Source organism: Patagioenas fasciata, chromosome 9 (assembly GCF_037038585.1).
Source record: "Patagioenas fasciata isolate bPatFas1 chromosome 9, bPatFas1.hap1, whole genome shotgun sequence".
Classification (NCBI taxonomy): Eukaryota; Metazoa; Chordata; class Aves; order Columbiformes; family Columbidae; genus Patagioenas; species Patagioenas fasciata.
In genome coordinates this window covers 23,397,216-23,644,237 of record NC_092528.1, presented here as the reverse complement: position 1 = coordinate 23,644,237, position 247,022 = coordinate 23,397,216, and the positions used below count along the sequence as shown (strand labels likewise).

Here is a 247,022-nt window from a genome sequence, read left to right as displayed (position 1 = left end):
CCTGGTTTGCGGAGGCAGAGCGGGGGCGGTGGCGGCTGGCGGCTGGCGGCCGGAGCTGGAGGAGCGGTGTCTCCAGCTTCAGCACCGGCTGCACTCGCCTGCTCTGCCGGTTGGTGGTTTGCACCAGCTCGTCACTTGCGGCCGGTTATTTACAGCCTTTCGGCCGGGGAAAGTGGGACCGTGTCCTTATCTGCGGCTTAACCTGGAGCACAGCTGGGGGAGCGCCGGCTCTTGTGTGCACCCGTCAGCCACAGCCCTGCAGCTCTGCAGCAAGCCGGGCTTGGAGCAGCACCCGCAGGAGGCAAGGGAAGCCACTGCTGTGGGGATTCAGACCAGCTAAAGGGGCTCTGAGCTGAAGGGGATGGAGCGGGGCCCTGCATCCCTGTGCGGTGGTGGCTGAGGGGCAGCAATGGCCCCACTCCCCCAGCACAGTGTGACAGGGTATCCAGCCCCTGCCTCAGGGAAGTCGTTGGAGGAGGAGATGGACACAGCTGTATTTCCTCTTGGGGCTGCAAATATCTGAAGCTGCAGCTCCTCCCCTGCTGTGTTTAAATACCTTGTCCTCATTTAACACCTTCTTTCCAGCAGCCAAATTTGGTCAAGGTCTCATTTAAGTGGTTTATATAACAAGTGCCTCTTTGCACCACAGTCCTTGATCTCCTGTTAGGAATGTTTGTGAGAATGAATTTGATAGAAAAGCTGAAATAAGTAAAGATGGGAGATGGAATCTGGAAGTAAAACTCACCCCAGAATATTCCTTCCAAGCCCACAAGCCAACAGTACAGGTAACAGGTGTCACCATGCAGGCAACGATTCAAGGACACCCTTAAGGTACAAGAGGACCCCCTCAGAGCTCTGTGACACGTATGATTACACATCCTGCAGAGCTCCAACTCCATTTCTGGCAAAAATGAGAACCAGCTCCATTGCAAGTGCTCTAACACTTTGGGACAGAACTGAGAGACAGACACACAGAAGCAGGGCCCTTTCCATGGTGTGGCAGCTGAAAGCACACATGGCCACTGCATTTTCCTGCAGTCTGTTCCCCAGAACTCACAATCATGCAATTCCAGATTGGATTGGCTGAGATTTTATTGGGAAGGAAGCTGCAAGGTACACTTCATGCTTTATAAATGCCAACTCCCAGCAAAAGGTGGATTTTAAGGCAGGAGACAATTTAGAGTAAGTCTTTGAACAGTCACTAAAGAGACCTTTGTCTGCATCAGACACACTGGTGTGTTGGGGTAAATAGATGTGCAGTTACTGAGCAATATAGTTAAACAGCATAAACAGAAAGGACAAGGTGTGAATGGTAACAAGAATTAAACTGTGTTAAAGCTTCAAGGTGAATTACTTGTGTTGTATTTTAGGGTGTTGACCTGAAATTGCTCTGAGCATGAGCGTCTTTGGCCCCTGGGCTGTGGCAGCAGCCAGAGCTGTTTTTCAGAGGTGGCTGGCAGTTTTTGAGCTGATGAGACGTTGAAGCCCAAAAACTCTATATTGTGTACCCAGAGGGAAAGAAGAACATGAACCTCAGTTATGCCAAAGTGGTTGCAAAATGTGTTAGGAAAGATGAGCAGAGGGTGTTATTTAAGCCAAGGAGCCAAGGCTCTGCCTACACTTGTTCTGTCCTTGGTTTCTCCAGTGCTGGAGCAGATCTTAGAGTAAAAGGGAGGGTGCGAGTGCCAGTACAAAACTGTGCTGGTAAATAATGATGCGCAGACTCTGCTCACGCCAGCTCTGGGTGACGGGCCAGCGGCAACATCAGCTGTGTTTTCAAACCTGTGGTCCTGCGAGTGCACGTACTCCCTTAGTCTGATGGTGGGAAGAAAATGCTTGTGTAGGCATAACCCACTTATAAGTGTGTCACAAGTTTCCTCCAGCATTTATTCTAAAGGATATAAATGTGCTGGTGCTACCAGCCAGAGGAGTTACGTCTTCAGCTCCAGTGGCAGCAGCTAATGCTTTTACTGCTGCGAGTCCCGGATTCATCCCTGCGGGATGGCAGCTGTTACATAAACAAGGCCTGTACAGTATTAAAACTTGCCCTGATTCAAGACCTGGGATTTACCGTAACCAGCCCTGGCAGCAGCAAGAAAAGCGCAGGCAGACCAAAGAGCACACGGCAGCTTCAAAGCCAACACCTGCAGACCATGTGGGAGGAAACAACACCTGACAATTAGCTTTCTTAGAGGTGTCCAGTATATGCTCCCCTCAACCCCGAAACAAACATCAGCAACCAATTGAAAGTTATACTTGAAACAAAACAACTTGAACCGTTGAAGCTGACAATGGAGAATGTCTGGGTGGACCAGAAAAACCAAGGCTCAGTTTGTGGGAGTGATGGTCTTTATTTATCCAACTCTCCTGCCACATCTTTCCCCATAGGAGACATATGGAATGCCAGATGATGCTTTGGGCTGGCAGGAGCTGAGGGCTATCATGGCAGCCTTGCCACCAGCCCAGCGCTTCCTTCCAGACCTGTGGGCTGTGCGAGGATGGCCAGAGAACACAACATGCTTTGGTCAGGCCAGATGGTGCTTGAGGAGGCGTCTTCCTCTGACACAAATCTGGACACCCCTGTGGAGAGCTGTCCTTCCCTCTCTCCCGAATCTCCTTTCCTATGTACACAGAGGACATCTTCTTACCCTTCCCTGCTGGGATGCCAGGTCCCAGCTGCTGACGTGTGCATTCTTTGGCATGGGTTTCCTGGGTTCAGCCCTTCCTGATGAACACGCTGACAGTTGTTATGCTTGCTGGTGCTTTTTTACTCTCTCGCTGATCAGAGCTCTCAGCCATGAAGTGCAGAACTCGGAAATTAATTGGATGGCTAAAGGAAAAGTCCCATGACCTCAAATTTAGCCTGCAGCACTGCAAACCATAACAAGTCCAGAAATAGGGCGGTCAGGAGAGACTGCATTCATCAGTTTGTTCCTGATTCTCTATCCCTGTGCAGTGCCTGATCTTTTATTGTCCATCATTTTCAGGCCTCTCTCCCACACACAGCCTATTAGTTTTGGACTTTGGACTCTCAGAGCAGACTGAAAGATACTGCTACTGCAAGTCACTCTTCTGGAAAGCAATAATTTAGCCTCAGTTGGGCCATATTTCTCTTTCCTAGGAAGTGCCAACCCATGTGGGCAGCTTAGCAGATTGAAACAAGCCTCAGAGATCTAGTGCTGCTGAAATACCTGTGTACTGCCTACACTTGGAGAGTGAAGAGACATCGCTACTAATTTTTTTTCATGTCTTATATCCACTTTCACAGCTTAAGAGGAAGAGGAAAGTATTTGTGGCAAAAGCATTAACAAGAAGATCACTGAGAACAGTAATTTTTAGTCCACCATCCTTAGGCTCCAGAGTTAACATCCCATTGAGGAGATGGGGGGGGCAGGAGCCAATGTGGTACTTGTAGCAGCACTGTCAGACAACTGTGACTTGCTCAACCATTCCCCTCTAACCATCTCACTAGCATAAAAACTATTTCGGGACGCCAGTGGGCTGGGTTTGTCACATGAAAACCACAGTCCAGTTTCCTGCGAACAAATATGTTAATAATCAGTAATAATGTTATTGCATAATAAGTCATTACTTGTTACAGCAAGAAATGGGTATGATTGCCTTTAATTTAAGAAAAGTTATGGTATCTAATGTATTTGGACCTGGTTTGCACTGAAGAACAAGAAGAATCACAAATATTCCCTGCACATATTTAGTGCTGCTTGCACCCCAGTCTTCCCAATAACCCTGCTGCTGCGTGCGCGGTCTGGGGAGGCTCGTGACCGCTCCCCTCCGAACTGCCTGCAGCAACACCTGGATAGACAAGCCTGTCCATGCCATGCCAAGCATCTCTCTGCCTGCTGAACACTGACGCTTGTCTACAAGACTAGGCACACACCACCATACAAGTTACATGCCCATCTGGCTCCATCCCCACCCACAGCATGGAGCTAATAATCTCCCCATATGGACCGGGTACCAAAATCCTCTCCCTCATCCCAGCCGTAGCCGCACAGAAATGGGTCAGCAGGGTCAGAGCATGGAAGACCCAGTGCCATGAGTCACCATGTCCTGAAACTCAGCACTTTCCTTGTGGCAGCTCTGATTTTAATGGCATGTGGGGCACAGGACCATGCGGGATGCTCAAGACCCAAGTAACACCACAGGGACCCCTCGCTTTGCAGCACGGACCCTCTCCAAGCTCACATCTTGTCATCACTGCAGTCTCGTGGTGCTTGCAGCTCTGCAAATGACTCATTCAGACATTCAAGTCTGTGTGCTTTATGTTGCTTCAGTGCTGAACAATCTGTGTTGCCAATCAGAAATTGCAGAGAGTGGAGGCCAGCTCATGCAGCGGGGAGCAGTGATTTTCCCACCCCTCCCATGGGAAAATACAGAAGATACATGTGATGCGTTTGGACCAAGAGAAAAGATGCATCTTTCCCTTTCCTCCTGACCTGTTTTAGCTGGGAGGAGTTCATTAATATCTTAATACACCTGTGCATTCGGCTTTCCTGGAAATGAACTGTACTTGCTTGATGTTTGCGCAAAACGGTTAACAGTGTGGGCGTTCACAGTGATTCTGTTTCAGAGGATAAGGCCCCTGGGCTGATCCAGGCAGAGATGCTGCTCCAGAACAGTACCACCCATCGCCTCCAGTTCATGCGGGAGGATGAACCTTCCTAGCCAAGCTAATGGTGTTTTGCTATCAAAAGCTTCTACAAGTAGCCATGCTTTTGCACCAAATGCCTTTCAGCGTTATATTTTTTGTAGGTTTTTATCATCCTGCCCTATTTCTGCAGCATTTATGCTTGTCAGAGTGTAGAAGTAAAAGGTGCAATACTGCACCACACAGCTTAAATTTGGTTTGTAATTCATCATTCAGGTCAGGAGGACAGAGCACGGGAAAAGTGCACTATCTTATTTCATATGCTACTTTCTTTGGGCTCTGAGAGAGTGGAATACAAATAAAACCCTTCCAACACAATTAGCAGCAACTAATTCAAAACTGCTTTTTTCTTACAGGAAGAAGCCAGAAGCTCATAAAGCTGTTGCAACTTTTAAAGTGTAATCCAGCTCATGAAATCAGTTCAAGGCAGTCCATCTCCAGACTGATTGTTCAACCTTTTTTCTATAAAACTGATTATTCAGAAGACAAGATCGATTCAAGGGCAAAGCGCTGCCCAGAAACCAGAAGCTGATGCAGAGTTAGGCACAGTAGCAAGTTACGTGCTTCCTACAGCTTGCACCATGGTCATGGTTAATGAGTAATGGACAGAAATCTGCAGCACGGGTCAAACTGGAGCCTGCCGGCTCTCACAGGCACAGCAGGTTTGAGCCTCAGCTGTGTTGTGTGGCTGCTTATTTGATGAAGTTAGTGGAAAGCTCAAAAATGGTAGAATAAAAAAAGCAGGAGATGCGTCCGGATGAATGTTAACAGACTGGGATGTGCCCAGCTATACCAGTCTGGCCTTGGGTGTTACATTCTCCCAGCTGATTATTGGCCACAGTCTGTAGATGTGCAGTGGTGGCTTTGATTATACTGCAGTACTAAGTGTGTGGGGAGAAACTCCTCTACCCCCTCTCTGAGAGCAATTCAGGATTGTCCCCAAGCCAGAGCCATGAGGACAGGACAACGGCCACGTCAGAGCGGTGTGTCAGAGGTGGCACTGTGCTGGACACAGGCTGTGGTGGGGGAACTGGTTTAAACCATACAAAACCTAGAGGTGGTGGCTGGGGCATGGCACAGCACAACCTCCCCATCGGCTCCCAGGGACAGGGTCACAGCCCACGCCAGGTCAGGACATGCTCAGTCCACTGCTCTTCTGCCTCTGCAAAAACAGAGCCGAGGGCTCACCGAGGTGAAGGTGTCACTGCTCCCAGCTGTGTGGAAACAGCAGAGCCGGACATGGTGACAAGGTCCTGTGGCTGACCTGGGTTACGATGTGGTTTTCTTACCCAGCTGCTTATGTGGCTGTGCAGGGCCTGCTTGATGGGCACCATCAGGATGTACTGTGAGAAAACAATGTGTGGATGCAGCCCTGAGAGCCACAGGTGAGCGCGCAAAGTGCTCCCTCCTGCTGCTCTCCCTGCCAGCACCCATGCCGCTGCAGCTCCTCCGAGCAGCTCTGGGTGCACATCAGGCAGGGACCAGCATCACCTCCTGGACCTTTCTGCAGATGATGAACTTGCCAGTAGCCGTGTCTTCCCTCTCATTGCCCCGAACCCTCCCCATTTCCTACATTCACTGTGAAGTTGTCAGTATCCATCCCACCAGGTGTCAGTGCTGCTGGGTAGCAGTGATGTCCATCACCTTCCTCTGCTGCACTCTCCTCCCCCAGGACACCGTTTTTGGGTGCCATTAGTTCTCTCACCACCTGCTCTCATCCTCGGTGAAGATGCTTGTTGACAACAGCTCAGCTGGTTATTAGGTACTTCACATCTGCGCCAGCGACACTGCTGGGAAGACAGGATGTTTCCCTGGTGCCTGGCAGTGAGTCCATAAGGAAAGCAACGCTGTAGGGACTGCTACTGCTGCTGGAATCAAGGTCGCTATTTCCCCACGTGTCCTCAAGCCCATGGGCTTTTCCACAGTGCATCCTCTGCCCTCCAGCCTGGCACATGCTACCAGGAAACTGCCAGCCTGCATTTGCCTTGTGCTCCCACGCGTCCCCCCAAGGTGCGTGGGAAGGATTCACCAGCCTCAGCGAGGACACAGCAAGCAGCCTGTGGGGAGAGGAGCTTTCTGTCCCATTGGAAACGCCACAACCAGAATGAATGAAAAGGGCTTCAAAAAAAGGAGAAAAATAATTAAAAATGCTGAGTCCCTGGTGGTGCCTGGAATCCCATGTGGTGGAGAAAAGGCCAGCTGGGATGCCAATTTTAGAGCTCGCCAGTGTGATCAGCCAGTTTTAGAAGCAAAGGAGGACAGCCAAGGTCAGAGAGCGCTGGGCCTCTGGGACTGCCGCTGTGCAGCTGAAAACCGGGAAAAAGGGGAAGCTGCAAGTCAAACACGGCTCTGTCCTTGCTGCTGCAGCTGGTGCTGGGGCTCTGCCAGGTCCCCGAGTGGCCAGGTCCCAGGGGACAGCCCTGCTGCACGCCAGGGTGATGGGGGCAAGGAACTGGTTTTTGGAGACTCCTGCTTGGGGTTGTAGGGGAAGGCAAGCAGCTCTGTGTCCTGACAACGAGGGAATGGGAACTCAAGGCAGCAGTGAGGAATTTTTCAGGGCTTGGGGAGACTTTGTCTGCTCTGTTGCTGGGGGAGAAAGCAGCAGAGACAGCTGTCTCCTGGTTTCTCCCCCAAGGAAGAACAGGACTGGTTCCCTGGGGGCTCCTGAGACAACCACCCCTGTGTGCATCTTGCTTTGCTGAGATAATTGTTTTTACTACTTGGGGAAGTTCTGCCTGAGCACCAGCAGCCATGCTGCAATGCCACCGCAACACCCAGGTGCCCATGTCCTCAGGAGCCTCACGCTACCCCACGTGCATCGCTGAGCCCAGCACCCCCTGGGCTCTCTGGGGTACTGGCACAGTTGATGGCCAACAAGCACGGGTGTCCTGGGGGACTGTTGACCTCCAAGTGATGGACTGGAGCCACAGTACAAGGAGCATGGGTCTCAGCCTGGGTGGCCACGGCACTTGCTCATATCTCCTCTCATTGCACCAACCAGTGGGACCATGGGGATCGCTATTGTGGGACACTGAAAAGTTTGGGACAAAGCCTAGGCAACAGCCTGGGTTAGCCAAGGCAAAGCTTGCGGTGAAGGTGTACCCCAAAGGGAAATACCGATCAGTCTGAATCCTTGAGGCTGTTTGTTAAGGCTACAGAAATCCCCAAACAGGAATGTGTATGTCTGGAGCAGGTTTGCTTTGCCCAACAGAGCCGTGTCACGTGCCTGTCCCACGCTCTGCAGATGGGGGGGAGTCCCCCAGCTGTTTCTGAGCCACTAATAGTAAAAGCCCCGTGGTAATCATGGCTTAGTCAGGTCAACTGGAAACAAAGCGCCGCTGCTGCTCTCCATCGCAACGTGGGAGGACAGGAACCTCCCAGCCATGGCTGCAGCAATGAGGATGATGCTCGAGGAGCGGGAAGCAGCTCTAGGGTTTGCAGCCTGGTTAACAGGCATCACAGCCCCACAATGCTTAGAATAACAAACCCAGCCTAATACTGATAACCAAAGAATGGCCTGACCTCCAGAACCCCCGTGCCCTTTCCCCAGGACCAGGAGTGCAGCACGTGGGATCTGGGGGATGTAAAGACTCAAAGCACCAGGACCACCTCCTCCAGCATGAGGTTACGTGAAGGGAGCAGGGTGATGGTGCTCATTCCCGGGGTGGTCACCAGCTTGTCCTGTGACCATATCACATCTCCAACTCGTGGCTCAGTTCCTCCTTCTGAAAAATGCGTGACTGCTGAAAACTGTGACAGAGGCAAAGGAGAGTTCCTGGAGGAAAGCAGGGCAAGGTCTTAAACCACTGCTGTGCATAAGATCCTCCCCATCAGTAAGCAGCATCTGGCTCCCCCTGAGAGACAGAGAATTGAACCAGTTTGAACTAATGGAAAATACCCTGTTTGGACCCAGCTCCTTGTCAGAGTGAGGTGCACGTAGCATCAATCACCAGCTGCTCCTGCTTTGAAAATACAGCAGCTCTTCATGTGGGTGGAAAAAATGAGCTCCAGCATTCAACAGCTTTTGTGAGACCTATTGCTGCCTCCTCTGTCTTTAAAAAAGCCAGGGCCTGCTCTCTGCAGAGCACTTAACGTGGCTACAGTCTGATGTGAATTAAGTCCAACTTTCGATGTTGTTTTATCACTTTTCTATTTCCTCAGTATGTTTGCAGTGGTTTGCACAGTGGAATGCACAGAGGTGGTTTAAAACACAATTTACTGCCGACGTTTATCAGGTCACTCTCTGATGTCCTGTGATTGCAGGCAGAGAGACAATTGAGATCAAGTTTCTAGCTGAACACCTGGGTCACCTATAGGTAAGAGTAGTTCTGGGTGATGTCTCTGTGGTGTTTTCTCCACCATCCAGCCCTGGGGGAGCGTTGAGTCCTGCTGTGTGTTTACAGCTGCACGCTCTGGACTCTCTTCTTGCATCAGCACCGAGTTACTACAGCCATGGTGTCTCTGGGCTCACTTTTGCCCTGTTTTGCGCTTCGCATCATTGCAGACACCCCTTCAAATTCCAAGCCAGGTCTTTACACGTGCCTCTGCCCAAGAGGTTGGTTGTGCATCTGCACTGCACAGGGATCAGAGCTGCTGGGTTATCTCTAAGGGCCAAGGATCAAAGCTAAGTATTACCATCCTCCTAAGACTGTTTATTCCCATATATAGCATTGGCACTGCAGCCGTGCCTGGAGTCCTTCTTCGGAGGCCCTGTGATGTGGACAGACAGCCACAGAGGCGCTCCAGCCCTGCTCCGGCAGCCTGGCTGGGTCAGGAGCTGCCTGAATGCCGAGGAGGGGGCGCATTCCTGCCCCACGGAGCTGATAATTTCATTTAATTGCATGTGACTGCATCAAGCAAGAAACAAGTTTGATAACTACAAGGTGGCAGGCATCGACCCTTGTGATCGGTGGTGTCATCAGTGCTTCAGACTGTGGTTAATGGCAAACAGACAGAATGGAATAGAAATATCTGTTTAGAGCACCCAAGCACTCCAAGTGGAGATGGGGAATGTGCCTCCAGAGCCAAGGTATCTTAGCTGCCTGTGCCGAATACCCCCACTGATGTGACAGAAAAGTGGTGGGAGCACCGTGACGAACACTTCAGCGTGTCTCAGGTGTGGACCTTCATCACATGGCTTAGCACATTGCATTATAGCATTATTAATTGTTTTGGCTTCAAAGAAACAGAAGAGGAGCCTCTGATCCAAAAAACTTTGGTTTTTTTCCTGTGGTTTCCAGTGTATTACCTTTTCTTTGTTATCTACTGCAGCTGGAACCAGCACATCTACACCACCAGGAAAAAGGTCATTAATCAGCTACTTCCTTCTACTTTTCTGCAACCGTGTGCATATTACAGCTTGAAATATATCCCTAGCAAATTAAAAGAATTGTTGGAATGAGTCCATAGGAAACATAAGTTCAGTAACCAGATCTGTAGTGTACAACATCTGTCAAGATAACATGATCTCTCACCAGCTTTGATGTGATGGAAGGGGACTGCCGAGTTCCCCTGAGAAAGTTCCCCTTCTCTCGCTTTATTAATTAGATCTTAAGACAGCCCCAACACAAAGCTTTTCTAAAACAAAACTCTGGGGGCACAAGTAAGTGAATGGATCCTTGAAAAGGCACAGCTACTGAATAATCTCTCAGTTCCCAGCCATCCCTGGAAATGTGAAGCCCCTTGGGCTGAGACCTCTGGTAAATATGCTTTTCCTGTGGAGCTCCAGGCTCGCAGGAAAGGAAGGGTTAAAGGAAATGTGCCCTCAGCTCTGAGTAGGGCCCTTGCAGGAAAGGCAGCATCAGAGCATAGATAGCTGGGCCTTGATCAAAGCTCCCCCGTGCTTCTGTTCTGGCAGATCAGGGGGTGGGAAGTGGGAATTGGAGCTGCCTTCTTCCTGAGATGGTGCATCTGGTGGCAGCAGCAGGGTGAAGGCAGAGGGATGGATGGATGGATGGATGGATGGATGGATGGATGGATGGATGGATGGAGAACTCCTCCTGTAGCATCTCCTCTGTGCAGGGCAGGGGCTCCTCTGGGAGGGATGCTGCAAGAGCCCTTTTCCTCCCCTGGACAAGATGAGGGATGAGGAGTTACCCTGCCCCAGAGAGGGGAGCAGCCACACCTTGGAGCAAGGGAGCAGGAAGAGAGCAACAATTCCCACCAGTGTCTGCTCTGTGTTGGTGGCATAAGGGCCCTGGGTGGGAGGGGGCAGAGGGATGGGCTGGAGCCTACTAGGGAGCTCTTGAAGTGAGTCCCTGGGTCAAAGAGTGGCCAGCCATCCTTCTCATGGTTATTTTCCCCAGCTGTTTAGAGCCAGGAAATTCCCTCCTTGCCTCCAGCAGCCTTGGCTGGATATTGTGGGTTCCCTTCTCATGATGCAGGTAACACCAGGTCCTGTCCCTGTGACCCTCTGCAGCACAGCGTTTCCCTGCCCAGCTCCACAGTCCCAAGGCTGTGGTTCTTCAGCCCCATATCTTGCTCGGCTCTTTGTACTTCCAAAAGAGATGTCTTTATTTTTCCAGCTCAGTCCATGGATCCCTTCCTACCAGACACGGTTTATTACTGAAATGCAAGTCTCTCTGGTTTACCCTTACATACCTGCTTGGGAAAGGCTGTTTCCAGCTTCTGCTACAGGAATCCACATGGATCAGAGCTAGAAAAGGGTTAGCTGAGAAAATAGAAGGCAGTTCTGCTACCTCCCCTCTTGTGCACCCCTGAATGGGGAAAAAGGACCTGCTTGTGGGCTGCCACATCATTTTTTATGGCTCAGTGCAGAGCCAAACAGAAGCACAAAGTTGGGGTAGACTCTGGGCTAACCTAGGCTCTGAAGACCAAGGACCCCAGGGAAGGAAGTGTTACCAGTTTAGCACTGGTGCAAAAAGTTGTATGTGAATGAGGAACATAGAGAGGGCACAGAAAGTCCTTGTCTGCAGACTCACAAGCCTTTCTCATGGAGAAAGTGATCTCCTGGGTGTTTATCCTCGGGTATTCCCCACGTGACAGAGAGTGCTGTTCCCCATGACTGCTCCAGCACTGTCCCTCATGGGAAATGTGTTTTGCTTTTCAGACCTGAGCGGCTCCTGGGGTCACACAGGCTGGCTGCCTCCAGGGACTGCTGTGCCCAGGGCTGGAGCCAAGCCCGGGTGGCCACTGACTCATTTCCCAGCCCTGGGCAGGGTGTCCTCGCTGAGCTGCCTGAGGACCCTGCGCCGGCTGTGCCTAAAGCCTCATCAGTCTCCGAGAGCGACCAGAGAAGTAAATCAGCAAAGGATGGAGCTGGAGCCCAAGCAGCGATAGCAGAACAGCACAGCCATCGCCCTGCACCCACAGTGTGGTTACCTGAGTGAGACCGTGTCTGTGAGCTGGGTGTGAGAACCATTGCTCTGGGGATGGGGCTTCTCCTCGGGACAGCAGCTGGTGAGGGATGGTGGAAGCAACATCCTGGAAGATGAGGCAGGGTATCCCATCACACAGCCTTCATCCAAGGGCTACATAAGGAGTCTGGAAGTAACTGTTGCTTGCTGAGGCCATGAGAAGAAAGCAAAACCATTGCAAGGGGGAGAAACTGGAATAAGGCTCACAAAGGGCTGGAAACTCAGGTAAAATATCCAGGGCAATATCACTTACAAGCCAGTCCATGTCTGTGAGGTGAGAGCCTCAGACCAGGAAAAGCCCCAGGAAAGAGGTAAATTAGGGAGAAACCTACTCTGGGACTGCCCTGCTGGCTTTTCCCACCTCCCCTCCCATTTCAGGTTCCTGAGCTTCAGGCAGGGCTGGTCAGTGGCAGACGGACAGTCACGTGGATGTCCCTTCTCCAGACACTGGGCACTTCTGCTGTCCCCTGCCCCTCCAGGGACGCTTGTGTCACCCGTGGGGAGCTCGCTCAGCCTGGCACACCTGTGTGGTACCCAGCAGCATGGGATGAGCATCTCCCAGCAGCACCCCAGTGCCGTGCTCTCCTCACCTCAAGTGCTCTGCTCCTTGCAACGGGATCCCCAGCCCCGCCTCTGTGTTCTGGCAGCTGGGAAGGTGCTGGTGCAGCAGCCGCTTGTCTCGTTCCACATCCCATCCAGCATGGGGGCAACAAGAAACACGATACAGCTGAGCACTGGGGAGCTGTGGCAGCCCAGAGCTCGGCAGCAGCAATGCACCCTGCCTGCTAGCAGGGGAACGGTGCCATGCCCAGCACCACTCTGGTGGAAAAGGCTGCTGGGGGGTTCTGTGAGGAGCACCCCAGGGCAGGTGGAGACCCAGGGGGATGCAGAGTGGCCTCGTGTCTTTGGCTCCCCTTCTCAAGGCCTCCAACCAAGGGGCAGCAGGCTGCAGAGAGCAGGAAGCCCACCAGTTCGTTTGGCAGAAACCCTCTGCTGGGAAGCATTGGAGAGGCCCAAACAAGCCAAGAGCAGAGGAGTAGCCTGTGAGTCAGTGTCCCTGCTGTCAGCTTGGCTGGATCCCAGGGTGTGGGAGGGAGAGCATGAGGCAGAAGGGTCAGGATGCAGAGTCTGTCTGAACTTCGATGTTTGCTGCCATGCTTGTGGTCTGCAGTTTTCTTTTTACCTGCAGGACTCGGTTTGGTGCTCAGGTAAATCTTGTGTCAGGCACAGAGCCGTTCAGGGCTGAACAACGTGAGCATGTCCTGGCTGTTGCCTACGCCTTCTCCCAGGGGCAGGAGCTCCTCCAAGGGTGCTCGGGGCAGGCAGACTCTTCTCTACATTTGGCAAGTGAGCATCAGCCAACCTGGGTAAGCTCAGACCTGCCCCTGTCACCTCTGACACTGTATGGATTTAGGCACTAATTGCATCCCTGACCTGGACTTGAGATGGCACATGTTCCATAGCTCTGCTGAAGCATCCAAGGATGCTCCAAGGGCATCAGACCTACCGAAAAGAGAGAAAGGTTGAAACTGTAGGAGCAGAGACTGGGAAGATGCCTCAGAAAGCAGAGCATCCCCATCACACTCATCGCACCCAGAGCTGGTGGATGCTGCCCCATGATTCTCTGTCCAGGGGTGTCCAAGGATGGCAGAGTAAGAAAAAGCTCCACCTTCCGGCCAGCCACAGTGGGATATTGGGCTTGATGGACCTCCAGTATAACCCACTCCAGCCCCATTTCAATTTTTGTGAGCTAATTTCAATTTTAAAAGCATCCCTGGAATTAAATCGCTTTCTGAAAATGTTTGGCCTGGGTGCTACTGGCTTGCAAGTCCCCAGTGAAACAAAAGGGAAATATGTGTGCAAAGCCTGAGGAATATTTATATCGGGCTGATTTTGAGCTCAGTTCATTAGCAATTACCTTGATTTGTCTTCCCCTGCTCCTGCCAATTTACCAGGGCAACGTCTTGGAAACTCACCTCATTTGGAGAGAACAGGATGTAATTAACCAGATAATCTGCTGATTCTCCTGTCAAGCTCTGTGTGCCCGGTCTTGACATGGGCAGTGGCTGTGCAGGCTGGATCAGACCTGATTTCTGGTGCTGTTTATGCACTTAGTGCTGCATAGACAGGAAAGAAGATGCTGTCCTGCCCTCAGGCAATGACAAATCCACCTCTTGGATCATTCCCCAAGCTGTAACCCCTGGGCTGAAACCATCTGGGAGCATTTGTTCCCGGGTTAGCTTCTTTGCTGAGGCAACAGGATTCCCAAGGGTATGCGGATACCTATTTTTGAAAAGGACAGGGATGATTTATTTCCCTAGGGCAGCTCATTTCTATTTTCTCACTGTGTCCATCCTCGCTGCTGTTTTCCAAACCACTAGCTAAGGTTAAGCAACTCAGCCACAAGGTGTGGCACAGCAAGGGCTCAGTCACAAGTTACTGGGCGCAGATGGCACCACATAAGCGATGCCTGAACATTTTAACTGGTAAGGAAAATTTCAGGGAATACCCAATACTGCAGAGTCCTTCAGGAGAGAGGGGAGACTTGTTTTCTCCTATGTCAGCCCTGAACCTGCAATTCAACCGGTGGGAAGGAGTGTTGCATGTTGCATATTACACTCTTCCACTCCTCACAACCCACCAAAGCTCGCCCAGCACTGCTGTGGGGGCTGCACAGGCCACCCGCAATGCTGGGACAGTACTGCAGGTCTGTCATTGCGTTGTGCCACCCTTAGCTTCCCCCATCACAGGATGGAAAGGCCACACTGTTTGCCTTGGGCTGATGAGTGCATGTCACGTTCTGCCCTGGGGAAAGGCCCTGCCTCGCAGTGGGGGCACAAATGCTGTCTGTTTATTTCTTGGATCACAGCTGAACTGTGTATCGGCTCCATGAGCCTCTGGCTGGTCCGTCAGCGGCAGGCGCAGAGCTGCTGGCAGACGGGTGCAGCGAGGACCAGAGCAGGTGTCACAGTGGGGCAGTTTATGGGGTGCAAAGGACAACAAGAATCCAAGAGGGGCTGGTGAGGAGACAGAGCAGGGGCTGTGAATGCCTGTCCCGCATGGAGAGGGGTAGAAGCATGACAAGGGGGCAGGGCGGGGAGCACCATGTCCTGTAGTGCTGATGAAGTCCCTCCTGCTGCCAGGACTGGAGCTCTCTGCAGCCCTCCTGCCGCCAATCTGCTGGGAGCTCCCCAGGGAAGCCTCCCGGTCTGTCTTCCTAGTTTTGAATGCAGGAGTTGTCACACAATTCTCTCTAGCTAAAAAAAGAGCAGGCAGCAGCACTGTGTGAGCTGTGCCAGGCAAGAGGGACCGCAGGGCTGTGCCTGGCAGCAGAGAGAGGCGGCAGAGCAGGGATTCAGCTGAGGACGTGCTTTGTGTGCATGGCTGCTCCCTTCTCAGCCAATATTGAAGCACTTTGGGAGATACAACTAGACCTGTATGAGGACAGAGCCTGGGCTAGGTGGGGCTGGAGGGGGATCAGAATTCATGAACGGCCTCAAGCTGCACCAGGGGAGGATCAGACTGGATATTAGGAAAAAATGCTTCACATAAAGGGTTGTGAGGCGTTGGAACAGGCTGCCCAGGGAAGCAGTGGAGTCACTATCCCTGGAGGTGTTTAAACGGCATTCAGATGAGGTTCTTTGGGACATGCTTTGGTGCTAGACTTAGGTGTTGGTTGGACTCGATGGTCTTGTGGGTCTCTTCCAACCTGAGTGATTCTACAATTCCATGAAAGTGAGTGCCTGAGCAGGGGGCACAGCCAGACACCATTGCCCGCAGCACCCAAACAGGGGCTGCCTCGCCAAGCTGGCAGGAGGGCAAATACCACCCATGGAAACCATGTCTTCTTTCCTCCCTTCCTCTCTGGAAGTGTCTGGGTGGGCTCAGAGGTGCCTCAGGACTGTGGGTTCTGGGGGTCACTCCTTAGTGGAAGGTGCGAATGCTGAAGGGGCAGGAACAGCTGCCAGACACCTGGAAATGCAGCACAAACACATCAGAGAGGAAGCTGGAGAGAGTGCAGAGGAGGTAATGAAGCTGATGAGGGGTCTGGAGCACAAGTGTGATGGGAGCGGCTGAGGGAACTGGGGCTGTTCAGTCTGGAGAACAAGAGGCTGAGGGGAGACCTTATCGATGTCTACAACTGCCTGAAAGGAGTTTGGAGCACGGAGGGGGTTGGTCTCCTCTCCCTAGCAGCAAGTGACAGGACAAGGGGAAATGGCCTCATGTTGTGCCAGGGGAGGTTTAGATCGGATATTAGGAAAAAAAAATCTTAATGGAAAGAGTTGTCAGGCATCAGAACAGGCTGTCCAGGGCAGTGGTGGAGTCACCATCCCTGAAGCAGTTTAAAAGGCATTTAGATGAGGTTCTTAGGGACGTGGTTTAGTGCTAGAGTTAAATTACAGTTGGACTCGATGATCCTGAGGGTCTCTTCCAACTGAAATGATTCTACGACTCTAAGCCTATCGAGAAAACATAACTGTTTCCAGAAGTGGACACTGCCGAGTTGCACCAAAGCACTACACATCCCAAAGCACTGCACCCCCCGAAGCGCTGCACCCCCCGAAGCGCTGCACCCCCCGAAGCGCTGCACCCCCCGAAGCACTGCACACCCCGAGGGCGGCTGGGCAACGTCTGTGGGGAAGTTCAGGCTATTCCCGCTCCTCGGTGGTCCCGGTGGTGCCCGTGCTCCAGGGGGTGCTGGTGCAAACACCCCCCAGCCCCAAGGGCGCACGGGCCAGCGGGGAAGATCCACCGGGCAAAGGCGGGTCCCCTGCGAGCAGGTGCCGAGGGACGGCGCAAAGCGCTGGGGAGGCCACCAGGAGCTCCCGAACCCCTCCCCGTCTGCCTACGCCCACCCTGCGTCCCGCGGGGCTGGTCCACGCACGGGACCCCGCCAGCTCCGCCCGGTTCTCCGGCCCGGTGCCGCGGCGAGCCCGCGAACGCGCCGCCCCGCGCTGTTCTGTCCCCGCCGAGCTGCCGTCGCTGCTTCCGGCGCGGAGCCGGAAGCGGAAGGGGGGAGCGGAGACAGCGTGAGGAGATGGCGGCGCGGGGCGCGGCGCGGCGGGCGGCAGGCGCGGGGCCGGCCCGGGGCTCTGACCCGCAGGAGGAGCCGCCGCCGCCGCTCCAGGCCGTGCTGGTCGCCGACAGCTTCAACCGCCGCTTCTTCCCTATCTCCAAAGACCGGCCGCGGGTGAGCAATCCCCCCTGCCTGCCCCAGCCTGTCCCGGGCCGGTTCCTCCGGGGCCGCCCGGCTCTGGTACAGGGCGCAGCGCTCAGCGCGGCGGGGCCCGGAATCGCGGTGTGTCCCGCCGGGAGAGCCCCGGGCTGGGCCAGGGGGAGGCGAAGCCGCCTCAGCCGCGCCCGGCGGGTCCCGGAGGCGACGGGGCCCCGTGTCCGCCCGGGGCTTGGGCGCCCCCGCCGCTTCTCCTGCTTTCCCCGCTGTGGGAGCCTCTGAGCGGTTCTCCTCGGCTGTAAGAGTTTGTATCCCGCGCTCGAGGGACAGCGAGTATCTCGTTGCTACGCTGCTGCTCTTTGCCTTTCCATGTGGCACAACAAACTGTTCACTTTTCGTCTGGTGCAGGAGCGGGTGTGAGCAGGGTTGTTTCTGGCAGGCACAGAATCACAGAATGTCAGGGATTGGAAGGGACCTGGAAAGCTCATCCAGTCCAATCCCCCCGCCGGAGCAGGAACACCCTGCTGAGGTTACACAGGAAGGTGTCCAGGCGGGTTTTGAATGTCTGCAGAGAAGGAGACTCCACAACCTCCCTGGGCAGCCTGGTCCAGTGTCTGTCACCCTCACTGAGAAAAAGTTTCTTCTCACATTTAAGTGGAACCTTTTGTGTTCCAGTTTGTACCCATTACCCCTTGTCCTATCATTGGTTGTCACCGAGAAGAGCCTGGCTCCATCCTCATGACACTCACCCTTTACATATTTCTAAACATTATTAAGGGCACCTCTCAGTCTCCTCCAAGCTGAAGAGCCCCAGCTCCCTCAGCCTTCCCTCACAAGGGAAATGCTCCACAAAAGAGAAATCTTTGTGCTTACCAGCAGTAGTGGGTAAAAAAATATGGCCAGAAAAATGGATGGGGAAAGCACTTTAATTATCCAGATGAGAAGTCTGTACGTTAGAGGAAGGAGCACTTCTGAACAATTATCTTGCCTTGTTTGCTGATTAAGTGTTTGTGGTGGTCATAATTATACACGCGAGCTCATGCTTGACACAAAACGTCACCAAAAAATGAGTTTAAAATAGTATGAGATCACTCAGTTGTGAGTCAGTAACTGCGTTTAAAAGTGGGACTTGAAACTCAAGTCACTTCAGTTTATGTTGGGTTTTTTCCCCCATGTTTAATTCTGGACACTCATATTCCTGTGGCTTCATCATTCATGTCCAACAGGTTTTTCTTGTAGCAGTTAAAGCCTGAGTCAGGGAATCAGCACTCTGGGATTTGGTGGTTCTTTTAGTCTCTCTCACTTATTGGAGTCATTGTGAAGAGTTTTATACTTTCTTCTCTGAAGTGAGGATCTGCCTCCACAGAAGATCAGAAACTAGCTCTTACTTCTTAGATCAACTTTGAAAATTTTTGTTAAAAAGAGATAGAGCAGTTATTTTTCTGGTGCCACTGATGATATATACTCAAGTTGGAGGGACTGTTGCTGATATTGAGGTACAGAGTGTTTGTTCAGCTATGTGTCTTTTTACATTTTTAGGCTCTTTTACCTATGGCAAATGTGGCCATGATTGACTACACTTTGGAGTTCCTCACAGCAACTGGAGTTGAAGAAACCTTTGTTTTCTGCTGTTGGAAGTCAGCTGAGATAAAAGAGCACCTACAGTAAGAATCTCCTTTTTAGCTTTGTAACGCAAAAGATTCTTCTGTCTTCCAGCAAGCCTCAAAGGTCTCACTGATCCTTCTGGTGAAAACTCTGTGCAAGAGATTCCCTTTCAACAGTTGTCTCCTGGCACATCTCAGCAAAGACCATTCCTCCTGTGGAGTGTGGTCGCGCAGTGTATTAAAAGGGCAGAGTGTTTTGGGACTTCATTTATATCAGCATTAAACTTCTCTTGTCTCAAAGCCGGGGTTTCCTGTGGGTAGCCATGTAAATTAGGGTACCACCTTTTGCGTTATGCCCTGTCTTGGTGTGCCAGGCAGTAAATGGAAACAGCTCATGTGCCTCTGCATGCTGCAGATTTGCAAGCTAAAGAGAAGCACGCAGCCTTTTCCCTGCCTCAGGTGCTGCTTACTGAGAAGAAAAGTTTGGGTTGTGAGTAACTCTTCCTTCTCCTTTGTCAAAACTTTGCTCATAGTGGAATCGGGTTTCCTACGTTTCCATAAACTGCGGTGTCAAAGTCCAACCCTGTGCACGTGAGCATACCTGAGCTATAGGTCGTGTGCTCATTGTTGAATTCTCCTTTTGTTCACTTATGGATGTGATGTGCACTGGGGCACTGTGTCCTAGTACATTTTCTATAGGAATATGCTCTTTATGCTGTTCTGATGCATTTTTTTCCTTCCAGAAAATCCAAGTGGTGCCGCCACAGCTCTCCCAACACGGTGCGGTTTGTGACTTCTGAGCTGTACCGCTCCCTCGGTGATGTGCTACGAGATGTTGATGCCAAGTCCCTTGTTCGTTCCGACTTCATTCTTGTCACTGGAGATGTGGTGTCCAATTTTAATATGTCTAAAGCCCTGGAAGAGCACAAGTAGGTGTTGAAAGGAGCAGATGTTTACCTGGTATGTTGAGGCTCTGGGCTTTAATTCTCTGAAGAGTGGTTTTAAAATTCTGTCTTTCTTTTTCAGGTTGCGTCGTAAGATGGAAAAGAACGTTTCTGTGATGACGATGATATTCAAGGAGTCCTCACCCGGTCACCATGCCAGGTGCAAAGAGGATGACATTGTTATTGCTATGGACAGTGCCACAAACCGCGTCCTTCACTACCAGAGAACCCAGGGCCTGAAACGCTTCCGCTTTCCCATGGTGCGTCTGGAACCTGACGGGTGCAAAAGGGCTGTGGTAGTGAAGTAGCCGCCCCAGGAGACCCTTCCTGAGGCTGGGCTGGGGCACTGTGCTTGCTGCTGCTTTTGGAGGAGCAGATGCTAGGAAGTAACTCTTAGTAAACTGGCCTGTTTCCCCCTTTAACCTTTATTTGAGGCTTGGTGAAACTGCGCTTAGACAGATGTTTGAGATTAATTTTAGAGCTGGAAGATGGGGCAGACATATTTTCCACAGTTCAGTTTTTTATTTATTTGGTTCCTTTTCTCCATGTGAAACGAGGGAGGTGGGTGATTTGTGCTGTCACAGGGGTTCCCAAATAGGCCACATGTACCACTGTCATATACAAACCAGTTTGAAGTGGCGCTGAGCTGGCACAGGGGATAGAATAACAGTAGGTGCAAGAGGTGGTACCTCCTGTTACCTCTGCCTGTACTGTTCACCTGAAAAGGTTATAGGCTCTACTGATAGTGTAATAAATGCTCTGTAAATGTCTGTGGAGGCACTTTTCTCCAGTGAGGTAAATGGACCTTTTCGTTTTTTCATCTCAGTATTAATACTGTGATTATATGGCATTTTCATTCCCAAATTAGTAATCAGTAGATTATTTTTTACCTTCAAATGATAGCACAAATCACTGTATGAAACCAAAAAGGAAAAAACAACAACAAAAACTCCAGAGCTGTAAAAATCCGCAGAGGGTATGGAAGCTATGAATATTGCATTTTCATTTATTAATGTTCTTTGTACATTTGTAGCTCCCAGCAGCTAAGGTAAGGAGCCTCCTGCAGGAGAAGTGGTTGTTGGAAGCACAAGCTGTTTCTTGGAGAGCTGCACTGTGCAAGAACAAGGGCAGTCACTGCTGACTGGCGTGTTCCTCTGTACATGACCAGGCTCTGCCTGCTAAACTTGTATTTCAGTGTATATTGTAGATTTCTCCGATCTTCAGCAAGTTTAATGATTCAGTCAATGCTGCCCCTAGCTTATAGAAGGCTTTTGGTGTTCGGTACGGTGTGAGGCATTCAGATCATCTGAATTTTTTCCTCTTTCAGAGTCTGTTCCAGAATTCCATTGAGAATGTTGAGGTGCGCCATGACTTGCTGGACTGTCATATCAGCATCTGCTCTCCGCAGGTGAGCTCTGCCCTTCTGAGGGTCCAAAATTCAACCTGCATCGCTCTGTTGGTGCTGCTGGTGTGCATGTGGCCTGCGTGGAGCAGGTCGGGAAATCAGAACTCCCAGTTGTGCTCAGTGATGGAGCTGAGAGCCCAAGTGATCATGTGGCACTGCTCTGCGGACTGTGAGAGTGCTCAGTATGCATCTGGCATCCACTGCTCGAGCCCAGGCAGAACTAGGCAGTGGATATATCCATAGACTGGCTGATTTGGCACAGAATGAAACTGTAATGGAATGCAAGTGGTGTCACTTTGAGTACAGTAACATCGGTGGAGCAGAGGTGACATCTGCTATGGAGAAGTATCAGTACTTGCAAGCTGGTACTTGTGTTAAGGTAACATTCAGGATGATTCAATCCTATGCTCACTAACATCTCTTCCACATCTGGAGAAGCTGATCTACAGCCTTCCTTTCAGAGTGAAACTACAAAGTGAGGCTGGGCAGATTGCTTGGAAATGCTAAAGCAATGTTTTGCCCCTTCTGAAAACCAGAATCTGTTCATAGTGTCCGTTAGGAGGAGGAGGTGGGAAGGTGAACACTCCTAGCAGGAGGAATCAAAGCTTTATTCAATGCAAGAGCGTCACTTTCCTACACTGTATAACTCAGCTCTCTGAGAACCACTGAAGAGCCATTAATTATTTAGTTTCCCTGGCAACATTTTCTGGTAACAATTATTTCCTTGTATTTTATTCCTGGCAGGTGGCTGAGCTCTTCACAGACAATTTTGACTACCAGACACGGGATGACTTTGTACGTGGCCTGTTGGTGAATGAGGAGGTAAGGAGGGGGTTGTTACAAGGGAGATCCTCTTACCTTGCATTAGAGAATCTTCTGACGTGCTCCTGCCTGTCTCCCAGGTCCTGGGGAACCAGATCCATATGCATGTAACGACAGAAGAGTACGGTGCCCATATATGCAACCTGCAAATGTATGAAGCTGTGTGCTCTGATATCATCCGGCGCTGGGTTTATCCTTTGACTCCAGAGATGAACTTCACCGATGACAAGAATCAGAGTTACACCCATTCTAAACACAACGTTTACCGAGGGGTGGATGTCTGCCTGGGCCACGGCAGCGTGCTGGAGGAGAATGTCCTCATTGGGCAGGGAACGGTCATCGGCAGCAACTGCTCCATAAAAAACAGCGTTATTGGGCAGAACTGCAGGATAGGTGAGTACAGGAATGGGGGATGTGTAGGTCTTGCCAGGCAAGGGCACAAGGTGTTGGGGGTTTAGTTTTCGAAGTGTGTTTGGCTCTGAGAGAGGGTGATAGGTGGGTTCTGATTGACTTCTAACGGGAAGAATGGAGGAAAGCTTGGCTTTCCAGCAGAGGAAATAGATTAAAGTTTTTACGATACCATAATGATGCTGAAGGGTGGAAGGTGTTTCATGCAAGTAACTTGTTTCAGCAGCAGAGATTGCATGGCCTTTACTGATCTAGTGTTGCCACCCACCAACATCCTGCAAAGGAGGGACAGCTCTCCCTGTTTTTGTGAGCTGCCTCATACTTCTTCTCATCTTGGCTGGATTTTTTTTTTTTTTGGTGATTTGGCTGTATTTGTGCAAAACCAAGATATCAATTGTTACTGTCAGCTTCCCTGTAGAGAACAAACATGTCTTTTAGCTTTGGGCAAGAAGTGGCTGTAGGCCTCTAAGGCATATTTCTACATTTCATCTAACATCCATTGTACATCAAGGGCACTGGGATTCAGTAAGATGTTTTCTAGTGAACACAGCAGTGTGGGAGAGCAGGAAACTGCCTTGCTGAACATATTTGTGCTTGGTGATGTATAACAGGTGATGAAGTCCGTTTGGACGGAGCTTTTCTCTGGGACAGAGTACACATAGCAGATAACGTGGAGATCTGCCATTCTGTTATCTGCGATGAAGCTGAAGTGAAGGAGAAAGTAAAACTAAAGCCCCGCTGTGTCCTCTCCTCTCAGGTGAGCTGTATTTATGTCTGTTCTGCTTGCCACCTTTCTCGGCAGGTTACTAGACTTACGCCTGACCATAACAGAATACAGGGCTGCTCCAGGCCTTTTTGCAAAGGTGGTGGACATGCTTCTGCTCCCACCTTTGTCTTCCTGTTTGACTCAGGTGGTATGGTATGTGGTCTAGCAGTGCTGATGTCTTCAGTTATACTTGTTCATGTACAGCTTGTCCAGAGCAGCTCTTGTCCCTACTGGTGGAGGTGCAAGGCAGCAGTCAGGGTATTTCTTCATTAAGATGTGTTGCACATGTTTGCAGGTAGTAGTAGGTCCTGCCATCACTCTTTCTGAGGGCACAGTGATCTCTCTACACCCACCAGATGAGGAGGAAGAGGATGATGACCAGTTCAGTGATGATTCTGGCATGAACAAGGAGGAGAGCAAGGTGAAACTGAAAGGTATGAGAGTTTCTGGCTGCGTGTGCTCAGGCTGTGCAGAGGGCTTTGCCTTCCATGACCTTTTGGGATTTTTCCCTCCTCTGTTCTAGACTCTGCAGTGCCAGGCTGGAGTGTAGTGCTGCATTCAGCTTGGAACATGTATGTTTTCAGTAGGGCAAGCAGGGATATTCAGCTCAAGTTGGACAGTGAGATATACCTCAGTACTCCAGCATTAAAATCTTTGGAGACCTCAGGTATTTTCCATTTTCCTTAGAGTGGGATCCATCAGCAATAAGCTGAAGTTAGAAGAGATGTTCAGTTCAAGTCAGGTTGCAAGATCTATGTCCTTGTACCTGGACTGTGTCCAAGGACTTTGTCCTTGTGAAATACTGTTTCTACCAGTCTGAGTTTGTTGCAGGATCTCAACATGGTCAGCTGAGTGTTCCTGCTGTAGGGAGGAGTAAGTTGTCAACTGAGAAGGTAAAAGCTGAAATCCATTCACATCTGCAGGAATCCCAGCTCCCTCTTGATGAAGAATATTTAGGGGCAGTACTAAGCAAGTTATACCAGCTTGTGTCAGGTTTGCCTGTAAGCAGATCCAGTACCTCCACCTCCTAATTGCTGTTTCTTTTTCAGGATACAATAAAAAGGATGTAGGCTCAGAGGGCAGAGGCTATCTCTGGAAAGCAGATGACAAGAATGAAGATGATGAAGAGGAGCAGAGACAAAGCCTATGGGGTAAGGAGAACTCCAGTGTAGTCACCTGGGGATGGACAGACAGACCTGTATCAGGTAAACTTGCTGAGTGTCTAGAGTAAGACCTGGGCTTTGTGAAGCAGGCTGGCTCCAAATAACATGTATGTGGAGGCAAGGTGAGAGGTGAAAGCAGATGGTGGACCAGATCCTCTTCCTGTGCTCTGTAAAAGACATTTATTGTCATAATCTTTGGCTTGCGCTAACATAGTTGTGAGTGGTGCACTGTGGGATACCAGGCCATCCCTTAGAGGCATTATGCTTTGGCCATTCCGGGTACTGCTGGATTTCTTCCTGATGGTGACAGTGTCTGTTGACATGGCTCCATTGTGAGTCAGCAGTCTGCACAAAATGCATTTGCTTCTGTCCCTGTCATTTGTTGTCTGCTTGCAGACTCTTAGGAAGTCCCATTAGTCTAGTGCCAGCTGTAGCATTCCCTCTGCAGCAAACCCAACCATCTTGACCTGTAAACAGAGCTTCCTTGCAAGGACAGATAGTTGCTGACTTGGCTGGGAAGTCCCTGGACACCTGGTTGCTCATGCATATGACAGCTGCAGCTCTTGAGTGTTGAATGCTGCGTCTTCTCTTCTTCATCAGGCCCAGTTGTGCATTCAGAGGAAGAGAGCGAGTCAGACAGTGACCTGAGCATGGGCTCTGAGGAGCCAGACAGTCGGGCAGCATCCCCTCAGCTGGATGACATCAAAGGTGAGAAATGGGGCTATTAAGGAGGATGGCGAGTCTGCAGATAGTGCAGTGAGAGTGAGATTTTTTTTTGCTTCTTTAGTGCAGTAGGAGCGAGATTTGTGCTGCTTTTTCTAGGTGTATTGGAAAATTTGTGGATGTCTGTAATGTGTTTGCTTCCTGACCTCACTTCATGTGTTTTCTACACAGTTTTTTAATATTCCTTGTATTGCTGTTGTGTTAACCCAAGGCAGGCAAGGCTGAGAAGCTCAGCAAAGATCCTTCATCTTTCTCACTCCTGATTACTGGGCCTTCATGAAGGTGACCTCCCTGAGCTATCTGAATGGCAGTATTATTGCCTAAACTCAGAGACTGCATGAAAGTCCAGTGGAATTTCCTTCTCTGAATAGCTTACTGCTGTAATTATACGGGAGAATTAAGTATCCTTGTAGGAGCTGCCTCTTTAGGCAGATATGTTTTGGTTTTCCAGCTTACCTGGATTTGAAAGGGGTTCAAGTGAAACTGGAAAAAAAGCATTTTTCATGTTAAAATATGTCCCTAAAGAAAATTAAACCAATACATTTTAGGTTTGAATTCACATCTCTAGTTGGGGGAAGATGAGGTTTGCCTGAATAAGAAAGGCTAGATTGTGAAAGTGTAACAGAAACTCTGCTCTAAAAGGTCACAGAGGTAAATAGCTTTGAACTGGTTTGTGTGGATATATCAATTATGTCTAGTAGGTCATCTCATTTATTTGAATTATACTCCACTATTTGTAAGTATAGTTGATGTGGGTTTGTGCCAGCTTGTGAAGAACAAGTAGACGTGTGTGTCAAGATGCTTCTGTTGTTAAGGGCGTAGTTTCTTCACTAATGAACAGAATTGAAGAATCTGCATTTTTCTCTCTCCTGTCTAACTGCCTGTTCTTTCTTTCATTAGTTTTCCAGAATGAGGTTCTGGGTACGTTACAGAGGGGCGAAGAAGAAAACATTTCTTGTGACAACCTCGTCCTGGAAATCAACTCTCTCAAGTGAGTGTTCTTACAGGGATGCTGTCCCTCATGCTGAACAGCGGATCTAGAAAGAAGAGGAAAAACCATGTGAATACTGGTGTTTGATGTTCAAACATTAGTTTTGTCAGTATAGAGCCCAAGAAATGCACATTAGAGATCATGACTGAATGATGACAGGAGTGGAGGGAGGGCACCAGCTGCATCTATAGCATTCTCAGTGGTCAGGCTTTTCCTGCCCCGGTTCTGTAATAAGAGATTGAATTGCTATTAAGTGACTGTGGACTACAGAGAGCAAACCAGTTCTTGGCGCAGACTGTGTGGGAGTTCATGCAAGGGCTGCTGCTCTGTGCATTGCAACGTGTGACCAGCTGCCTGCAGCTGGGGCTGTGCTGTGGGTTGTCTGCTTTGTTTTTACAGCAACAAGCCTAAAACACATAATCAGAGTGCCTTTTACCTCATATTTCTCAAATACAAACCCATTTTCCATCTTTTGTGCAACAATATTCCTACAGCCCTCTGGTAAATGTGAGGATGCTGTCCCTGCAGCAGCTCGATCCACCATGATAGCAGATTTTCAGGACTTGTGACCTTATGCAGGGCCTGGTGCAATGCAAGGTGATTTTATTGCCTGAATATTTGGGAAAACAAACTAACAAACAAAAAACAACAAACAGAAGTCTGAAAAATGAAAATCAAATTTTCTGTTGTATCTCTGTGAAGAACCAGAGTCTACAGAGATGAGATAACGTGAAATGTTGGGGATTTTGGCCTTTTTGCTTGCAGGTATGCGTATAACATTGGCCTGAAGGAGATGATGCAGGTGCTCAGTAAAGTTATCCTGGAGTTCCCGCTGCAGCAGCTGGATGCAAACCTGGACTCCCAGAACTATTTCTCAGCGTTACTTCCAGTGAGTGCTGCTCCATTTGACTCTTTGCGCTTTCTCCTGTTGTGTGTGGGAGTCTGTCTGGATGCCCCAGGTACTTTCAGGCTGAGAAGTCTCTTCCCTTCAGCCTGAAGCTACTCGAACTCCTTGAGTTCATGAACATCTTTGTCCTCTATAGAAGTAAAAGTGAACTGAAACTATTGTACCTGCTTGACAGAACTTCACTGAGACTATAGGAGCTCTACTTCAGCACCTGCAGTTTCCATTTGCTGTGTGTGATGATCCAAGCGCATCACTTGTGAAGGAGACGGAGAGGGACTGTTTGAGGTGTCTCTGCATTCCAGGAAGCCAGTTCTAGTCCATCCAAAGCCCTGTCCCTGGGGCAGCAGGGAGTGCTCCTCTCCCCATGGGATCCTTTCCAAGACCTTACTTGTCTACAGGCTGTAAATGCTGCTAATTGTTTTCCAGCCAAATGCAAAGGCACAATATTGTTGTCTTTGTGTGAAGATACAGAGTTCTGTTGTGTCTCCAAAGAGACTGGGGTTGTATAATTGGGTGAGAGTGATTTAAATTTCCTGACGAGACAAAAGAGGATAAGATCTGCTTTTAAAAACAGGCAGGCTTATCTTAATGGTTTTATTGATCCAAGTTGAAGCCTTTGTAGTGTTTTTTTTCCTCTTTCCTGTGGCCCATTTGTGTATTTGAGTTTGCAAACTCTACAGGTTATGAAGGTGCTCTTTCGGAAGGAGTGGGTCTGACACCTGTTTGGGAAGGACTGATTTATTTTTTTTTAGGAGATGGAGCTAAAGAGGAAAACTAGACATCCTCATCATCCTTTCTCTGGGGAAGTATGTGCTTTCAATTGATGGAGAAGAGTGGAAAACTAATTGTTCTTTATGTAGGTGTAAGCATGGCAGATGGTTCATCTTCTGAATGTGTGGAGATGCCTTCTGTGGGAAACATCCATGTGAAGTGATTTGTTCATCAGATGGCTTAGTGAGATTTCACTGTTCACTCTGTTTAAATTCATTTTGAGACTGTTTTCTTGCATAGGATGTCCTGGAAAAAGAGAATTGAAGGAGGAGGACTAAAGAAAATGTTAGAGCAGGTGTTAGGCTCTAAGTGGGAAGCATTACATCTAGACAAGAGGTTGTGTGGAGTTGATAGCTGTCTAGGGTGTTGTTGGATAATTTCCTTTTTTTTTTTCTGGTTTTTTGTTTTTTGTTTTTTTTTCGTTTTTGGTTTTTTCCCTCTTTTTCTTTCTTTCCAGCTAGTATATGGCATCTCTTCTTGTCTCCCAGACTGGGCTCTTAATGCAGAACTTCACTGCAGCACCCAGTCAGAAGAGGTTCTGGTCTGCAATAAAGGTTACCATATAAACGCATAAAGTTTTGCATAGTAGCCCAAAACCCCTTAGAAGCTAAAGACAATGGAGGAACATGAAGGGCTTACCTCTGGGTAGCGTTGTCCATACATATTTCAGCAGAGGAAAGCTGGTGCTCATGTTCAGCAGCAGAGACAGCAGATCAACTTGCCTTTAGTGAGAAGCAATAATAATCTAAATGTAATATTCAGAGTGACCATGCCCCATGTCATGGACAAGTGGAATTTCTCTAGGTAGGGAATTGTGTGGCATACACGTTTATGAAACACAAATTATCCCTAGTTTTATCAAAGAGAGCCAGGTGTCAAACCGATTGACCATTACGGCAGCCAGTTTCTCCAGATGCTCCTTTGTAAAGAACAACCTGGAAGCTTCTTAGAGGATCCTTCTCTGGGACGGTTTTGTGTCTCGGTGTCTTTACTGTGTGCAGAATTGTGCTGGTGCTCTGTGCTGGAACTGGCAGGAAGGCAGCGTCCTGTTAATGTGCCATTGCACGTGTGATGTTAGGCACTGTTACAATAACCCAAGATGTTGGAGTTGAGATGGAGGTGATGAACCAGCCTTTGAAAGCTCGTTGAACAGACATTGATGGTCTTCCTGCAGAGCAGCTTGTGTTTTATTTACTAGCAGTGCTCTGAAGAGACCAGTTCTTCAGGCAGAACATGCATGTTTGTACAGGATCTGAAACTGTGGCTTTTCAGCAACTTGTGGTTCCCTAGTCAGTGAAAGTACACTCTTGTTAATTTACTATTCCTTAGATCCTGAGAACCCCATGCGCTAGCTTGGTGTAGGTTAGTACATAATGAAATGATGTTGCTGAAGGGTGTAGCTGTGCAGCTTAAACTACCTCAGTCAATAGCAGTATTAAGCTGAGATCTGCTGGTGATGGTTTACACACGGCAAAGTGCTGCTCTTTATGAGATGGAGATATTGTTTTCTGGGACTGGTGAGTATCAGAAGCCCACTGAACTTTGCTGAGCTGTTTTATGTTTCTCACTCTTTTTCTAGCTGAAGTCTGACTAAGGAATGCTGAAGGAAGATGGGTCATCTGTGTAAGAGCGATGGTAGAGCAATCCGAGACAGCTCAGGAGGGGAAATTGTGGAAATGCCATAGTTATGTATGGGTTGACTTGAAACCACAATATATGCTCCGAGGTGCTGGCCCCTGAGCACAAAGCTCTGAAGTGTTGCAGCAATTTTAGGAAACAAGCATCCAGTAAAGGATATGCCCATGGGTATTCTTCAGATGAAACATGGAGGCTTGAGAAATGGAGTTACATAGTTCGATGTATGTCAGGCATCTCGTTTGGCTCTTGTACAAGCTGTAAAGCAGAGTTGGTGCAGAAAACCAGACCTTTCCTAGAACCGTAGGCACGATTTGAGCAATAGTGGCTGAAGCTGCCGATAAACTGAAGGCCGTGCTTCTGTTGTCACTGGAGCAGCATCGAACAAGGTTATGTAGGTGAGGATGTCTGAAGGGACCCTATGGGAGGCAATATAGCTGTTTGGGAGCTGTAGTCTTTGGAAACATCATGCAAGTGGACACAACATGGGATTGCTTATTCAGGGACCAAGTGGATCTCTGCTTTCATTGAAGCAATTTATAGTGATCAGCACAGATGCCGTTATGGTGTAACAGGTGGGAATTATAGCTCTGTCACTTGCATTTTGCATGTACTTCATGGTGGTGTCCTGTGCTGGGGTTAGGGGTAAAATTAGGCCTGGTGTTGAGACTGTCCTTCTGGCCAAAGAAAAGTGGATCACAAAGCTCTCTGAAGTTGAAGCTGCTCATCATCAATGGCCAGATCTGATGAAAAATGAATCGATATGTCAGAAGGATCTGATTGCTTTCACCAGACTGTAGATTGTTCTGAGGAATTACTCAGGTAGAGTCAAAACCTGGCAAGTTACAGTATTGTCCACAGGTCTCTTTGTCGGTATCTCTTCACAATTTTCAGCATTTTCTTTTTTTCAATCTAAAATAATTCCAAGCCTCTAATTCCCCAGTTCAGATTTTCATGAAAGTCCCCAAACAGCCTCTCTGGTCAGAGGGGCTCATAGGCCTGTGTTTGCTGGGGGCCCTGAGCTGAGCCCTGTTTCACCCTTAGCACCAGGTACTGCACAGTGCATAATCTCAACCTGAGATTGCATATTTTTTCTTCTCTCCCAGCAGTAGGCATATTGGGTTGAGTCCTGGGGCTGTGTTTAGAGCTCTGCTTTCTTTATAAATTACTTGCTTTCAGAAACTCAATAATTTCTGGTTAGAATTCTGCCTGCTTATGATTTAAAGGCATTAACAGAAAGATATTACAAAATATTTCTTAGCCTGGAAGGAACTTGCAGGTAGCTTTACTACATTTGAGCTGAAGAATTCCAAAGGATAATAAAAATGCAGAAGATGGTTGTAGAGGATGGAAGAGTGTTCAGAATTAAACCTTTTGATAAAGGCTAAAATACTTTCTGGAAATACGCCATGCAACCCTCAGCTTTCTGTGGTGATACCACAATGATGAGGAACATTCTGTACCGTTACTGTTGTTCCTTAAGCCAGTGTGTGTACTACTATACAGATCAGGTTGTTTGTACTAATCCCCTTCTTTGTTTCTGCGTGAGGCATGCAAATGCCAGCTGGGTTGCACAGCAAATGGCTCTGAAGAAGTGATGAAGCGCAGTGCTATGGAGTGGCTGAGCACTATTCCCAGCACAGGGTACCTTTGGCAGCCTGGATTCTAGCTGCACTGTGTCCTGGAGCAATCCCTCTGGCAGGGCTACTGCCTGTTATCTATTGTCCTGGACAGAATAATGCTGATTAACCCTGAATGCAGGTGACTCAGCTTCTTCATCACAGCCCAAGCCTCTGAGAATTACCTGATTCCCTTCAAAACAGACCAGATGTGTTCTGCAAGGACACACTGTTGAAAGAACAGTAAAATAGTGTATCTGTACAGACATGCCAGGGGTGAAGTTGCAGGAGTGCCTGCTGTTCAATTAATCTATTAAAAAAGATGGGGAACTCAATTTAATTTCCTACAATATTTTTGTAGAATGGTCTGGTCACTATGTGGCCAATGAAGAATTTTTCCATCTTATCTTAGTTCTGATGCTTTTAAAAATTGTTATGGACAGGGCTGTAAGTACCTTTATTTCCTCCTATCTCAGATTCAAGTCAATCTGTGCTGCTCTGCAGAGCTTTCCCTGCTGCTTGCCTTCCAGACGAGTACAGCAAGTGAAAGAGCTGGAGGGAACTTGGGCAGAAATACTGTTTGAAGAGGCAGCAACCAAACTAAAGGCTTCATAAAAAATAAGCCTTGGAGGAAAGACCTGAGATCAGCTGATAGTGTAACACCTTCTTGCCCTTCATCCTTCCCGCCCGCTCCCTGCAGCAGACTCCAGAATCCAAATAAGCCTGTGGGCACACAGAGAATGTGTGACTTGCACTTTGGGGCTATTCCACTGCGTTCCTGTTCTTGGGGTGGCTGTTTTGCACTGTCCACTTATACTCAGCTGGTAATTATCCTGGCGCTATCTTTTTCACTTTTTTCTTATTTGCTCTTCTGCTTTGAAGGAAAATTCCACTGAAATGTCAGCTGCTCTGTGGGGAAGGTTTGAGTAGCGTGTACATACCTCTCTTTATTTGTTTGAAGTGATTTTCTTTGAGCACCAGACTAGAAACACATTTATTGTGATAATCTAGTATTTAATCTAGAAAGTCAAAACCAAGAAAACTAACACATGTTCTCAAAGCTGCTTAGTAAAACCAGGTCCTGTGTGCACATGTGAGGCTTAATACCACCTGTTTCATGAACTGAGTGGGACAAATATATGAAGTGGTCAACTGAACGGTCTCTTAAAATGTTTCCCTGGTTCACTGTCTTAGTGCAACGCAGCTGGGAAACAGGGCTGAGTGCACATGTCAATCTCGTAGCTCAGGAACTCATCTTCTGTGTTTTTTCCCCTGCAGCTGTTGAAGAACTGGACCCCGTTGTTTAAGAACTACATAAAACGAGCATCAGATCACTTGAATGCCTTATTTGCCATTGAGGAATTCTTCCTGGAACACGACAGTCTCTGCACGTCGATAGCTAAAGTGAGTGTCCGTTCCCAGCTCTGAGGACTTGTTGTTGCTGGATTCATAGTGAAATGCATCCTGTTTGCATCAGCAGCTTGTCTGCTTTAGAGCAGAAAACTGAGGTCTCAGTGGAGGAGGTGTATAGAAAATCCATCTATAAAAATTGCTTTAAAAAAAAGTCTGTCCGTGCCTCTGAGGGAGCACAGCTGAGGGTGAGTATTAATTTCCAGCACGCAGCTCGCAGGGAGCTATTATTTTGCAGCTTCTAACCTAGATGCCCTGTTGTGTGATGCTGGAAGAGGCAAGGCCAGAGGCTTGCTTTAGGAAGAGCTTTATTTTCTTTGTCTCTCCATGGTCCCTGGGATCTAACTGCCAAGTGGTTTATCCTACTTTAGAGTGCAAAACAAGCAAAGTGGGAATAAGGGTGAGATTTCTTATTCAGGCTGAACTAGTTATGAAACTGGGAATAAAAGGAAGATGGTGTGTGGCTGATTACCTATCTCTCAGCTTCTGAAAGTTTTCAAAGTATTCTTCCTCGTCCTCCTTCATAATTACTTTGTCCCTGAATTCCTTCTGCCCTATCACACTGCGAGCATTTGACTTGGATCGCAAGTCTTTCCTTTAGCAGTGTCTTGGGACACTCTCCTAGAGCCTGCTTAACTCTTGGTTCCTCAAGAAAGAGTAATCCTAACTTCTGCTACCAGTGCTCCTGGCTAATGGCAAAGTACTTAGCATGGACTGGAGCCAAAAGCGTTCAGTTTGGTGAGCTAAAATGTCCTTGAATTACAGCAATTGTTTGGCATGTGTCCATTGTTCTAGGGGCCTGGGTTTCCCTGGAGGCTGGGAATTGAAGTGACACTTTATATTTGGAGCTGGCAGCCAGCTTTGTCAGCACTCTGCCGCAAGGAGACCAACTGCAAAGTGCCTGCGCCGCCTGAGCACAAAGGCGCCCTGAGAAAGCGCGATCGCGTCTCACCCTCGCTGCGCTGGGCAGGGGTTTGAGCTGATGAATGACCAATTGCTTTGACACCTGCCATAAGGCGCTGTGAAGAGAAAACTGGCAGGAGGAGGGAGCCCAGGGCAGGGCTGGGGACATTCATGCTCTTCTCTGCACAGTTTTGCATATGTGGGCCTGTTGCTTGTTAGATCTGCTTTGGGATGCTTTTAAAAGAGAACCTTAAGTAACATCTCGAACTGATGTCCTCTGTGGCCCTTTGTCACCCACAGCTCTCAGTCACGCTCTGCATCCACAGAGCTGAGGCTGATGTGGCTCGAACTTTGACTCATGGTGTGTCAGAGTATCTAACAGTCGGGAACCTACAGCTTGGTAGGAGAAGCACGGTTATTTCTAACAATAAAAGCAAAACGAAGCAGACTGAGCGCCTTCTATTTAAAATTATGCTGGGAGACACAGATTATGTGCAAAGTTTGTGCTCGAACATGAGCTAAGCCCAGAAGAGTTTATAGAGAGCCCTGTTGCTCTTTTCTAATTGATGCAGGTGTTGATGACATTTTACCAGCTGGAAATTCTGGAAGAAGATGTAATTCTCGATTGGTTCTCTTTGCGGGACACATCTGACAAGGGAAAGCAGCTTCGTAAAAACCAGCGGGTAAGTCCCAAAGGTGTTTAAAGAGAGTGTGGGGTGAGAGAGAGAGACAACAGCTCCTAAAGAAATTTGGAGTGGAGTTCAGTGCCGCTGTTGCCTTCCATGGAGCAGCTGCCATTGCATGGTAGGTCAGTAACGCACCAGTGCATTGAACACTTAAGTAACACAAAATTGTTCTCCAGAACAGGCATTTCTCTGTGTTCTGCCATAATCATCCCGTTTGGATGAGGACTGGAGGTAGCAGAAGATGGAGATTGTTCTCAGTGGTCTCTCTGTAGCACGAGGCCAGCACTTTCTGGAGTAGCAGCACGGCTTCTCTAAGCCAACACCCATTCGAAATGGGCTTTAGGCCAATGCCCTGTGTGCTGGCCCCATGCAGTTCCTTTGAAGATTTCATTCCTGGCTCACCAGTCCCTTCGCATGTATTTCTAAGCGTTTTCTGTGCTGAGTGGTTTCATTTGGCTTGTGTTGCAAGGAGCATATAAACTTCCCCCCTCTGTCAGGCGGAACTTTGTGCTGCAGTTTGGCTCAGCCCTGTTCCAGTCCTCCTCCCTGGACCTGAGAGAGGAGTAGGGGGAAAAAAGCCATCTCTGAAGAACTCCAACTTTGTTTAAAGCCTTTGCAAAGTCAGCTCTTAGTGTAGGTCAGCAGTGCTTTCAGCTGCTTATTTGAGCCCAGCTGGTAAAATGAGCTGCCTTCTTTATAGGAACTTCTCAGGGAGTAGGTTTTTCCCAGCAGAATTTCCTAACTTGTCTTAGCTAAGGTGCAGCTGTCATTTCTTCTCCCTCAAGCTGTGGAGAACTCTCAAACTTCTGTACTTTTGCTGAGTGCTGTGGGAATTGTCTGACTGGAAGAATCTCCCTCAGGATTCTAATGAGTGTGGGTTTGTCCATGGCATCCCTGTTGTTTTTCATGTAAACTTTTGTCTCTCTTTCCTTCAACCTGCCTCCTAGAAACACTTTTTCTCATTCATGGTAGAGGTGCTCACTGACACAGGGTGGTTGTTGATCATTCCCTGCACCTGTTTGGTGTCACTTGTTACCGAATTATGTTTCATTCTCTCTGCAGCTCCAGAAGTTTATCCAGTGGCTGGAGGAGGCAGAGGAGGAGTCGTCCGATGGCGACCAAGACTGACACAGTGGCTGCGCATGGGAAGAGGCACTCGCGCGGCCTTTCTGGGCCGAGTGGGCAGGGCAAGATCAACGCCAGTGCATGGTGTGTAGACGTGGGGCTTGACATCGAAGTGACTGACAATCCCATCATTAATTAAGTTGTGTGTTCCCACCTTTACCACTTCCCTCCCTCCCTCACTTGCCCAGTGGCACTGTGTGTTGGATGGTTGCAGCCCAGTGTAAAAACCATAAGGGAAAGGCAGGAGGTGGTGATACCTAGAATCCCTCTGGAGCCTGGATATGATATAAGCTATTTTTGGGGAGGTCCTTGTTACTAATACAAAGGGAACATATAGATGCAAATGCATGCAACACCGTTATAAATCTAACTGTTGGGGTTGTGGAAGAGTGGTCATACAGCTATGTTATTTGGAGTCATTGTTGCTTCTGGAGCTAAGAGAACTCCTGCTGAAGAGACACTGGCAAGGTTGGTGAGTAGGAACATGTGGGTGAGGAGCTGGAATGCAGGACTGGGATTGAGGAGTTCCTGTGTCTGGAGAAGATGCAGTTGTCTGAGGATGCCCAAGGCATTTTGCAGCCTAGAAGGCGCTTCTGTGATCTTTCCAAAAGGGAAAACCTCTTGCCATCTGCCGTGCTAGGATCTAACACAAGGCTGCACAGTGGAGCTGGTAAAACCATGTGTTTGCCCTTCTGTAGAACAGGGGATCACACGTGCTCAGTTCCTCCTGCAGGGCTTGGCTCACAGTGGATGTGCACTGGCCAGTGAAATGCTGTGTGGGTCACTACATCTTAGATGTGATCTCTCTTCTGTGTGTCCCCAGTTCAGCAGGCATGTTTTAGAAAAATGTGTGTTTCTTTATTTTTTTTGTTATAAAAAGGGAGCAGAGGTGCTTGGCTCCTGTTGCTGCACCAGCTACACTTGTGTTTTCCTCTGGGAGCACTGACCACACCAGCTGCTTTAAGGAGGCTGCAAGTTCCTAAGTTCTCCAGTGTGAAAAGGAGCAAATGGTATTTCCTTCAACAGCACATGCTTTGTGTTTCCACATTATTTCAGTTATACAAGCTTGATTACTTCATGTCTGTTTATTTATTTGAAAACTTCCCTCAGACAGCAGGGAAAGTGCTGCAAACCCACTGTAAAGTGGAGCAGCCACAGGGCAGCTCAGCGTGCAGCAGGGAACGAGTGTGCCTCTGGCACTTTGCACGGACAGTGCGTGGCAGCAGTAGGACCTTTAAGAACAGCTTTCCTGGAAGTGTCACGGTCCTGTGTTCTCCCCTGCTCTCAAAAGAACAGAGTAAAAAAGGCACAGCGAGAATCCACTTGTGTTCATAGGTGGGTTATTTGTTGGATGTGCTGACCTTGCCTCTGCCCCTTCAGGAGGAGCATGGAATAAATCCTTTGCGGGGGGGAAATGCACTGGAGCTGCCCACTCAGGATATTTATTTGGCTGTTCCATGGTGCCACAATTGTCAGTGAGGGGACTGCGTTGGATGCTGGAGACCAGGGATACTGCTTCTTAAAGACTGACTTTCAGGCAGGGCGATCTTGTGCACTCACACTACCAGTTGCCAGGATTGTGCATAAACGTGCTTGTTTTCTGACATTGCAAACTCAGTCTTGTAAATGTTGGGGAAATAGTTGATATCTGGATTTTCCATATATGCCAATATTTAATTCAGGGAACAAATAAAAACTATCCTGGTGTTACTGGCTTGTTTGCTTTGTTTTACTTTGAATTGTATGTCTTTAGTTGTGATACATACCTGAGCAGGGCTTAACAGGAAAGCTAAATAATTCATCAGTAATTTTTCCTTGAGAGATTTTAAGCACGTGATAGGCAGGTAGGAAATCAGCACATCATTGACTTGATATAAAGGTTGAGTGGTAACTCACGACCTCACTGTTTACAAGTAGAGTTTATTAGAACTTCTGAGCTTAGAGTCCTGAAATAGATGAGGTTTGGTTTTGTACAGGATTATGTTGCAAAGACGAACCTTCAGTGCTATGAAACCTGTTATCCTGTGCTGTGATGAGAATTAGTGGGAATGTTGGCTGGTAGGTACTGAATCATGCCCTCCCGATGCTGGGGAGTGAGAGCGGGTGGAGATGCAGAAGGACAGCTACAGAGCTCTCAATAAGTGTTTACAAACCAGATGCAAGACTTGGTGATTTAAAAAAAAATCTCCTTGGACAAGTTAAGTATTTTTTTTCATTTTACAATTTTAAGATGACTTAAAAAATAGGTTTAATATGTGGTTCCATAAAAGGCTTGTTTTTGTCAGAGGCTCTTGATTCTTTGTGCCAAGTAACAATTCCACTTTTGCTTTTTCCCCAATTCCTTCCTCCTTTGCTTGATAGCAGCCAACTTCTTCATGGTGTCAGCTGCTTTCTTCCCCAAGGGTTAGGGTCCAAGGGGGTAATTTTGCTCTGTGGCCAAATATTCTTGTTGTTCAGGCCTCGGTGGTGTGTGCGGTGGGGGTTGTTTTACAGGCGCCAAGAATAGAGTAGCAAAAAGGAGACAAAGTAGGACACTTGATATTCTCCAAGGTGGAGTTCTGGCGTGGTGCAGAATCCTTATGGGCAGGTAAATGCCTTTTTTTTAAAGGAGCATTAACTGCATTGCTTCAGTATAGGGTAGGTGTGATGCTTTCTACTGCTTTCAATCAAGATTTGTTTGTTTGGAAGACTAGAAGTGCATTTGAGAGCAATTTTGCGTAGTCCTTGCTATCCCTCTTTTTGAGCAATGTAAGCAGTAAGTACTTCTAATTTTTTTTAAGGCCATAGTAGTCAGCTTGTCTGACTTCCCATCTGATGTGGATGAATGTCACCTGGTGTCCCTGTGTCAATCCCATAACTCCAGTTAACCATAGTTCACCTTTTAGAAAAAGATAATGGGTTTGTGTTGCTTAAAGGTGTAAGTTATGGAACTCAGGTATATCCACCTCTGCTTTGGGCTGTTCCGAGAAGCACTAAAACTGCCTGTTACTCTGCAAGGGGAAGCAATGCTATCAATGCTGCAGTGTTTAAAGGTAGATGTAAGCCAGCAGGCTGTTCAGAAATTCTTGTGGACCTGGAGTGCTCAGCACAATCCCCTACTGCTCATTTCATAGGCTCTGTGTTCTTAACCTCTGTTCATTAAGAGTGAGTCATACTGCACAAGACCTCTGCGAGCAGTTAAATCAATATCTCAGTTAAGTCCATTCAGTCACTTGGCCTGTTTTAAAAGAAAAAGCAGCTGTAGCAGTGAGATTCTGGCTACTACCACCCGTGGGTGTGTGGCACCCACTCTGGGCTGCATTTGCTCCCTTGAGAATGCTTCAGGAAATCACCCTGTTGGTAACAAAGGTGTTGAATGCATACGGTGCAGGCTCTGGGGTGCAGCCACATCTGTGCTGGGTGATGGGCAAGAGAGTGGTCTGGCCACAGGCGAGGGAAGACGATAATTCTTTACTATAATTCTTCCATGTGGGCCCAGCTTTTGGGGCAGGGAGGTGTGACAAAAAGATTAGCTCTGATGGGTTGACACAGTAAGAAGCAGCTTAAACTAAACATTTCCATTCCTGACCTGGATTCTTCTTTTCCAGGTACACCAGCTTGCTTTTATCTCACAGCTCCAAGCATGAGGAAGTGAATCTTCCAAGAGCTGATGTGGAAAGATGGGAGAGCCTCACACCTCTTTCCACTTGTTCTTACCCAAGGTCCTCCATTGAAATTTTTTAAAATTTAAGGTCAGATTCTTCTTCCAGTCTAGCAGTGCTGCCCAGATAATTGCCAGTAGCGCCTACAGGACTCTTTCATGTGTGAAGAGGCTATTTAGCTCACACCTGCCTGCCAGCCTGAGGAGCTGGCTCTGTTCCCTATGAGATCGCTCTGGTTCTTCTCCCTGGTGAGCTTGGTGCTGAGGGCTGGTGATCCTTTTCACATCCCATGCGGGCCCACGGTGTGGTTCTTCCTCTGCATTTGTTCCTTCTGATCCAGGATGGTTCTTGCTCTTCCTGGGGGTCTGTGTTCCCCAAGCTCCATCCACTCCAGCCATAAGTCCAGGAAACTGATATAGACAGTTTGATTTGAGACCACATCTGGAATATTGTGTCCAGTTCTGGGCCCCTCAGTTCCAGAAGGACAGGGAATTGCTGGAGAGAGTCCAGTGTAGGGCAACAAAGATGATGAAGGGAGTGGAGCATCTCCCTTATGAGGAAAGTCTGAGGAGCTGGGGCTCTTTAGCTTGGAGGAGACTGAGGGGTGACCTCATTAATGTTTACAGATATATAAAGGGTGAGTGTCATGAGGATGGAGCCAGGCTCTGCTTGGTGACAACCAATGATAGGACAAGGAGTAATGGGTACAAACTGGAACACAAAAGGTTCCACTTAAATGTGAGAAGAAACTTTTTCTCAGTGAGGGTGACAGACACTGGCCCAGGCTGCCCAGGGAGGTTGTGGAGTCTCCTTCTCTGCAGACATTCAAAACCCGCCTGGACACCTTCCTGTGTAACCTTATCCGGGTGTTCCTGCTCTGCCGGGGGTTTGGACTGGATGAGCGTTCAAGGTCCCTTCCAATCCCTGACGTTCTGTGATTCTGTGGTTCCTCAGTGACTTGCGTGCCGGTGAGGGACCCGGAGGGAATCCAGCCAGCCTGGGACTGCTGTGGCAGGGAGGCAGGTTCCAGGGGCTGTGGTCACAGTGCTGATGACTGTAGGTAAGACAGTGATAGTGTCCGGGAAGAGCAAGGATGGGGAGAAAACCACAGAGCCAAGGAGCTGTTGGAGCTGATTATGTGTGAAGTTGAAGAGGCCCTGGTGTGTGGAAAGGACGATGCTCAGGAAGAACAGAGCAGGGAGTCTGCCTGGTGAGGAAAAGAGGCTGGGGAACTTGAGGGGACACTGCGGTGTCCAGTGTCTGAGGATCAGGGAAGGCTGTTGGATGGTGAGAAGGTTTGGAGAGAGGCCACCACTGGAGAGGACCTGGGGTGGGAGATGCTGTATTCCTCTTGTGTAGCAGAGTCCCTGTGTGTGAGGGCCACAAGAGATGGAGAATGGGGCATTCAGAGGGGTCTGGCTGGGAGGAGACTGAGTAGAGGGGGATATGCCCTGTCCTGTCAGCTTTACTCGAGGGGCACCGAGTTGTGCGAGTAGCATGAGGAAGGCTGGGAGGCGTGCAAAAAACGACCAGGGCTGCGAGATGGAAGGGGAGCCCTGGGGCGCGCACATGGGACGCGATGAGGTTGTGGGATGTTGGGGCACGTGTGGCACAGGAATGACCACGCGTATGAAGCAGCATTAGCGGGTGTGGGGGGACCAAAGCTGCATGGGGGTGGGGACACACGGGCACATGCCAGCTCAGCCAGGGACTGTGGGCAGCACGAGGCTGAACATCGGGAACGTGGATGCAAAGCACAAATCCAAACGCAGGCGCGGGCAGCGGGGGTGATGGGGCGCTGTGCCTCCCCACGGGAGCTGCAGGAGCAGCGGGGGCTGTGTGGCCCTGGGGAGGGGCGGGTGGGTGCGGGGGTCAGTTCCAGCTGGGGGGTCCAGCCTGGGCAGGGACAGGGGCCGAGGCCGTGCCCCTCGCGGGGTGCTCGTCGAGCCCCGGCCCACCCCGGGGTACCGGCTCCGGGTGCAGTCCCGCCCCGGGCTGCCAGGTGGGGGCTCGGTGCGCGGCGAGGCCCCCGCGGGGCGCCGGTTCCGGTTCCGGCGGAGCCGGGGCGGGCGGGCTGGCGGGGGAGGAGCCGCCGGAGCCCGAGCTTGCGCTGTGCAGCCGGGCGGCGCTGGGACCCGGAGAACAAGGGGCGCGGGGGGACCGGGTGCGCGGAGGCCGCAGCCGGGCCGGGGCGCGGGCGGGGGCCGGGCGTGGGCCGAGGCCGAGCCGGAGGCGGCGGCCGGGGGTCGCGGGCCGCGCCGGGCCGGGGACGGGCGAGGAGAGGCGGCGGAGGCCTGGCGGCCGGGCAGGGGCGCCATGGCGGCGGCCGAGACCAAGATCATTTACCACCTGGACGAGCAGGAGACGCCGTACCTGGTGAAGCTGCCGATCCCGGCCGAGCGCGTCACCCTCGGCGACTTCAAGGGCCTCCTCAACCGCCCCAACTATAAGTTCTACTTTAAGTCCATGGACGATGACTTCGGGTGAGCGCGGGCCCGGCGGGGCGGGGGGAGTCCCCGCGTCCCCGCGTGGGTTGCGGGTCCCGTGGGGCTCCCGGGGGGCGGGGGTCCTGGCCGGGGACACGCTGCCTGGGCTGGGGCTGGGGCCCAGGCCCCCGTCCCCCGGGGAGGGTGCCCCCGTGCAGGGGGCTGGGAGCTCCGGGTGCGGTGTTGCCCCTCGGGGCTGGCGGCCCCTCTCTGGGGAGGGGGAGCCGCATCCATCCTCCACCCCCATTGCCTGGAAGGGGGCGGGGATGGTGTCCCCTTGTTCTCTGACTGGGGTACGACGACCCTGGTGTGCACCCCCAGTGTTACCTCTCGGGGGGGCTGATGGTGATACCCCCTATGTGCCTTCTCTGGGAGGGGGTTGTCCCTGTGTGCTGCCTCTGGGGACAACCCACATTCTCCCTTTCCCCATCCTCCCGTTTGCCCTCCAGCTCTGGGGGAAGCTATGGGGGAGCTAGTGGGGTCCCCTGTGCGCCTTCTCTAGGGTGGCACCTCAGAGGAGACCATTGTCCCATCTGAGGATCACCCCCTGCCTATACCCACGATGTCTGGGCAGCATCTTGCCTGAGAGGGTATCTCCAGTGCAGCCCACCTTTGGGGGTGTATAGGGGTGGTGTCACCCCACGTATCTTACCCAGGATGGCCATTCCCCACCTGAAGGGCCTGGGCATCTCCCACTGTGCCTGCCAGGGAGGGTGCCCTGGCTTCCCTCCGCCAAGAGGGTTTGGAGGTGGTGCTTCCTTCCTAGGGAGTGGATCTCACAGCAATTTTGTTCTCCTACCATCCATTTAGGGGAGGAAGGGCCATCCATTTTGGCATCTTTGTTCTCCACATCTTATCTTTGGGAAGAACGGTTAAAGGGAACTAGCTTTCTCCTCCCCTGTCTCTGCGGAGAAGGAACGAGTGCTCTCCATGTGCTGCCCATCTCTGAGCAAGGGCTGTGTCCAAGGAAGACCTACTGTACCATGCACGTGTCCAGTCCTCAGTGTGCGATGTCCCGTGCTCGATCTCTGGGATCGATCTGCATGGAGGAGGGACGCAGCCCTACCTCACATCCCATCTCCTGTAGGGTAGCTTTCTTCCAACGCTGGTATTTTTGTTGCTTCTTTTGTGCTACCTTGTGGTTCCTTCCATCACGTGTGGCTGTTTGTTTGGAGGTAAGGAGGTATATTCTGCCCCTTGTTTAGAGGGTTGTACTGAATAATCTGGGGAGCCCCTGCTGTCTCCTGCCTTCATAAAGTCAGTGGCTGTTCTGGGGAGCATGTACCACGTGAAGCCAACTCTCTGTAAGGCTCTTAGTCCCCATTCTGTTTTGTCCAGGCTCTTTCTACGTCTGACTCTCCTCTAGCCTTCTTGAGGACCTCCGTTTCCATCCTGCGAATGTTGCTTCTCTTGGCTTCCACAACATGCGACCCATTACTGTTCTTCGCACTTTGGTATTTGAAAGAGTTGCATGATCCTCCTGGATTTTTCCCCGCCTCCCTCTGAAGATTTAGTGTTTACAGTAGGTCTTGTGTATGGAGCCTGGGACTCCAAAAATTTCAGTTTTATGGTCTTCCTAGTGCCCTCTTATTGTGCCAAATATGTCCCTAGGCTGTGATCTTGGCTCATTCCCTACATTGAACAGGGCTGAGCCTGTTCAGGGCTTGGATGGAGCTTGGTGTGGCTGCCTCGACAGAGGGTGCTCTCCCGTCTGCAGCCAAATTATACTAGTGTCCAGGTTCCCGTTAGCTTGGGAGATGCCAGCGTTCAGATGAGGCTTGAAATTTGGAGTCACTCCTTTGACCACAGTCTGGGACGCTTTGCCTCCCTAAATTCCTCCTGACCCAGTGGAGAGCTTGAGTGCTCAGAAGCGTCCCTGTTCTCTCCAGGCAAATAGAAGTCTCCAGCCCTCGTTTTCCATAAATTTCCTCAGCAACATCAGTTGTCTGTGGATCGTTTCCTGTCCCTCAGCTGTTGGGTGCTACAAAACAGCTGCCTCTCCCCGTCTCAGAGGGGACCGTGTTCATTGGTGGGAGAAGTGAATTCTCTGCGCATGCTGTTTGTAAACAAATGCCTTGGGATCCTTTGAAATGTTGTTCTTGAAGTGAATTCAAACTTGTCTTGAATGAAACATTGCCATGTGGGTGGGAGAGTGTCTGCGTCACTATAAACAAAGTTTAGTAATAAATAGCAGTGTCTCGTATTGGGAGGAGGGGTCTGGTGGCAGCAAAGTTCTGTGTTGTGCCTTTTCACCCTCCTCTGTTTCTTTAAGGCTCCACAAGAGGAGGCAGATGGTAGATTAATGAAGCTCAATGATAAAGCAGCATAGGGAGTTGTCGTGGATGCTCGCAGGCAGAGGGGAAAATCACTTAAGAAGACGCAGCGAGTTTAGTTGCATCAGAAGTGCATGGGATGAGATTTTTGTTGGGACCAATTCAGCTAATTCTTCTGGGAAGAGTGAACCTCTCTGGACGGGAAGGTGCAGCTGAGGGAGGCTGGAGGCTGCGTGCTGGCAGCCCGTTCCTTGGCACAGTCCTGCACAATGAGTTGTGTAGCTGGAGCAGCGTGAGTCAAGGCCTTGTGTGGAACAGAGGAGAGAAAACCTCTCATGGTGCCACCATGGTTGCCCCGTCAGGAAAGCTCTTTACTCCTCTCCAGAGAGCTGAAGAGCGTGCTGGTGGTTGGCTGGAGCACAGGGGGAACAGCCAGGGCAGTCCAGCTGCAGCCTTGTCTCTGAGGAGCCCTGGAGCCCCAGGCACCGCTTGAAATAGAATAATAGAATCATTTAGGTTGGAAAAGACCTTTAAGGTTGAGTCCAACCGAAATATTTCATGATCCCTGGTAATCAGTGTCCAGGAGAGAGCAAGCCATTGGTCTGCAGGGAGAGACAGGGATGGAAGGGCAGGAAGCACCTCAGCTGCATGGTCAATTAGTGGAAAGCAGGAGGAGGTTGACGACGGCTGTATTCAGAAGCTGTGTGTGAAGGAAGGGCGTTGTGCTCTCACACATGTACCGTCTCAGCCCCTTCCCTCCAGATGCCCTCTGCCCAGCGTGGGGGGTGTCCTGGCTGTGCTGGGCTGGTTTCTGTCAGTTGGGCAGCAGTCGTACCTGGGGTAAAGCCCCTTTGTGAAAGAAATGAGCTGTTGGTAGTGAATGGCTTCATGGCAGCTGATCAGTGAGGAGGAGACCTGCAGATCCCATGGCTCATGCTTTTTGTCAGCGATTGGACCTTTTGCAGGATCCCTGTGGTGTAAGATTAAGTTTTTCTCTCATCTTGTTGGGAATGGAGGCATCTCACCTTCCAGGGTCATCTGGAGCAAGACGTGGTCCAATGTTTCCTCTCACCTCTGTTTCCCAGACTCTGTTTTTCCCTCTTCCTCCTCTTTTCAGGCTGTGAATCTCCAGCCTGGCATTCCGTTCAGCTCTCCCCATCCCCAAGGCAGTATTACAGCCGCGCTCTTGGTGTGTGGGATTTTTCGTTCTTTTGTTTATCCTGTTAATATTTGTTTGCTCTGAGAATCAGGGCAGTGATGGAGCAGCTTCAGTGTTTACATCTCCTTGGAAATGCGAACTGAGGCTCCCCTTGGTGGCTGCGGAGTTGTTGGGCTATGCCAGGAGCTAATCCTGGTCAAGGCACTTGGCCTCAAATTAAGAAGACCCCAGAATGATGTCACCTCGAGGAAGGAAGAGAAATGAAAAAATTTCATGCACCCAGTCCTGGGGAGAGGAGCCGTGAGCCGCAGGAAGGCTGCAGGGTTTTGTTGCCTGGTCTACCCATGCAGTGGGCTACAGCCACAAAATCCAGCCTGAGCCCAGTGGTGTGGAGCAGTGACACGGGGTGCCGATATTTGTGCCCTTGTTTGCTTTGTGTCTTGCTAATCCCAGAACTGGAGACATGGAGGAGCTAAGCAGACTAACGGTGAAACTGTGGCCCTGTGTAGATGTGGTACACTCCTCTTGGACCTGGGATACATTGTGTGGATATGCCTCGCTGTGAAGCGTGGAACTCCCCTTAACCTGCTAACCTTGCCCTCATTAGAAAAAGGAGAGGTTTTTTCCTACAGCTTGAGTCTTTTTATTCAACATTTCACAGGTAAGATCTGTGCGCTGGTCAGCAGGAAAGAGCCTTTGATCAGTGCAGTTCTATGACCGCTGGTGAAATCCATGTTCTCCATCAAGCCATCTGCAGGTTTTTCATGGGGTTTTGAACAGGCTTTCTATTTTCTGTCTTTTTTGTTCCTAATCTGCAAAATGGAAATTCCAACAGTGCTTCTGTGCCGTGTCTTGTCCACTTGACACTGTGAGCTGCTTGGCCAAACATTCGTGTGGATCTTAGTATGACAGAGCCTCCAGTTCCATAGAGGTGCTGCAAGAACTGTACTGGGAATTCTCCTGGGGACCTGTGCAGGTGGGAAGGGAACAACCGTGCTGATGGTTTGTGATAGTTTGTAGTTTGCTGGGACGTGGGCTTCAGTGATGTGTAAAGTGTTACCTCCTGTCCAAGTCCATCATGAGAAAGGTACCTGTCTCTGGGCAGCATGCATCTTCTCACCAGCCATGTTGGGTGCATGTTTGCTCCAGCTGAACTACAGGTTTGACCTTCTTCTCTGACCAGGTGGCTGTTACAACTCTGAGGATATTCTTATATCAGTTGAAATGTCGTTTCTTTTCACTAATTTTTTGCTTGTAGTGGATGCTGCGCTTTTTATATCAGTCGAAAGGTGTTCCCACAGGGGCATGCTAAAGTTTAAATTAAACCTTTCAAAGCAGTTTCAGTTAAATGAGTGCAATTTGTGCATCCAGGTAAGTCTTTAGCACCTGGCCTGAAGATCCGTCTTGTCTTTCCATCAGTTCTGGAGTGCCTGAAGTTTGAATTCCTTCTGTGTATGGAGAAAACACGTTTTGCTTGTCTCTACTTCACTCTGTCACCTTTCCTCTTGTCTGGAGAGCAGAAAGGCCCGCTTATCTCAAAAGGGGACCATCCCTCCCTCCTCATCTCGCCTCCTTGTTCTGCATTGCCGGGAGGACACCAGCGGTTCAAGGTACAGCGGTAGGATGGTGCTGCTCCTCCCACCACTGCCAGTTTCTCCCTCTTGCAGATTCCAATTTTAACTTCAGAGCTGTGCTGAGTGATTCCTAGGTCTCAGCTGTCAAGTGAAAATTGGTATCCAACTAATCACTAGCCCGATATCTAATCCAGACCTGCTTAATTATCACCTGCTCTCCAAAGCCGGGTACGAGGCAGTGATTAGGGCGACATTCTGGAGGCAGAACAAAGCGGGCGCTGCTGGAATTCCCAGTGCAGGGGTCAGATGCTGTTGGTATTTGGCGACCTCATCTCCTGCACATGTGCATGGGGAAATGCGTTGACGCTCACTGAAAGGCTGAGTGATTTATTTTTATTGCAGGGTCTTTTTGAAATTGATGCCAGCAGTGACTGTCCTTCTGGCTGGAAGTGTTTGGAGCCAGGGAAGGGATCCTAAATTTAATAAGCAGTGTCAGTCCCTCAGCAGTGGTGAGCCGCTGGCATGGCGCCCCTGCCTTTCCTGCCAGCTCTTTGTAGCGTGACTTGGGGTGTTGTTTTATTTTGATTTTTGTAACTTTTTTTTTTAATATAATTTTGAATTGGAAACTGTCTGCAGAAGTCTTTTGCCTATCTCATGCCCCTGGTGGAGAGTGCTTCCATGTCAGTGTGGAATTCATGCTGGGAGAGGCTGGCAAGAGGTCTATGAGCAAAAAGGCCTCCAAACCTGCCTGTGACTCCCTTGCATGCTCGGGTCCTTTGTGTTGCTTCTGCCCAAGTGACAGCATTGTCCTGGCTGTGAGGTGACCGTCACTCTTCTTCATCTTGTGGCCAGACCCTGTCCTTCCTGTGCGGAGGGCAGCACTTTGCCACATGCGAGGCTGCAGCATCCCGGCCTCTGTGCTCTCCACTCCGCAGGGCACACGGTTCCTTGCCTGCTCACATGAGATGTGCTGCCATGGTTGGGTAGGGTCCACCGGAGGTTATTTTTGGGATATTTTGTGTGTCGTTTGCTGCAGCCTGAGCCGCTGAGGATTTGGCAGAGAGCTGCTAACTGCCGTCTGCGTTTGTGGTGGGAAGTTCCTGTGATGCTGCCCGTGCCGGGGGGTGGCCCATCGACACGAGCTGCTGCTGGAGGCTGTTTCCAAGGTCGTGAGGGTGGCGGGGGAGCCACAGCAGTGCCAGGACTGGGGTGCAGATGGAGAGGGTGAGCTGGCGGTGTTCACTCCTTCCCTGGGTTGTATTGTCTGTGCCCAGCAGCGTGTGTCCTGCTGTGCAGACCCAGCTATTACTGACTCCGTAGGTGTCCGGCTTTGTCTGTTGTGGTTGAAGCTGTGCTCTGAAGACCACATGGGATGGCAGTCACAGCCTGGTTTCTGTGCCCAGGGGTGGCATTCGGAGAGCCAAGTTAGCCAAGTCAGGCTGCAGACCAATTTCCCTAAGGCCTTGTCTGTACTACGCAAACAATGGAGCTTTACAACAGCTATTGAACTTGTTTGCAGCTAGAGCTGGTCAGAATTTTTTCTTTTGACTGAATGTGTTTTCTCCCGAAATATGGTGTTATGTTGAAGCCAGCATTTTTCTTGGAGAGGTATTGTTCTCAATTATGTTTTTGATGGGAACGTTTCTTAATTTTAAGCCTCTCTTGTCATCTCTGGAAAAAAAAAATAAAGTCAAGAAACCTTTGCCCATCCATGAGAACACAGCTGTTTTGAAGCAGTTCTGTGTTTTGAAATCAATTCCTGCACAGAGCAAAACCCTACCTTGACATCTCAGGAATTGCCATGGAGTAAATCTGTGCACCCTGACTGTGGGGCAGCTGCATCCCAACGTGGTTCAGTCCCTGAGGTCGAGGCCAAACACCGTTAAAAATGGCTCATAAACCGCCATAATCTGGGTTGTGACCTGAGCATAGTTCATTGTTATGGGATGATGGTGTTGGACCCACTGCTCAGTCTCCTGACTTTTGAGTGTTTCACCTAGAACTTGGCTGTTCCCAGGGCCTGGGCCCACAGAGTGGGTGCTGGATCTCCTAGGTGGCAGTGTCAGAAGTGACGATCTTTCTTACGCACCTGGGGCAGCAGCGGTTGGTGTTGCACTCTGAGGAGGAAGGTGCTGGCTTGTATGGATGAAGGCAGATGGGCCCATGAGCCCAAGGCCCCTGTTCTCTGAGCCTTCAAGTCAGTCCCTCTTCTCTTAGCGTGATCCCAGAGTCTGTCACCTGTGATTTCCCCACCTGGTCTCCCAGCAGACAGAGACGTCTGGGTCTGCAGCGTTATGGCCTGAACGCTGGAAGGTGGGGTAGTTACCCAGCACCGTGCATTTGGGGATGCTCAGGGAAGAAGGGCACTGTGAGTATAAGCAAAGAAAATCTGGTTTCTCCCACAGCGTTTCTGCTGCACAGATGTGTTTGGCCTCAGTCCTCTCTCGGGATGAGCATCAAGCTCTCCATTTAGACTGGAAGGCTGTATATGTAAAGGTATAGGGAGCATAGCTAAAATTCCTCAAGTCCTTTTTGAGCTCGTGGTGCTTCAAGTGGTGGGAAGGATCTTGCATGCCTGCACAGCAGTTGCTGAACTGTTCTGAGCTCAGGGTATCTGCTGTAATGAAGTGCTACTCCTCCACCCTTGACTGCATCCAAATAGATATAACAATGTTGTGGTTTAGGATATTTGATCTGTGTAAAAGCCCATGGAGGAGAGCTGGGCTTGCAGAACATAGCAGAGACTGCGCCCGCAGGAAATTGCCTTCATGTTGTCACACCAGCTTTGCATCATGCTGCACATCTGATGAGGCAGCAGCCAGGGCTGTGTGTTTTTAGTGTTTCCTATTGATTTCCTCCTCTCTCCATCCCTTGTTTGTTATTTGGAGCCTGCCCTTCTGACCTGTGCTGGATGGATGGTGGTTTTCCAGAAGGGGGATGTGACACCACGTGTCCGTGTTGCTGTTTGTCCCGGGGATGCTGGCTTGTTAGGCAGCAGCTGGCAAGTTAAGTAAAGCTTAATCCTGCCAGTGGCTGCCATTGGAAATTTTTGACCAAATCCTTTTGTGAAGGTTTTTTGGAAGGCGTTGAAATAAGGTGCAAATCTGGGAATTAGTCTAATCTCTGTGACTTTGCTTTGTGTGTGTGCTTATCTATGTAATGCCGTGATGGCCTTAGGAGAACATGTGAGCTCTTGGGCTGTGAATATCACTGTCTCCAAGTATTGCATTAGGCAGCTTGAAGTGCCAAAGTATTAGTATCTCCCTGAGCTCCTTCTCTGAAGCTCTGTTGTGTTTCTCTTTCCACTCGCTTGTTGTTACTGCTGTAGCACAAATGTTGAGCCCATCCAGAAATGGGCTGGGATTCCTTGGAGGCTTTGGCAGGCAGAGGTGCCCGGTGCTGACCTTCCTGTGCTGTGTAATCCTGCATCGTGGTGGAGGGTTGGGGCTGTTGTGGTTGTTGTATCAGTTATTTAGTAAAGAAGATGTGCCAGAGGCGTTATTTTTCCAGTCACAGCCAGCTACCAAAGGCAGCAGAATCAGCATTCGGGTACCCTGCTCCACTAGGTCCTCTGTGTTAGTGATCCCCTCACTGGAGTATCTTTCAGTGTGTCTTGGCTATAATTTGCTGCCTTGTGAGAACTGGAAGAAAAGAAGATGCAGTGAGTGGTGGCTGAATCCCTGCCGTGGGAATCCGTCCTGGCCCTGGCTGAAGACAAGAGCTGAAGGGGGGGGGGAGAGGCTGCTTCGCTTGACTTGGAGCAGAGATCTGTTTCTGGGAGAGCTGGCACCAGCTCCTGTGTGGGAAGATCTTTCCTCTACTGGTTTTTGACCTGCCCCTAGGGTTCAGAGAGGAATTTATTTGCTACGTGGCCTCTCTGATAGCTGGCAGCTGTCTCTCTGATACCCAAAGAATTTAAGATCTGGATAACGGAGACTATGAGCTTTTCCTTGTTTCCTGATGGCTGGCAGCTCCTGCTGTGTACAGGCTGGTTCTGAGGGTCTACCAGAAGGGTCTGTGTTTCGGGAGCTCTGGCTCTGCATGGGTTATCATAGCGGGAAAGCTGGAGCTAGCACATTAGCCTGCCCACTCACTGGGCTGTGACATTTTCCCTCAGCATTGCTCTGACCTTCTTGAGATTCATGATCCTTTTGTGTCTCACCACCTGCGAGCAAACAGGTTGTCCCCTGCACGCTGTGCTGTGCCATGCCATGCTGCGGCTGTTGACAGCTGGGGCAGTGTCACAAGTGCGGTGACAAACCCGGCTCAGCAGGGCAGGGACGAGGCTGCTGCTGTGCTGAGGGCTGGGTTGGCCCCCGGGAGCAGCAGCTTCTCAAATTGAAACTTTTTGCAGAAGCTGTGATGGGTATGCAAACTCCGTACTTCTGTTTGCATACGGCTAACGACCCGTCCCAGTTCATTCAGCCCTGCCTGGCTAAACCAGTATTTTAGTGCCATTCACAGAGACTTGCCTGTGGGCCCAGCTGAGGCTCTGCTATACTGGAAGCCCATTTAGGGGCTTAATGCAGGAGGTTTTGCCATTACACTGTGTTAATTTGAATTTTTTCTTACTTGCTTTTGTAGCTCTGAGGAAGGTGGATTTTCATGGCTCTAGCTGCACAGCTGAGTCCTTCATTGCAGACCTCTCAGTTGTCCTAGACCTGCAGCTGGTAAATGCACCTTTAGGCCCTGAAGGGACTCCTGTGAGGTGGATTTTTCTTCCAGAGTGAAAATGTCTTTTTTCAGGTATGGCCAAAAGTGAGTTAGTTTGGGAAAAGTCTTAAGATTATTCCCTGCCCAGGCATCTTGGAAGAGGCAGAGGAGTTCCAGGGTGACAACATCTGCTTCAGCTTAGGGTACGCTCTGTCTTGGGTAGCTCCGACTTAATGCAGAGGTATGTGTCATCTATACAGGGTGTGTACATTGAGTCTGGTGTGTCTGAGCTGGGTGAGAGTTGCACAGCACGTGTCTGTGCTTCTGGATCCCCCATGCAGAAACACGAGAGCCTGCTGCAGCAGTCTTCTGCCAATATTGCCTATGTGGGACACTTTAACAACCTTTTAGTGCCTTCATACAGCGTTACTTTTGGCGAGGTTGGTATCTGTGCTCTGGTGGGAAGTTGCATGGCACACGTGGTCTCCTGCATAGGAAGGTCTGTGCACTTGAGGTGGGGACTGTGTCTGGCCATGTTATCTGTAGGGACCAGGTGGAGTCCTGGTTGGTCAACACATGATGCTTGCACTAAGTGTTCATGATGACTTTATGTGTGACTAAAGGAGATTTCATGGGGTTTTGATACCAGCATCACAGACAACTGGGAAGCTCAAAATTAGGGTCCAGTTGTACCCTGACTTACCAGCAGACCCACAGACATGGGAAATGGCCCTATTGCAGTAATAATGTGTGATGAATCTTTCTGGGCTGGCATTGGGAATAGTTAGTGTAGAGTGACCAGTTCAACACAGTTACTGAGCTCATGGGATGCGTATGGACTGCAGACAGGTTGTGCTGCCTTCCACTGCACTTCTCCATCCCTGAAGGACCTGAGAATTGGTAATCGTGGCTTTAAGACCCTCCACGAGAGGAAATTTCACATTTTGTGTGATGGTGACTTCTGGAGGTCACTGACCGTTCTCCAGCCTTTGGTGCAGCTGTCAGAGATGGCAGGTGGGAAGGTTTTGAATGGTACGTGACAGGGTCAGGCCTGGGAGTTCACAGTGTCAAAGGAAAGCGGCAGCTCTGAGTTGGACTTGGTCCTGCAGAGGTGGGGTATGTTGCCACGGTGATCCAAAGCACCCTCATCTTCTGAATTGTGGGGAAACTTACCCTCTTGTTGAAAAGGCAGCTGATCCCTAGTGTAGAGCAGGATGTGGACTGAGTTCTGTACGTCACCTCATGCAGACTGCGGACTAATGCTGGTCATCACTTATAGCCGGGCTGCTGAAGCAGAAGAGCCTGGCTGCTTCCAGGACGCACCTGCCTTCCAGATCGAGACCATGGCCTGTGCCCCATTTCAGTAAATCTCTGTCACTCTTTTGGAGATGTCCTGGGCAGGTGGTGGTCTCCTGACTGCCTGGAGATTGCTTTGTCCAGTGGAACATCCATCAGGTGTTGGAAGGAGTCTCGTGGACTAGAGCTTTTATGAAGGGAGGAAAAAGGAGTATTTTCATTGCTGGGAGTAAACCAGCAGCAGGGTGGAGACAGCTCACATTTTTCCTGCTTCTTGGCTAATCAGATTCCTTTCAATTTATAGCAATCGATTGGCTCCTGCTTTATGGCTCTCATCCGCTTTCTGGACCTCTAACTGAGTGAATTGTGTGCCAGCACACGCTCAGCTTGGTTAGGACTGGACCATCTTTCTTGTCTCTTTCCTCCAGCGGTTGAACAGTATTTGCTTGTTTGCTGGGTGCTGGCTGGAGGGTGAGCTTGGCTGGCCTGGTAGAGGATGCTTGGTAGGAAATTGCTCGTGTTGTTCAAGGGCTCAGCCCTGCATCTTTAAGAGAATTTGGTGAAGATGACTGGTGGTAGCTGAAATAAATGAAGTATATAAAAGGCTACTAAAATGTGCTCTATTTGCTGTCTCTCTGTACAGGGAATTTCTTGTACTGTCCCCTCACTGATACTCTCAGAAGCAAGAGACCAGGTGAAACAGCTTGCCCTCTTCTACCTTTGATGGGTTCTGTCTACTAGTAGACGTATATAGGAGCTGATTGTTTAAACCATTGTTTTTCTCCACATTATTCCTGGCTTGCTGACAATTTCCTGAGAGTGAATGTTACAGGTTGAACCAAAAATTGTCCAGGGCCCAAAGGCGAGAAAGGAAAAAGAACGCATGTCCCTGTCCTAGAGTTGGTCAGAAGTGGTTTTTATGAGTATTCAGACCTCTCCTGTGTCTGCTGCCTCCTGCATTTTGGGACCAGAGGGATGTAGTATCACTGTTTGCCTTTTTTTGAGAGTGCTGCAATAGCCTGGGATCGGGGACAAAGTTCTTTCTTTGCTGCCATGCAGCTGTTGTGACTCTGAAAGGCTTTTTGCGTGAGTCCTTCTCATTGTCTTTGGCAAATGTTTTGTGGTGGAACTCAGTTTTGAGCTTTATTAACTCCCTGTTGGTTTTATAGGGGTTCTCTGGATGTCTTATAGACCCAGTTAGCCGAGAAGTTCCTGATGGTAGCGCAGCTGGATGGAAGAGTAGGTGCACTCGTCTAGAACCTGTTATCCCTCAAGGCCCCTTCCCACCGAGTAGGACATTGGGCTGGTTTCCTTGGGAGACTCTTGCAAAGTTGTTTGTGCCAGGAGAGAGTAACGTGAGCTGGTCAGTGTCTTGAGGGCAAGACACTTGTGGAGGCTGTTTTGTCATCTCCTGATGATATGTCATTAAATACAAATTAATTGTTAACAGGCTGTAGGAAGCAAACCTCACTCCTCCTCCCCACAGACATCTGCCTTGGTCGGTGCCTTCCCAGAGCTGCTCTGGGGGTGGCTGGCCAGCAGAAAGGTGCCCCCAGAGCAGAGGACAGGGCTGCTGTGCTAGCAGCCCGGGACAAGGGGGTGCTGGCGAGCAGAGTGCTCGGTGGCAGCTCCCTGCTTACCCAGGTGTGGAAGTCCAAGCTTTCAGACTTTGTTTCCCACCCTCCCCCTCTTCCCGTTTCCCCCCCTCTTCTCCTCTCTCGCTCTCCCGCTGAGTTGATGCTTTTCCAGGAATGAGCTGTACTGCTGGCCCAGCACATTCCACAGCAGCAGCGCTTTTTTGGCAGGAGCCTCGCCTGCTGTTAAGAAAAAGCAGGACTGACTTGGCGTCCCTCAGCTGAGGGCCAGAAAAGGAAGGTCCTACCTTCCTCAGTGTGCATGCAGACACTTCACAGACATCATGCTCCTCTCCCTTGCCTGTTGTCTGTATGCCAACATTACAACGTCCCCCAGCAGCCCTTGGAGCCCTTTACAGCTCCTCACTGTTGTCTTAACCAACGTGAAGTCCCTGGGCATTGCAAGGGAGCCCGTTGCTATTCTAGCCAACCTGGAGAGGGGTGGGTGACTTCTGTGGAGAACCGCATGGAGCTCCCTGTGGGGGTCAGAAACCTCTTCCACGAGGTCCTTGACAAGGTGGTGTTTTTCCCTTTGTTTTTGCTGCCTGCAGTAGCTGGGGGAGCCCTTTTTTGACCTCCTGGCACAGTCCCTTTCTCTTGGTTGGCTGGAGCTGCTGTGTTGCAGGTCTGCATTGTGGGCTCTTCCCACCATCAGTACCCAGACGGAGCCAAGTGTCACAGCAGACCAAGCCTGCTCCAGTTTACTTGCCGTCTCTCCACAGATATATGAACCGTAGCAACTGTGTCAGGATTTTACCCTGTCTCATACATGTGTCTGCTTTCGGCTGAGGCCTCTTTGGGCCTGTTTCCTATCCCACCTTGAACACAAAGCCAGCTTTTGATCACTGCTACGTCTGTGGATGTCTCAGTTCCCCAAAGGTCATTTCTGCAGATGTTTAGCCTCAAATCTTGCTTTCTCACTGTGAGTCCTTACACTTGTACCCTTGTGTTGGGCCATACAAGCTCTTAGAGTTGTTGAGGAGCTGAAACTGAGCTACCAGGGCAAAGAGCCTGGCTGGGCTTCTGCTGGGAGTTCCCGTTTGTCCTGATTTCCAATTCAAAGAGACTGGAAGTGTCACTGAACCTTTGGGGGCCTGAAGAATGCTTCCTTTGATGTCTCTAAATGTCCTTCTAGGGGTTGGAGGCATCGCTTGGGCAGGGCGAGATTAATCATTGTGGAGGCGCTTCCTCCAAGGGGCCTGTCGGGCTGGTTTGCAGAGCGGCGCTGCAGCCAGATGGTCACTCTGCAGATCAAGGCGGGAGGGACAGTCAGGGCTCTTGGGCTTGCTTTCAAATCAAAGTCTGTAGCTTTGCTTTGATAAATGCAGCTCCTGGACAGGCTTGTGAGGTCGGATGGCTCGTTCCTAAATGGTGTTCCTTTTCCAGTCTTTGGGCTAGGTGGATGGGAAATCTGTCCTGTCATGTCCCACCTGATGATGCCTGTGGGACTGAGCACAGCACAGGGGAGCAGTGGAGAATACCCTTGTCTGGGGCCTTGGGAGGGAAATTAAAAGGGAGAGTGACAGTCTCTGCACTCCAAGAACCCTACTCAATCCAGTGCACTCTGCAGTTTGTACCCTGTGTACTCCTCCTCCTCACATAGGGGGTGAAAATACAGTGAGGAAGACCTGAAGAAGCCACTGGCTTACAGAGACATTCAACTCAAATCCTCTAATTCAGTTTGGTATGCGCTCTTTGCCTATGAAACCCAAAGTCTCGCCGATACACGTGTTTGCTGGTGAGCGTACTCTTTGATTGGGCCTGTAGCCCTTTGGGGATTGTATCCCCATGGGAAGCACATGTGTTGTGTCTGGGCTTAGTCTAACAGGTGAGTATTTCCTATCCAAAATCCCAACTGTGTCAGAGAATTGCCCTGTCCAATTTTCTCCTCTGGTGAAATGGCTGCAGAGCTCGCCCCTGTGGCTCCAGTATCTGATCTTGCAGAAGAGAGGAGGATTTTGCTCTAGAACTGGGAGGGTGCTCACATTTGGATAGTAACACATGAAGGTGCTTCATTTTGCCATGCAGCATTATTAATCTATACAATCATTTGGAGACAAGACATCCCTGCGCTAAGAGGTGTGTACTACAAGTCTAGAAAATGAGATCACATTTCTGGTGTGTAAATCCCTGAAGCTTGTGCTGTTGGGTAGAAATGTCTCATGATAGTATTTGTTTGGTTTGTTTGGTTTTGTTTTTACCTGTTTTTCATGCTTCTGCAGGCTGTAGGAGATGGGGGCTGTTAAGGGCAGAGGAGTGATCGACCTGATCTGTGCACTTTTGGGGGGTTGTAGTAGAAGATTAAGTTTAACATTTAATTTCTGGGCTTTGCAATGTTGGAAGAAATGTTCCAGTTCTGTGAAGCTCTTTCCTCTCAATAGTTCAACTAAATGAAGGAAAATTTGTGGGTTTTTTTAATCTGCTGTATTAGCTTTACATCTTTTAATGTGAAGTTGTCGCTGCTTGGTTCTCTTCTCAGTCTCCACACCTCCCCTAGTGATAGACTCCTTCTCATCCTGGCTGTCGAGCTGTCTCACCTGCTCGAGGGGTCCCCTTCTGTCACCTACCTTCTTGGTAGTGACACCACCCCCAACTCCAGATGCAGTTTTTCTGATCACCGCTGCTTCCCATGATTGCTGCTCGAGTATCCTCCCCATTGTGAGCCCTTAGATGGACAAGCTGGGGGATGGACCGGCAGAGACAAGCAGCGATCACTGCTGAGCTCCAGCCTGCAGCCACGTCTGAGCTTCACATCAGTTGTCCTGGATTTCTTCTTTCCCTGGGCTCCTGTTACTCCATCCAAGTTCTTCTCTAGGACCTCACTGTGGTTAGTGGGTCCCGCTCAGGAGAGACCAGAGCTGGCTGAAGCCAGAAACTCCATTGTATCCGCAGCCTGGCCCGGGCTGGAGGCCACCGAGGGGAAGCGGCGAGCGCAGCAGCTGCACTGGTGACGGCTGCGCAGCCCGGGGTCTCTGACACGCCGCAGCCGTCTCCAAGACTTGGGTTTTATGGCCTCCTCTCTCTCCTGTGCGCACACTCTCTTTTTTTCCCCACCTTCCCTTCATTCCTAGGACATGACTCCGTGATATAAAATACCCTCTAATTTCCTGAGCAGGGCTGGGGCTCCCTGGAGAAGGCAGTGTCTGTCTGCCTGTCCCTCGCCCACCTCTGCATCCTTCTTCCAGGCTGCTCCCACTAGCAGGGAGCAGGAGAAGCTGGGAGCGTGGCATCTTCCAAAGCCGTGGGGAAAAGGTCTGCCGGTTCTGTCGGAGAAGCCGGCGGGATGGTAGGGATGGAGCAGGGGCTGGAGACGAATTTCCTCCGCTTCCCTCCCTGCTGCTGGGGCTGCCCCTTCCCCTCCCCCAGCTGCATGGGAGCAGATGTGCTGCTTGTGTCAGCCCTGGCAGCCCCCTCTGCACACCCCAGCCGGGCTGCTGGCAGCCAGAGCCTCCGCGTCTCCTCCCCCCAGCTTGGCCCCGTGTCGCTGGGGATGGCGGTTGAATCATCCGCCCACTCGGCCTGCCTCCCCTTTAACCCTCCCTCCCTCTCCTTCCCTCCTTCCTCTCTCCCGCAGGTCTCTTTGTTGGAAAATTCAAGGCAGATGAGTGCTGGGGAGTGCTGGGCCTGCGGGCCAGGCGCTGAGCCCGCAGCTTGGCCGCAGCATGGCGGTCGGCCCTGGGGACGGCGAGCGCCTGGTCTGCGGGGTGATTCTTCCTGCAGAGCAGCAAGGGGCAAGGCTCAGGCTGCCGGGGCAAAGCTCAGGCTGCCTCTCTCTAGAAGGGGTTTTTCCTGGCCACTGTTCTCTGCTCTATTGTGCACAGCCCCCAGCAGGGCTTGAAACACAGAAAAGTCTGAAACCAGACTGCCCTGATGGATGGTAAACTAAAAGCAGTCCCTCTGAAATCAGCCTTGGGCAGATGTTTTCCCTGGGCTGTGGTGGCTCCTGCCAAAAGGAAAGGCTTTTAGAGAACCGAGAGAGTGTGTGCTCCTTCTGGGTCTGTTCTTTTGAGATTCCTGGGCTCAGAACCTATTAGCTGGGGGCTTTTCCCAGCACATCCATGGGACAGTTTTCCCTCCCAGCACATCCACAGGACAGTTGTTTCATCTCATGGCCGCCTCCCTGTTCCAACGGCAGAGGAGAAACGTGGCACCGCTCACAGCTCCCCCAGAGGCTGCTTGGTTGGTGACTTCTGATGTTGAACCTGCAGTCTTGTTTGGATGAGAAGTGTGAGTTGAAGAGAGCGGTGAGAGGTGGGGGGAGAAGGGCTGCAGCCCAGGGCTGAGGCTGGAGAGGAATGCAGGGCACGAATAGCTGGGACGATGCAACGGGTGACAGATGTGAGCAAGGCTGCGGAGATACTCCTGCTCAGCAGCGTGCTCGACTCCAGCGCTATCAGTTTTTGCTCTGTAGAGTCTAAATATATAATCCATTGTGCTCTGGCATCTGGGTGACAAATAGTGATAAATAATGTAGTGGCTGAGGATGGAAGGAGAAAACTGCTCCAGGGTGGAGCTGACCCCTGGGATGTCTGGGGCAGCAGTGGGATAACAGGAGCAACGAGGGACCAGCTCTCAGGACAGAAGGAGCTTGTTCTCTATCGGACATTGTGGTTGAGGGTGGGGGGAGTCCTGAGGGTGGTTTTTCTCTGTCCCCACTGAAAGTGGAATAGTTCATTTGTGCTTAGCAGTTGGTCACCTTGACCCTGCAAATATATCACCCACAGGCAGGGGTTTGTGTCCCTGAGCAGCACTGAAAATTGGCTCTGCCTGACGTTCTCTCTAGGAATTGGATGAAGTCCAGGCTGTTGGCGACAGTATGAATGGATGCTGGTGCAGCCAGGCCAGGGTGTGTGTGTGTGTGTGTGAGGGTAAGGAGACGACAACTTGCCTGCATTGGAAAGGGTTGATGTGGGCACTGAAGAGGACAGATCCTGGGGACACTGCCTGTGTCTGACAGACTTCCTGGGCTGCAGGGCCTTTGGGCAGAGGTTGGCATGGGCCATGCTGAAGAAGCATTAAGCCAGCAGGGTTTTAATCCAGTCCTCACTGCTCCTTTCCTGCCTTTTCCTGCTTCTCCATCTGTGCATGAGGAATTAACGCACATCCTGGGAGTGGATTAGACTGCTCAAACTGTGACCACCTTGTCTGTGCCTTCTGGGGATGGGTAGCGTTTGTCCAGTCCCTTTGCTGGCTCTCCAGTTTGGGCAGGGATCTCGAGTGCCAGCTGCCAGCAAGATGTGGCAACGTGCTGCTGTTCACCCCGTGGGACAGCCCTGCGTGACACCGGCACAACCAGCACGGCCGGCAGGGTGGAGCGAGCCTGCTCCCCGGGTTTTGCTCTTCCAGCTCCATTCATTTGCCTTTTGCTGATGCCGTGTGAGCGTCAGGAGCCTCGCCGTCCTGTTTTCAGCAGGGAGCCCGGTGTGCCTGTTCCCCCGGTGTCCTGCCTGTCCATGGCAGTGCTGGGGCTGTGTGGCAGTGCTGGGCCATGGGTCACAGCTCCCCGTCTCTCCCCTGCATCCTCTTCGGTTCTGCGTGAGTTGGGGGCTGGCCTGGGGACCCTTCAGAGCTGTTGATGGGATCCCAGCTCTGTTTACTCTGTTCTAGTTACTTATAAGCTACTTCTTTTTAATACCTACTTTCCCTTGGTTTCATATTCGTTCTTTTCTTTTCCTGTTGGATTCTTTTCCCCCTAAACATTATTCACTGTTTAGTTACTATATTATTTTTTTAAGCACAGCATATGTCAAGCTACCTTAAATATAGTTCGGAAGGGGAAGTCAGTACCACAAACTACTTGTAAGACGTCTTTGTATTAAATAGAGTGCTTAAAATGTTGTCATTGAGTAGAAAAGAAAATGAGCTTGTTAAAGCCTATGTTGCTGTTAAATCTGATTTGTCAAAGATGGTATTATTTGAACCTGGTGAACTGACAAGTTGTTTTGATTGCAGACTCACTGTGGAAAATGTATTTAGGTGCCTGGTGATATTTAAAACAGAAAGAAGACATTTTCTCTTCAAAGAAAACTGATGTTTTTACTGTTGGGGGAAAAAAATTATCAGTGCTCCCTCCACTGTTTGTGTAATGAGGGAACATGACATTGTGGCACAACTATAAAGCTTGGAGTGATGTTGAAATATTATATACGTAATTAAAAAGCAACAGTAACATTTGGGAGGCAGCATGTTTAATGTATTTCACTTTCATCTATTAAAAATCTCTGGCATAGGTTGTGATTCTTTCAGATCGTTATGAAGAGGTTTAAATTATTTATTTCTTTAGAAATGAGCAAACTGGTGGAAATATGCATCTGATTTTTTTTTTTTTTTTAATTAAAATGTGAATGGGGTGATAATGCAGCTGGATGCACGCAGGAGAGCCTATTCTGCGCTTGTCTTCTCCCCTCCAGCTGACCGGCCGTGGGCGTAGGAAGCCCTAGCCTGGAAGCAGGAGGGGGCTGCTGCTCCTCTCCCTGACACATCCCCAAACCTGGGCCTGGGCTGCCTGTTGTTGGGTATAAATACCCACCTGGGAATGTCTCCTTCTCCTCTGAAGCCCCGGACCCAACTCTGACTGCCTCCTCTCCCCTCTGCAGGGTGGTGAAAGAAGAAATTTCCGATGACAATGCCAAGCTTCCCTGCTTCAATGGTCGGGTGGTATCCTGGGTAAGCAAGCACCTTCTTCGGTATCTCACTGCCTGTTTCTGCTCTCTCTGAAAACCACTGTTTGGGTGCGTAGTGCCAAGTCAGGCACTGGAGCTGCTCCCTCTGTCGAAGCGCTGATCGCTAATGAAGCTGATGAAATGGGTTACCCCGCTCCAGTCCCTCAGCTGGAGAGGGGTCGCGTGGTGCTGGGTCCCCCACGCTGGGGAAGATGTGGGACGTCTCTGTGGAGAGCTCGCCATCACTGATGCTGGGCAGAGGTGATGGTCACAGCCTGTCCGCAGCGTAACCCGTGTGCCCCTACGGCAGGGTCAGCTTTCCAAGGAAAGTCCTGCTCGGGTGACTGGCGCAAAGGACTTAAGTGACTTTAGTGCTGGTGAAGCGGACTGGATTTGACTGCCCTGAAGACTAAAGGTACTGCTTGGGCAGCTGCAGGACAAGCTTCTCCCTCTGTGCCATGCCATGCACATGCTCTGTCCCCTGCCCGCATGCCTCCCTCTTTTGTTTTGTGGGGGGAAGAGTGTATTCAGTATCCATAGCCCATCATCCCTTTTTCCCTTTGCTGAGCTGCAGTTTGGGTGTGTGGATCTACACCAAGCGCAGGATCAAGACCCAAGTGCCTTTTTCCAGAAGCCACCAGAGAGCCCCTAAACAGTGTGAATCCTCAGAAAATCAGGCTGGGTCAGACCTAGTGCTGCTTCTGTCCCTGCACCAAACTACTGAGCCTCGGCTGGGGTGCCACGGAGTGATTGCATTTCAGAAGGAAGGGCAGGGGTGACAGAACAGGCAGGTCCCCTGCTGCCCCACAGGCTCCCTCTAGGGCAGTGGCCAGGGGAGCAGGCTAAGGGGGTGCGCTGGGCTCCCACGCAAAGGGCTGTGGTTGCCCTCCCTCCAGTGATTAACTGACCCTTTGGAAAACAGCCTCTGCGGTCCCTGGCCACTGCCGCATCTGCCCTGAGACATCTCCCCACCCTTCCCTTCCCAGCTGCCTGTTGTTTTCACCAGCTCTGTGGGGAGTCCCAGAGGCTCTGAGCCCTTTCTGTTGCTCTCTTTTTACCTGGTGTGTTTTTCCTTGTGATCCACACATCCATGCAGCCACTGGCTTTCCTTGCAAGGGCTCTCTGGTTGCTCGGTGTGCATGGCATGGATCTGGTGCAGCTCAGTCTCATCTGACCAGGGCACCGTCCTGCTGCTCTGCCGTGCTGGCTCCTCACACAGAACGTGTGCCTGGAGTTACTGCCGCTACAGCTCTTGTGCACGAAGGGTGATGGCAGCCTTGGAGACTTTTATGCGCAGCTGGCAATCGCTTTTTCTATCTCTGCTGAGAGTCTCCTTGTCCATGGGTGTTTTGGGGGGAACACTGGCTTTGTTGCTTCTGCCAGACAGGCTGGGATGAGGCTATTTTAGGAACTTCATACTAATTTTAGCTAGAGGGAAATATGGAGGCTTGGATCCAAGTGAATACTTCCTGACAGTATAAGAGGCAGGAAAAGTGCAGGATGGTTATCAAAACCTTCCCTGGAGGAAATCCCAGCCCTGGGAGTTTTGGAAGAAGGCAGCATCAGTCCCTCTGCCTGGGAACGTCCCCCTCCTCCTCACTGCTGTTTGACAACTGCCTGTCGCTTGTTCTGTCTGTCCAGATCTGTTTGCCTGGTCTCGCCTTGAGATCTTCAAGCACAGAGCATTATATGATGTTTGCTAGGCAATGCTGGCTGCTTCCAGCATCTCTTCTCCCCCGTGCTCCTGGGCAGTGACTGCCAGAGCAAGGATGTGGCCCTCGGGGAGTGGGATGTGTCCTGGGAAGACAAGTCACCCGGAAGGTGCCAGGAGCAGAGCCTGGAGCTTGCTGGAGGGAGGGAAGCTGAACGAGTGTGAGACAAGAGCTGGTTAGACAGTTAGGAGAGCAGGAGCGGTTGGGCCTGTCCTGGGGCTTGTGGGACAGGCTCTGCAGCTTTTGGCACCCCAGGGTTCTCTCTGCCCTGTCTACCGCCTTGGCTGTGGCTTTCTTGGGGCTCCTCTGTCTTCCTTGCCATGGCTGCATCCCTTTCTCTCTTCCCAGTGCCTCCCTGGCAGCAGACATCTCTCCCCCTGCTCTGATCTAATGCTGATCTGTGGGGTCCATCCCCCCCTTTATTGCAGTTTCTCCAGTTCTCTCAGGTGGGCAGGCACAGGTTTGTGTTTCATCAGTGACGCTGGGAAGCACACAGGACCTGGATTGGCATCTGCTTTTCCTTCCATGTAGCACGTGATCTTCTCAGCAGCAGAGTTGTGTCTGAGTTTACACTGGGCATTACAGTTTGGGCAGCAGCTCTCAGCTCCTTTCCAGCCTATGTTTCATGATCCTTCTGCCCAGACCCCCAGTGGGACTCACCCCTGTTAGATCAGAGCTCTCCTGTGATGACTGGTGGCTTGGCAGTTGGGTGAAGTACACAGGCTGAGACCTGAGCCCTGTCCTGCTGTCCTCACCTCTCTAGGCTGGCTCCAGCCTGACTCACAGCCTGTTTTGGCTGGGGGGGATCAAGGTGCTGGGCCCTGCAGTCCCTCTCTGACACTGGGAGAGCCAACCCCCCTGCTTGCCCATGCTGTGCAGGGGACAGACCTGGTGCAGAAGTGAAAAGCATGTTTGAAAGTCCTTAGAGGTGGACATTGATTGTCCCTTGCTCAAGAGCTCTAAGCTTTCCCTGGGGACTTGCTCCCTGGCCAGGGGAGGGGTCCTTTCTGGGCCCTATCACAGTCCCTGAATGTCTCTTGCAAGGAAGAGGCTTTCTGTTGCTTTCCTGACTGACCCTTTTGGAATTAACCTGGCTCAGTATAGCTTGAAAGTGAGGAGAGCACAAACCTGGGAAGGGAGTGATGTGGGCGAAACCACTTTCCATTGAGCTCATTTGAACGATCCTCTGTTTCATCCCACTGATGAGCCCCTTCTCCGCGTGAGAGGCTCCACCTCATTCCCTGAGCCCCACAACTGGTGGTTTATCTTAGAGCCAGAGACGCAGATATAAGTGTACCTGGGCTGCCCCAAAGCAGGGCTAGTATGAAAAGTTCCTATGGTTTGACCCTTTATTGAATTTATGCACTGGGGAAACTGCTGAGCTTCCCAGAGGTTGGCTGGAGGCTGTGTCCCAGGCCACTTAGCTGGACACAAGCTGAACGTTTGCAAAGTACTTGTGGAAACCAGGAAAAGAAAAAAACAGTTTTGGGGTCTGTTTCAAAGCCAGCCTGCATCCTGGACTCTGTTATCCCCAGCTCCCATCGTGGGCTGGGAAGGTGAAAGTCCTGATGTGTCCCACAGCTTGAAGGCAGAGGTGTAGAGGCTGGTAAAATCAAGAAGAGGAATGACTGGTTGCTGCCTCCTGTGATGTAAGAACAACTAGGGGAATCCTTTCCTTGCCACAGGACGTGTGTGTAAAAAATTGCTCAGCATGGGTGTGCAGATGATGTCAGAGTCTCCAGGCAGGGCTGTCAGCTGCCTGGACTTCACCACTGGGTCAGGAATTCCTGAGCCACAAATAGCTGGTGTCTGGGAAGGCATTGAGGTGAATATTGCTACATGCTTGGCCTGTTCCATACCCGCTTCTGGGCATTTTCTGTTGTCCACGGTCAGAGATGAGATCCTGGGCCAGGCAGGCTCTTGGCCAGCTCGTTTGGCCACTCTTGTAAATATTTTGCCAGTTCCTCAGCTGTTTCCCTCTCTGTCTCTATCCAGCTGGTGTCTGCAGAGGGTTCACATTCAGATGCTGGCTCAGTCTGTGCCGATAACCAAACAGAGCTGCCACCCTCCATGGAGCGCACAGGAGGAATCGGAGACTCCAGGCCCCCCTCTTTCCAGTAAGTTACCTGGACAATTGTCCTGGTTTCTGACGGACCCGCAGTGATTTTGCTGTAAATCCAGACCAGGGGTTGACACAATCCTACCTAAACTGGCAGGGATTACACCCAGATAGAGGGGAGGAGGATGGGACTGGGAGCAGATTTGAAGTGGAGCTGCATTATTTAACAAGCAGGGGCATGCAGAAAATAGTGCACGATAGCTGGCAAAGAGCTGGCACAGCCTCCCCCAGTCCCTTGCCCTGCACTCATAGATGTGCTGTGCCTGTTCCCCACCGCCTCTGCTCCTGTCCCTCAAGGAGACAGCTGGTGGCTGGAGGCTCCTGCTGGCCAGCACAGAGGTGCCTGCTTAAGTTGTTCCCTGTTGGACATACTTGTTCCTTTTATCTCATCGCAGCCCTAACACTGGGGGGAGTCGAGAAAACTTGGACAATGAGACAGAGACAGATTCGGTGGTGTCGTCGCAAAGGGAACGACCTCGTCGGAAAGACGGGCCTGAGCATGGTGAGTGTTGGTGACATGGCAAGAGCTCCACAGGGCATGGCTGCGGCACGGTGGGAGCACCAGCTCCAGACATGGGGCAGCTTTCTGCTCTGCAGAACCTTTGAGCTTAGAAAGGCTCTTCAGTGATCTGGAGCCATAGCCTCACATTGGAGGCAGGAGCTAACACCTGCATTGCATCAGAGCTTGGTGTTGAAACCTCTGGAGGGAAACGAGATGCCTCCTGTAGAAGCCTCAAGAGCAGGAGACAGCAGTGCCTCAGTCCTTCTCAGTTGAAAAGCAGAGCATGCTGTAGCCTTGTTGCTCCGTGCTGCTTCATGCTTCGCCAAGGAACCAGCTGCTAGTCTTTCACGACTTTAGCAGCATTGTTCCTAGTGGCCCATCGGCCTCTTCCCCATCCTTTAGTGACAGAAAAGGTGTCCTACAGAAGACAGATCTGATCCCAGGGTGGACTCAGAGCTGGCTGGCACTAAATGGGATTTTTTGATGGCCAGTTTCACTCTGGGAAGGTCATTGTGAGCCCTGCAGGAAGGAAGGGGGTTGTTTCCCTGTGGCCTGTTTTAAGCACACTGAATCTTGTCTTTTCACAGCACCCAGGGTGAACGGGACAGTGAAGGGAGAGCGGCGCCGAGACCTGGGCGGGTACGAGAGCTCCTCCACGCTCATGAGCAGTGAGCTGGAGACCACCAGCTTCTTCGATTCAGACGAAGATGACTCCACCAGCAGGTAGGAGAGCTTAGGTCCTGAAGGAACACTAGCTTCCCTCAGCCTGCAGGGCACAGTAATTCTGGGCTCCAGGCTCCTTGCTCAGACTTGCTGCTGTCTCAAGCCTCATCCAGCAGCCCCTCTGCTATTTTCTGTCCCCCATGCATATGTTCTGCTTCCGCAATCCTATATTCCCTGTGCCGTTTCTGTGCGTCTGTTGCTGCTGGAGCCACCACCCTGGCAGCAGAAGAGCTGACTCTCGCTTTTGCCTCTAGGTTTAGCAGTTCAACAGAGCAAAGCAGTGCTTCCCGTCTGATGAGGAGGCACAAGCGACGCCGGCGGAAACAGAAGGCTCCACGCATTGAACGGGTATGCGGGGGCTGGGTGTCCTGGGGAGGGCAACACAGAGCAGAGTGGGCCGCACTTAGTGTTCCAGGGCTGATCAGGGATTTGGCTGTGTTTGCTGTGGGCACAACAGGGAATGGGCAGTATTCAAGTGGTGATACTGCGTAGAGCACTGTCAACCCTTCCAAGCCAATGTAGCCTCAAGAGCTGGGACCACAGACCTTCTCCCAGCTGTGAAGTGGAGGTTGTAAGGACTGTGACTGATGCCCTCTGGTCCTGCAAAGCTCCTAGCATAAGGCTGGAGTTGCGGGTGGTGACTGTGGTGCCACAGGGAGTGACAGGGAGCACAGATGGAGGAAGCTGGGGCTGGGAATGTTCCCGGGGCACAGGAGGACCTCTCATGTTTCACTTATGTTGCAGTCATCGTCCTTCAGCAGCATCACAGACTCCACCATGTCCCTGAACATCATCACGGTCACGCTGAACATGGGTGAGTGGGAGGTGTGCGTGGAACCTGCAGTCCTTCCAGAGAGAGACTGGGTGGTGGAGGGGGCAAAGAAAACACAGGTGGGGAGAGGTCAGAAGATGGATACTGCAGGAAAGTGGCTTGTATTGAAGCACTGGTCTCTCTGGAGTTTCTCTGCACCCCAGGACACCTCTCTGGGATTGGGGTGCAAGTGACCATCACTAGCATGTGGTTTGTCTGAGGTTAGGGCTGCTTATGTCTGCTGCTTTGTGATGTCTTACTTGTTTCTTTCTCCATCCCTGCAGAGAAGTACAACTTCCTGGGTATTTCCATTGTGGGACAGAGCAATGAGCGTGGGGATGGAGGCATTTATATTGGCTCTATCATGAAGGGCGGCGCTGTGGCAGCCGATGGCAGGATTGAGCCAGGAGACATGCTCTTGCAGGTACTTCACGCCCACATAACTCCATCTTTGGGCCTGGGAGAGCAGTAAGAAAAGACCCAGAAGCCTCCCTGCACACTTTGCCAGCCTTAACCCAGGAAGCTGTGCTTAGAAGAGGGAGCTGAGTCACTGCTGAGCTGAGTGGGGAGCTCAGCCTCTGGTCACAGCTCTAGAACTCACTTCTTTATGTTGTCTGCAGGTAAACGACATCAACTTTGAGAACATGAGCAACGATGATGCTGTGCGAGTGCTGAGGGAGATTGTGCACAAGCCGGGGTAAGTGCTCAGGTTGTTCCTTATCTCCATGAGCGGCTGTACGGTGTGTTCTTGGGGTGTGTGAGTCGTGTCTTCCAGCCACCTCTGCTAGTGGCTCTGCAGAAGCTCAGAACTTATATTTTTGGTGTTGCTTTGATTCCTGGGTTTTCATGCCCAACGCAAGAATTGCAGCCAACAGAATGGTGATGAATTGGGGTCTGTGCCCCCCTTTAGTGGGGATGCCATGTCATCAGCAGCTCTCAGCAGGGTCACATCATTTTGTCCATGCCACTGAGGAAATCCATAGCTGAAGGAGGGGGACAAGGGCAACTTACTGGCAGCTTTTCCCCGTCTTGCAGGAGAGAGCCAGCACGCAGGGGTTTGTACCACTGAGCTCTTGTTCTAACTCTTGCCTTACTGTTGCAGGCCCATCACCCTGACGGTGGCCAAGTGCTGGGACCCCAGCCCGCGGGGCTGCTTCTCTTTACCCAGGAGTAAGTGGATAGCTGACCCACCCTTAACACTGGTGCCCAGCTCATGTGAGAGCCCTGCCTTAGGCACTTACTTGGTTGTTGTCTTGTTCCTCCCCGTGTGTGTGACTCCATGTGGCACTGAATTGGGGTTTGATGGGGTTTCAGCTCTCCTTTGAGGAGGCTGCTGTGTCCTATTCCCAGACCAAAATGCCCACAAGCCCAGCCCTCCTTCCCACATCACGCTGGGGACGCGTTTCACTGGGGCAGGGGGGTCACTTGCTCGGGGCGCCAGAGGAAAGAGAAACCCCCTCCTTGAGCCATAGGGGGATCTCTCCCTCTGCACCTCTCCTGCTGACCCTCCCTCTCTTCTTTCTCTCCCAGTTGCTCCCCAGCGGATCTGGGCTGGGCCAGACTCTCCATGCTCCGATCCGGGTGAGTCCCGGCAGATGCTGGGGATGGAATGGGCTGCGCTTGAGTCACTGTCCCTTCCCAGAGGTTGATTTGATTAGAGGATAATTTCTTACAGCTCCTAACAGACTCTTTCTTCACTACAGGTGAGCCCATCCGGCCCATTGACCCGGCAGCCTGGGTGTCTCACACAGCAGCGATGACTGGCACCTACCCAGCGTACGGTATGAGTCCATCCATGAGCACAATCACTTCCACCAGCTCCTCCATCACCAGCTCCATCCCAGAGACCGAACGTAAGTCCTTGTCCCTCCGTGCTCCACCCGCTGCACGGCTTCCTCGCCTTCACTGTGCTGTAAAGGGAGCAATACATCTGCGTGGGGACAGCTGGGGTGGGCAATGTCTGCCCTGCCTGGGGACTGAGCGGGAGGCAGCTCTTACCAGGCAGGCTCTCGGATTAGTGGGAGTTCTGGCTGGCTGAATTAATACTCCCTTTTTCAACTCTTCTACATAAGGAGAGTAGAGGAGTCTGGCTGCAGTCCAGTATCTGTGGCGAGTGCAGAGCAAACAGGGCAGTTAGGGGTTACCAGCTGAGAGTGCGGGGCCAGAGGGAGTCACCTTGTCCCTGAAGCAATTGCCCTCCCAGACAGCAGATGGAGGCAGCTGGGAGCAAAGACCCTGTCAGTGGGGCAGGGACCTGCTGAGCACAGGGCTCTTTTGCTCACCTTCTGAAGGATTTGGGTGATTCTAGTATCAGAGCCATGAAGCAAGGGTCTAGAAAGCTCCTCTGGGGCAGAAAGAGAGGAGTTAGTTTTGGGTTTGTGAGAAGTGGAGAATTTCCTTGCTGAGCTGTGTGGGTTCACTTGTGAGCTTTTGGATCTCTGGCCTGGGTTTTGCACAAGAGGAAATGGCTGATGTGGGAAGGAGAACATCAAAAGGGGGGGTTACACAGCATGCACCCCCAAGGCTATCTGCGATGTATTGTTCCCTGGCCCATTCCTCCTGTGTGTGATGCTTCCATGTAGCTCTGTTGTCTTTTCTGTCCCCTCTCATCTCTGTCTCCCTTCCTTCGTCCACACCACAGGCCTCGATGACTTTCACCTGTCCATCCACAGCGACATGGCCACCATTGTCAAAGCCATGGCCTCACCAGAGTCAGGCCTGGAGGTGCGTGACCGCATGTGGCTGAAGATCACCATCCCCAATGCCTTCATTGGTAAGAGACTGTGCTACCTGAGGCAGAGACATAGAGTGGGGAGTGGGAGGCCTGTTTTCCAAGGAAATGCTCAAGGGAGCATGTCTGTCACCGTAAATTAATTGTTGACCAGGCCAGAGTCCCAAATGGAACCTTTGGCTGTGCATCCCTTTTCACCTTTTGGCCCACTTTGACTTGGCCCCAGTGTGGCCCACTGCCTTCCTCTCTTGCTGTATTTAACTCTGATGTTTGGTGGCAGGTTCGGATGTGGTGGATTGGCTCTATCACCATGTGGAGGGCTTTACAGATCGTCGTGAATCCCGCAAATATGCCAGCAATCTGCTGAAGGCTGGCTATATCCGACACACCGTGAACAAGATCACCTTCTCGGAGCAGTGCTATTACATCTTCGGGGACCTCTGTGGAAGTATGGCACTTGGCGTGGGTCGGGGGAGAGGATGGAGGGGTAGAGGTCCTGCAGAGCCCTGCTGACACTGTGGGCACAGAACTGTTGCCATCAGACTGTTGTACAGACCCTGTTAGAGAGTGTTGAAGAATATTCCAGCTCCCTTGTCATGCTGCTGCAGTGGTGAAGTTGGAAGCAGCATTGACAGTGTCACCTGCTATGTGATCTTTTTTCCTGGGCAGCCAAGGCAGAGTCTTTACTCACTTTGTCTCCAGGCTCTGAACTTCCATTGCTGGCAAGGGGCTGTTGCTCACACAACAGGGCTCTGCTCGCATAAGAAGGATGGTGCAAGTAACTGACAGGATGAGCTTGTAGCTCTGATGTGCGCTTTTCCCATCACTCTAGTCTCTGTGTTAGAGTGACAGCTCTGTCTTGCACAGCCTGGTTGTTGTCCAGCCAGGAAACACAAATGGATGTACTGACAAGCAGGGGCAGTGCCAGTTTCTTGTGTCTCCTTGTGTACTCCCCATCCTTATCCATCAGCAAAGGTGGACATGGAGTTTCTTCATCACACATGGTTGTCTTTCCGCTTGGATTAACCCCTCTTCTCTTCTTTCTTGCAGACATGGCTAATCTGTCTCTTCACGATCATGACGGCTCCAGCGGTGCCTCTGATCAGGACACTTTGGCTCCACTTCCCCACCCAGGAGCTGCACCCTGGCCTATGGCTTTCCCGTATCAGTATCCACCACCTCATCCATACAACCCCCACCCCGGCTTCCCTGACCCAGGCTACAGCTATGGTGGGGGCAGTGCTGGCAGTCAGCACAGCGAAGGTGAGCGAAAAGGACTCCAGCCTCCCGGAGAAAAGGAGGCTGAGGGGTGATCTTATTGCTCTCTACAACTACCTGACAGGAGGTGGTAGTATGGAGGGTGTTGGTTTCTTCTCCCAAGTAGCAAGTGATAGGACAAGAGGACACGGCTTCAAGTTGTGTCAGTGGAGGTTTAGATTGGATATTAGGAAAAATTTCTTCATGTAAACGGTTGTCAGACATTGGAACAGGCTCTCCAGGAAAGTGGTGGAGCCACCGTCCCTGGTGGTGTTTAGAAGATGTATAGATGAAGTTCTTAGGGACATGGTTTAGTGCCAGTGTTAGGTTAATGGTTGGATTGGATGATCTTGAGGGTCTCTTCCAACGAAAATGATCAAAATGATTCTCTGAAAATGTGCCTGCAGGTGGGCAGATGCCCCATTCAGTACAGGGAAAAAGCAGGAAAAAGCTGCTTGGGCAAGGCCCTCTGTGTGGGGAGCCAGGACAAAAGCCTTTAGTCAGGTTTGTCCCAGAAGGGTTATGGGACTTGGAGTTGAAAGAAGAATGAGAGCATGGGCTACAGGTGGATGGTTGTGCTGTAATCCTCCCTCACCTAGAGGAGGATCCTGGTTCACCTGAGCTGTGACCTGAACTTGCCCCATGCGCTTCGCAGGGAGCCGGAGCAGCGGTTCCAATCGCAGCGGCAGCGAGAGGAGGAAGGAGAGAGAGAAGACCGGGGAGTCCAAATCAGGCGGCAGCGGGAGCGAGTCGGACCACACCACGCGGAGCAGCATGCGGCGCGAGCGCGCGGCCAGCGAGCGCTCGGTGCCAGCCAGCCAGCACAGCCAGCGGAGCCAGCACTCGCTGGCTCACAGCATCCGCAGCCACCACAGCCAGCAGTCCTACGGGCCGCCCGGCCTCCCCCCTCTCTTCAGCCCCCCCATGTTGCTGATGCCTCCACCGCCTTCAGCCATGGGGCCTCCCGGGGCACCACCGGGCCGTGACCTGGCCTCTGTGCCCCCCGAACTGACAGCCAGTAGACAGTCCTTCCGAATGGCCATGGGCAACCCCAGTGAGTTCTTTGTGGATGTAATGTGAAGCACCCATCCCCTGTCTGTCTGCTGCCCCTCCTTCCCTCCGCCATCCCCATCGTTTGTCTCCTAGGACCAGCCCTGGCTTCGCCCCTTGTTTTTTGGGTTTTGTTTTTGTTTTTTTTTTTTTGTTGGGTTGTTTTTTTTTTTTGGTCTTGATAACGAAAAAAAAAAGGGAAAAAAAAAATAAATGGAACTAAACCTTGATTCTAATCCCTCCTCGAGCAGGGTGGACGGGCCTGGCAGGCCTGCTGGGTGCTGCCAGCCCATCCCGCCACCAGACTTGTGTATTGCCGATGGTAATTCCCCCCTGCCGTCCTCTCTAACCCCATTAATCTGCATCCGTCCCGGCGCCCTGTGCTGCTTGCCCGTGTGTCACTGCTGCTTCAGTCCTTCTGCCCTAAACATCTCTTCTTTCTTTTCACCCTTTTGTGTTTCTTCTATCAAGCAGCAAAGAATTACGGGGTGTTTGACTTTCTCTGAACCTGCCGTCTGTGGGGGGGATTGCTGGAGCGTGGCGTGGCCCGACAGGAGGACACGGAGCTCCAAGGGCGCTGGGCATGCCTGGCGCTGAAGATGGCTGCTTTCCTCCCCCTCGCGGAAGACGCCCTGCCCTTCCCGCAGCCCTGAGAGGGGAGCAGGGGCCAGCCTTATATATGTGTTTTAAACCCCCTTGTAGTTGCCTTGTGGCTAACGCGTGAATGTTCCAGGGCTTCAGTGCCTCCAGGGAGCGGAGAGATGCTCCCACTTCCCTCTTTCCTCCCTCATCTTGCCCACATATTGGGCCAGGTCTGAGTCCACCTTCACCCTGCCCAGGCTGGGCAGTTTGGGGCTGTGCCTCTGTGTTCAGCCCAGAGCAGCAGTAGGTTCCTGCACAGTGCAACTCAAGGCCCTGCACCTGCTCTTGGGTACTCATGGTGGGATGCAAGGGCAGAGTTCTGCTCCCTCCGTCCTGCTCTTTGCCCTCCTGCCTGCCAGACGCTGCTGCCTGTCCCATTTGTAGGGGCTGTCCCATGCCGGGGCTGGCCGTGCCAGCTGTGACTTCCCCCTCCAGCTGTCGCGCTGCTGCTCAGCGGTGTGACATCTTCAAGGGCCTGGATGGAGTTAGAGGGTGAGGGAATGGCACAACTAGTTTGCTTTCATGCTTTGGGGAAAGATGGAGGTCCCTTGTATTTACCTGATGAAGGGTCCCAGTCTGCCTCCCCCCACCTGGCACCAGGTGTGCTGCTGGCCCAGCTGCCAGGAGGGATGGGGCTCTGGGACAGCTGGGACAGCCCTGCTGTCGCTGGGTAGTGACCTGAGCTGTCTGCGCAGCGACGCTGCAACCCGAACCATGGCCTTGGTAGCTATAGGTGTGTCCATGTGCTCTGGTGCTCCCTGTCCTTTTTCCTTCCTCTCCTGGGTGCTCAGAGAAATGCCTTGGGCTGGGGCTGCCCCTTCCCCATGTCCAGGGTCAAGCACGGTACAATATGAACACGATCAGCCCTGTTCCCCACGGTGCTGGTGCCCTGATGCCTGCTCCTCCTGCCGCGCCGTGGCTTTCTCTGCGAGCATTACCTCTTTTTGTCTTTCTGGTGTTTGCAGTTTTTATACTTTGGAGATTAAATGTATTTTGCTCCTCTGGGGTCTGCGTTGCCCCTGCAACCCCTCTGCCAGCATCATGTGCTGTCAGTTCATCTCCCTGTGACTCCCTGAAGCCTTTCCTGTCCCTCTGCCTGCTGGAGTCACCTTGCCCGCTCTCTGCCGCCCTCCTGTCCCCATCTCGGCACCGCAGGCTCCTGCCTGTCCCCCTCTCCTGATGCCACCCAGCAGCTTCCCCAGCCACTGCTCGTGCCCTTGCCCTGCCCTGCCCGCTGGGTTTTATAAAAACAAAACCATTCTCCTTGTTTTTATTTATAAACATAGTTTTATTGGACTCCTGCCTTCTGGTATTTTTTTGTTGGTGTTTTTTTGTTTGTTTGTTTGTTTTTCCCCAGTCTCCTGTTCTGTCCTCCCGCCTTTCACTGTGCAGGAGATCCCAGCAGGACCGGGGCACCCTGTGCCTGAGCCCGTTTTCCAGCTGACACTCCCCGGGGGCTCTGCGGTGCGGGGTCGGTCCGCCGCCCCGTTGCCAGAGGGGTCGGATCGGTGCCGGTCTGTTGGCGGGCGCTGCCCGGAGCCGCTTGCAGCGGTGCCGGGAGGGGGAGCGGGCGAGCGCCGACCCTGCCGCCGATGCCCTGCGCGGTGCTGGGGCGCGGGGAGCCAGCAGCCCCGTGGAGGGGGGCGATGGCTTCGGGTCTCTACGGGGGGAAGCGCAGCCTCACTGCCCGGGCGCAGCCCTGTGCCCTGCCGGCGGTCCCCGCCCCGGCGTTGTCCCACGCGTGGGCGTGGCAGCCACGCCGCCTCCCCGGACTACAACTCCCAGCGCGCCCCGCGCTGCAGGACTACAACTCCCGGCAGGCTCCGCGCGGGACTGCCCTTCCCGCCCCCGCCGGACGCCAAGTTCCGCCTCCCCGCGGCAGCGCATGCGCCAGGGCGGCGGGGCGCGGACGGGGCATGCGCGCGGCGGCTCTGCAGTGATAGGGGGGGGCGCGGAGGAAGGGGGGGGCGGTGGCCGCCATCTTGGGCGCTGGGCAGCGAGCGGCGGCGGCGGGCAGCGGCAGGTGAGGCGTCTGGGGCTGTCCTCCCACTCTCCGGTGCGGCGCACGGCCCCTTTCCCTTCTCCGGGAGGCTTCCTGCGGCGAGGCTCGCTGTGCGGCCGCGCCCCGGCGGTGGCCGAGCTGCCGCTGGTGGCGGCTCCCTGGGTATCCGCGGGGTGGGGGTCCGCGGGCCTACCCTGCGGGGCGCGGCCTGACAGGCTCGGGGGGCTCTCCTGCAGGGCGGGGTCCCCGCTGGCTGCCCCTGCGGAGGGACGCGGGGCTGCCCGCGGAGCCGTGCGGGAGTGAGGTGGGGCTGCCGGGGGTTCCATCAGCCCTGGTCAGGGGGTGTCGGGCGGTCCCAGCCCCACCGGAGCTCGGTAACCTGCCTGCACGTTGCTTGAGGTTGAGGGGGTTTATTAACGGTTTCTGTTACTGGGCTGTTCGCTGGCATACCCGGGTGGCACAGCCCGCCTGGGAAGGGCCCGCTCCGCTGTGCCAGGTCAGCCCGAGCAAAGGTCTCCCGCTCGGATCGGGCAGGAGCTTCACCTAAAATTATTTGTCTCGACTACTGACATGAACGGGAATTAGCGAGGTCATGGCTGGCAGCCTCCAGCTTCCCCCCGGCAAACCTGCTGAGGCAGAACTGATGCTGAGCTGTGCTGGTTCTGAGGCTTAAAACGGGCTCTTGTCCAATGGCTCTTCCAGATGCTCTTCCGTTCTTCCCTGGGTTCTGTTTTTGGATTCAGTAAAGCTCAGGAAATGAGACCCGTGCTTATCATCCACTGCAGTTGACTTCTCTCCTCACTAGGAAATGACTCACTTTTGAGCCCAGTCTTCTCCACATAAGTTATGTGATTCCACGTTCTGTTTTCTACTTGCTTTAGTATGACAAAGCTGCTGTCAAGCTTTAGCCTTAGGCTGCCGAAATCCAAGCCTGGAACTTTCCCAGATAGGTGAGTCTGGATGGCTTCTGCGGCTCAGAAGTCCAGGTATTGCAGGTTTCTAACTATACAGGCTCGTGGGGTGTCTTGGGCAATACTTGCTTAAATGCTGTCACAGCCGCAGCTGCTGTTTTTTGCTGTAGTAAAAGCTGTGCTTGTCCCTGTGAGTTTTGCTTCAGGGACAATCTATGTGAGGAGATGCTGCCAAACTGCCCGCTTCCTTATTTTCCCTGTCAGAAGGGAGACATTATTTTTCTTCTATAGGAAGTGCCATGTTACTGACATCTAGTGACAAAGGTATCTGGTGTTCTTTGTGCTGCAAACTGGCCATGTTTTCTCCCAGGGAGAGCATTTGAGATATCCTTGAAGGTTGTTATGGCTGTCGTCTTCCTCCTCCTGAGAGAGCACAATTCTGGCCTTTGAAGAGTGGAGTCTGGAAGCTGTGAAGGATTACATCTTGAGTTCTTTAAAGGACAGATAACTGGAAATGCACTCTGGTTTGATAGTATCTCTTTTTTTCATGGAATGGGAACTATCACTAAACAGAACAGGCTTTGTAAAGAAACTTCCTGTGAACCTCATTAAACTTGCCTTGTCTCATCCCTGCATCAAGAAATCATAAAGCTAAAACTGTCTTTTGCGGCACAACGTCTTGTACTGTTTTTCTAAGCTGATACTACTAAAGACCATTAGAGTATTTAAAGGCTGTTTTGGGGGTTAATTGGAGGATGGACAGAAGTGCAGCCTGGGGTGCCTGAATATAACTGGCGTGTATGGCAAAGTCAGCCTCTCTCTTTTTGTGAACAACCTACAGAGTCAAAAGTTACCAGCAAGCTGTATATTATTTTGATCTCAGCGGGAGGTGGGCAGCTCAGCTGAAAACTTGCAGGCTGAGGCACAGAATGTGAAATGGCAGTGATCTCCTTCACAGTGACAGCAGAGAGAAACGCTGGCCAGTCAGGGCACCCAGAACATCACTGGCCCGCAGAATACAAGCTCTTACTCAGGCTGCAGTCCTTGTCTCTAACCTCTGCTGTTAGAAGATCAATAGAATGCAAGTAGCTGTTCAGGTTTCTAGCTCAAGAGTGAAAAGCAAGTGGAAGTTGCTTCTGACTGACTTCAAAACTGCCTTGGAAGAGTTGGTAGAAATAGAGGAAGGCGTTGAGGCTGCTCAGATAAGGTTAGACACAGAATCATGTGGAGAGGCGTGTTAAGTAAGGGAGCTTCTTGTGCTTCCCTGTGTCAGGACTTATCTCTTGCTGTTCTTTAGACTGGCTGTGTGCAGTCTTACACGCAGAAGTAGCCCGTAGGAGGAGAGCCTGCTAAGAGCTGGATGTGCTCTTCTTCCTGCCCACTGGTTATGGGGATTTATGGGATTGGGTTTAAAATAGGAACAGTTTCTCTGAAACTGATGGGTTTATCTCAGTAGCTCTTTAGCTCACGGTATTGCCTCTTAATTAAATTACGCAGCCTGTCTTCCCCAGGATGAAGTGATTGCAGCTACTCTTGTTTAAAATCAAGTGGAGCCATGGCCTCCTGGACAGTGACTAATGCAGCCCTCTAAGCAAAGCTTAGATGCTCAGATTAGCTGGTGGAGTCATGACATTGTTGTAAGCCTTAAGCCTTTTGGTTTGACAATGGCTAGCACTGGCCTGAAAGGGCTGGTTTTCTGAAAGTCCTGTTTGCCAGAGCAGCCTCACTAATCCCCCTCCTGCTTCAACTGCTGTTACTTGTCCAAGATCATATTGATTTCTGGAATGCAGAAATCATTGCAGTTGGTGATATACTCTCAGTCCTCTGGGTGGGAGCTTCAGGAGCTCTCCTGGTTTCCTCCTGGATGAGAACTCTGGCAGCCAATGTACCTTGAACTACTTAGTTAGATAAGCTCATTAATGCACAGAAGTCTTACTTACTGTTAAGTCAGAACCCAAACTTTCTTTTAATAGAGTACTAAATGGGTTGGTTGCCTTGCACCAGCTTATGAGCTAACTTGTGGTTGCTGTTTCCTAGATGTGCTGTGTAGATTAATGAACATTCCTGTCTTCCTTCAAACAAAAAGGTGGCTGTGCTGTGGGAAGCTTTTAGCTGCTTAAAATGGGAGTGACAAAGCCCAGAGCAGCTGGGTTTTGGGCTCACCACTGATCATCTCGTGTTTATTCGTATCTTGTACTTGATGGCACAGGAAAGTCAATAATGCCAACAGCTTGTCTCACTATGAGGCTGTGGCCAAAATGGCATTAGAGATGAGCAAGAGTCCCCTCAGCTCTGCTGATCAAGCCTTGGAGGCTGAGCTGAAGGTAAATGGCAGACCATGTCACATGCTTGTTTTCACCACCTGTGATGCTAAAGCTCTTTTATGGAGAGGTATCTCTGTAGTGAGAATAGCACCCGCAGAGCAGGCTTGGTAAACTACAGCTGATCCTGAAGGTGTGTTTTTAAAATTAATGAACAAAGGCGCTCAGCATTATCAGGAAAACTGCATTTGCTCTTTCCTGAGGTAAAAATACCAATATATACTCAAAGTTTATGGTGGCTCTGGTACTGTTAGGCTGCAGACATGTTGCTGATGATGTGTTTCCTTCAGACAGTACCTCATTCTTTTAGGGCTAGAACAAGCATCTCTTGCCTGGATGTGAAGCTGTGGTTACTGCAGCCATATTACCTCCTGCCACTGCAAAAAAACTAACAATTCACTGTTTTTCCTGAGTGGTGAATTTGAACAGATCAGCTTTTTTTTTTTTTTTTTTTTTTTTGTTCTCATTTGTGCAAATTCAGTTACAAAAGGCAGACAAGTGTGTTCTGAAGTTTGTGGTGTAGGTTGAAGCTAGCATTGCTCCTGCAGAGAAGGATTAATGGTCTACATCGTGTAACGTGGGACAAATGTATTGTAGAAAATCACTTGTTTAAATGTCTGTGTATATCTGGGATTGAGGCTGGCATTCAGCTTTGTCTTTCATACCCTAATGAACAGATGACTGCTGTACTAAACTGGTGTTCTGTTACTGATGTGATGCTGAGAGATGATAAGAGGCTAATGCACTGGACTACGGCTGGAGAATTGGTATTGTTTGCTGTGGTGTTTCTGGAAGAGTTGTTGCAGATACAGACAAACGGCTACAGAGAGAACAAACTGTCCTTGTTAGTCCCCTCCTTATATCTGGTGTGTTTAGTCTAAGAAAACTCCACGCTGCATGTTGTCCTTTTTTTGTACAGCTGTTCTAGGCTGGAATCCACAAAGAGGCAATGGAAATGGGAGGCTGGGCTCTTACATGCAGCAGGAGGGAACTGCTGAAACCCCACTCACTAAGTGCAGGTTTACTGCATCATCTCACTGTGTAGCTCCCAGTTCAGCCACCTGTTGCATCCCAGAATATGTGAAGCTACTGACAGCCCAGCAGCAGGATCCTGCTGTCTGAGCCTGTACTATTGGCTGCACCCACACATTCCTGGCATGTGGCACAATGTAGGTCTGAAAGGACAGTCTTATGGCCTCTGAAGAACCACCTGTCCTTAGGTCAGACCTACTAAAATGAGTATTTTCCATCTATAACAGAATTGATGGACAGAGGCAGGTTTTCAGATACTGTGCTTTATTGTGTGTTACCTCTCTCTGGACTCTCTTGGTTACGCTCTGCAGCTGAACTGCTGCAGACTGGCTTCTGGGGCTTGGTCTGACGTGTTATGATGGTTTGAGAGAGGGACGCTCCCTAAAGCACGTCCTCTGCACAGCACGAGCAGTGGCGTGATTTGAGAGGAGCGTGCTTGATTCTTTTTACAAGGTGCGTGTTACCATGTCAGTCACTGTAGGTCCAGCTAATCCTGCTGCTTTTCAGTTACGTAACTACTGAAAATGCATTCAAATCCGCATCCCAGCATTTTGTTTTTATATATGTAGCATTGGTTTTTGTTGTTGTTGTTTTTTTTTTTTTTTTGTGGTTGGCTGTCTTAATGTTATAACTTTGCCACAATCACTATAAAGCTTTATCTTGATGCTCTCATTTTTCACTTGAGTGAAAATGCATTTCCATGTAGCCTTAACTCCTACTGGGTTTATAAGTGTGTATGAGAATGTTATCTGTGTATGGTGCTCTTCACAGTCCTTTTGTGTTCTATTTATGGGTTGAAATAGAAGTATATGGGAATGCGAGTCCTTTGCCACAGAGTAGGAAGCATACTGGCAGTAGGCATTGGTAGGAGCAGCACTTAGGTGTTAGATCTTGCTCCTGCACCAGTAGCTGGCTGCTTGAAGGATTCAGAGTGTGTTGGGAGAGGACTGTTGGTCTTAATTTAAGGTGATTAGTCACCAAGCGGTGGGAATTCAACATACATGTCCATCTTCTCTGTACTTTAACTAGAATAAATCCATCCATACTATAACTAGAAAAGGGGGCTGTAGCCAGCAGTGTGGAGCAGGTCACCATATGTTCAAGGTAGTGAAACAGAAGGAGCAGAGCTGAAAAGCTTTGAAAATGCACTTGATGGACCATTAGTCCAAGGACTTCAGCTAGAGTCATCTTAGTTTGCAGGCACTTAGTGATAAACAGTTGAAGCAGCATTGGGCTTGGCTCTTAGGCTGTGTCTTGCAATGAGCTAGTAGCCCGAGGAGACTCAAAACCAGTGTAGGGCGAGCTCCCTAGAAAAGGCCGGCTGTGGAGAGGAGCAGGATGAGTCACTGGGGCCTGATTGAGCAATGCTGGTACTAGGAAGATTTCTGAGTCATGTTGCTTGTGCACAGCGAGCAGATGAACCCATCTCCTGTGGTGGATTTCTTATTGAGTCCTTCTGATTGCAGCAGTCGTGAGTCACTGAATGTCAGCCTCAGATTAATTTGAGCTCTGTTCCCTGCACTTCTTAACCGTTGCAAGCACTAGGATCTTTAATTTCCGAAGCCAATATGAAAAGAAAACTATTCATTATTTAAAAATGTGTGGAAGATCATACCCACTCTAAACTGTGCCACTAAAAATGTCGTTCTCCTTGCAGTGTTCTTTTGAAATAGTTGAAACTGATATCTGTGAAACTTGTGCTGAAGCACAAATGAGGGTTAAAACAAAGCCAGCTTATTTTCACTGCAGCCACTTCAAGGAGAGCCATTGTCATCTTAAAGAGCCATTCTTCTTGCTAAGCCTTAAGCAACTTTCTCTTGCATGCTGCCCTTTGTATAGCTTTCCTCTCATCTGTTCATATATCTTTGGGCCAGTCATTCTACCTCTTGAGTTTCCAGCTGTGTGGACATGCTCCCATTAGCTGATGGAAGTTCCTCTGTAGCGGGGAGGGTGTAACGCAAGGCTTGAGTGGAAGACTGGAACATTGTCAGTGTTCCCTGAACTTCCATGGTGGGCATGCTTACTGAAGCTGACTGAGACGGCAGCACTGCACCCAGCCGAACATGCTGCGAGCTGTGTTGGTGCCCCTGTGCTATCTATGCTTGTGGTGCTTGGAGCTCTTCAAGATACTGTACTGCAGATGTCGAGCAGAGCAAGGAAGATCTGCTTATGATTGTGTTAAAAACCTTGTGTGCTAGAGACCTCATTGGTTCCCAGTATCATTAGGTGGGAGTGCGGCAGGAGGTTTATACAGTGTGTGTCCTTCAACTGCCACAGAGGCCTGATGATCTCAAATATTGAGAACCACTAGGAAAAGATGCAAGGAGAATATGCATGATTATATTATTGTCTGTATCATGGTTTGCTTATATCTTGAGTAACTTGTGCAGTTTTGCACTCACTTCCAGAAGGAAAATGTTGAGAGGAAGACACTGAGAAAGACGAAAGCATGAAGTGATTTCCTTGTGAAGAGCAACTGGGTAAGGTCGGAACACTGCATCTGGGGAAGGGGTAGTGAGGGTGATAAGAGGAGATAGAGAATGGGGGCTCGTTCTTCAGTGCTGCTTCCTGTAAGTGAACTTGAGGCCCTTAGACAAAACTGGGGGAAGAAAGAAAAAGCAGGGTTAAAAAAGTAGGGCTTTTTTATATTGTGGTTATAAAACTGTAGAGTTTCTTTTTTTTTTTTTTTTTCCCATATGGTGCTGCTGATGCAGAGATTTGAGAGGAAAATGGGCAAGTGCTTTAGAGATCCATTGAGGGTTCTTAAATAAACAAGCCATTGCAGGGGCTTCTCCTGGGGAGTGTTTTCTTGACCTGTTGTTGCTGTTATCTGGCTGTCCCTTCATTGCCGGTGTCATAGACAAGTCACTGGACTAACAGATTTGCAGCATGACTCAGTCTGCCTCTTGGCTGCACAAATGAAGCCACTTTGGTTAGGAGCTGACTGGGTGTGGAAAGTGAAACCTGGACTCAGCTCCCAGTGTGTATAAAGAATAAGTTTGGCATTTGTTTGCATTGACAAAGAATTCTTTTTAAAGACTAAAAGTGCTTGGATCGTGCTGTATCTACTCTCCCTCTAACATGTTTTTACTAGTATGCAAGCAAGCAGTTGACTGCTACCTAGTACTGTGATGCAATTAAAGTACCGATATTTTTGCCTGTAACTTAAGTGAAGCCATTACAGAATATGTTCTAATGTAGCATAGCCTCACTATCTCAATGAACAGTTTAAGTGTGTAGATCTTCCTAAGAGAATGCTTTTAATTTCCAGCTTGAAGCTTGATCAGTGGTCTTCTACATGTGTTATAGAAATGTGGTATATATTCTGTTCAAGGGTTTTTCAGAAAGCAGTTGGCTTGTGCTAGCAAGGTGCTTTGTCTGGTATGTGCTGTGTGTCTGATCCTGCTGCTCATCAAAGCAGGTGTTTCCTCTATGCTAAAAATAGTGGAACAAATAACTTAAGCAGCATTAAAACCCAAGAGGGAGATTTATTATTTTTTTTTTTTTTTAAGACTAGACTGTGCTTTCTAGGAATCTTCTGGAAAGGGTTTGTGGGATTCATATGATCCAGCTTTGACCAGTTGCGTAAGCTTCCAGGAAATTCTTCTATACAGTGTAAGTCTTAAAGAGGATGCAGTAACTCTTCTTCACCTTTGGCAGCAATGGTCCGTGTCTGAATGTGGAAGCCAGCAAGCACTGGAGTGGTCTGAAAAGTCATCCTTGTCTTTTGTCTGGAATGAAAAAATACTAATTAGGGAAGAATTTCCTAGAGCAAGGCAGCAAGTTGCTTTTATTGTCATAATGGTTTTATCTTTTTTTATAATTTGTTCTGTGTGATTGACATTTCAAATGTTTACTGAATTACAGCCTCAGCATCTGCTAGACTTGTTGGGTAACTGTATTCAAACAGAGGTTTGCCATGTTTTGGGGTTTAGCAGCCTTGCATGCCTGTCAGGACAGTGTCCTGGTTTTGGTCTGTTGACTGTCAGATTGTCTCTGTCTTCTGGTGAGGTGATGCTGGCCTTGCTGCTGGTCACACTGTGCAGCCTTGGTCCCCTACCTGTAACAGCTGCCGCAGGCGGCTTTTCTCACACTGTTGCTACATGGTAGACTCTCTGTTGCCTCTGTCTTTATAGGTTTGGTTACAGAGATTTACCCTGGAGGCAAATTAAATAGTTGTGTCCTGAAGTTACAGAGTGTCACTAATGACAGTGGAAGTAAAACAGATTTGAAAACTGTTTCTGTGCTAGATGGAGCCTCCGACATCAAAGTGTTGATGACAGTGCCAAGCAAAGCCACTGGCAAGTGGCAGGAGGCAGTGTCTTAATAGCCAGAGACACTCAGCCAGCAGAAGGTGGGAGTAAAAGCCAGGAAACTCAATACTGAGCTTTGGGAAAACTGCTTGTCTGTTTCTCACTATTTTGACTTAACCAACTTTTTGCTTCTTTTTCCTTTTAATGAGCAGAAGCAGCCATCTGGTAACTGAAGACCCATAGCAGAGAAGTATGTGTAATAGTACTCTCTGAGGACTCATTAGGTGTAGCTAAAAATGTTGGTGTAAAACCTTATGGAATTTAAAATTTCTTTTTTGTCTTTCTGAAATTAAAAGTAGTGGCTGCACTATACACCTTGTTTTAGCACAGGACTCATGTCTGCAGTAGCTCCTTCAAATAGGCAGCTACTTTAGTTTCCTGAACATGACTTTTAGAGGATACATTACTCTTAATAGTCCAGGTTTCTGCCCTGGGAGTCATTTTGTCCTTCTGACATGTGTCTTGCTTTTTGTATTCTTTTTTTTTTTTTCTGACCTTTGAGACGATCTGAGGCCAGGTCACTCTAACTTCATTTTTGCCGTGTTCCTGGGTAAACGGTATCGTGTCCCTGTCAGCGTGCCTCTGGGCTGGCCTCTCCCTATCCTTTCCACCCACCCCAGACAAGAGGGTGTAGACTAACCCACCCTAACAGCAGTGTTGAGATGGTTGGTTATCTAGTGCTCTGCAGGGTTGAAGCTAAGAAATACTTACATGATTGTCCCCAGGCCTAGTCACAAGGCTCGCCGTGTCACATTTGTAGCGCTTTTCTCTGGACTAAGCCAACCAAACAGTTGCTAGAGTGGGTATTATGACTTGGACCTAAGTGAACAGGAATGCATATGACTACAGGAGTGGGATCTGGTGAAGTAGTTGTGTGTTTAAAAAAAAAAAAAGTCTTCTGTGTCAGTAATGTCTACCAGCTTTGTAGCTCTCTCAAAGCAACTTTCCTTTGAAGAAAGAGAGGAGCTGTTGAAGAGGGTAACTTCTGAGGTGCTAGTTCCCATTTTATGTGGGTTGCTGTTGAGACCTCCTGTTCCAATGGCACCTTGTGGCCTAGATACTCTCAGTTTGGACTCTGAAGTGTTAGTACTGCTGCTGAGGATCAGCAAAGGCTGCAGCAGTGCTATATGAAAGCTCTCTAAAATTGGCAATAAACCAAGGTGTGCTTGCTAAGAATGCCCTGCCATATAGCGACAGGCTTGGTGACATCTCAAACACTTGTATGGACTGCATGCAAAATGACTAACAATGAATTACATCTGATTTTTATCTTGGTCACTGGGAAGATAGACACTTTATAGTAGAAATAAAGGGTCTGCGATTTGATTGTAGTTCCAGGCCTATTTTTTTCCTCACATTCAAGGGCTAGGGCAGGTACTTGAGGCTCAATCCATCCATGCTGATGAATGGAATGAGAAATAAACCTGCATCCATTTCGGTGATAATTTAAAGCCCCAGTCCTAGCTACAAATTGCGGTCACGTTCAGAGCCCAACATGTTACAGGATGCACGGTAGCTGTATGTCCTCACCTAGACCTGGGCTCTTCAGTTGCTTCAGACAAGCTCAGGAGATCACTCAGCTGGGCCTCTGTCACAATTCTGGTGGTGGCTCCTTAGGTCTGGAACAAGGCAGTTTGTTCTCAGTGGGCTTCTGCATTGAGTCCTTGTTATCGCGTGTCCCTGAGGGGCAGTTCTGCAGCAAACGTGAAGGAACGCTGGTCTGGAGAGACTGGCGTGTGGTTAGGGCTTGGGTCTGTTGTGGTACACACAGTCTGTACTGTGCATTGGGAGCACACTTTTCCATATAAAATCCCAGCAGATCAAAAGGTATAATCTGTAACTGCAGCAATTAGGCTGCTTCCCTCGGCTTCAAAGTAAAACTCTGTTTCTAATAGTTCTTTTTAAGTAAGGAGCTCTGTACTCTCCAGGATGTAAGCATGAGCCAGGCAGTCACTTCCAGCATCTGAGCTGCTCCTGACTCTCTAGCTGTGCTACTGGGTCTCAGCCATGTGCGAACCTGGCTGGATAAATTAGGTGAAGTAGGCCATCAGACTTCCAGGAATACGTCTGAGTGTACCCTCCGCTTGTCCCTCCCTGCAATCTGCTGGAGCTCATTAGTCCTGTGGCATCAAGATGTGTGCTCTCAGGTCCTCACTGCCACAGGTGTTGGAAGAATTGTCTTCTGGTTTCAGATGTGTGTGGCAAAAGGTGTCTGTGTCCTGGCTAGTAGCCAGCAGGTGCTGAAGTCTGTACCTGCTATACTGCTTGTTGCCATGCAGCCTGCTAATGTGTATGTCCTCTCCTGCTTCAGGTCTTAAGCAACATGGGAAGAGGAGACTAAAGTTCCACCATGATCGGAGGCTTATTCATCTATAATCACAAAGGAGAGGTTTTAATCTCTCGAGTCTACCGGGATGACATTGGGTAAGTGCTTCTGTTGCATCCCTGGTTTTTGCATTTGTGTCTCATTTTGTTGCAGATGACAACCCAGAGCTGCTTTGTTCTGCATTAGCTGTGCATGCATGTAAGACCGCAACTCTACTTGCTGCTCTTGGCTTAGTTCAGGAAAAAAAAGTTAAGCCCTGGTCACCTACAGATGATAGTAAAGGATGGCCTGCAGGTAAACCTGGGACTTTCTTTTGAATGGTAGAGATCTGGCTGTTAGTCCAAATGCTTCAGCAACATAGACTGCCACTGCAGGAGTCTGTAATTGTTAAAACTTTACAGGAGTGGTGATGTGGTAACTGTCTGCCATGCACTATAACCAGGGCCCTGAATTGGTTTCCAGTGCAGATGTCTAGCATCAAGTACAGGCATGCAGAAGACCGTCTATAGTCTTTGACATTTGGAAAGCCGTGTCTGCAAGCAGTCTTGTTAAAACTGGCATTCTGTCCCCCAGCTTTGTATGGCAGCCTTGTTTATAAAAGGTTACATTCATTGGGTAATTAAAGTTGTGGGAAGTACTGAAAGCCTTCAGTAGATTGTGGGTGTCTCGTTGCACTTACAGAAGTGTTATGTTGCTCCCTTTGATTGGATCTGTACAATCCTTAGGCTACTAGTTCCCAGGAGGAACTTTATTAAACTTTGGTGTCATAGGCAGTGGATAGTGCTGTAAAGAACCTGATATCAAGTGCTGCTTGGACTGAAAACCTTAAGTGGCATACTTGCACAACATTACTCTTCCTTGTGGGTTTTCATTAGTATTAGGCATTAGGTGGAAGCTAGTAATTGAACTTAACAGAGTCAGAACATAGCTAATGGAAGCAGGACTGTGATAGGTGTTAATTCCAAGTCCAAAAAGAGAGATCCTTCTGACCAGTTTGGGAAAAAAATAGTTTGTATCAGGTCTGCACAATGAGTAGCAGTCGGATCTGCTGTGAAATAACTGGTTGCTGTGGATTAAAAAGAACAACAACTGTGAAGCCAATCTGCTTCAGACTGCGCTGGTCTGATGAATGTGTCTCTTCTGGTTATGGATTGTCTAGTGGAGGTTAAAAATTGAGGCAGAATAGTCACTAGTCAAGGCTTGCACTATTTCATTGATGGAGTAGCAGTCAGCATGGTGTCTGTTGTAAGGCTTCCCCTAATGTGCTTTAAATAGCTCCTGATTTGCTCCAGGTCAAACCAAGTCAGAGTAAAGTAGCTGTTCTGAGGTTGGCTGAATTACTCCAGATCTTCCACATGGAACTGAAGCAAGGAAGCCTTGTATTTCTGAAGCAGGACACTGCTGCCTACAAGGTTTTACTGCTCCTCGGTTGTACTAACTCTTTAATATTTGTTAGCTGGAGCTCTTCAGAGCCAAATCTGACTTTGTAAAGATCCCCTCATTAATAGGCATGACAGTGACTGAAATAAACCAGGCTGGATTATTGACAAACTTTGAGAAAACCTTGTGTGCAAGGCTAGGGATTCTATTACTGTGGTTTCTGGCAACAAGGTTTTTTTTTTTTTTTTTCCTGTGGCTTGCAAACTGAAACCAGTTAGATAGCATTGTGCTTGAAGTCATGTTTACTCAACAAGGCCTTTTAATGTACATCTCCACAGCCAGAATGCCCTTTAAACTGGAGAGTGAAGCAGTTATTTTTAATGTAGTGATCTTCTATTGCTTTTTATTGTGGCTCATTCCTCTTGCAAAGTGAGTGACTTGTTCAGTATGTGATCAAGTACTTTGTGCCAGCTGGCCATGCAAAACTAGAAAATGGGATTTCCTGCCTGATCCTGTCTTCTTCATTTGGCAAAAGATGCCAAAAAAAATTCAGTTGTTTTCTCTAGGACTTCAGGAGTCAATGTTCCTTTGAGTGAAATCCGTCATTCAGTTTCTGTGAAGGTGTCAGTCTTGTGACTTTGGTGGAGCTGTGCTGGCTGTTAACCAAGCTCACTCCCCAAGGTGTTGGAGTCCTTCTGAAACAGGCCTTGACACCTGGTGTGCAACTTTTTAGATGTGTAATCTTATTAAAAATGTTGTCTTAAAATGGCTATGTCTCATCTTGTGGTGTAATCAAGTAACCGAGAATTTCAGCTCCATAGCAAGCAAGTAGAGTTGGGTAGCTGCCATTTCCTAATTTGAACTAACATCAGTACCAGGTCTACTTAAGTTTTTTTACTATCCTAATCTTCAGAGGGAGGAAGGGAAAGGAATAGCTGTGATACTGTATCTCATACTCAACTTTACAGGAGTTCTGTCTATAACCAAATAACCAGGTGGCTAGACTTCTGGAGTATGCTACAGTTTTTAATTCCTAAACGACAGGTCTGAAGTGCTGAGGGCTGAGTCCATCTGGTTTGTTGGGAGGTAGAATGAATGGGAAATGAGAACAGCTGCTGCCTGTCTTCTTGTGGGCTCTGAGTGATTGACCATTAAGACTTCTTGGTCTTGGCACTTGCCTTTGACATTCTGAAGCCTCAACTTGGGCTGGGAGAGATTTAAGGCTAAACTGTGGTTATGAGAATCCCTCACCTTCCACAGTTTAAGGGTCTATATAAGCACATGCTAACTCAAATGTTAATGAGCAAAGTGATGGTCAATGAAGAAACCCTTCCCTTGACTTTGTTAAAAGCAGAAGTACCACAAAACTTAGACTTTCTTTGCTTGCAGCCTAGAATGGCTTTAGTGCATGTAGCGCATCTGTCCATACAGCAGCTAGCTGCATGCATAAGCAGCCTCTTGATAATTAAAAAAAAAAAAAGGCAAAGCACTATGCGTTTAATTTAGGATGCCACAAAGGGCTATACTGCAATCTGAAAGTGCCTTTTTCTTCAACGACGTGGTCATTGGGAGAACCTACTTGTATTTAAGAATGCAGCTATTTAAAAAAAATCAGCTTTTTGAAACTGAGCAGCTTACACGACAAACTGTATGCATTTTAAACATAACGGGCGTTTGGTTTCTGAGCTTCTAATACATCAGTTTGGCTTCATGGGTCTTGATCCTTAAGGAAAAAGTGCAAGCTGGATAGAGCAGTGTCTGGATCGGCAGGATGTGCTGTATCTCTCCAGGTGTGCTCCAGCGCTATCAGATTTGCTGTATTTCCTGTTGGCTGGACTAAGCCAGAAGGCATTAACCCAAACAGCTTCAAATAAGAAATACTATCATAGAAATGCCCTCTCAGGCTTACAGCCCTTTTCTGAGGCAGACTGGGAAGAAGATACCTGATACTCTGCGGTCCCCAGGTGATGCCTCAGCCTGAGGCTTTGGGGTTCTTTCCCCTCCAAGACCTCCCACATGAGTTAGCAGAGCAGACTGGGTATCACTGATGTGATACAGATGCAGCTCATCTGAACTAAACACCCGGTTAGCTCTAAATTTTAACCGAACACAAGTCTGTCAACACTGGTGGCCTGACCATGGCATGTCAGCATTGTGCCTCGCGATGGCTTCATTGCTGCCACCGCTTGTTACTGTCCATCCAATACACCTTGGCCTTTTGTGCCCAGGAGCAGGGGGTGGGGGTGCTGTTTGGTCTCTCCTTATCTCTTTGGATTCATTGTGCCTTGTGTGTGTGTTTCTAACCCTTTCTCTTGTTGCTGTCACTCCTTTCTCCGCTGGCGCCATTTCTGTCCATCCCATCTCATTGGCTGCTGTAGCAATAGGTAAGAGACGCGTGGTAGGCCACGACTGGCACAGGGGGCAGCTGGTGCACTAGAAAAGCTTCACCGACCCGAGGCTTCTCCTTTAGTGTCCACCAGTCTGGTTCTGGTACTAGTTCTAGTGGATTAGAACTTGAGGCTGGGAGGGCTAACACTCCAGAACAAGCTGAACTTTCCTTGCAAGGCTTTCTGGAGGGGAGGAGTGGGGCTTTTAGATACTGTTATTTTTTAGTAGATTAAATTTAATTTCTACATTTTTCCATAAGAAAGTAATATTAACTCAAACCTGGAAACCTTCTGGAGCAATAAAACCTGAGAAGTATTTGAAGGCCAGAATTTTGCTTATGGGGAAATGTGTTAACTGATAAAGCTTCTGCATATGTACCCAGACCTTCAAGGAGCAAACACCTGCTGTGGTGGCATATTTTCCTTTGAGTATCTTTTGTTTTCAGACTTGGAACTGTCTGCTGGATTGTTGACAACCCTCAGTGCTTATGAGCATTTTTATGCCTGTATTCTTGCTTGCAAGGACATTATTACTGTCTGCGCTCAAACGTGGTTCTGTGTTATCAGTACGGTGGCCTTGATGCTGCAGTCAGAAGACCTGCTGTTCTGCAGTCTCTAAGAGTATGAATTAATAAAGCACAACTAGATGAGTCTGAGCTTGGTGTGTTGGTTATTGATTTAAGTCTCAGTCTTGTCATATAAAACACTCAGGCTTCCTTCCTGTCTTCTGAAGATTGATGAACTTTAACTTAATTTGGGGAGTTTATCCTGACTTGTAGCTATGAGATAAGGAAACTCTAGTGCAGGAGAGCTGGCATCCAGGATGCCGCTCTGGCATCCCTGTTTACCCTGCAGGGATTTTGTCCATGTCACTACTGTACAGACAGTTTGGATTAAAGATGGCAGCAACTCAGGGAAGCTTGCACAGCACCCTTTTGGGACTGTGCAGAAACTCTTCACCGTGAACAGTACTGGACCACCCAGTGCATGTCATGCGGTGCTATGAGTACATTGCACTGTGGAGACCCTAAGTCCATTTGCAAGAGACCTGTTCTAAAGCCTAGCAGGCTCAAGAGGACATGTGAGTGGAAAACCCTAAGTGTTCCTAGTCCTGCTTGCTGCTTTGAGCCTGTCCATTGTGGTGCCTGGGGTATGGAGGTGAGGTGGATCTGGGAACCAGTGCTCCCTTTCACAGTGTACCTGGGCACTGACTGTCAGGTTGACCCAGGTAGGTTTTGCTGTTTTTTTCCTTGGTATGTCTGGGAGGAACTGCCGTCAACAAATATCTTGGGAGACTACAGCTTGATTTGAGGCAAGAATGTGAAGGCCTGGGCATGCAGACTAGACAGTAACTAGGTGTTTGGTCAAAACTGGGCTCTTCTTTAAGCTATAACCTGCTACAGTGTTTGTTCCTGGCTATGGCAATCAATTGGGAGCACTAGCAAAACTAATTAAAAGGAAGGTTCCTTTGCCATCTGACTGCAGATGGGTGTTAGCTTCTCCTTCTGACTACAGTTGCACTGTAGTCCATAGCTCCTTAGAGATCAGTAGCACTCTCCCTTCTTTAGTTTGTGCAGAATTTAATGTCTAACTCTGCTCAGAGCCTTCAATTCTCCCTCTTAGAGACATCCCCAGGCACCCTTCCTAAGTGAGCTTGGTGTTTGTAATTCAGTGTCTGATTAATCACATAAGCAGAACTGTGCAACCAGCGTGTTTTCATGCACACTGCACTAACTTATCTTTGGTGATCTCGTAGGCGGAATGCTGTTGACGCCTTCCGCGTCAATGTCATCCACGCACGGCAGCAGGTGCGCTCGCCTGTCACCAACATTGCCCGCACAAGTTTCTTCCATGTCAAACGTTCCAACATCTGGCTGGCTGCTGTCACCAAGCAGAATGTCAACGCTGCCATGGTATTCGAGTTTCTTTACAAGATGTGTGACGTGATGACTGCCTACTTCGGGAAGATCAGTGAGGAGAACATAAAGAACAACTTTGTGCTGATCTACGAGCTACTGGATGGTGAGATGTTTCCCTTGTCTGTTACATGATATTGCACTTGGCCATTCTAAAACACTTAGCTTAGTTTGATATAGTAATAATCCTTGAAGTATTTTTAACATGTGTGACTGAGTTCAAAATTATTCTGCTTTCTGATACCACCTGTATTGTAAGTGCAGATAACATCTCAAGCCTGTAGCCCTGTGTGGGTTGTGGCTTGCTTTGCTGAAGTGCTGGGAGCTGTGCACTCGAGCAAATGAGGCAGCTGGTACTGAACCCCAGGTTCTGAGCGGATCCTGTGCAGATGTAGGGCTGTCATCACACAGAGATCATTAAAGAGGGCTGTCATTAGCATCCCTGAGGGCAGCCATCCCGGCTGATGCCCAGGTGGCTGTACCTCTGTATTGTAACAGTCACCTCAGGCTGGCTGGGGTTGGTTGCCACTCTTGGGTTGCTTCCTGGGGGCAGTTCCGAGGCAGAAGGAAACTAATAAGACCCAACCTGCTCTGTTCCACCCTCACGTCCCTCAGTGATACAGCTCCAAATTTCACCACAAAATAAGAGAGTGTCCCTTCAGCTGCTCGTGCTATCAGCTTGCCTGTGGAGATTGGCCTTGAGCTCTCCCTGTTTTGCACAACATAGGCATTTTTTTTATTAGTTATGCTTCAGTTTGTTTTCCAGACAAGGCACCACACGTGGGATTCTTAGTCAAGGGTCACAGTGACTGATGAGTTCTCTGTTCCCTCTGGGCACAACAAGAGGCTGCTATTGGGCTGTCTTGGGTCAGTCCCTGCTGTCTCCCAGTAGGCACAGTGAGATCAAAACCTACCAGTGTTGTGTTCCTCAGTATTCATGTTAGTGGCCTTCCCTTCCCTCTCTAGACCTCTTGTGGTCGTTCCCTTCCTTTTTGAGGGGAGTGGGTGTTAAGTGCACTAGCTGTCTGTGGTTAACCTCTCTTTTTCTTCCACACTGATCATCCTGAAATGCCACTACTCTGCTGGTTTTTTTGTTTGGTTGGTTTGGGTTGAGTTTTTTTAGGTTTTGATTTTTATTACATCTTTGTACAAAAAATCGAAACCTAAAGAAAATGCTACAAAGATAGATTGTTCTGCTCCTGGATAAACCCTCTGTATTGTCCCTTGAATGGTGTATTTTTGTTTGTTTGTTTTGGGAAAACTCCTCAGTATGGCCTGAGCACATGGCTAGTCTAGTTGATCTTTATTCCTGAAGTGCAACTGTATTTAAAAAAGCACCAAATTTGTTCAGTTGGGCAGCTTTCCATCACCCCTTCTCTCCAAAATATTGCACAGAGAAGTCAATTTAGCAAGGCTGGTTTATTATCCTCTTGGTAAGGAATGCTCCAGCAGCTTATCCAGAAATTTAATTTGTAAGCACCTTCCATGCACCAATTGGCTCCCTCCTTATAGGAGTGGTTAGTGTGATTGGTATGTTTATACCTTGCAGCTCTGAACTAAACTTCTTTTACACTTCTGTAGAAATCCTGGACTTTGGCTATCCTCAGAACTCTGAAACAGGGGCCCTGAAGACGTTCATCACTCAGCAAGGCATCAAGAGTCAGGTAACCAGAGGAATTTTGGTGTACAGCACTGCTCTGCTGGTTAATTTTCTGTAAGCCCATTCAAGAAAGTACAGTTTTAATTACCAACTAAGCATTTGACCTGTGCTGAGTGGAGGTGCCCAAGTAGACTGAGAACACCCCGGCAGGGATGTAGTTCAGTGACATCTCATTCTAGGTGTCTCTGTGCTTGTGTGACCTCGTGTTCCCTGGTGCATGGTAAGATGTGGGAGGAAGGGCCCTGAGTGAGGATAATGCCGGTCCCTTGCATGTAAATGGTTGCTGACTTCAGGCTCTGCTCTGTGTCAGCTTCTGACAGAGGATAAACAAATATACCTGCTGAACCAGAAGCAGTTCTCCTGTTTAAATCTCACTGAGCAGGTCAGCTCTCCGCCAGCCTTTAATGCTTTGAGCTGTCAGGATTTGGTGCCTGCCTTGTAACACAGTGTTCTTCAGCCTTGTGAATCTTGCTGTCAGTCAGGAAGCTGATGTTATTCTGTTGCCGATGTGCAAAGATGTTACAGGCAGCATCAGTGCAGTCTGAGCTTCATCATGTTGGAGATGAGAATCTCTGCTGTGCGTTTGACACAGTATTAAACCCTGCAACAGAGTTTACGTGGAGGTAGGAGGTAAAGGACACATGGGGAAAAAGACACCTAAATTGGACTGTTCTTAGGAATGTTTTTAAACTAGCTCTAATCTTGCTACAGTCCTCAAAACGAGGCTTCCCATCTTGGACAACTCATGCTCAACATCTGAAACCAAAGGACTGTTACAGTCACTGGTTTTTCTATCCCCAAGGGGTATTGCTCACCTTGGTCATCTGACACAGCTGTGCAACTCATAATGAGGACTTAGCCTAAAACTCTGACCTTTCCCTGTGTAGCAGGTGAGTTAGGAGAAAAGCTGAGAGTCAGTTTGTAGTGAAGCTCTGTGCAGCAGAGATCTGGGTGAGACTTCAGCCCCACAGTACAAACAGAAGCAAAGTGCTAAACAAGAGCCTGCAGGGCGGCTGTCCTTGTTAAGGATAAGCAGAGGTCAAAGTCTCTGGAGGCTCTGCTTCAACTCCATTCATCAGCACTGACTTCCCAAGAACCCCTTTTTAAACTTTTAATCTACTAGTAGCAAGGCTAGCTGTGTCTCTGCAGAATGTGAGAGAGAAACTGCCCCTGAGCAATATATCTCCTGCTAGAAGAGCAGACAGTGTTTTGCAAGAGAACATGCACGTATCAGTAGCCAGATGCGAGTGCATCTGGTCTCAGTCCCCCAGCCCCAATGTAAATCCCTCTGGCCTTCTGCAATCTGATGTTTTGGGCAGTCAGCACTCCAGATAGCTGAGTCAGCTCCTGCTCCTAGAAAAACTCAGAACTAACCACCACCCTCACTTCCTTCCCTTGCTCTTTTTTTTATTCTTTTTTCTGTTTTAAAAACTTCTGTGCTGTTTGTGTGCAAACCACTGTCACAGCATCTTGCTGCGTTCAACAGCAGGTTTAGTCCTTCCCCTACAAAGAGTTTCGGACTACAGCTTTTCATAAGTAAGCAGTTATTCTGCTCTATGTTGGAAGTTTTTGCAGTCCAGTTCAAAACCAGAAATAATCCTTTCCAAGCACAGTATGGCAGGGCAGCACTTGAAACAGCACTTGCCATGTTTACTTGTCTGCCCTCTGGCACATCTAGCCTCCAACAGCTCCTTCACTTAGATCCAGCTTCTGGCATGTACCTAGGGCCAAAATCTGGGACTGGGTGGTCTGTCATCTCTCTTCCCTTATCCCTGCTTAGTTTGTGATGGTGCTTTCCTTCGACTTGTGTTCTGCTAAATTTAAGGAGCAAAATCTGCAGTTAGAGTGGACTTTCCAAACTCTACTCAATTGACTTTGCTCTCAATGAAAGATTTGAGGTGTACTGAGCTGCTGCCCTCTGAATGCCCACCCTGTTTGGCTTCAGTGGTCTTTCCAGGGCTAGTGGTTGCAGAATAAAAGATGTGCTTTAGTTTTTTTTTTTTTCAAAAGTGGATCTGATACTGCTGTGCTGCTTGCCAGGAGAAGTACTCCTGTGCTCTGGGCATGGGGTAGTGTGATGTACAGGTGTGCAACATGATTTCACTCCTAGTTCTTGCCCACAAAGTAGCCCTGTACTCAAATCTCAGGACTGCGGGCCCTGTATCAGAACTAACGTAGGACTTGTCTCAGGAACCTTGCTCCAGCAGAGGCTAAACCTGCTCTTATCCTCGAGGTGGGGCTGTGCTCTGTGTGCTCAGTTCTCAGCTCTCCCAATCCTGGCTGCATCTGTCTACACTTCCTTCCTCCCAAAGTGCTTTCTGAGAGTGAGAGTTGGACAACTCTTAGTTACAGTGTTTCTCCACACCTTAGACATAACTTAGTGCTAATGCACTAGTGTTACTTTTTGAAGGTGGAGAGAGGGCCACCAGCTGCTGGAGCCCAGGAGACCTGCTGGTAGCTGCCTGCCTTTAGCCTAGGCAGCGTGCTGGCAACCAGGTACAACAAGCTGGCTATTCTTGTCCCGTTTTAGCTGACTTGTCCAGCTCAGGGAAGCTCCCAGTCCTGAGAAATTTCGCACCCAGGTGCCTTCCATCCCAACCTTAGGGACTGCTGCTGGGTGATCTCAGCTTCAGTTCTCCTGTGGCATCTGCTTTCAGATCCATCTGATCACTTTCTGTGGTGATCAGTAGAGGTTCATGGCACTGACACTGTTGCAGGAGATGGGAACATCAGCACATGATCAGTGTTCCTTTGGAAGCCAGAGAACTGGGTGTTATATCTCTGTGTGCCTCTCGTTCCTTTTAAGCCTGCACAAAGCACTGAACAAGGCAGATAAGGAGGCTTTTTTGTGGCACAGACAAGGGAGGCACTTTGTGCTGCACTGAGCAAGTACCCAGGCAGCTCCCAGGGGGTATAAAATGCTCTGCCTCTTATATGTTACTATAGTGGCTCTGGTTGCTCAAAGAGTGACTGCAGCAAGAGCACCTGTGAAACCAAGGCACTGCTGGTTGGAAGCTGAGATCATGTACTGCCACCCTGTGGGCCCAGGGCAAGGCTGCTGGGGCGGGACCCACTTTCTGCAGTCGTTTTTGTGGAAGAGGCAAAATTAACAAGGATAAAACTTTTATACAGGACCCAGTCTTAAGGTGCCTGCAGTCCTGGCTGCCTTGTACTTCTCCTACTCTGGGTATCTGTGCCATGGTAAACATCCTGGGCTTGCTTTAGGAACAGTGACATGAGTCCACTCTGTGTAGAACATTATTGGGAGCGCTCTTTGTCCTGTCTGTCACTGCCTCTGCTGTACCTTATATTTGGGTGGTGCATAATGGCCCAAGTCTGAAAAGCCATTTCGTTGCTAGGGGTGCTGAGTTTCCTGAGGGAAACCGAAGGTCAAAGCCCTCATCTTGTTTGTGCTAACTAGCTGCCTAATTAATGATGAGCTGACCTGCTTTGTTTCCTGTCCTGAGGTAGCCTTAAGCCTAACCTGCCTCTTTCTCCCTTCCTCCCTTTTCTTGCTATTGACCTGCTTGCCTGTTAACCCTGTGTGCGCCGCACTTGCTGCTATACATCTACTTCTTTCTGCGTGTGACTGGACCCCGCCTGTAGCATCAGGTAGGAAACCTCCCAGTGCCTCTCAACACAGTCCTTAGTGCTCTCAGGAGGCTGAGAGTCCAGACACCGTTAGGTGAGTGTTAGGTTAGCGTTGCTGTGTAACTCTAATGACTGAAGTCATTAAGAAACAGTCCTTGGGGACCAGCTGTCTTGTGGTCCTAGGGTTTCATGGCTCATAAGGGTGTGAACTGGACTGTCAGCTGCTTCTGTGCTTAACATGGATGGATGTGACAGTCTGAGACATGATTTAAAGGTCGTTGGTGGAGCCCATGCCTTGTTGCACCTATGTGTAGCCTAGTGGACTAGTTAACAAAATGGAAGAACCTTTCCTGCTGGCGTTATGACCAGTTTTTAATCAGGCATAGGATTTGCTGTGTTGGGGAGCAAATGACCAAATCATGGCAGGGTGGGGTGTGACAGCACCTGTATCTAAGTGTTAAAAGCAGTTGTGTATAATAAATGGCAAGCGCTGGCTCTTAGATTTAGACCAAGCTTTCCTAGTCTTTGAGTTGATATAAGTTTATCTAGAGGTCTAAGATGTCATTTCTTTACTTCAGACTAAGGAAGAGCAGTCCCAAATCACCAGCCAGGTGACTGGACAGATTGGATGGAGACGTGAAGGGATCAAATATCGTCGCAATGAACTGTTTCTTGATGTGCTGGAGAGCGTGAATCTCTTGATGTCCCCCCAGGGTAAGCAGAAGATGCGCAGCTGGCATCCTCCTTCCCTTCAAGGTTTGTGAGTGGGACTTGTGTAAGTGTTCTGAACTGTGGTCTTGTCTACACCAGGTCAAGTTTTGAGTGCCCATGTCTCTGGTAGAGTGGTGATGAAGAGTTACCTGAGTGGAATGCCAGAGTGCAAGTTTGGCATGAATGACAAGATAGTCATTGAAAAACAGGGCAAAGGGACTGCGGATGAAACGGGGAAAAGGTAAGAGGCATTGGGGTAAAAGCCACTTGCCACCAGGGACTCTTGTAAAAGGGCAGCACTTAGCAGCTTTTCTGATCTGACAGATGAAGCTAATCTCTTCTTGCCTTCAGATGTTACTGCTAACTTTTCTCTGGGTAGGTCAGCTGTTATGTAAGCTACCAGCCTGAGGGGTTCCACAAAGGGCTTCTCTACAGCTCTTCAAGTGTTAAGATTCAAACGTGTTGTGAAGTGTGGAGTTCTTGCAGCTGGAAACACTCAAGATGGATTTTCCCAGAACTTGTGTCTCTAGCAGTTCTAGTTGGTACAGAGACTCTTTTATTCATAGGAGGCATTAGTAGTGCTCCCAAAGAGCAACAAAGGAACCCTTCTAACCACAGCCTGCTCTACCTGAACTGTTCCCAGAACTGGAACAGCTGACAGATGCTGGGTGAGCCTCTTCTGCTGACACACAGGTGATCTGTGGCTGGGAGGCTCATCCCTTCTGGGTGCCCAGCCACTTCCCTTCCCAGCTGCACCTCGGTCAGTACCCACATTGATGCTGAAGACAGGTCTTATGTCTCTTCCTGCTTGGGGTGAGGGGTTAAAAGGAAAGGGACTGCCACTTTTCTGTCACTAACCATTTGCAACTCAACTATGTTTCTCTTGGTTGTCTGCTGTCCTCCCTGTCTCTTGCTTCATGCGACTTGTGCATGTAACTTGAATCTCAGACACTTTCCATGATGGTTCCTCTAAGTGGAGCTGAGCTGCTATTTGCCTTTTCTGTCAGAACCAAGCCAAGAGCTATCACTTCACTGTCACCTTTAAGCCATTTTTCCTGTACCTGAATCTAGCTGGTAGAATGGATGAGCCTCAAGTGGTATACCCCAGTGAAAACATCATCTGTGTAGGCCTGTGAAGAGTCAGTAATGCTGTCCCAAAGCTTCTGTGCCATCAGTGCCTTTGCCTGTAAATGTGCTATTTTTTTGAGTTACAGAAGCAAGATGGACAGGGACTCTTGCTAGGTGGTTCTCCAGTGGTCAAGAGCTTGGAGTTGTCACTCTGCAGAAGCATTTAGTTGAGGTGACCAAGAGGGACAGCTATTGCCAGTTGTTTCTTGGCATCTAGTATATGGCAATGCCAAACCCATTTGTGCAGGTAATGGGGCTTCCTAGGACAGCCGAACCTGCCTGTGGTGCTTGTACTGTCTCAGCACATGTGCATGGTTGTCCTGGTGCTCCCAGCAGCTGAGGCAGCCTAGATATCACACTGCTGCACCTTCTCTGTGCTGCTGCCTCTTCTGTTGCTACCATCTTCTCATTTTCTAGTCCCTGTCAGTAGCTGAGAAGAATTCTTGGCTGACTTTGGGACCTGTATCAAGGAAGGTGTTCTCAGAGACGAGAACCCAGCACAAGCTGTGCACTGACAGGTTCGGCTGCTGCGCTTGATGGACAGATGGCAGCTATGTAGATTTTTTTTTTTTTTTAAGAAGTGAGAGATATAAACTTTTACAACATAATATTGTGATCTTTGGCAAATCTGTTTGGAATAACACCACCTGCTAGCAGTGTGGAAACCAACAGCTGTGAAGAGATTTCTGAACAGGAAGACCCTGAACCTGGCATCTGCTGGCTATGTGGCAGTGGGATAGCTTTGTGGGCAGGAAAGTGTTTTCTTTCCTCTGAACTGTGCTACAAGAAGACTTGGCCTGGCACAGTTGCTCTTGTGGTATTGAGGTGCTGCTGGCAAGCAAACCCAAGATCGTGTTGTTGGCTGTGAGAGAAGGGTGCTTCTCTGATCTTTCTCCTCTTTGGGGAAAGGAGGGAGAGAATTCTTTCAAACAAGCTTCCTGAAATAAGGTTTTTGTGGTGACGAAACAAGGGAAGTCTGAGCTAAGAGGCTGCTGACCCCTAAATCTCCTTGCCTCCCCCTTTCCTGAACACTTGCGATGGCAACACGCTCTGTAGAGTAGTTTCTGCCTGGGCAGACTTTGACTGCACCAAGATAGCCGGGCTGCAGCTTTGCACTTGTTAACTCTCATGTTTATTTTTTTTAGTGGCAAACAGTCAATCGCCATTGACGACTGCACTTTCCACCAGTGCGTGAGGCTCAGCAAGTTTGATTCTGAGAGGAGCATCAGCTTCATTCCACCAGATGGAGAGTTTGAGCTCATGAGGTATGGTGCGGGGGGGGCGAACAGACTGGTGTTGGAATCTGCTTGCTGCTGTGGTTGTGTTGCTGCTCTTGGACAGACTTGAGCACCCAACAGATATGTACTTGCCTTCTTTCTGTTCAGAGTGGAATCAGTAGAGTGCCCCACAAATCCTTCTAATACAAATGTGGTAGAAGCCAAGCTGCATGGGGTTTTTTTTGCCACAACCATACTGCTGGATGTGGGTTTCCATAGCCTTTACCTTGCTGTATCTGGGGTTTGTTTTAGTGCTTAAAACTGGTGTCCTTGAACCAGAGCCATTGGCAGGAACTAGATATAAAACGTGGGAGTCAAGAAACCATCACTGCCCTAGGGCAGCACAGAACTTACTGCTGCCTTCTTCTGGATTGGCTCCCTTTCTGGCTGATGTTTCTAAGCTGTTCCCTGTATGCAGGGGCTGCCTGTTTAGGAAGGTGGTACAATTTGAGACTGTAAGGGAGGTTAACTCCTTCTCAGAGTTCACTGTTGCTTCCATCCCTGCAGATACCGAACCACTAAGGACATCATCCTTCCCTTCCGTGTGATCCCGCTGGTGCGGGAGGTGGGCCGGACCAAGCTAGAAGTGAAGGTGGTAATCAAATCAAATTTCAAGCCTTCCTTGCTGGCCCAGAAGATAGAGGTAAGGGAATAAAATCTTACCATTTCCTGTGCCTGGGAACTGTGCCTCTGCTTTGTACCCTGCTGCAGAGTCCTCACAGATGAGTTCTCAAGCTTGTATAGAACTACAAGAGAACTGCATGCCCCACAGATATGTGGTGTTGCTGTGCTGTGGAAGGGAACCACTTCAGAGTAGGGAGGTAGAAGCTGTTTTCACTTGCATAGCCTCCTTGGCAGAGGTGCGGCAACTGTTCACTTCATGTCTTGGCCACTGTGAAAAGTTCATGTTCTTCTGTGTGCATGATCTGATGGTATGTCAGACAGGCAGCAGGCTGCGAGCTGTGCAAGATGGGCTGAGGGTGGCTTTGCAGCCTACTCCCCTTCTGGGAAAGGCTTGTTGCTGCAAAGCCATGCTGCCCAAAGCCTGGCTCAGCCAGACCTCCCTGGCCAGCCTGGCTGACGCTGGCCAGGTTTCCTGCTCAACATCTGCAGTCTGAACTGGGGAGCTCTGCCTTGTTCCTCACTGGTTGCTGTGTATTCTGAAAAATGTGTTTGAGCCTTTGCTGCAAAGTAAGAAACCAGAGAGCTAGCCTAGGATGCCTTGTGGTAGCTGATATTCTCTGAGCCCTGCAATGGGAAAGTCCCAGGGGCCCAGGATGGCAGCTGTGCTCTGTGGGGAGGAGCTGGTCTTCCCTGAGACTGCACGGAGTGCCTGGGCTGCAGCCTCCTTGCCCCTGCTCACCAGACTCTGCTGTCCAGGTCCGGATCCCAACGCCCCTCAATACCAGTGGAGTGCAAGTCATCTGTATGAAAGGGAAGGCGAAGTACAAGGCCAGTGAGAACGCCATTGTCTGGAAGTAAGTGAGCGTGTCAGATTTGGGGTGCTGCAAGGGCAGGGCTTGGGGAGGGAGAGTCTGCTCAGTGCTCCTGTCTGCCCTGGGCACATGTAGTGGAGGGGAGAGTAAACTCGGGCACCTCCTCACGTCTGGGCTTTCTCTGACAGGATAAAACGTATGGCTGGAATGAAGGAATCCCAGATCAGTGCGGAGATTGAGCTGCTGCCCACTAATGACAAGAAGAAGTGGGCTCGGCCCCCGATCTCCATGAATTTTGAGGTGAGTCCCTGTCTGCCTTCCAGGGTGCAGCCAATTTCTTAGAGAAGCTTTTTCAGTCCCTTCTGCCCTTGGGGAACTGCACAGGTTTGAGTGTTCCTTGTCCCAAGCTTCTGTGTGACTACCAAACACAAGGCCTGCCAGGTAGCAGAACTAATGGAAGAAAATTGTCCTTAAGGTCACTACTCTTGTCACCATGCATGGAGGGAATTGGGAAGGGAACAGTGGCCCCTGGTGTACCTTTCTAGATGTGTAGACAAGGGGTCCTCTGACTCGTGTGTGTGGAGAGCACCTTACCCCCCTGTTCCAATGCTCTCCGTTGCCCTTCTCTTTCTCAATAGGTCCCGTTTGCCCCCTCTGGGCTGAAGGTCCGCTACCTGAAAGTCTTTGAGCCAAAGCTGAACTACAGTGACCACGATGTGATCAAATGGGTGAGGTACATCGGCAGGAGCGGGATCTACGAGACCAGATGCTAGCCCCAGCAGGCTGGCAGGCTCCCTCTTCTCCAAGCCATCCTCCGCCTCTCCTCAGTCTTCAAGTACATTCAGAGAAAACATCTGCCTGGCCCCTCTACGCGGATCAAGAGACCCTGTGGCTCACCTCGGGAGCGGACTTGCCTGCCTGCGCTCGGTTACCACCCCCGCTGCAGCTGCAGTTCAGAACCCGGATGTGCGCAGGGGCCCAGTCAGCGTCCTGCTCCCCGTCCCAGGGTGGGGAAGGGCCAGTCTAACTCCCATCCTTTCGTGATCTTTCTAGGGAACGTCCGTCATTAAACTGCTCTTCTGTTGGTGTCTCACTACTTGCATCATATCCTAGTATTTTTGAAGTTCTTGTGCATATGTACTCGTAGAATAGACCTAAACATAGACTGGACAAATCTGAGTTGAAGTTACCCTGGCTTCTGTACTAGCTATTGCTGTTGTGGTAGATGTTGCTGGCCAGTCTGAGATGCCTGGGGTGGTGAGTTTGGGCCTCCACCAGAAGAGATGGTGGGGCTCACTGCATCTCACCACCACCACCTTATATTTCTTGCAAAGTCGTCAGTATAGAGTCCTGCCGTGGGAAGGTTTGTGACCAAAAAAGATGAGGGTTTAGACTCTTGCTGGTGTGTGTGTGGGTGGCACAGCATTGCAGGTCCTCAGAGCACTTACCCCCACCCACTGCTGGTTTGAGCCAGTCTGTCCTTTCCAAACAAATTGGAAATGTGACCCCTCTGTCCCAGGGAGCGCGGGTCAGCTGAGCTCTGTCAGGATGTGAATGGGGTTTGTCCTCGGGGAATCTCAAATGCAGTTGGCAGCAGGAGCTCCCTGCCCCAGCCTGCCCTCTCCACACTTCTTAAAATGCTTCTGGGCCATAGGAATGCTGCTGCTACCCACAGTCCTGCTTCTGATAGTGTGGTCTCCATTTTGTACACTTTGTGATTTGTCCAGCTCTGAATCTAATAAAGTATGTAGAACGGAGAAGGCTGCTTGTGCTGCTCTTTGGGATGTGTGGTGTGAGAGCCGGGGCCTGTGCCACACCGTCCTGGGGCTTTCCTTGCTTCTCCAGCCCTGGGCTGCCTGGGGCTTGGTAGGTCAGGGCTCTGAGCAACCTCATCTGGTTGAAGATGTCCCTGCTCATTGCAGGGGGTTGGACTGGATGACCTTGGAAGGTCCCTTCCAACCCAAACTGTTCTAAGTGAAAAGAACAAGTGATGCTTTTGCTCCTGGATTCCAGCTGCTGCTTCCACTGCTGCAGCTCCCTGGGGAAGGGGGGTGCTCAGAGCTTTTCCCCCAAGGGCTGGCTTACCAAAACCTGCGGCTGGGCTCAACTGACATCTCGCCCCCTGTGATCCTGGCTTCTCTGCCTATGTGAACTTTTTTGTCTTTTCCTCATGAACAGCTGAAAAAAAGAGTAGTTTTCCACTTGGCTTTTTTGGGCAGGGGACAGGAGCGTCCCAGGCCTGTGCCTGAAGGGACAAGCAGCTGTGACCGGCCTGGCCTGGGGTGCTGAGCCCCTGGTTGCTTGTTCCGCATGCACTCAAACAGAACAAACCGCAGTCCGGTGCCTGCGGCGGGAGAGCTGACACTCGTTTGACTTTTGTAACAGAGAAGCAAACCAAATAAACAAAACCCAACACACACCAAACCTCGCTCTTTGCAGAGAGGCCCAGCAGGGGCTGCGAGCTCCGCCTGTTCGGCGGGTGAGGCCGCGGGGCTCGGGGGCTACAGCCCCGGTTCCGGTTCCGGTACCGGCTGCACGTGGCAGCGCCCCCGCTCCGCCCCGGACTCCGCTCCCCAGCGGCCCCCGCGCGCATGGCGGCCGCCCGCCTCCTTCCCGGCAGCCCCCGCGGCCTCGCCGTCCCTTCCGCCTCCGCCGCCGAGCCGGGCTCCGTGCGGCGGCGGCACCGGGGCCGCGCCCGGTCCCGCTCTGCCCCCGCTATGGCGTCCTGCGCCGACATCCTCCGCAGCGAGTTCCCGGACCTGGACGGCGAGGTGTTCGCTTACTTGACGGGTGAGCGGCGCCCGCCTGCCTCGCGGCTCGGCCTCCCGCCCCGCCGCGTGTCGCGACACCCTCCCCGCTGTCGCGACAGGCGGCCGCGGAGGGGCGGCGGGGGAGCGGGGTGCGGGTACCACCTGCCGGCCGTGTCGCGACAGGCGGCCCGCCCGTCGCGACAGCGGGTGTGCAGCGGCGTGTGCCCGCAGGGATCCTGCACGGCAGCGGCGCCGACTTCGAGTCGGTGGACGAGCTGGTGGAGGCGGTGGGGGAGCTGCTGCGGGAGGTGTCGCAGGACACCAAGGACGATGGCGCCATCCGGGACATCTGCCAACGCCTCTTCAGCACCCTGCAGCTGTGAGACCCCCGGCCCCGTGCCCCCTCCTCACCTTCCTCCTCCTCACCTTCCTCCTTTCTCCTCCTCACCTTTCTTCTCCTCACCCTCCTCCTCCTCTCCCCAGGGACGAGGCCCGGGCCCAGCGCTGCAGCCAGGTGCTGCTGGATGCCCCCATCCAGCTCTCCCAGATCACTGATGGATACGGTGAGTGGTGCCCAGGGGACCCCCCGCCACTCATGTCACCACCACGTGTCACCATCATCGTGGCACTGGCCACGGGGTCAGGACGCTGAGCGCTCACCTGACCTTGAGGAGCGGTTCAGCCCATCCCCGTGCGCCTTTGCCCCTCCCTCCCCAACGCACCCTGCTTTCCGCGCACCCAGCAGCACCCAGTGAGCTGGTGGGGAAGGAGAGGAGCCACCTTTGGTCCCCTGGTCCTGTTGGACAGGGACAGTCGTGCCTGGGCAGTCGTGAGCAGCTGTTAAGGCAGCGGTTTGTGGAGCCTTCCTGGAGCACGTGCTCACCAAGCCAACCCTCTTGTTGCAGCAGACACCAGCGTGGACCTGCTGCCGGGGCTGCTGCTGAAGAGAGGCCAGACCTCGGTAAGTGCGGGCCGTGCCCTCCTCCGTAAGCTGGCAGAGCTGGTGGCAGCAACTGACAGGTGGGGCTGCAGGTGCCCTGTCCTGCTCTGGTCACCTCGTCCCCAGGGAGCAGCTGGGATGGGTACTGCAGAGGGTACTGCTCCTCCCTGTCAGGTTTGCTGCGATTTGGGGAGCTGCGAACCTTGGTCTGGTAAAGAGGCTCAACAGGAGTTAACAGCTTGTTAATTTGACAAGATCTATTCTGCTGTATTTCTTAATGAGCTTCAGAGTGTGGTTGATGCAGTGGTAGTGCTCAGAGTGCAGCTTCTCTGACTTCAACCAGGACCTTTGGCTTCCACAGCAAGGCCTTTGACTGAGAAAACAGGCTGTACCTCCTGCTGTATCCAGTGAGAGAGAAAATCCTGACAGACGGTCAGATGTTGGGATGTTACCGGTGGGGAGTTCGCAGGGAGCAGCTGTTTTCCAGAGAGCTGCTGCAGGGAGGCTGTAAGCCCAGCTTTAGGAAAGGGCTGTGGGTTGTCGTGGTTTGATGAATAAGAGCAGGAGCAGGGAAGTTTGGAAGCAGTTATGCTCTGTGACCCGGAGGAAACTGGAACGTCTCTACTGATGAAATGCAAGGCTGCTCAGGAGTGACCCAGCTTGCCCTCTGCCTTGGATGTGCCAAAGTTTCAGTGGGGGTGAGGTGCGGTTGTGCATCTGCAAAGCAAGGACAGTGGTATCTGTACAGCATGGGTGGTGTCTCTGCCAGGCTGGTCTCCTATAGAACTCTCCCTTACTGGGATAATGTGTTGAAGATGAGAACCCCTCGCTTGGAGGCGGAGACCTAATGTGATCCCTGGCTGTCTGAATGGGAGTCTTAGTGAGAACTGGCAGCTGTTGCTGGTTTTGGCACTGGAGTTGTTGCTGCTGGGTTCACTCTCTGTCTCTCGTGTCCGCAACTCAGAAACGGATCTTCAGAAAAATTGGAGAAGATTCAGAGAAGGCCTCGGGAGGTCTCCCAGGTTCTGGAGGACATGTCTTAATGGCAGATTCAGGGAGCTCGGCGTAGTTTACAGGGTGACTCAATCTGTCTGTAGGTACGGGGTCACAGCTCCAGTAACAAGACACTCCTCGGTCTAGCATGCAGGTCTGTAACGTGCTCCGGTGGCTGCAGAGTTGCCTGGAAATATCTAGGAGTGTTCTTGGTCAGCCACAAATATTTAACTTGATGCAGGAATAAGCTGGAGTAGGCTGAGAGCCTGGCCAAGACTAGAGGCCAGGTTAAAATACTTGGCTCCTTCTTGTCTTCAGGTTTAATTAAATACTTTTTGTCTCTTGTGATTGATCCACTGCATAAGCTGAGTTTGTTCCAAACTGGCTAAAGTTCAAGTTGTTGGGGAGAGAAGCGCTGGTGCAGGTCGAGAGTGGCGTGAAGGGGGCACTGGCGCAGCACGCTGCTGCCGGTGGGGTGACTTGGCTGGCCCAGGTCCCAGGAACTGCAGAAACCGGCTGTACGTTCGGGGCAGCCAAACCCTTTGCCTTGCCGAGGCAGGACTGTTGTGTATGAGCAGCTGATTGAGGACTTCAATCCTGGAGTGTCTTTCTGGCCTGATTAGCTCCCTCAAAATGTGTTTGGATCTGTCCCAGATCCCCTGTCCTACCTTCCTCCTGCCCTCCCTCCCCTCTTTCCAGGCACAAGGGGTTGAGTGATCTCTTTTCTCCTGGAGCTGAGCTTCTGAGGCTTTTGCTGAAGATCCTCTCTCATTTTTGCACTCTGGTTTGTTCCCCAGATGGTGAATGCCAAGAAACTGGAGAAGGCGGAAGCCAGGCTGAAAGCCAAGCAGGACAAGAGGATGGAGCGGGATTCCCTGAAGACGTCTGGCCCTCTGTGAGTGTGGAGGGCACCTCGAACATCCCCAGCCCATTCTGCTGAACGTGGCTGGGATCTGGCTGTCCCAGAGCTTTCTCGCTGAGCCCTCTTCTCTGCCATCTGTCTGCCCGCAGCGTCCTTGAGGAGGCGTCTGCCAGCCAAGCTGCCAGCAAGAAGGAGACTCGCATGGAGTCATCAGGCAAGAACAAGTCATATGATGTGCGCATTGAGAACTTCGATGTGTCCTTCGGTGAGCGGTGAGTGCAGGTGGGGAGGTGGGGCAGATCCTGACTGGGGTTTCGGACCATGGGAGATTAAGACCAGATCAAAGGGTGGTTGAGAAATTATAAAGGGTGTGGGAAAGGTCAGAAAGCAAGGTGGGCACCTGACCCTGTTGGCTTTGGGCAGGAGAAGTCTGTGATGGTTGCTTGGCTCCAGCACAGCCTGAAATATGCTGGGGACAGGCGGCTGCCGGTTATCTCCCGCTCTGTGGGGCAGCCTGACCCAGTACCTGCCTGTTCTCTGGCTTCAGTGTCCTGCTGGCAGGAGCAGACCTGAACCTGGCATTTGGACGGCGCTACGGGCTGGTGGGCAGGAACGGGCTGGGCAAGACCACGCTGCTGAAGATGATCGCCAGCCGGAGCCTGCGCATCCCCTCACACATCAGCATCCTCCACGTGGAACAGGAGGTGGCGGGGGACGAGACGCCGGCGCTGCAGAGTGTGCTGGAGTGCGACACCACGCGTGAGAGCCTGCTGCGGGAGGAGAGGGACCTGACGGCCAAGATTAATGCTGGCAGGTGAGAAGTTGCCACTGAGTTTCCAGCCCTTCTATGGCCTCTTGACCACAAGGGCTCATTCTGAGGTCTCCCGCTTCAAATGAGGGACTTTGGCAGGGCTGGGCTGCATCTTGCCCACCTTAGTCCTGGTTGGGGAGATCAGTCTCTCCCAGCGCTCAAACCCTGACCCTGGTCAATCCCACACACTCCTCTTTATCCTGCCCCAGGGGAGAAGGGACAGAAGGTGCCAGGCTAACAGAGATCTACGCAAAGCTGGAGGAGATTGAGGCAGACAAGGCTCCAGCAAGGTGAGACAGTCCCATGGGCGCTGCTGTCTGTTGGCATGGCCAGAGCTGGGCAGTGGTTTGGGGCATGGGACATGTAAGGGTGATGCTGTGGCCCTGGGATCCAGCATGTGGGTACAGGGGGCTCTCCCTACTGCTCTTCTTGTCTCTTCTTCTGTTTCACTTCTTGCTTTTCCTCGAAGCTGGAGGGATTATTTTTGTCCTGAATGGCTTGTATTGTTGCTGCTGCTCCTCTCAGACCTTCTCAGGTTCCTGGTGGTCTGAGGAACTTTTCTGGGATGTTGGTGGTACTGACTGTCTTCTTGCCCAAAGAGCTGAAAGCTTCTTGCAAATCTACTGGGACTTCATGTGGGTGCTGTGCCCTGTTGGGCTGCATTTCCCAGCCAAGCTCTTGAGCGTGGAGGGAAATTTTTCTGTGCCAGAGTGTCCCTAAACCTTGCACCATGGGTCCAGGACCTCAGGCTGTGCTCTGCGGCTGGACTCGGTAGCTGGGCTCTAGCTCTCTCCCCTTTTCCCCAGGGCATCCGTCATTCTCGCTGGCCTGGGCTTTAATGCAAAGATGCAGCAACAGACAACCAAGTAAGTCACTGGCTTCTGGGCAGTGAGACAGAAATGGGTCTGGGGAGAGGCTGTGGAGCGAGCGCCCAGGCACGGCTGTGACCGGGAGGGAGGGGAGCCCTGTGGGAGGGTGAGGGTCTGGTCCTGCCCTTCCAATGTGCTCTCCTGCCCTGGTGCCAAGCCACCTACCTGCTCGGCTATGGATCGTGTGCTGTGCCCAAGGTCCCTGCAGGGACAAGCTGTCTCTGGGTGACAGCAGAGCCGAAAAGGCTGCAGGGGAGCAGGGAGCCTGGCAGGTGGGCAAGCCCAGAGTTGTTCTCTAATCCCTCTCTGCAACCTCTTCTCTCCTCAGAGAGTTTTCTGGAGGCTGGAGAATGAGACTGGCCTTAGCCAGAGCCCTGTTTGCCAGGTTGGTGTCCAGGCCTTGGCGCTGCGGGGCTAAACCCTCCTTGCTGTCCCTGCTGCGAGGCGCAGGGGTGCTGCCTGGCAGTCCCCTCGACTCGGGCTCTCAGGGCAAGGAGCACTGGAGGCATCGCAGCTCCATGTGTGCGGTGAACATGCTCTGCACTGATCCTGTACTCTTTTTGCTTCTAATACCCATGTCTGTTTTTTCTTAGGCCAGATCTCCTTCTACTGGATGGTAAGTCGATACTGTGAGTTCCCTCCGGCTCCGCTGCTGGGCCTGCCCGTGCCCTTGCTGGGGTTGGGAACCCGCTGTGTCCTTTAGCTGCCTGCTCAAAATAGCCTAGTGTGACGGGGCTGGGCTGCCGGTGCCCCCTGGCACGGCAGGCAGAGCTGGCGGTGCCGCGGGGAAGTCTGCTTGGGCACGGCAGAGCTCTGCCCCATGCCCCAGCTGGGGGATCCACATGTCACTGTGCCCCAAGCATGTCCCTTTCCCTCACCTGTCCCCGTGATGGGCCCTGTCTGCCAGCCCGTGCTGGGGGAGTCACTTCACCACAGGGGGTGACCCTGGGGCTGGGCTGGCTCCCTGGGGAGGTGCCCACCTTGGGTGGGGGTCTGGGTGAGATGCTGCTGCTGGGCGTCAGGGTCTGTGTACTGGTATGGAGTGGGGGGAGTGTCTCTGGCTGAGCCTCAGCCCTTGTGTCCACACCCTGTCACAGCCAAAACGCGTGAGTCTCCTGAGCTGGGGGGTAAGGTCCCCCTGCAGGGTCTCTTCCTCCACTGATCATTAACTGTTACTGTGTAAAAAAGCATAACCCAGCCATGCCCATCCCTCCTGATCTCAGTGCCTCTTTCCTTCAGAGCCAACCAACATGCTGGATGTGAGGGCCATTCTGTGGCTGGAAACATACCTGCAGGTAGGGGGTGGTGGGAGGCCCCGAGCCAGAGTGAGGGTGAGGGATGGAGGTCTCCTCCAGGCTGATATTTCACCTGGCTGGGCGGTGGGACCAAGCCCTGCGCTCCGGCTGGATGATGCTCAGGCCGCCCTCTCACTGTCCCCTCCAGACCTGGCAGTCGACCATCCTCGTGGTGTCCCACGACAGGAACTTCCTGAACGCGGTGGCCACGGACATCATCCACCTGCACTCGCAGCGGCTGGACACGTACCGCGGGGACTTCGAGAACTTCATGAAGATCAAGGAGGAGCGGCTGAAGAACCAGCAGCGAGAGTACGAAGCCCAGCAGCAGTACCGGGAGCACATCCAGGTACTGGGAGAAGCCGATAGTGCAGGCACTCTCTTCTCCCAAGCCTTGTCCCTTTCTTCATGCTTCCAGACCCATGGATGCGGCTGTATTGTTGCAGAGGTTTGGCAGCAGCGTGGGGTGTCTGGGGCCGAAGGGGACCTGGGGCTCTCTGATGCTTATTTCTCTTGCAGGTTTTCATCGACCGCTTTCGCTACAATGCCAACCGGGCATCCCAAGTGCAGAGCAAGCTCAAGCTGTTGGAGAAGCTGTGAGTGCTTCTCTCTGGAGGTGGGGAAGGGGCAGTGCTTGTGGGAAGAAACAGAGGTTCCCAAGGTGCCTGGTGGGGCTGGTTTGGGCTTTAGGTGATGGTCTCTGATCCAGAGGCTTTGGCTAGGATGAGGTGTCACAGGGCTGAAGGCTCTCTCTGGGCTTCTGCAGTGGGAACAGACCCCCAGTGCAAGGCACCTTGGTTATGTGTCTGCTCTTCTTGCAGGCCAGAGCTGAAACCTGTGGACAAGGAGTCTGAGGTGATCATGAAGTAAGTGTCCCCTGAGCCCTTGCTTGGAGGGCATCTAGCTGCATTTCTGATGTGAGCTCCTCCCAAGTCCTGTCCCATCTGGGACAACCAACCCTTCCTGCAGGCCAGCCTTGCTCTGACAGGGAGCCCAGACAGGCCACTGCGTTCAGCCTGGGTTCCCACCTGGGGCCAAGGCTGTAGATCCATGTCCCCTTCTTGTGACCATCCTTCCCAGAGGCCCTGCATGGTAGGGAGCCCCACTTGCCACCTGGGTGGTTGCAGAGGTTGTCCTAGGGGGCTGGGAGCAGAGTCTCTGAAGTTCCTGGTCATCTCTTACCTCTTCCTGCTTTCCCAGGTTCCCCGATGGCTTTGAGAAGTTTTCCCCCCCAATCCTACAGCTAGATGAAGTAGACTTCTATTATGACCCAAGTCACTACATCTTTCGTTCCCTCTCCATCTCTGCTGACCTGGAGTCTCGCATCTGTGTGGTATGTGGCATTGCAGAATAACAGTGGCTACAAGGGACCTTGGGAGGTCCCTGCCCAAAGCAGGGCCAGCTTTAATGTTAGGCCAGGCATTGAATTCTGGTTATCTCCAGGAAGGACTATTTCTCCCATTCCTCTGGGAGCATGTCCCTTTGCAGTACTTGATCATCCTCATTTTGAGGAACATCAGAACATTTTTCCTAATACCAGTTAGAATTTGTGATTTTTACCTGTTGCTCTTCTTGCTGTCACTGGGTGCCTGAGAAGAGACTGAGTCCATCTCTGTAATGCCCTGTTAGATGGCAACAGCAGTGTGTAGTGGGGGCTCCTGCTGCATGGGATGGGGCAGCAAAGAGATGCTCTGTGCTTGCAAGTGAGACTGGGACCAGGTAATCCTGCAGCTTGAGGGTTGGGAGGGAACATCTTCTAGCACTGCTGCCTGTGCTGCTCCTCAGTGATGCAAACACAGCTTCCAGGTGGCTGGAGTCACTGGTTAGACTCTCATCCTGCCCTTTCTGCTGCGCAATCATCCGAGAGCGCTGAAATTCCCTCATCACTGCTCCCCTCTCTGAAGTACCTTCATGGGTTTCACATTCTCCAATGCTGCTGCTGCTTCTTTAGGTTGGGGAAAACGGAGCTGGCAAGTCGACCATGCTAAAGATCTTAATGGGGGAGCTGGCGCCAGTCAGAGGGATCAGACATGCTCACAGGTACCTGGTAGGGAGGGCTGGGGGGTTTGGAGGAATGGTGCAGCTGGAGGCCTTCTGGGCTGCCTGAGAGATGGGGATGGGTCCTGCACATCCACACAAGTTCCCTCTTCCCTGTAGCTGCAGCTGTGAGTGCTGTGGTCTCAGGGCCTGGTACCAGCTCTCAATCTCTCCTCATTCTGCAGAAACCTGAAGATCGGTTATTTCAGCCAGCACCACGTGGATCAACTGGATCTGAACATCAGCGCTGTAGAGTTGCTGGCAAGAAAGTTCCCAGGTGAGTTTTGGAGCTCCCAGGGGTTCTGGACCATGGAGGTCTCCTTTGCCACACACGGAGCAGCATTAATATATTTTGTGGCCCTGGGCAGAAGGTTCTGTCACATTGGTGCCTAAGGGACACCACATGCTCTGGGTTAACTCCACAAGTCCAGCACGAGTTCAGGAAAACAGCCATGAGAAGCAGGGCTAGCCAGGTATCTGCAGACCTCTGGCTGGTGCTCCACCGTGGCCTGGTTTTGGGGGCAGATGACTTGCTTTCCTGCTGGCCACAGAATGATCACCGGCACCCCTTTCCCAGCTGCCAAAACCTCCGGCTCCCTTCTCCACTTAACATTTCATAACATGGTGACAGGGAATTGGGGGCAGGGTCACTTGGAGTCAGTCACCAGCCCTGCAGCCCCTGTCCCGATTGTGTCAGTCAGGTTTTCCCGGCAAACCCCCAGCTTGCTAGGGAATCACCTGGCAGCAGCTGCTGAATTCCTCCCCCGCTGTGCTGGCCTGGCACAGACTGCCTGGCCACGGTGCCCACTGAGCCTGCGGCACCGAGAGCCCTGTGTCACACCGGGTGCCACAGCTGTGTTGTGACACGCTCCTGCAGGGAAGACGGAGGAGGAGTACCGGCACCAGCTGGGGAGCTATGGCGTCTCGGGGGAGCTGGCCGTGCGTCCTGTGGCCAGCTTGTCGGGAGGACAGAAGAGCCGCGTAGCCTTTGCCCAGATGACTATGTCCTGGTAATTTTCTCTGAGATACTGTTAATTTTTTGCATGGCTTCATCCCTGGAGCCTGCTTCACTGGGAGGAAGGTGGGTGTCCAGCGACCTGCTGCCCTGAGAAAACCTCATCCTTGGGACTTGGGTGGGGAGGGAGGTTGTCACCTTGGGAGGACTGTGTGAAGGAGACAGGTGACTTTCTCCTGCTGATTTGGGCTCATAGAGGGATAAGTGGTGTCCCTGGAGCTGGGCAACACCAGCCTTGGATCCCAGCAAACGCCAGTGGCTGTGGCTATGACTAAAGCAGCAGCCTGGTGGCGGTCACTGCAGTGTGACAGGGTGTGGATTCAGCCCAGAGCTGCTCCAGTGCATGCTCAGAGCTGCCTTATTTTCCAGTCCAAACTTCTACATCCTGGATGAGCCGACGAATCACCTGGACATGGAGACCGTAGAGGCACTGGCAAAGGCACTGAATAAGTTCCGGGTAAGGTTCCTTTGGCAAAATGTTCCATTTTCATAGAATCATAGAATCATTTTGGTTGGAAGAGACCCTTGAGATCATCACGTCCAACCATAACATAAATCTAGCACTAAACTGTAACACTTCCTGCAGCCTACAGCTCAAGTTACATGGTACCTCAGGACGGATGTTGGGAAGTCAGTTGTGTTTCTGCCTTAGCCATTCATCCTGATGATTTGTTTCACTTGCTGGCTTTGGCTAAGAGTGGCTGAGAGAGGCAGCAGCAGCCTGGAGAGCACCTTGTCCCCCATGTTGACCAGTCACCTACACCCTGTAACTTCTCACGTGCTGCATGCAGCACTCAGCCCTGCTGTGGGGCCTTTCGCTTCGTCCTGAGGCACTATTTATGGCCCATCTCCAAAGACTCAGCCTCCAGATACTGCTGTGATCAACCTGCTTCTCACTGCTTTATAGTTCTTTCACAGGAAAACTGCCTGAGCAAAAGTTTAGCTGAGGTTTCTTGGGGCCTTGCCCAGCCACCTTTTCACTGTCATTGACTCCACCTGGAATCTCCATCCTTGCAGTTGTCACAGACCTGGAGAGCCAGTAACAAGCCCTGCACTCGCCTTCCGAGAGGAAAGGCGAAGTACATTACTGCTGCACATGCTTCCTCCATACATCATCTGTTTGTCCCCTGAAGGAAAGAAAGGCTGGGATTAGGTCCCTACTGGTGAAATGTTGTTCAGTTTTCCCAGGAGCACATGGAAACATGAAGTTTTGTGCACAGACAGCAGTGCAGGATCCCAATGTCCCCATGCCACCAGTGCTGGGCCCTGGGTTGTGCTCCGCTAAGTTCCCTTTTTTCCCCTCCTTGTGTGTTGGCAGGGGGGTGTAATTCTGGTGTCCCACAATGAGCGCTTCATCCGCCTGGTGTGCCAGGAGCTGTGGGTGTGCGAGAACGCCACCGTGACCCGCATCGAGGGTGGCTTCGACCAGTACAGAGACATCCTGAAGGAGCAGTTCCGCAAGGAGGGTTTCCTATAAGGGAGGCAGGAGCTGGACTGCGCTGGGGGCTGGAGCACAAAGCTCACCCACCTCGGCATCCATCCCAACTGTGCCTGGCAGAGCGCTGAGGACGCTGTTGCCCGCATGGACCGTCAGCCGTGCCATCAAACTGCCACCTGAACTGCTCTCCCCTCCCGGGGCCGGGCGGAAGGACAGCGAGGGAGCAGGAGCCCAGTGCTGTGCGTGGCCGGGGTTTTGCCATTGGCCGCGGCTGTGCCTGGCACTGGGCACGCTGGAAAGGCTGTGCCTGGAGCTGCTGCTCTGCCAAGAGGAGGGAAGGAGGTGTCGCACGCCGACCTCCCCTGGTGTAACTCCATGTTCTGGAGGGCAGGAGAGGAGCTGTTCTCCGTGTTTCTTCGCTTTACCCTCTGCCTTTTTCTTTCTTTTATTTTTTTTCTTTGCGTTTAACTGGCCAAACACTAGTCCAGGCTGCACCCCATGCCACTCTCCCCTCTGCTGACCTGGGGGGAAACGAGGCCTTTGCTGCTAAAAGTGACCCCTGCCTCCTCCCCCAGCCCCTGGGAGCCAGGGCTAGCTTGGCCTGGCCTCCCCAGGGCCTTGTGTTTGTAGTGCCGGGGGAGCCAGAGCCCAGCTCTGCCGGGCCCTGCTCCCTGCTCCTGTCCCCGCACTGCCAGTACCCCCTTGCCTCGCTGCCTTCCCTTCCCTGGGGTGGGCTGCCCTGGGGGCTCTGCTCAGCCCCCCTCCCTGCTGCCTCCACAGAGGTTGCAGTGTAAATAAACCCAGGACGCAGTGGGTGCAGCGCTCTTCTTTTCTTAAGGGCTGTGGGGCTCGAATTAGGGGCAGGGGGGATCCTTCTGCTGCCCAGAGCACAAGGCTGCTCAGGGGAGGGTGTTTCCTTCGTGGGTTTTGCCAAGTTAAATGGCTCCTGCATGGTGTATGGGAAGCTGGTGCTTGGAGTGGGTTGTGCGGAGCTGCCCCCGTGTCTCACCGGGGGCCGTGGCCACCTCGGGGGACAGGGAGCCGGGTGAGGCGAGGGCTCGGTGCCAGCTCAGGCGGGTGCTGGATCCGGTTGTGGTTTGGGGGCTGCAGGAAACCGGGGCTGAGAGTGGATGGGAGGAGGGGGCAGAGCTGGGGGGCCCCCTGGCAGCCCGGGGAAGGGGGTTGGGACCCGGGAAGGGTGCCGGTGTGTCCAGCCGCGGTGCACGGCGGCGTCCCGGTGCCGGTAGCAGCCGACGGGCCGGCCATGTCCGCGGTCCCCGTTCCCCCGGCGCCGGTGGAGACGGACCACCCCCCCGCACCCCCCGCCTCCCACCGGGGCGGCCGGCGCGAGGCCCCGCCCTCGCCTTCCCCGCCACCAGGTGGTCCCGCCCCTGCGGCCGGGGCGGCGCTCGAACCTCGCTCCGACCGGCGGCGGCACCCAGCGCACCGGGCAGGGCAGGGCGGGCCGGCGGCATGAGCGCCGGTGGGGAGGGGGCAGGTGAGGGGCGCGGAGTCGCCGCCCCGGGAGGACCGTTCCCCCGGGGGGGGCTGCGCTCGGCGGGGAGCAGCCCCGTACCCAGCCCCGGGTCTCCCGTGCCCGAGGAGGTGAGTGGGGCGGCGAGGACGGGAGAAGTGGGGGGGCCTCGGGGGGCACCGCGCGTGTGCTGGGAGGTGCGGGGCTGCCGCGGGATGCGGGGGTGCCCGCGGGGGAGGGGTGGGGGGTCGTTTGTGAGTGTCTGTGTGCAGGGGGGGGAACTGGTTCGTCTGTGTGTGCGCGGGGGGGCCTCGTGTGTGTGTGTCTGTGTGTGCGCGCGCGGTAGGGGGGGGGGGTCGTGTGTGTGTCTGTGTGTGAGCGCCCGTGTGTGTGTGTGCGGGGAGGGGGGGTCGCGTGTTTTTACGCCGGGGAAGTTGTGTGTGTGCATTGGGGGGGTCGAGTGTCGAGAAGGACTTTTTGCGGGGGGGGCCGCTCTGTGCGTGGGGGTGGTTGTGCCTGCGGGAGGCTTGGGGGGGGACGGGAGGGCGCTGTGTGTGCGCGGGGGGGCCCTGTGTGTGTGCGGGGGCTGTGGGGGTGTTTCTGTGTGTGTGCCCGCGGGGGGTTGTGCGTGTGCGAGGAGCCCTCGGGGGGCGGCTGTGGGCGCGGGCGGGGGATGGTGCCCGGGGCGCGGGGAGGGGGGGATTGCGGCGCCGGGGCGCGGGGTCCGTGGGGGTGCGGCGGCGCGACCGGGAACCTGCGTGGCCGGCTTGCTCCGCGGCGTGTGCGTGCGGGGCGGGCCCGGGGCTACGGGCTGCGGGGGTGCCGGGGTGCGTGTGAATGGAGGGGGGGGCTGTTACGTGCCGGTTCCGGGAACGGGGGGGTCCCGTGCCGGTGCGGTGTTGCTCGTGCAGGGGGTGTCCGCGTGGGGGGGTGGGGTCGCCCCCCCGGCGGCCGGTCGGGGCAGGACCGGGAGCGCGGCGCCATCTTGGGAGTCATCAGGTGCCCGGCGCGGGGACGGGCGGCGGCCGGGGGGGCCGCCCCCTGCCCTCCCCTCCCCGCCGGGCCGCTGCCGCCTCGCCGCGGGGGGAGCCGTGCGGCCCGGCCCCGGGGTCTCCCCTCGGTACCCGGGGGGGGGATGTCTGCTCCCGCATCCCCGGCGCGGGGCTGGCGGTGCGGGACCGGGTCCCGAGCGGCGCCGGGCTCTTCCGGCTGACCCGGGAGCAGCCGGGGAACCCCAAATCGCCGGTGCCCTCCCAGCCGGCGCCTTCTCCCTAGGGCCTTGAGTCAGCCGGCTGTGGGTGGGGGGGGCGCGGACATCCCCATCCCGGGGCTCCCGAGCCTCTGACTCACGCTCTGCTAGGCGGCTGCTCCGCTTTCTGGGTGTCCCGTCCTGTCGTCATTGTGTCCCCCCCCACTCCCCTCCATGATCAGGGTTTTAAAGCAAAAGGCTGCATCTGTTGAGCCAGATGATGCAGATGGGTTAGGGGAAGGATGGATGTTCGAGTGACCTAAATATTGTGTGCTTGTATAATTGCCTGGTGGTCCAGGGCTGCCTGCCAGGGCCAGTTGTGATGCTCAGCTCAGGCTGGGGTGTCCAGGGAGTTTAATCGACACGTGGCATTTGTTACAGCCGTTGCAGAAACGACAGAGAACCGTCGAGGATTTCAACCAGTTCTGCACCTTTGTTTTGGCCTATGCAGGCTACATTCCCTACCCTGAAGAGGTAAGACTGATTCCTCTGAGCTTTGTAGTTCTCCTCCTGGAGGGTCATGCTCCATCCCCAGCCCCTTCCTCCTTACCCTGAATGTCTGTGCTGGGATCTTCCATGCTAGTCCTGCATCTTCCTCTCTTGCAGAATGAGCCCTGGACCCACGGAGGCAGCATGAGTCCCCAGAACAGCACGGGGAGCACTCAGGACAGCGATAGCTGGGCCTCGTCCCACTCCTCTGACTGCCATGTGCTGGTGGATGACGGGAGGAGCAGGAGTGCCATGGCCAGGGGGGCTGTGGACAACAGCCTGCTCATGAGCTGCCCTGCCTTCCCCACCGGCTTCTATGATGTCCGGCCCCAGCAAACCAAACGGAAGAAACCACCAGCAAAGAAACTCATTTTGGAGCAGGTGGTGGAGAAGAAGGTGCCGCTGAGCATTGGGAAGGGCTTTGGGGCAGAGCGGGATGGGGTGAAGGAGCTGGCTGTGCTGGAGGGACAGGTGCCTCCTGTGAAAGAGCAGCTCTTGGAGCCTTCCCTCAACCCAGCTGGGGACTCCCAGCCCAACTCCCTCCTGGAGGAGCTGATGAAGGAGGAGAAGGACTGCATGCCTGGAGCACAGGGAACCGAGAAGCCAGCAGGAGATGATCCTCAGCCAAAGGAGCACGACCTCTGCTCTGGAGGGAGGAAAAGCCCCAGTTCTTCTAGTACCTTGGACCAAAGTGAAGGGGAAGATGCAAGCAGAGGGAGCTCCCAGCTCAGTGGTGAGTGTCCGAGGGAGTGCAGAGGGCCCTGTTGTGCTGCAGCCAGTGCCAGATATTGCCTCTACCTCAGCTGGAGCCACCTGTGCTGGTTGCAGGGAGAGCCTGTCGATGGCCCAAGCCTCTCCCAGCAAGGGGCCTACCCTCTGGACCTGGGAGGGCTGAAGAGCAGGGGCAGGGAGCTGGCCTGCTCTTTGGCAGCTCTGTTCTACAGAGCGAGTGGAACAGACCTGAAATTTGTCTGAAGTGAGGTGTGGGGCTGTCTTGCTCATCTGGTTTTTATTTTTCTCTTTTTTTTTAACTTTTTTTTTTCTTTTCCTTTTGCAACTTCAGCAGTCGAATTTGCAGCAGCTCCCAACACCAAAGCAGAAGGTGAGTGGGGGGCTGTTCCATTTGACACCACTGTAACTGGCTAGTTTGGCTACAGCCAGACCTGCCACTGGTAAGGTGGTTTCTGACCGGTGTCTCTCTCCCTGACCAGATGATGATGCCTGGGATCTGATCACCTGCTTCTGCCTGAAGCCCTTTGCAGGGAGGCCCATGATCGAATGTAACGAATGCGCTACCTGGATCCACCTCTCTTGTGCCAAGATCCGCAAATCCAACGTGCCTGAGGTTTTCATCTGCCAGCGATGCCGCGATGCCAAGCAGGAGATTCGCCGCTCGAACCGAGCTCGGACGGTGCCCCGCAAGCGCTTCTGTGACTGAAGCTCCCCCAGAGCTCCCCCAGGGTGGCCGGGGGTCCACTTTTTAAACTGAAGACTGTCGCCCGGTTTGGCTAGACAATCAATGCACAGTAATGGCAGGGGAGAGGCTGGGCTGTCCTCCTTGCACTTCTGACTCCTGGAAGCTGCCATGCGTGTCCTCCCTGGGGATCACGTTGACCACGGAGCTCAGTTGTCCCAGAGGTGTGGGGGGAGAGGAGGGTGGTCCAGCTGCGCACTAGGTCACTTGGAAACATCTCTGTCCTCGCACGAAGCTGGCTCAGTGCCTTTCCCCCCGGGCAGCCGAGGAGAACCTAGTCCAAGTAGTTTTTCTGTGGTGTGGTGGAAGCTTACACTTATCCCAAGGTGTGACTCCCCTTCCCCTTTTTCCTCACCGTTTTCCTTTCCTTGCCTTGGATCTTCAGGTGGGCTGCGATGGCAAAGCCCTGGTGACCCAAGTTCTCATCCAGCAAGTAGGTGCAGCCCAGGGTGAGCTCCTTCCACATGGTGTGCTGCTCACCAGGGCAGGAGGGGAAGGGACATGGGTTCTGCTGACACCTGAAGCAGACTGGGGTTCCTCATCTTGGGGGTGTTGGTGGAGCCATCCATCTCTGGCTCATTGGCCTTGTAGGCTGCACAGGGGAGGTCCTTCCCCTGGCCCATGGTGCTTCTGGTTTCATTTGCTGTGCCTGTAGCCCCACAATACTCCTGTTGGATCAGGAGCAGCAAGGCATCATCCAGCAGGTGATTACAAAGGCTGTTCTTGCAGAGCAGCCCTCCTTGGTTCATGTTCTCCAGTTGCACTGAGGTCTTCTATGTGAAGGGGGTTGGGATTCCTGGTAGGAGACCGAAGTTCTCCTCAGGACTGGTCATGGCAGGGCTAGGAGCCCTTCGGCAGGAGAGTGCTCTGATTAGCTCTCTATGTTTTTGAGTTTGAAACAACTGAAGCTTGTGACCGTCTCCTGCCCGTAGGCCTGTCTGGTAGAGCATCCACTTAAACACCAGACAGGTGCTGGGATGGAGCTGGGAGGGCCTTGTTTCCCAGCACTCCCTCCATCACAGAAGTCTGTTGGCTTTGGGTTTTGTTTTTGTTTTTCGTGGACATGTGGAGTGAAATCTGATGATTTGTCAAGAGCGGGCCCTGAGCCCCTTCTGCTATGCAACTGCTGCTCCAGAGACACGGAACGCGCCCTCTCCAGGTCCCCCGTTAAGTTTGGCAGTGGAAGGCATTTCCCTCTCCATGTCCCCTGTGCGTGGTGTGTGTGTGTGATCTCCTGGGGCCCCACGTGCACTAACTGTTGGATCCCAGCTCCTCCTCACAGCCCCTCCAAAGACCCTGGCCCATGTGCCTTCTGCACTTTCCCTGGGGGACACGGACCCCGCTCCTGTCCTGGTGACACTTGGCTCAGCCCCTGGGGCACCACTGCCTGCAGCAGGGAGTGGGACAGGCCCCACTTGCCAGTCCCCATGACTACGGTTCTTAACTGGGTTCTTTCCTACTTGCACATCTGGTTACTGTGGGACCACAGCTGGGGGCAGGTGTGGGGCAGCCCCCTGTCACTCAGCAGTCCCCAGGCTCATCCCTGTGCCTCTCTCCTCTTGTGGAAAGCCTGGGCCCCGAAAGTGCTTTATGTTTTTATAGTTACTTTGTATTGATATGTAAATTAGCAATTTTTGGTCCTTGCCCTGTGGAGTGTGGCTGGAGTCTTATGTATATAATAAAGTACTTTTGCCATAATGGTGGTGTCTTGTGTCTTGCGGGGCACCTTGGGTCTCATGTCCCTCTGGAACCCAGTGCTCCCCTGTCCCCTCCTGCTGTGGCTGGGAAGGGACCTGGTGTGGGATCCCACTCAGCCCTGCTGTCCTCCTCCCCCTTGTAAGTGACAGGACAAGAGGAAATGGCCTCAAGTTGTGCCAGGGGAGATTTAGACTGGATATTGGGAAAAAAATTCTTCACATAAAGGCTTGTCAGGCATTGGAACAGGCTGCCCAGGGAAGTGGTGGAGTCACCATCCCTGGAGGTGTTTAAAAGGCATTTAGATGAGGTTCGTAGGGACATGGTTTAGTGCTAGAGTTAGGTTATGGTTGGACTCAGTGATCCTGAGGATCTCTTCCAACTGAAGTGATTCTATTCTATGATAAACACCACATTGTACAAACAACAAGGAATAAGCGAGGCCAGTGTGCATCTTGTATTTAATAGAGCAATAACAGTTGGAATCACTGAACTGGAGGGTTTTTCCAACCCAAATGATTCTATGACCACCTCCCCACTTGCTGCAGCACATGGGGATGTTCCACGGGGAGGTCCTCTGGAGTTGCACAGGCTGGGGGACAACCTCTTGGATGGGGACCATCTTCCCAAGGCTGCAGCCAACTCATTGTGAGCATCACAGGTCACTCCAAAGCAGCAGCAGGTCTGCCAGCTTGGGAAGGAAGGGCGGCCACATGTCCTCACCATGGCGCTTAAGGCACAGCACTATTTAGCCCAAAACCTGTGTTTTGCTCTTGGGCTCTAAGAAACTTTCCCTTGCGCTCTCTCTGCTCTGGAGTGAAGTTACGATTTAGTCCTGTCAGCAGTTTAGGTGCCAAACGATCCAGTTTTCTCCACAAAGTCAGTCTGTGGTTCTAGCACAGAGGTATCACTGGCTTCTCCTGTAGATCCAGAGGTGTGCCAGTGTCCATTAGATGGGAGGTGAAGTGAAGGGAACAGGACATCAGGGACCAAGCGCTGCCCTGGTTGGGGCAGGAAGAAATCACTGTGGGGACACTTACCAAAACAGGGTCCTGCTGATACAACATTTCAGTCCTGAGGCACTTGCATTGGGGCACAGGCAGCGAATGGTCCAAGAACAGCAGCAAAACTGGGCTTAAATTCCATGCTAGGGGCCAAAGCTGGGTTTGTGTGGCCAAGCGAGCATATGGGGAAGGAGGCAGTTGGGGACTGTCTACTCCTCCTTGGCCCAGACAGAGCCGCCTGCTTTCTCCTCCAGGTGGGGAATCACCGCCTCGGTGTAAAATTTCTCCAACTTGGGCACTGTCTGCCCCCAGAACTCAGCATCGAACTCCACAGGGACCACAGCTGTCTCCTTGGTGGTGTGCACCACGAAGTCGGCCCGTTGGAAGCCGGCAGCCGCCAGCTGGCACTGGACCTGGGTGAAGTAGGCATGATCCCTCTTCAGGGCATAGGAATCCCCGTTCACCTCCAGGCAGAAGTCCTTGTCCTTGCAGGCCTCGCGCACTGTCCTGTTCCTGTGCTTGTAGGGACACTTCACCTCCAGCAGCCCCAGGGTCTTCCCCGTGGCCGCCTCCTTGATGATGCCATCCGGGCTGGCAGCGATCCAGTTCTTCTCCCGGTCAATGAAGAGGCCGCAGTCCTCCACCCGCACTGGGCTGCCCACTTCCCGCGACTTCAGCTGCTCGTAGGCCTGCACGGCCACCTTCTCATTGCGCAGCCCCCAGGACATGGCTGGCGTCTGCACCCCGGGGCTGGAGCTCACCACTGCTTTCAGGTAGGACTGGGGCACCTCGGATGTCTTGCCATTGGCAAACTTGCTGTTGGCGATCCTGGGGGCCACGGAGGCGGTGATGCGGTTCTCCCGCCACTCGTACCACTTGGGGTTGCTCCGCTGGCCACGTGTCTCCTTCTCCACCCATGGAATGTCCTGGCTCTCCAGGGTGGGCAGGAACCGTCCACAGGCACTGCTTGTGTCAACCTCAGGCTGCTGCTTCTGCGGACGAGGGTTAGGTCTGGCTGCACTGACAGCTCCTTTGGTATCAGGTGGCTGCTTCAGGGTTGCAGAGCAACTCCTGGTGGATTCTCTGTGCTGGTCCCTGGCATCTCCTCGGGCTCCACGAGATGCTGCAGGTCTTGGCTGAGAGGAGTCTGGCTTTGTCCCCTTGCCCTGGCTGGGGCTGGCAGCTGGAGAACTCCTGGATTGGCTGCCGGCAGCCAGAGAACTGGATCGGCTTCCTGCAGCCGTGGCCCTCGCCCTGGGGGCCGAGGTGGAAGGCGGTGGCGCAGCGGGGGTGGTTTTGGAGGCAGTTGTGGCAGGTTGAGGGGATGATGTGCCTGCGGTCTCCTTCCTGGGTCTCCCCATCGTTATATGTCAGAGGGTCTGGTGCTGTGGATATGGAATAAAGTTGAATTCACATCCCCAAAACATAAATTTGCCTTTCTTTGGTACTTCTCTCTGCCTGCTCCAGGGTGCTGGCACCCCCTGCCCGCGCAGCTCTGTCCCCATGCCTTCTCTGGGGTGACACGCCACACTGGCAAGCTGCCTGGTTCAGCGGTGCTGGGATGTTTGTGCATCCCCCCATTCCCGTGAAACCCAGCCCTGTGTGAGGCCAGGGCTGCCCACATCCCCCCAGCCTGTGCTCCTGCTCAGCAACCCAGGGAACAGGGCAGGGGGACAGTGGGGTCCCCTCGGGGCCACCTCCGCAGGGGACAGGGGAGCACACCCGCAGAGCGGCGCCCGCACGGGGACCGGGCGGGCTCCCCGAGGGCCCGTCACCCGGCCGGCGTGGGAGGGCGCGCCCAGCACCGCCCCGGGGCGCCCCACGCGTGCTCTGCGGCCGGGACACAGGGTCCGGAGCTCCCCAGGACCCTGCCTGGTGCCGCCCGGCCTCACCGCTCCGCCGCCGCCGCTCCGGAAGCGCGTCCCGCCCGCACCACGTGCCCGCGGGGGGAGCGGCGCTGGGAGCCGGGCCGGGCTGCAAGGGTCCGACCGAGCCCCCCGCCGCTCCCCGCTAGAGGGAAGCACCCGCTCGGCCATCCTCGCCCGCCGGGGATCTGCCCGGACTTGCCCGGTCCCCGTCCCGCTACCCCCTTCACTTCTGGTTCCCTCCCGCATCACCCCCGCGCTTCCCCCACGCAAACATGATTTTGCTCTGAGCTGGGGTCGAGCTCCCGCAGCTCCCACCGCGCCCCTGCCCTCCCTCCCCCGGGCCTTTCGGGCTGTTTTATCTCCCAGGTCCCCCCCGGTCCCTCTCCCTTCTCCCAGCCCCGACTCTCCAGCCTGACTCCTCATCCACCGCCCCCTAGGAAGGGGCCCCGGCGCTGTGTGCCCCATCCCTGCCTGCGGGCGGGTGCCCGAGCCTGGCAGGAACGCAGGCACAGCCCGCCTGGCACCCAGCACCCCGCCTTCGTCCCCGGGCTCCCGTGCGAAGGGACGAGCTGACCTGACCCCTCGGTGCTGCGGAGTCCCGGCTGCTACTGCTGTCACCGGGCTGATCCGAACCACCAGGATCCAGCCCCAACCCCCGCGCAGCTGGGCCTGCCTCAGGGGCGTGGGAGTTTCGGGTTCCTGAAACCCGGGGAGTTTCGTTTTCAGCAGCGACCTGGTGCTGCCACGGGGTGGCTGCTGGCGTTTTCAGCTGCGGGAAGGAAACCCAGCAGCCTTCAGTGCGTGCGCTGTGATCTGCCTGTGCCAGCATCGTCCCGGGAGGGTTTCGGTTAAGTCTGGGCAAGGAGGAGCGCTGGCAGCTTTCCCAGCTCTTTTCCCCAGGGGTCTCTGATGTCTCCATGAGCCACCTCTATCTCTGCTGACGTTTCATTTCCTGCTGCCTTCTCCTTCCAGCCCGCCTGTAACTCCCTGCAGCTGAGCAGACCAGTATTGCACAGGTTAAACCAAGGTGCGCCTGATTTTGACCAGAAACAATATCATCTTTCCCTTCTTTCTCCGTGGCTGCCTTTACTCAGGGTCTCGTTTAATTTGTGCTGATTAACGAGCAGCAGAGAGCTGAACAGGATGCCCCTGCTCCTCTCCCTGCAGGCAGAGCCCCTGGCTTTGCAGCCTCAGCTGGCTCTGAAGAGCTGCAGTTGCATTGAACACGGTCACTCCCAGCCTGACACCGGCTGGTATCTCCCTGGGTTTTGTGTTATTTCCTCCCATAGCACTCAATTTGCAGGGTTTATCAGTGACTTAGGGCCTGAGAGCATCTGCAAGAGCTTTGCAGTCTGCACTCCCTCCAGCTGACCATATCTCTGGGTGATAATTCAGCTCAATAAACCCAGGACAAGGTACAGGTGATTTGAGGATAAATATCCTGATTGTGACTGGTCCCTTGGGTGATATGGCGGCCTCTGGTGAGGGCTGCATGGGGTTTTTGGAGCACAAGGGCATTTAATTGTGTTGAGCTGAGCTGGGACTGTGTTTGCAGGGTTTAACACACGCATTAGCTCAGCACTCTGCTGAAAAGCAATGCTGAGCTCTCTACAGGTTTATTTATGGCTGTGACGAGCTGCTTCAGGGAAGCTGTGACGGTGCAGAGCAGGGACACGCATGCCTGTTGTTTGATACTGCTGTGAGCGCTGTACGGAGCAGGATGGAGCCCATCTGCGTCTCCCTGGGGCTGCCACACATCACTGACGGGCTGGGGGAGGCTCAGCTGCATCCCTGGCGCTCTGCATGCTGTGGTTGTTCACCTGCCGTTAACACTGGGGCTGCAGACAGCGTCTGACGCCGGGGGCTGGCCAAGCCCCATCTCCCTGACTGGTGGCACCGACCCAGCGCTTGCATTTGGAAGCTTTTCTTTGCTCCAGCTTGGCCTAGAAACAATATCTCAGAGAAAAATCAAAGCTTGCGAGTTGTTGTGGTTTTTTTTTTTATTTGTTGTTGTTGAGCAGCCGAGGCACTCACTGTGACGATGGGAGCGGGAGCCCCGTGCACGGTACAGGCTGGGTGGATGTGCTGTGGTACGTGCTGTGCCTCCAGTAGCTCGCAGTGTTGGTGTCTGTCATGTGCGGGGGTCATATATAGGTTAGCATCCTTCTCCTGCGGTCATTAATGAAGGGAAGGAGCACAGCTGCACACTTTAGCTCTCCTCTCGCCCCATGAGGCACAAGAAGGAGAAGTGGTGTGCCGTGGGGCATCCAGCACGGGGAGAAGAAATGGCTCAGCATGCTCATGCAAGCACCCTGGGGACATGCGGAGTGCCTCTCTGCCAGATAATTGTGTTGGCTGAAGTGCAGGGTGAGAGGTCTGGAGGAGGGAGTGTGTCCCATGCTACTGCATACAGCAACGGGCGTCTTCCACCAAGATCTTCCCCTTTGGTCCTGCCATCACCTCTGAAACCTGTGCTGAGGAGCCAAAGCCATAGCAGCGTTAGTCGGCTGGGAGGTGAGATCCAGTGGAGAGATGCTGCTCTGCCAGGTCTCCTTGTTCCAATGCCACTCTGAAGCCACCTGCAGAGATCCAGGGACCGCTCACTCCCCAGTGCTGCCTGCTCTTTCTGCCCCGGTTTGTTCCTGCGTGGCTGGGCTTCAGCTTCGGTGTGGCTGTGGTGGTGGGTTTTGCGGTGTGCAGGAGGGTGGGGGTTCCCCTCTGGGTACTCTATAAAAAGAGCTGCAGCAGCACAATCCTATCTATAGCACAGTGAGGGAGCTGCCTGGGAGAGGCAGGGCAGGGATTAGCCCCGAATCTGAGGCTGCAGTGGTGGCTGAGGGATTCCCAGCCCCAGGCTGTGAGATCTCCCTGCCAGCACGAGTCCTGGCTTTGCTGGGATTTCCTGACCGTCTCCACCCTTCCCAAGGGGGCTTATTGTCACGCTTGTCACCCAAAGGCTGGGGTCTCCCCAAATCCCCCCTCTTTCCTGTCCTTTGGGGCTGGGATTTCACTACAGCACATGGGGGCTGGTGAGAACTGCCCTGGTGGGACCCCAGGGCATCTGGGTTTGTGGTGGATGCTCAGCATCTGCCTGCGCTTGGTTTTCTTGCAGTAGTCTCAGAGGAGCTGAGACCTTTCCCAGTTAAGCTGATTGTGACACTTGTGGCCCACAGTATTTGTATCAGAGTTCAGCTCACTGATGGGGACTTGTGTTTTGCCTTGTGCTTTCTTTGTGGGGGGGACGCAAGGGGTGGCTGCATGTCCCAGGCAGCCAAACCCCATGCTTGTGGATGCCACAGCATTAACCTGGGGTGTCACCAGCACCCAGGTTTGGCTGGACATCACCACTCTGGGGGTGCAGAGCAGCCCACAGCGGTAGGCTCTGCTCTTGGCCAGTGCCTGTCACCCTCTGTGGGTGCTGGCTGTCCCCTGAGATCCCCAGTGCCATCGGTGAGAGCATCCCCCAGCTCTCCCCGGGGCAGCAGTACCAGAGAGTGTATCTCTTTAATGAGGCTGGGCTTGGAGCAGCTCTGCTGCTGGCACAGGGAGTGAGGGATGGAGCGAGGGCGGTGAAGGAGCCAGTGCCAGAGAGGGAGCCTGCAGCAGGGAGAGGCGGGGAAGGACCGCTCACCCCTCTGGGTACCACAGCCCCCAGCCAGAGGGGCAGGAAAACCCACCCCCAGGGCAGGGGGCTCTGCGCAGGGCAGGGACCAGTGGATGCTGAGCCGAGCCTGCAGCCCCCCTGTCATCCTCCTCTTCCTCCTCCTCCTCCAGGTAAGGGCCAGGGTTGTGGGGGGGGCCTGGGGCCACAGTGGCCTGGGATCCTGTGGGTATCCTGCAAATTCTGGGTGCCCCAGAGTTGCACATGTGCTGCCGGGACAGCCCTGGATGGCAGGAGGAATGAGAGATGGGAGATGAGGCAGCAGGACCACGAAAGTGCTGAAATCACCATCCGGCGTGGATCTGACAGGGCTGGCTTGGATAACTGCTGGAAATGTGCCCCAGGGTGTCAGCAACCGGTCCATTGCCCACACCACAAGCGTCCCATGTCCAGGGGAGCAGAAGGACCCTTTTGCAGGGCTGCCCTTCTGGGGTGTGCCCATGTCTAGGGAAATCTGTGGGGCCGGGACATCTTTTTGGTGGAGAGAGCAGCAGCACAGATCCTGGATGCGGTGCGTGTGTTGGGACGCATGTGCATGTGTGCACGCGCGTGTGTGTGTGTGTGCAGCAGGCTCTGCTCTCTTTTTTGTCTCTCTAGCAGATGAAGCAGCAGTGCAAGCCAGGGGACAGCACTGCAGGCAGGATGCTTGGGCTGGGGACAGCCTTTTGCCCTGTCCCCTTTGCCTGAAGCTGCCAGGGAAATCCCTTTCCCCTCCTCTCCTCCTTTTCGGGCTCTCTGCAAAGTGGCATGCCCCCCGCCTCCTCCCTGCTCCGGGAGTTGGGATGGATCCTGCTCCACTTCCCCTGGGCCCCATCCCAACCAAGCAACGTGGGGATGTCCTGTGAGGGGGGAAGGGAGGGTGGGCAAGCAGGAGGGGCATCCATGCCTCCTGGCTCCAGGTGCTGCTGTAGAGGCTTGGGCTCCTCATCTTCTGTCTTTGTACCAGCCTGTGCATCTGTCACCAGTGGAAATTTCCACTGGGTTTGCTGGTGCCAGGGTTGGCCTCATCTTTCCCCAGGACCATGGTGCACCCCGGTGAGGGTGGCTCTAGCTGCAGCAGGTGAAACTCTGACAACTTTGCAGGCAGCTAAGGAGGGTGGGCTGGGCTCAGGCGCCCGGCTTGCTGCAGCAGCCGTGCTAGAAAACTCAACTTGCCCACGGGTGGGAAGAGAAACATTAAGTTATTCTGACCTAGAGAAGAGTTAGCTCCTCCTTGCCTTCACTGAGAGCTCTTTGCTGCCAGCACGGTGAGCCATCCCCAGCCCTGTTCCTGCTGCAGCCCCCTCTGTATCGAGGATGTGGGCAGCAGGTGGGAAGTGAGGAAAAGGAGGGGGTTGCAAAGGCACTGGTGACCATGCTGGGGATGGGGAGGAGGGTGGGGATCTGTTGGCGGTGCCATGCTGGCACCTGGGGACAATTTGTTGCCCCAGGGTACGAAGATGAAGAGGCCGGGGAGAGGACGTTTGATCTGGTTTTATTCATTACCATGGGGCTTAGAGCCACCAGCACGAAGCGTGGCAGGGCCAGATGGACCCTGTTTACTCTGTGAGAGTAAATGTAAAAAGAAGTGATAAAAAGCAGCCGGGAGGGCTTCTCCGGTAAGTCCCTGGTAAACAAGCTGGCAGTGTCCCAGCCAACAGGCAGCACAGCAAATAGCAGGAGCGTTGCTGAGCATTAAGCTGGGTGCCTTGGGAACAAATGGAAGTGCTTTGGGATGAAATCCATCTTTAATGGCTTGATGTGGCTGGGCTGGGGGTGTCCCTGTCTCCAGAGGGGTTGGGTGCTGTGGTCAGGGCAGGACCTGGCTGAGGATGTTCCCAGTGGTGGGATGGCCAGTGTGGAGAAAAACCAGGCTGTGTGCTGCCCCTGCTCCACCCTGTGTGTTGGGAGAGCAATGTGGGGGGCTCACCAGCATTCTGCATGTGGAGTGGAGGGTGGTCAGGACCTGGCGGCATAACCCTGCATTGCCAATTGAGCACGTAAACAGCTCCCCTCCAGCATAATGGACTTATTTTCCTGGGATGCGGCCACGTTGCTAATGCACTTCTGCGCTTCTTGGGGGCTCCTTGTCTCGCACTGGCTGCAGGCTCAGTTCTGGCGCTGCCTCCGAGGCTGTAGCCCTCCTCCGCTTTCAGGGATGCTCTGGGAGAGACACCCTGTGACTGCACACTGAGGGCACCCCGAGCCTCATGTTACTGCTGCTCGTACGAGCCGTTCCTGGGACAAAGGCCACTGGAGCCAGGGGACCAGATGGCTGGCTTGTACCTGGCCTTGTCCTTGCCCAGGCGTGTTACACGCTGGAGCACCAGGACACAGCGTGACGTGGGGACCTCACTGCCGTTGGCTAGTGGGTGCCTGGGATTGGTGTGAATTCAGTGAGGAGCTGCAGACCTGTGTCTGGAGTGGGACCCATGCATACTGTTCATGGAAAGGCAATGCTGAGGCTGACCCAAATATTTTAGGAGAATATTTGATGGCAGGGGACAAGGTGACAATAGAGTGGTGCTTTGGCTCCAGGCAATCATTTAGGATGCTGCTCCCCGGTGGTTTTCCCAAGGGAAACAGAGGTGTGGAGTGGGCTGGTACCCTGGCTGGAAAGCATCCCCGGCCATATCTTTTTCTGTAGAAGGCTGGGATGCCACACACATCCATCTCTGGGAAGAGCATCACTCGCCCCGAGGCAAAGAGCATTGTCCTCGGGTGGGGCTCCCCCCTTGCAGCGCCTTCCCCTCTGTGCTGCACTTCAGTGCAGTGCTGACCTTGTTGTTAATTATTAAACCCCCAGCAAACACTGCTCGCTGTTTTGTCCTAGTTACACTGTGGGCTTCTCACCCTTCCTTTTTTTTTTTTTTTCTTTTTATTTATTTTAAACAAATTACCCTCGTAACCTCTGCAGGTGGATGGAGATGGGTGCAGCAGATGCTCCTCTCCCAGCCAGCGCAAGAGATGGTCTGGGGAGGCTCTGGAGAGGCTTTGGAGCCACCAAGCTGCTTTGAGGTGGCTGAGAGATGAGCTGCATGTGGCTGGCTGTTATCTGACCTGTCTAGGAGTCTCTGTTTGTCTGCCAGGGTTTGGGGCTTGTATGTAATTGCTGCTGTACACCAGCAGTCATTTCACTGCCAGATTGATTTACCTGTGGGGTGGAAGAGCTTTCTGTGGACTTTTGTAGCTTCAGACCCAGTTTGCAGGTGGGCTGGGGTCTGAGCAGAGACCTGAGTCCAGGAGGGCATGGGACCAGCTCCCCCCTTGCAGGCTGGGCAGATGGAAGCAGTTTGCGTGCACAAGCTGCCTCTCAGCAGACCCCATCCCTGAGCACCCGGCACCTGCCTCCTTTCTGCCCACAGCCACTCATCAAGGCACCATGCCGGGCCTGTATTCCCTCTCCTCCTGGGAGGCTTTGCCCCTGAAGAGCTCCAGGGTGAAGGCTTGTGCCAATGGGTACTCCCTAAGCATCACTGCTCACCTTGTGTATACCAACCCCCACGAGGAGCCTGTGGAAGGTAAGGGGGCGCTACTGGGACTGGCAGAGACCTGGGCTGCCTGCATGGCCCCCTAAAAACTCCCGTGTTGGAGAGCATCCCGTCTCCAGCCCGCCTGTGTCCTGGCCCCCAAGCATTGCTCAGTTTAGGGGATCAAGGTGGAGGACAGTGGTGGTGGGGGAACCACCGACACCAGCATCGAGTGAGGCCAGGCAAAAACATTCTCAATGCTGAGGAACAGGAGGATTTCTTCCTCCAGGTGAACCAGCCTGTGGGTCCTTACTGTGTGTTGCCCCTCACCCGTGGATTTAAATCGCCCTGCCCTTAGTGGTGCTGCCATGGCCAGCGGTGCCCGGCGATGCCCGTCCTGGGATCTGCCTCTGGGCTCTCTCCCACCCACAGGCATCTTCATCTACCCGCTGGAAGAGTCGGAGGTGGTGGCTGGTTTTGAGGCGGTGGCAGGCAGCCGGCGGGTGACGTTCCAGGTCCAGAACCGGCACCGGGCACGGGATTGCTGCCTCCAGTGCGGCCCCAGCCCCAGCCGGCCGCGCCGCTGTGCCAGCGGTGAGTGCTGTGACACTGGTGATGCTGCTGGGTCCTCCTGGCCAGGAGGCTCTGAGCGAGCAGGGATGAGATGTGCGGGGATGCGAGGGGCTGAGAGCTCCTGCCAGGCCACCCTGCTGCCTTGGGGGGTCTCTGGTTCTGGAGACCTCAGCTTCCCCAGGGCTTTACCTATCCCTTTGCAAGGCCTTTGTTACACCTGCATTCTATTGTCCCCTTTGAGAATAATTAGTGCAAAACAGGGACAGGAGCTGGACTCGGTGATCCTTGTGTGCCCCTTCCAACTCAGGACATTCTATGATTCTAATTAACTCCCCTCTTCCCAACCCTGCACACCCCACTGACCCTCCCACCCTCCCTTCCCTGCCCAGGCCACTTCGTCCTGGACGAAGACACAGAGCGCTCCACCTTCATCATCGTCACGGGCACGCTGTGCCCAGTGGAGAGCCTGGCCATCACCCTGAGCACAGTGCAGGAGCTGCCCACGCTGCCGGACGGGGCCCTGCGCCTCCGCCTGCCCCCCGTCCTCGTGCCCCGCATCCCCGCTGTCCCCGAGAGTGAGCCGGCAAGCTTGTGTGACGACAGGTTGGCCCTATGGTGATTTTCATGGCTTCCTCACTCTCCGCCATTCCGGGTGGGAATGCCGATGCTGGGTGAGCAGGGAGGGGGGTAGGAGCCATCACTGCCTCTCCCCTCACAGCCCCACTAGCTGTTTCGGGGGGCCGGGTGCCCGGAGCCTGCCAACCCCCACGGTGCCTGCAGAGAGCGTCGATGTCTTTCGGGGACGACCTTGCAACCCCTTTCCTTACGAGTTTGCCTTCGAGCTGCTGGTGAAGGGCCCCTGCTTGCTGGCAGGTAGGGGGGCAGCTCAGGCGGTGTCAGTTTGTTGGGTAAAACCTGCCGAAACATGGGCAGCAATCCCCAGGATGGCATCCCCCTGGTCCCTCTGTGCTTCTAGGGGGACACAAGCCCCCTTCCTGGGCAGCCTCTTGCACTCCCTACCTGAAAAAAAGCCCCTTCCCCACCCACAGGGCTGAGACGCCCCTCCCAAGGTCTCCGCACGTGTGGCTTTGGGTAGTGCTGGGTCAGCAGTCCTGGGGAGATGTGATGGATGGGGGGAGGATAGGTGAGGAGGGGGTGCGGGGCGGTGGGGACACACTCCTGGCTGCCAGCCCAGTTAATCCCATTAGAGCTGGCAGGGAGCAGCCACCAACACCACGCCAGGGCTGGCACAGTTACAGAGTCTGGGGGCTGGGGGGTGTGAGGGACTGTTCCAGAGCGTCGTGTCCCCGCAGGGCTGGAGAGCCCAACCCACGCCCTGCGAGCAGACGCCGACCCCTGGGCCAGCTCTGCTGCCACCACTCGCGTCACCTTGGCCGAGCCCCACTGCTATGACAGGGACCTGGAGATCATCCTCTACCCCTGTGGTGAGTGGGGATGGTGCCCTGAGCAGGTTTGGAGGAGATGGGGCATCACCCCAAAAGCATCTGGAGCATCTACCTAGACCTCTGTGGCATGGGGCAGCTCTGAACACCCTTGTGCCCTTCAGAGCCTCACCACCCCCACCTGGTGATAGAGAATGGCACCATGACGTACCCCGAGTATGAGGCCCATGTCCGGAGCCGTCGGGATTACGCACGGATTGCCAGGAAGGATCACAATGGCGAGAGACAGGTGACAGGGCATGGCCACCGCTGGCCCGGTGGGAAGAAGGAGGAGGAGGAAAGGGGAGGTGGAGGGAAAGGGGTTGAGGAAGACCTTGGCACAGACCAGGGCAGGTATGAGAAAGCCCCTGGCCTGCCTGGTTCGCAGGTGGCTTTTGTGCAGAAGCGTTTCCACAAAGACATCTTCCCCAACCCTGTGCTGATGTTGAACTTCTGCCCGGTGGCGGAGGGTGTCCCTGGGGACCTGCAGAACGTCACCCGCGAGGTCCTCTTTCTCATCGACTGCAGCAGCACCATGAGTGGCCCTGACCTCAACAAGGTCAAGGTGAGGCACAACCACAGGGTACCATGGGGCTGGGGGTGCTGCCTGGATGCCTGGTCCTTAGCAGCTCTCCCTGGTCCCCGCTGTCACCCCAGGAGGCTTTGCTGGTGGCCCTGAAGAGCCTCCCATCGGGGACGCTGCTCAACGTCGCTGGTTTTGGCACTGATGTCAAGCCGCTCTTCCCATCCAGTCGCCTCTGCAGCAATGTGAGTGCCGCCAGGCACAGTGCGCCCCCCACCCCTCTCCATGCCCCCTCCTGCCTGTTGGGGGCTGGTGACCCTGGAGACCACTGCGAGGCCACTCTCTGTGCAAGCAGGAGACGCTGCGCCGAGCCTGTGAGCACCTCGGGGGGCTGCGGGTGGACGTGGGCGGCACCAACCTGCTGGTGGCCCTGGGCTGGGCACTGGCGCAGCCCCTGCACCACAGCTACCCCCGCCAGCTCTTCCTCTTCACTGATGCGGCAGCGGGCAACACGGGCAGGATCCTCCGGCTGCTGCGTAGGCAGGCCAGCACTGTCAGGTATGGCATCGGGGTCATGAGAGGGTCATGGTGCTCTCCATGTGCCCTGGACCGTTCCCGTCACTTTTTCCTTATGCAGCCCCAAATCTCATCTGCACCAGCCCCAAGGGTGTTCTTCACCCATCACATCCCTCAACCCCACTGGTTTGGCTTCCCTTGGGGTGCCCCAAGCCAGCAGGCAGCCAGGGTGGCACCTTCGGCCACCAAACACCCCTGCCCAGGCCCTGGCACCAGCGTGGCTGTGGCTTTTCATTGCCCAGCTCTCCTGCAGGTGCTTCAGCTCCGGCATGGTCCCACGGGTGTGCCGGCGGCTGCTGAAGGCCATGGCCAAGGTCAGCAGGGGCCGTGCTGAGTTCCTGAGCCCAGCCGAGAGGCTGCAGCCCAAGGTAATGCCCAGGTGTGGACGAGGGAATGTGGGGGGCACAGGGGCTACCACGGTGTCTGATGCCAGCTCCTCTTCCTGCTCCAGCTGATCAAGTCCCTGAAGAAGGCAATCGAGCCAGCCATCAGCGACATCACCATCGACTGGTATGTCCCTGATAGCATGGAGGCTCTGCTCTCGCCCACCGAGCTCCCAGCCCTCTATCCTGGCGACCGCCTCATCAGCTACTGCGTCCTCTACAGCATTGCCCTCTTCCGCGACAGGCGCCCGCCGGTACGACTGGCATCACCCCCCGGCATGGGGAGGACACACGTTCCTGGTGCTGCCAGCTTCTCCCTGTGCCAGGGATGTGACAGCAGTGCCCTCTCTCCCCCAGGGCCGGGACGGGGCTCGCCGAGGCTCCCGCAGCTCAGCCTTGCCCTCCCGGGAGGAGATGCCCAGTCCCGGGGAGAGCCACCCAGCACCCCGGAGCACCCCGGGATCCAGGGATGCCTCCCTGGAGCTCTCCACCGGGGGCACAGAGGCATCAGAACGGAGTGAGTGGGGCCGTGGTGGGGGTGGGGGGCAGGTGTGGAGCCACAGGCTGATGAGATGTGTACTTGCTGGGCAGGTGCAGATCCTGTTTCGGGGGGAGACATCTGGAAGCGGATTTACCAGCCCTCGTACATCCAGGAGCAGTATGTCCTGACGCACTGCTCCGTCAGCACCGACCGCAGCCAGGGGCTGCTCTCCCGCAGCTCCACCAGCAGCGAGTCCACCGGCTCCCACGACGTGGCCCCCGAGGGTGGCTCCTCAGCCCCCGGCACTGATGCCACCTCCCAGCAGGGCCAAAAGAGCCTGTCCCTCTGTGAGTCCTCCACCAAATCTGCCCCGCTCCCCTCTGCCTCAGCTGGCACCAAGGTAAGGATGCTAACGGGGTGCAAGGGCTCACAAATGGGGGAGTTGCTGTTGTGCCTGGACACAGCCCAGCCACCGGGCTGGAAACTGGAGTGCTGTAGTCTGGGTTTTAAGAAAGGATCAGCTGTGCATGCCGTAAGGAGGATCCTCCGGCAGTTTTGCCCTACTGGAATGGGACAGCTGGTGACAAAGTAGCTAGTCCTCCAGCTCCCTGGGACCACTAGTCAGCTGGGTGGTTAACAAACTCCCTAGCCAACTCAAATGCTGCAGAAATCAAGTGAAAATCACTGGGTTGGCATCAGGTAATGAACCTACCCACTGGAGAGGATGGGGTGGGCTGGCTGAGCTCCTGCTTGGCTCCTTCACCCCGCAGTCAGTGCAGCCGGGCACTTTATTAGTGATGGGACATGTCCCCTCTGCTTCATAGCTGGGTTTAAAACCCAGCCAGGAGGCTGGGATGGGGAGAGGCAGCTCCCTTGGTGACAATGGCCCCGAGGCCAGGCGAGGCCAGCTGTCACCCAGCCCCAGGACACACTCCGTCCCAGTGGCATGGCTTAGGTAACCCGCTCCCGCTGCACAACAGCACAGCTGGTGACCTTTGCTGTCGAAATGTCAAGCGTAAGTGATTTCCCTGCAGTGTAAATGATCCCTCCCAGGCTCCCTGCTGCTGGGGCAAGAGGTAGGATGGGCGCCGCTGCCCTGCCATAGCTTTTAGGTGAAGCTCCTCAATGTGGGGACACCACTTTGTGCTGGCGATCTCATCCCACCATAGCATCATTCAGCCTGAGCAACCCTGCACGCACAGAGACCCCCACCAGCTCCTCCTGCCTCAGTATCAGCCTGAGTCAGCCCTGAGGGAAATTTGCAAACTCCTGTCTGGGTGCTGTCAGTCCTTCCCACACGTACGAGGAGCCTGGCAGAGCATCGTCAGTCACCTCAGGAGGCTGTGGGTGCCAGCCTGCAGTGTGGTGGGGCTGGGTGTCAGCCAGTGGCTCCGGCCAACTGCCACCAGGGCCGCAGGTGCCCCATCGTGGCTCAGCACAGCCTGGGCTCGGTGCCGGTGCCTTTGCTGGGCTCGCCACCAGCCTTTCCCTGCCACAGGTGCCAGTGGCCCTGAGCACAGAGGAGCTGGCGCGGCGGAAGAAGACACTGGCACGTGCCGCCCTGGCCAGCCGCAGCTTTTCCTCACCGCATGGGGAGCTGGATGCCCGGCGGCTCTGCCGGGCTCTGGAGAAGGTGTCACAGAAGAGGAACCAGTCCCTGGAGGGGCAGCTGGACCAGCTGGGATCCCAGGCACGGCGGCTGCAGCCCAGCACGGTGGAGTCGAGTGCGTGCTGGCTCCTGGTGGGCGAGGGTGATGGGGATGGAGCCGGGTGCCCCTGCCTCGCTGAGCCGATGTCTTGCCGTTGTCCAGATAACCTTCTCTCGCCCACCCACCTGGACTGGGACATGCTGGTGGAGCCCTCCTACCTCTTCAGTGCCTCACCAGTGCCCGAGCCGGGGGAGCCCTGCCCAGGCACTGCCAGCCTGCCCCTGCGCTGCCAGGTGGTGATCCACGCACTGCAAGCCGGCAAACCCGTGTCCTGGGAGGTGACAGCATCACTGGAGCCACTGCTGCAGCCCCGGGAGGGGCCAGATGGGGGGGACCCCCTGCGACAGGGGGGCAAGGGCTGGGACAAGCCGCTGCACCACTTGGCCGCACGCTCTGTCATTCAAGACAATGAGAACGCAGCACAGCGGGAAGCTGAGCTGGAGCAGGGTGGGTGCTGGTGAGTGTCCCCCCCCCAACCCGGCATGGCCCTGGCATCCCCCCACCTCTAACCACCTCTTTCTGGGCAGGTTTTGCTCGCAGGTTTCGCTTGAAAGCCATGCAAACCAGCAAAGCCTGCAACGTGCCTTCCCTCTACACCCGCCTGGTGCCCGTGGACGGTGCCACGCAGGCAGCCCTGCCCACAGCCCCCGAGGTGTGGGGCACAGGTACAGCTCAGGTGGCTTGGCGTGCTGGGGAAGGGACGGTGAGGGGACTGAGGTGGCACTGTCCTTTGCAGCTGGCTCGGCCAGCCGGCCACAAGCCACTGCGGCAGGGAGCTGGCCCCACAGGAGTTCCTCAGTAGGTCTGGGACAGCAGCGGGACAGAGAGGAGCAGGATGAGGCTCCCATCGCTGCAGGTACTGATCCGGACCCTTGCATCGGCTTGTGCTCCCTGGGGACCTGCCTGAGCACTGGGGCCCTGGGCACCCTCAGCTCCTGGCTCTGTAATGCTGTGGGTGGCCAGGAAGAGGCATCAGTCTCTGCCCCACACTGTGGGGGGAGTCATGGGGGGGTAGTGTAGCAGCATCTGGCAGAAGCTCTGTGCCACGAGGGTCCTGGGAGCCCAGGGCACCTCAGGGCTCTGCTGTTTTGCAGATCGAGATGAGACCCCTGGATCTCCAGCCAGCATCTCTTCCCCCACCTATGGCTGGGAAAAGCCGAACTGCTCCAATGGTGTGTTCGGGTGGATGAGGGAAGGATCGGGGGTCACAGGGGCTGCCCGCAGCACCCTGTTGCTGGCAGCTGAGACCTGGAGCACCTGCTGTGCCCTCACAGGTGCTGGGGGGCAGGACACAGCTCTAGGTGCATCATGCCCCCCCATGCTCAGCTCTCCCCCCCTTTGCAGGGCCCCCAACCAGCCCCTCCATCGCCTCCATGGGCTCCCAGAAATCCACAGAGAGCATTGCTGGCTCCAGGTGAGGCTGTGGGGTGGGGAGGGATGAGTGGCCCCAAAAAAATGGCATGTTGCAGGGAGGGACAGTGCCACTTTTCGGATGCTGCAGGTCCAATGTCCCTGCCTGCTCCTGCAGTGTAAAGGGAGATGTTTGGTGCTCCAGTCCCTTCCCTGCAGCAGGCTGGGGTTCTTTGGGAACTGCCCCCCACTTAATTCACCCATTTGCCGCCCAGGTTCAGCCTGGGCAGGCGCAGGGGGCCCAGCCTGGTGCTGCGCCCACAGTGCCTCAGCCCGGAGAGCGAGTGCTCCAGCAACCACGCCAGCCACGACTACCTCCCGCTGGTAAGGACCCTGTCCACGTCCCCATTCTGCACCGGGGTGCCTGAGGAGGCACCAACCCTGCTGGGATGCAGCTGAACTGCCCAGGCAACACCCAGCAGCAGAGGATGCAAACCCAGGCGGTGCCTGCTCAGCCCCACTGCATCCTTGAATTGTCCTGGGGACCTTTGCTGGCTCTTGAGAGGCGGGCACTGGACAGTCGCTGTGCCCCAAGGACACTCCTGCAGCCCCCACCGCTGAGTGCTGGGGGCTGCAGTGGGTCTGTGCCCCTGCCTGCATCCCCCCGTCACCGCCATCCATTGCAGGTGCAGCTGCAGCAAGCCCGGGGGCCATTCCAGCTCACCGAGAGCTTCTCCGAAGTGGTGCAGATCCCCCTGGACCGCCTGCGCCGCGCCTCCCCCTATGCCTCCCACCGCGCCAGCCTCAGCCCCACATCCCCGGGGGCTAGGAGCAGCCCCGAGGCAGCGCCCGGCGGTGAGGAGGGCGAGGACCCCCCCGCAGGTCCCCAGCCCGGCTCGCCCCCGTCCCACAGCACCTGCTCCGAGGTGCCGAGCGCGGCGGTGTGGGTGCAGGCGGACAGCGGGCACGGCTCCGAGTCCGACACCGGCCCCCACTCAGCCGCCCCCTCTGAAACGGGGCTGAGCTGGCAGGATGCAGGGCCAGAGGACCTGGAAAGTGCCAGCTGGGCCACGGCGGTGGCCTTGGCGTGGCTGGAGCATCGCTGTGCCGGCTTCTTTGAGGAGTGGGAGCTGGTGGCGGCCAAGGCAGACGCGTGGCTGCAGGCGCAGCGGTTGCCTGAGGGGTTGGACGTGGGATGTCTCAAAGGGGCGGCCAGGCACTTGTTCCTGCTGCTGCGGCACTGGGACGAGAACATCAAGCTGAACATGCTGTGCTACAACCCCAACAACGTCTGACTGCCAATAAAGACGCCTGGCTCCACACTGCATCTCTGTTACGGGTAGAGAGCCAGCGGTCGGTTCAGGCCGTGCTGGGGGTACCATCCCAGTCATCTCCTTTTGGGGGGAGCGGACAGGGAACTAGGAAAAGCAGTGCGGGAGGGATCCCTACGCTGCATCAAGGTGATTCAAACCTTGAGACAAAGGGGTTTTGCAGATCCTGTGTCTTAACCTCACCCCAGAAGCTGATCCCCAGGGCTGGGACAGGAGCTCCCACAGCCCCAGTGGCCAAGGCATGGCTGTCCTGACACTGTCACAGCACAAGGACGCTGCAGCTGGGGAAGGGCACACAAAACCCCCTTTATTGGGGAAGTCCTGCCTGTTGGGTGTCCCCAGGCCCCCCACTTCGCACAGTTCCAGGGCTCACGGCCAGGGGCAGCCTGGAAGCCAGGTGGGGACAGAGCCAGGCAGAAGGGACAGTTCCAGAGGCCAGTTCCCATCGTCCAGCTGGTCATGCTGTCACTGGGCCTTCTTGGAGATGGCTGCAGGCCTCCTGCTCAGCGTGGGGGTGTGCGGTGCCGGAGGTGAGGCTGTGCCGTACCAGAGCTGGAGCAGGACAAATCCGTGGCAGATGTGGAGGGAGAGGGAGCTGCAGACTGTGGAGGGGTAGGTGTTCCAGCAGAGCTCAATCACGCCCAGCAGCAGCACCCTGATGCAGAGAAAGCCGGGGATCAGCATGAGGGGGGGACACACCAGCCCCCCCCTGCTCCCACCCCCAGCAGATGGGCTCCCCCTCCTTGGCAGCACGTACTTGGGCATGTGGGCCAGCTTGGCAGTCGGGGTGCACCAGAGCAAGTAGGGCAGTGTGTGGAAATACCAGACATAGAACTGGTAGTGCAGGGAGCGGCTGCAGCAGATGCCCAGGAAGTTGGAGGAGAAGAGGACAAAGATGATCTGTGCGCCGCCGTTAAGGGGAGAAGCGCAAGAGGCTGGAGATCACACAGCAGCTCCCCAGCTGTACAGCACAGCCCCTTCCCCCGGGCCAGGCTGAGCCTGACAGCATAGCAGGACCAGCAGCCTACAAACACCAAGCCCGAGGTCTGCCCTGCCTTCTCCCCACCACCTCACTGCCCACCCTGCCAAAGGATATTGTTGACGGTCAAGGGAGGGGACGGGTGTTTCCTTTCGGCAGGATCCTTCAGCAGAGTCAGGATGCTCTCTTTGGACCTGAGCGGGGAGCAAAAACATTGATCTCAGCTGCTGAAAGTCTCTCCCACCCCAGCCTTCCCCTGTGAACCATGATGCCTGGGTAGAGCACTTCCTGAAACAGATCGGTAACTCCCTCCCACTCCTGCTTGCAACCCCAAAACTGCAGCACTGTGGGGGCAGGGCAGTCACTGACCCGTATCCTGGGTCTCACCTGTGCCACCGGTGCAGTGCGAAGAGCCCCAGGCCAGCCAGGTGAGCCAGGAGCAATGTGGCATGGAAAGCTCGATTCTGGAAAACCTCTTCTGGAAGGAACCGCCAGTTCACCGTCCATTTGAACTGGAACTGGCGGCCCAGGTCAAAGGAGCGTGTCAGGTACCCTACAGGGTTCACCAGCAGGAAGGGCAGCCCCAGAATCACCTGCCAGAGACACACCAGCACCCTCATAGCAGCTGTAAGCCACGTCTGTCACCCCTGTCATCTCCTGAGAACCCCAGCACCACATGGGCTGACAGGGACCCATGATTAAGATTATTTATCAACGTCCACGTTGCTGTGTGGGGCCAGCTCAGATGCTGGTGCCATCGTCCACCCACCCAGAGGTCTCCAGCCCCCAGGACAGCCACGCAAGATGCTGCAGGATGGTCTCCAACCTCCTGTCAATGGGGCTGCCAGCCTGTCCCTGCAGCTGAAGTGAGCAGGGACCCACCTGGAGCAGTGCACAGATGCAGAGCTTGGGGATACAGCCCAGGAGACCGAACCGTTGGAGGAGGAGGAAGAGAAGTCCAGGTGCAAAGAGCAGGATGTTCATCTTCACAGACACAGCCAGGCTGATCAGAATATTGTGTTATTGCTGTGGCTTCCTGGACACCTGCCCAGGCGGCTGCTGGAAAGGTCACAGCCTCCTTCCCCGGGGCTGAGCTCGCTCCCACACACAGCATGTCATGGAGAGCAGCCCCTGTCCTGCTCACCTGAAGAGGAGGCAGCCCCAGGACCAGCGCTCCTCCAGGAAGAGGTTGATGGCAAGGAAGAGGATGGCCATGGCAACCGGGTCGTTAAAGAGCCGCAGGACAAAGATGGAGTGTATGCGGTAAGAGGCACAGCACATGAAGAAGAAAACATATGGGGGGACCTTGCACGGGACAGAGAGACATGTAGGTGGTCAGCAGCCTGTCCTGGACTCCCTGCTGCTGCTCAGCTCCTCCAAACCTCAGCCCCCAACCGTTTTGCCTGGGTGAGGGCTCAGCAGAGCAGGAGAGGCGCCGAAGCGGCCCCTGGGGCTCCAGGCTACCTTGTTGGTTCGGCAGTAGATGCGGAAGACGAGGAGAAGGTTGAGGAGGTAGAGGCCAGCGAAGATGTACTGCGCCAGGCGGATGTCGGTGCCGCGGCCCGTGGCATAGTACAGGCCCAGGAAGATGTAGACGAAGCCGGCGGGGTAACTGCGGAGAGACGGGAGTGAGGGGCCGGGCTGCCCCGCCGGGACCCCCGGGCGCTCAGCCCCCTAGCACTCACACCAGCGGCCCGGTGTCCCCCTTCAGCTGCGTGTAGTCCAGAGTCCCGTTGGCGAACCCCTCCACCTCCGCCATGTAGGCCTGCCAGTCGATCTCGGTGTCTGCGGGATGGCCGGGGGTCAGGGGGCACCGCGGGGGCTCCCCCGCTCCAGACAGCCCCGCTGCCACCCGAGGCTCCGCGGCTGGGAGGTGTCACCTGCCAGCGGGATCCCCCGCGCTGCTCCCCGCCCCAGCGCCGCACAGCCCGGGGACGAGCTGCCGCCGCGCTGTGAACCCATGCCCGCCGCCCCGGGCGCGGCCCCGCCGGGGCAGGCCGGGCCCCGGCACTCACATGGGACCCTGCGGATGACCCAGAGGTTGACGCCGCCCTCGGCCAGGCAGAGGCAGGCGGCCACCAGCGGGGTGTAGCGGGGCTCCAGCAGCGCCGCCCGCCGCTCCCGCCAGGCCCGCCGCAGCACCGCCGCCCCCCGCCCCGCCGCCATGGCCGCTCCGCTCCGTGTTTCCGGTCGGAGCGCTTAGGGCGGCGCAACGGCGGAGACCGGAAGCCGCACGTGGGGGCGCGGGCGGCACGTGGCGCCCGGTGCTTCCCGCCCCGGCATGGAGCGGCGGCGCGCGCCCGCCGCCAACCGCCGCTTCCGGCAGCGCCGCTTCTGGGACGCGCTGTACCGGCGGGAGGGCGCCGAGCCCCGGGAGTGGCTGGGGGGGCTGTCCCGCTTCCTCCCGCAGCTGGAGGCCGAGCTGCGCCCCGGTGACCGTATCCTCGTCCTCGGTACGTGCCCGGTGGTGGGGAAGGGTGGGAGGGGTTCGGGGTCCCCCCCGATGGATGCGCTGTCGCCGGCCGCGAGGGGGCGGTGCGGCTCCGGGCCGGTGCCGGGGCAGCGCCGCTCCCGGGAGTGCGGGCGGGGACCGGTATAACCGGCCCGTTAATCCCACCTGATCCGCCACCGGCCCGGCAGGTTCACCCACGCCCCCCCGCGCTGGGCAGGCGGGATTAGGCCGGTGTAATCACCGATCCTGTTAGCGGATCAGCTGCCGCCAGCTGCACTTAATAGCCCCCAAATCCGCCCCCCCCTGGAGCCCCGGCCCCTCCCGGGAGCGGCTGCTCCCCGTGCCCGCCGCACCGGGGGTCTGTGTCCTCCTGGAGCCAGCCCAGTGCTGGCCAGGTGGGTGCTGGCCCCCTGAGCCGGCTGTTCCTCTGTCTGTCCATCTGTCCAGCCCCCCCCACCCCTTAACCCTGGGGTTAAGCCCCCCCAGATGCTGTGTGCTGCCTCGATTTGTTGGCTCCTTCCCCATAGTGTGGGGGCGAGGAGTGGGGACCCTCTCCAGTGCCCCTGTCTCTTCCTTCCCTACCCATGGCCACCCATCCCACCCTGGGGTGGGCGAGCTGCTCTCACCCCATGGTCCAGCCCAAAGCACCCACCTTGGGGGTAATGAAGAACTAGCCAAGCACTCGTTAATTAGTAACAAGGCTACTGATCCCTGTCTAGCCACCCCAGTCTGCCTGCCTGCATCCCTGGGTGGGAGGGAGCAGGGCTGGGGTGCAGGCAGCCCCCCCAGGGCCACCCCAAGCTGAGCCGTGTCCCACTCAGGCTGCGGCAACAGCGCCCTGAGCCACGACCTGCACGAGCTGGGCTACACCGACGTCACCAGCATTGACTTCTCCCCCGCCTGCATCGCCGCCATGCGCGCCCGCTACGCCCACTGCCCCGGCCTGCGCTGGGCCGTCATGGACATCCGCGCCCTCGCCTTCCCCGACGCCGCCTTCGACGTGGTGCTGGAGAAGGGCACCCTCGACGTGCTGATGGTGGAGGAGACCGACCCGTGGGATGTCTCGCCCCAGGCGGTCGCCACAATGCACCGGGTGCTGGCGGAGGTACAGGGTGGGGGGAGCTGGGTGGAGGGTGGATCTCACCCCCCGTCTCCTTTTTGGGGTGGGTGAAGGTGCACAATGTCCCTTTGCCACCCTGCTTCACCACTTCAGCTGATACCTCTGTTCCCCCAGCTGGTGCCACATTCTTCACTACCCTGCAAAGGGGCACCCAGAGGGGATCCTGGAACCCTTGGGGGTGGCAGTCCCACTTCTGCCGCCCCATCACGTTCTCTCCAGGGAGGTGGATGTAGAAGAGTGTGTCCCTGGGGACTCTTGGTCCTGCTGGGGGACTAGGTGACCCCACCCTCTTTATTTGCACTCTAAATACTAAGGGGTGGCAGTAAAAATGGATCCCATCCTGGCATGGGTGGCTGTAGGTGCACCTGAAGGTACCCAAAGGGGACTTGGGGGAACACTCTGAGATAAGCCCTGCCTGCCCAGGGCAAGGTGACAGCCGCGGGGCTATGACAAGTCCTCACTGCCCCCCCACTCATCTTCGATCTCTTAGCTGGAGTCCCCATCATCTGGTCCAGGGTTGCCATGGCAACCCCTGTCAGCATTGACAGGGCCCGGGTGTTGCCACGGGGACCGGCGATGCCTCCAGGCCCTAATTAATTGGCTGCAGAGACAAGGACTGGATTGAACCTGCCCCGGCATGGGGGTGTGGGTCCGGCAGCCTCCCCTGCCCTAGGGGAATAACTGCAAGGATAATTAATTGCTTTGCCTGCCCGGCACCCTTGGGTGTGGACACGGGGTGCTGGGAGGGTGCTTGTGGCTACTGCCCCCTTATCCTTTCTTGCCTTCTGAGCCCAGGAGGGAGCAGGACTCCAGGTGCTGTGGGCAGCAGGGCTGTCCTCGCACCCCAGGTCCTGCCCTGCCCTGCCAGCACTGCTATCTGTCCCTGTCATGCAGCCAAACAGTGAGGATTTAGCTCTTTTTTTTTTTCCTTTTTTTTTTCCCTTTATAATCCCCTGCTCAATCCCTGCCCTCCCCCCGCATCACTGGGCACCACTGGCCTCCATCCAAGGCTGGTCCCTGTTGTCCTTGTCCCCAGGGGGATTCGCAGGGCATCGCCACCTGCTTGCTGTTTTGCGGGTCTGGCTGTGGCTGACACCCCACTTGTCGTGGCGGGGCTGGGGTTTTCACAGCCTCTTTCCTGCTCTCCTCTGCCGGGGGGGAATTAAGGACCTGAAAATCCACCCCGCCTGCGGGGATCCCCCAGGGACAGCCCTGTCCCGGTGATCCTGGGGCGATGGGTCAGTGCCAGAGCGGGGAGCAGCCGCCCTCGCCCCCCCCGCGCCGGCCAGCAATGGGAAGGTTTCCTGCGCCCGTCTCTAAGCAACGGCCTTTAGAGCTCTATTAACGATGGATGGGATGCAGGATGCCTTTCACTTGGCTCCAGCTGGAGATCCCTGCCTGCCCCCAGGCCTGGGGACCCCCCTTGTCCCTGGGACCCCCCCTCGTGTCTATCAGTTGGGAATCTGCAAGGCCTTTCCAGGATGGTTGCAGCTGGTGCTTTGCTGGAGGGATGCTGAGCTGGTTGACCAGGGGGATGCAGGAACCTGCATTCCCCTTTTCCTGGCCAAAACCACTGAGATTTGGTTCAAAAGCCCCCACCACAGCTGGGGGGCACATGAGCCACCTAATTCCTTCTCCGTCCCTGTCCCCAGCCAGCTCTGAGCTGTGGAGCTTCCCAGCAGGATTAAACCAGAGCTCAGGAACCCCCGCCTTGGCCCCCAGCCCTCTCCCCTGCCACAGTGGCTCTCTGTCCTTGCTGGGGGGTTCTGAGGTGTCCTCACCTGGGGCAGGGGGCTGGCTGGGGGGCTGGCAGGGGAGCTGGCTGCCCGCCTGCCCTGGGTGCTGCCTTTGCATGCCGAGCACGCAAGCGCTGGCCATAAAAGCCTTTTGACATTGGATAAAGCCAAGCAAGAAAATTGATGTTCTTTTCCATCCTGTTAGTGGGGGCTTAGTTCCAGCGAGGAGAAAATGGTGATTAAAAGGGTCGAGTCCTTTCCCATCCAATTTTTCCCCCCCCGCTCAGATTCTGGGTGTTGGGGGGGGGTGGTGGCTCTGGGTGCCCCAGGGAGGGGGTGGGTGGGATGGGGATCCCACGTTACTCTGGGGGGGCCCTGTGCCTGAGAGGGTGAAGCTTTTCCCTGCACTAGGGTTGAGTCTCTGTGCTGTCTGCTGTGGATGGGGGTGAAGAGTTTTGGGGTGCAGGGAGAAGTGATGCATGGGAACTCCCATTGCCACCAGGCTGGGGGAGGTCTGGGGACATGTCAGAGCCAGAGTGGGGAGGGTAAGGTTAGGACAGATTTGGGGTGCAATGGGAGAGGCTGGGTAGGGGATATTCGGCAGATGGTGATGGGGGTCCCTGAAGATGAGGCTGTCCATGCCAGAAGGGGCGAACCTCACTGTGTCGTCCCCCTGGCTCCATTCCGGGGGTTCTCCTGCCACAGGTGAGCCGGGTGCTGCGCCCGGGGGGCTGCTTCATCTCCATCACCTTCGCCCAGCCCCACTTCCGCAAGCCCCACTACGCACAGGAGGCCTTTGGCTGGTCCCTGCACCACGTCACCTGCGGGGACGGGGACACCGGCACCTTCCACTACTTCCTCTACATCATGCGCAAGGGGCAGCCCCTGGACCCCCGTGACCTGGCTCTGGGGCGCCGACTGCACCAGCCCCCCCCACCCCCTGCCCCACCGCCAGCCCTAGCCCCTCCGGACGACGATGAGGACTATCTGCTTGCCATCCAGCTGTGACCGGGGGGGGCTTTCCCAGCCTCCCCCTGCCACCCAGTAGAGCCTTAAGCTGCTCCACCCTTGCAGGTGGGGGACGGGGAACCAGTGCGTCCCCCACAAGCTGCCAAGTGATGTGAGTAATGGGAGAAAAGCGGGGGGCTTGGCCTCCTCCTGGGGGGCAGTGGGATGCTTGGGAGATGCTGTGCCCCCCCCACCCCGCTGCGGCCCTTCCCTTGCCTGGCTGGAGAGCAGCCAGGGCTCCGGGCTTTGCAGCCGGTAATGAAACCAAATCGGGTTTAATTCCACCCATCCATCTTGTGGGGAGCAGCTCCCTCTCTGCCCCCCAGCACAGGCAGGAGGCAACCGGGCTGGGGGCAGGATGGGGGGTGCTGGCACCGAGTGCAGGGGGCAGGGCAGGGGACCCCCAGAACAGCCTCCTGGCTGTGGGGGTGCACGAGGACACTGTGTCCTTGTCACTCCCCCAGGCTCAGCCAGGCAGTGGGGATTCCAGGCTGGGATGTGCCAGCGCGTAGCTGGGGACGCCATGGGCTGCGTGTGCCCTGTCCCCCTCTCTGCCCACTCCTGGCTGCAGTGACAAACCCGGTGTGCTGTCACACCTGGCCCCTGCCTGCCTTTGCCCAGGGCCGGCAGTGCGGTGACAGGCGTGTGCGGGGCTAGTGACAGGCGTGCCCCCACATGCAGCACGGCTGTCTGCGTGCGGGGCCGGCGCGTGGGTGCTGGCGTTGTGGCTGCAGTGGACGTGCAGGTGCTACCGAGGGTGAACTCAGGGACTGTTTGGGCACAGGTTCTCCCCCCTGGGGTAGGTGGTGCTGGGGGATGCAGAGGGGACCCCTCCTCAGAGGGACGGCAGTAATGTACCAAAGCCACCAGGCTGCTGTTTCTGGCAAAAGGTGTAAGTGGGTCAGGCAGTGGCTCCCCCCGTGCTGGGAGTTCGCCAAGGACTCCAGGGTCAGCCCCCCCCCAGCCGTGCGGGCACCCCGAAAACCAGCTGGCGACAGGGAGGGACAGAAAGGAGCAGGCAGCTGCCAGCCTTGCCTCAGTACATGAATGTATTTTATTCATCGCATTATGTTCACCAGTACAGTGAAAAATGGCATTTAAATTTACAATGGATCATTCGTAGAACATAATGACACAAGTATCTTTTTTTCTTTTTTTTCTTTTTTTTTTTTTCTTGGTTTTGTTTTTTGTTTGGTGGGTTTTTCTGTTTTGTTTGTTGTTTTGTTTATTTTTTTTTTTTGCGTTGTCTCCATAAATGCCACTTGTAGGTTATTGAAAAAGATGATGAGTTTCTCATGCACATCAGACCCCCCCGAGAAGCTTCTTAAAAAATAAAATTAAATTAAAGTACAAAATTAAAAACAACGACTCAGACCAGTCCCTGCCCTGCCCTTTCCCTCCCCTGGCCCCACTGCCCTCGGGCGAGGGGCAGTGCCGGGACCCCCCCCGGCACCCACAGCCGGCCCTGCTGGGCTCAGCCCCGGCGCTGCCGGGGGGGACTGCGGTGGCCGATGGTGCTGCCAAACCCTCTGGCTGGTCCTGCTGCTGGTGGGGAGGGGTCAGGCTGGGGGTCCCCATTCCCCTCCCCACACCTTTAGCTTTCCTCGTGATCCCTCCATCTTTCTCTTCCCCCCCCCCTTTATTCTTCCCCCTCGGTTTTTTCTTCTTTTTTTGTCTTTTTTTTTCTTATGGAAAAAAATATGAACCGTTTGTTTGTTTGTTTGTTTTTCCCCGATGCGGTTACTTCGACATCTCGACGTCAGCAGATCGTTTTTAACAAAGATTCGGATATAAAAATACAAATATGAGGAGTTTCTGTTTTAAAAAGAAGCGTGCCGGAGTGGTGGGGCTGACCCTCGGCCCCAGGACCGGGCGCTCGGGCCACCAAGCTCATGCAAAAAACGATGGAGCAAAAAATGTCTCTGGACAGCAGCGCTCCCCGCCCCCCTGCTCGTGGGGCCGGAGCCGCCCCGGCATGTGCGGGACCCCCGCCAAGGAGGATGGGGGGGACACACCGTGGAGCCCCCCCCCGGGAAGAGGGGGGTCTTTCCCCGGGGTGGGGGGGCTCGGCGGGTTGTCCCATCCCCGGGGGAGGCGGAGGGGTAAAGTGCATGGCTCAGGGGGGGTGATGGTGGCCGCAGAGCCCCCCCCACCCCCGGGGCGGGGAGGGGGGGCACGGGCATGGCCTCCCCCCTCCCGGTCGGTGTCCAGCCAGCATGCAGGGCCGGGCGGGCTGGAGCAGGGCTCGGCCTGCGGGTCCTGGCGGCGGGTCCCGGCTTTACACCCCCGGCGGCGACTTCTCCGTCATGCCCTTGAGCACCTCGTCTATCCGGTCATCCTCGATCACCACTGCGGGGACAGGCGGGAACGGGGGAGCGTGGGCGAGGGGACGTGCACAGCTTCTGCCCCCCCACACCTACTCACCACCCGGAAAAGCTCCAGATGTGCCCCGCGCACGGTGGGGCAAATGGGGGCAGGTGGGTGCAATGGGGACGGGGAGAGGATCACCCTCCAGCTCAGCATCGCCTCCCCCCTCGCAGCCAGCCGGCCGCCTCTGGATGGGTGGTTTGGGAAGGGGGGGCAGGAAAGACTAGGAAGGACCCCCCCCCCCTCTTCTCTGCGGCAGGAGCTGATGAGAGCAACAGGACTGGAATGGGTAATGACCCAGCGGGGGGGGCACCGCCAGCTCGGCGGGGGTGGCAGCCAGACCCCGGTCAGCATCACCCGCTGCGCAGGACACCCCCCCACGCATCGGCATCACTGTCAGGGGAGCCGGACAGCCCCCCCACCTCCACTATCAGCATGGCAGGCTGCACAGATCCCCACCATCGGCATCACCATGGGGGGCTGGACAGCCCCCCATCAGCATCACCCTCCAGACAGACCCCCCACCCGTCAGCATCACCCGCTGAGCAGTCCCCCCATCAGCATCACCAGTGGGAGGCTGGACAGACCCACATCAGCATCACCATCAGGGGACTACAGAGACCCCCCCAAACACACACATCAACAGCACTGGCTAAGCAGATCACCCCCCATCGCCATCACTGTCAGGGGTGGTGGACAGATCTGTCCCGCCACCAGCATCACTACCAGGGTGCTCAGCAATTCCCCCCCATCACCACCCTGGGGGCAGACTGGCCCCATCTCCTCCCCCCACCATTCCCAGCATCACCGGGGGAACAGCCAGACCCCCCCAACACCACCAAGGGGGAACTGGCCCTCACATCACCCCCAGGTGGGTCTGCTAGACCCAGCCACCACCACTGCAAAGGGGGGCAGATGGAGCAGGCAGCAACTCATTGCCCCTCCGGGCTGGGGTGTATTTGTTTTGAGGGGGCTTTGCATCCCCCCTTTTGCCCCTGCAGCTCAAAGAGGGATGTTTGCCTATGCCCCCCCGCCCCAAGCAGGTGGGATGGGGGCTGTAGGGAAGGTGGGGGCCATTCTCAGGGGGCCCCAAGGCATCAGGGAGGATTGATAGTGACAGATCAGGGTGCAGACGAGGTGGGGGCATTTATTTGGGTCCTGATTGAAGCAGAGAAGCTGCTGATGGGGGTCTCTGCGGCAGGCAGTAAAGCCGGGGGCGGGGGCATGCAGGTTCATGGAGTCCTGGGGGGACAGTAAACCGCGGGGGAGGATGTTTGTTGATCAGCATCGCCGGTGGCTGCTGATGGGGGTCTCTGCGGCAGGCAGAAATGTAGAGGGAGAGAGGTTTATGGGGCAGTAGGGGCTGTTCCTGGTGATGCTGGGGGGTGCTTGTTTATAGGGATGATATGGGGGAAGTCCAAGGGGATGTGGAGGCAATCCCAGGGGTGCTGAGGAGTGTTTCCTGGGGGGTTCCAGGGGCATTTGCGGATGTGCTGGGAGGGGCAGCCCCAGGGATGTTTAAGGATAGTCCCAGGGGCAGCCCCAGGCTGCAGGGCATGTGGGGCAGTGCTGGGGGACAGCGCTGGTGTCTGTGGACAGGGGGGCCTGCGGTTCTAGGGCAGTGCTGAGTGCCAGTCGCAGACCTGGGGGTCCCAGGGATGCTGGGGGGCAGTGCCACAGATGATGTGGGGCAGAGCTGGAGATTCTGGGGATGCCAGGAGCAGTGTTGGGGATATTGGGGGGCAGAGCTGGGGATGCTGTGGGACAGTGCCGAGGGTGCCAGGGGACAGTGTTGGGATGCAAGGCAGACCCGGGAGTCCCAGGGCTGTTGTGGGGCAATGCTGATGGTGCCGGGGGGGGCAGTGCCAGGAATGCACCGGCCAGTGGCAGGGATTTAAGGGCAGAATCGAGGGTCCCGAGGATGCTGTGGGTCGGCGCTGGGAATGCCAGGGACAGTACAGGGAGTGCCGGGGGGCAGCATCGGGGATGCTGCAGGGCAGATCCAGGGGTCCCGGGCACAGCCGGGGATGGAAAGGCAGATCCGGGGATCCCGGGAATGCCGTGGGGCAGAGCCGGGAATGCAAGGACAGATCCGAGGGTCCCGAGGATGCTGTGGGGTGGCGCTGGGGATGCAAAAGCCAGTGCCGGGGATGCCGCAGGGCAGATGTGGGGGTCCCAGGGACGCCGTGGGGCAGCGCCGGCGATGCCGTGGGGCTGAGGGTCGGGGGCGATGGGGTCGGGCGGTACCTCTCTTGGCGCGGCCGATCTGTCCCAGCTTGGGGGGCCGCTTGCCCTGGTTGCCCGCGAAGAAGGCGTTGGTGTCCTGCAGGCGGCAGCTGAAGGGCAGCTCCCCCGCCTCGGGCTCGGCGCCGTAGCGACCCACCTTGTCCTCGCCGTAGGGCAGCACCTGCGACATGGCGGGGCCGAGCGGGCCGAGCCGCGCCGCGCCGAGCCGGGAGCCGGTCTGCGGCGGCGGCGGCGGCGGCGGGGAGGAAACCCGGGCGGAAGGATGAAGTCATGCATCCGGGGGGAGCGGGGACCCCCCCGGCGGGGGGCGGCTCCGGAGCGCCGCGGCCCGGCACGGCACGGCCGGGACAGTGACGGGGACCCCTGCCACCGGTGCTCGGTGCCCGGCCGGTTGGGACGGGGGGACCCCAGCCCCTGCCCCCTCCCCAGTTCAGGCTGGTGTGTCCCCCCCGCCAACCTTGCCGGGGTGGTTGCCCCAAATTGGAGGTGCCCCTAAACACGGGGTACCCCTGTGGGGTGGGGAGCCCTTGGCACAGCAGGATACCCCCGTGTGAGACAGCTGAGGACCACCAGGCACACCCAGGCCCTCTTTCAGCACACTGAGGGGACGCCAAACAGACCCCCCAAGACTCTGCTCTGGTGTCCCAGACCACCCCAAGCACCCCCAGCCCAGCTCACAGCCTCCTGCAGCCTGGCAGGCTCAAGCCCTGCAGAACCCAACGCAGCTCCCACCCCAGGTCTCCCCACCCAGGCTGCCCCCAGCCCACCGGTTGTGACCCTTGCCCAACACCCATCCAGGCATCTCCTTCCAGAGCACCCCCAGTGTTGGGTTCCCCACTAGGAGCCACACCAGTCCTGCCCAGCCCCTGCCAGTCCCCTTGGTCCCCCATGTGTGGGTCCCTGCACACACATGTGCATGTGTATGTACATGTGTGCCCCTTCATGAATATTTGTGGGGCTGTGAGGGACACGTGTGATTCTGCAGGTGCCCATGAGCGTGGCTACATAGGGGTCGTGCCCCAGGATGCCCCTTGCCCCGTGATTTGGTTCTTCTCTGGGGGTTTTCTGCAGAGAAGGGGGATCTGCCATGGGTCAGTGAGGAGAGACCCACAAGAGTGGCCTCAGTGCCTTCTCAGAGCCCCATTTGTGTCCCTTCTGCACAGCACTGCTCCAGAGCCACCCTGGCCCTTTCCTCCTACATTTTTTTTCCATTGTCAGGGCAGTGATTGTACTTATTGGGATTAATGGCCCTGAGTGTCTTCACCTGGGAACCCCCTTCCTAGTTACCTGGGGCTTGGGTGCTATTTAAGCCAAGGTTGGATCTTCTGCTTATTGCATGAGCTGGGGGTCCAGCCCTGGCTTTGGGAATGACTGATGATGATGACAGCAGTGACAATGATAGCTGGTGAGACCCATCTTGTCACGGGGAAGCCCTGTTCCTGCTGCTCCCTCACATCCAGGCCCCACTGCTCATGTGGGTGTGCTGGGTTCAGCAAAGCCAGAGCCCTGCATGGCAGCTGCACTTGCCAGCCTCGCACCGTGAAAATCTCCCTGTGCACATCTTGAGAGAGCATGAGTGGGGCTTTACTATCAGCCCTGTGGTCCATCTCTCCATGGCAGCATCTCCATGGCCTCATATCCTGTTGAAAGGCGCTGCAGAAGAGCATCAGCCTGACTGGGCCATGCAAGAGGGCAGGTTCTTCTATTTTAGGAAGGCTCAGCTTTGCCTTTCCCTTTGTGCTGGGCTCTGCAGAGCATGGGTCCCAGCTATCCCCTTCCAGAGCAGAGATGGGGAGGGACAGGGCAGCGGTGCCTGCTCTCTGCTGGCAAGGCAGTGCAGTTATTCCTGCCTTTGCTGGGGAACCAGCTTGAACTTTTTCATGTGATGGCTTTTGCTCCTGCAAAAAGTGCCTGGGAAAATAGGCAAGAGGCCCACGCTGAGATGTGCCCTGCTTTTCCCGTTGCTGAGCCCACGTGCCACTGCCCGTGGGCAGCGACAGGCAGGCCGTGGCACACACAGGGCCGGGGGTGAGTGAGAAGAGGAGCAGATGGGCTGTGTGGGATGTGAGCAGGGCTGGTGCTGCACTCCAGGAGGGTTTCTAGCCCAGGGAGAGGCTGCAGAGGGGTCACCCTGGGAATGGCCCCACTTAACCCGCATCTGTACAGTGCCTTGCACCCAGGGGAGCTGCTTGGGTGTGGGGGAGCTCTGTGGGGCTGGCTGAGGTTTGGGGGTGTGGGAGGGACCCTCCACCCAGCCCAGGCAGGAGGAGGGCTGGATTTGTGCCAGCACAGCTGGGCTGTAGGTGGGACAGGGCAGTGTTATGGCTCTGAGCACTGCATCTCCTTGGGACACCTCTAGTCTCCGGCTCCCCAAGGTTGTGCACCCCTGTGGGGGGTGAGGAGGTACCAGGGACCTGGATGTGGGTGTGTGAGCAGGGGGGTGCAGGAGGCACTCCCCCATCCCCTGCCAGTGCATGTTACATCTTCCCATGGTGAGCTGGACCGCAGGCCCTCCTTCCCTTGGCTCTCGTCCCACCTTCGTTATCCGCCTTTTCACAGCCACGTAATCTCCTTTATCGCTTCCTTTGCAGCCTTTTGTCCGACACAAAGCCCGCTCCAGCGGGAAGAAGGAGCTGTGGGAGTGCAAAGCAGGTGGCTCTTCCTGCTCTCCTTCCTTAAACCCAGGACACCTTGCAGGCGATGCGAGGGCTGGGGGCCGACTGTGACCCCTCCCAGGGTGGATATGGGGCCAGCCAGGGGGCACACAGCCAGGCTCCCAGCCACAATAGGGCTGGTGATGGACATCACATTGCATGACCTGGCCTCAGGTGATAATCCGAGAGCCCACCCATGCCTGCCATCACCCAGCCCCATGGGTGGAGGCTACCCCTTACCCCTGCTCCCTTGGTGGGGATTCAGGTGCTGGCTCTGGGTGCTTTGATGGATGTGAGGGGTTTCCCTGTGGTCACTGGTGCTTCAAGTGGTTTTACAGTGAAGAAACACCCTGTGTGTGCGCAAGCAGCTTGTGGTGGGACACGTCCTGCTACGGCTGTGCTGGGAGCCCCGGGCAGCAAGAGCTGGGCTGGGTGGGAGCACCTGGTGGTCCCCAAGGCCTGGCAGGAACAGGGTTGGTGGCCTTGGCAGGCAGCAGCTGGATGCCAAGGGCTTCAGAGAAGGCAGGGGGCATCAGACACCAGATCCAGGCCTTTCTCTGGTGCAGGTCCGGGAGCCCATCAGTGCTGTCACCCACGGCTGGGGACACCAGGGCTGGCCCCACAGGGCTGGGGGCTGTGGAGGCGTGCCTGGAGGCCGGCTCTGGTGCCTCCATCTGTGCTGCTTCCAGCCCTGCCAAGAAACGTGAAATGGCACTTCTGCTCCATGGTGGTGGCAGCCACGGCCCAGGGGGGACTCGCCGAGCACCTGCTGCTGGCACCATGCTCAGCAGCGGTGCTGGGGGGGAGCCCAGGGCAAGCGTGGGACAGCAGCATGGTCCCTGCAGCTGGTGATGGGGGAAGATGAGGCCAAAAAGCCCTCCTGGGAAGGAAAGCACCTTTCCCAGGAGAAAAGGCTGAAGCCTTTGCAGGAGGAAGGGGGCCAGCCAGCAGGTTGTCACTGGTGAGATGAGTTTGTCTTGGCACACAGCCTGGCTTTGGGAAGAGGGTGCTCGTGAGGGGCTCAGATTGTAAGTCTGAGCAGATGGAAGGGGGATGGCAGTGTCCCCATCACTCACATGAGTTGCCCAGGGCATAGCTGCGATGTGATGGCTGCATCTGAGCAGATGGGGCACCCTCTGATGCCTGGGGCAGGGGCTTCACTGAGGGTCTCCTGCGCAAACCTGGAGCCCAGGGGAGCAGGAGGGTGGGGGAGGCTGACCCTGGGCAGGGGGGTGGAAACAGCCCTGCTGGGGTGTGAGGCTCCATCCTCGTCTGTCACCACATCTCTGGTCACCATGACAACAGACAGGGAGGCAGGTGGCAGTGGGTTGGCAGCCCTGGGGGTGCAGGTGAGGGCCACGGACTGGCACCTGGCAGGGACGGGGGGGCAGCTGCAGGATGCCTGGGTCCCTCTTGGGCCCTGTATGGTGGAGAGGGAGGCTGGGCAGGGTTCAGCCTGCACACTCTGAGCTCCCTGCTATCCTGCTCAGGACCAAAATTCCCTGGGCAGGGGACAGAGCAGGTTCATCTGGGGGCACAGGCGCTGCGGCATGGCCGGGCAGCCCCTGTGCCGGGTGTTTTGGCGCAGCGAGGCTCTGGCTGGTGCTGAGCTGAGCAGTTGAGTCACGCTGCTGCCCCAAGCACTGCCAGACAGGGCTGCTTGGTGGGGACTGTGTGCTCAGGCCACCGTGGGGCTGGTGGCCTCCCAGGGGTGGCAGAGACCCAAAGTGGGGGGTATAGGGTAGGGCTGTGCCCCAGCTCATGGTGGTACCCTCCCCATGTTCCTCCAGCACAGGGGATGTGACCCCTGTCCCAGGCACCCCCAGCACATGTGGGGACAGAGGGGAGTGGGTGGCTGCAGGTCCCTCTGCTGCTGTCCCTGTCCCCAGCTGGCTGCCAGGCCCCAAGGAACGAGGTGAGCAGTCTTGGGGAGCACAGGCACCCCCAGCCCACGCGCCCACTCGCGCCAGCAGCTCTTGGCATGCGGGGAGTGTGTTCCTGGCAGCCCGGCCCTCTCCCATCTGGTATTTATCTCCTTCCCGAAATCCCTCCTGCTGCGGGGGGGATGCCTGGCTCCGGGGGGAGCACCCGGGCCCCACTGCTCACTCTGCAGCTCGGCAGTCATCGTGCTGGCTTGGGGAGGAGGCAAGGCTGAAGCACTGGGGGTGGGTGAGGGGAATCCCCCATCCCCAATATGCATGAGGGTCCCAGGAGGTTTTGCTGGATGCTCTGGGACACCACAGCTGGCTACAGGCCCTGGGGGACACATTTGCCCCAAGCAAGCTCCCAGCCCCAGACTGGCAGTGACAGGGGCTGCTGCACCAGGGAGGGGGCACATCATCGCCCCCCATCCCATAATGTTGCTGGCTGGTTGCCAGAGACCCATCAGCACTGCCTTCCACCGCCCCTCCCCCTCCCCCCCTCCCCCAAATTCTGGGTGCCCCAAAGCTGCAGGAGTCGGGAGAGCCCGTGGGTTGCCTGGGTAACGGCAGCCAGGCAGTGATGGGGAGCAGTCCAGGAGAGCGGTTGCCATGGAGACCGGAGAAGTGCAATCATCTTGGCAACAGTCCTGTTTCCCCATCATTTGGGGTTGTATCCTAAGGAGATGCCCCCTGCCTGGGTTTCCCCAGCCCACCACCCACCCGGGCCTCTGTGGGTGGGGAGGGAGGTGGCAGTGCCCCCCACCCCCTGCGGAGGGCCTGTGCTGCCAGCGCATCTCCACCGACTCCCTGGCGTGAAGGAAGAGGCGAGGCTGAGCTCTGCTCCTTGGCTTTATTGCTCACACACCAGCACAAGCTGCTCCTGGCCCGGAGGCGGGCAGGAAAGCTGGGCACAGTGGGGACCCCAGGGCTGCCCCCCCTGCTCTGGGAGGAGAAGGGGACACTGCAGAGACAGACAGAGGCACATTGTCCTCTTCCCTGGGTGGCAGAACAGCTGGTGAAGTCACATCCTTCATCACCTCCAGCCCCTGGGTGCTCCTGCACTGTTTGGGCAGTGGCTTCAGGCACACAGTTTGGGGAAGTGAGGACAATGGTGGCATCAAGATGTGCCAATGTGGTGGCCTTGTGGGGGCTGTGTCCTCTCAACCCTGGTTTTACCCACACCGCCCTCCCCATGTGCTGGAGAAGCCGAACATGGGAAAACGCCTGCCTGGCTTTGGGGGGATCAGGTCTGGGAAGGGCCACAGGGAACACCCCAGTGTAGGGCTGGGGACTCAGCTCTGCAGCTCAGGCACTGAGTACGTTTCCTCCAAGCCTTCATGTTCAGTGGGGGGGGATCCCTCTGGCAGACAAAGTGAGGGTCACAAGGCTGTAACTCTGTTTCCCCCTCCCCAAAACAGATGGGGGGCACACAATGACCTTAGTTCCTCTTAACAGGAACCCCTTGGCTGCAGTGGGACAGCTGAGATTTCTGCAGGCTCTAGGCTTGGCTCTGTTGATGCTGCCCCTCCCTGGAGCCCACCCCTCCCCCATGTGCTCTCAGGCCTGGTAGAGGGGCACCACGCGGTCGATGGGCCCCCGGCAGATGGGGCAGAGGCGGGCAGGCAAGGCCTGGAAGCAGCGGAAGCAGCAGCAGATGTGGCCGCAGCCCAAGAGGACGCACTCACGGGGCCGCGTCAGGCAGATCACACAGGAATCCTCGGGCTCCCCGTCCCCTATCTCCTCACTGTCCGGCTCCTTGTCCTCCTGCTTGAGGCGGGCGCGGCGGTAGGCACGGCACAGGGCGTGCAGGAGGACGGCCAGGCCTGCCGCGGCACACAGCATGGCTGCTCCTTTCCAGAGCCCGCTGACCGACTCCAGCTCTGCCAGCACTGTCTGCCAGTCCCCCAGGCTCAGGAAATACTCGCCCCCCCGAGCTGGTGGCTGGAGGTGCAGGGAGCCGTCGGGGTGCAGGGCCAGCTCCCCGATGCCCGTCAGCCCGGCCCCCACTCGCAGCATTTCCTCCGTCTCCAGAATGCCCTTGGGCTTCTCCCCACTCAAGTACTGGCCCAGCAGGTCACGGAAGCCATGGGCCGGCTGCTGGAACCGCTCGTACACTGTCTCCAGGGGCAGGCAGATGGCTCGGAGCGGGCTCTCCACACTCACCTGCGTCACCGCCTCAGTGTCCGGTGAGGCCAGCAAGAAAGGGACGGTGTAGACCTGCTCCGAGAGCACTCGTTCGCTCTCACTCCTGCAAGCAGACAGCGCAGTGCTGGGATGTGGACAATGTGGAGGAACTCTGAGCCAAGGGTAGGGACTAGAGCCTTTAACCGAGCCACTTTCTGCCTCTCAAATAGCCCCAGCTGATGAGGGTCTGGACCCACTGCTGCAAGCCCAACCCTGCTGTCACCTCCCATTGCTCACCAGCTCCGGGCCAAGCTGTTCCAGACCAGCCGATGCTCTTTCAGCAGCAGTTTCTGGATCACGCCCTGCAGCCCCTCATGGTAATGGCTGGTCAGCACAGCCTTGGCGGGCAGCACTATGCCTAAGGGCCAAGGGATGCATCACAGCCAAAGGATGAGAGCCCAGCTTCTGTCCCCAGTGTGGGGCCACAGGGTCTCCTTACCTTCCAGGGCAACGTAAGGTAGGCACCTCGCATCAGCTGCAGACACCAGTGCTGGTAAATCATCATTAACATGGAGCTTTGGGGCCTCCTGGAAGAGCAGGGGCTGAGTATGAACACCAGGAGGGGCAGAGGGCTGGCAGGCAGAGGGTGGGTCACGCAAGGCTTTGTGGGGATCTCTGGCAGGATATAACCTGCTTGGTCTTAGGCATCGTGATACTGGCAAAGGATGCAGCAGGCTGCAGTCAGCAGCAACGTGCACCCAAATCAAAGGCTCTGGGCTGGGCACTGTAGGACAGCAGGGAAGGGACAGTGGGTAGGACAGGGCTACCTGTATCTGTGCCACAACTCTGGCTTTCTTCCTGTACAGATAGTAGAAGAGGCCGGAGAAGGCGAGGCTGGAACCCAGACACAGCAGCTCCCCAGGAGTGATGGGCGGCGTGTCCATGGTGCCAGGCTTGGGCGGCACGCCTGCAAGGTGAGCATGTGGGCTGGTGGATGAGGCTGTGTCGGCCCAGGGGCAGGGATGACCCAGCACCCCTGTCCCCAGGGCAGGGACACCCCACTGCCTCTGTCCCCAGGGTGCTGCCACCCTCGGGCCAAGCCCACTCGTGGCCACCCATAGGTATCTGGCAGCTCCGGCCCGACCCAGCACCCAGTGCCCAGCTGGCGCCCAGAGGTGCCCGTCTTGCCCTGCGCCCAGGATCGAGCCGAGGCCCAGTGCCCGTGACCCAGCCCGGGCCCTGCGCCCAGGTCCCGCCTAGGCCCAGCACCCCCGATCTGTCCCGGCCCCAGCACCCGGCTCGGCCCCGGCCCCGGCCCCGCCGCTCCGCTCACCCCGGCCCCGCTGCCCCCGTGCCCCTCGCGGCCGGAGGCGCCCAGGCCCGGACCCTGGCCCGGCCGCGCTGCCTGCTGGGAAATGTAGTTTGGGCTGCTTGGCGGGGCAAGCGGCGCCGAAACTACATCCCCCAGCGTCCGCGCGCCGGACTACAGCTCCCGTCGGGCCTTGCGCCAGCAGCCCACGGGACTACAACTCCCGGCGGCCTTTGCGCGTCACCCGTGTCCGCCGGTGCGGAGCTGGGGTGTCGGGGGAGCCCGGTGCGGGGCGGGGGCGGCCAGGGCAGGCCCCAGGCGCTCTGCGGAGGGGGCTCGGCTGTGGCCCAGCCCCAGGGCTGGATGGGGTCACCCGCGGTGTCACTCCCGCCTGGGGGACAATGGGACCTCTTGGGTGGCCGTTCTGCAGAGGGCCCACCCACCGCCTGCGGCTGGGCCGGGGCCGTGGGGCTGTCTCAGCCCGGCTGCTGGCCCCCCGGCACTCCAGCCTCACCCAGACCCACCCTCGGTGTCCAGCAGCCACCTTGCTCCGTGCCGGCCAGCAACGCGACCTCCCCATGCCTGTGGCTGGGGGTCACCTGTCCCCCCAGCCCTACCCGGGGTGCTGAGGGTCAGTCTGGGGCTGCCGCCCTCCTTCCCCACACGTCTGCTCCTCTCCCTCTCTTCCCCAAGACATCTCAGCTCCTCTCTCCCCTCTTGGTTCCTTGGGATTTCTCATTTCCTGCTCCCGTCCCTCTGGATGTCTCATCTCCCACACTTCCCCTGGCTTTTGGGTCATTCCCTGCTCCAGCTCCTGTCTCTCCCCCTGCCCTGACACCACAAAGGACTCAGAGCCGCTGGAGTAAGTGGAAACTGCTTTTAATAGTTAAATAAATTCAGCAACAGCCACCCACAGCTGAAGGCACCAGAGTCCCCGCTGGTCCCAGCAGAGGTGGATGGGGAAGCCAAGCCGGATCGGGAAGGGTGAGGGAAGAGCGGAGCTGGGGGGCGCCCAGTCTCCATCTCCGGCAGGCTGGGGACAGGAGTGGTGAGCTCGGCTCTAATGCTCTCCCTGGGACCCCTCTGACCTGCCTGCCTGGGAGGGGACGCGGCACTGAGGGAACTGAGCTGTGCCCATCTCTAGCACATCAGGGTTTGGGTGGCAGAGCTGTGTTTTGGGGGTGCTACGGCTTCTCTGCCAGCCGTGATCGGCCCCAGGCTATAAATGGCGCTGCAGCGGGTGCCTTGTGTGTGCTGGGGAGGGGGGCAGAGGTGGTGCAAGGCGGCGGTGTGCAGGGGGGACCGCGATGGAGGGTGACCCGGCGGGTGGCCCTGCTCTCTGCCTGTGGGCCAGCTCAGTCAGCTGGCGAGGGCTGGGGTGGGGGCCACAGCAGAGCATCATCCTTTCCATCCCCAGCACCCTCCCTGTCCCTACCACACCTCACAGTGCTTGCCAGGGTTCATGGGGGAGCCGAGGGGGCAGCCAAAATGTTCCACAAAGTCCCGGGAGTTGCTGAGGGTGCCAATGACGCGGTACTTGTCAGGGCTGTGGGGGTCGGTCACCAGCCCTTCATGGGAGCTCTCGGGCGTCCGGACAGAGCACCAGACCTGTTGGAGGTGAAGCAGACTTGGGGATGGGGGGCAGAGCCACCTGGGCTGGATGGGGGGCCGTGAGGAGGCTCTGAGAAGCCAGGGAGGGGTGGGGAACCCACCAGCCTGCCCACCTGCGCGAAGCCCACAAAGAAGAGCTGGTGGTTGGTGAGCCCCAGGGCTGGCAGGCGCTTCTCCTCCCCGTTCTTCTGCAGCCAGGACTTGTATGCCTGTGGGAGGGGCACCCTGAAGCCCAGGAGAGGTACAGATGGGCACGGGGGTCCCCGTCCCCTAGGGACGGTGGCACTCACGTTGTAGGCTGCCTTGAGCCCGCCATTGTCAGCAATGTTCTCGCCCAGCGTCTGCCGGCCATTGACCTTCTCGTGGTGGACGGTGTAGCGGCCGTACTGCTCTGTCATGCACGCTGTCCGGTTCTTGAAGGCCTCGAGGGAGGAGTTCTGCCACCATGGCCGCAAGTTGCCCTCCTTGTCATACTCCCGCCCTGAGGGATCGAGCCGTGGGGTGGGACCGGGGAACGCCAGCCCCCTGCAAAGCCTCTGCTACAGGGGGTCTGAACCAGGGTGGGGTGTGCTGGTGACAGCCCCAGGGGACACCAGGGGACCTGGCGCCTTGGGTCCATGCACAGGGGAGATAATGTCCCCCAGGCCCTGCTCTGGGTGGGCTCTGGCTGGGGCTCAGCTGTGTGCTTGTGACCCCAGCCATCCCCTGGTGCATCCCACCGTACTAAGCCAAATTTGTCACTCCAAATTCCCCCATTGACCCCATCTCGGCTCCAGGGCTGCAGTGAAGGCGCAAAGCAGAGTGGATGTGAGAGGGACCCATCCCACGCCCCGTGGAGGAGGAGGAGGAGGATGAGGAGGGGGCCAGGGCTGCAGACACCGTGTCCTCACCAAGCGGATGGAGCGAAAGCTGCACAGAGAAGCCAGGGGGAGGTATCAGCGGGTGTCACCTGGGGAGACAGGATGATAGAAGGGGGAGGTGGCCAGAGGGGCAGGAGCATGCATGATGCAATGGATGGCGAAGCGGGACCCCCGCGGCACCCCCTCCCCACACCGAGGGCAGGGGTGGGTGAGGGTCTGGGAGGGGACAGGAAGGCGATGGGGGTCACAGCTGGTGCTGCCTGCAGGCTCTCACCTTGGTCATCGAACGCGTGGGTCAGCTCGTGCCCCATCACCACACCGATGCCACCGAAATTCAGGGCTCTGTGGGGCCGCGGGAAAGAGATGGGTAAGTGTAGGGGGACGATGTGTCGCAGCCTGTCCCCAGCCTGGGCACCCCATCTGCAGCCTTGGCACCCAGCAGGACTCTGCTCCGGTTGGCTCCCAGTTGTTGGGGACGCTGGTAGCCCCACAGGGATTTTTCAGGCTGCTTTGACTGCAGGATATAAAGCCTTGAGGGACCCTGAAGCCTCTCCAGGGCTTTGTTTCATGACCGTGTGGGGCTCCATAGAGTGCTGGCCCTGATCCAGCCCATGCTCCCCCACCCCCAAAAGATGTCCCCATCCCCATGCCAGGCTCACTTGGGGTGGTTGCGGGCATAGAAGGGAGCCTGCAGGATGCCGGCAGGAAAGACGATCCCATTCTTGGTGGGCAGGTAGTAGGCGTTGACGGTCTGCGGGGTCATGCTCCACCTGGGGCAGGGAGGTGGGACGGGGACAGGCAGGGATCTGTCCCCTCTCCCCTCCAGCACCCTCCTGTGCCACCTCCCACCACAGGACCCCTGTGCTGCCCTGCTCAGGGCTGGCACTGCTGGCCCTCTCACCTTGTGACCGAGGGACCCTGTCCCCGGGACGAGCCAGAGTCACCACAGGTGACCTAAAACACTGTGCCACCCAATGCAGGGACCTTCCTCCCGGTGAACCAGTGTCACCCAGATCACGTTGGGATAGTGCTGTGACACCATGTTGGTGTCACATCCTCTGCCCCCCGATCGGACTCTCCCCCTTACTGGTCACGGTTGGGGGGTTTCCGGAGCTGGTCAGCCATCACTTTGGCAGAGAAGTTGTAGAAGTTGAGCATGTTCTGGAAGAAGGAGTCCTCTGAGACCTCGTACTGGTGAGGAAGAGGAGGGATGAGGAGGGGTCCACCATGGTGGTTTCCCCTACCCTGGCCAGGATGCGCTCAGTACCAGAGTGGCTCCATATAATGCCCTGTCCCAAATACGGACACTGTCCGACCATGTGGCCCCCCAGGGCCCGACGTGAGCAGGGACCAGACCCCCTCACTCCCCATGAGCTGGGTGCCTCCCTACCCCATCATAGACATCGTCCAGCTCCTTGTTGTCCAGGATGAAGTCCGGGAAGCCGATCATGTCGTAGATGGTGTCTGCCTGCATGTGGAGAGGCCCTGGCAGTGAGATGGGTTTGGGGGGCTTACTGGGATCGGGGGAGGTCTCCCACCCACTGCCCTCCCCAGGGTCACCTTCTCCTTCGCAGCCTGCCTGGTCTTCTCATCCATCCAGTCCAGCTGGTCCAGGGACACCTCGAAGGCCGCTCGGATCTCGCTGATCATCTCCTCAGCCTGGGGAGGGGTCAGAATGGAGCCCTCCCTGCCCCCTACAGCCGCTCAGGCTGGGACAGGGTGGGCAGGATGTGACCTCCCCGAGGCTGAGGGGCCTGTTTCCCTGCTCCCACCTTCTAGCCCTGGCCTTTGGGGGAAAAGGGGGGGTTCCCACGGATGGTGATGGGGAGGGGATGGGGGCAGAAGTGTCCTCACAATGGATTTGCTGTCCCGGTCAAAGGTGGCTTTGACAAAGAGGGAGCCCAGGGCGAAGCCCAGTGTGTCGTCTGTGTTGGAGATGCAGGTTTGCCAGCGGGGTGTGCAGGACTGTGGGAGCAAGAGGGGAGTCTGTGAGAAACTCAGCCCCCTCCCCTGTTTCCCCCCTTCCCCCAGCCCAGCTCTGCCCCCTCCCCAGAGGTGAGACATTCAGCAGCTAAACCCCTATCCCAAAAAATGATCCCTGAGTTCCCTCTGCAGCATCCAGGGCTCAGCATCCCAAGGGCAGAGGTGGTCCTGCCTGCTTCAAGGCTGGGGGCAAAGGGGGCTGGTTCCAGGGCCCCCCTTTTACCTTCCTGGTGCCATAAAGTGTCTCCAGCAGCCTCTCTTGGGCTGTCTCGAAGCGCTGGTCCAGACTAGAGGCTGTCTTCTGCACCAGGTTCCAGATCAGGTAGTTGTTCAGGATACTGCAGGAACAGAGAGGTGCCATGGATTGCCATGGCCATAGTCCATGAGGGATGCCCCATCCACCAGTGAGCCCAAAACATGCCTCTGCCGTGGGAGCAGCACTCAATGAGCCATGTGTCTCACCTCCTGTCTGTGCCGTTGATCAAGTCAGAGACTTGCTGGAGGTAGGTGTCCCCATACACCACCACGGGCTCTGTGTCTGCCAGCTCCAGCGGGGCCAGAGCATAGGACAGGTAATCCAGCCAGTCGATGGCGGGGGCCAAGGCCTGGGGGGGATACGGGGACCCAGCACAGCTTGGCACAGCTCTGCCCCATCCTGCCTGACACGGGAAGATCCCCCAGGGCAGGGCCTGTGCTCCCTGGGAAGGTCCCAAGGTCGCTCACCACCCCAGATCACTTTTGTGCCCCAAACCCTTCCCGTGGCTCAATGCTGCAGGACAAGGAGGGGACCCCAGGACACCTTCATGGGGGGTGGCAGCTCCCCCCAAATCCTAATGACTGGGGGGATGATCACCTAACCCAGTGCATGTCCCAAAACAGATGGGGCTGCCTGCGGTGTCCTGGGGGGCACCAGTGGGCACAGACCCCTCGGTGCACGACTGGACAACCCACCCCTTGCATCCACCGAGGTTTTCCCCAGGCTGTGCTATGCTCTCCCCACCTGCAGCTCAGCGATGCTCATCTTGTGGTAGATTTTCTCATCGTCCCGTCGCTCAGCCTGGGGCACGGTGATGTTGGCCAGCTGGGTTTCAAAGTCCAGCACCTGCTGCATCTGGAGGCGGGTGGGCTCCGGGGTTCCCCCCAGCAGGGTGCCCAGCTCCACCATGTAGTCCAGGTATGCTGCCAGGACCTGGCAGGATCCCAGACCCTGGCTCAGCCCCAGTCACAGCTCATCCCGCCTCCCTGGGGGGCTCAGAGCTACTGCTCACCCCAGCCTAGGGACCATGCCACCCGCTGGGCAGGGCCTGGGTGCCAGGGGCACCCCAGCGCTGCTTGCACCCCATTGCCATGGGTTTCCCCTAATTGCTGTCAGCAGAGCACAGCCTCACCCTGTCATTGGCAGTTTTGTTCAGGTAGTAATCTCGGGATGGGAGGAAAAGCCCCGACTGGTCCACCTGGGAGGAGAAAAGAACAGCATGGGCAGCCCAGTGCCCTCCCGGTGCCTCCCACCCCTCAGTGCCAAGGTGCCAACCTGGATGACGTTGCTGTTGGAACTCTTGGAATCTGCACCCACGTACACTGTGAAGAAGGGGGTTGCCCGGTATGTGCCTGACACCATCTTGAGGACCTCCATGAAGCTGGTCTGGTTCCAGGAGCCGGTGACATTCCACCCTCCAATCTGCTGGCAGATGGGCCCGGTACCTCAAGGAGGGATGGGGTCTGTCCCCAAGGGCTGCCCACACCCCAGAAACATGAAGAGCTGAGTGGGAAACACTGACAGCTCAGCTCATGTGTGGATGGCTGCCCACCTTATCGATGAGCTCCACGAGGGGCTGGGAGCCCAGCTCCTCTATCCTTTGCTCCTTGAGGCAGGACAGGTAGTACCGCTGTGTCTTCCGCTCTGCCTCGCTGCTGGAGTTGAAGGTGGCGTTCTCTGCGGGAGGCTGCAGGTCAGCCCCGGGGACACAGGGGCTCTGCCTGCCTGCACCTGGAGGTCACCCCCCCAGTGCCTCTGACCCCCCTGGTACCCACCTAGGAGATGCTTCATGATGGCCTGGTTCTGGTCCCAGATGCTGTTGAAGGTGCTCCATTTGGAGCGCCCATTGGGCAGGGGGTTCCTCTTGATCCAGCCCCCACATGAATACTGGTAGAAGTCCTGGCACGGGTCTGTCTCCACATCCAGAGCCTCCAGGATCTTGCTGGCCACCCGGACGCAGGCGTCCGTCAGGCACATGCTGTGCGAGGGGTCTGGCAGGGAAGGCACACCCAAGGCTTTGTGTGTGTACCGGGGGAAACTGAGGCATGGCCAAGCTCTGGGCAGGGCAGAGCACCCGCAGCAGAAGCCCCACACTGACCTGTCCCTCCCCATCCTGCCCTGTCCCCCCAGGGTTTGGGGGCATCACCACCACCCCAGCAGGGCCACGAGGCCCCTCCCTACCTCTGCGGTACTGGATGGCCAGGGCGACAACGGCGATGCCAAGCAGCAGGGCCAGGGAGACGGCGACGGCGCAGAGCACCAGCTCCAGCTGGCTGTGCGAGGCCAGGCGGCTCAGCAGCGGCCCCGGCCCCTTCCGAAACCCCACCTGGGCAGGAGCAGGACCTGCCATTGCACCGCGCGGGGGACTGAACCTCACTGCTCCCCCTACCCTACTGCTCCCTGGTGCCTGGTTCAGCTGTGTGATGAGGTGGGGACTGGAGCATCCCCCAGGAGGTGTCCAGGGCATCAGCCCCAGCAAGCCTGTGGTGGATGCTGGCGGCCCCCCAAGCCACAAGGAGGGACAATGGCCCAGGCACAATCTCTACTGCATTTTGGCTGCTTCCCAGCATGTCCCTGGGGACAGCCAGGGCTGGCTTGGCTCCCAGCCCTGCTCCTGCTGCCCACCCGGCTGCAGGCAGGCTCTGGCTGTGGGTGAGGAGAGGGGTCAGGGATGATGCAAGGGGGAAGATGGAGGGGCCGGCGTAGACCTCACCTCCACACTCTCAGGAGAGGCACTTCCATCCCCTGCCGGCTCCAGCCCCTCATCATCCTGCAGCGTGGCACGCTTGTAGTCGGGCATCTGCTGAGGGAGGAAGCGGGCTGGGATGGGGGTGCGGGGAGTGCCCCCTGATCCGCCACCCCCTCCACCTCTTACAGCGAGGGCAGGTACCCACTCGATGGGTGCACGGGGGGCTGGGGCAGCCCCTGACACCCCTCACTGTGCGTGGGCCTCCCCTGGGGGCTGTCCCCAGCGCCAGGTGGCCCCAGGAAGCACAGGGAGAGCTGCTGGTGGGGGCCTCGGGGGTTCACGCCGGAGCATCCCTCTACGTCACCATGGCAGCCGTGGCATCAGCCCTGCTGACAGGTGCCACATCGCCACGGAGACGTGGTCCTTGTTGCCTGGCAACCATTGCCTAGTGCTGCTGCCTCACCCCTCCTCCCCTGCCTGGAACTTTCCATGCAGATGTGCACCGGTCCGAAACATCTGGAAGCATCTCCCACCCCACCCTGGTCCCAGGGATGCCCAGGATACAGAGCTGAGCCTGTACAGGCAGAGCATGTGCAGGCAGAGAGGACACTATGGGAGATGCTGGCTGGCAGGACAGGACCCCCTTGCTCCCAGCCTTGCAGGGCAGCCTGGGAAGGGCTACTTGCATCAACCCGACCGTGAGAGCTGCTGAGGACTCAGCCAGGAGGGAGGTGGTGAAGCTGAGCCAGCAGCTTTGGAGAGGGGGATGAGCTGGAGGAAAAAGCTGGAGGCTTTGGTGGAAGAGAATCAGCAATGCTGATGATTGCAAGTCATCATTAGGCTTCAGAGTTAACGCCTGGGTGGGTTGCAGCTCACCCTCCTGTCCGTGCTGCAGACTAAGGCGGATGCCTCGGGGCTGCCTGCGGGGCTGGTGTTGGGGGCCAGGAAGGAGCTGGGGCAGGAAGGAAGATGGGCAGGGGGTGAAGCAGAGCAAGTGCCCCATGCTTGGCTCTGCCCACTGCCGTCCCTCTGGGGCAGGGGGAGCTGCCGTGGCAGGAGGGCGCAGGGCTGGGATCGACAGCTGGCCGGAGCCCCCAGCTGGGGTGGGTTCCTGGGAACCCCTGATATTGGGAGGAACAGGTCAGCATCCTGTGGGAGCTCAGCCTTGCAGGCCCCCCACTGTCTCAGCTCCCCCACCACACTGCTGTCCTCTCCAGGGTGGTCCTTGTCCTCCTGGGCACACCCCCCCTGGCTCCTCCTGGCTCCCCAAAGCAGGACCTGGTCCTGAGGCTCCTCCTGCACCCTCTGTGGGGCTGAGACCCACAGGGACTGGGGCCCCTACTCCTTCCAGGGGTGCTGCCTTGGGAGACACCCTATGAGCAGCATCACTGTACCCCAGGTGGGCTCCATGCTGCACCAAAGCAGGTTCTGTGGGGGCATCCCCGAGCTGCCCCACCTCCCTCTGCCCGACCCCAGGCAGGGGTTTAGGCAGGCTCTTCCTCCACCTTCTACCCACTCCGTGGGGGACGGGGACCCTCCAGCCTCGCAGTTCCCCCAGGCCTGGCCCCACGCAGCCCCCTGCATCCCCCAGGCTCTCGCCCCCGGACTCCCCCAGCCCCCCCATCCCTTCCTCCCGCAGGCTCCTTCCAGCTCCTTGAGCCCTCCAGCCCCCAGGTTCTTCTCCGTCCAGACCCCTCCTTGTCCCCCGAGCCGGTACCCGCGTCTTCCCCTCCTCCTGCCCCACTCCTCACCCGTTACCCCTGCCCGGCCACGCCGCCCCGAGCCACTGCCTCGGACACTCACAGCGTTTCCGAGCTCCTGGAGGGCTACGTTCATCCTGGCCATCCCGGGCCGCCTCCCGCTTAGCTCCGCTCCTTGCCCGGGCCGCGCCGGGCCCCCGCCGCCGCAGCGCCGCCTGCCTCCGCCGCCGCCATGGTCCGCACCGGGCGCCGCGCCGCCGCCGGGACCGGGACCGGGACCGCGACCGGGCAGGGATGGGGCCTCACCGGAGGGATGGAGGACCGGCGGCTGGTACCGGCTGGGCGCGGCCCGCAGGCACCGGGCGGGCGCGGCTGAGACCGGCGCCTCAGGGGATGGCTGGAGCGGGGACACCAGTGCCCAGCCCGGTCGTACGGCTCCGCTCCGCTCCACCCGACCCCGCCGCCAAGGTGACCGCCGTGTGCGCGGGAGGAGCCCCGCACCGGCAACACACGGGAGCGGCACCGGCACCTGCACCCTCGCCAGCGGGGGAGGTGCACCGCCACTCGGACAGACACCGGTATGGGGAGCAGCACCGGGCTTACAGCCGAACACTCGCCACGGGCACCGGCACGCTGACATGTACCGGCACTGGGCTTCAGCACCCGGGGAGGCACACAAGCATAGCACCGAGTACCGGCACTGGCAGTGGAATGGTAGTGGGGCACAGCCACAGCAGCCCAGCCCACACCTGACCCGGGCATATGCCCAAGCAGATGCACACACACTCACTGACACCTCTCCCAGGTACACCGAGACATCCCGAGGTCACCCGCAGACCTGTGCCACCGCACTTGGAGTGACACAGTTACGCACACACACAGGTGTGCACAGCCACGGTCACTGCAGTGGTGAGTGAGGTGGAGGCCCTGGCTGTATTCACAGCCTCACACCCAGCCCTGACACCTCCCAACTCTCTGTGACTGCCTGCCCAGGATGTGGTGTCACCACATTTCACTTGCCTGGTGCCCCGGGTGGTGCCAGGGGGGAACAGTGGGGGTGTCTGGGTGCAAGTATTCAGGTAGGGTCCCCGCTACCCTCCAGGGTGCAAGGCACACGGTGGCTGTGTGGGTGCCCGGGTGTGTGCAGTAGTCACACCTTGAAGAGATGTCGGTGGGTTGATGCCTCGGACTGCACCCGCTGCCCGGGGGTTCCCCAGCATGCACAACCCGGGGTGCTGCCCCGGGAGGGGAGGTGTCCCCCAGGGTGCCCGGTCGGGCTGGGCGAGGCCAGGGTGCCCCCCAGGGTACCACCTGCCCAAACCACGAGGCTCGGAGTACAGCGTGGCACGTATGTGCGAGGGGGTATTTGTGTGTGTGCACACGGGTGAAGCGGCACTGGGGTGCTCTCGGGTGTCCGTGGTGCGTCGGCTCCCCACCGAGCCCGTCTGCCCCAGGCAAAGCCGCGTCACTTGCCCGGCTCCGCACCGGTGCCCCGTGGCGGAGCTCTGGATCCCCAGCGGTGCCGGACCCCCGGGCCGGGCCGTGTGTCCCCACTCCCTCCGCTCGGTGCTGCACAGTGCGGCCCCACGTGGGACCGCTCCGCCCCGGCCCGCCTCCGGCCCCGCCCATCTTCCCGCCCCCGGCGCGCGGTGGTGTCGTCACGGCGGCGCCGGGCGGTGATTGGCGGTGGGTGCGGCGGCGCGCAGGCGCAGAGCGACGGGTGCGCGGCGGAGAGGCCATGGACGCGGGCGGCGGCGGCGGGCAGAGCCGGGTGCAGGGTGGCCCAGGGTCGGGCGGCGAGGAGAAGCCCACACCGCCGTGGGGCCGGGACCGCCGGGAGCCACCCGCGGGGCCCGAGAAGGAACAGGAGCTGGTGAGCACTGCCGCGCCGGGGCCGCAGCTGAGTCACGGCCCGGCCGGGCCCGCGTCACCGGTGGGGCGGGACGTCATCCTACGTCACGGGGGTGGCCGGCACCCCTCTGGGGGCGCCTGTGACGTCGCCGGGGCTCCCTCCGTTGGAGGCGCGTGGCGTCACCAGCGCGAGGGAGCTCTCTGCGGAGGGGGCTGTGACGTCACGGAGGCGAGGATATCTCTGCGGAGGTGGGCTGTGACGTCATGGGGTGCCCACATGACGCAGCAGAAGGCTCCCTGCCCTGGCGGGGTCCGATGAGGCGGGGGCTCCGGGTTTTTTTGTCACTGCATGAGTGGAGCTCGGGTGAGCAGGGCATACATGTGAAGGGGACCATGGAGGGGTCCCCTTTGTTGACACGGGGGTGGCCTTGGCCCCCCATGGGCCGTGGGGAATGGCCTTGGGCCAGTGGGCTGCTGTCCCCACCATGCCCCTCTCTGTGGAGATGTTTCTGTATGGCACAGGATGGTGGGGGAGGCACTTCTCACCCTGTGGGAAGGTGCAGTCTGTTCAGGGGGTGACCCCCAGTCCTGGGGGCACTAACCCCCAGCAGCACTGGGTCAGGATGGTGTCCCAGAGAGAAGGGCCGTCATTGTTTTTCTGGCCCCATGCAGCTTGGGGTGACATCTCCACCCCTGTCACACTGGGGGTATCTGTGGTGAGTGCCATCAGCTATGCTTCCTCCTGTGTGTTTTGGCAGTCAGAGGAAGACAAGCAGCTGCAGGATGAGCTGGAGATGCTGGTGGAGCGCCTGGGGGTAAGTCTGTGCTGTACCCAGCTTACAGTTGTTCCTTGCCAGTGGAGATGGTGTGTCTCACGTTTAACAGGGCCCCTTGTTGCCCTCTGCTGTCTGTCCCAGAGCCCTGCTGCTTCCCTCTCATGTGGGTGGCTTTCTGCTGTTCCCTTGCGCCCAGTACTGGGGCTGAAAGAGGCAGCCCAGGCTGCTCTGCTCAGAGCCATGACTGTGTTTGAGGAAGGCTGGTGGTGTGATGGCACAGGAACCAGCCCCCTGCTCCCTGACAGACAACTTCTCTCTGCAGGAGAAAGACACATCTCTATATCGCCCGGCCTTGGAGGAGCTGCGGAGGCAGATCCGCTCTTCCACCACCTCCATGACCTCTGTTCCCAAACCCCTCAAGTTCCTACGACCCCATTATGGAAAGCTGAAGGAGATCTATGAGAATATGGATCCAGGAGAGAACAAGGTAACAGCTCTTGGCCCCACCATCCCATATGGCTGGGGGGATGGTGGGCAGGTGATCACAGAGCCCTCTGGACCCCATGGTCCAACATCTGCCTCTGTGACTTGCTCCGGTGGATTGTAACTTGCCAGAGCCTGTGACAGCTTGTGGGTGCAGGGAGGACGTTGTGTCCCTGGCTGCCTGGTACCTCATGCCCGACGTGTGTCTGGACCTCCGCACTCTTTTCCCAGCGCTTTGCAGCAGACATAATTTCTGTTCTCGCCATGACCATGAGCGGAGAGCGCGAGTGCCTGAAGTACCGGCTGGTGGGCTCCCAGGAGGAGCTGGCGTCTTGGGGGCATGAATACGTCAGGTAAGCCTGGGCAAGGGCAGGGCTTGGGGAAGGATAAGGGCTTGGGGGGATTTCCCAGAGTGTTTCAGCTCTAGCCCACCTGGGAGGTGTCCTGACTTGCTGGGCTTGTGCTCAACTGCCCTTGTCATGTCTGCATGTATCACCTCGTCCTCTCCCCACAGTGGTTTGCTAGCCACAGAGATCTTGCTGCCATGGCTGCTGTAGTCTCTGCTCTTAACCCTCTTCTTCTGGGCCCTGGCAGCAGCTGCTCCCCATCCTTGGGGTTGGGTGAAGTGGGTTTGTGTAGTGGTGATGTCCCTTTGTCCCCACAGGCACCTGGCAGGGGAGGTTGCCAAGGAGTGGCAGGAGATTGATGAGGCTGACAAGGCTCAGAGGGACACGCTCCTCACCCTGGTCAAGGAGATTGTCCCCTACAACATGGCCCACAATGCAGAGCACGAGGCCTGTGACCTGCTCATGGAAATCGAGCAGATGGACATGCTGGAGAAGTACATTGATGACAACGCCTACTCCAAAGTTTGCCTCTACTTGACCAGGTGAGGGACCTTGGCAGGGTGAGGCACTTCCAGGGTGAGGGGTCTGGTCCCTGGTGGGCTGAGGTTGCATGAGGTGGTTGTCACCCTCGTGTCTGTCTCCTCCTCAAAGCTGTGTAAGCTACGTCCCAGAACCCGAGAACTCGGCTCTCCTGCGCTGCGCCCTGGGCATCTTCCGCAAGTTCAGCCGCTACCCTGAAGCTCTGCGCCTGGCTCTGATGCTCAATGACATGGAGCTCGTGGAGGACATCTTCACATCCTGCAAAGACGTGTAAGTGGAGATTTGTTCCTCACCCTCTGGAGCGTTTGCCCATTGTGGTGGGGCCTGGCTCCCCGACTGGGCAGAGCTGTGTTGGATCCTGCCACCACAGAGGTGTCTGGGTGTTTGGACTGAGACTCTTGTACCTGAAATCGAGATAGGCAAGAGCAGGTCATCTCTGGGCTGCTCTTGTGTGCCTCTAGAGCAGGGCAGGTGGCTCACTGTTTGGTGAACGTGTTTGTGCTGGGGCTGGCTGGGGTCTAGGCACTTGTGAAACCTCTCTGCTCTGCGCAGAGTTGTCCAGAAGCAGATGGCCTTTATGCTGGGTCGCCACGGGGTCTTCCTGGAGCTGAATGAGGATGTGGAGGAGTATGAGGACCTGACTGAAATCATGTCCAATGTCCAGCTCAACAGCAACTTCCTGGCCTTGGCCAGGGAGGTGAGTGTCCCAGCTGGGAAAAGAGCCCTGGGCTGCCTCTGGCTGTGGTCTGCTAAGATTTGGGAAGGGATACTTTGTCCCTATGAGCTTGGCCAGGTGCTACCTGGAGAGGTTGCCCTGGTAGGGCAGCTGCCCTGGGATGTGCTGCTTGAGAGAGAACTCTCTTGTCTCTACAGCTGGACATCATGGAGCCCAAAGTGCCAGATGATATTTACAAAACTCACCTGGAAAATAACCGTAAGGGCTCATCTTATGGTCTCTGTCATTCCTTCTGAGGGGAGCTCCTGGGGCTGCAATGCACCCCAGGGCCAGTGCAGTCAGCTGTGTATCCTGGGGTGGGCAGATGACCTGCCTGGGGTCTCTGACCTGGTGTGGAGCAGACCCAGTTACCTGACATGGATTTGGCCTTCTCCTTGCTGCTGATGGTGGGACTGGTCCTCATCTCCCCGTGGTGTGGGACAGCTGTGTGCTGGAGGGCTGGCAAGGCTGCTTGGGCTGCCTGGCTCACCCCAACATCATTCCCCAGGGTTCGGGGGGAGTGGTTCCCAAGTGGACTCAGCCCGGATGAATTTGGCTTCCTCCTTTGTGAACGGCTTTGTGAACGCTGCGTTTGGACAGGACAAGCTGCTGACAGATGATGGCAACAAGTGGTTGTACAAGAACAAGGACCATGGTGAGGGAGCTGGCTGGGCAGGGGCTGGAGGTGTTCTTAGGCCTGGGGTCACTTCCCTATCCCTTTTCGGGGGCTGCAGGGCATGCCTGCTGCTGGACTGTCCTGTGTCCCAGGCCACCACCTGCCCCAGGCATGGCACTTTGATTTGGAGCTGATATGGGCTCTTTTCCCCTGAAACCGCAGGGATGTTGAGTGCTGCAGCCTCGCTGGGCACGATACTGCTGTGGGACGTGGATGGGGGACTCACACAGATCGACAAGTACCTGTACTCCTCGGAGGATTACATCAAGGTCGGTGGCACTGATCCTGGCATGGGCTCTGCAGCTGCCTGGGGCAGCCCTCCTCCTGCTGGGTGCGTGGCTGGCTCGAGAGTAGTTGTCTTTGCCTTGTTCCGCTGTGCGGCTCAGTTCCTGCCCAGAGAGAGGTTGGATGCCCCATGTCGCAGGTTTTTGAGCAGCTCAGAACAAGGTGGGGAGCTCTTGGGGACTTCTGAGGCACCTTTGGGGTCCCCTTGTCACAGAGCTACAAGCTTGACTGGATCTAGCGTGATGTTGCTCACTTGGTACCACCTTGCCCATTCTGGGGAATAGGTGCAATGTGTGGGATGGCGTTAGTCACTGGCTGGCAGAGAGCCTTGTGTGTTGGTGGCTGGTGCGTGACGGTGCCTCTGCCTTGCAGTCAGGAGCCCTCCTGGCCTGTGGCATCGTCAACTCAGGGGTGAGGAATGAGTGTGACCCTGCCCTGGCCCTCTTGTCCGACTACGTCCTCCACAACAGCAACACCATGAGAATTGGAGCCATTTTTGGGTAAGGGCCTAACCCCAGCATTTCCTGGGCTGTGCAGAGTGGTTCAGCTCCCCTCTCATGGTCTCCTGGACTTTCCGCAGGCTGGGACTGGCATATGCGGGCTCCAACCGTGAGGATGTCCTGACTTTGCTGCTACCTGTGATGGGAGAACCCAAGTCCAGCATGGAGGTAGGGAGCGAGGCAGGGTTTGCCTGGGGTTCCTGCTTCCCCACCTCTACCCCAACAGCTCTTGGGGATGCAGGGGCTGTCCTGCAACTGTTTTGGTCTCTGGGAGCAGGGCTGCATGTCCCTGCCCAACATTGTGCTAGGCCAGAAGAACACAGCCCTGTTTGGGGGCCAGCTGTGGGACAGTGCGTTGTGTGCTGTCCCCACACGCAGCATGTCTCCTTCTCTCCTTCACCAGGTGGCTGGTGTGACCGCCCTGGCCTGCGGGATGATATCAGTGGGCTCCTGCAATGGGGATGTCACTTCAACCATCCTCCAGACTATCATGGAGAAGTCGGAGACAGAGTTGAAGGACACGTACGCCCGGTGGCTGCCACTCGGCCTGGGCTTGAACCACCTGGGTAAGGCTAGGCAGCGCCAGCACCTCATGGGTTGGGAGATGTGGTGACGGTATCCCTCTGCTGCTGTGCTCTAACCATGGCATGTTCCCCGGCAGGGAAGGGAGAGGCGATTGAGGCCATCTTGGCAGCGCTGGAGGTGGTGTCAGAGCCGTTCCGCAGCTTCGCCAACACGCTGGTGGACATCTGCGCTTATGCGGGTGAGTTGGGCTGATAAGGCAGGAGAGGCAGAAGCAGGTCCTGGGCCTTGCTTCTGCTGAGCCTGGCCTTCTGCTCTCCCCCCAGGCTCAGGGAATGTCCTGAAGGTGCAACAGCTCCTGCACATCTGCAGTGAGCACTTTGACTCCAAGGAGAAAGAGGAGGATAAGGACAAAAAGGACAAGAAGGAGAAGGAGAAGAAAGAGAACTCACCTGACATGGGGGCTCACCAGGTAGGGAAGTTCAGGCTGGGACCCGTGTCCCAGGTGCATAACCCGGATTTGGTGTGGTCCCTAAGCCGCTTGCAGGATCAGAGCTGGAGGAGAATGGCCCCCAGCAGCATCCTTTGCTCCCCCTGTCCCCCTGGGCTCAGGGTGGGTGCAGGGGCCATGAGGACTTGGATTTTAGGGTGGGTGCTCCCTGCCTGACGCTCAGTGCCTGTGTCCCTGCAGGGCGTAGCAGTGCTGGGGATTGCACTCATTGCCATGGGTGAGGAGATTGGTGCTGAGATGGCCCTGCGCACGTTTGGCCACCTGGTGAGTGATAGTGGGGGGGACAGCACAGAGCTGGGAAGAGACCCAGAAATAGAGACTGGGTCTTGCCTCACATCTCTGTAGACCTCACTGCCCTTAAGCTGAGTCTAACACCCACCTCCCCTCTGTGCAGCTGCGGTACGGGGAGCCCACCCTCCGCCGTGCTGTGCCCCTGGCCCTGGCCCTGATCTCCGTCTCCAACCCCCGGCTCAACATCCTCGACACCCTCAGCAAGTTCTCCCACGATGCTGACCCTGAGGTCTCCTACAACTCCATCTTTGCCATGGGCATGGTGGGCAGCGGTGAGCCTGAGGGCCAGCCCACTTTTGGGCTCATGCTGGGGTGAAAGTGAAAGACTTGAGCCATGTACCTCACTCTTTGCCTGTACCCCCCTCTTCCTCAGGTACCAATAATGCCCGGCTGGCAGCGATGCTGCGGCAGCTTGCCCAGTACCATGCCAAGGACCCCAACAACCTCTTCATGGTGCGGTTAGCCCAGGTGATGATCCTGTGCTCATGGTGGGGAAGGGGCAAGTTGGGGTCTCTGCCCTGCGGGGGAGTGGGCAGTGGTGTCCTGGGGGTGTCACCATCTTGCTGGGCAGGGCTGGGGATCCCAGGTGTTACCCCACCACACTCTCATGTGTTTTCTCTGCTGCCTCAGGGCCTGACCCACCTGGGCAAGGGGACACTCACCCTGTGCCCGTACCACAGCGATCGTCAGCTCATGAGCCAGGTGGCTGTGGCTGGGCTGCTGACCGTCCTCGTGTCCTTCCTGGATGTGCGCAACAGTGAGTATTAGGGGCTTGGCCCCTCCAGCACCCCTCTGTCTTGTGAGGTGGGCATTGCTCAGCCCCTTCTGTCTCCCCTCCAGTTATCCTGGGCAAGTCCCACTACGTTCTCTATGGCCTCGTTGCTGCCATGCAGCCCCGCATGCTGGTCACCTTTGACGAGGAGCTGCGACCTCTGCCTGTGTCGGTTCGGGTGGGACAGGTAAGGGGCAGTCAGAGCTGAGGCTGGAGTACTCTGGTGTCCCTATCTGTCCTCTGCATTTACCTCACTCTTCTCTTGCAGGCTGTGGATGTGGTGGGCCAGGCGGGCAAGCCCAAAACCATCACTGGTTTCCAGACACACACAACGCCGGTGCTGCTGGCGCACGGGGAGCGGGCAGAGCTGGCCACGGAGGAGCACGTGCCTGTGACGCCCATCCTGGAGGGATTTGTTATTCTACGCAAGAACCCCAACTACGACGTTTGAGTTGAGTGGGGGTGATGGGGGGTGGGTAGGTGGTTTGGGGGGGGTGGAAAAACTAGTTTGTTTGTTTTTGTTACTGAGAGTCAAGGAAATAAACGGTGCGGAGACTCCAGTGCTGCTGTACCCTCCTTGTGCTAGTAGTGTGGACTGGGTTCTGATCCCCTCGAGGGTCCCTGCTGCCTGTGGGGGCCGGGAACAGGGCAGACCCTGAGAAGCAGGGGGTGAGCATGGCAGTGAGGAGCCAGGGGTGCCCCTGGGACTACTTCTGCTGCTCCCCAGCCTGGCACAGCAGTGTGTGACCCCCCTCCCCGCTGTGCTGGCACGCGTGCTGTCCCCAGCTGGGACTGCTCTCTGGGTGGGGACTCCCCGGGGTGTGCCGGGCTCTGCTGGTGTTCAGAGCCGCGTTAAAATCGGTCTCGGGGGAGGTGGAGGCCGCGGCGGAACTATTTTCAGAAAAGAAAAGAAAACCCTGTCCTGTTTCCAAACCCGGCAGTGTCTGCGCCTTGCCCCGGCTAGGGGTGCAGGGGCTGTGCCCGGGTGCTGGATGGAGGCTGGGACGGGTGCGGGGGGGGCGCCACTGGGGGTGGGTACAGGGCAGAGGCAGGGTGCTGTGCAGCGTGGGACCACGTTCCCCGGGAGGGTCCGGGATAGGTGCAGCCGCTGGGCGCTGGAAGGTGCAAGTCCCGGGTGGGTGCTGGTGCTGCGGGAGCGGGTGCCGGCGCTCGCTGGACGCCGGGTGGTGCCGGTGCCCAGTGGCGCCAGTTCCGGTGTCGGGTGCGGCGTCGCGCCACGTGCTCCCGCACGGGCTGTGCGGGGGCGGGCCGGCGCGGTGGGCGTGTCCAGCCGGAAGGAGCGGAGGGGGCGTTCCTCGCCTCGTCACGTGACGGCGGCGGCGTCACGTGCCGCGGGGCGGAGCCCGCAGCGGCTCCAGGCGGTGGCCGGCGCGCCCCGCCCCCGCGCCCCTCCCCCCACGGCGGCGCCCGGCCCCGCCCCTGCGCGCGGCGCGGCTCCGGAAATGGTCGTGCTGCGCTGCGCTGCGGCTGCGTCGGGCCGCGCGCGCTGAAGGAGACTGAAGGTAACGGGCGGGGGCGGGGCGGGCGCGCGCCGCGGGGGGGTGGGCGGACGTGGGGGGGAGGGGGGTACCGGTACCGGGCCGCGCGCCGCCGGGCCAGGCCTCGCGCCGCCGGGCCCCGCCGCGCCGCCACTGCCGCCGCCACCACGTGGGCGCCGCCCCGCCGCCGCCGGCCCCCTCCCGTGCCCGGCCCCGTCTCGCTCCGCTCCCCGCCGGGCCCGGCCCGGCCTCGCCGCCCCGGGGGTCTCGCGCGGCGCAGCTCCGCGCCCACGTGCCGGCCGGTGCGCCCCGCCGCCGCGCACGTGCGCCCGCCGCCGCGTCTGCCTAGGCCCGCCGCCGCACGTGGTGCGTGCCCCGTCGTCCCCGCTCCGCCGCACCCGCCCGCGCCGCCGCCGGTGCCGGCGGAGCCGCCGGCCATGGCGGAGCTCGGCAGTGACACGTGTCCTTGGCAGAGCCCGCCGCCGCCGCGGGGGGGAGCGGGGCCGCCGGATGCCCCACCGGGCCCCGCGCCGCGCCCGCCGCTCCGGCCCTGCCGCGGCCTCTCCCGCCTCCTCCTTCTGCCGCCAAGATGGTGCCGGCGCCCCAGGCCCGCCCGCCGCCCCGGGACGGAGCCGGCAGCGCAGCCGCGGCCTGGGGGCGAGGCCGTGTTCGGGCCTGGTGGGGCCGGCTGCTCCGCGGCCTAGCGCGGCCTCGCCGTCGGGGATCCCCGCCTTGTCCTCCCTGGGTGCCCAGCGCCTCAGTCCCCGCTGCCGCGGAGCGCTGCCTTCCCCCTCCGGTGCCCCGATCGGATGGGGCCTGGTTGCCCCGGCCCCCCCAGGGCCCGGGCTCGGGCAGGCATCCCCCGCCCCGGCTGCGGGCCCAGCGCAGGCCCCGGCCTCTCCCGGCGCGGGGGAGGCAACGGCCATGGCGGCTCCTCCTGTTACAAAAGCCCCTGGCAGTTCCTCTTCCCTTCTCCGGGACGGGACCTGCCTCACCCCGGGCACTGCCGGGCCGGCCGGGGAGGGGGCGGTGCGGGGCCCGGGCTGATCTCTCTCTCCCCCTCCCTCCTCTCTCCAAGTCAGTCGGATGAACGGTCTCTGCAGGCCCGCTCAGCCGGCCCAGGTTTTTCCCGCGGGGGGGTGAGTATCCCGCTCGCTCCTGGTTGTTCTGGTGGTGGGAGGCCGGGTCTGCCCTCACTGGGGCTGTCCCCGCGTGTCCTCTCCCCTGTGTGACCCCCCTCCCCTTTTTGGGGTGACCGGTGCCAAGGCTGAGTTAAAGTGGCCCAGGCCATTGTGTCCCAGGGCTGGGCAGCACAGGCGTATTGGGCCATTGCTGTCCTGGTGAGTTGGGGGCTGTGAGGAGCACTGGGGCTTGCAGCTCAGACCCCACCACCTCCCAAAGCCCCAGCAGGACCCATCGCGCTCGTGGCTGTGGGGACCCCTGTGATGGGGTGACACCCCCCCACATCAGGGTACAGTCCTGGGGGGGACAGGGCACCCCGTGGCCCAGGGGTGCCGGCGGGACCTGGTGTCCGCGGGACGTGCTTGGCAATGCCCCGTGGTGGGGCCGGGGGGCCGGCAGTGCTGACGCAGCCGGGCGTCAGGTTACAGAAGACACTGTCGGCTGCTCCTACGGGTGCCCTAGCTGTCAGTGGACTTGCCGGGTGCCATGGGGTGCTCCCTGGCATGGTGGGGGGCACCGCCTCTTCTTCCTGCCCCAGCGGCCTTTGCACTGGGGCGGGGAGAGCGGCAGTGGCTGCCAAGTCCCTCCTGGGATAGCCGTGCCTGGGCACCTGGGAGCTGGTGGCTGCGGGGGGCTGTGGGCTCCTCCGGGCAGGGCAGCAGGCAGGAGCACTGGCAGCGTGGGGGGGATGCCGGAGCTGCTCCCTGCCCTCACTGGTAGGCATTTGCAGTGTGTGCTGGGGACACCTCTGGGAGGAACAGGTTTGGCCAGCCAGGGGAAATGCTTAGTAGGTCAGCCGGGGTGGAGCCGGGCACGGCTGACGCCGGGGTGCCGCCGGCCCACCCAGGCCCTGGAGCTGGTAGTGGCCTGGGTGCTGGCAGTGGTCACAGCCACTGGTACGTGCTTGTGTGGGGTGCTCGGCCAGGCTCTGCAGGGTCAGTCCTGCCAGTGGGCACAGTTGGGTTTGGGGCACAACAGGGGGCTTTGCTCCATAGGTTGGTGGGGCCTGGTGGTGCCCACCCTCTCCCTGTGCCCATTAGGGGAGGAGGAGGTGGCCAGGGATCTGTGCCCTGGTGACGTGGTGTCTGTGGGGTATGGCTCGTGCCTGATTTTATGCAAAGGGGTAGAGGTGCCCAATTTTTGGGGCTGATATGGACAGGAGATAGATGCCTGGGCAGCTGCCCACCTCCAGCTTGTACCCTCTGTCCCTGTCCCCACAGATAGCGAGGGGATCCTTATGCACAACCCCATGAAATGAACAAAGCTCCACAGCCCACAGGAGGAGCCCCGACAGCCCCGCACCCTGCCCCTTCTCCCGGATTGCCGCAGGTAACCGGCCCCTTCAGGGTGGGGGGACCCAGCTTTGCCTCCCTGGCTTGTGCTGGGGACAGAGGTGCCATCTCCTTCCCTCCCTGCCTCCCTCCAGCCGACGTTCCCACCCGGTCAGACGGCACCTGTGGTTTTTAACCCGGCACCGACCTCACAAATGAATACGCCTTCTCAGCCGCGCCAGGTAAGGGCTTTGCTCCACCTTGGAGGGGGTGATGGGGGATATCCAGCAGCTTTCTGCCTCCTGGCTGAGTAGCTCCCACTGCCACGGTGCTTGGGGTGTGTGGAGCACTGGGTGCCTCCCAGGACCAGCGTGTGTCTTCAAGGGGGAGTGTGTCTGTGATCTGGACCACAACTGCTGCCTGGGGACCTCCTGGCTGTGGGGTGGTGGGCAGATGCCTCTGGCTGGGGATGGCCACTGAGTGACTGCTCTTCTCTCCTTCCTCCCCTGCCCCAAACCTCCCTCTCCTCCTCTCAGTTTCCAGCAGGGCCTCGGGCTATTCACCAGCAGGTACTAACCCGCTTCCCCCACCTTGCATGCACAGCACCTGGCCCTGACACTGCACAGAAACACCCACCCTGGGCCTGAAGGGGCTGGGGAGCAAACAGGGACCCCCAAGCTGGTCGACAGGCTGATCTGGGGAAGGTGGGGGGATACCTGCTTGACTTTGGCAGTGGGGTGGGTTTCCCTGCAGTGTCACCCCAATTTCCTCCTTGCATGAACCTGTGGCTGTGCCTGTGCTAACCCCAGCCCAGGCTGCCTCTTCTGCCTGTGCCCTTATTCCTCTTCCTTCCCACTTTGTGGGGGTCTCCAAGGCCCTGTGGTGCCTGTAAGGCTCTGGACCTCCATCAGACCTCTGTGTGGGGGAGCTGCTGGGGACAGATCAGCTGTGCTGGCTGGGAGCCCCTCAAACCCTTCCCTGCCCCTTGGAGGGATCCCTGCAAGGGACACGCTGGTGGATTTGGGATGTGGGCACTGGGAAAAGGGCTCCCCAGCTTCCTGTCCCCTCCTCTGCCAGCCACCTGTGTCCAAACCCTGTCCTAATGCAGGTAACTCCTATCTCTCTTTCCCCTTTTCCCTCTGTATGCGTGCGCTTGCTTAAAGGGAGGATTCAGGTCTCTTCAGGTAATGCTTTCTCCTTGCTCTGGGTGCGTGCGCGGACCCTTTCTTGCCCGTTCACTGTGAGACTTGAGCCGCTGCTCCAGGGGATGCTCCTGCCCGGCAAAGAAGCCGGGTCGGGTTGCACGGCATGGGCTGGAGGACAAACAGCCGGCTCCGTGTGCCCCGGCTGTCCGGCTCCAGCGTGACTGGGCACGGCGGGACTACAAATCCCAGCATTCCAGGCGAGCACCGGGAAACGGTGCGGAGCACGCTGGGACCTGCTGCCGCCGAGCTGTGTGCGGCTGTGGCCGGTTCCGGGCGCTGGAGCTGCTGGCCCCACCAGGACTGGGACAGGGCTGCACCGGGCATGAGCTGGGGTGGGTGGACCCAGGTGGCCCCACAGGTGTGTGAGGACAGGATGGTGCCGGGGTGGGGGTCAGCTCCAGGGAGGTTGGGGTGTTACGTCCCAGTGGGGCTGGGGTGGGGGTTTCCCCCTTTCCATATCTCCCCTGGAGCTGCTTCCCCCTCCCCAGGCTGACATTCTGGGGTGATGTGCACTGCTAGGCTGCTCCCCGTAGTGTGGGGTGGGAGAGGGTTCCCGGCTCGGGTGTGTGGGTGCAGCATTGGGGTGCTGGTACCCCGCTTGACGCCATGCCCCATCTCTCCCCAAGCATTTCTACCAGAACAGGGCGCAGCCTCCCGCCAGCGCGTCCCGCGTACCGAGTAACACGACGGCCCGGCCCGGCCCCCCTGCCCATGTGTATCCAGCCGCTTCCCAGGTGATGATGATACCCTCCCAGATCTCCTACACACCCTCCCAAGGAGCCTATTACATCCCTGGACAGGTGAGGGCCATCCATGCCCTGGGCTCTGTGGGAGGGGGCTGGGTTGGGCACTGGTGAGGAGGGGGTGTTGCCTGGGTTTGGAGCACAGGCCTGTGTTGGGGGGGTGGAGGGGATCCCCCAGCTCTCCAAGTACCCACCAATTTGAGCAGGGTGTTGTCCAGCTCTGTAGAGAGGCAGCACTGCCCCCCCCTCACGGCAGCCGTCCGAGGTGCTTGTTTCCCACTTTGCCTGGATCCTGCTCCCTGCCCTGGCATCCAGCCACCTTGCAGGAAGGTTTTGGGGTATGTCTGTTGTTTGAGGGTAGGTCTGTACCCCGTGCAGGAAGTAACTGATCTTTCTTCACCATTGCAGGGTCGCTCCACGTACGTCGTCCCGACCCAGCAGTATCCGGTCCAGGCTGGCGCCCCTAGTTTTTACCCTGGAACAAACCCCCCAGAGTTTGGGACTTACGGTACATACTGGGAGGGTTGCTTTGTTCCATGGTGCTCTTCCAGACCCAGCACTCCCTCCTTTTTTTTTTTTTACTGCCCTGCCACTGGCCTCCCTGCAGCTCCCTGCACTCAGGAGCTGAGCACAGACCCCTCTGCCTTTGCCAGCTCCCTGAGGTTTTCTCTGTGACTCCATTACAGGCTGTTTTGGGGGGCAAGGGGTGTTTCCTGTCTCCCAGCAGCACTGAGGGTTGTGCATCATGTCCCACCTGTTCATCCACCCCCACCCTTTTCCAAATCGGGGTTGTTTAATGTTTAACTCTCCTGGTGGAAGGTCAGGGCAGACTTTATCCCCTGTTACCCCTCACTTGCTGTCAAGGGGTCGAGCAGTTTTGTGCTCGGTGACATCTCCCCTCAGCTCCCCGCTCCTCAAGGAGCTGAGCTGGGGGTGCCGGTGCCGTGCTGTGCCTGCCCTCTCCCGGCGCTGGGGAGCAGTGGTGTGAGCAGCCCCCCCTCCCTCCCCCTGCTTGCGTGTGGCCACCCGGGCTGTGACTATATTTAGGCTTGGTCGGTCCTGGGAGGCCCAGCAGACACAGAAATGTGAGCTGAGGCCTCCGGCCCAGCCCCAGCATGGCAGCAAGGCATAACCAGGGCAGCGATGGGCTTCTCCTGAGCCAGGTATGTGCCCATCTTCCCTCCCTCTTGTCCTCAGGCCCAGCCAGCCCCTCAGAGGACGGAGGTGGCCCCCGGCAGCAGCCGGCTCCTGCACTTGGGCCAGGGCACGGCTTCATGCCTGGTGCTGGGGCATCCCCTGGATGTCTCTGTGGGCTCCTGGGATGGGTTTGCGCCCCACCTCTGTTTTGGGGCTGTGGCTGTTCCCCTGGGAGCTGGCAGCAGTGTGCTACTTGCCCACAGGGCTGGGTGGGTGGCCTGGCACAGCATGGCACACTCCTTGGTGAGGCAGGCCAGCCCTCCTGGTCCCCAGGGCTGAGCAGCTTGGGGTCACACTCCTTCCTTTCTCCCATGCCTGTCGAGTGTCCCCGTGTCCCCCTTGGGTAGAGAGAAGGGTCCCTGGCTCAGGGACATGGCAGTCACCAGAGCACATTAGAGTTGAGTCTCAGCACAGCTGGGAAGAACCTGGTGCCAGAGCCCAGCTGTGCCTGTCCCTCCTGACACCCCCATCCTCGCGGCACTGCTCTAGGGGTGATGCTCACGAATGCCCTGGGAGGAGCGGAGTGTCTCTCAGGGGCTGTGCCAGCCCTGGATGGGGTCCAGCTTTGCCTCTGGTCCCCAGCACAGCTCCCTTCTCTGGGCTGGCCTCACTGGGGGCTGGGGCTGCATGGGGAGCCCCTTGGCCTGGGTGTGAATGGAGGGTGCGGACAGGGCTGCCTGGTGCCGCCCTCAGCCTGGTGCCGGCTCCGGGGAGATAAGAGCACTGGCAGGAAGGCGACCGAATGCCCGTGGAGCTGGGACGCCAGCAGCCGGCATGGCCGAGCGTCCCGGCAGGGCTGGCGGTGGCGTGGAGCCGGTGGGCACGGCGGGGCCCAGCTGGGCGTGGGGGTGGCGCGAGGACGCTCTGTTTCACGGGGAAGGAATTCGGTCGGGCCTGTCGGGCTGGTTGGGACGATCCAGGCTGGATGGAATGGGGGTTAGCTGCAGAGTGGCACGGGCTCTCCAGGCTCCCGGCAGACCCCTGTGTTTGGGGAATTTTTGGGTCCCCAGGACGGGCTTGGAGGATCTGGGTTGGCCGGTCCCTCTGATGCTCTCTCCTCTCCTCCAGCGGGTGCTTATTACCCAGCGCAGGGGGTACAGCAGTTCCCGGCGGGGGTTCCCACCGCCCAGGTTATAGTGAGCCAACAGCCACCGATTCCACCAAAACGAGAGCGCAAGACGGTAAGGTGCTGTTGCCTCCGGGCACGCGGGGGATTTGCACATGGTGGGGGGCAGTGCCAGCCCTGGGTTGGGCTGGGATGAGGTGCAGCATGCTGGGGAAGGGGGATGGTGTGAGGCCATTTCCCTCCCCCAGGCTGGGGGGCTCAGTGGGGGAACCGGAGTTTGCGAGGATGGGTGCTGGCGACCTTGGCTGTCCCGACGGGCAGCGTTGTGCTGAGTCACAGCTCCCGGGGGGTGGGGGTGCTGCGGCTGCCAACTGCTGTCTGCTCCCGGAGATGCCGGTGCTCAGAGGCCTCCTGTGGGGCCTATTTATAGCGGGGGGGCCGGGCAGCTGCCGGCATGGCCCCGTGCTGGGGGATATGGGCTGCTGCCGGGCTGGGGAGGGGGATGCTGGAATTTTATCATCAGGGGGTGGCCTCAGTGCCCCTCAAACTCTATTTTCACTGCCCTGGGAGAAGGTTGGTTGGGGATGGGGAGAACAAGACCCGTGGCTGTGCTTTGCCCCCCACCGGAGTCCCTGACCTGCGTGTCACCCCCTAGCAGTGTGTCCAGTGGCTCCTGCTGCTGTGTGTCCAGGCTGTACCTGGGGTGCCACAGGGCTTGCTTCCATGTTTACGTGCTGAGGCTGGTCTCATGCTGTCCCTGAGGCAGGGCAGTCCTGTATACCCTGTGCCAGCATGGTGATGCAGTCTTGAGGTCCCCCAACTCCTGGAAGTGGGCACTGGCCTGGGGATGTGGTGCTGGCTGTCACCACCTGGCAGGATGGCTTGCCAGACTTGCCCTGTCCTGTGCCATCCCTGCCCACTGGGCATCGTGACAGCCTGGTGTCAGTGGGGCACTGTGTCCTGTGGGGATGTGGCACCCATCTGTCCCCAGTCTGCACATGGGTGGGACAGGGACAGCACTAAATGAGCTGCTCAGCTCTCCCCTTGGAGAAGGGGGTGTCCCGGGGGTGTCAGGCCTGGGGAGAGGGGTTGGTCCGTGTTCTGTGTCCACCCACCCTACTGCTATCTTCTCCTGCTCTGCCCTGGCCCACGGACAGATCCGGATACGAGACCCCAACCAAGGTGGCAAAGACATCACTGAAGAAATCATGTCCGGAGCAAGGACCTCATCCACCCCCACCCCTCCACAGGTAAGGGCACCCCCTGACTCTGCCACTGGGGCAGCAGAGGTACATGGGGCCCTGCTGAACCCCCTCTTTGCATCCTCAGGCTGGAAGCGGTTTGGAGCCCCACGCCAATGGAGAAACCTCCCATGTAGCAGTTATTGTCCGGCCAGGTAAGCACCCGTGCCAGGGTGGGTGTGCCAGCTGGCACGGCTGCTACCAGGCTCCCTGTCCTGGGCACTGTGGGGACAGAGGTGCCAGTCCCACCGTTTTCCCAATTCACCTGTGGACTGTGGGTTCAACCGTGTTCCGTACAGATGTGGGAGCCAGTGTCCCTGTGTTGAGTCCAGGAGAGTTTGTGGGGGGTGCCTGCTCACCCCAGCTGTCCCCTGGGCACTGCAGGATACCCTTGTTGTCCCTGCTGCCCATTTTTTATATGGGTTGGCATATCTGTCCCTGCTGCTCTTGGAGGGGTCTAGGGGGGAGATGCAGGGTCAGCTGGGGATTGGAGAGTCCCCCATTAACACGACCTCCCTTTGCAGATGACCGCCCGAAGCCCGCGCTGGTGGTGAGCAAGCCCATCTCCCTGGAGCCCAGCAAGTCAGCGTCCCCGTCTCCGTCTCCTCCCCCTCCCCTCATCCCCGAGGTGGAGCCCGTGGTGCTCTCAGCCATGACGCTGGTGCCAATGGAGCCCCCCATGGACGCGGACACTAAAGTGGAGCTGGGCGAGGCGCCGCCCGACCCGCACAAGACGTTTAGCGCCATCACTACAGTGCCAGGGACTGTGGAGCTGCCCCTCGTGCCTGCGCCCGACATGGACACGGTGGCCATGGAGGAGGAGGCGGTCACCATTCCCCTCCCAGAGCCTGCCCCACAGGCACCTGCACCCCCCGAGGTGCCATCGGTGCCTGTTGTTCCCTCGATGCCAGCCGTGGCCCCGGTGCCGGCCGTGCCGTCGCCGCCACTCATTGTACCGCAGGCCCCTGAAGCACCCGCCAAACCCGCCTCCCCCAGCCCCACGCCAGCCCAGGAAGAGCCCTGCCCCGAGCCTGCTGTCGAGCCCCCTGCTGAGGCCAACGGGGTCTTGGAGGAGGTGCCCGAGCCGGTCTCTGAGATGCCCGTATGCCAGCTGATGCCTGCGGTGGTGCCAGCACCCAACCCAGTGCCGGCGCCCGCCCTGGACTCCCCCATCGCCCAGCCCGAGGAGCTGCCCCTGCCCAACGGGGTGGAGGGCACTGGCAAAGCAGAACCGAGCGAGGAGCAGCCCGAGTTGGACATCAGCCCCATCTCGGAGCCTGAGGAGCCAGCGCAACCTGGCACCCCTGCGTCACCCCCGGCAGAGGAGGAGGAGGAGGAGAGCGAAGGCCCCAGCGAGGCCCAGGAGCGGAGCTCCAGCCCGGCCCCTGCCCCTTCGCAGACCTTGGAGGCGACTGCACAAGGTTGGGAATGCTGGGCTTGGGTGTGCGGGGTGCCCCAGGGTGGGCCTTGAGTGGTGTGGAGGGGTCACCTTGGTGGGGTACGGTGGGTGTATGCAGATGCCTAATGCAGGGTTGCAGTGTGGGTATGTTGGGGCTGTATCTGAGGGCTGTCTCCAGTTGTCCAGGAGAATATGGGGAGGTGGAGGGGTGGCAGGGGAGATCATAAAATCACAGTGTGTTCTTGAGTTGGAAGGGACCTACAAGGATCATGAAGTTCAGCTCATGTCTTGCACAGGTCAACCTCAAAGTTCCTACCATGAGTCTGAGGGCGTTGTCCAAATGCCTCTTGAACACTGTCAGGCTTGGGGCTGTGACACCTCCCTGTGGAGCCTGTTCCAGTGTCCAGCACCCTCTGGGTGAAGAACGTTTTCCTCATGTCCAACCTAAACCACCCCTGGCAAATCTTCCTGCCATTCCCTTGACTGGGGGTGTAGCTGTTGGATCACCCTGTGTAGGGGTGTGCAAATACATCAGGGTGCCTGGGGAAAGTGGGTTGAAGCTATGTGTTGGTTTGTTGTTGTTTTTTTTTTTTTTAGCACCCTGCATAGGAGCGTGGGGGTTCTGCAGGGATGCTGGGGGAGGACAAGGGAGATAGGTACACAGGACGTGTTCACACAGAGCACTCTGTAGGGGTACAGGGGGACTATGGAAGTGTGACCTGACAGCAGGTGTGCTTCCGGGAGCACCTCTGTGTGGAGTGTCTGGGGGTGCCAGGGAGGGAGGATACGTGGGGGCAGAGGTGTGCGTGGGGGTGTCCCTGTACCAGGACGTGGGTGTCTGTGGGTGTCCCCTGAAGAGGATGGGAAAGAGGCGTGAATGTGTGCTTTGGAGAGGTGCAGGGTAAATTGGGGTGCAGTGGCCAGATGGGGAGAGGTGTGAGGTGTGTCTGTGTGGGGTGTGTTCTGGGGTGTGTGCTCAGGGAGCGGGGTGTCTTGGTGCGCTGTATGTGAGGTCCGCAGGTGGCCAGGTGGGTACATGGAATGTTTGGGGAAGGGGCTGTGCTGGGGTGGCAGGACCATATTCTTGTGTCCCCATCCTGAAGCTGGCCCAGTGTTACCAGTGCCTTGCTGGTGACCTGAATGCTAGCATGAGGATAAGTGGGGGACTGTGAGGGTTTCTGTGCCTCACCTCCCCGCCTCTCCTCTTAGTCGCCGTGTCGGTGCCAAAGAAAAAGCGGAGGATGAAGGAGCTGAACAAGAAGGAGGCAGTAGGCGATTTGTTGGATGCCTTTAAAGAGGTGAGTATCCCCGGGGTGTCCAGGGGCCTCCCCATGTCCCATCTCCTCCTGTGATGAACTTTGCTTTGTGCCATCGTGTCTGGGCCACTGATGTTCCATGATGGTAATGAGGATCTGAGGGGGCGCAGATGCCTGGGTTGCAGGGCAGAGGGGGCAGGACCAGGCTTCAGGGCTGACTGCTGTCCCTGCCCTCCCAATGCAGTCTCAGATCAGTGACAGTGCCTCAGAGGCAGAGAACAAGCCCCCCACGTCTGCCCCTGCCCGTGAAGTGGAGGACGCGGCCCCTGCCCGTCCACAGGAAGAGTCAGAGGAGACATGGGAGGAGAAGGAGGACAAACTGGCGCCGGAGAAGGGCCAGACTGCTGACCAGAAGTACCGCTACAAGGAAGGTGAGCTGTGCCTTGGCCCAGACCTCAGCTGGGACCCACCATCTCTGGACCCAGCAGTGGGGAGGGTGGGGGTGGCATGGTCCAACTGTCCTAAACCTCACACTCTCCTCCCATCTTGTCCCCCACCCCGTGCCAGGCTTGGGGACAGAGACCCCAGTGCGAGAAGCCTGGCAGGAGACAGGGAGCTGGTGGCATCAGGCTTGCTTTCTAAGCAAGCAGCTTCATGCTCATGGTGTATCAGGCTGGTGCAGCTCTGTAGTTGTCTGCATCCCACCTCGCTAGTCCCTGGGTGGGCCTGGACCTGCCATAGCTTGAGGGTAGAGGATATGGGAACAACCCATGTCAAGGTCTGCCTCTGCCCCTGCTGCAGAGCAATGGAAGCCACTGAACCCTGAGGAGAAGAAGCGATATGACCGGGAGTTCCTACTGGGCTTCCAGTTCATCTTTGCCAGCATGCAGAAACCCGAGGGGCTGCCCCAGATCACAGACGTGGTGCTGGACAAGGTTGGTGCGGCCCTGGAAGGTTGGGTAGCATGGGTGGTACATGGGTGGGGGTCTGGCTCTGCTCCTTGTCAAGGCAGAACTGGGACTTTGCTGTGCTCGGGGTCCTGTTGCAGCCTCTACAATGAGCCTTGAGCTGGGGGAATGATGCGTGGGGGCACCTCTGGGGCTGTTTTTCCATTTCTTTGTCCCGGCGCTGAGGCTGGGGGATGGATCCATCCCGCTCCTCTGCCCCCCGGGCATCCTCAGCCCTGTGTACCTTCGCAGGCCAACAAGACCCCACTGCGGGCACTTGACCCCATCCGCCTCAGCGGCATGAACTGCAGCCCCGACTTTACCCCCTCCTTCGCTAACCTCGGCCGGCCCGTCATGGGCAACCGTGGCCTGGTGAGTATCTCCTCACTTCACCCACGCCGTCCCCCTCTGCCTCTCTGTGATGATCAAGCCTTTGAGCCACTGTGTCTGGGCCACTGATGTCCGTGATGGAGCTGAGGATCTGAGCAGGCAGATGGGGACACCCCAGGAACCAGCCTGGCTGATCCCAGAGCAAAGAGGTGAGTTTCTTCTTCATGTGTCAGCCCTCAGGGTTGGGTCCTCGCCGCTCCCAGCAGAGCCAGAGGAAGGAACCTCGCAAAATCATTGCCACTGTGTCCCTCAACGAGGACGTCAAGCTGAACAAAGCTGAGAAGGCCTGGAAACCCAGCAGCAAGCGTGCCTCTGAGGAGGAGGATCCTGAGAACATCAAGACGCAGGTGGGAGCTGGAGCAGACGGGTGGCGGGAGGGAAGGGGGTGGTGTGCCCAGCTCTCGCTGACCCTGCTGTCCTCACAGGAACTGCTCCGCCGCGTCCGCAGCATCCTCAACAAGCTGACACCTCAGATGTTCCAGCAGCTGATGAAGCAGGTGATGGAATTGTCCATCGACACAGAGGAGCGGCTCAAGGGTGTCATCGACCTCGTCTTCGAGAAGGCCATCTCGGAGCCAAACTTCTCTGTTGCCTATGCCAACATGTGCCGTTGCCTTATGGGGGTGAGCAGGAACTCGGTTGGGCTCCAGTTGATCTGGCAGGGATTTGTTTGGGGGCCTTGCTTGAGCTCAGCAAGGTGCTGGTCCTTCCTTGTGGGGTGGGGAAACTGGGGCATGTGGCTGGAAGGCCAAGTCCAGAACCTTAGCAGGTCACCATAGAATAGTTTGGGTTGGAAGGGACCTTCAAAGGTCCTTAGTCCAACCCCCTTCAATGAGCAAGGACATCTTCAACTAGTTGAGGTTGCTCAGAGCCCTGTCCAACCTGGCCTTGAATGTTTCCGGGGTTGGAGCAACTACCACCTCTCTGAGCAACCTGTGCCAGTGTTTTACTACCCTCATTGTAAAAAACTTCTTCCTCGTGTCTAGCCTGAATGAGGGTTGTGAGGGTGTAGGGTGGTTTTTCCGTGGTTTGAGCAGTGTCTGGGCCTTAGCTGGCCAGCTTTTGCGGGAGACAGGACTCACACTTCTCACCTGGGTTATATCTCTCCCTGCAGCTCAAAGTGCCCACAACAGACAAGCCCACAGTGACTGTGAACTTCCGCAAGTTGCTGCTCAACCGCTGCCAGAAGGAGTTTGAGAAGGACAAGGATGATGACGAGATCTTTGAGAAGCGGCAGAAGGAGATGGACGATGCCAGTGCTGTGAGTTGGGGTGGGAGCTGCAGTTTAGGGCTGGTGTGGGTGTCCTCGGGGCAGATCAGGCTCTGAGCTGCCCTGCTGTGCCCTCTCTGCAGCCCGAGGAGAAGGCACGCATGAAAGACGAGCTGGAGGAGGCGCGGGACAAGGCCCGCCGGCGATCCCTGGGCAACATCAAGTTCATTGGAGAGCTCTTCAAGCTGAAGATGTTGACAGAAGCCATCATGCATGACTGTGTGGTGAAGCTGCTCAAAAACCATGATGAGGAATCTCTCGAGTGCCTTTGCCGCCTGCTGACCACCATTGGCAAGGACTTGGACTTTGAGAAGGCCAAGGTACCCCTTGCCCTGCCCTGCCTTGCCCTGCCCTTGCCTTTGGGAGGCATGTAACCGTGACCCTGTCCCTCTATAGCCCAGGATGGACCAGTACTTCAATCAGATGGAGAAGATTATCAAAGAGAAGAAGACATCATCCCGAATCCGTTTCATGCTGCAGGATGTGATTGACCTCAGACGGGTAAGGCATGTGGCCTGCTGTTGCAAAGGGACTGTTCTCTGTCCCCTGCTTGGTCCTCTGAGTGCCAGTGGTCCCTGTGTCCCCGGGAGGGGAGAGGTGGCTCTGTAAGCTGTGACCAGCCCTAGAGACGCCATGCTAGCCCTCAGCCCTGGTTAGTGTGGTAGCGATAGTGGGCACACAGTAACCAGCGGCTGTTTAATGCAGGAGGGCTCATGAAACTGAGCCCTTTTGTGCCAAAAGCTGCAACAGCATTCAGGAAGCTCCACTGGCTGAGGTGGGAGACTGGCCTGAGCCTTTGAGGGTGTGACGACTGGGAAGGGGGAATGCCTCTGCCTCCATCTTCCAGCCAGCTCAGCGTCCCTTTCTTTCCTCCCTTGCCCTCTGCAGAATAGCTGGGTGCCGCGGCGAGGAGACCAGGGCCCCAAAACCATCGACCAGATCCACAAGGAAGCTGAGATGGAGGAGCATCGGGAACACATCAAAGTGCAGCAGCTCATGTCCAAGGACAAGAGGAGAGGCCCCCCCGGGCCATCCTCCAGCAGTGAGTGCCCGGGCTAGGGGACACCCAGGGTTCCCAGGGGTGGGTTGTTGCTGCTGGCCACTGCTCGAGGTCGGACTGTGCCTTATGTCTGTCCCCCTTGTGCCTAGGTGGGCGCGGGAGCCTGGTGGCAGATGATGGCTGGAACACTGTGCCCATCAGCAAGGGCAACCGGCCCATCGACACCAGTCGACTAACGAAGATCACCAAGGTAAGGCTGGCGGTGCAGCATGGGCAGCTGAGCCAGCTGCCTGGCTGGAATCCTGCCTTGCTGTGGAGTGCAGAGCTCACTCTTGTCTCTCTGCCTGCAGCCTGGATCCATTGACTCCAACAACCAGCTCTTTGCACCGGGCGGGCGGCTGAGCTGGGGCAAAGGCAGCAGTGGAGGCTCTGGCGCGAAGCCTGCAGATTCAGGTGGGCAGCATGGGGCTGGGTGCAAGCGAGGTCCCTTCCCCAGGTGGTTCCTGTACTGGGGAGGTGCTGAACTCTGAGATTCCCCTCTTTTCACGCCCAGCATCTGATTCAGGGCGACCGGCCACGAGCACCTTGAACCGCTTCTCAGCGCTCCAGCAGTCGACCCCGGCCGAGAGCCTGGAGTCCCGCCGTGTGGTGCAGAGGTGAGGGGGCAGCCCTGCCTTGACGTGCAGGGGTGTTGGTCTGCAGTCCAGGGAGGAACCCCCGAAATCGGGCAATGGTTGGTTGATCCATTTGAAAATAGCCTGGCATCTGGGCCAGGATAATCCCCTATGGCAGGATGGGGCGTTGGTGGTGAGTCCTTGCAACAAAGATGGCTGACCCCACCCTTAGCTTCTTCCCTGCTGTTTGTCACTTGGGGGACCACACCTGGGTGCTGGGTCCATTCTGGGGGTCCTGGGACCAGATGGGCATTGATGGGCTGGAGGGAGTTCTGTAGAGGCTGAAGCATGAGGTTCCCCAAGGAGAGTTGAAATGGGGTTTGTTCAGGAGAAGTGGAAAACAGCCCTGACTTCACCGCTTCTGCAGCAAGGGAAAGGTGTGGGCAGGATGCAGCCAGACTCTGCTCAGCTATGGCACGAGACAGTGTGAAAGGCAAAGGGCTAGAGTTGGAATAGGGGAGAAACGGAAAAGTGTTGTCTCCTGAGGGTGGTCAAGTGCTAGAAGAGGCCCTGAAAGGGGCTGGGATTGGAGTGGGACAGTCTTGCCTTGCAGAGCTCTGCAGTCTGGGGTCAGGGATGGTGGAGATGGGGTCTTCACACTGCATCCATCCTCCTCCCACCCAGGAGCAGCTCCAGCCGTGACAGGTCAGAGAAGGCTGGGGACAGGGACCGAGAGTCACGTTCGGAGAAGAGCAGCGACCGCCTGGAGCGTCCCGACCGGGGGGAGCGGGCAGACAGGAACAGGTCTGCCCTCACCAAGAGGAGCTTCAGCAAAGAGACAGAGGACAGGAGCCGAGAACGGGAGAAGCAGGGTGGCCCTGAGGCCGTGCGCAAGGCTGCCAGCATGACGGAGGAACGGGACAGGAGCCGAGAGAGCAGTGAGCTGGGGAGGAGTGGTGGGCATCTGGCCACAGGCTGGTGCTGTGCTTGTTCGAGGTGGTGCCTCATCCTTGCTCTCTCCTCACAGTTAAGCAAGAGCCAGCACCTCCCGCAGCATCCACCAAGCCTGCGCTGTCGGAAGAGGAACTGGAGAAGAAATCCAAGGCGATCATAGAGGAATACCTGCACATCAATGACATGAAGGTGAGAGGAGGGGCTGGCAGAGCACAGTATGGCCCCCATAACATGCTCTCTGCTTCTCTGGGCAGTAGCACTGCTGGGCAAGGTGATGGTGGTGCCTGGATAGGGAAGAGAGGAGCTGGGGCTGGCTGTGAGGCAGAACTGACTCCCCACTTTTTCCTGCAGGAGGCCCTACAGTGTGTGCAGGAGCTGGGCAGCCCCTCCTTGCTCTACATCTTCGTGCAGAACGGCATTGAGTCCACGCTGGAGAGGAGCACTATCTCCCGCGAGCACATGGGGGTCCTGCTGTGCCAGCTAGTGAAGGCGGGCACACTCTCCAAGGAGCAGTATTACAAAGGGTGAGGGGCGGGGCAGCCTGGCTTTGAATTTTGGCCCTGCCTTCAGCAGGGCTCATCACTGAGACCTCCTGAGGTCCCTCCTCTCTGAGGACACAGGGGCTGCTGGATCCCAACGGCCCCCCCTCTGCCCTGCAGGCTAGGGGAGATCCTGGAGATGGCAGAAGACATGGAAATTGACATCCCGCACATCTGGCTGTACCTGGCTGAGCTCATCACCCCCATCCTGCAGGAGGATGGCATCCCCATGGAGGAGCTGTTCAGGTGAGGGCTGTGGGCCTGCCAGGGGGGCCACCAGAGGGACTTCTGAGGACAAGTAGATCAGCTGAGTCTTTTGTGCTCCACAGGGAGATAACGAAGCCCTTGGTGCCCATTGGGAAGGCCACCACGCTGCTGGTCGAGGTGCTGGGCTTGTTGTGCAAGGGCATGGTAAGTCACAGGGCTTGTGTAACTGCTGGCTTGGGGGGCAGGTTGGCATGTGAGGATTGAAGCCCTCTGCCACCAGAGGGGACAGCAGGGGCCATACCTTGCCCTGTCTGGGTTATAGTGGTGTCATGTCTAAGCTGCGCTACCTCTCTCCCTGGAGATGGAGGGTGTGGAGTGCTGATGCCAACTGTCTGTCTGTCCTGCAGAGTCAGAAGACCGCAGGCAAGCTGTGGCGGGATGGGGGCCTGAGCTGGAAGGAATTCCTGCCTGAGGATCAGGATGTCAACAAATTTGTCACAGAGCAGGTGGGAGCCCTGCAGAGATGGGCTGTGGGGGGTGGGGCGTGGGGACGGTCCTGCTGCTGGGAGCGTGGTGTTCCCTCGTGCTACCTTTAACAGCTTATCTCTGCCAGAAATTGGAGTACACGCTGGGGGACAGCTCAGACACGCCGAGCCGCAAGGAGCTGACCTCAGAGGAGCTGTATAAGCAGATGGACGAGCTGCTGAAGGAGAACCCCAACAACCAAAGAATATATGACTGGATCGAGGTGAGGGAGCTGGCGCAGCACCTGTGGGTCTGGAGACTCCCTCCTGGCTCCCTCCCTACCTCACAGCCCCTCTCTCCTCCCTCCTCCAGGCCAACCTGAGCGAGCAGCAGGTCTCCTCCAACACGTTTATCAGGGCCCTGATGACCTCTGTGTGCCACTCGGCCATCATCTGTGAGTACCAGGGTGAGGTGGGGGGGGGTGTCATTCTGTGCAGGCCACCCCTCTCTCACGCCCCATCTCCCCGCAGTTGAGAACCCATACCGTGTGGACGCCCTGGTTATCCGCAACCAAGCCAAGCTGCTGCAGAAGTACCTGCGGGATGAGCAGAAGGAGCTCCAGGCGCTCTACGCACTGCAAGCCTTGGTGGTGAAGTTGGACCAGCCTCCCAGTGAGTGTTGCGGGGCAGGCGGGCTGAGGAGTGGGGTGGCTGGCGCGTCTCCAACCCCGGAGAGTGGCTGGTGGCTGGGGAATGACAGGGGACCCTCTTTGTCACCCCCCAGACCTGCTGCGGATGTTCTTTGACGCCCTCTACGATGAGGATGTCATCAAGGAGGAGGCTTTCTACAAGTGGGAGTCCAGCAAGGACCCGGCCGAGCAGCAGGGCAAAGGAGTGGCTCTCAAATCGGTGACGGCCTTTTTTACCTGGCTCCGGGAAGCCGAGGACGAGTCGGACAACAACTGAGCAGCCGTGATGAGGAGGAGGAGGAAGCGGGGAGAGAGAGAGGGGCACCCTGGGGAGCAACTCCATCCCTCCCACCTCTGGCTCCCCTGGACTTGGTGATGCCGGGGCTGAGGGACTTGCTTTGTCCCCCGCAGCCCCCTTCTCTCTCTTCAGTTCTCCTCCTCTCCCTCCGCCCTCCATCCCGGTTCTGTTTGTGAGGCCTGTACTAGTTTGTCACCACGATAATAAACGGATGCGGCGGCTGTTGCGGTGGATCCCTTTGGGGCTCCTCCTCTACCCCCTCCCAGTGCAGGCACCCTGGGTCTCCAGGAGGGGGTGTAAGAACCCCTGGACTCATGTCATGGGGAGGGGGGACAGGATGAGGATGTATTCCTCCTCTCCTCCCTCCCCTTCCTCCTCCCCACTTCTTGCTGAAATATAGAGAGATTATATATATATAAACTTATTAAATTTGGTTTGGGGACAGGAGCGTGATTTCTCCCTCTCCCCTGTCCTCTCTCTATTTCTCCATCACTGCCTGGACCCCCCCCATGGTTTTTTATTTTAAATATAAATTGTCGTGTCCCCCCCAGCTCCTGCTCTGACCACCTGGGAAGGGTGCTGGGGAGGGGGGTGGGGGGGTGACCCCTTTTCTCTGGGCCAGGCTGAGTCCCCCCCCTTCCCCTCAAAGCCTCCCATCCTCCTCCCAAACGTTTAAGGCCACAATTGGGCAAGCAACGGGGCGGCCCCCCCATCCGCGTCCCCTGTATTTATAGAGCGCCGGATGTGACGAGCCGCACGTGTAATTATTAAAACAAGGATTCAATTACTGGTCACGTGAATTTGTAAATATTTTTTTTGCCTTTTTTTTTTCTTTATGGAGTATTTAATTGAAGATTTAAAGGCATCTTTTCACCTTAAAACTGGAAATAAAAGAACATTGCTAAATAATGCCCCGTGTACCGCTCTTGCCGCCCCCTGTCCCATATCCCTGGCGCCTGGGCTGGTGTGGGGGTGCCAGCCTGGAGCCCAGGCAGGGTCAGCCCCCCCGGCACCCCAAGGCGGACGGTAGGTACATCCACCTGGAGCTGGAAGTGTGGCAAGGGGGTGGGGTGTACCTGGAGCTGGGCTCCTTGGCACCCCCCTTGCCAGCTCTACCTGGCACAGGGTCCACCATTGTGGAGCAGGCAGCCCTGCTGGCACCCTAGCTGTGGAGCAGAGACCCCAGTGTCACCAAGTGTCCCTTTTCCTGTGTGTACGCAAGTGGCGGGGCCTGGGTGGTCTGCTTGAACTCTGCCTCAGGGGGAGGCACCCCACTCCTTCTCTTTTGGGGGAATTGTCTCTTGGCATCCTCCTGCCTTGTGTTGGTAGTAAGGGGGAGGCTGAGCTGCTCCGGGCCCTTGTGGGGGTGTCCTTGCTGAGAACAGATGTGAGGAGGGGCTGGCCCCCCTTGGGGCTGGACTGGTCTTTGCCCTGTTGGGCTGCCTCTTGCTGAGTCACCCTGGCCATGGCCCAGAGGGTACAGAATAATTAACCGGAGGCTGTTCCCCAGATTAGAGGCTGATCCCTGGCAGTGCCAGTGCTGGGAAGCAGTTGGCAGGGAAAGGCCAGTAGGGCCTGTGCAGGGGGAATGGACCGGGAGCTTCCCCCTGCCCGGGAGTGAGTAAGTAAAGAGGGAGGCCCTCGCGCTGCTCCAGTACCCTGCTTGCCAAGGGGGAGGGTGGCACCCTAACACTACCCTTCTGTGACAGGCGAAAGATGCAGCTGCATTAATTGCCATCATTAGGTTTCAGAATGAACAGATGTTTTTTGCTACATGTTTAACCCATCGGCCTTGGCCTGGATCGCCTGCAGGGCAGGTTGCTGTGGTGCTGTCAGACGTGATGTCCTAAAGCCTGCACCCACCTGCCCCAAACCAGCAAGGTGGGACCCCCAGGCTTCTCTAGCACCACCAGCCCATGCCCAGGGGGGGCTTTTGTGGGCATGCCTGGGGTGGGGGGACCGTGTTGCTGGAGGGTCCCTGTCCCTGCCTCTTGTTCCCCAGGGCTCACGTGGGCCCAGGGGCCGTGTTCCTGCTGGGGGGAAACCGGGGCCGGGGGCACCGGAGGCCCCGGGGCCGGGCGGGGCGGCGCTGTCCGCGGTGCTGGCACGGCGCTCTCCGCGGTGCCCGGCCTTCGTCCCCCTCCTCCTCTTCGTCAGCCCCCTCCTCTTCCTTCGTCCATCCTCCTCCTCCCACCCGCGCCCCCCTCCTCTTCCTCCATCCCTCTCTTCCTCTTCCTTCAACCCCCCTCTTCCTTCATCCTTCCCGGCTGCCTTCATTCCCCTTCTCCTTTCTCTCCTCATCTCCTCTTCCTCCCAGCCTCCTTTTTCCCCATCTTTCCTCTCCCTCATCCTTCATCCCCCTCGTCCTTCTCTTCCCCAGCCTTCCTCCCGCCCTTCCTCCTCCTTCCGTCTCCCCATCCTCCTCCTCTTCCTCCCCATCTCCCTCCCTCCTCCCACCTCCCCCTTTCCCTCCTCTTCCTCCCCCAGCAGTGACGTCTCTGGACGTGCTGCTCCCCGGCCCGGCACAAGCACCGCTCGGGGCTCCGGTACCGCGGGCCCGACCCGGTGCGGCCCGGCAGCACCTACCGGCGGGGCACGGGCGCTGCCCGGGGCCGCCCATGCGGCCGGGGGGCGATGCGGGCGGCGCGGAGCCGGCGGTAGTGTCCGCACCGGGGCCCCCCCGGGAGCATGGGCTGCATCGGCTCCAAAACCACCATCGGTGGGTGAGCGGCGCCGGGCTGGGATGGGGACGGAATCTGGGGCCCATGGCGGGGGTCTTAGGGTATGGAGGGTATCCCCCTATAGCCCATGCGCTTGGGGATGCAGAGATTAGGGGGATGCGGGGGCTGTGGGGAGGCTGCTAAGGGGTGGAAGAGGGTGATGCGATGGAGGTGCTGGCTATGGGGCTGGTTGATATGGGGGAGTGGGGGGCTGCTATGGGGGAGTGGGGGGCTGCTATGGGGGAGCTGAGGGTTTAGGGGATGGTGTGGCTGTGCATGGTGTGTTTTATGGGGGTTGGGAGGCTAAGAGGTGGGCTTGGGGATACAGGGCAGTATGGAAGTGGGGAGGGGGGCATGGAAGGTTGGGGTGCCTAAGGATGAGGTGAGGGGAATCCAGGGACCTCGAGGGCTCTGGGGGATGTGAGTACATATAGGGGGATGGAGTCTATGGGGGGACAGAGGTTTTGGGGCCTGAGAATGCTTCTCTGGGGCAGCTGGGTGACCCACAGGGTGCAAGGAGATATGAGGGGGTGAGGATGTGTAGGGAGCAGGGGGATTGGAGGGGCTGGAGTGCAGCTTTGGGGGAGCTGGGGAGTGGTGTGGGGTGTGGAGCGGGCTGGGAAGGGAATATGGTCCTAGGGTGCTGGCTGGAGGCCTGGGAGGGTATGGGGGTGCTATTGAGAGGGATAGAGGTGTCTGAGGGCTATGGGAGTGGCTATGGGGGCTGGGAGGCGGTGCTGCAGGGTGTGGGGTGCCACAGGGTGTTGTGTGGGTGCCGCAGATGTCCTGGGGGAGCTGCAGGAGGGAGGGGAGCAATGGCAGCTGTGACCATGATCTGAGGGTGTACTAGGGGCTGGTGGGGGCTGGGACAGAGCTGGGGGTGTTGCAGACATGCCGAGGGGTTCCTGGGAGTGCTGTTGCTAGCAGGCCAGGGGTGCCAATGCCAGGGCATCACCACAGGGTGCCTCTGCCCACAGCTGAAGATGGGGCCAGTGCTGTCAGCAGCTTCTCCAGGAGCCAGGGGCTACCCGCAGACGGGGGAGCACTGTTTGCCCCTCCATATTCCATCTCACGGCTGGTTTATGTCAGCCAGGTCCAGCTTGGTGCAGGGGGTATGAGGGTCCTCGGAGACATCCTGACCTGGCCCCTTGGGGGCTGGCCTGACCTGGGGACCACAATGACAAGGGACCCTCTCTGGCCCTGGTGCTTGAGAGTCATTGCCTGAGGGTGCAGGGACCCCTCTGTTTGGGGTGCTGGTACCAGGAGGTCAGACTGTTGGAGTGGAGGATGCATGTAGGTGCTTTTATCCCCCATACACTTTTTTTCTCCTTTCTCTCCTGCCCCAGAGATGGGGAACTCAGAAGGGGGGTGTTGGAGACGGTGGAGGAGCACCAGCCCCCTGCAGCATGGCCCAGTGCCGCCTCCCTCCATGCACTCAGCACCTGGCCCAGCCCGTTCCTCCCCCAGCCTGGTCCAGCTGCCCCCACCCCTCCCGAAACAGCCGCCAAGCCAGGACGGGTGCCCGGTCCCCAGTGCCAGGCTGGGGCCGCACGTTACCGCTGACACAGGCGGAAGGGTTGCCCAGGTGTGAGTCACCCGTGCTGCAGCACACGGCTGCTCCGGAGCGGCCCTGCAATGAGTTGTGTCTGGTCTCAGACCAGGCAACAAGCTGCTGCCCTGGGGTGGGGGGCTCGGGGGGCTGCTGGTGGGACAGAGTTGCTGATGCCTCTTGGCTCTTCCTGCAGTGGCCGTGGACACGACGCTGTGCGTGGAGTGGAAGGAGGTGAAAGCGCTGTCACCGCTGAGCGCCGCCCGCCCGCTGCCCCGCCTGCTGCGCCAGGCCTCCTTCGACAGCCAGGATTTCCTCCAGGTACCGCCGAGCCCGGCCCTGCCCCGCCAGGGGGGCACCCACCCTGGCCACCGCTGGGAGCGCGATGGGCTCTGTTGCCCCTCTGTCCCTGCTGTCCGTCTGTCCCTGCTGTCCGTCTGTCCCCGCCAGCTCGCAGCCAGCTCCAGGGCTGCTCTGACGTCAGCCGCGAGCCGGGCTGTATCCTGGGAGAAATCAGTCCACGGTGCCTCGTTGCCATGGCAATGCAATTTGTTGCGTGCCTCCAAATCCTGCATCGCTTCCCCCGTGGCCCTGGGCTCCGGGCCTGGTGTGGCTGGGACAGGCAAGGGGGACGTGCAGTGGGATGTTCTGGCACGGCGGGTGCTTACACAGAGTGCATGCTGGGGAGCCTGGCCGTGGTGACCTTGCACATGCAAGTGTGTGTGTGTGTGAGAGTGCACGGGCTGGAGAGGATGCTCAGTGACACCAACAAGCACAGGGCATGCACACGCATGTGTGTGTGCATGTGCATGTGTGTATACAGTACATGCACTTCCGGAGTTTGCACAGTGAGCACACGTGTACACAGTGGGTGCACATGTGTGCACGGTGAGGATGGCTCCAGCTGCAGTGAGCATGTGTGTGTTTTTGGTCAGTGTGTGTGTGTGTGTCTGTGTTTACACTTGGTTACATGAGCGGGCACGTGCAGGGTGCATGCACTGCACACATTTCTGTGTGCACACGTGTGGACACGTGTGTGAGTGCAGGTGTGAGAGTGAGCAGTGCATGTCCACGCAGTAGCAGCGTATGGGTGTAATGACAGCATGGGAGCGCGCACACATGCATGGGTGTGCGTGTACCCACTGCCCTGCGTGTCGTGGCTGTGACCATCCCTCTGCATGCGTGTGCTTGTGACATATGCGCACAGACCCCCCTCAAGCCCCGTGGGGTGGGCACCGAGTGGGACTCCCAGGGCACGGGACTTCCTGGGGGCAGTGGTGGCAGGCAGCAGGCAGGGGATGGGCAGGGTAGCCGGAGGCTGTGACACCCCTGCCCGCTCTGGCAGGTCAATGTTGAGGACACTGTCGAGATGCTGCCCAAGTCGCGGCGCGCGCTGACCATCCAGGAGATCACAGCCCTGGCCCGTTCCTCGCTGCATGGTAACTGCTCGCTGAGTGTGGGAGGGCCTGGGGGTCATGTGGGGAAGGAGGGGTCTCCTATGGGTGCGGGGGCTGGGACTCTTGGGGAGGGCATTGGGGTCACCCATGGGAGTTTGGGGGGCTCAAGGTGTCTTTGGTGGCACCCGAGAGGAGGGCATGGGGGTGCCAGGACCCAAGGGCTGGAGACAGGAGGTGCTGGGTCCCAGGGTCACAGGCTTCATGGAGGGGTCTCGGAGTGCCCAGGGGTTGCTGACGCAGGGGCACATCTCGCAGGCATCTCACAGGTGGTGAAGGAGCATGTGACGAAGCCAACAGCCATGGCGCAGGGCCGCGTCGCCCACCTCATTGAGTGGAAGGGCTGGTGCAAGCCAGTGGAGCCACCCACGGCCCTGGAGAGCGCCTTCAACTCCTACTGCCACCTGAGCGAGGGCGAGCAGGAGGCACGCTTCGCTGCCGGTGGGCACCGCGCGGGCAGGGCTGGTGGGGCAGGTTGTGCCCATCCATCATCCATCTGTTCAGCCATCATCCATCCACTGGTGCCACAGCACTGTGGGCATGGAGGTGCTGGTGCAGGGGGAACGTGGGGGAACCTCCTGGTGTGTGTGTGACCCTTGCCTGTCCCATACCAGGTGTGGCTGAGCAGTTTGCCATCGCCGAGGCCAAGCTGCGGGCCTGGTCCTCGGTGGACGGGGATGATTCCAATGATGAGTCCTATGATGAGGACTTCATGCCCTCCACAGAGAGCTCCCAGCCCACTGGTAAGTGCCAGGGAAAGCGGGCACCCTCTGGGCAGGTAAGGTCCTGGTGTTGGCGTCCTGCTGCCCGTGTCAGTGTCCCACTGCCGGTGCCACGCATTGAAGGAGCAGGATGCCCCATGCCCAGCCTCATTCCCCAAGCCTGGCCATCCCCTTACAGGCCAGTGGCCCTGTCTGGCACCATGGCAAGCAGTGCCCGTGTGGGGGATTGAGAAGCCCTGCAATGCAGCACCATGCCTGGTGCCACGGCTTATTTTGCTTCTCCTTTGGTGATCACCAATGCCACGCACACGGCGATTTGTGGGCAAAGGGGCTCCTCCCATCCCACTGCTCTCATCCTACGGGGCACAGAGTGTGGGGCGGCTGGCAGCCCTGGTGCCATCAGGCCGAGCCTGACCCCAGGCATTCCGGCTCCCCACAGATCTGCCCAGCGCGGTGCCCACCAGCGCGCTGCTGCGGGACCTGCTGCAGGGCCACCTGTGCCAGCTGGGCGTGCGGCACAGCTCCTGCGAGCCCGAGAGCGACTCCTCGCACACCCTCTCCCCAGAGACCCTCTGCTCCAGCCTCTGCAGCCTGGAGATGGTGTCCCCCTCCGAACTCACTGCCAAACTGCTGGGCTCCCTGGGGGGTGAGGACCTGCTGCTGCCCAAGCTGCCCCCCCCAGCCAGCCAAAGTGCCTTGCGGGGCTTGGCACGGCTCCGGTGCCAGGACTCCCTCTACGCCGTGTCCTACGCCGAAGCCTGCCTCTCGCCCGCTGAGGACGAGGTGGTGCTGAGCAAGGACTTCCCGCTCCACCGGAAAGTCTCCGACGTCGCCTCCTCTGGGGTGGCATCGCTGGAGGAGGAGGAGGAAGTCGAAGAGCCCTGATGCCCCCCTGGGGTGCCCTGCCTCTTCGGCGGGGGTCCAGCTCCCCCCGCCGCCGCCCCCCGGCCAGACCCCGTGCTGGGCAGGGGATGGGCCCTGCTGCCGCCCCCCCCCTCGCTAGCTGGGCACAGGGGAGGGCTGGGGGTCCACTGCAGCCCCCCGGCCAGTGTGCCCCGCTATGCCCTGGCCCCGCTTGGCCATATCGTTACCCTCCTGGATATTTTGCATGAGAGGGGGAAAGGGCTTCGGGGGTTACAACCCCGCCCCGATGCCCACCAAAACTGATGGGACTGAATCAGTGGGGCTGGTTGTTCGCATGTTCCCCCCAAGACCATCCCGGAGTCCCTTTTTGGGCACGGGCTTCGCCCTTGGCATGGCTAAACCTCTCGAGCATCCGGCCATGCCCAGCACCCTTGGCTCAGGACAGCGGGGGCGGGAATTGGGAGCAAGGGGCCTTTTCTTTTCTCTCCCCAGGCGGCTTTTATCGGACCGAGTTTTATACTGTGAACTGTTGCCTCGGGGATGGGGCCAGTGGAGGGTGCTGTGGGGCGCTGGGGGGCGGGGGTGCGGATCACAGATGTGCTGCGTTGCCAGGGCTTTCTATAATTTTGTATGTGTGTGGGACCAGTATGGGAAGGTTGTGGGGGGAGGTCAGGTGGGCAAGGGCCCCCAGGCTGGGGGCTTTGGGCCACCAGTGACAGCACCCCCAAGCCAGCCCTGCAATAGGGGGCTCAGCCCAGCTAGGGCCCCCCAAGTCTGTCGTGGGGCAACACAGGGTGGAGAGAGGGGGAAGGCAGCAGGTCCCAGGACCGATGTCCCTGAGTCACTCATTCCTAGCAGGGAACCAAGTGCCTACATGAAGGGCAACCTGCCACCCCGTCCTGGCCGGGGGTGGCACCCCAACTCGGGGATCCCCCAGGGCCATGTTGGGGGTCCAGGCACGCTGTTTGGGGGAGAAATGCCAGTTTTTGCCAACGCTTGCACCCCCACGCCCCACCCCTTTCCTGCATGGCATGTGATCTTGTGGGGCCGCTTGCCCACTGCATGCTGCTCCTTGCACCCCAGGGTGCGCCAAGCACCCGCTGTGCCCCTGCACACCTGCGCCTCCCAGCAACCTCTGCCGGGCACAGCACCCCTTCCACCGCCGTGCTGTGGGGTGCCCGGCATGGGGCTGCCCTGCCCGCCCCCCCGCCCCACTTCCTGCATGGCCAAGCTGTGAGGCGGTGCAGGGGCCAGCAGGCCTGACGCCAACCCAAAGGTCTCCCTGCCACCCCCGCCACTCCCCACCGCTTTCCAGGGACAGTGGATACTCCCCACAGCACTGGGGGGGAACGGGGTGTCTGCAGAGGGCTGGCGGGTCGGGGGGGGTCTTTGCTCTGCATGCGTCTGTGTGTGCACACCTCTGTGTGTGTGTGTGTGTGTGTGTGCACACTTGTGGGAGCTGCCTGAGCCCCCCACCCCACTGCAGTGGTACCCGTGGGGTACCTGCACCTTGGCACCCCCTCCTCCATCCCGCCAGGTCTCCAATAAAGTCCATCGTGCGAGCGCTGTGCTGGGCACCACTTCTTGCAGATGGGGGGGGCACCTCGTCCCTGAGAGGCCGGGGGGGCTGTCAGGCCCGGTGGTGGCAGTACCATGCCTCCCCTCCCTGCGGCCCCACAAGGTGACAGTGACAGCCCTTATCTCACATTCCTGGGGCCAGGGTGCCTAATTATGGGCATCTGGCTGTGGTGGTGGTGGCAGGCGGCCGGCCCCTTCCCTGTGGCCAGGGCTTTGTGGGGGGTGCGGGTGGTGGACGCCATGGCCTCACTGGGCTCAGCCTCCGCGTTCCACACCTACAGCCAGGGGCACGGGGAGCCCCGCTTCGAGGGTGATCGGCGGCACAGCCCCTTCGGCACCCGGGCACATGATGCCTTTGGGTACCCAGGTACCGGGGATGTGTGGTTGGGGGGGGTCACTGCTGTCCCAGGAAGGGTTCTCCAGCTGCCCTGTGCCTGGGAACACCCAGGCACCCGCCCAGAACAGAGTGGGGAGGCTGGGGGGAGCCCCGGTTGCCCCATGGCTCTCTGGACTGTCCTGCATCCGCCCCTCCCAGCCCCTTACCATTCCCCGTAACCCCACTCTCCCTGCTGCCCCCAGGCCCTCTGTGCCCCCAGCTGCCCCCTTCTCAGACCCTTCTGAGCTTCCTGGTGCCCCCAGACCCCTCCATATCCCTCCTGCCCCCTACCAGACCTTCTTGCCAGTCCTTATGTCCTCAGCTACCCTGTACCCCTGATCCCTCAGTGTCCCCTGTTACCCCCCACCCCCACTTTCTTGTATACTCTCAGTAATCCCAGCCCTCTCACAATAACTGACTCCCCACAGACTTTCCTGGCCCTTCCCTGTGTGTCCTCAGCCTCCTGCACCATTCCCCTGCTGTCCCCAGACCCCCTCAATGCCACCTGCTAACCCCATGCCCTCCTCAGTGTCACCAGCCTCTCTCACACACCCCAGTGCCCCAGCCCCTGGGCACTGTGCCCCTACGACCCTGTGCCCTGCAAACCCCCAATGCCCACAGGTTCCCCGGGTGCCATATGCTCCTGCAGCCTGGGCACCTGGGTGCGTGCCCAGGGTGACACCTACCAGGTAGTGGCTGATGTCAGCCAGTTCGAGCCCCCCGACATCGTGGTGACCACCTCCAACTGCCACGTCACCATCCAGGCTGAGAAGGTGAGGCATGCCTGGGGACAGCATACCCCCACCCCAGCCACGGGGCAATAGGGATCCTGCCCCACAGAACCCTCTCCTGCAGGGCAATAACTGGGAATGGTCCCCGCTGGCAATAGGGTAACTGCAAATTCCTGCCCCATTGCATTCTCTGCTGGTGGGGGCAATCAGGAATAGTTTCCACTGGCACTGGGGTGACTGGAAATTTCCCCATGCCCAGGGCAGAGACAAGTAGGAGCTGCTCTCTGCTGACAATGCAGTAACTGGGAATCTCCCCTGCAGTTCTGGGTAACTGGGAATTGCCCTGTTGAGCTCCTTGCTGGAGCCAGGTGGGGGACTGGGAACTGGCCCATCACTAGCACTGGGGTAACTGGGATTGTGCCGTGTGTAGCTGTGCGCCACCACACTGGTGCTGCCCCCCTGCAGGTGGCTGAGGATGGCACCATCTGCGACACCTTCACCCACAAGTGCCAGCTGCCCGAGGACACGGACCCACTGTCGGTGAGCTGTGCCCTCACCGAGGCCGGGACGCTGATCATCACCGCCCGCCGCCGCACCGGCACCCGCCCTGGCGAGCCCCCGCAGCCGCGGTACCGCAGCGAGGCCACGCTGTGAGCCGGCTCTGGGTAAAAAAGGCTTCTTGCCCCAAGCAATGCCAACTCTGCTGCCACGGCGAGGCTCAGCCGCTGCCTGCTGGCTGTGTCCCCTCCCCACCTGCAGCCCCTCAGCACCCTGGCTCTGTTTATAAAGTCATTTTATTAAATTAATATAAAAATCTCTGTATTTACACAGGGGTGGGGCACACAGTGGAGAGGCAGCAGCACCCTACTTCCCAGCCATGAGGTGCTTGGGAGGGAAACAGTACCCACCTGTGTCCCCATGGGCACCCTGACCCAATGACCCTCTGCCCCAAATGCCACCCCAAGCAGGGACATTTGGGTGCCTGTTGGGGGGAGAGTGAGAGCAGTGGCCATGCTGGGGGGCAGAGGTAGTGAACTGGGAAGCCCCAAAAGCGGGCAGGGAGTTGAGGGGTATGGGCAGGCTGGAGGGTACCTTGCCAGCCCCCAGCAAAGGGTGGGGGCAGCGGCACTGGATTGAGGGTGCCCACCCCTATGCCAAGCCTGTAGGCATCTCCCAACATCTGCTGGGAGCCCCTGTGACACCTGGGGACACGGGGGGTACCCTGTCTTCCTGGTCTTTGGGGGCATCTTCCTCACCGTCACCCCCAGGTCCGGCCTCGCGGGGCATGGGGTGGTGCTGGTGGCGGTCCCAGAGCTGACGTAGGGCGGTGGTGTCGGGCTCGCTGATGCTGGCAATGCTGTCGCGGAAGCTGGCGAGCGGTGGGCGCACCTTCACCCCCTTGGCTGTCAGCGAGCCCTCGATGGCCTTGCGCAGCTGCAGGCACCCCAAACCTGTGAGCAGGTGGCTCGAGGTGCCCTCCACCCTGTGTCCCTCCAGCTCCACCGTCGGCCCCGCTCACCTCCTTGAGGGACACCATGCCCACCAGGCGCCCGATGCTGGTGACGTACGCATGGTCCAGGCCCAGCAGTGAGAAGACAGTGTGGGTCTGCAGGAAGAGGGGACTGAGTTGGAGGTCTGGGGGTTCTGGGGAGGGTCTGGAAGGGTGTGGGTTCACCTTGTGCAGTGAGGTGTGCTCCACCAGCTGGAATGGTGCAGGGTCAATCTTGGCGCTGCTGAAGTCCACCGGCTGGTCCAGCTGTTGCTCCTCCCACTCCAGGATCTGGAGGGTAAACACACACCGTGGGGCAGGGTGAGGGGGCACAGCCCCCAGGGTGTCAGCCAAGGCCATCCCTGCCCTCCCTGCACCCAGTGTTATGGGGACATCGGCGTCATCCCTCCACTCCCTGCCCACCTCATGCCTCAGCACCCCCTTGGGATGTCCTGGGCAGGGGCGTCCTGTCTGCCACTGCCCACCCTCTCACCTCCTCCGGGGTCATCTTATCACCCAGAAACATGTCCTCCTGCAAAAGAGGTCAGTGTGAGCGGCCCGACAGGGCAGCAGGCAGCACACCTGCATGCCATCTGCAGGCAGGCTGCAGGCAGGGTGCAGGCAGCAGAGACTGGGTAGGGTGTGGGCAGCACCGTGGGTAGGTTGTGGGCAGGACACACACACAATTGGTTAAGAGGACATAGGTCACACCACGATTGGTCAAGGTAGGACACGCCAGGCTTGTGATTGGTAGAGAGAATGCAGACTGTGCCATGATTGGCTGAGCAAAGTGAGGCAAATCTCATGGCTGTGACTAGCCGAGAGGCGCTGGGTCACACTATGATTGGCCATTAAGGTATGGGATTGGAAAGACACACACTATGATTGGCTGAGCAGAATCTGGGCGGTCTGAGATTGGCTGCACAGACACACACCAAATATGATTGGCCAAGCAGAATCTTGCCAGGCCCCTGATTGGTTCAGAGAATCCATGCTGGGCTCCGATTGGTTGAGAGAAGCTGTGCCAAGCCTGTGACTGGCTGCAGCTTACCGTGATGGAAATACGGACGTGTTTGGCCTTGCGATAGGCCATGCCCTGCGCCTGGCACCGGGCGGAGAGACAGCAGCGTTAGGGCATGGTGGGTGGTGCCACAGGCAGGGACGGGCAGGGAAGGGACATGTAGGGATGGGATGGGATGGGACTAGAAAGAGGTGGGAAGGGATGGGCAGGGATGAGAAGGGGTGGAAAGTGATGGGTGGCGATGAGTAGGGGTGGGCAGGGATGAACAGGGAAAGGCAGGGATGAGTAGGCATGGGTAGGGAAGGGAGAAGTAGGGATGGGCAGAGATGGAAAGGGATGGGGTGAGAATGGGCAGAGGTGGGCAGGAGTAGGAAAATGTAGGAAGGGATAGGCAGGGATGGAAAACGATGGGCAGGAATGAGAAGGGGTGGGCAGGAATGAGAAGAGATGAAAAGGGATGGGAGTGATGGGAAAGGATGACAGTGAGTTGAAAGGTCCAGCCAGCGATTGGCAGGGGTGGGCACTCACCTCGGTGGGCTCTGCAGCGGTGTTGGCACAGAAGAGGCTCCTGAGGGCGATGCCGGTGTCGGCTGTGGGCAGGGAGGGGGGGTCAGCATGGGAGTGCGGGTGGAGGCCAGGGGGGGCAGGCACAGACTCACCCGGGGGTGGCTCGACCAGACTGCTGGGCACCCGCTTCAGTGCCGGCTTCAGGGGCTTGCGAGGGGTCATGCGGGCAGGGGTACCCGAGGAGGCCTCTGTGCTGATCTGTGGGGGGACAGGGTGGTAGGGACATGGGGGTGGGGGGGCACTCTGGCTGGGCATCCCTTCCCTTCTCCCAGGAGGGCTGCCCCCTCACCTGGAAGCGAATGCCGGCATCAGAGAGCCGGTTCTCGTCCTCAGCCAGCGCCTTCTGCCGCAGGGCCTGGAGCCGGCGCTGGGTGCTGAGCTGTTGGCTGAGCAGGGCCCCCACCTGCGCCCGCTCGATGGAGCCCAGCAGGATCATGGACTCTGCCAGCAGCAGCGAGGGGCCATGTTGGTTCCCGACAGCCCCTTCTCCATCCCCATCCCGGTGCTCCCACAGCCTGGGCAGGCACCGGCACAACCCCCTGCTCTCATCTCACCAGCTGACTCCACCAGTGGCAGGTTCTTCATCTTGGTGCTTTGCAGGACATGCTGCAGGTCCCGGTACTTGCAGTTGAGGGAGACGTAGCGAATGTCCCGCACCATGATGTCCTCCACCCGCACATTGTATTTGCTGCCCAGGGCGGGTAATGGTGGGCTCAGGGTGATGCTGGCCCCTTGTGCCTCCTGAGGGGCTTGGGGACAGGGCAGGGGACACACACTCACTCGTGGTGACCCCAGCCCAGCTCAGGGAGATAGGGCAGCTTCTTGATGCGGATGATGCTGTCGTAGAGGGAGGGTTGGAGGCTCTGGGCCACCGTGTTGGCCAGAATGACGGCAATCATGACAGGCAGGATGTGCGAGATCTGCCCCGTCAGCTCAAAGACGATGACGGCCGTGGACACGGTGTGGGTGACAGCACCTGACAGCGCGGCTGCCCCTGTGCCCGACCCCAGGAGACACGGGGGCTGCTGTCAGGTGCTGCTTACGGGGCTGGGTCCTCAACCCATCTGTCACACTCTGAGCCTTTGGGACCTCCTGGGGACATCCTCAACGGTGAGATCATGCCCAGTCTCTGGGGATAACACCTCAGCCCTGGGGAACCCACCCGCTCCCTTGGACCACCTCCAAGTGATGCCACCGTGGTGTTCCCATGCTGGCCCAGTACTTACCCACCACGGCATAGCCCCCCGGCACGATGCGGTAGGTGTTGCTGTCGGTGTGGATGCCATCGGGGAACCAGGCTGCCATGCTCTCCCCCACCAGCCGCCCAAAGGCTGCGCCTGCCCGCAAAGAGAGGCTGGGAGCGGGCACGGGGGCTTTTCTGGCACCCAGCCATGCACCCCTCCTCTGCCCTTTCCCTGCCAGTTAAGGGATACCTGCGGACACTGAAGGGTGCCCCTGCATGGGTTGGCAGGCAGGTCTCTCCTCCTGCTGTGACCATGTGGGGTGCGGGCTCTTACCGATGACAAAGACAGGCATGAAGGCTCCACAGGGCACTGGGATGGTGGTGGCCAGCGCTGACATCCAGAACTGCACAGGGGACACAGGCAGCCACTAGTCTCCCTCCTGGCCCAGCTCTGCTCCTGCCCCAGCTGTGTCTCACAGCTGGCTGCCATGGGACAGCACATGGGCACTGTGCTGTGCCATGGGGCAGCCCCTATCCACCCAGGAGCACCCTACCAGCACCTCCCTGGTGGCACCTGCCCAGCACCACCCTGCTGGCACTTGGGAGCACCCAACCAGAACCTCTCTGGTGGCACCTGGCCAGCACCTCCTGCTGGCACCTTGGTGGCTCCTGGCCAAGATCCCATTCACGGCATGTCAGCAGCGCCCAGCCAACACCTTGGTGGTCTCTGAGAGCAGCCACCCAGTGCCTCTCAGTGCCATCTTGCTGGAAACTACCCTGGTGGCAACCCAGAGGCCCTCCTCAGAGTGTCCTGGTGGCATGCCAGGGCTGGAGGCACCCACCTTCATGATGATGAAGATGACAAGGGTGACAAAGACGTTGGAGCGGGGGTGGCACCAGGCCTCCAAGATGCCCAAGTATTCAAACTCGTCGCCGAGCTCCTGCTTGGCCCACGTCTGGTTGTCAAAGAGTGTCACCAAGGTGTCCTTCTGGGTGAGCTGGCAAGGGACAGGGTTCAGCCAGGGCCGGTGGTGGCCTCAGGTGGGGAACTGGTGTGCCACCCCATGGCAGGTACCTGGCCAGCCATAAACTGTCCGAAGCCGGGTGGGAAGGTCAGTGTGGAGATGAGCAGTGTCACCAGGGCAGGGAAGAGCAGACGCCTGGCAGGGTAGCATGGGTGGGAGGTGATGTCGGTGCAATCCTGGCTCCACCACCCCAGTGCCAGGGATCGGCAGGCACCTACTTCTTCATGAGGAAGCGGTTGATGGTCTTCTGGCGGCGCATGAACTGCACGATCTTGCGGTTGAGGTAGACGAAGAGTGCACCCCCAAAGCCACTGGCGATCCTGGGCAGAGGCAAGGGGTGAGCACCCAGCACCACCACTGCCACTGCCAACACCAGCACCACCAGCACTACCACTGCCACTCCAGGACCACAAGACGGGTGCCAGGGCGGCTGCACTCACCCGATGACAGCAAAGGCGGGCAGCTCCTGCAGGTCGAAGGGGAAGTCAAGGCGGAAACGGGTCTTGAACAGTGCTGTGATTGTCTCTGAGGGGGTGGCAGGGGTCAGCAGGGCTGTGTGGGGGGACCCCCGTGCCCCCCACCCTGCTGGAGGTACCTTCATCCTTGTTCCAGACGGCCAGGACACGGAAGATGAAGGCGCTGAAGGTGGCAGCAAAGAAGCCACGCCAGTAGTTGCGGACGGCGAAGAAGGTGGAGGTGACCTCAATGCTGAAGAGGACGCCTGGCACCGAGGGGAAGCGCACGAGGGAGGCGGCGAAACCCAGGCAGGCCCGCGGTGCCTGGCATGCTTCCCACCCCGACCCCACACTCGTGCACGGCCCACGGGGGTCTGGCCAGCCCCACGGACACGCTGTGGGGTGGTTCAAGGGCTTCCCTGGCAAAGCGTATGGCCGGTCCCTGGCTGGAAGAGCAGTTGGTGCGAGCAAGAGGGTAGTGCGAGGACACAAGCAGAGCTGTGGTGGGTGGCACTGGGATGGGGGGTACACACAGATAGACGTACAGACGGACGGGGCAGCGCACCAGGCAGAGTGCAAGGAAAGGGTTAGACACATCACCAACCTACGGGCAGGGTCAGCGGGGCCGGAGCGGGGAGCTCCCTGGAGCGCAGGGTGGCAGGGGAGAGGACAGAGCAGAGAGGATGTTACACCTTGGGGAGGATGGTGCTTGTTCATTCCCCCTTCCCTCCTCCCTGTGCCCTCTCCTGTGCCAGCCATCCTGGGGTCCTGCTCCCCTCGCCGGGTGGACCCCGATGAGTGGGGGTGGGGGGGCTCGGGGTGACCCTACCTCCGATGGGGGCGGCGAAGCAGCAGCCGACACCGACAGCGCAGGCAGCCGCCAGCATTTCGATCTTCCTCGCCTCATTCTGCAGACAAGACGGGGCGAATGAAGTTTGGACCCCCCTGCCTCAACTGCTGTCAACCCTGCTGGGGGGCACAGGCACAGCCACCCTGGGCCAGCCTACCCTGCTCACCTCGTAGATGCCCCCGAAGAGGGAGAGAAAGCGGCTAAGCAGGGCTGCGCACATGCTGGCGATGTGGACGAAGGGACCCTGTGGGGACAGCGGGCGGACCGAGGATGGTGCCATCCCCCTCCCCTGCCAGCCCCCTGCCCGTCCTGTCTTAGGCATGATCCTCACCTCCTTGCCCAGGGGCATGCCGCTGCCCAGGGCACATGTCAGCCCAATCACCTTGGCCACAAAGGTCTTGAAGGTGAGGTACTCCTTCAGCACGACACCCCGCAGGATGGTCTTCATCTCAGGGATCCCCGAGCCTGGCATCGCAAGGACAGCCCTGACCCATGGCTGTGTAGGGGGGACACTGGGGAACTCTTACCCCATAGTTCTGGGGGGGATCCTTGGCACTCTGCCACACCACACTGCCACAGGGAGACCCCAGAGATACCTCTCCCCACAGTACAGTCAGCAGGAACAGCCCCATGGCCACATAGGGACAGCTCAACCCATAGCCCTGCAGGGACCCCAATCCCATAGCCCTCAGGAGACTCTCTGAAGGCCAGCTCGTGGTCCTAGGAAGACCTCTGAGACCCCAGACCCATATCCCAAGAGGACATCCACTCCACAGACCCCAGGAGACCCTCTGAAGACTAGGCTATAGCCCTAGGTAGATCCCCAGGACCCCCAACCTTATAGCCCAGAGGGGTTATCCACATCATAGCTTGCAGAAGACCCTCTAAAGAACAGCTCATAGCCCTTGAAAGAACTTCAGGACCCCCAACTCCATAGCCCAAGAGGACACCCACAGCCCCAAGAAGGGGGCACCCTCTTAGGGTGCAAGCAGCCCCCTCTGGTGCCCTACCCACGGCCTGGGGGGCGAGGATCTGCGTGAAGCCAGCTGAGAAGGTGATGAGCACGGTTGGGTAGGTGACCCAGGCCAGGTACTGCAGCAGCACGTTGGTGTCCAGACCCCCATACATCCACTTCTGAGCTGTGGGCACAGCCAGCCAGGTGGGTCGTAGGTGGCAAGGGGCATGGCATGGCCCTGTGACGTTGCTACCCCATGCCTCACCATGGCCCCAGGACCTCCGCAGTGTCCACTCACCTTGGAGGCAGGTGGCGATGGCGAAGTCCATGGCCCAGCTGACCAGCGCCATGACCAGCCCCAGGAGGATGAGGAAGATCCAGTCTTCGCCCACCTTGGAGATGAGGAACCGCCTGCACTGCAAGGCACAGACTGCGGGCACAAGGGCAGGCTTAGGGTTGGGTGCCCTGGGGATGGGCACACCGCGGTGGCAGGGCCAGACTGGCAGGGACACAAGTGCTCACAACCAGAAGCACCAACCCCACACTGCCGGCACGACTGTGCTGAGCCGTCACAGCCACACTGCGGCCATCAGCAGGCTCCGGCTGTACACAGGAGCACACGGCGTCGCTGGACACGCACCTCCTGCCAGCACAGCCCCCCGGCATGGCCCCAGGCAGAGGGGACAGGTGCCCCCCCGTCCCTGCAGTGTGCCTGGCTATTTTGGGTCATTGTGTCCCCGCTGCCCGGCGGGCAGGTGGCATTGTCCTCGGCGCCGGTGTCCCATGACAGCCAGAGAAACTCTACCCACTGTCACCGCGGCAGGGTGGGCAGCTGTGCCCAGACCACATGCTGCCGTGGGGCTGTGCCCACCAGTGTCCCCACCATGTCCCCTTCCCCAGTGGCCCTTACCACGGCAAGGGGCACAGCGGCCCTTGGTGTACTCCGGCAGCTCAGACGGGCGGCGGGGCCAGAGGGTGTCCCCCTCCCCCTGTGCCTGCTGCAGCCGCAACCGGGCGGCCTCGTCCTTGGCAAAGGTGCCCAAGTCCTGCGTGTAGCGCCCATACATCTGGGGGAGAAGGAGGGGACAAGGGCATAATGGGATGCTGGCAGCCTGGCTCCCACACTCAAGTGAGGAAACTGAGGCAAAGAAGCAGCGGGCACAGTGATGTGGCTTCCCAGCACCAGGAGGTGCCAGGCGAGGTGACAGGTGGCCATGGCACCCTTAGGGGAAGGGGTGGTGGTGCCTTTGCAGTCCCCGGACACCCACAGGGGTGTGGGAAGGGGCCAGGCAGATAAGGTGCTTTGGGACTGATGATGATTGTTTCACCCACATACCCAGCACAGGCAGTCGGCACCGCCAGTACCAGTCCCCGGCCCTGCCCAGGTGCCCCGAGCACTGGGCTGGGCTGGTGGAGGGTGGGGAAGGGCCTCCGGTGATGGGAACATGGCCAGCCTGGCCAGGAGACTCTCTGAGGGCTGGTACTGGGGTTGTGCTGGCATCATTAAAAGCAGGGCTGGATGTCCCCTGGGAGGCAGACTTGGCACGGCACACGTGACACGAGTTAACCGGACTCAGCTGGCAGCATGGAGGCAGGAGGGCAGTGGGGGGCAGGACCCCAGCCCCACAGAGAGGGGGGCACAGCATGAGGCATGGGGTGGTCCCTAGGCTGTGAGGAGAGGCTTTGGGGAGCAAAGGGATGCAAGGGACTCTGTGCTTATGTAGGGGGCATTCCCTTCTCCTCAGGTGCCTCCTGCGTGGCTGTGGCACGTGGCCTGGCCCTGGTGGGGGCTGGCCCTGGCAGTGACCCCCATGCCAGCCAAGAGCTCTTTGTGCCCATCCTCCCTGCTGAGCCAGGGGCATTTGTCCTGTGCTTGTGGGCACTGCCAAGGACTTGGTTGCTTGGTTTCCGCCTCGCTCCCCTCGGCATGACCTGAATGCCAAGTGCCAGAGGTTGGCCCGGCACAAAGGGAGGCTTCAGGCCCACAGGGACCCTGCCAGGCTCCCACATCGGGGCGACGTGAGCCCCATGCCAACGGTATGCCCACCCGCCGTGCTGTGCCAGCCCAGCACGTGGCTGCCCAACCGGGGCACAGCCACCCTCCTCCTCCCTCCCCAGCATGGCCCGTGCCGGTGTTTGTTAGAGGGGTGACACCATGGGTGGGCATCACGCTTGGCACGTGGGCAGCCTAGCCTCAGCTGCCGGCAGCAGTGACCATCCCGGACGCCTGGGTCCTGTTCACAACCTCTGGCCTGCTGGCATGTGCCAGCTCCCTGTGGGGACAGTGTGAAGGTGCATTTCTCACAGGGCATCGCTCCTGCCCAGGTCCCTTTGGCAGGGAGCAGAAAGCAGTCAGAGCGGCGCTGGGTGGATTCTCTGCTGCCTAATACCCAGGTTGTGCTCAGCAGCGGGACGGAGGGTGGGGAGGAAGGTGGGGATGGCGGGGGACACATTCATTTCCGTAGCTGATCCTCTCCTATCACAGATTTCCCCCCAATGCTTCTGCTCAGCATCTCCTGGGGGTAAATCTTCTGGGGGGAAGGCACGAGCCAGGCAGAGATGCCAGCACCACCACCTCATGGGGGGCAGATCCAGCATCAGCTGCCAGAGGAGGACCCTGGCCCCGCACGGGTCCTGGCTTTCAAAGGCTCCCTTCGAACAAAGCTTGTTTCCTCTGGAAGACAAGACGGGACGGCACCCCAAGGAGTACTGTCCCTCTGCCAAGTGTCCACCTCCCCCGGCCCTGCTGCCGCCCCATGGCCAGCGCTGGCTGGGACCACGGCACCCCCAGGCTGAGTGACCCCTGAATCGGCTTGGTGCCCGTGTCCTGGGGCCATGCCAGGGACCAACATGCTGCCCGCCCAGTGCTGGGACACCTGGTGGGACGCCCAACCCCAGGGGGTCCAGCCTAGTCCAGCGGGGGGAAATTTTTCTCCTCCTATGCCCCCAGTTTGCAGCCAACCCCACTTGCAACAGCAGAGATGCAAGCAAAAGGCTGCCACCTGTCACCCTATGCCACCCCTCTGCCCCGTGCTGTGGCCTCGCAGGCAGGACATGGGACCCCTGGGGTGTCCCATGCTGGGCAGGCACAGCCGCTGTGCCCCCAGCTCTGGCGTGGCTGTGGGGCCTCGGAGAAAGACGGCGGTGGGATCTCTCCTTCCTCCTCCTCCCGCTCGGGTTATTTTTCCACAAAGGCCTTTTGAAACACAAACATCTCCGGGACTCCAGCCTCCGCCGCGAAGCAGCTGAACAATCACAGTGCCGGGCAGGCAGGGAACGGGCACTAGGGGGGGGCTGGCGGGGGGCACCCGGGGACATGGGTATGGGCCAAGGCTGCTATGTCGGTCCCGGGTTGTTGTGCTGTGGGCGCCGGCTGTGCCACAGCCCCCTGGGCACTGTCAGCCCAAGGTGCCTGCTGCGCCTGGGTGACGCTGTGCCTGTGGCAGGCACTGGGATCTGGCGCTGCCGTGTCCCCGTGCCACCCTGTCCCATAGCACCGAGTTGCCTGACAGCGGTGCCCACCTCCACACAGCTGGAGACCCCAAAACTGTGATCTGGGGGTTTATTTCAAGACAGGAGGGGCAGGGGGTCCCCCAGGCTGCCAGTGTGCAGGCAGAGGCTGGGGGGGGGATCACGCTGCCTGTCTTAGCTGGGCTCTAATCGCTCTGAGCAGCTCTGCAGCAAACAAGGGCAGTTTGTCAGACTAATCTCCCCACTGGGGGCCCTTTGCTCCCCGTCACACCAGCATGGCATGTGGGGGACACTGGGGCTGGCACACCCACCAGCATCCTTGGTACAGCCAGGGGTTCTCACAGGCACCCATCCAGCATGAGCTCCCCAGAGGGACACTCTGGCCTGGGGAGACCTTTAAGGCTGGGGCTGTGCCAGCCCCCAGTGGCACCGTGGCCATGGCAGCCCACGCCTGGTGAAATCTGAGGGGCTAAGTATGTGGGGTGGGGAAGGCTGAGCACAGCCCCGCAGCCCAGCTATGATGTCCTGGTTGTGGGCAGGGGCAGCGAGAATTGTCCCCAGGGCTGTCCCCAGGGCCATCAGGCTCAGGCCAGCCTGTGTCAGGCTCTGGGTGGATCCTGACCCTCCTGGCAGGTGCTGGCATGAGTTAGTGGTGGCTCAAATGCACTGGGGGGGCTGGGCACCCCTCCTGCCCAGCATGTGCCCAGGTGGCTCCCAAAAGCCAGGCATGACACTGCAGGACGGGAGCCTGCACCTGGTCTCACCCACGAGTCCCAGGCAGTTTCCCAAGCCTCGCTGTGGCGCAGAGGCCATGGGGAGGCCATGGGGATGGGCACCCTGGGGCACCCAGGGCATGGGTGCTACTCCGCCCGGAGGAAGGGAGGGCAAAGTCTGCTGGCACCGTGCAAGGCTGCCCCGATGCCAGCCCGGCGTGCCTCTCCCCTCCCGCGTGCCCACAGGGTTCTCCGCCCTGCAGTGCCCGGCTGGGACGGCATCTCTGCCCACCCACCGCGAACACAGCACCGAGGGGGAGAAACTGGTGCTAGAGGGGAAAGAGGGTCCTCCACATCTCACATTGGACAGCACCACGCACCCCTGTTCATGCCCTTCGCTGCTCCCTGGCTCAACCTTGTTGGGGAGGCACCATGGGGCTGATAAGATCACAGAGAAGCTGGGCAGAGCCAGGGCTCCCATGGCCAGTCAATGCTCTGCACCTGACGGGGACGGGGTGGCTTGGGGTAGGCACTGAGAGGGATCCCCAGACAAGGGTTTTGGGCGCTTGGAAAGCCGATGCAGAGGGTGCCTGGTGCAGTAGCTCCCCAATACTGTCCCGTGCCCATGTTCTGGGTGGGCAAGCCTCAGGGTGGCTGGCCCCACTCTCAGAAACCCACTTAGGCTCTCAGCAAACTTGGGCAGCCATGGGCAGGGGTGCCTGGTAGCAGCTCAGGCCCCCTCTTCCCTGCCCACCTCTCCACCTGCCCGGCTGAAGGCCCTTGCCAGGGCAAAGTACCCGTTTGCTGAGCTGCTACCGGCACTTTCCCAAGCTGGGGCCAGAAAGAAGCACCTTTGCCCAGGTTGTCTGAGGGCTGTGGACAGCAGAGGAGCTGTGTGCACGACAGGGAGGGAGGATGCCCCCAGGACAGCCAGGCACCCGGGTGCCAGCAGGGAGGCCTCAGAGGGGATGGAGTCGTAAACATGGGGCTAAGGTTGCAGGTGGGGGAGATACGCTATCTTGAGAACAGAGGGCTGGAGCCACGTACAGTGCAGGGGGTAAAGGGTGCCCGGGAGGTGCCCTATGGGTGTCCCCACAGGGTGGGCATCACCCCCAGAGTGATGAGGGGTTTTGGGGAAAGGGGGTAACGTGTGTGAGAAAGACCTGTCCTGTGTATGGGGGCTCAGGTGGGCTCCTCTGACGTCTGGGGAGCTGTGAGGTGGTCCCCCTGCCCCGGTGCCTTGCCCAACCACAACCCCGAGACAGTACCTCAAACCGGGCACCGCAGAGCTTATCGGCACTGCCGCCCCGAGCAGGGCAGCAGCCCCAAACCGCCCATCTTCTCCCGGCGTGCCGCCACGCACCCCCGGTACCCGCTGCCCCCCGGTGCCCCGCGGTGCCCGGGGCCGGCGGCACTCACCAGAGTCTGCTCGTACTCCAGCGCCCGCTGCCCCTCGCTCTCGGAGGCCATGGTGCCGCCGCTCCCCGCCGTGCCGGTGCCGGTGCCGGTGCCCGAGGCGGCGGCGGCTCCTCCACGGCCGTACGGGGCGGGCCCGGGGCACTACCCGGGGGAGGGACCGGCCGCGCTCCGCCTCCGCCGGCAGCGCCCGGCACCGAGCAGGGGGACCCAGGCCGGGGGGCTCTGCCCTGAAGCGGGGTCCCTTCCACCCGTGGGGTTTGCCCACAGGTTTCCCAGCTGAGGGCGGTGCCCGGCGGCAGCCGGTGAGTGGAGGTAGGGGGTAAAGGCTGGCGTGGGGTGATGGTGGGTACAGCTCCCTGTGGGACACGTTGCTCCCTCTTCCCACGGCACAAGAGGCTGGTGTGGAGCTGGCACTGCCACCCGTCCCGGCCTCCCCGGGGTTCCTCCCCGGTGGGATGTGGGCAGCAGGGTAGGGAGGGCCATGCTGGGGGCACTGCAGGCACCCACTCCCCAAGCTCATGGCCCTGCCTGGCTGGAGGTCAGATCTGGGGTGCAGCATGCCTGAGATCTTGGCAGTGGGGGCACATGGGGACCCATCAATTCCCACGGGTGGCAGAGGACCCCAGCACCTTCACCAGATGTACCCCAAAAGCTGGCAGGGAGCTCATCCTTACCGTGGTGCTGTTCAGCGCCTCGGGGCTGCCAGCCCTTGGGAAAGAAGGTGTGCTCCACTCTTCGCTGCCAAACCCACCAGGCAGCAGCGGCTCGGCCCTCTCCGGAGGGGCACACGGGCAGAGCTTGGCACCGGCAATCCTTGGGCAAGGTGCTCCAGCATGGCAAGCTGGCTGCCGGGACCTTTGCCTCACCACCGCCACAGGCTCAGGGGCAGCCAGGGCAGCTGGCAGTGCCAACCTTCCCCAGGGCACTGCATTCCACCTCTGTGGCAAGGACCAGCTGCAGGGAAAGACGGAGCCGTGGCACTGCCAGGCTGGTGCTGCAGGACTGGGAATAGGTTAGTTCTTGCTGCCTGGACTAGTTCTCGCCGCCCGGGTGCCACCCTCCGGTTTGACGTTGGCACCCTCAAGGGTGGGTGATGACGGCAGGGCTGGGGGCTGGGATGTGCCCTTCAGCAGCTTGGGAGGGTTCACTGCTGGACACAAACTGGTTTGTAGCAGGGAGGCAAGAAAATGGCCTGCCCGCTCATTGTGTCCCTGGGCGCAGAGCTTCCTCCTCGCTTGTCAGCTCCTGGCACTACCCCACAGCAACTGGGACACTCATCCGGAGGGGCAGCCCCGTGCCAAGACACACGCTCTGCCCACTGTCACCAGCGTGCCCAGCCATGGGCCACTGTCACACTGCAAGGCCATTACAGAGGCTGTCACCCTGCTGGCACAAGCATCAGCAGAGCCATGGGTATGCATGGGACAGGACACCCCGCTCAGCACCCAGGGCTCTGTGCCAGTCCGATATGCCCCAGCACCATCCTCCTATTGCCCTGCCACTACGCCAGTCTAGTCCAGTGTTGCCTGTGATGCAGTCCCAGTACAGGCTGACACTGTCCCACTATGGTGGTGGTGGTGTGCCAGTACGCCTCACTGCTGTCCCAATAGCACCCAGTGCTACTTTCCCTATAACTTTGGCACTGAGCTGGTATAGCCCAGTATAGCTCTGGTGCTGTCCCAGTCATCCCAGTGTATCCCAGCACAACACAGTGCTGTCCCTAGAGGTACCCCACTCCCCCACACTGGGGACCAAAGTGGGCAGGTGACAGCACTGGGGTCCCACGGCCCTGTGAAGCTTTAGTCCAGTGCAGTTGTACTGGGGTGACGGGGGGAGCGCTGCCCCAGAACATGCACCACGGTCTGCCCTGGTACTGATATGGGTGGCTGTGCGACACAGCCAGCCCTGGGCACCCGGCTGGCTGTGGGTGCTACGGGCAGGAGCCTCCATGGGTGGCAGCTGGCCTGGAGCCCCAGGATGGGCTCTTTGTGCCACCATAGAGGTGTGGGGGACAGACCCTGCTGTCCCTGGGCCAGTGGGCACTATCACCAAGCGCTGCATGTGCAGCTCCCGTCTTGGGCACAGGCAGGGTTGCTATCACTGGTCCTGTCCAGTGCCACCGTACAAGCATCACCCCACAGCCCGCTGTGGGTGCCCCCAGATTGGCACTGACGCCCTGGCCCTGTGTCCCCCAGATACAGCCCCCTGAGCATATGCATCCCCAAACTCAGCAAGCCAAGGGCCTGCAAATCCCACTGGCGCCCAGCTCAGGATGCAGGGGTGCAGCCCTGGGCCTGCTGCTGCTAGGAAGAGGCCATGAACTGGGTAGGCAATAGCTCTGGTTTTAATAAATACATCCGGGAGACCCCCATCCACAGGCACCATAAATTATGTGATGAGCCCAGCTGAGCCAGGGTGGGTGCAGTGAGACAGGGGCCGGAGGGATTTTACACTATGTACAAGGCCGGCGCGATGCCCGCTGCACCCGCTGGCCGGGGAGGTACGGAGAGGGGGGGCAGCAGGAGCCCCAGCCCCCACCAGCTCAGCCGCTGCCCGCTGGCACAAGCGGGCAGGGCAGCCCTGGCATCATGGCTGTGCCGAGATGGGGTACCCAGGCTGGGCACCTGGCCATGTTCACCCCACCATGTTCCTCTGTGCCCCCACCCTGTGGGCGGGGGTGATGGGCGGTGGGGATCCCCTTTGGCCGCCCGGCCTCGCTGTGTGTTCGCCCCGTTCCAGGCAGTGGTCACTGCTCAGCGGCTCCACACCTCTGCCCTGGCACCGTGGACCTTCTCTCGCGCATCCAGGGGGGTGTCTGGGGCTGTGGCGGGGAAGCAGGGCTGAGAGATGGGCACAGTGGGTGCCAGGAGGTGCTTGGGTTGCTCCCTGCTGTGGCTTGGCCCCCGAGGGGGACGGGGGTGGTGCATAGGCCACCGCAGGGTGTTTGGGGAGCAATTCCCACATGCGAGCACTGTCACTCACCGCGGCACTTGGCGCAGCAGGGGTTGTCCCTCCTGGTGGGGCTGGTGCAGGCAGCCGGTGGGCACTCCTGGCGCTGGCAGTGTGTCTCCCCCGACTGCAGGGCAGAAAGAAGCGCTGAGCACGGGGGTGAGGCTGGTGGCTCCTCAGGGTGCAGGAGGTCCTCAGGGTGCCAACCTAGGCTGCTATCTTGTCCATCCCCAAAGCACTGGGGATGAACACAGGGCAACCCTCCTTCCCCCGGTGCTGCCCGAGGCCTGGCACACTCACCACACACCAGCACAGAATACACTTCATTTCTCCAAAGGGGGGCACAGAGGGGTGCCAGCTCTCGTTGTTGAGGTACCAGCGGCGCCCGAAGCGGCACGCCCGTGGCCCATCCGCCTGCATGGTGTCAGCCAGCTCTGGGACACTCTTCTCAGGGGCTGCGGGAAAGGACACTGAGAGGCTGCCAGCCCACAGTGGGGGCACCTCACAACATCGCCAGTGGTGGCATGGGGCAGCATGTGGGTTTTGCCAAGAGAGCAGAAGGCAAGAGTACCTGGGCACTGCTTGCAGCAGTCGGAGGGGCTGGCACGCACAGGGTTGGCACAGGTGAGCCGTGGGCACTGCACCTTCTCACAGTGCACTTCACCCGTGGTGCCCTGTGGGGAGTGCAGGGACTCATGGAGGGCACGGGGCAATTGGTACAAGGCTCATGCCCTTCTGCCTGGTTTGAGCCCCTGCTGCAGTGCCCAGCAGCTGAGGGCACCCATGGGTGCTGGAGCAACCCTTCCACCAGACTAGGTTGGGGGACTGAGGGGGGGCTGGGACCTTCACTCACCTTGCAGGTGCAAATGGCACATTTGATGAGGCCGAAGGGAGGCACCACGGGGTGCCAGCGGGTGCCAGAGCCTCGCCATGTCTTGTCCCCATCAAAGTAGCAGCCTAGGAGAGGAAGGGGATAAAGAGGTGGGCACAGCCCCTGTGGGGGTGCCAGGGAGGCCAAAGGGGCAGAGCTGCCCCCTCAGCCCACACCCACTGGGACTCACCCTCACTACTGTCCCGTGCCCGCTCCAGCCTCAGCTCCTCCTGCCCCGTCTTCTTCTCTGCAAGGAAGAGGGAGGTTATGAGGGTGTGCACACAGTGCCAGCAGCAGAGGGTCAGAGAGGGACTCCCCCACCTTGTTCCCACAGGGAACACCCCTGCTCCCCCAGACCCCTGCCTGGGGTCCCCTCAGCCTCCAGGTACCTTCACAGATGGGGCAGCACAGCTCCTCTGGGTGCACCTGGTGGGTACAGTTGAGGGGCTGACACAGAATGGGGTCACAGATCACTGTGCGCTTCTGGGGGCAGTAGGTATAGAGCTTGTTACAGGGAGGCACTCCTGATGGGTGCTTCCCCCCTCCAGCATGCCCCCCACCCTGGCCGGTACCTGGCAGCTGCAGATGGAGCACTTCTTGTCATACTCAGGTGCCCAGCGGGTGCCATGTGCCCGGTGCTGCCCCTCAAAGAAGCAGGAGTTGGGGTCCTTCTTCACCTGCTCCAGGTCCCTGGCCTTGGTGCCCTCGGAGATCTCAGCCTCCCCGAGGGGCTCCCCTGGGGCCAGGCGGGTCCCTCCTGTGTGGCACCGGTTGGGGATGTACACCTGGTCAGTGAAAAGGACAGGAGGGTTGGCACTGCTGAGGGACCCGCATTCCCATGCCAATACCCGGCTGCCCTCCATGGTCAGGGCTGGTGGACGAAGCACCCGTGACCACAGCACACACCATGCCAGGCTGCCGGGATGGTGTGACCCCAGCCTGTCCCCTTCCTACCCTGCTCCGGGCAGTGTCACCTGGCTGGAGACCCTGCAGTGGTGGGGAGGGATAGGGGTGCCCTGCCTGGGTGGGAACCTACCCGTCCCCGCATCTCCCCATGAGGGTGGGCTTTGGTGCTGACTTGCAGGAAAGCGGTGCCCTGTGCCAGGTGCTGTAGCAGGTCGGCGTCCAGGTCCTTCACCACCCCCTGAGCCTGCCAGGGGAGAAGGGCACAGGGCGGGCATGAGGGCTGGCCTGGCCCCCATCATGGGGAGCCCCACCAGGTGCCCACCTCACCTCCGTGCTGTAGAAACCCTTGAGCAGGCGCTTGTGCTGGTGGGGGCGGGCACCCATCTCGCCCAGCTCGGCCACCCCGTGGAGGTGGGCACTGACAGTGCCATCGGCCGGGCGGCCCAGCCCTGCCACTGAGATCTCATAGTGCAGGTGGCAGTGTTCATCCAGTGAGAGCCAGGCATGGCCCCCCGCCCCGCTGCTCACCGGGGGGGACACCAGCTGCCCCGCCAGTGCCACAGGCATCTCTGTGCATAGACAGGGGCCATGAGAGGTGGCAGGTGGGGGGATGCCCCACCACCCCCCGTTACCACTCTTGGTGCCCCCCAGGTACCTGTGTAGCGAGCGAGCAGCCCGCTGTAGGGCAGCGAGATGATCTGGCCCCGCAGCTCGCCCTCCACCCAGTCCTTGGTGGCCACGTTGAGGAAGAGCTCGTTCTGCAGCAGCATGTGGGCATCACGGGCACTGGGGCTCTGCCATGTGCCCTGGGCCTGCCACCGGTGGGACCACATGGGTTGGGATGGGGACTCACCCAAGGTCCCTTTGTCATACCCCCAGTGCCATCCAGTGCTCACCAGCCCATCCTTGTAGCTGGGCGTCATGTCGAACAGGATGTTCCTCTTGCTCTTCCGCCGGGGTTTAGTCTCCAGTGTGATGCCCACCACCTCACTGGCTGTGCCCACCACCTGCACCTGCGGGCAGGGTGCTGAGGGGCAGCAGCAGGGTGGAGACATGTCGCTGGGACCCCCCATGAGACGCGTGCCCTCCACTTACCTGGTACTCCAGGGTGCCATTCTCGTGCAGTGCCAGCTTGGCCGAGCCCACGGCCCCCGTCTTGGTTGGCAGCAAGGCATCCGCTCCGCACAGCACACTTTGGATGGCTTCAGCCCAGGGAGAGAGGCACGAAAGGGAGGGTGAGGCTGGTGTGGGGGGAGCATGGCCACCCCCCTGCACCTTGGGGTGCCCACCCCGTGCTCACTGTCACAGCTGCGGCGGGTGATGATGGTTCCGGCCAGCTGGCATGCATGCTGGCCCTCTGTCTCGGCCACAATGCGGAGCTGCCCTTGCACCAGCCACTGCAGCTCATGGGCAGACAGCTCGCTCAACACCTCCGCAAAGTCGGGGTCCTGCCACGGGGGACACAGTGCCATGGCTCAGCCTTGGCATTGTGGGTATTGGGGCTGCCAGGGCACGTGGGGGAACAGATGGCTTTACCTCCGTGGTGATGTTGGCATGGACCTCTCGCAGCGTTTGGCCCTGGTGCAAGATGCGGACCCGCAGTGGAACCCATGGGGATTCTGGGCATGGCAGAGGGGGTTGGATGCACTGGACTGGGGACATGCCATCACTGTCCCTCTGGCACCGCAAAGCCACTCTCTGTGACAGCAGCCCCCCCAAATTGCTGTATCTGACCCCCACTTTCCCGCCATCTCCCTGCCCAGTCCTGTACACCCCAAGCCCTGCACACACTGTGATCCCCACTGTTCCCCCTGCATTCCCCACATCCTCACACAGCCCATTCCCCAGCCCTATCCTTCTGTACACCAACCCCCACACTCCAGGTGCCCTCCAGCAGTCCCCAGCCCCACACTGCCCATAGGTAGACACCCCTCACCCATGCACACCCCAAATCACACCTCAACCCCGCTATCACCATGCACAGCCTCTGCACCCACCCTGACCCAGACATCCCAAGCCACGCACATGCCATGTGTCCCCCACCAGCTCTATGTACCCCCTGGGCAGTGCCACGCCCTGCAGGGTGCCCGTGCCCACCCTCACCCCCAGCGCCAGGCTCCAGCAGCCCCCGAGTCATGAGGATGAAGTGCAGGTTGTTCTCAGTGTCGCTCAGTGTCAGCATGGCCATGCCCCCAGCGCCCAGGTGCGTCGGGTCCGCAGAGGTCAGGATGGCACCAAATGTCTCTGAGTGAGGAGAGGGGGCATCAGGGGCATCCCAGTGGGGACCAACTGGATGGGCATGCAGGAGTCAGCCTTACCTGCGAAGAGCGCCCGGTGCTTGAGGATGTGCCCATGAACCTCTCCAGAGGGCTGTGCCCGGGTGATGAGGGACACGCGGAGCTGCTCCCCACGCAGCAGCTGGATGTTGGCCTTGGACACAGTTCTCCACATGCCGCAGAGCTGCGGGCGAGGGCAGGGTTGGACAGGGGCGGGGGGCAACACACAGCCAGGCAGGGGGAGGAAGGGGCACCATGCCCCCCCAGCCCTCCAAGCCCCTCTCACCATGCCGTCCTCGGGGGCAGCGCTCTTCTGCACGGGATGTTCGAACAGCACATTGCCCTCAGGGTCACTGAAACGCACTCGGCTCGGCCGTCCCAGCCTGCAGGCACCCAGGGGGTGAGCGAGCACCAGCACCCGATACCCTGGCACCACCCTCCGGGCTGGCCCAAATGTGCTGTTTCACCAGGTGCCAGCTTGCACGGGTCCCCTGGGCTGGCCTGCCCCGGAGGGGTGCCAGGCTGGCACCGAGCAGGAGGGGGGTCCCTGCTGGGAAAGGCAGCAGGGCAGGACCCGCCGGGAGCTGAGTGCTCAGGCCTGGCTGTAAATTAGGAGTATTTTCAGCTCCGTTTGGCTCCCCTGGTTGGAGCTGGAAATTAGTCACCACTTTACTATGCAAAGGGGCCTGGAAGCAAGGAAGAGCAGAAGAAACTGGAGCGGGAAGGAGGGAGGGAGGGAGGGAGAGGAGAGGCTCAGCTGCCAGCGGGCATCTGGGGAAGGTACAGCGAGGATGTGGGACCCTAGTGGCAGTGTCCCAGCAGTGCCTGCCAGCAGGGCCCGTGGGGCAGCAGGGAGCCTCTGCCCTGCTGCACCCCTCTGCAGAGCTCTGGGGCTGTTCCCGCTCCAGACCTGGAGGAGAAGGGGTGAGGCCGGAGCGGTGCCATGGTTGTGATGAAATCCTGGCTGGCCACCCGGCCCTGAACCCCAGCACGTCACCCCCCTCCTCAAATCTCTTGCCCTGCCAATGCAAGGCTATGGCACCATGGAGGAGTGTCAAAAAGGAAACTGAGGCACAAGCATTGTTGCATCTTCCCATTTACCAGGAGGGTACCCACTGTGGCTGCCTGGGCAGAGGACAGGACTCACCGCTCGTAGCTGATGGAGAAGAGCAGGTAGGAACGCAGCAGGGTGAAGCGAGCCTTGGCCACTGCACTGGATGTGGGATGCCACGGCTCCGGACCACTTGTCAGCAAGGCCACAAACTCTGGGGAAGGGATGCTGATGATGGCAGGGGGCCCAGGGGTGTCTTGCACACCGCTGCCCACCTGGGTGGGTGGCTCACCTGTGCGGGCATCATCACGGGCCAGACCCTCGGAGCTGAGGTAGGAGCGGTCGTTGTAGGGCTTGTCCAGGTCATCCTCCTTGTCCTGGAAGTACTCAAAGGTGTCGAAGGGGAGTGCAGGGCTCTTCTCTGGGGGGCCTGGCAAGGGTGGGGTGGGGCAGACACAAGGGAAGACCACTGCATCAGGCTGCTTCTGTTCAAGAGCTCAACACAATAATAAATCTCCCCTCCCCAGGTAGAAGAAGATGTGCCCTGCAAATCACCGTGGGATTTTGGGCTGGGGTGACAAGGGACATGGTGCGTGCAGGCAGATGGACAGGCAGGTTGCTTAGCCCTGTGCACCCTCTCTGCACCCCTCCCATGGTGGTTTGGGGACAGGTGTGCCCATCAGGGCTTCCCCGTGCCCAGCACCTCATGTGAACGCTGGGGGCACTGGCAAGCCCCATAACTAAGCAAGCAGCCCCTTTTGGGGGGATGTGTGCAGTGCCCCCTTTCCCGTGCCCCCGGGGAACCCTTTGGAAGCAGAGGGTCCCCACAGGGAGGTACCTGCTGGCCTCACCTTTGGGGCAGGTGTGGCAGCAGTGGCCAGGCAGCAACGTGGCTCGGGGGCAGGTTGGCACAGGGCAGTCCTGCTTCATGTTCTTGCAGTTCACCTTCCCCACTGGCTTCCCCCGGCGGTTCCTCTGCTGCAGAGGGTGGAAGAGCCAGGGAGAGCTGTGCCAAGCCGTGCCAAGGTGTGCCCCCCGGCACAGACCGGCTCCCCCCACCCCGGCGCAGCTGGAGCCCCCACAGGCGGCCCAGACACCTTGTGCAGCCCCCAGCTGCCTGTACGGCAGCCAAGCCCGGGTGCCCCTCCACGGCCCCCAGCCCCCTGCCCAGCTGTGTGCAGCCCCGCCAGTCCCGGCCTGGCCTCGGGGGGCTGCTCGAAGGGAAGGAGGGGGCTGGGGGCCATCCCCAAGAAAGGGGAGGAGGAATAAAGCTTGATCCTTTAAACCCCCCTTCTCCAGCCCACTGTCGCGGCAGTGAGGGGGGGGACATCCAGGTGTTCGGCTCACTGGCGGGATCCCCGATCCTCTTTTCCATGGTGTATTGGATGAGGAGGTCGACTTCCCCGCCGCCAGCCCCCTCCCCACCAGGGCCGGATCCTGAGGGATCTTCCAAGGAAGGGGGTTCCCGGGGCGGAAGGGGTGCGGGGGCACTCACCGGCTCGCAGTGGCAGATAACGCAGCGCATGACACCGAAGGGCTCCCCCAGGTCCGGGTGCCACGTCTCGTCCAGGGCGTAGAAGTGCCCCCCGAAGGCACAGCCTGCGGAGACCCCCACACACACCCAGCACCACCACCGCCCCCGGTCACCTCCGGGCCGCGGGCACCCCCCTGCCGCAGCCCCGGACAGCAGCCGGCACCGCCCCGTCGCCTGCTGGGCACGGCGGCCGCTCCCGGTCCCGGTCCCGGTCCTGGCCAGCCGGGAGGCCCGGAGCGGGATGAGGGGTGCAAGAAAAGGAAGGGTGCAGGCTTGCGGTGCAAAGACAAGGGTGCGAGTGGCAGGGAGGGGGGTGCGCGAAGCGCGATGCACGAAGTGGGGGCGCGGCAGCGGCTTGTATAGGACGGGGGTACCCGGAGCGGGGGAGTGAGGGGAAAGGAAGCGGGGGGACTCCTACCTGCCGCCCCGCCGGGGGGCAGCGGGTCCGTGTCGGGCCGGATGGGCAGGGCGAGCTTGGGGCGGGCGGCGCGGCCGGGCAGGAGCAGGGCGAGCAGCAGGAGCAGGGCGGCGCGCATGGTGCCGGCCGGCCGGGGCAGGCAGGCGGCCGGGGGCGGGGAGGGGGGGCCGGCCGCTGCCTGTCGCTGCCGCCGCCTCTGCCCGGCCGCCGGCCCCGGCTCCGCTTTATAGGCGGCGGCATGGGCAAGCGGGAGCTGCGAGCCCTGTGCAAACAAAGGCCCCGCTAATGAGGCGCAGGCAGCGGCCGGCTGGGGGGAGACGCGTCCCCGTCGCGCTCTGAGCCCCCCCGGGCCTCGTCGTCCTCGCCGGGCACGGGCCGTCCTGTGGCACTCTGGGGCACACAGGTGCCCAGCTGGGCATGGGGTACCCCGGGACTCTGGGTTTCTTGGGGAGCCCCCCAGCCATCGCCCCCCACCCCTGGACACGGAGTACCCCCGGGTGTAAAGCATCCTCACTCGTATTCCAACCCCAGGGCATGGGATACCTTTGGGCATGGGGTACCTGAGGGATGACTTCATCAACATACCCTCCCTTGGGGCACCCCCAGGGGCTGGACATCTTGGGGACAGCTCCCCCCTGCCAATCCACACAACACCCACCAGGATGCAGGGCACTGTGAAGGCACCACTGTCACCATCCACACCCCCTTCCACAAAACTGGGGGCATTCCTGGGCACTGGGCGTCCAGGGTATGTCTCCATCCACATGATCTCGCAAGGACATGAGCCCCCTGGGAATCCCCATCCACACAGTCCCCTCGGGAATAAGGCATTTGTGGAGCACCCCAATTCAAATTCCCCCTCTCCATCCATATACTCTCCCATGGCACAAAGTGTTTCCTGGGCATAGGGCATCCTGGGGGCTCCCCATCCACACAGCCCACTTTCAGGCATGACCCCCCCAGGGCTCACTGGACACCCCAGGAATGTGACATCTTCAGGACTCCTTCATCCACTCAGCCCCCTCCCAGGCCACTTGGCACCCTCAGGACATGGGGCACTGCAGGATGCCATCCATCCGCACAGTCTTCAGTGATGCATGGACTCCCTGCAGACCTCTCCGCCTTCATCCAGTCCCTCCCCAGGACATACAGATCTACCATCCACTCAGCACTCCTGAGCATGGGCCCCCAAAGCATGACCCCCCCCCTCCACCCTGAACCCTGCAAAGTCACACATAACCCACAACTTTTTCCCTTGACATCCCCAAATCCCTCTGGCTGCTGCCCACTCTGAGAAGAGGAAGGCTCCAGAACGTGACCTTGGACTCCTGCCCATTGGTGGCAGACACAGCACGGGGACAGGAGCCTGGACACCTGTATTCCCTTGTCCAGAGAGGGGAGGGGGCAGCCGTGGAGGAGGCTGAGAGAGCAGCACCCAGCATCGGTCCTGCTGTTTGCCCACATGTGCCTGGGCTGGTGAGGGCAGCAGCAGTGGTCAGTGAGCTGACACCATGGAAAAGCCTGGGGAGAGCATCATCCAGCTGGGGAAACTGAGGCACACAGCATGGGGAGGAGGACCGGTGGGGAGGGAGTCCGGCATGTGACACTCGTGTCCCTGCCTTACCACCCCTGCCGAGGGCGGCAGGAAGGGGTGTCGGGTGGTGGGTGCATGGCAGGCAGGGAAGGCGGGTGGGGAGGGGAGGAGGGGGAAGCACAGGGCTGCCAAAATCAACTCCAGGCGGTACAAACACCCGGCCAGCTGCACAGTGTAGCTAGGGAAACACGGCACAGCTGGAGCACAACAGGCCCCTGCCTCCCCAGAAGGCTCCTCCTGGGCCTCCCTGCCCGGCGAGCACCTGGGGGGGCTGCAGCCTACTGCCCCATGCCCCCAGTGCCAGCCTGTAGGGGTTACCCACCATTGGCTCTCCCACAGCTGCCCCATCACGTTCCCTGGCATGTGTCCCAGTGCTGTAGGCACCTCTCCTGGGGAGGGCCGTGGGGTGCGGGGGGCTTGGCCATGCTGAGGACCTGCCCAGTGGCAGAAGCTGGCGTGAAGCAGGGAGGAGCAGCCGGGCTTTCCCGAGTGAGAGGACCCGATGGCATCACCGGGGCTGGGAAACCGGCAGGGTACTGGGCATTCGCTGGGCGCGGGCTGTGCCTGACGCCCTGCTGCTTGCAAGCATGGACTATGCCCAGCAGCATGGCACCCCCAGCTCCATGACCTCCCCACTATCCCCAGTGGTACCACCATCCTGTCCCCTCTCTTTGCCAGCGCTCCAGCTGGTCTGGGTTCCAGCAGTGTGGGAGGGCTGGGGTCTGTGTGGCCATGCCAGGGTTGCTGCGCGGTGCCCGCTGCCGTGCTGGCCCTGGGGCACAGCGGGACGTGAGCAGGGCCAAGCAGGGAGGAGGCAGGCGATGGCTCCTGGCCACACTGCCGGTGCCAGAAATCCGACGCTGACTCCACGCACCCAGAGATCGTCACAGTCTCCTGGCTCGGCTGTGGGACATGGGGAAGCGGCGAGGGAAGTTCCTTCCCCTTTCCCAGCAAAAGGAAAGAGAGATGAAGGCTGTGGCCCTCGGCATGGGGGAAACTGAGGCATGGGATGGGAGCATGAAGGGGGGTGGCTGCAAGGGTACCCAACACAACCAGGCTGGGATGTGGATGATACGCTGGCATGGGGCCCGGCAGGGCGGGAGAGTGCCGGGCATCCCTGCCTGGGGAGGGGGCATTTCTGCTGCTGTGGGGACACACGGGCAGTGAGGACATGGATGCCCCAGCCGTGCCTGGGCATCCCTCACCACGGCCCTGGCGGCTCCTGGAAATGCCAAGGGGTGCCCCCAGGCGAGGGGCAGAGGATGGCTTGCCAGAGCCTCGGGGGTCCCTGTGCTGGTGGGGAGGGGGTGGCGCCAGCCAGGGGTGGCGCTGGGAAAGGGTCCCAGTCCCACCAGCTGCTTCCCAGTGCCTGCACATGTGTGCTGGCAGCGCCCAGCACAAAGGCAGCTCTGAGCCGCTCCGGCGCTGGGCCTGGCGCCGGCACAGCCCCAATGGGGCCACCGGCTGCGGGCAGCTGGAGCCGCACCGGGATGGAACCGGCCGGCCATGGGCAGCCCCAGCCACACCATCAGGCACCCACAACCCTCTGGCACCTCTACCCTGAGTAGGTGCCCGGCTCACTCCTGGGGTGGGGAGGCGGTGGCCCCGTGGGGTGCCATTCTGACACAGCACGGGTGGGATGCCCCTATGGTGCCCTCCAAAACAGCCCACATCACCGCTGGGGCTTCATGGGCATGTGCTCTGCCCAGCGGTGAGGGTCCTGCAGATGGTCCCAGGGGGCTGTGGTGCTGGGACCATGCCGTGGCTGGCATGGGGGTGCCGTGGCGGGGCCTCGCCAGTGCTCCTGCCCCACGCAGCTCTCTATTGTCTGGTCTCATTAGCTGCTGCCTGCTCGCGGCTTTGAACATGAGCTGGGTTTGGGGCGGCAGGAAGGAGCCTCTGCTCCCCGGGGATGGGGTCGAGGCGAAACCACACGCCCTGGCCTCCCCTTCCCACAGCCTCCCACTGCCTCCGTGGCACCCTGACACCTCCTCCTCACCCCCGTGCCAGGCGTGAGCCCAGAGCTTGGGTGGCACGGGGGGTACCTCCTCTCTCCAAAAAGAGCCCCCATCAACCGACCCGCCCTGGCACGGGGTGCGCAGAGCTGTTGGCCTCCCCAAAGCTTTGTGCCGACTGCGGCTTGCCCCGTGACTAATCCCCCCCGGCCTCGCACACACGCTGCAGGGTGGGGGGGGCCTGTCGTAATGGGTGGAAATATCTCATAATTCACGTTGGACACGGGGATTACAGCCGTTCCGGCAATATTTGCACAACTGGTAGGCGGTTTGCAGGGCTGGGCTGCCCCAGACGAAGGCCGGGGGGTCTGGGAGAGGAGGGGGTTTTGGGGGTGGCAGGTACAGGGAGGGGGATGCAGCTTGGGGGGCTGATAGAGGGGGGGTAAGTGGCTGTTTTCCTTCTGCGAACACATGGAGTTTATTATGGAGGGTGTGTTTCTGGCATGGCGGGGATGGCTGGGACTCTCGCCCTCATCCTGGCCCGCTGTGGCAAGCAGGGCTTGGAGAGCAGGATGGAGACCCCAAACATCCTCATCTGCCACACCAAACAGACCCTGGCCATGCCGCAGGGCACTGTGCCCGCTCCCAGCACCCTGTCAACTCTATAGAGCTCCCTGCTTATAGGAGCACCCACAGGTGCTCCTGTTCCCAAATGTCCCCTCACCAAAGGCCTTGTGGGGCAACCCTGGTGGGAAGAAGGCAGGGGGCATGCGAGGCATGGGGGGGCCATGTTTGGCATGGGGATTAGCGAGCTCCCAGAGTGATGGTGGTCTCCCCCCCTCCCCACCGGACATGCAGGCAAATATTTGTGCCCAGACTTCACAGGACTGCGAGAAGGAATTTCATTCTTGCGCCCACCTGCGGCTCAGCTGCCTGGCATTAACCCCTTCGCCGCCCCGCGGGATGGAGGCAGATGGATGAGGTGCCCTCTGTTGGGGCATGGAGCTGGACTGAGGAGCAGGATGGGGAAAGGGAACATGGTGGGATCGCCCCAGATGCCAGCAGGGCCCCTGACAGAAAGTGCCCTGGTGCCAGGCAGTGACTGGAGGGTTTGTTCCTGGGCATCCTCTGGGCAGCCCCCAAGGCTTTGTGCTGGGCAGTGCGTGCCCTGCCAGGAATTGGGAAGGGTGGGGAAATCCCTGCCAGCCTTCATCCCCTGAGCCACGGGACCCCAGCCACAGTGCCCCTTGCATGGCCCCTCACCCAGCAGTATCATGGTGCCATCCCAGGATGGGTTGTCGGGGAGCAGTGCAGGGTGCAGGGGCAGTGGGGAGCAGGATTTGCCCACGGATGTTTACTGACAATTTGCAAATGTAAAAAAAGGCCCGGAGGGGGCAGGGGACACCCAGCTCACAGGGGCTGTGTGCACTCAGGGAGGGGGCCAGCCCAGGTGGAGGGTCCCCCGCTGCCTGGCACCCCCAGAGCCCCGCTGGGCTCCTTTCCCTGGCCCCGGGGCCAGCTGGGCCCTGAGCAAACGGGGCTGTTTGCTCACGCCAGGATTAGCTGCTCTCTTTGTTCCTTTGACTTTCTCTTCCCTTTATGCCATATCCTTTTATGGGGGCTTCAAAGGGGGCTGGGACCCCCCTCCCTGCCCCTGGAAGGCCAGGTTTGCTTCCTATACACCCCCCCCTGCCTTGCACTGACATCCTGGGGATGCCCATTGAGCACATCTGGGTGGTCTGCAGGGACAACAGCTGTGCCACACGTCCCCAGTCTCCCCCTATTCCCCCCCTGCTGCCTGGCACCTCTGGCTGCCCTCAGCACCTTGGGGAAGTGGGTGCGAACGGCTTCCCCCCTGCAGCGGGATTCCCGGCACTTTGCACCCTGTAAGGAGAGGTGGGAAACTTGGCACCAGGGTCCGTCCAGCTGTGCAGCCCTGCAGCTCCCCCCCCACCCCGCCCCAGCTTCCTGCCCCCTGCCAGAGCCCTGCCTGTCTCAGCCGGAGCCCCTAGGCCCCTCTGGGGTCCCTGAGCCCCACCCACTGCCCCACTCCCGCTCCATCCACAGCACGCAGCACCACTGGATTTGGGCTGGGGGAAACATGGTGGGTCAGCAGCAGGGGCTGACCCCCACATCCCCCTCTGCCCCCATGGCATGAGCAGCAAATGCCAGCGTTGCCCTCCCCAGCAGAATCCTAGCCTGCCCATAGGCAGGGGGGGTCCCACTGCCCACCATCTTCTGGCGTGGCTGGAAAGGTGCATTTTGGGGCAAAGGGACTATTGCGGGCACCTTGGGTGCCCTGGTACCCACTGGGGTCCAGTAGACCGCCAGTTTCCAGCTGCCCTCTGCTTTTCCCTGGTGAGTTCGTTTGCCTAATTACAAAGGCAAGCAGGGAGCACAGGGGATCGTAGCTTTCCAGCCTGGCATCTTGAAGGGTTTAGCACTCAGGGAGGGACAGGGACCCAAGCACGGTGGAGGGACATTCGGTATTGATGTGTGGCCAGTAGGAGCAGGGCCAGCGCTGGCCAAGGGGCTGAGGGTGCTGACGGCTGCGTTTGCAGCTTGTCACGTCCGCAGAGACAGGACATGGCCACGTGTGGGAAGCCCGGCGGTGTTTGACCCCAGTATTCAGGGCTCCAGCTGCTGCAAGCCGAGTTCCCAGCCTCGTCTCTGGAGCCGCAGCACTCACTGGACCCCCTGTCCAGGCAACCCCACGACCTGCAAGGTGGGCTACGGGGGGGCTGAGTGAGGCATGGGGCAGGCAGAGCAGGGCTGAGGTGTTTACTCTGCCTGTTGTCACCCGGCCAGGCGCTGCCGGGAACTGCCAGCCGCAGGAACAGGGGTGGGAGCAGGCGAGAGCAGGGGTGTGAGGAGGAAGTGTGGGCTGTGGGGAGAGTGGGAACAAGGGGACGTGGGATGGGGGTATCCCCCTCAAAAGGGGGAATCTCCCTCAAAAGGAAGCATGTGTGTGGGTGCTTGGCCACGGGGGTTATCTGTGCAGGGAGCCCGACATGTGCTGAGGGAAGTGTGTGTGTGTACACATGTAGGTCTGAGGGTGCACATGGGATGTGTGTACATGTGTGCCACACAAACACACGTGCACATGCACAGGTCAGAGTGCCCTGAGTGGGGATGTGGGTCATGGCTGTGACAAAGTCTGGCACTGGGAAGACCACTGGTGCTTCTCCAACCAAGGGAGGGGTGTCCATGGGTGCTTCACCTGTCCCCACAACCAATACCTCTGGTGAAACAGCCCCAGGGACCACATGCCAGCCAGATCCCCATGCTCCATCACCAGCTCAGAGGGGTCTCCACACACCACAACCCTGCCAGGGATCTCCACCCTCCTGAGTCACTGCTGGGTGGCAGAGGCAGGGGTTGGAGCCCACCTCTGGGCAAGGATCACTGGGGTTGGGGCTTACCTCTGAGTGAGGTTCATCAGGGACAGGGTCGCACTCTGGGTGATGGTCACCAGGGTTCTGGGTCAATTTCTGGGTGAAGGTCAAGGATGAGATCCACTTCTGGGTGAAGGTGACCAGGGATGGGGTCCACCTCTGGATGAAGGTCACGAGGGCTGAAGCCCACCTCTGTGTGAGCATCAACAGGGTTTGGGGTCCACCTCTGGGTGAAGGTCAAGGGGATGGGGTCCATCTCTGGATGAATGTGATGAAAGGTTGGGTGCATTTCTGGGTGAGGGTCACCAGGGTTGAACCCCCCCTCTGAGTAAGGGTCAGCAGGGTTTGGGGTCCACCTCTGAGCGAAGGTCACTAGGGTTGCAACCCACCTCTGTGTGAGGGTTTTTGGTGGCCTTCATGCCTGACTGCCAAAGCCAGGAGCAGGATCCCATCAGGGCTCGTGGCCCCAGGGCTGTCCAGTGCAGGGTCACTGATGCCATCTCTCCAGCAGGTACCAGGGCCACCTTTGCCCCGCGGACAGGCACAGCTGAGGTGCTAACTACTGAGGCCCCGCAGCCAAGCGCTCAGGCCAGGGGCAGGTGAGGCGCCCAGGGACGCCCTTCCCGCGCCCCGAGCCAAGGGAGGAAGCGGCCGGAGGCAGGAAGCCGTCCCCCGGGCACGGGGCCCCCGCTGCGATTTTGCTCGAAGGTCAGTGGCGACACAACAGGAAATCGCGCGGCCTCGCTGGGCGGCCAGGCCGGAGCCGGAGAGCTGCGCCGTGCCGCCCCAGGGGCACTCCTGGCCCTCCGTCCCGGCTGGGCGGCTGGCGGGGAGCCCGCACCACCGCCACCCCCCATGGAAGGGGAAAGGGGGCTGGGGAGCAGCCGCTGGCCCCAGGGTGGAAGATGCAGGGCCGAAGCCCCCAGCTGAGCATGGAGCTGAACAGTGAGTGTGTGGCTAAAAGGGGGGACGGGAGCGAGCAGGACAAGGCACTGCATTGGCCGCAAATGCCGTGTCTGCACAGTCAGAGCATCCCCAGCCTGGGCATCCCAAAAACGAACCCCACAGGTGGGCAGCAAACACTAAGGGTGGTTCTAATTTGGTATGACCTGGCCGCTAGTGGTGCCTGAGCATCTCTCCATGCCTATCATAGGGAAACAGGTTGCGCCAAGGGTTTTTGGGGACAGGTGTAGTGGCAAGGTGGGCAGTGCGGCAGGTGGAAGCACAGAGGGCCTTTAGAGAATAGATGCCTGCTGCCAGGAGGGGCAGGCATCAGGCACAGCAGCTAAGAGGTGCCCGGGTCAGCAGTGTGCTGGCAGCGCTGGGGAAGGCAGTGCCAGCAGGCAAGCCCTTGGCCGGAGCTGCGGTGAGGAGCTGACATCCGCTGCGGGATGCTGCAGGCAGGATTCCCCAGAGTGCACGTGACACCCAGCGCTGTTCCTGGCACTGACGGGGAGGGCTGTTCCCAGATCTGCTTCCCGCCTGCAGCAAAGCCAAAAAACCTTGCACCAACACAGATGTGCATCCCCTCGGCACACACCAGCAGGGAAGCCCTGTGTCTCCCCAGGAAGCACCAGGCCCCCGCACTGACTGACCCGAGGGCAGCGCCAGGCCCTCCTCGGCAACCCCTAGACCTCCCCCTGCACCTCCACCACAGGGCCACTATCAGGCTGGGTTGAGAGGTTGTCACAGCCTTGGGCTGAAGCTGCCCAGGGAGGGGTGCCCAAGGTAACCCTGTCTCCCCAGGGCTGCTCCTCCTCACATCCTTCCTCCTGCACATGGAAGATGGCTGTGCTAGCCCAACGCGGCTGGTCTGTGACAACAGGCTCATCCAGAAGTACATCGGGGAGGCCAAGGACATGGAGAAGAGAGCAGTGAGGATGCACCCCCCCGCCCCCTGCCGAAAAACACAAGACTAGGAATGGCTCCTGTTATCTCACCTCAGCATCTCTTCCCCCTGCAGGGTCAGTGCCAGGTGCTGCCCACACTCAGCTGCCCCATGGTGCTGCCCTTGGTGGACTTCAGCCTCCAGCAGTGGAAATCCAAATCGGTGAGAGGTGCTGGGAGGACAGTGCTGGCACTGGGGTGCCCATTGGGCTGGAGAAAGAACCCCCGGGTTGGCACAGGCACCAGAAATGCCAAATGATGCCTGTGTGTACACATGGTGGCACAGGGGGGTGGAGGAACCCCATCCAGGGTGGGCAGATGAATGAGTTGAGTCAGGGGCTACCCTGCTCACTGCCTGTTCCCCCAGAACGAGACCAAGCAGCGGGAGATCCTGTGTGACCTGGCACTGCTGGTGGGGGCCGTGGCAGGGGCCCAGGGTCAGGTAACCCAGGAGTGTGGGGCCAGGCAGCTGAGACAGCTTTACCGACATGCCAACTCCTTTCTCCTGCTCCTGCAGACCTTCAGCTGGGAGGTGAGACCTCCCCACATGAGTCAGACCACCCTGGCACAGGTGCCAGCTCCAATGGACTGGCTACAACAGCATTTGTCACCCCTCTTGTCCCACTCTCACCCCTAGGCAGGACCCTGGGAGCCAAGCTGCTCCCCACGCTCCATGGAGCAGACCCACATCACCAGCATCTTCCTCACCTATCGGCAGCTGGTGCAGGGCAAGCTGCGCTTCTTCTTCCATGACCTGGCCAAGGACTTGTGCCAGCAAGGCCAGGAGGGTGTCAGAGACCCTCAGCAAGGCTGCACACAGGGCTCACAACCCTGATCCCACGTCAGAGCAATCCTGCTGGACACTGAGCTGTACTCTGGGCATCTAGGAAGAAGTCCACAGGGAAAGGATTGGTTCCTGCTCCTCAAACCTTCAGCAACCACATGGCCCACAGAGGTAGACAGCAGCACACCTGTGTGCCGGTGGGTACAGATCCTGCTCCCACCCAGGCAGGCACCTCTACTGTGAATGCTTTACAATTAAAGAGATATTTTTCTAAAGGGTTGTTCATGTTCTCCTTTTTGTCCCTGGGACTGTACAGCCCTAGGTGCCTCAGCAAGAGGCAGCCCCTCAGGAACTGGCTGTGTGTCTCTCCCCAGTACCCAGCTCCCTCCAGCGGTGGCTGCCAGCTCTGCAGGGCCACCAAGTTCTGCCACTGGACCACACCTGGAATGTGAGCTACCACCCCTTGCGTCTGCACGGTGCTCGGTGGGTTGGCAGAGAAGAGCCTGGGGCAGGTTTGGACTGCCAGTCCTTTGGGAAAGTGGTGTGGGCCCCCCTTTACTCCCACACAGGCGTGCCCGCCCCCTGCCAGCCTCACCTCTCAGGCAGCAGAGCCAGATCTAGAAAATACATCCTAGTTTAATCAAAAACAAGCCTGGCTTGCCCCAGGTAGCTCCTTAGGAAGCAGTCCCCAGTCCCAAGGCAGACAGGCAGCTGTCCCAGTCCAGCGCCAGGGCTGAGCCTGCTTTGAAGCACAGGAAGGCAGAGGTGGGAAGAGACATCCAGAAGGCAGGAGCGCAAAGCACTCAGCAGTGTCCACTTGGCCGTCAGGTACCTCTCTCCATGCAGGAGGGAGCTGTGGATCCCAGCAGGAGTCAGAAGAGGCAGGGATGATGATGGGGAGCAACCCTTCCTCCCCCAGCCCCAGAGGGGCCAGGCAGTACAGGTGCTGGGGCAGGATTTTGGGTCAGAGGGCTCCTGTTTGCTCGCCAGCAGAACATCTCTGGGGCAGCCCATGGAGGCAGGAGGTCTCCTAGAAGGCCAGCTTCTTCATCAGCAGGTAAACTCGAGAGTCCACTTCAAACCCATGCAGGTTGTTCGCATCTCCCTGCAGCCGCATGAGCAGCCCCCCATAGGACACATAGGCAGAGCTGGGGTGGGAGGAGAGGAGCAGTGAGAGGGGGGAATTCCATGGAAGACCCGTGCTGGAACGCTGGTGCCTCCCCCACACCACCCCAGGCACCGTGTCCCCCTCCTGCCAACAGACACTCACAGGCGTGTGGCTGCCTCCGTGGAGGTCTCATCCCCTTCGATCCTGTACACCTTCCCATACATCACGTACTCGAACTGGTCTGCCCTGCAATGGGATGGTGGGAGCTCAGAGAAGAGTCAAACCAGAGTGTGCCTCTCAGTACTTCACCCTTTCCCTCATCCACCCCCACAGGGCCCCAGGCTGGAGCCCCATACCTGGAGGGCCGGTCGTCCGTGGGGTTATACTCGCCATCATCCAGGGTGCCGTCTTCGTACAAGGTGCTGGCAATGACCAGGCGGAATTTGTCCCCTGAGGAGAGGACAGAGGATGGGTGAGAAGGTGAGGGAGGCACACAGAGCAGCGGGAGCCACAGCGGATCTTGGGGTGGTGGCAAGGAGCCACCCTGGTGGGTTTAGCACAAAGCCCTGTTCTTGCCTTCAGTCCTGTAACAGAATTGTGGGGAACAAGGAAAAGATCTCACTGGATCCTCTGTCTCCCTGCTCCCCACACACATTGGTCACCACCATAGAGGAGACGTGATCCACCACACCACCATAGAACATAGCAAGAGATTCATGGGGAGAGTCCCAGAGGACCCTGGGCAGGTACATGAGCCACTGTAACACTAGTTCCAGTCCTTCTGCACTTTGTTTGTGATAAGACTCTATTTTCCACCCATTTAGTATATTTAGCCACAGAAGCTCAGTTCAAAAGGTCTCCTTAAGGCTCATTTGCCACCAGCTGAGGCAGTTTCACCAGCCAGCACCTCTGGGGAATGGGCCAGAGATGACCCCAAACAAATCTCACAGTAAGGCAAAACAGAACCCAGCTCAGCCCCAGCACAGCAAGAACATGCAGCACCACACACCCACTGTGACCTGGGGACAGCAGAGGGGCCTCAAGAAAGTCTGAGAAAGCACATTGCTTGTTTGCAGCAAATTTGGTCTCCTTTGAGTACCAGTACATGCCTCTCTAACCTTGCCTCATCCCGGCCCATTTTGGCCTAGTAGACCCATGTCTTACCGAGGTCCACGGGGTAGATCTGGATGTTCACATCCAGGATAAGGTCCATCTTGAAGGACTCGCTCTCACAGTGCAGGCGGGACACTGGGGAGAGCACCAGAGTCAGGAAAAGCAGAGCTGGGCAGAGCAGGGTCCCAGGGAAGGGGTGCACAGGGCTCGGGGGCGTCTGCCAGAGTCCGGGAGCAGACCGCGGTGTGTGTGGGGAGGGAGGGGACACGGCGGGGGGAGACGGGGCGCACCGGGGCCGTGGGCACATGCCCGGGCTCGGGGAGCAGTGTGCACCACGGGGGTCAGTGCCAGACGGCGGCGAGGAGACGGGACATAGGGGCCCCCGCCGGCGGGAAGGGCGGAGCGAGGACGCGGACGGACGGGGGCTCACGCCGGGAGGTGGGAGGGCACAGGACCCGCGGGACGGCAGCGGCGCAGGCCCGGGGCGGAGCGGCGGCCCCACTCACCGCGATCAAACTTCTTCCCCTCGGGGTCGATGTCCTTCACGTCGAAGATGTCCTCGAACAGGATCCCGGCCATGGCGGCGCCTCCGCGGCCCGCGCGACGATGAACGCGCCCTCACTTCCGCCGCGCTGACTCCGGGCAGAGCGCCCTACCCGCCGGCGGGCGGAAATAGCCTCAGGATGGGCAGGGCGCCTGCGCACTGCGACCGGCGGGTGTGTGCGCGGCCCTAGTGCCCGCCGGTCCCGTTTCCCCACCGTGGCGCCGCTCTGTGCAGTGCCGAGGATCCCGACGGCGGCGGGTTCCCAGCGGGGTCAATGGGCGTGCACCCCCGGAGTCGGGATTGGCGGGGACACTGCGGCTGGGGGGCGCGGCGATCGCGGTGGGGCCATTGTAAAGGGAGGCAGTGAGAAGGAGGGGCATTGCAGTGAGAAGGGGGGGCATTGCAGTGAGATGGGGGCGCACTGCAGTAGAAGGGCATGACAATGGGGGCTGTATTGCAATGGGGGGCAATGCAATGTCCCCATTGCAGCGAGGGAGTATTGCGGTGGGGGTGCATTGCAGTGGGGGGTGATATGCAATAGGGATGCATTGCAGTGGGGGGTGGTATGCAATAGGGATGCATTGCAGTGGGGAGTGCCCAGCAATGGGGGCTGCCACCGTCCCTGCCGTGGCCGCGCTGCCATGGGCTGGCCCCAGAGGGTGCCGCAGAGCCGGTTACCGTGGGGACCTCATGCGCTTGGACCCCTCCTGGGATACCTGTGCCGAGAGGGGGTCTGGCCTTGTCCCGGCCGGATGACAGCAGGGGGAGCTGCGAGGCCGCAGATGGCACCGCGCGGAGCCGCGCACGCCACGGCGGCACCCACGGCCACGGGCAGGCCCCGGCCCGGAGCCGCCTCTGCCAGCGGCCCCCGGTGGGGAGGTCTGAGCTGCCCCACCGAGGCCTCGCAGCCCCGTCCCGCCGCTCGAGGCATGGGACAGAGCGCGGGGCTCGGCCCCCACGGCCGCACCTGGGCACCCGTGTCATGAGTTGCGCAGACTCAGCCGGCGATGGGGTTGAGGGGCTGCAGTCCCCGCCGCCTCCTTCCCCCTCCCACGCCAGCCGCGTGTGACGGGTGACAGCCGTCACCCGTGGCCTGCCGATGAACCGTGAGGGGAGCGGGGGGGTGCGGCAGGGCCAGGGGCGGCTCACGTGTTGGGCGCCGCAGGGTGCCTGCACGCCTGGCATCTGGGAGGGAGCTGCTGGTGTGGGGTCAGGAGTTCAGCCCCGTCCCCCCCAGCCCCCAGATGCCACTGCCAGCCTCCCTGAACTGATTTTTCCCTGGCTCAGGCAAGACGCAGCAGTGGAGACTCTGCCCCCCATTTGGGCAGGGCGTCCCCACCCAGATGTGGCCATAAGTGGCTGGCACAATGGTGGGTGGCAGGGGCAGGTGCCCTGGTGTGACGGGGACCAGGGAAGGCGGGTGGTACAGCACCGTGGGTGCGGCACATGCCAGCAGCTCGCTGGGGACTCCAAGGCCATGAGTGGGGTCATCTATGGGATTCAGGTCCCCGTGCATGGCCCCGGTGCCTGCAGTGAGGTGGCTGTGTGGGGACATAGCCCATGAGCCGGACATCTCTGGGATGTGGCTTGGGATGAGACCTGGAGCCAAGGTGCCCCCGGCAGCTGTGCTGGGATGTCCATCACAAGATGTCTGTGGTACCCAGACTCCCCCGTGTGTGACCTCCCCGTGGTGTGTCCCCTCCGTGACACGGTGTCAGTGCATCCCAATGGCTCAGGCAGTGGGATGAACAGCATGCTGACATGCAGAGGGGACGCTGGTGTCACAAGGGATGCTGATGGCCCATGGGGGTGGTTGCATGGGCAGTTCATGGTGAGGTCACTCTGCAGTGGTGGCACTCAGCAGGGACAGCCTTAATGCGTTGGGACATAACCTCGTCTCCTTCTAACCATTGTCTGGGTGGGTGACCCCCTCTCAGCCCTGCAGTCCTTCCCTGCTCTGCCCACCCAGGCTGGTGGGGGGGACACAAACGTCCCTGCCAGATTGCGGGGTCATGCCCAGGCCCCCCACCACGGTGCAAGATGTGGGGTGTGGATCCCCCACGAGGTTCCTGTGCCCTCCCTGGCATCCTGCACCCCAGGGTGCCCCTACCCTCTGTGGGGTGGTGTGAGGCTGGGTCGTGGTGGGCCTGGCCACCCATGCGTGGGAGGCTCTGGGAGGTACCCGAGACTGTGCACATTGCCATGGGGTGGCAGCAACACACCGAGCATGGCCGAGCACCTTCGGAGTGTGCTGGAGGGGATCCCCAAAACCCAGCCAGACTCACCAGTCTGACCAGTTGCCCCTTTCAGGACCCCCAGGGTGCCATCAAGGAGGGATGTGACCCATCAGGTGGGGGACAGCCGGCCAGGGCAGGGCAGCTCAGAGCCAAGGGCTGTATTTTGGAGAGGGGCCCATGTGCCAGCCCCAGCTGTGCTCAGGGGTACCTGCCAGGAGCCCAGCGTGATTCAGGCTAGGGGCCCTGGCACAGCTGTGCCCCCTGCTTGGGCACCCTCAGGGTCACTGCGGGGTGACACAAAGGGCTCACCCTGGGTTTATCCCACCTGGCTGCCCCTGCTGAGACCTGACACACTTGATGCAGCCTAGCAGGCAGGCAGGGCCGTGCTCACCAGCTGGCAAGGCCACCCCCCAGGGATGCTGCTGCCCGAAGTCCCTGCCAGCCATCCGCACCGTCTGTCTCCCTGCCCTTGTGGGATCGGGGCACATCTGTGCCCCGACCCTGAGCACAGGCGGGCATGTCCCCACGTGGGGGTCATGGGCACACAGCCACCTGTGGGGCCAGCTGGTGGAGGGCAGGGGGGCAGATTTCCAAGTGCTCCCAGATGCCACAGGGCCGGGGTGGCGGCAGGAGCCTGGCATGGCCCCAAGTCCCTTGGGGGCTGGCTGTGTGGCATGGCCACAGTGCCAAGCCCCCTCCTCGGCCCCACTCCAAGGCAGCCTGGGCAGGCAAAATTGGCTGGGGGGAGCTGACCCTAGTGTAAATCCTTCCAGTATTGACAACGGATGGAGCACCCTGCTTTTCCATGCACTGCATCCCCATCTGCCCTGGCTCTGCCCATGTGCCTGCTGCCTTGCTGACCCCGTGCCATGCTCTGCCATCCATACCATGATGTGCCGTTCCATGCCACAGGAGTGTGGGTGGCCAGAGGGACCCATGTACCCAGCTGATGCCAGCGCTGTGCTGCTGGAGGGCAAGCAGACGGTGCCGCGGTGCGTGCCAGCGGGTTCCATTGCCTGGGGAGCAACCGTTTGCCAGCCAGGTGCCTGGCATCTCCTCGTTATCTGGAATTAAACAAACCCTCACCAGATTCGGCGCCAGCCTTTCCCTACCCCAGAGCTCCTGTGCCCACTGCCCCCATCCATGCTGGGCTGGGGGGGCACTCAAGCCATGAGTCCCTGGGGGTGAAGAGCCCCCCAAAACCTGAACCCAGGTTGTGTCACAGCCCTCAGGGTCTCTGTGCATTGGGATGGCTGAGGCAGGTTGGCCCCATCTCTGCCCCTGCCTTGGGGCACCCCCAAAACATCCCTGTGCAAAATGGGACGAACTGGGGCATTCCCCAGTCCCCATGGCCGGGGAGGTGCCCATGGCCCTGGTGTGGCAGCCCCTGTTCCCATGGTGCCTGGCTCCCCAGAGTGGGGGTGCAGCCCTCCCGCCTCGTTAGCCGCTTGGCTGTTATCTCCTGCCGATAAATTATACAACACAAGCGCGCCTTTGAATGGCGGCCAGGGCTCCATCCGGCAGGGCAGCCTTTGTGGGACCGACAGCAGCCGTTTGTGGGCTGCCTCCGGCTGCCTTTGCAGAGGAGGGGGACTGGGGATGTGATTTGGGGTACTGCCCGGGCAAGGGCGAACTGTGAATGAGCTCCTGGGTTGCAAATCAGAGGAGCAGTGGGGCTGGGAATCCTACCTGCATCCCTGCCTGCACCCTGTGCTTGCCACCCTGCCTGTACCACCACTACGCATCCTGCCTGCATTCCAACCCGTACCCCTCACTTGCACCCACACCTGGGCCTGCCTCCCTGCCTGCACCCCTTGATCACACCCTGCCTGCACCCCTGCCCACTGCCCGGTTTGGGCTGCGAGGTGGCAGCCGTGCCTGGGCTGCCGGTGCTTCAGAGGCGGCGGCAGCCCCTGTTATCTGCCGGCACAAAGGAGCCGAAACACCGCCACCGTTATGGGAGCAAACACGGGCAGGGTGAGGCTGGGAGGGTGGGCACCTGCTGGCACCTGTGGGCACCTGCCAAGGTGGCATCACTGCAGGCAGGGGGGTGAGGGGCAGGATGGCATCATCCCCATGCCCAAAGATGGAGGGTCCCCCCATGCACCCCAGCTTTGGGGAACCAAGGCCACGTGGGGTTGCCAGGGTAGTGCTGCCTCGTGGTGTGTGCACGTGTGCTGTCCAGACGGTTCCATGGGTGCCCTCATGGGGTACAGCAATGGGGCATGGTGGCCTCAGGATGTCCATCCCTGAGTCCTGCTGGGTTGGTCCCCACCTGGGCTGGGGGTTGCACAGGAAGAGATGAAGATGAAATTAAGCTGTTAATGAGCCCGTCTGTCACCAGGCCACCAATTACCCAGACTGGGAATGAGGAGATGATGGAGGGTGGTGTGGTGGGGGAAGGGGAGCAGGATGCCAGGGTCCCCAGCACAGGGGCGACTGGGAGCGTGTGACCATGTCTCAACAGCTTCCCTGTCACCGCCTGCCACTTGCACCCCAGGGACAACTGGCCACATCCTGCGGGGTGAGGGACAGAGGGGACCAAGGGGTTGTGGGCCCACAGCCATGCCAGAAAACCCAGGGTCCCTGGGAGGGGATTAGCTTCTTCCCTCAATGCTGGTGCCCTGGAAGAAAAAATGAGCTCCTGGGGAAATAATCTTGATGGCTGCTCCTGCCTGGCACAGGCAGTGTCACCAGTGTCATGAGCTGCCTGTTCTCTGTACTTGGGGAACGGAGAGGCACGTGCCTGCAGGGAGCAGAGGCTGCAGCTGTGCCCTGGGGCTGCTCCCAGCCCTGGGAAGGGGTACAACAAGGAATGGGGCTTGTAACACCCCCAGCTGCCCTGCTCAAGGCTGTGGCGGTGCATGGCAGAGACCCCTATCCCCAGCTGGATGGGCCAGGGCAGCCAAATTCTTCTGGGCTGATGCTGATGTTGGTTTTTCTGCGACACCTCTCAGAGCAGGAGCGGGTGCCCAGCCGGGCTGGCGGAAGGACAGGCCATCTCCCTGTCTGTCATCACACCCGCCTGTCCCCATGATGGCCCTTAGCGGCACCCAGCCCTGAGAGGGATCCTGGGGGCTGCTGGAGACGGGGCTGAAAGCCTGCAGGAGCAGGTCCTCGTTCCTCTGAGGTGGCAGAGGGCTCCATGTGGGGACTGGCAGTGTCCGGCAGCTGCCTGCCGTGTCCCAGCCAAACCCACGGAGCTGAACCCATCCGAGCCACAGGGCGGGCTGAGATTAGAGCTGGGAGATTTTGCCGAGCTCCGAATTAATTTAACCGCTTTGGAAGACAAACAGATTAGGGAGCTGCAGGGATTGGGGCAAGGATCAGCTAAATTGGAAGCAGAGGTGGGCGGCAGCATCCTGCCCAGACCCCGCTCCCCTCTGCCCAAACCCCCTCTTCACCCCTGTCCCTGCAGCACCCCAGCCTGCCCCCCTCTGCCAGCCCAGGGTGCCTTGTTGGGGTCCCGCTGGTCCCTTCTCGTGGCCAAGCCAGTGGCGGGCTGGGCTGGGCAGGTTCTTCCCTCCAGCCTGGGTCTTGGCCACACGTCAGTAGCCTCTGGGTGTTGCTGCCTTCCCCTTCCCTTTCACTGCCCATCCCTTTCCCATTCCTTGTGCCCCCTCTCCCTGCCCCCCCCATTCCCAGCACCCTGCATCCCCACCCGCATCTCACCCACATCCCCTCACACCTCACCTTGCATGCCACAGGGACTGCAAAGCCACCATGGAAATAAACCCATAAATCTCAGCAAAGCACCAAGCCAGAAGGACCATCCTGCAGCCCACTTTGCTGTCAGGGTGCCATGCCTGGTCCCCGTGTCCCCCCCCTCAGCACCTCAGGAGGGTTTGGGATCATGTTGCCACCTCGATAGCATAAGACCCCTGGGGCAACCTTGCTTGCTGAAGATCAGATTGCCAGCAATGAGAAACAGCTGGGTATGGGGGCTGGAGATGGAAAGGACAGAGGGGACAGCCCTGTCCCCCTCCAGCAGCCAAGCACATCTCTAGGGATACTGGGCAGCACCAGGCCAACAGGCTTTGCTGCTTGTTTCAGGGTGACCTCCCCACGTTAGGACCATCACCACCATTCATGAGCCTGGCAGGTCTCAGAGAGGCTTTGGTGGTGCAATGGAGAAAGGGCGCTGGGCCACAGTGGCCAGCGGGTCCCTGAGAAGGAGGGGGCCGTAGTGAGGAAAGCTGGGTGTGAGGGACAGCCTCCTGCTGCTGTGGCCCCCCCGGCACCCCCGGTCCCCTCCCACCACCGCTTCCTGCGCAGTCAGCCTGGGGAGGCGATGAAAGCAGCCCCAGCAGATGTTTCTGGCTTGTTTTCATCTCATTAACCGTTTCCTCTTTTATTATGGGATAAATTATTAATTGTTCAGCAC

At 57.4% G+C, this 247,022-nt stretch overlaps 20 protein-coding genes and 2 non-coding genes across 52 annotated transcripts; 14 read left to right on the top strand and 8 right to left on the bottom strand.

The window, feature by feature from the left end:
• The first annotated feature begins 17,063 nt into the window (after positions 1 to 17,063).
• Positions 17,064 to 36,810, top strand: EIF2B5 (eukaryotic translation initiation factor 2B subunit epsilon). Its single transcript, XM_065844898.2, has 16 exons — positions 17,064 to 17,236; positions 18,758 to 18,882; positions 19,566 to 19,751; positions 19,849 to 20,026; positions 21,094 to 21,174; positions 21,916 to 21,993; positions 22,074 to 22,386; positions 23,013 to 23,158; positions 23,463 to 23,601; positions 24,217 to 24,318; positions 24,931 to 25,038; positions 25,954 to 26,044; positions 26,810 to 26,933; positions 32,255 to 32,380; positions 33,862 to 33,972; positions 35,038 to 36,810. The coding sequence occupies exons 1-16, from the start codon at positions 17,084 to 17,086 to the stop codon at positions 35,101 to 35,103; spliced, it is 2,127 nt and encodes a 708-aa protein (XP_065700970.1). The 5' UTR covers positions 17,064 to 17,083; the 3' UTR covers positions 35,104 to 36,810.
• A 4,149-nt stretch (positions 36,811 to 40,959) lies between these two features.
• On the top strand, positions 40,960 to 73,321 carry DVL3 (dishevelled segment polarity protein 3). Of its 3 annotated transcripts, XM_065844724.2 has the most exons (17): positions 40,960 to 41,224; positions 60,413 to 60,482; positions 64,186 to 64,307; positions 64,705 to 64,811; positions 65,399 to 65,534; positions 65,789 to 65,882; positions 66,279 to 66,348; positions 66,630 to 66,769; positions 66,966 to 67,042; positions 67,448 to 67,515; positions 67,876 to 67,926; positions 68,049 to 68,198; positions 68,987 to 69,118; positions 69,357 to 69,524; positions 70,127 to 70,339; positions 70,989 to 71,387; positions 71,858 to 73,321. In XM_065844724.2, the coding sequence occupies exons 1-17, from the start codon at positions 41,058 to 41,060 to the stop codon at positions 71,887 to 71,889; spliced, it is 2,196 nt and encodes a 731-aa protein (XP_065700796.1). In that variant the 5' UTR covers positions 40,960 to 41,057; the 3' UTR covers positions 71,890 to 73,321. The 3 variants fall into 3 exon arrangements, with proteins under 3 accessions (XP_065700796.1, XP_065700798.1, XP_065700800.1); XM_065844726.2 differs by lacking the exon at positions 67,876 to 67,926 and having other exon boundaries at positions 40,961 to 41,224; XM_065844728.2 differs by lacking the exon at positions 67,876 to 67,926 and having other exon boundaries at positions 40,962 to 41,224; positions 70,989 to 73,321.
• Positions 73,322 to 73,969: 648 nt separating this feature from the next.
• Positions 73,970 to 102,176, top strand: AP2M1 (adaptor related protein complex 2 subunit mu 1). 2 transcript variants are annotated; one of them, XM_065844526.2, is made up of 12 exons: positions 74,000 to 74,048; positions 80,700 to 80,771; positions 84,916 to 85,028; positions 90,454 to 90,719; positions 92,195 to 92,277; positions 96,443 to 96,578; positions 96,675 to 96,816; positions 98,849 to 98,968; positions 99,488 to 99,623; positions 100,361 to 100,458; positions 100,605 to 100,716; positions 101,055 to 102,176. In XM_065844526.2, the coding sequence occupies exons 3-12, from the start codon at positions 84,955 to 84,957 to the stop codon at positions 101,187 to 101,189; spliced, it is 1,302 nt and encodes a 433-aa protein (XP_065700598.1). In that variant the 5' UTR covers positions 74,000 to 74,048; positions 80,700 to 80,771; positions 84,916 to 84,954; the 3' UTR covers positions 101,190 to 102,176. The 2 variants fall into 2 exon arrangements, with proteins under 2 accessions (XP_065700597.1, XP_065700598.1); XM_065844525.2 differs by lacking the exon at positions 80,700 to 80,771 and having other exon boundaries at positions 73,970 to 74,048.
• An 886-nt stretch (positions 102,177 to 103,062) lies between these two features.
• Positions 103,063 to 114,241, top strand: ABCF3 (ATP binding cassette subfamily F member 3). 2 transcript variants are annotated; one of them, XM_065845021.2, is made up of 21 exons: positions 103,063 to 103,206; positions 103,398 to 103,545; positions 103,650 to 103,729; positions 104,075 to 104,127; positions 105,897 to 105,994; positions 106,111 to 106,233; positions 106,509 to 106,775; positions 106,982 to 107,062; positions 107,579 to 107,638; positions 107,970 to 108,026; positions 108,235 to 108,257; positions 108,881 to 108,936; positions 109,085 to 109,285; positions 109,456 to 109,532; positions 109,758 to 109,802; positions 110,137 to 110,269; positions 110,888 to 110,976; positions 111,159 to 111,250; positions 111,851 to 111,983; positions 112,358 to 112,445; positions 113,307 to 114,241. In XM_065845021.2, exons 1-21 carry the CDS (start codon positions 103,134 to 103,136, stop codon positions 113,463 to 113,465), a joined length of 2,136 nt encoding a protein of 711 aa, XP_065701093.1. In that variant the 5' UTR covers positions 103,063 to 103,133; the 3' UTR covers positions 113,466 to 114,241. The 2 variants fall into 2 exon arrangements, with proteins under 2 accessions (XP_065701093.1, XP_065701092.1); XM_065845020.2 differs by having other exon boundaries at positions 104,072 to 104,127.
• Positions 114,242 to 114,869: 628 nt separating this feature from the next.
• Positions 114,870 to 119,810, top strand: LOC136105368 (PHD finger protein 13-like). The gene is made up of 5 exons (XM_065845103.2): positions 114,870 to 115,031; positions 116,531 to 116,623; positions 116,756 to 117,371; positions 117,702 to 117,740; positions 117,850 to 119,810. The coding sequence occupies exons 1-5, from the start codon at positions 114,900 to 114,902 to the stop codon at positions 118,074 to 118,076; spliced, it is 1,107 nt and encodes a 368-aa protein (XP_065701175.1). The 5' UTR covers positions 114,870 to 114,899; the 3' UTR covers positions 118,077 to 119,810.
• Positions 119,811 to 120,251: 441 nt separating this feature from the next.
• LOC139828647 (uncharacterized) lies at positions 120,252 to 123,517 on the bottom strand. 2 transcript variants are annotated; one of them, XM_071812638.1, is made up of 2 exons: positions 123,254 to 123,517; positions 120,252 to 122,196 (listed from the first exon to the last, which is right to left on the bottom strand). In XM_071812638.1, exon 2 carries the CDS (start codon positions 122,170 to 122,172, stop codon positions 121,021 to 121,023), a length of 1,152 nt encoding a protein of 383 aa, XP_071668739.1. In that variant the 5' UTR covers positions 122,173 to 122,196; positions 123,254 to 123,517; the 3' UTR covers positions 120,252 to 121,020. The 2 variants fall into 2 exon arrangements, with proteins under 2 accessions (XP_071668739.1, XP_071668740.1); XM_071812639.1 differs by lacking the exon at positions 123,254 to 123,517 and adding an exon at positions 122,704 to 122,881.
• Positions 123,518 to 129,533: 6,016 nt separating this feature from the next.
• VWA5B2 (von Willebrand factor A domain containing 5B2) lies at positions 129,534 to 138,132 on the top strand. Its single transcript, XM_071812637.1, has 21 exons — positions 129,534 to 129,840; positions 130,222 to 130,383; positions 130,752 to 130,965; positions 131,081 to 131,235; positions 131,676 to 131,807; positions 131,930 to 132,054; positions 132,193 to 132,369; positions 132,462 to 132,572; positions 132,683 to 132,885; positions 133,157 to 133,271; positions 133,355 to 133,540; positions 133,644 to 133,803; positions 133,878 to 134,167; positions 135,266 to 135,491; positions 135,579 to 135,923; positions 136,004 to 136,141; positions 136,213 to 136,332; positions 136,571 to 136,648; positions 136,821 to 136,890; positions 137,102 to 137,210; positions 137,513 to 138,132. Exons 1-21 carry the CDS (start codon positions 129,702 to 129,704, stop codon positions 138,119 to 138,121), a joined length of 3,864 nt encoding a protein of 1,287 aa, XP_071668738.1. The 5' UTR covers positions 129,534 to 129,701; the 3' UTR covers positions 138,122 to 138,132.
• Positions 138,133 to 138,439: 307 nt separating this feature from the next.
• On the bottom strand, positions 138,440 to 141,322 carry ALG3 (ALG3 alpha-1,3- mannosyltransferase). Its single transcript, XM_065844548.2, has 9 exons — positions 141,152 to 141,322; positions 140,822 to 140,921; positions 140,601 to 140,748; positions 140,281 to 140,441; positions 140,019 to 140,139; positions 139,524 to 139,729; positions 139,254 to 139,330; positions 138,915 to 139,059; positions 138,440 to 138,812 (listed from the first exon to the last, which is right to left on the bottom strand). Exons 1-9 carry the CDS (start codon positions 141,300 to 141,302, stop codon positions 138,623 to 138,625), a joined length of 1,299 nt encoding a protein of 432 aa, XP_065700620.1. The 5' UTR covers positions 141,303 to 141,322; the 3' UTR covers positions 138,440 to 138,622.
• On the top strand, positions 141,321 to 146,817 carry EEF1AKMT4 (EEF1A lysine methyltransferase 4). The gene is made up of 3 exons (XM_065844550.2): positions 141,321 to 141,589; positions 142,410 to 142,693; positions 145,150 to 146,817. Exons 1-3 carry the CDS (start codon positions 141,418 to 141,420, stop codon positions 145,450 to 145,452), a joined length of 759 nt encoding a protein of 252 aa, XP_065700622.1. The 5' UTR covers positions 141,321 to 141,417; the 3' UTR covers positions 145,453 to 146,817.
• Positions 146,488 to 150,314, bottom strand: CAMK2N2 (calcium/calmodulin dependent protein kinase II inhibitor 2). The gene is made up of 2 exons (XM_065844551.2): positions 150,067 to 150,314; positions 146,488 to 147,801 (listed from the first exon to the last, which is right to left on the bottom strand). The coding sequence occupies exons 1-2, from the start codon at positions 150,233 to 150,235 to the stop codon at positions 147,731 to 147,733; spliced, it is 240 nt and encodes a 79-aa protein (XP_065700623.1). The 5' UTR covers positions 150,236 to 150,314; the 3' UTR covers positions 146,488 to 147,730.
• Positions 150,315 to 155,473: 5,159 nt separating this feature from the next.
• LOC136105081 (mitochondrial ubiquitin ligase activator of nfkb 1-A-like) lies at positions 155,474 to 158,166 on the bottom strand. Its single transcript, XM_065844632.2, has 5 exons — positions 158,100 to 158,166; positions 157,594 to 157,733; positions 157,266 to 157,353; positions 157,064 to 157,184; positions 155,474 to 156,890 (listed from the first exon to the last, which is right to left on the bottom strand). Exons 2-5 carry the CDS (start codon positions 157,708 to 157,710, stop codon positions 156,200 to 156,202), a joined length of 1,017 nt encoding a protein of 338 aa, XP_065700704.1. The 5' UTR covers positions 157,711 to 157,733; positions 158,100 to 158,166; the 3' UTR covers positions 155,474 to 156,199.
• Positions 158,167 to 158,937: 771 nt separating this feature from the next.
• Positions 158,938 to 167,872, bottom strand: ECE2 (endothelin converting enzyme 2). 5 transcript variants are annotated; one of them, XM_071812632.1, is made up of 19 exons: positions 167,278 to 167,871; positions 165,499 to 165,588; positions 164,967 to 165,111; positions 164,561 to 164,776; positions 164,338 to 164,462; positions 164,061 to 164,207; positions 163,918 to 163,983; positions 163,530 to 163,718; positions 162,992 to 163,134; positions 162,753 to 162,867; positions 162,401 to 162,511; positions 162,107 to 162,205; positions 161,937 to 162,014; positions 161,634 to 161,737; positions 161,206 to 161,316; positions 160,821 to 160,888; positions 159,977 to 160,167; positions 159,800 to 159,895; positions 158,938 to 159,683 (listed from the first exon to the last, which is right to left on the bottom strand). In XM_071812632.1, exons 1-19 carry the CDS (start codon positions 167,812 to 167,814, stop codon positions 159,507 to 159,509), a joined length of 2,808 nt encoding a protein of 935 aa, XP_071668733.1. In that variant the 5' UTR covers positions 167,815 to 167,871; the 3' UTR covers positions 158,938 to 159,506. The 5 variants fall into 5 exon arrangements, with proteins under 5 accessions (XP_071668733.1, XP_065700147.2, XP_071668734.1 ...); XM_065844075.2 differs by having other exon boundaries at positions 165,499 to 165,585; XM_071812633.1 differs by lacking the exons at positions 158,938 to 159,683; positions 159,800 to 159,895 and adding an exon at positions 160,577 to 160,595 and having other exon boundaries at positions 160,046 to 160,167; positions 167,278 to 167,872.
• Positions 167,873 to 168,872: 1,000 nt separating this feature from the next.
• PSMD2 (proteasome 26S subunit ubiquitin receptor, non-ATPase 2) lies at positions 168,873 to 175,924 on the top strand. The gene is made up of 21 exons (XM_065845007.2): positions 168,873 to 169,047; positions 169,784 to 169,840; positions 170,124 to 170,288; positions 170,516 to 170,637; positions 170,949 to 171,173; positions 171,283 to 171,441; positions 171,724 to 171,868; positions 172,045 to 172,105; positions 172,395 to 172,541; positions 172,725 to 172,831; positions 173,220 to 173,347; positions 173,428 to 173,515; positions 173,751 to 173,913; positions 174,009 to 174,110; positions 174,196 to 174,341; positions 174,561 to 174,644; positions 174,775 to 174,943; positions 175,045 to 175,139; positions 175,302 to 175,428; positions 175,512 to 175,630; positions 175,712 to 175,924. Exons 1-21 carry the CDS (start codon positions 168,913 to 168,915, stop codon positions 175,892 to 175,894), a joined length of 2,727 nt encoding a protein of 908 aa, XP_065701079.1. The 5' UTR covers positions 168,873 to 168,912; the 3' UTR covers positions 175,895 to 175,924.
• Positions 175,925 to 176,827: 903 nt separating this feature from the next.
• EIF4G1 (eukaryotic translation initiation factor 4 gamma 1) lies at positions 176,828 to 195,783 on the top strand. Of its 14 annotated transcripts, none has more exons than XM_065844068.2 (35): positions 176,859 to 176,966; positions 178,021 to 178,081; positions 179,349 to 179,453; positions 179,551 to 179,637; positions 179,932 to 179,964; positions 180,559 to 180,579; positions 181,227 to 181,400; positions 181,752 to 181,851; positions 183,609 to 183,721; positions 184,764 to 184,856; positions 184,936 to 185,002; positions 185,372 to 186,268; positions 187,456 to 187,544; positions 187,747 to 187,933; positions 188,304 to 188,437; positions 188,684 to 188,821; positions 189,013 to 189,186; positions 189,265 to 189,462; positions 189,954 to 190,100; positions 190,193 to 190,429; positions 190,506 to 190,610; positions 190,998 to 191,151; positions 191,259 to 191,359; positions 191,460 to 191,562; positions 191,663 to 191,765; positions 192,408 to 192,661; positions 192,751 to 192,866; positions 193,029 to 193,201; positions 193,337 to 193,462; positions 193,546 to 193,627; positions 193,831 to 193,929; positions 194,037 to 194,171; positions 194,261 to 194,342; positions 194,419 to 194,559; positions 194,672 to 195,783. In XM_065844068.2, exons 3-35 carry the CDS (start codon positions 179,379 to 179,381, stop codon positions 194,851 to 194,853), a joined length of 4,920 nt encoding a protein of 1,639 aa, XP_065700140.1. In that variant the 5' UTR covers positions 176,859 to 176,966; positions 178,021 to 178,081; positions 179,349 to 179,378; the 3' UTR covers positions 194,854 to 195,783. The 14 variants fall into 14 exon arrangements, with proteins under 14 accessions (XP_065700141.1, XP_065700140.1, XP_065700137.1 ...); XM_065844065.2 differs by having other exon boundaries at positions 179,345 to 179,453; XM_071812627.1 differs by having other exon boundaries at positions 176,880 to 176,966; positions 178,025 to 178,081.
• Positions 187,590 to 187,666, top strand: LOC136105522 (small nucleolar RNA SNORD66). Its single transcript, XR_010651969.1, has one exon. It is a non-coding gene; the product is annotated as a small nucleolar RNA SNORD66 (small nucleolar RNA).
• Positions 188,866 to 188,938, top strand: LOC136105523 (small nucleolar RNA SNORD66). The gene has a single exon (XR_010651970.1). It is a non-coding gene; the product is annotated as a small nucleolar RNA SNORD66 (small nucleolar RNA).
• A 1,301-nt stretch (positions 195,784 to 197,084) lies between the features above and the next one.
• FAM131A (family with sequence similarity 131 member A) lies at positions 197,085 to 203,745 on the top strand. The gene is given in 7 exon segments (XM_065844820.2): positions 197,085 to 197,548; positions 197,550 to 197,593; positions 199,340 to 199,464; positions 200,489 to 200,582; positions 200,856 to 201,038; positions 201,212 to 201,340; positions 201,759 to 203,745. Coding segments are annotated over 7 exon segments (1,077 nt in total). The 5' UTR covers positions 197,085 to 197,492; the 3' UTR covers positions 202,205 to 203,745.
• Positions 203,746 to 203,821: 76 nt separating this feature from the next.
• On the top strand, positions 203,822 to 205,684 carry LOC136105215 (heat shock protein beta-7-like). Its single transcript, XM_065844856.2, has 3 exons — positions 203,822 to 204,128; positions 204,759 to 204,910; positions 205,334 to 205,684. Exons 1-3 carry the CDS (start codon positions 203,837 to 203,839, stop codon positions 205,520 to 205,522), a joined length of 633 nt encoding a protein of 210 aa, XP_065700928.2. The 5' UTR covers positions 203,822 to 203,836; the 3' UTR covers positions 205,523 to 205,684.
• Positions 205,647 to 218,162, bottom strand: CLCN2 (chloride voltage-gated channel 2). 4 transcript variants are annotated; one of them, XM_071812622.1, is made up of 24 exons: positions 218,017 to 218,138; positions 213,324 to 213,480; positions 212,712 to 212,843; positions 212,469 to 212,597; positions 211,790 to 211,923; positions 211,625 to 211,702; positions 211,438 to 211,516; positions 210,749 to 210,874; positions 210,594 to 210,678; positions 210,372 to 210,473; positions 210,204 to 210,288; positions 209,971 to 210,126; positions 209,463 to 209,532; positions 209,172 to 209,282; positions 208,726 to 208,939; positions 208,500 to 208,633; positions 208,235 to 208,386; positions 208,038 to 208,143; positions 207,907 to 207,968; positions 207,409 to 207,459; positions 206,851 to 206,889; positions 206,544 to 206,648; positions 206,388 to 206,474; positions 205,647 to 206,302 (listed from the first exon to the last, which is right to left on the bottom strand). In XM_071812622.1, the coding sequence occupies exons 1-24, from the start codon at positions 218,065 to 218,067 to the stop codon at positions 206,018 to 206,020; spliced, it is 2,730 nt and encodes a 909-aa protein (XP_071668723.1). In that variant the 5' UTR covers positions 218,068 to 218,138; the 3' UTR covers positions 205,647 to 206,017. The 4 variants fall into 4 exon arrangements, with proteins under 4 accessions (XP_071668723.1, XP_071668722.1, XP_071668719.1 ...); XM_071812621.1 differs by lacking the exon at positions 207,409 to 207,459 and having other exon boundaries at positions 218,017 to 218,162; XM_071812618.1 differs by lacking the exon at positions 207,409 to 207,459 and having other exon boundaries at positions 209,379 to 209,532.
• Positions 218,163 to 220,338: 2,176 nt separating this feature from the next.
• Positions 220,339 to 228,174, bottom strand: CHRD (chordin). Of its 2 annotated transcripts, none has more exons than XM_071812614.1 (23): positions 228,022 to 228,174; positions 227,565 to 227,668; positions 226,921 to 227,047; positions 226,362 to 226,499; positions 226,166 to 226,283; positions 225,305 to 225,401; positions 225,061 to 225,202; positions 224,846 to 224,986; positions 224,279 to 224,394; positions 224,043 to 224,190; positions 223,838 to 223,944; positions 223,639 to 223,755; positions 223,398 to 223,554; positions 223,070 to 223,311; positions 222,873 to 222,986; positions 222,409 to 222,621; positions 222,226 to 222,319; positions 222,027 to 222,083; positions 221,819 to 221,922; positions 221,537 to 221,639; positions 221,266 to 221,420; positions 220,999 to 221,092; positions 220,339 to 220,837 (listed from the first exon to the last, which is right to left on the bottom strand). In XM_071812614.1, exons 1-23 carry the CDS (start codon positions 228,137 to 228,139, stop codon positions 220,770 to 220,772), a joined length of 2,874 nt encoding a protein of 957 aa, XP_071668715.1. In that variant the 5' UTR covers positions 228,140 to 228,174; the 3' UTR covers positions 220,339 to 220,769. The 2 variants fall into 2 exon arrangements, with proteins under 2 accessions (XP_071668715.1, XP_065700702.1); XM_065844630.2 differs by having other exon boundaries at positions 224,279 to 224,361.
• Positions 228,175 to 231,278: 3,104 nt separating this feature from the next.
• Positions 231,279 to 237,893, top strand: THPO (thrombopoietin). Of its 3 annotated transcripts, none has more exons than XM_071812616.1 (6): positions 231,279 to 234,295; positions 235,474 to 235,673; positions 236,712 to 236,839; positions 236,929 to 237,015; positions 237,220 to 237,384; positions 237,490 to 237,893. In XM_071812616.1, exons 3-6 carry the CDS (start codon positions 236,744 to 236,746, stop codon positions 237,685 to 237,687), a joined length of 546 nt encoding a protein of 181 aa, XP_071668717.1. In that variant the 5' UTR covers positions 231,279 to 234,295; positions 235,474 to 235,673; positions 236,712 to 236,743; the 3' UTR covers positions 237,688 to 237,893. The 3 variants fall into 3 exon arrangements, with proteins under 3 accessions (XP_071668717.1, XP_071668716.1, XP_065700162.2); XM_071812615.1 differs by having other exon boundaries at positions 235,474 to 235,910; XM_065844090.2 differs by lacking the exon at positions 231,279 to 234,295 and having other exon boundaries at positions 234,503 to 235,910.
• Positions 237,894 to 238,254: 361 nt separating this feature from the next.
• Positions 238,255 to 240,529, bottom strand: POLR2H (RNA polymerase II, I and III subunit H). 3 transcript variants are annotated; one of them, XM_065844731.2, is made up of 5 exons: positions 240,364 to 240,521; positions 239,909 to 239,992; positions 239,101 to 239,194; positions 238,907 to 238,990; positions 238,255 to 238,784 (listed from the first exon to the last, which is right to left on the bottom strand). In XM_065844731.2, exons 1-5 carry the CDS (start codon positions 240,434 to 240,436, stop codon positions 238,667 to 238,669), a joined length of 453 nt encoding a protein of 150 aa, XP_065700803.1. In that variant the 5' UTR covers positions 240,437 to 240,521; the 3' UTR covers positions 238,255 to 238,666. The 3 variants fall into 3 exon arrangements, with proteins under 3 accessions (XP_065700803.1, XP_071668718.1, XP_065700804.1); XM_071812617.1 differs by lacking the exon at positions 239,909 to 239,992 and having other exon boundaries at positions 240,364 to 240,525; XM_065844732.2 differs by lacking the exons at positions 238,907 to 238,990; positions 239,101 to 239,194 and having other exon boundaries at positions 240,364 to 240,529.
• Between the last annotated feature and the right edge of the window lie 6,493 nt (positions 240,530 to 247,022).

Coding starts and splice junctions, on each gene's coding strand:
- DVL3 (XM_065844724.2), top strand. CDS start 41,058: ATGGCGGCGGCCGAGACCAAGATCATTTACCACCTGGACGAGCAGGAG. Junction 69,119..69,356: donor CATCCCCAATGCCTTCATTG/GTAAGAGACTGT, acceptor GTTTGGTGGCAG/GTTCGGATGTGGTGGATTGG. Junction 70,340..70,988: donor TGGCAGTCAGCACAGCGAAG/GTGAGCGAAAAG, acceptor TGCGCTTCGCAG/GGAGCCGGAGCAGCGGTTCC.
- THPO (XM_071812615.1), top strand. CDS start 235,871: ATGCAGGGCCGAAGCCCCCAGCTGAGCATGGAGCTGAACA. Junction 235,911..236,711: donor GCTGAGCATGGAGCTGAACA/GTGAGTGTGTGG, acceptor CTGTCTCCCCAG/GGCTGCTCCTCCTCACATCC. Junction 237,385..237,489: donor TGCAGACCTTCAGCTGGGAG/GTGAGACCTCCC, acceptor TCTCACCCCTAG/GCAGGACCCTGGGAGCCAAG.
- LOC136105081 (XM_065844632.2), bottom strand. CDS start 157,710: ATGGACACGCCGCCCATCACTCCTGGGGAGCTGCTGTGTCTGGGTTCC. Junction 157,354..157,593: donor GAGTTGTGGCACAGATACAG/GTAGCCCTGTCC, acceptor CTGCTCTTCCAG/GAGGCCCCAAAGCTCCATGT. Junction 156,891..157,063: donor AACAGCTTGGCCCGGAGCTG/GTGAGCAATGGG, acceptor GTCTGCTTGCAG/GAGTGAGAGCGAACGAGTGC.
- ABCF3 (XM_065845020.2), top strand. CDS start 103,134: ATGGCGTCCTGCGCCGACATCCTCCGCAGCGAGTTCCCGGACCTGGAC. Junction 103,207..103,397: donor GGTGTTCGCTTACTTGACGG/GTGAGCGGCGCC, acceptor GTGTGCCCGCAG/GGATCCTGCACGGCAGCGGC. Junction 103,730..104,071: donor CCAGATCACTGATGGATACG/GTGAGTGGTGCC, acceptor CTCTTGTTGCAG/CAGACACCAGCGTGGACCTG.
- CHRD (XM_071812614.1), bottom strand. CDS start 228,139: ATGCGCGCCGCCCTGCTCCTGCTGCTCGCCCTGCTCCTGCCCGGCCGC. Junction 224,191..224,278: donor ATGCCAACATCACCACGGAG/GTAAAGCCATCT, acceptor CCCCCGTGGCAG/GACCCCGACTTTGCGGAGGT. Junction 221,923..222,026: donor GGCACGGGACAGTAGTGAGG/GTGAGTCCCAGT, acceptor TTCCTCTCCTAG/GCTGCTACTTTGATGGGGAC.
- AP2M1 (XM_065844525.2), top strand. CDS start 84,955: ATGATCGGAGGCTTATTCATCTATAATCACAAAGGAGAGGTTTTAATC. Junction 90,720..92,194: donor GATCTACGAGCTACTGGATG/GTGAGATGTTTC, acceptor ACACTTCTGTAG/AAATCCTGGACTTTGGCTAT. Junction 96,817..98,848: donor GCGGATGAAACGGGGAAAAG/GTAAGAGGCATT, acceptor TATTTTTTTTAG/TGGCAAACAGTCAATCGCCA.
- LOC136105368 (XM_065845103.2), top strand. CDS start 114,900: ATGAGCGCCGGTGGGGAGGGGGCAGGTGAGGGGCGCGGAGTCGCCGCC. Junction 115,032..116,530: donor GGTCTCCCGTGCCCGAGGAG/GTGAGTGGGGCG, acceptor CATTTGTTACAG/CCGTTGCAGAAACGACAGAG. Junction 116,624..116,755: donor ACATTCCCTACCCTGAAGAG/GTAAGACTGATT, acceptor CCTCTCTTGCAG/AATGAGCCCTGGACCCACGG.
- VWA5B2 (XM_071812637.1), top strand. CDS start 129,702: ATGCCGGGCCTGTATTCCCTCTCCTCCTGGGAGGCTTTGCCCCTGAAG. Junction 131,236..131,675: donor GGGCCCCTGCTTGCTGGCAG/GTAGGGGGGCAG, acceptor GTGTCCCCGCAG/GGCTGGAGAGCCCAACCCAC. Junction 132,370..132,461: donor CTGACCTCAACAAGGTCAAG/GTGAGGCACAAC, acceptor CTGTCACCCCAG/GAGGCTTTGCTGGTGGCCCT.
- POLR2H (XM_065844731.2), bottom strand. CDS start 240,436: ATGGCCGGGATCCTGTTCGAGGACATCTTCGACGTGAAGGACATCGAC. Junction 239,993..240,363: donor GGGGAAGAAGTTTGATCGCG/GTGAGTGGGGCC, acceptor TGCTCTCCCCAG/TGTCCCGCCTGCACTGTGAG. Junction 238,785..238,906: donor ACGGAGGCAGCCACACGCCT/GTGAGTGTCTGT, acceptor CTCCCACCCCAG/CTCTGCCTATGTGTCCTATG.
- LOC136105215 (XM_065844856.2), top strand. CDS start 203,837: ATGCCTCCCCTCCCTGCGGCCCCACAAGGTGACAGTGACAGCCCTTAT. Junction 204,129..204,758: donor TGATGCCTTTGGGTACCCAG/GTACCGGGGATG, acceptor CAATGCCCACAG/GTTCCCCGGGTGCCATATGC. Junction 204,911..205,333: donor TCACCATCCAGGCTGAGAAG/GTGAGGCATGCC, acceptor GCCCCCCTGCAG/GTGGCTGAGGATGGCACCAT.
- CAMK2N2 (XM_065844551.2), bottom strand. CDS start 150,235: ATGTCGCAGGTGCTGCCCTACGGCGAGGACAAGGTGGGTCGCTACGGC. Junction 147,802..150,066: donor GATCGGCCGCGCCAAGAGAG/GTACCGCCCGAC, acceptor CTGTCCCCGCAG/TGGTGATCGAGGATGACCGG.
- LOC139828647 (XM_071812638.1), bottom strand. CDS start 122,172: ATGGGGAGACCCAGGAAGGAGACCGCAGGCACATCATCCCCTCAACCT.
- ALG3 (XM_065844548.2), bottom strand. CDS start 141,302: ATGGCGGCGGGGCGGGGGGCGGCGGTGCTGCGGCGGGCCTGGCGGGAG. Junction 140,922..141,151: donor GGTCATCCGCAGGGTCCCAT/GTGAGTGCCGGG, acceptor GCCATCCCGCAG/ACACCGAGATCGACTGGCAG. Junction 139,331..139,523: donor GCACTGCACCGGTGGCACAG/GTGAGACCCAGG, acceptor CTCCCCGCTCAG/GTCCAAAGAGAGCATCCTGA.
- EIF4G1 (XM_071812623.1), top strand. CDS start 180,704: ATGGGCTGGAGGACAAACAGCCGGCTCCGTGTGCCCCGGCTGTCCGGC. Junction 187,545..187,746: donor TGTTGGATGCCTTTAAAGAG/GTGAGTATCCCC, acceptor CTCCCAATGCAG/TCTCAGATCAGTGACAGTGC. Junction 188,822..189,012: donor TCATGGGCAACCGTGGCCTG/GTGAGTATCTCC, acceptor TTCATGTGTCAG/CCCTCAGGGTTGGGTCCTCG.
- PSMD2 (XM_065845007.2), top strand. CDS start 168,913: ATGGACGCGGGCGGCGGCGGCGGGCAGAGCCGGGTGCAGGGTGGCCCA. Junction 171,174..171,282: donor GTTTGCCTCTACTTGACCAG/GTGAGGGACCTT, acceptor TCCTCCTCAAAG/CTGTGTAAGCTACGTCCCAG. Junction 175,429..175,511: donor CTTCCTGGATGTGCGCAACA/GTGAGTATTAGG, acceptor TCTCCCCTCCAG/TTATCCTGGGCAAGTCCCAC.
- CLCN2 (XM_071812618.1), bottom strand. CDS start 218,067: ATGGCCTCCGAGAGCGAGGGGCAGCGGGCGCTGGAGTACGAGCAGACT. Junction 210,127..210,203: donor GACAGTTTATGGCTGGCCAG/GTACCTGCCATG, acceptor GTCCCTTGCCAG/CTCACCCAGAAGGACACCTT. Junction 208,634..208,725: donor CTGGGCTGGGGTCACCACGA/GTGAGTGTGTGT, acceptor CGCCCTGGGCAG/CAAATACAATGTGCGGGTGG.
- EEF1AKMT4 (XM_065844550.2), top strand. CDS start 141,418: ATGGAGCGGCGGCGCGCGCCCGCCGCCAACCGCCGCTTCCGGCAGCGC. Junction 141,590..142,409: donor TGACCGTATCCTCGTCCTCG/GTACGTGCCCGG, acceptor TGTCCCACTCAG/GCTGCGGCAACAGCGCCCTG. Junction 142,694..145,149: donor TGCACCGGGTGCTGGCGGAG/GTACAGGGTGGG, acceptor CTCCTGCCACAG/GTGAGCCGGGTGCTGCGCCC.
- EIF2B5 (XM_065844898.2), top strand. CDS start 17,084: ATGGCGGCGCGGGGCGCGGCGCGGCGGGCGGCAGGCGCGGGGCCGGCC. Junction 20,027..21,093: donor AACGCTTCCGCTTTCCCATG/GTGCGTCTGGAA, acceptor TTCCTCTTTCAG/AGTCTGTTCCAGAATTCCAT. Junction 25,039..25,953: donor TCAGCTGGATGACATCAAAG/GTGAGAAATGGG, acceptor TTCTTTCATTAG/TTTTCCAGAATGAGGTTCTG.
- ECE2 (XM_071812632.1), bottom strand. CDS start 167,814: ATGTCAGCGTGCCGGTGCCCGTGGCGAGTGTTCGGCTGTAAGCCCGGT. Junction 165,112..165,498: donor CCTCTCCTGAGAGTGTGGAG/GTGAGGTCTACG, acceptor GCTCCTGCCCAG/GTGGGGTTTCGGAAGGGGCC. Junction 161,738..161,936: donor TGGACGATGTCTATGATGGG/GTAGGGAGGCAC, acceptor CTTCCTCACCAG/TACGAGGTCTCAGAGGACTC.